The 272,734-nt window shown below is 36.5% G+C and overlaps 4 protein-coding genes across 5 annotated transcripts; 2 read left to right on the top strand and 2 right to left on the bottom strand.

The window, feature by feature from the left end:
* Window positions 1–51,083: 51,083 nt before the first annotated feature.
* On the top strand, window positions 51,084–51,689 carry LOC150107104 (protein ZBED8-like). Its single transcript, XM_090391616.1, has one exon. The coding sequence runs from the start codon at window positions 51,084–51,086 to the stop codon at window positions 51,687–51,689; it is 606 nt and encodes a 201-aa protein (XP_090247742.1).
* Window positions 51,690–51,782: 93 nt separating this feature from the next.
* Window positions 51,783–52,241, top strand: LOC150107103 (protein ZBED8-like). The gene has a single exon (XM_090391615.1). It carries the CDS (start codon window positions 51,783–51,785, stop codon window positions 52,239–52,241), a length of 459 nt encoding a protein of 152 aa, XP_090247741.1.
* A 12,648-nt stretch (window positions 52,242–64,889) lies between these two features.
* LOC150107101 (ubiquitin-conjugating enzyme E2 G1-like) lies at window positions 64,890–247,359 on the bottom strand. 2 transcript variants are annotated; one of them, XM_090391001.1, is made up of 7 exons: window positions 247,248–247,359; window positions 225,167–225,269; window positions 171,995–172,092; window positions 163,505–163,683; window positions 126,459–126,571; window positions 100,484–100,556; window positions 64,890–65,090 (listed from the first exon to the last, which is right to left on the bottom strand). In XM_090391001.1, exons 1-5 carry the CDS (start codon window positions 247,288–247,290, stop codon window positions 126,494–126,496), a joined length of 501 nt encoding a protein of 166 aa, XP_090247127.1. In that variant the 5' UTR covers window positions 247,291–247,359; the 3' UTR covers window positions 64,890–65,090; window positions 100,484–100,556; window positions 126,459–126,493. The 2 variants fall into 2 exon arrangements, with proteins under 2 accessions (XP_090247127.1, XP_090247128.1); XM_090391002.1 differs by having other exon boundaries at window positions 163,505–163,680.
* Window positions 107,395–108,711, bottom strand: LOC150107102 (zinc finger BED domain-containing protein 5-like; the record flags this gene model as incomplete). The annotated part of the gene is given in 1 exon segment (XM_090391614.1): window positions 107,395–108,711. A coding segment is annotated over 1 exon segment (1,317 nt), but the record flags the coding sequence as incomplete, so codon positions are not given.
* Window positions 247,360–272,734: the final 25,375 nt, after the last annotated feature.

Genomic DNA, 272,734 nt, shown 5'->3' with positions numbered 1-272,734 from the left:
CATTGGTGGAATGTTTCTTTCAGGATACTCTCTCAAGCTCCAACCACAATCTGAAGTCCAATATTGGATTCAGATCAGGAATTCCAGACGGTGATATGTGGTCAGGCACATTTGCATCCAACCATTGTTGTGTGGTCCTTGTCTTGTGTCCAGGGGGCTGAGTCATGTTGGAAGGTCCACTGCCTACTTGTGAAACGGTGTTTTGGGCTATACCACAGGTTCCAGCACAGCGTCTTGATACATTTTGGCGGAGGTTTTGACCCCTTTCTTGCAGAAATGTTACTTGAATACTCCCTGACAACCCTCCCACCACCACCTACCCACACACACACCTCACCAGACCATTCTCTGACATGGGGTGAATGACCTCTGAATCCTTGGTGCTATGGCATGTGCTATGCAATCCATGACATAATACCTGATAGCTTTGGCAGTTAAACATATTTTCAATGGTGACTGTCTTCTCATCTGTGAAGAGGATATCTCTGCATTTGTTGTTTGCCTACTGCCGGAGAAGTGCCTTTGATTTTATCACCCTCTGCTGCTTAAGTTGTGCTATGAAAGTGTCCAGTAGAACAATGATATGTTCTCACTCAAGGTCATCAGTTAGTACTTATGACATCACTTTGTGTTCTCACAGGATTATGTCAGAGACATGCCTTCACAAGTTGTGTCCTGATGCAGTGTGGTTGACCTGTTCTTTGGCTGTCAAATGTCTTCTTTATTGTTATAATGGTTAATAGTCTAATACATAAACATCCTACTGATCCCAAGTGTTTTTAGCATGTTGAAAATAACAGGTGGCTGCATTCCAACCTGGTGAAGTGCTATTACAGCTACATGGTTTTTAATTGCATGTTAACTTGTAAAGCTACTCTACTAGTAAACACGTAAATGTTTGCTGCGCACAGCGGCACTAACGGAACCTGGTTTATGCAGTTCTGTGGCAGCTGTGTAGAATTGCAACAGTATTTATGGCAAGACTATATTTTCTTAATTCTTATCAAAGGTGAATGTAATTTCTTATAAGATGCTAGTATGAGCATCTTAAATATGCCACATTAATAAAATTTTTAATGTTTTCTGCGATATATCTTTGAATCTTATCCTGTTAAAAAAAAAAAAAAATGACGAGTGGGAATTAATTTCATTTCAGGTTATTGTGTATGCCCAAATATCTTGGTTGATTCCCCTTACCCCTCTTGCTTATTAATAGCCAAGCACACCATTAACTGACACAATTTTGATTACTATTGCAATAAGTATCAAGTTGTTTTACAGATGTGTTGCAATCGGCTTGTCTGTTATGCTTTCTTAATTTTAAAACCATAAAAAGTTTGGTCATTTTTGAGAAACCTATTAACGATGTCATTAGCAAGTTTCATTTTCGCAAGTTGCACCCACCAACCCACACAAGTATGATTCCATACTGTGTCATTTAACTATTCAAGTAACCATAGTTGATAGTGCTTTCTGTTAATATAAATAGAATTTAAATCTACATAGGCAAACTGGATATTAGATTCAACATTATTTCAAAGCCGAATGTTTGTAGAAACTACGAATACCAGAGCTTAGGAGAATACAATCCTGCATTGGAGTTGCCTTAGCTTGCACTACTTAAGACATGAGCGCTGCCCAAGCGTCCATATATTTGTCTTTTATTAGTTCCTTTTTTAAGGTTTCACTGTTCTGGCAGCTGTTTCAAACAGAAGGAAATTCCGATTGAGAGGATTGTATTCTCATAAGCTCTGGTCAATTTGCGAAACTTTCATAGTTTATACAAGCATTCCGCTTTGAAATAATCTTGGATCTAATATCCACTTTGCCTATGTCATTTTATATCGCCGAAATCAAGATGTGTCGCTCTTTTTTTAGTAATTAGAATTTAAACCAATTATTAGTAACCTCTAATATCATACTTATACATTTTCAAGGGTAGGTAGGCAGGCCAAAATGTGCAGTGTCAATGTTTGAGATATCAAGAAAATGACTACTATACCTCTATCCTAGTATAATTTTATGAAATTCTGATAATCCTCTATATCTGGCTCTGAAACCATCCTCCTTAGGTAAATAAGGATATGAAGTCTGAGGTTCTTATTTTAATTAAGATCTGTTCTTTGAGGCTGTTGACGAAACTGGTCTGTAATATCTGATTTCATTTATCTTTAAATAAAGGAACAGAAGAATTCTTTAATTGTTCAGTAAATTCCAATAAGGATAATAGATGTCCATTTGTTTTCTTCAAGCTAGTAGCCAATAGTTTTGAAAGTGGCAGGATTTATAAACTGAATATTATGAATCTTTTGATCCAATCTCCATGGATCAGATAACTCATGTAAGACTCATACTAACATATAACCCAAATACATATAATACAGGGTGTCCCAAAATTCACGCAAGATTTAAATTTAGCACCATTTGTGCGGTAAAGTGTTGCCAACGAAAAAAAAAAGACAGCTGACAGTTCAGGGTTATTAAAAATGAAGCGCTACACGAAAGAACAATGCATTTTCATTGTTGAGCAATATTTTAAAAATAATGAAGGTTTGGCAGCTACAGTTCGTAATTTTCGTACAAAATATGGTCGGAATAGTGATTTAACTTCAACTGTGAAAAGATTAATTAAAAAATTCAACGAAATTGGATCAATTAGTGCTCTTATACACTCTGGCCATCATTCAACAAATCGTTCAACAGAAAATATCGAAGCAGTTCGTGAGAGTGTTGCTGAGAGTCCAGGAACATCAATTCGGCACCGTGGTCTTGAATTGGGCATTTCGAGAAGCTCTCTACAGCGTATTCTCACGAAAGATTTGCATCTTTATGCTTACAAAGTTCAAGACTCAAGAACTGAAGCCTACTGACCACACACAGTGAAGAGAGTTCGTTGAATGGATTATGGAACAAGTGGATGCTTATTTTTCAAACAAAATCATCTTCAGCGATGAGGCTCATTTTCATCTTGATGGCTTCGTTAACCGACAAAATTGTCGCATTTGGGGTTCAGAAAATCCACGAGTGATTGTTGAGAAACAAATATATCCATAACGTATCACTTTGGTGCGGATTTTGGGCTGGAGGCATCATCGGTCCATTCTTGTTCGAAAATGCGGCTGGTAAGGCAACAGTTAATGGTGCTCGCTATCGCGACATGATAATCCAGTTTTTTGTGCCTAAATTGCAAGATATGGATATGGATGTGGTTTCAACAAGACGGTGCCACATGCCATACAGCCCGAGAAACAATTCAATTACTGCATGAGTCATTTCCTGGTCGTGTGATTTCCCGTTTTGGTGATCAGAATTGGCCGCCCAGATCATGTGACTTAACGCCGTTGGACTTTTTTCTTTGGGGTTTTATGAAGTCTAAGGTTTATGCCAACACGACCACCCACGCCTTGTAGGAGGAAATTGAGCGCTGTATCAACGAAATTCAGCCGCATTTATGCAAAACGGGCATGGAAAATTTCGACAAAAGAGTGCGTATGTGCCAGCAAAGCCGTGGAGGCCATTTACCTGATATGCTATGCATAACCCTATACTGTATACTTTATGAATCAATAAGAAATTACAATTTTTGATTAAAAACCTGTGTTTTCTATCAAAATTACTTCTTGCGTGAATTTTGGGACACCCTGTATATCTATCATATCATGCCTCTCCTTAAACTCATTCACTGTCAGCGCAGTTGCAACTAATTCTGGTCCATTCCACTCTGTAAGCTAAAAATCTAGTTTTCACACTCTTACACAGCTTCCATTGTTGACCTCTAATTTTTCTATTTGTCATCAATTGAAAAATTACTTTGTCAGTCTTAAGTTATTAAACTTAGAACCCTTTCAATAACTTAAGTTTCTATCATATCCCCTCTTCTCATCTAAACTGTAATCCACACACACCTTCGATCTATCCTCATAGGGAGAATTTCATAGACCTGTCACCAGCATGGTCACTCTGATCCCCAAGTAACTAAACCTGTACATGTAAAGTTGCGGCGGAACCATAGCCTTATAAAGATGAATAATAACTACCTTATCTTTACTTGTTAGTGTGTTTTTTAACATCTAATCCTTTGAGCTATTTTATCAACTTTGCAATATATACCCTCCGAGCTTCAACTGTCCAACTCCCTAGCCTGATCAGTTTTCTGCAGTCAAGTATCATCAGTGTGATACACAGTATGTCGCCTTTTCAAGCTGAATTGCAAAACCTTACATTTGCAAATCCTTTATTTAATTTCCCGTATTGAGACAACATGTTTCTAAACATACAATAGGGTTTATCAAAATCAACGATATAACCTAACAAATTTCTTAAGTTGTCGGACTTGCATCATCAAGTGCAAAAGACTATTTTTTCTCATCTATTTGGGGTCAGCCTTTTACATGATGCGACTATACGCGTGCGATCCCAACTGACTTGCCTTAGAAGCCTGACGTTGGGGTGGCGGGGAATGGTATTTTGTCTGCAGAGGAGTGTGTTTATGGGGTAGGTTTGCCTGTTCTGAGGGACGAAAAACTCCAGTTTCTGGGAGAAAAAAGCCATCCACCATTATTATGAGACCGGATAACACCTTTAGTCGAAAGAGACCTGATAAAGGTTCCTCACGTCTTAGACGGGAATTGAACCCAGGTCTTCCCGACCAAAGGGCTTCATCTATACCAGGGGTCAGCAACCTGCGGCTCCGGAGCCGCATACGGCTCTTTGAATGAATAATTGAGGCTCCTTTCGTTATTAAACGATCTATCTAAACATAGAAGTAAAAAATAAATTTTTTTGTATTTCAGATAACCCCTAACCATATGTCGATACTCAAAAAACGTTAGTTTGCATTGGGCGCGATCAGCCAGGCAGAACGCTAGGCGAGCGCTACTTTGTACCGAAAATTAATCGCTACAAATTAAATTAATTTGTAGCGAATGGCGATCAAGCAGTTGGATCGGACACATTTGTGACGTCACGCTAGGCTAGCACAGGTAACGCTTGACTGAACGCACCTGTTGTCTTCGCATATATAGTGCAGGTGTGGTCTGTAAATCTAACTTTGTTAAAATAAGTAAAAGTTTTGTAGTGGACGTTACAGTGCTTTCATTTACTGATGATTGTGTTAGGTAACGTGAATACTGTAACGTTAAATTAAATATTAACAAAATAAAAATATTTTTACAGTATTTAAAAAGTCAGCAAAGAAGAGAAAGATAGAACAAGAAAATCGGGAGTTTGACAGTGAATGGACCGAAACCTACGCATTTGTAGCAAATACAGCAGGATTTCCAATGTGTTTAATATGCCAAAAAAGCTTTCAAACAAAAAAAAAATCAAATATACAAAGACATTTTTTAAATAAACACGATACATTTGACAAAGCATATCCACAGGAAGATGAAAGAAAAAAGGCAGTAGAAGAGTTGCAACGCAAAGTAAACCTAATGTTCATTTTCCAAATGAATTAAAGAAATACAACTATTGCTAGTTTTGTGGCCGTTCAAGAAGTTGTTAAACGAGGAGAACCTTTTACGGACGGCGATTATGTGAATGTTTTATTGAAATGGCCGAATATCTTTTCTGCGATTTTTAAAGCAAAGCGGAAATAATTACAAAAATAAAAGCATGCCATTATCTGCTAAGATTGTAAGGGACAGAACTATACGAATGGGAGAAGATATGACAAATCAGCAAGGTTACAGATCTAAATTCAACACCAGGATTCTCCATTGTGTGACGAATCATGCGATGTGGATGATATTGTACAGATTGTACTTATTTGTAGATACATAAATTCTCAAGGACCTCAGGAAGAATTACTCGATATACTATCACTTACAGGACAAACTCGCGAAGAAGACATTGAATCTGCTGTTACCACTTGCTTGTAAAGTAAGGGTATTAATATTAATAAGAAATATCTATTGCAACCGATGGGGGGCCGAGCATGAAAGGTACAAAAAAAAGTTTTGTTTCTTTATTTAAAAAACAGTTTGCATGATGTGTTTTCCTTTCACTGCATAATTCATCAAGAGATACTTTGTGCACAAACTTTTCCAAAAGAGATAACATTAGTGATGGATTTGGTTGTAGAAATTGTTGACAAAATAATGGCAATACCGCTACATCATCGTGAATTTGGTAAACTTCTTAAAGAAATCAATTGCGAATATTCCGATCTTCTTTTGCATAACAGAATAGGATGGCTTTCCAGAGGTGCGGTGTTGATGCGATTTGCCACCTACCTCGGAGCGGTTAAGTTGTTTCTAAGACAAAAGGACTTTGAATATGCACAGTTAGAAGATATTCATTGGTTACAAAAATTCTACTTTATGGTGGATATGACTTTATGACTTCCCATTTAAACGCACTAAATAAGAAACTACAAGGAAAGGGAAATATGGCAGTTTTGCTTTTAGAAGAAGTGATTTCGTTTGAACAAAACTTATATTTGTTTGCGACAGAAAGGCGCATTATTACATTTTCCTACGTTGAAGAAATATCAACAAGAACAAGCTGATAATTCCCTAAATTTAACCTTTTTCAAAAAAATTGTGGTAAGTATGCAATCTGAATTTAATGGGAGATTTGAGGAGTTTAGAAAGAACAAGGCAACTATGTCATTTTTATTGCGACCACTTGAAATTAATCCTGCCGAATTAATATTTATACATTTTGCTGGAATTGATGAGGCTGCATTTCAACTTGAGTTTGGGAACCTGAAAACCAAGGATTTGTGTAATTCAAAATTTAGAAATCTTAAAGCTGAAGGAGTTGGAAAGATAAAAATCTACCCTTGCAATACAACACAAATGGTCTGAAATAGATCTTAAAAAGCAAGATCAGATTGTATTTGACACGTGGAATTGTTTACCGGACACTTACATTCAATTAAAAACATACGCATTTGGACTTCTATCGATTTTCGAATCGACATATTTGCGTGAGCAAATATTTTCCAATATGAATTTTATTAAAAGTAAGCTGAGAAACCAACTAAACAACGTGAGTCTTTCGTCATGTTTGAAAATGAAAATTACGACTTATTCGTCGCATATTGAGAAACTGTCCGAAGAAGTTCAACAGCAAAAGTCGCACTAAGAAGATATTTTAAATTAAAAAAAATTAAATAAATAGGTGTTATTGGATTTTATACATATGCTTTTGTAAGGAGAAGGAAATCTTTGTTTTATTATTTAATATTTTAAAATAGCATATAATTTCATGTGACGTTGTCACCCCTATGTTTTACAAGTATGATAATGTGTTACTATTAAAAAAAAAAAAGCGTGCGGCTCCCTAATTTTTTTTTAACAGATATAATTTCAAAAATGGCTCCTCACTCTAAAAAGATTGACGACCCCTGGTCTATACCGACTGAGCTACAGAGGCTCTTTGTATATAAGAGCAGAAAAAAATTAATTACACACAGCAGATATTATGAACTTCAAAATTATAAACAAAGCCATAGAAAACCGTCGTATTAATAAGCAAACATTGGAACAATGCAAGTTGTTACTGTCACATTCTATGGCGTAACACCTCATCCCTCATACGCAGTTAGATTTTTGATGAATGCAGACCAGACTTGGTGTACGATTAAATCTTGGTTTTTGTTAAGGGGGGGGGGGGGAGATACGGAGCATTTCTGAGGCTTCGTTAAATTTTCTTATAAAACAGTTATGTCGTGTGGAAGGCTAATCCTGATGCGTGCCGTCTTTTTTTTTCTCCTGGACATTTTTTACATGTTCAGATGTGGATTTCTACAGACTGGCCCATATAGCTACTTAAAAAAGAGCGATGAATTTTGTATACTACGATTTTTTATTTCTTATAGGAGGATGGAGGTTTGGTGGATATAAAACCTCAAAATCTTATACTTTACTTTGGCAAAAAAAATTAAATAAAATCCACTTTAATGTAATCACAAAGTTGCAACTTGATCCATAACGTTCTTGATGTTAGGTGGTGACTGCATTTATTAAATCCTATTTATTTTGAAGGACTATCGGAGGCATATCAAGAATATTGTTAATCGTTTTCGATTTCGTACTCATTGAGGGGGAGAGTATGCCTCAGATAATGCAGTTCTTCATTCTTTTTTTTTTTTCTGATATACTAGAAATTTAGGTCTGTCCCATAATGTTTTTATCGTGCCTATCTTTTGTAAAGGATAGTGGTTTGAAGTGGCATGTAAGAATCTTGCAGTTGTGTTTGTTTTCTGTATACTGAAGAGATCAATCTTTTTTTCTTCCTCAGATACTTCGAGAAGGATGTCAGGGAACGGTAATTTTCTATAATCTTCCAGTTTAAGAGTAAATTTTATGTTGTGCAAGTTGTTCAGGTAATCTTTAAATTGAGTTGTCTGCCTGTTCCCAACAAGACCACAAAAATGTCAATATAATGCAATCAAGTTTTTTTTAATAATTTTCAGTAGAGTTCTTTTTGACATTTTCCATAAAAAGATATTCCCCTGAATATCCCCTCTACCATATCATTAATATATAAATTTTTTAAAAATATTTCATATGTGTATGTATGTACACACACACACACACTGAGTTAGCTTTGTATTAGGAACACCCATCCAATAACACGATGGTCCACCTCTCGGTACAATCAATGTTCACAGATGTCTAGGAACGGATTCCCCAAGGTATCGAACATCCTCCGTGTGTAACTAGACCCTTTCTGCTGCAGCAAATCCATCAGTTCACGCCCATTTCCTGGAGTAGGATCAGCAGTTCTCGTACTATTGATCATCTCAACAACGAATGTGACAAATTCGTTGTGTTCCTCCGAATTCTTAGTAGATTTACGAGCCCGATTTCCAAAGTGCGTTTTCGTATAGAAAAATGGCACTGTGATCGGGGTAGACCGCCTGCAGATATGGATGGAGATGGTCGGCTAACAGGTCCCTGTAGCGTTTATCATGTTTGTGGGATGATAACCAAATGACCTAGGGAGTGCCAGGAAAAAGCTCCCCAGATCATAACATTACCTCCACTGGCCTGTTGAACCTCAACTGTGCAACCAGAGGATAGGGCTTCATGCTGTTTATGCCAAATGCGAACCCGGCCATCAGCATGGTGCAGCAGGAACCAGAATGCATCACTCCAGACGACCTTCTTTCATCTGTCGAGGGCCAATGCGAGGCGTTGGTTGCGATGCTTGGCTATCATCATGAGTACCTTTGTTGGTATCCTGCTGTGGAACCCCAGGCGAATCAAGGCATACTGCATGTGGAAATAGGTCGAACTTCCCCACTGTTGCAATGGTGGGTGAGCTGTGTCACTTTTGCATGTCGTTGCTGAGAAACCAGTCATGACACCCGACACTCACCCCTAGGGTCAACCACTCGTGGCTGACCGTTGTGAACCCTTCTGCTGGATCTGTTCATGTTTAATCCAGTCCTGGTACACCCTTGATACAGTAGTATGGAAGCAACCAACAAATGCATATGTTTCCGAAATACTGGCACATGCCCTCCAGACCCCCAACTCTCTGCCTGCGGTCAAATTGACTTACGTCGCCAAGTTTCCTCATTACTGGTAAACGTTTACTGATTATGGCCATTTATAGTAGCCGCACGTGACGTTGATATCATGTGATACTTCGTTATTGCACCAAATATGGCGCGATAACGGGGTAACGACAGAGCGGGAGTGTGTTCTTAAATGCAAAGCTAACTCGGTGTGTATATGTTAAGTTAGAAAAGTTGTATAATCATCATGACTTACGTTGGTATTGCACTGCCTAAAATGACTTCTTTCGATTAAAGTATCACTGGTCTTACGGCTATGTTCTGTTTCAAACTGTAGGTTTTCGTCAGAGATGAAAGTATCTGACAAGTTTTGCAGATCTGATAACAGCACAATTGGGGAGGGGGCTTTGAACCAATGAAATACTAAAAACTGTCCTCTTCATAGCTCTAATGTTTTAATTATTTGCTATCGTATTAGTGCTGAAAATACAATCAGTATTTTACATTTTCCTGCTTATTTTAGTTATGGTTAGTCTGGAAGAGTTGAAATGTAAAATAAAAACAACTTCCTATTATGTTATTGCAGTAGTGAGTTTATGTACAAAAGGAAGGCAAAGAATGGAATATCTTGGTGTGAAGAGTTCATAAATTCAGTGTTTTTGTAGTGGGAAGCATCTATTATAAAGTTGCAATATTCAAAAAAGTAGTCATTGGCTTTAAATCTGTTTAATGAAGTTCCCTCTCCTTCCTCTCCACAAAATCAGTGACATAAGTTGCAACTGCTCAACAAGCCATAGGTGAGGCTTGTTGAGCAGTTGAAGGAGCATATAATATGTGACTAAGTGGTGGAGAGAGATTTTTAATGAGAATTAGAGAGCTAATTTTTGATAAGGCCTAGATGTTAGGATGTTATCTTGAATGTGTAATAGAGGAACGAGATAACAACAGATCTTTTGTTATTGGTTCAAGGTTTGAGAAAAGTAGTTTTGTTTGTCTGGAAGGCCATTTAGCCAGTCGCATTTTTTCGACATCATCACTAGAATCAACGACATCCATTATAGAACACTGATTAAAAATTAGAACCTGAAGGTTCCAATGTCACCCCACATCCTTAGTATGTTAGAAAAAGTTGCATGATTTCTTAAACGTTACCATGTCTAACAGAGCTTCCTTCAGACTTACCAAAAATTAACCACCACCCCTTCTGTTTGAAAGCTCCTCCCTATTTCCTAGATCATCCAGTTTTTTCTACAAAATCCCTGTAAACTGCCCTACTCTAGCTAGACTGGAAGAACTGCTGACATCCACACTCAAAAATATAAAAAGTACATCCATTACTTATAATGTGGATGCTCAGAAGTTTAAAGTCATTCCATACACTCATTAGCAAATAGAGTATGAAAATTTGATATTTTTAAATATTCTGTAAATGTAAATATTTTAAAATATCATGTATTCAATTGTAGATTTTCAGTAATTGCATTTATATATATATATATATATATATATATATATATATATATATATATATATATATATATATATATATATATATATATAAATGTTAGAAAAAGTATGTTAGAAATAATATATATACACACACACCCACTCTGTATGTGTGTGTGTGTATATATATATATTATTTCTAACATACTTTTTCTAACATTTATATATATATATATAAATGCAATTACTGAAAATCTACAAACTTTGTATTTCAAATCCATATTTACATACGAAAGAATGACCGGAAACGCCACCCGAAAGTGATAGGCGCTGTTCACTGGCGCAATTGGGGCTTCCTCATTCAAGCTTTCGACGTCGTGCGAAGAACATGCGTCGTTTTAGGAATGCTGAGATGGCAGACATGCACTTCGTTTACCATATGTATCCGACTACTATTGAACTGTTCAGTTACGTGTAATAAAGTTTTTACACTACTTACTGCCTTGTGTTATTTCTGTATCTTTGTGTCCCTGTTAGTACCTTCCGCTGGCGTTTCCGGTCATGCTTTCCTATGTCAATATGGTTGATTTTGATGTTCTCCCTCCTCTCACCCTCAAAGTTTGTATGTGGAATTTTGAACCACCCTGTACACATATAAAAATCAGCTAATGCCTTTTATTCCCGTATAGGGAGTATGGGAAGCTGTTTTAGCCCTATCTAACTTTTGGAGACCGAGTGGGTAGTTCAATCTCTAGTGCTAGACAATTAGAGATAGTCACTAATTTAATGGGTATGTAGTGAAGAGACAGCTACTAAGGGCCGTCATCTGGACGTCCCTAACCCTTAATTAATATGCTTTATCACACCTTTTCTAGCATATCTATAATGCTTATCACATTCTCCTTAAACTCGTTTACAAGGCACTCATAACTGCATCTGGCAAAGCCCATTAAGCTCATTTATTGATATACCATTTACCATTTTACAAGAAATAAATATCTACTCCTTGTGTCCATGATAATCACACTCTTGCACAACTTCTGGGAATGATTCTTTGTTTATTTCCTTCCAATTCATCCAACCTATAAAGTCTTACTATAAAATAAACTTTTACAGTCTCCCATCATATTTCACCTATTTGTTTATCTACCAAACTTTGTAAAAACATCCATCTGCAATGTATCATTAAAGGGAATATTCCACACGCTAGCAACCAACTTGGTCACTCACCTCTGAATCCTCTCCACCCCTATTTCTTCCACAAGAAATCTGATGACCAAAGCCTTATAAAGAAGGATAAGATTTTCATTATTCTTATTTGTCAGTATGCTTTATAACATCCATGTTATCCTTTGAGTTTTACCCACTTCTGAAATATATCTTCTGAACTTCCTCTCTTTCTGCTACACCCCAAAATTCTGTCTTATCAATTGGAGAATTTCAGGAAATCAGTGCTTTCTTAATTCTGACAATAACCAATTCTTCCAATCCTTTACTATCACTCCTGAGATACTTATTTGTGTATAATTTGCACCTCTTTGCTAAAGCCTCTGTATAAAGGGACTGTCTTTGCTATCTTCCCACTCCTGATTAGTGAAGTTACAAATAGTGACCAATCAAATAATGCCACAATGGGCGACGAGGAATTTTTTCGTACTGTAAACCCTCAACTCGTCATCCTGCAATTTTCTGGTGACGACAGTGATGATGTATTAGCATTTTTTAGTTTCGTTGAGAAGCTGAGAAAGGTTGGAAATTGGTCAGATTTTTAATGTAGAATTAACAGTCCAACTGTTAATTCTACTTAGAAGCAAACTGGTAGGAAAGGCCATGAACTTCCTGTATTCGTCTCTGATACTTAAGGACACCTTAGAATACACAAAGTTTAAGGACACCTTGATTTCCCAGTTCTCTAAAGTAAGAAGCGAACTCCAAACCTTTGAAAATTGCAGAGGTGCGCTCAAGAAAAGAAAGAAAGTGTAACGGACTTTTACAATAAACTACTGACCACTGCAAATAGTCTAAGCGTATCCAACAACGATAAATCTCATCTTGACTGGGCGATGTTCCACCAGTTCAGGTTTGGAATCAAAGATGAACTAAAGGAGAGCGCATTCAAAAAGAAGATCACCAATCTTGAGGAATGTTACCTCGCTGTGAAGGAGAGAGAGGGAGAAGCCTGGAGACATTCATCCCGCTTCTAACAACAGCGAAGTTCATGTAATAAAAAAGACAAATGATTCCTCTTGTGAAGTTAAGTGTGAGAAGGATTCAAGTATGATTAAGGGAAAGTTCATTAAAGATTGTAAGGAAAGGGAGGAGGAACGAGGAAATGCGTTTAACATCAAGCATATAACTGAAAATGAGATAAACCTACTGACCTGGAGGAATTACGCTCGATAATTACACAGGAGGTAGAAAGGCTGCAACAGCCTATGATGGAGCAGCTTGATGCGGTTATTAAACAGCTGGTGGGGAAATAACTGCAAATACCTCTGAAATAACTCCATGTAAAAAAGAAGGGAATAATGAGGTAAAAATAAGAAATGGCCCTCCCAAATGTTTTGTTTGTAGCAAATATGGGCACGTGGCTCAGAACTGTTTTCAGAATAAGAGATCCTCCAACAGAAATACTAGATATTAGCAAAATCTTGTGCATACTCATCATGGATATGCAAACAGACCATGGAAGAGAGAGAACAAGATCAGAGAATACCCAAAGAAATCCAAAATGACCATTAAGGGAAATTTTCCTGTTGGATACCAGTTCCCAGACCTCTGTCATCGCAGGAAGTTTTTATCAAAAAATAAAATCCCGTGTATGGAAGGGTATATCTGAACTGATGAGACCAATTAAGCTAATGGGAATTTCCACACCAGAGATATATGCGTCAAAGAGTGCTAGAGTTATATTGTACTCACCAGACTTCAATTTGTGTGTCTCGCAAGAATTATTGGTCCTCCCTAAGACATATCGCCCGAGCGGTCAAATAATTTTAGGAAATGACTTTCTACAGAAACACAAGTTCTCTTTCGATGTTACTGCAAATGAGTTTTTCTAATGGGTAACAAACGTTCAGGAAAAGGGATCAACGTCTTAAAAGATCGAGTAGAGAGAGTGAGAACACTTGACAAGCGAGAAAAAAGAGTGACTATAAGGTCAGACTTACTGAGCAAGTTGAGAGAGATAAAGAAGAATGTCGCAATGACCACACTGACTCTTAAGTCCATCATCTGAAAGGAATAGTCACTCGACGGCTTTGAATGATGCCTATTATATCTCGAACGTCAATTTAGTAAATGATCAGAAAAAAATGAGAGTGCCGTTTGGGAGAAAGTAAACATAGCACGATCGAGATGAACATGATTGAGAGATTTAGAAGGTTCAACAAATTTTATAACCAAATTTTATAAGGTGGAACAGGCAAAGTGTTGTGGAGGCTCATATCAGAGATCCTAAGTGCAATTGGAGTAGGATAACACGTAACGCATACTGCTCTAGAGCTAAAAACAGAGGTCGGATTTTTGTCTTAAAATCTTGACTGTGGGTGAGAAAAATTTTTGGTATGGAAACGAAAGTGACATTAAGGCTGGGAGATCTGACAATAAAAATACAGAGAGAAATGGTACATCGGAAAAATGTAGTCATGTCTTCTCCAAGAAATGTGCAGACACTGGGTTAAGAGAAAAAAAAATGATAAACATTTTTTTTCTAGAGAGATGATTATACCTTCTTAAAATCTCTTGTGGTGAAAAATAGAAATATTTTTCACCTATATCGATTTTACATGGGTCATTAAAATACATATACTGTAATTAGAAGTCCATGTAACCTACTGTAATGTAATACTTTTGTAATATAATGTTAAAATAACTGAATGTAGAACCACAAGCAATTGTAACTAAAAAGCTCAGACAGGATTAAGCTAGTAAACTGAAGGTCAGCAACAGTCTCAAAAGTCACTGGATTATGAGTTTTGTCACCAAAACCTAGCGTAAGCGTGGGTGATAAGGGCACTTCCAGTAAATCCGAAAATTTTTTGGATATGATATAAAAGGCAGAGATTGAGGCTCGAGGACTCTCTCTCTCTCTCTCTCTCTCTCTTTTTTTTTTTTTTTTTTTTTTTTTTTTTTTTTGTGGCAAGCTTTTCGAGGACGGGAAGAGTCGCGACTCTGGAAGCAGTAGTTTCTGGAGATCATGGGGAGTTCGCTGGAAGTACTACAAGATATCCTTCCGTGAAATTCTTCGACGAATGTACCGATCCACGTGCGTGCTGATTTATAGCAGCCGATGAAGTTCCTAACCTCGACGAAAAAATGCATTAAAATTACAAGGAAGGAATCTTCAAGACCACAACCGCCGAATAGTGCCCGATCACCATTGCGCAAGAAAAAAGAAAGGAACCAGCGGAATTCACGTTAACCTTTTTGGATTCAGGACTGTTATAGACATGATATAGTGAGCTTGTAAGGAGTTTGCTTTATGTTAATAGCCTAGATTGTGTGTACTGACGATAGATGTTGATTCTGTTTAACTAATGGTATAATGTTTTCGAAGAGGTCAGAAAGCCGAACGTCAGTTTGAATGTGTATAATAGAACACTGTAGACTTGAATAATGCTTGTGTTACTAAATGTTTAGAACGTGTATAATGTAATTTTTGCCTTATGTTAGTAGTAATGAGAGAAAGGTTATTTGTGTTAAAATCCATCCACGTGGTTAATAAGTTGAGTGTAAATAATTTCTTTGTCTAATACTTTAAGTGAGTTATTTTAATGAATGTGTGGCGAATCCGAATTACTCAGTCACGACTGAGTAATTCGGAGTTGCTTGAGAAAAAATTGATTTAAGGGTTATTATCATATGTGCTTAGCTAAATCATTCTCTTCTATGTAAAGGAAGGATAAAAATTTCTTTACACGATCCTTAACGGCGCAGTAGTTAACAAAAATATTTTTTTAAGGATTAATAGCTTTGAATTACAGCAACGTAGATTAAGGATTTGGTCCCAGCCAGAGGCTTTTCCTCAGTCTACGATACTAGCACGTGTGAGACTATACTTTATGGCTTGAAGGGTGTGGGGGGAGTAAAACTAAGTAGATTACGAAAGGAATAAAGTCAACTAATAGTATTATACGTGAGTTAGAGATTAGAGCATATAGGCATTTTGTACAAGCTCAAGCAACCACGAAAAATAACGAAGTAAGAGGGGAAACACTTTGAGTTAAAAAGTAACGTAATAAAAATCTAAATATTACTGGCGCAGTTCGACATAAATATAAATACAAATATACGTAACATTACGCTGCTATGTAAGACTTAAAACAGTATGGATAAAAGCAATGCATTTCTATTGCATACTTTTTTTTTTGTAACACTAGGCTAACATCCCATGACTGTACACACATTGAGATTTCTTTTGCAGCTTCATTTCACTATTTTTGCATCAATTACTGCATTATCTTCATCCTGGATGATAATTCTACAAAGTGTTCACTCAGTAATTAACTATTTCTTCTTCATAGAATTATTTGAAATATCCTTTGCTCTGCTCAGCTGGCTGGTTGGCTGAGTGGTTAGTGTATCCACTCTCCAACCAACAGGCTGTGGGTTCGAATCACTGTGGCATGGATTTTTGTGATTGTCTTTAGGAGAGAGAGATGAAACATCACCTCTCACCTGGTATGAGACCATTTCTCTGCTTATTGAAGGCCTGAAGTGGCTTGAAAAAGTTCCACATTTGGTCTCTAGAGCAGAGTTTCTGGAATATGTAAAAATAAATTAAAGAATACAAATATATATATATATATATATATATATATATTGATAAAAATAGAAAAAAAACAAACAAAAATCCATACCCACCCACTACAAAATATACAACAAACCTGTTGTATATTTTGTAGTGGAAATAATCGTTCATGGGTAGGAGCAACATAAAGAAAAAACACTGATTTGCCTTCTTTACTCTGCTGGTCATCCTTATTCGCCTTATGGTCATTTTGCTAAATCAAAAACTACTAAAATGAATGTTGTAATAATGCTATTGTTGACTAATTTCTTAAAAATACAGTTCCTTGTTTGAATAAACCATTCTGACCTTATGAGTCTTGTGGTGGTGTAGCCAAGTGCTTATGTTAGCAATTAATTGCATGTATTATTACCTGAATTATTATTATTAACACCAGACCTCCATAGAGGTCTGGTGTTAATAATAATAATAATAATAATAATAATAATAATAATAATGTCAATGTCTCTGCATTCACCACGCCTGGCATTCCACTTTCCATGGAAAGAACCCGCTCCTTATGCCATTTCCAGGGATGTCCCCCCCCCCTTGTTCTACCTCCTCCCATTTTATGAAAAATTTCTTCCGCATTAACCCAGTAACAACCCATCACCAACTTAAACCTCTCAATTATATTCCCTCTCTTCATCCTATTCAAAGGGCTTTGCAAACTGCATTCCCTGAATCCATCCTCAAATCCCACATCCCAAACACCAGTTACTACCTTAGCCTTCTCTGGTCCCTTTCCAATATATCCTCATCACCATGAATAGCATGGGACCAAACCAGTGCACAATATTTCATACGATGCCTGATCACGGCCTTTTATAATGGAACGAGAACCTTTTTATTTCTGCACGTTAAGGTCCTCTGCATCATTGCCATAATCTGATGTGATGACTTCAGAATTCTGAAATATGATCTCTGAATTTTTGATCCTTGTCCACCGCCCCAAGGTCTTGTCTCCTCAACTTCCTTCAAAATTTCTCCACCAAGTGTAAACTTTACATTGTATTGCTGCCTACCAAATTTTAGAGCCTTACACTTTGTAACACTGAACTTACAGTTGCATACTGTTACTCATACAAACAATTGAAGCCTTCCTTCCTGTAAAGCCACAACATCTGCTTGATTCATCATCATTCTCCCCAGTTTTGCATTATCTGCAAACAATTGTATATCACTGGTTAAACCCATCCAAATATCATTATATACAAATTAAAAAACAGTGGTCCCAAAACAGATCACTGCACCACACTACACCACTGAAATGTGTGGAAATCTATCAAAAGCTTTTGCAAAATCTAAGTATAATGTCCAATACATTCATTCACCTTGTTAGAGTGGATAAGCAAGTTCGGAAAAATACAATCTATCTTTAACAAACCCATAGGTGACAAGCACAAAAGATACCACTGTCGTCAACCCACTTGTGTATCCTAGCTCTCGTCAATCTCTCCAATACCTTAATTACAGATATAGAGACTGGCCTATAATTTGTAACCTTAGCCTAATCACCATCTTTGTGTTAAATGGAACAATTTTATCTTCCTTCCTCTCTTTTGGGACTTGTACTTTTGCAAGAGACTTGTTATACAGATATGCCAAGGCTGATGCTAACTCTCTGGAACATTCCCTTAAGCCATGTGGTGGTATGCCATCAAGTCCTATCGACGTATAGCTTACATAATTCTTCATATACCTCTTACTTGCTCACCATCGTCTTCTGTCATTTCATTCTCTACACTTCAGCTTCTGATTTCATGATGATGATAAAACACTCTGATGAACTTGCTCACTGAATACCTCAACTATCTCTGCAGCAGTTACCAATCATCCATTAACATCATCTTGCCATAATTGTTCTTCTACTTGCCACATATCAAAATACTCCCAATGCTTTTTCGTGGCCTGATTTGTTAATTTCTGCTACTGAACTTTTGCTGTCCTTGCCAAATTATTATTATTATTATTATTATTATTATTATTATTATTACGGGCAACTCCAAGGAGTCCTTAGACCCATTGAAAGAGGCTCTAAACATCATGTCAAGAACTATTCAGCATGTACACAGGATCTATTAACAATTTCATTGCCAAGCTGAAAATTGGAATTTCGTGTGGTGGCCAAATTTTTTAAATTTTTTTATTTAGTTAACGACGCCCTCGCGATAACGCGTGATTGGCAATGAACGTGTTAATTAACTTTGAACTCCTTCACAGTCATGGCACCCACAACAGACTGGCAGCATATTCCACTCATTCACCACTCTCCAAGTAAAAAACCTAGTTCTAACACCCTTGCTAACTACAATCTTGCTCAGTTTCCATGGATGACCCCTAGTTCTCCTACCATCACAACACCTGTTCTGAAAAATTTCCTCTGAATTAATCTTGTAAAAATCCTTCAGTAATTTGCATGTCTCAATCATATCATCCCTTTGCCTAACCCACAAATCGTAAGGTTCATTCCATAGACCAGCTACCATCTTGGTCACTTGCCTCTAGATCCTCTCTACCTCCTCCCCATTACCAAGAAATCCTGCTGCCCAGACCTGTGCACAGTAGTCAGGATGGGGTCTTATCAAGGCACGATAGAGAGGAACACCTGCTTGTCTCTGCTCATCAAAGTATTCTTCAGCAACCAAGTGATCTGATGAGCTGATTTAGTCACTTTTGCTATATGCCCCTTAAACTTTAACTCCCTATCCATTAACACTCCCAATTCTTGTCTTTTTCAATTTCCTGGAGTGTGGTTCCATCAATGTGGTATACTACTGATAATCTTTTCACCCCAAAATGCATAACCTTACACATTGCCACATTAAACTGATATCCATTCTCATTATCCCACTCTGCCAATCTATCCAAATCATCCTACAAAATTTCGACATCATGTGTATTCACTATTGCTCTACCCAACTTTGCATCATCGGCAGATAACTAAACAGTTTCTCTCAGCTCCTTTCCTATATCATTAATGAACAAATTAAATAGTAGTGGTCCCAGAAAAGAATCCTGCAGCACACCACGTCACAGGCCTTCTTTCGGATTCTACTCCTGAATAAACTACTCTCTGATATCTCTCCATCAACCACATTCTTATCCATCTCACCAATGCTATATCCATCCTCATGTACTGCAGTTTACTGATTAGAATTCCATGTGCCATCCTGTCAAAGGCCTTTGCAAAGTCTAGCAGTATCATTGTAAACTCATTACCTTTATCCAACTCGACTGTCACTATATTATCAAACGTGAGTACGCTAGGGAGGCATGATCTACCCTTGATAAAACCATGCTGCCCCCCCCACATACAGGATCCCATTTCCATCTATCTATTCCTGTATTTTTCTCTTGTCCAAATTTTCTAATTCTCTGACAATGACTCCTGATATGTTGATCAGTTGGTAATTTGTAACAGCAGTCTTGGAGCCTCCTGTATGCAGTGGAACTATTATATTAACCCGATGCATACTATCTCCCTCTTTCCACCCCCTCGGGACTAACCCAGAGCTAAGACTAAGATTAAACACTATGGTTAAGGGCACTGGCAATTTCTTTGCCACTTCATGTAAGACTCGAGCTAGAATAACATCTGATTCCACAGATGTATTCACATTAAGGTTCTGTAATATACTATTCACCTCCATTTCATTCACCTCAGTTCCAGTATAGGCTATTGGTTCCTTCATTCCTGCAATATCACTGCCTGGATGATATACTCTTGCAAAGTGTTCACTTCATAATTCTACTATTTCGACTGATTCAGTTACTTCCCTACCATCGGCATTCCTTAAAATCATTCTGCCGTATACATTTTCTTTACTTGCAGCACATCGATAGAACTCTTTGGGATTATCTTTAGCCCTGCATTGCTATCTTCCTTTCATAATCTGCTTTTACATTTCGTACCATACTAGTTACCCATCTGGCCTGTGCTGGTCTCATACCTTCAGGTCGCCTTTCTCCTTAAATTCCCTCCATAATTGTTTCTTTTTTTCTGCAGTTCCAGCTTAATAGTGTTATTCATCCATTTAACTACCACTTGATTTACTCTCCTGACTCCAGTGAGGATTATGCAGTCAGCCATTACCTACCTCAAGCACTCCTTTACCACTTCTCATGCACTATCAACATCCAGCCCTTGCAGTTTTACATGCAATGGCACTGATCCTAAGCTTGTCATACTTACCAACCTGGTAATTCCACATATACTATGTCTTAACTGAAAATTCCACAAATTTAGCCACCGCCCAAGTCAAGACCATATGACCACTCTCACCAGTTGTTGGCAACGTGGTCATATTCGTTATAGAAAAATTTTCAGATGCAATTACTAGATTGAGCACTCTCGAACCGCTAGTTTGTCCAATTGCATGCTGTCTCAGGTAATTATCCCTTAGTAACTGCATAAAATCCATTTTCTTCCTCCCGTGTATCCTCTTCTGCTTCTAATAAATGTTACCATAGATGAAATCCTCCAAAATAATTACCTGTCTTCAACTCATTGAGTCTACTTCCCAATGCATACTATCTCCATCATTTATTCCATCCCTTATTCTATAGCAGGACCCAACTGTATGCTTTGTTCTTCTGGCCTCAATCTCACACCAGATAGCCTCAAATATGCTATTTTCACTATCCTGCAGCCGAACGTCTATTCTCTTTGGTTGCAGTTCATCAGCTATCATCAATAACACTCCTCTCCCATTCTTTTTTCTCTATTTTTCTTGAACACACTATACCCTTCACATTCTATCCAACTAACTTCATGATCATCTGTTAGCCATGTTGCACTAATGCCAATAACCTTTGGCCAGAATGAGCCAACCAAGGACAAAAATTCCTCCTGCTTGTTCTTAATGCTCCTGGCATTAGTGTACATAAAGTGCAAAATTACCCCTAGTCCCATAGTTGAAATCCTCTAACTTAACGGCTTATACTAACACTCCCATTCTGGTTTGTTACCATTGGTACCAACTCAGGCATATCATACACACTCTTACACTCAACTGACTCACTGATATGTCGACTAATAGCTTCCCCACTCCCTAAAAGCTCTAGTTTCCCTGATTCTGCACATCCACTTTCACTTCATTGAACAATATTTTTACCAGTCTTCGAACACCAAATCCATTCAGATTCAAATGAGTCACTCTCTCCTGGCCTGCTCTTTATACTCTTTGTGTAACTGATTATTATCATTATTCATGTTCTTCTGCGTCCAAAGGACCTTATTCTTCCAGATTTCATGCTTAATCTCCTCATCCATCCATTTGACACCAGCCTTTTGAACTTTGGAATGCATTAACACATTGATGCGGTTAAGAATTTCTTTGTCAGTTCCTAAGTAGCATTTATTTTTTTAATGTTCAATTCAATATTCTATGATTAATTTAAATAATCACAAAATATTGACTTTTTAGTAACTTTTAAGAACTAGGAACTTGTAAAGTCACGTGTTCAGTGTAGGCTGCATTTCATGCGAGATGGGCAGTTGTTCTCTTTACCAAATAATATCCTTTGACATCTGGCAGGCACAGTTTTACAAATTTACACAGTTAAATACATATATACCAGTAGCCACCAAAGGGGGTCGATATGTCATTGACATTGACATATTTTTATATAACAATGTCATATCGATCCCCTGGGGTCGATATGACATTGTTAGGGGTAGATTCGGTATGGGTAATATTTAATTCGGTTAACTTGGATTACCTCCATGACAAAAGACATGGAAGTAATGACAACGCAATTAAGAGTGAATCGTGGGATCAGTACCTCCATCTTACAGGTCCATGAATAAGACCTGTAAGATGGAGTAAGGTCATGAAAATAGTTACTGAGGCCAATCAAGTAGGCCAAAATGACGTATTTACCAATAAACGGATGTTGGTGGTTCCTGCCGGCCAGCACAGTGGGAGCGAGATTGCAACACGTGCATGGTTCTTATTTACTGATACTTACAAGTATTCGATCCCAGTCTCATTTTTGCGCATCGACATACAAGTGATCGTTAATGTTCTAAAATTCATCAACATACATATTATAATTCAATCGTTATTCAATCACGAACTAAACTTCTCTATGTTGAAGAGTTGAGCAGCGCGATAGTAATAAAAGTGATATTAATACCAGTAATTTATTAATATCACTATTAATACCAGTGATATTACTAGTGATAGTAATATTAGTAGTAATAGTAATATAATAATATATACTATATTATACACACAATAAACACTGTAACTATAAAATAAACAATCTAAAAACTCACATAAGCGTCTTTTTTTGCTTGTCCTATTATAATTACGTAATAGTAAAAGATAGGGGTCGATAAAAAGTCAAGAAACGCTTGAATGGGTCGACGGGCAAATGACTTTGGCGACCCCTGATATATACCATGACAGCTTCAATTCAATAAACTTTTATTGCAAAAAATAGTACTTGCAAAACATCTTAAATGTATAGAAAATCCGAAATGTAATCTTATTTCATTTTTTTTTTAAGAGTACTTGCTTTTGAAAATTTGCACCATGTATATATCTGTTTGTTTGTTTCTGCAACTTAGGGAAGTATATATATATATATATATATATATATATATATATATATATATATATATATATATATATATATATATATATATATATATATATATATATATATCAGGGGTGAATATTGGTGTGCGGTGCTCATCCACGAAATATCAATATCACCGATATATTATATTTTTGCATTTATTCCCATTATAGACTCCCCCAATTGTTTGCAGACTTTGCGCCATTCCTAAAATTAAACACAATATACATGCTTCATTGTCCTCTTCAGGAGGGTAATAAAGCATTAGTGCTTCATGAAGAAGGCACTTTTCGACGCATAAACATTGCGTCACATTCACGATAATAGCCTGGGTGTGGTTTTCGAAATGCATACACCTTTGAGCCATTCGAAAATATGTAAAGAGGGTCAAATTCTTAGCTTTCTAATATTTTTAAACTACTGAGAAGGAGGGGCCGGGTGAGCTAAAATTTTGAACTCACTCAGCACCTAGCGTCTGTGAATGGTTATCGTGTCACCCAATCCAATTGAATGTTGTCACTTGTCATAAGTTGAGCGCTTTTCATATCTGCTGTAGATTATATACAGTTGATATGCATGTTTTCTGGAACTGAAAATTTGAAAATTTGATGTTAAGAGAAAAATGCTAATTGTTTTTGCTTGTGCAGTATAGCATCTGCTGAGGTTGCAAAAATTTTTAACGGTATATAGAGACATTTTTATTCTAGTCTTTGGAAACAGCTGAATACAATATTAGCATACAGAACAGGTTCAATACACTCAGTTTGTGTGAAAGAGAACCAGATGAAGTATGGGAAGAGATTAAAGATATAATTAAAACAGAAGCAAAGAAGAATATTCCAACAGTTTGTAAGAAGAAGAAGTCCAAATGGCTGTCAGAAGATGCCATCAAAACTGCTCAGGAAATTTGCAGGGAGTATGGTATTTGAATGCAGAGTTTCAATGACAAGCCAGAAGATACAAGGAAAAATTCTTTAACCAGGAATACCAACAAATAGAAGACCAAAACAAGAAAGGAAAAACAAGAGATCTTTTCAAAAATATCAGGGAACTAACAGGAAAGTTTAGTGCCAAGCTGACAATATTGAAAAGTAAACACAAAGGATATCTTACAGAAGCTGCAGATATCAAAGAAAGATGGAAAGAGTATACAGAAGCCCTTGACAAAAAGGACTCCAAAATTACTGAGATATTTGAAGAGTAGGATTATACACAGGAGTCAGTACTGGAGAGTGAAGTGAGGTGGGCACTGAAACAGCTATCCAGTAAGATGGCACCAGGAGGAGATGAATACCTATTGAGCTGCTCAAAGCCCTGGGAGAAGAGGCAGTTAAAATTTTAACAGCGCTATGTCAGCGAATTTGTATCACAACTACATGGCTTAGGGAATGGAAAAAATCAGTTTATATACCTTTATTGAAGAAAGGCGATGCAAGAGAGTGCAAAAATTACAGAACTATAGCACTGATTTCTCATGCAAGTAAAGTCTTACTTAAGGTCATTCAGAAAAGACTGGAACCATTCATGAAGAGGAAAATGCCAGATGAACAGGCAGGATTTCGAAAAGGAAGAGGAACAAGAGATCAAATCACCAAAGTGATATAGATAATGGAAAGAGCACATGAATATCAAAAGAATGTCTACCTTTGTTTCCTTGACTATAGCAATGCTTTTGACACTGTAGATCATGTGAAACTGTGGAATGTGTTAAGAACAATGGGAGTCCCAGAGCATTTCATTATCCTTCTGAGGAATCTTTATTATGAACAAGAAGCTACTGTCCAAACAGATGTTTGGACAGTAGCTTCTTGACCAAACAGGCTTTACCTATTGTGAAATACTTTGGAGAGTATTTCACAATAGGTAAAGGGGTGAGACAAGGATGTATTTTATCTCTGTACCTGTTTAACTTGTACAGCGAATACATTTTAAGAATGACAGGGCTGGAAGAATCTTCAGTTGGAATTAAAATTGGTGGGAAAAAATTAATAATTTGAGGTATGCAGATGATACAACCTTGCTATAGTTCACCCACCGATTAGAGATCCTTCGACACTTCTGCGCATCTCAGAAAAAGGAGAATCCATTCCGATAATAGGGTAATCAGCCAGTATAGTGGATGAGTTGTTTTACCTATAAAAGTTTACCTATAAAGCACGTGATTTCGCGTGTTGGCGACCAACTCGGACGTCCTTCATTTCTTTCTCTCCTTCAGCATGAATCGACTATTCTTGGAAAGACGCGAAGCAGGGACCTATAAACGGTGGGCGAACTATAACAGAATGCAAAGAAGATTTGGAGGAACTTCATATGAAAGTTAAAGATGACAGTGCTAAATATGATCTTAAACGTAACCTCAAAAAGGCAAAAGTTATGGCAACGTGAACTTAATGATTTTGAAGTAGATGGGGAGAAAATGGAAGCAGTTAACAATTTTGTGCTCCTAGGATCCCGAATTGATAAAGAATGGTTATTGCACTGAAGAAGTTAGAAGAAGATTATTACTCGGAAAGAAAGGAATGACAAATTTAAGCAAGGTCTTTAAAGTTAAAGATATTAGCCTCGTAACACAAAAATCAGAATTGTGAAAGCAATGGTATTCCATGTGGTACTGAATGGATGTGAAAGTTGGATCCTGAGAAAGAGTGAAAGAAGGAAGATAGATGCACTTGAATTATAGGTTTGGAGATCCTGATTGAGAATATCATGGACTGCAAAGCAAATCAATAAATCAGTGATAGACAGACTAAAGCTAGATTTTTCCCTCGAAGCTATGATCATCAAGCAAAAATTGTCATACTTCGGACATATTATGCGAACAATGACAGTCTGGAGAAGATGATGCTAGCTAAAGTTGATGGAAGCAGGAGAAGAGGAAGACCAAGAATCAGATGGGAGGATGGAGTTAAAGAAGCAACTGGAGTGCGCTTGGAAATTCTGGAAGGCATGGTCAGGAATAGATCTGAATGGAGAATGTATGTTCGTGGGATCACCAGGAGGCGAAAAGAACTCGATTGAACATAACACACACACACACTTTGGAAACAACAGACACTAAAATATATCTATTCCTGAATAAAAATGAATATTCTATGTATTATAAGACGTTGTTGATCTACAACAAAATACCAGCATATGTGAGATTGATAAGACAGAACAACTGCTGATATTAAAAAAAAAAAAGCTTTAATGAATTTAGGATTCACAAAAGTGTGGATAATTCCGTTAATGATCAGATGTTATGTATACTGAGTCTCAGTAAACAAAATACAATTCTTGGACAATGGAGCGAAATATACACAAACTAGAGAAATACACATAACATGGGCAACAAATTTTACGAGATGATTTGCTGCTCCATCAAATCATATTTATTCCTGTAATACCCTCTCTCTCTCTCTCTCTCTCTCTCTCTCTCTCTCTCTCTCGCTTCATAATTTTTTTGTTTTTTGTTTTAATTATGCCATCATAAATGCACTTATTCATGTTTAGAATTTATAGGATCGTGCTATTTGCTCTACCCAGCAACTTATAGGATACACATATCGCAAATGACAATTATTAATTATTCTTTACCATTAATGAAAGTGTTTCTACTCACACTTATTCTGTCCTATTCTCACATGTCTTATAAATGATGGTTCACATATTTTTCATCTTTGAGTATTTCAACTATACCAACCAAATATGGCATTCTCCTTCATTGTTGTTTTCTAATAAATCCTAAAACAAATTGTTCTATTCATTGGGCCAATTAAGATGTGTGCTGATGCGCTATGCGCACTCAAAACTTTCATACATTGATAAAAGGCAATGACATGGTCATGGGCGTCCACAGGGAAGAGGGGGAATTGGGAACCTTCCCCCTGGGATCGATTAAAAAATTCTACAAATTATAATCGTAAAACTGATTGAGATATGTAATTTTACATTTTTCGACCCTGGGAACGCTTTGTCTCTGTTAAAATTTTATTATGGGTTCGCCTATTTTGACCCACGGCTGGGTAGCCATAGAACACATGTTTTCTTGAAGGCAATAAAACATGTGCTCTTGTTATTGGTTCATCTTTTTCTGATTTGTGAACAGTGACCTGTTAGTTTTCCCTCTGTGTCTAGTGAGTTAATGAGCGAAGTGTGAATTGTAAATTTATAGCGAAACAAATTTAAACAGTAAAATACATTTTAAAAGGTAAGTGTATGTAATTTAATATTATTTTACTTGTTAGTTTTATGACTTTTTTTGCTTTTAAACTGAAACAATTTAAATTAAAATTAATTAATTAGTTGATTTTTAATAAAATATGCCAGTCAATTTTTTATATATGAAATTGTGCTAAAAGTTATTAATTCTGAATACCTTTTTTCCCTAATAAAATTTATTGATGTAATTATTTGTCTCCAAGCTTTGCCCTCTCCCCTGGAAAATTTTCTGCAGATGCATGCCCATGCATACGATCAAATTGGCATGAAATTTGTAGCGCAGGTTGCATAATCCACATGACAGCACATCCAACCGAAATGAGCACGTGTGACGCCACTGAAGTCTGATGACGCCACTGATAGTCAGGTCATATTAAGGACAAATGTAGCCTGCTGATATATTTTTTAAAGAGTGGGAGGTACTTAGTGTGAAAAATGTATGGGGGATATTGTTCCAAAGAATAGTAGTGGATGGAATAATGGAAGCTGATGAGAGGTTAGTTTCTTGTGTTTGAAGCTGGACAGTGTATGGGTGTTTGCCATTGACTGCTCTAGTTCCTCTATGGTTAGAAGAAAGTGGAGGAATGGTAGTGGTCAATCCAGAGAAGCAATACCCTTCAAGTATCTACAGAAAAGACAGTGCAGAAAGAGAGTGCCTATAGCAAAGTGGTTGAAGGGAGTCTGCAAGAGAAGAGTCAGTTCAGCAGTCAGCAGATTGCCCACTTCTGAATACCATCAAGAATTCTTTGGGAGGTTTTGGGTGAACCACATCAAATGGCAACAATATTCATATTCCAAGGTTGGTCAGATCTGAGACTTATAAAGTGTTGGGAATTGAGCAGAAGAGAGTAATATGTTCAATAAAAAAGGCACACTAAGTTTTTTAGAAGCTCAGGAGGCTTTGGATGTAAAATATTTATGACAGGATAAGTTGGATGTTATAGTTAGCTCAAGAACAGAGAGATGATCTTGAAAGGACATTGAAACATTATCAAAGGTGATGGAAGTAATGGAGAAGTAATATTTACATATACAAGTTGCCAAAAGTGTCTAACCTTATTATTAAATTACTCTGGATTTAGAGAAAGATGTTGAAAGTTGAAAGTGAGACACCTTTTGGCAACTCATATAGGTAAATATGAGTTCTCCATTACTTCCATCTTAGTACCACCACCTCTGAGTCTGGCTCCCACTGAAGAGACCTCAATAAAATTCGAAACCGATCTGGATAGTGGTCCGTCCTTTAATGCATAGCATTGTACGAGGGCTGTTCAATAAGTAATAAGACTAATTTTACTGTCGCGAAACCACTTATCACAGTATTAATTTCTGTGGAATAAAGAAATGTTGGTCTGTATTAACAAAAGAGGTTGATAGATGGCGTATACGGGCTGATGTGCCAGAGTGTCACGTGACTAAACGCAAGCTTGTTTCGGCGTGCCTATGACCTACGACCAGTTGTCAAAATGGAAGCGTCCTTGGAACAGCGTTATGCGATTAAATTTTTTGTGCGTTTGTAAAAATCGGCATCGGACACTTTTAACATGTTACGCGAAACTTTCCACGATGAAGCAATGTCTAGAGCAAGTGTTTTTCGCTGGCATAAAACATTTAAGGAAGGCAAAATGTGGAAGATCTTGAACGTGAGGGAAGACCTTCAACGTCCATCACAGAGACAATGATCAACACAGCAGCGATTATCATCAAGGAGGATCGCAGAATTACAGTACGCCAGCTGCATTTTGTCCTGAATATTTCTGTGGGAAGTGTTCACTCAATCATGGCTGAACATTTGGGACTGAAACGTGTTTGAGCCCGATGGATTCCCAAACTCTTGACACCGGAGCAAATGCAGCATCGAGTGGATGTGTGCACAGAATGGAAAGAAAGACTGGAATAAGAAGGCGACAACTTCTTAAAACGCATCATTACAGCAGATGAAGCTTGGTTGTATCACTACAACCCTACAATGAAACAACAAAGAAGTGAATGGAAGCATCCGTCTTCGCCTACCCCCAAGAAAGCAAAAACTGTGAAATCGGCTGGTAAAGTTATGACCATAATGTTTTTTTGACTATGAAGGCATTGTTTACCAACACGCTGTAGACCCCGGAATACTGTAAACGGCTCATACTATGCGGATGTTTTACAGACAATGGTACAGCACATCAAAAGGAAGCGTCCATTACTGAAGAATGGCTTCTTATTGCACCACGATAATGCAAGGCCACATATTGCTGGTGGTGTAGTGGACGTTTTGTAGAAGAACAACATAGATATACTACCACACCCTCCATACAGTCCTGATCTCGCACCGTGCGATTTCTGGCTGTTTCTTCAGCTCAAGAAACCACTAAGATGATGCCATTTCGAAAGCAACAAAGCATGTGTAAAAGCTGCGGAGGCGGTTTTGAAAGAACTCTCAAAAAACGGACTTTCACATGCGTTTAAGAAGTGGACGCAACGTTGGGACAAATGCATCGCGTCTCACGGTAGTTACTTCGAAAAAGACCATGTAAATGATGACGATTAAAGGTAATCTGTATTCTGTATAAATAGTCATAACTTATTGAACAGCCTCCGTACATCTCTGCAAGGAGATGTGCTTTGCATTATGGGAGATACTAAGACAAGTGATGAAATCTTGGTCCACCTTTACCAGGAGTTGCCTCAGTTCTGGAGATACTTCAGGTGCAAACTTTGTTGGCTTACACTTGGATAATAAATTAAACTAAATTTATTATAGTCTAACCAGGTGGGGAAAAAACTTTCAACATCTTTCTCTAAATTCAGAGTAATTTAATAATAAGGTGAGACACCTTTTGGCAACTCGTATAAGTAAATATGACTTCCCCATTACTTCCACTTTAGTATCACCACCTCTGGGTCTGGCTGCCACTGACGAGACCTCCATAAAGGTCGAAACCGGTGTTCTTTACATTATGGGGAAATACTAAGACAACTAAAAGGAAATACTAAGAAGAGTCGTAGAAAGAAGTATCAATGCTTCAAAAGAACGAAAAACCTGGGCTAGTGTTCCCCAGGCTTGGTACTCAGTCCCTTACTATGTCAATAACATTCATCCCTACCTTACAGAAGACACAAAAATAGCTTGCTACGCAGATGATATAGCCATCTGGTGCACTAGTGCTAAAATTAAAGAATCAGAGGAGATCCTAAAAAATCCATGAGAGGATTAGAAAAATGGTCAGATGAACTTAAACTCAAAATTATCTCCCAGATAAAACAAAACCAAGCACCTTTAGTACAGACAGGAAAAATAGACATTCCTACATCCAAAGTCATGATCAACAACAAGCTAACTGAAAAAGTCACAAATCCAAAATATCTTAGTATTACACTTGATCAGGAATTGCGTTTTGGACAACACATCTCTAACACTTCCAACAGAGATCTGAAAAAATTAAATATATAGAAAAGGCTTTGTGGAACAAATTGGGGTGCAAAGCCAAAAATTCTCAAAACTACTTACTACCCTAAGAAGGCCAATAATGGAATATGCAGCACCTATCTGGTCACCTTCGGCCTCATCGATGAAGAAAAAATTAGACAAACTAAAAGCAAAAGCATCCAAGATTATCATTGGTGCAGTCTCATCCACTAACAGCATCAGAGCCCAACAGGAATGTGGGCTCGACCTGCTGGAGGACAGACGAAAATTTGCCACCACAAAATTCATAAATAATATCAGAAGCTACTAAAGCGATCATATCTCCCTAAAAACTTATGAACATTGGAATCAAAAATGCAGACTTCACAGATAATCAACTTGATAATATGATGATACTATCAGGAAGGAAATAGATATTGATCAGTTAATGCCCACAAACAAAGAAACTCTATTTTCCAGTCCTTTACCTCCAAATACCTCCATAAATCTAAATCTTACCAAACTCTGTACAAAGAAAAGAATCAAAAGAAATGCTCAAAGAAATGGCCTAAATACTTTCAACCTTTTTTCATCCTCCAAACAGGTTATTTGTTATAACGATGGATCGTCAGACACCAGTGTGATTAATGGAGGCGCTGGTGTTCTTCTACTCTCAAAAGGTGAAAATCTTTCAATAAAAATTGGATCTGAGAGAATTGCTTCCAATTTTACCAGCGAACTCTATGCAACAAATAAAGCACTCGAAGCCTACTTAAAATTATCATCATCTCAACAATCTGAAGGAATTATAATTTATGGTGAGTCAAGATCAGCAATGGAGGCAACCAAAAATGGCAATACCAAGCTCACACAAGACATCCATAAACTCTTAAAGAAAAAGTTGCATCTTACAATAGATTCCTGCTAGGCATTGATTACAATGAAACAGCTGATAAATGAGAAAAAGAGGCCAGAGAATTCAACCAAGAAACTCACATGATAACTCTTGCTGATGCTAACGCAGTAGCAAAAGCTAAACTTATTCCGCTGAAATCAGTGATACGACATAAAATTCACGAAGTCAATGCTGACAGAAAGACCTCCACCACAATAGCAAGACAACGAACAGGACATTACAGAGGAATGAAGATCAATACAGATGATACGAGAACATATAGAAACTGCAACAAATGACCCCAATACTGAACTGACACCCACTCACATCTTTACATGTCCAGCAATTACATCAGCCTTGCAAGAAATAGATCCTAATCCTGAACAACAGCTCTATACAAACAAAATCATCGACATAGCCAAAGCAGTACAAGGAGAAAAAAAATCATCTAAGACTCTTCAAAGGAAAAGACAACAACAACGACTAAGACAAGTCATGAGAGCTTAGTCCACCTTTACCACGAGTTGCCTCAGTCCTGAAGATACTTCAGGAGCAAGCTTTGTTTGCTTATACTTGGATAAAGGATTCAACTAAATTTATGATAGTATAACCAAGTGGAAAAAAAAACTTTCAACATCTTTCTCTAAATCCAGAGTAATATAATAATAAGGTGAGACACCTTTTGGCAACTCGTATAAGTAAATATGACTTCTCCATTACTTCCACCTTAGTATCACCACCTCTGAGTCTTGCTCCCACTTAAAAGAGTTCAATAAAGGTCGACGCCGGTCTGGATAGTGGCCCTTCCCTTAATCCTTAAGCTCTCATCACTCTTAATCACTAAGAGTGATGAGATCTTACTCCACCTTTACCATGAGTTGCCTCAGTCCTGAAAATACTTCAGGTGCAGACTTGTTTGCTTACACTTGGATAAAGGTTAAACTAAATTTATTATAGTCTAACCAAGTGGAAAAAACTTTCAGTATCCAGAATTTTCAGAGAAGTTTTAGGGGCTCTACACCAAATATGTGAAGTGTTCTAAGCATGGATGAGGGATTTGTATATAGTTAAGAGGTGTAAAACGGCATCTTGAACGAAAGAGCACGATCAGTTTTTTTAGGTGCTGAGGAAGCGATCAATGTGATGTGTTTGTGCCAGGAGAGACTTGATTTTGTGTATCACTGAGGGTAAGGGAATGTGAGCTTTTGTGAAAGAGGAGGCAAGACTGTGCTTTGCTGGTATTGAATGTGACCAGATTGTCCTCGTCCCATTGAAAAATAGTACATAAATCAATGTTTAAGGTACTAGTGTAGATGATCTTGATATTTGAGATATCTGCACAATTACAGAGGATGCAATTGTGCTGGAGTCCTGCACATATGCTGAAGCAGGTATGGAGAGTATCTGAGAGGATATTCAGATAAATATTTCTCAATGCTGGTCTATCCCACTGAAGTGGAGAGATTAAAGTCTCCCATCAGATCACCTTCTTTTTACTAGTCCAACAATTTGTCTAAACCAGTGGTTCTTTGTTTTTTGCCTGCCATCCTCTTTCAACTATTTGTATGACCTGGCGACCCCTGCTCAATTTTACACTAGGTTAATGACTCAATAGGATAATCATATAATATATTATTAGGTAAACCTAAATTACCATCAACATATTTATTTGAATTGATGGTTAATTTAAAATTATTGACTCTGATACAAATTAATTTTTACTCACAAAAGATGTAAACTTATTGCATTTAATAAGCCAATCATTAATGGCTACTCTGAGCCTGATGAGATACTGCTAATTTTTCAACATCGGATTGAATGTTCGACAAACGAAGTCTCAAGTCTCCTATTTCACTTATTTGCAATCTATTTCGCTGCTTAGCTAACAATTGCAACATGATGCTGAATCACATCTCGACCAAGTATGAAGAAGGAAAAGCAAAGAGCAGTAATTTATTTCTTGCCAAAGCTGAGGATACTTTAATTGCATGTTTGGCCAGAATCTTTCATACTCACGTTGAAATTGTACTTGAGCTTTAAAATTATTTTTTAAGTCAATAAATTCTTTACACAAATTTGGATAAACAGGAGTGGCATCAGAAAGAAATGCATTTATGATCCAATCAGGTATTTTAATCTCATCAAGTCTTTTTTCAATGTCAGAAGATGGGAACAATAACAATCCAAATGCATCTGATAATAAATCATCATCTATTATTGCCAGCAAAGGTTGGTCGATTGGTAGAGCCTTTGCTACTAATAGCTCACGCAAAACGTTAAGCAACTTTGATCGCGGTTAGTAGTTGGAAGGGATCAATGTTCGATGCTGTTGCGCACTCTCCCCCGATGAGTCTTTGGACACCCTGGCGGTGTCAAATAATAATAATTATTATTATTTAATAATAATTATAAAGTAAGATGTATCTTTAATAATATTCATCTTGCTTCCCTGCAATTTGAAGTAAACCTCATTTAATTTGGTGAAAATATTGGAAAGATATGCGATGTCAACCATTTCCGTTTTTAGAACGTTACTCATGTTCTCATCACGTGAATTAAGAAATTCCAAAACAGTATCATGGAGATCATTAAAACGTCGCAGACAGTTTCCATTTGCGAGCCATCTAACTTCAGTGTGAAGCAAAAGACGTTCAAATTCGAATTCATTTTTATGGATAAATTCCCAAAAAATACGGATATTCAATGATTTGACTTTTATTTTATTCAGTGATTTAATAACTGATTTAATAAATGTTTTTCAGCTAAGTGCTGTCTATGAAGAATGCAGTGAAATGTAAAGATATTTGGAACTGCTCCATCAGTTGCATGCGCAATAATATTTGTGAGAGGAATGTTTTAGCATTAAAAAAAGTCTTTAACAACCTTAAAAATTGTAGAATCATTTGTATTAATTTTCAGTTGTTCATTAAATACAAAATCTTCAACAATTTTATTTAGTATTTAAATAACGAACGTAGGTCATTAACAAAGCTTCGTTGTCACGTGAAGTCATCGAGTTGCAAAGAAAATTTTAGTTTTAAAATCATCACAAAGTTTTTTTTTTCATTGTCCTTTGTCATTTCTTGTTGATACTGAACTATTGCTGAGAGGAACTGAATGAATGTGGCTTTCCACATTTGGCAATTAATTTTGAAAGTTTGTAAGACACAACAAATCCCTTCTCTTGTTGGTTACTTTGTTTTGCAACCAACCCTTTAAAGTCCAGGATGATTTTTAAATTTAGTCTTTAATTCAGGAAAGTACCTCACATCCTTTTTTGCTTTATTTGGATGCCTTTGTTCTTAAATGCTCAAAAATTCTTGAAGGCTTCATTCTTTCGTTTGAGAAAGTTTTTTCACATATTAATATGTGAAAAATATGCACACTGGTAACTGTTCATTATTTTATAGACAGAAAAAAACTCCATATTTTAAATATTCACTTGAATATTGATGGCAGTTTATTATTATTATTTTTTTTCCCCACTCATTTTAATAGGCTACAGTGGTACACAATATCAATGAAGTGTGCCACACGATACCACGGGCTAGATGTAAACTGCAAACCAGAGTCGTCAGATAGACATTAAGAAAAGTAGCAAGTAAAGCTTATAAAAGCAGTGGATTCTGTTAAAAACAGCCCGAATGAATTATTTTCAATGTAGAAAATTCAGACCAAAAGTAGTCCAATTGCTTAACTTTCAATGTACAAATTCTAAACAATAAGTAGCGAATAAATTTCAACAGTATTGCCAGACATACAATATTCTGAACAGTGTTGCCAAACATACAATATTCTGAACAGTGTTGCCAAACATACAATATCAATAGGGATGATAGATTAAATACGGAATTTTTTGCTTTTATTATATTAGTAGTATTATAACGCTTATCGCTCCCGTTTAGCACCCCCCTAACGCTTACTGCCCACTCAGAGTTCACAGCACCCTCAGGGGGGGGGGGGGGCATTACTACCCAGGATAAGAACCACTGGTCTAAACATTTCACGATCAATATACTTTACATTCCCTGTTCCCTGGACCATATCAGCATCCAACATATATACTAGCCTATTAATTTCAACTTCATACCACACCGATTCAAAATCTGTACATGTACTTTTAACTTTCATACTTTGTGGGCACAATTCCCCTCCAATAACTAACAGTACTCTCCCTCCTCTTCTCACCTGCCTGTCCTTCTGGAAAATTGCATACCTTTCCATTTCTATAAGCAGCATCACATCATCCTCAGACAACCAAGTTTCACTTATAATCATTTTCTTCACGTTTACACAGTCATCAGAGTTTTTAAAGGTTGACCGATTCAATGCACTGTTTCACATTAGGTAATTATTTGGTTTAATATAAACCAATAATTATTGGTTTATATTAAACTAAAATTTTACTCTAACAAGGAAGTTGTTTCCATAATTTTTATGATTATCTTTGGCATACTGACTGAATCAATGCAACAAACACAGATCTCTTATTTTGAACACTCCTTAAATTTGCATATAAACATAATAATCCCTGTGTCTCTGAGGCCATTCTACTAGCACCAACATTCTCTACTCTAGCTGCTATACCACTTCTCTCTTCGGTCTGACACTCCCATTTCCATGATCGTGATTGCCATTCATACCTGTCTCATCTTCAGCTTTATACATCCATCACCTTGTCCTGCTGCAACCACATCATTCCCTGTCGTACAACATGTTTAGCTGCGCTATTGTTTCACAGAATAGCACGGCTGAACAGGCACCCTTTATTTTATTTTAACTTCTTGGTTCTGTGCCTTCTTAGCAAATAATAGCCTATCTAAATGCTCAACAACAAACCCACTCAAATGCAATCCATAAACTTTAAACCATTCCAACTTTCCTTCAAATTCACAAACTGAACCACTTTTGCCCCACACAACTCGGCCACCTTGATATTTCTGCTTTCCTTCTCAACTCAAGTCTGTCATATCTGGGCAACATGCTAATGCACTTTCCAACATTACTATCCTTTATCTTACACAACATCTTCAAGTCTCTAGCAACATTCCTTTTTGTACCAACTGTCATTTATAATCAAAATAAAATATATCTTGGTTTTTAATTAGTAATATTGTCTAATAATTTATGTTAAAATTAGTTATAGTTTTAATTTAGAGTGCAGTGTTTGAATTGTGTATTATTATTATTATTACAGGCAACTCCAAGGAGGCTTTAGACTCATCGAGGGAGGCCCTAAACACCATGTCAAGAACTATCCAACATTTGCGCAGTATCTATCATACTTTGCTTTGAACTCATTCACATTCATTGCACCCACAACAGATGCTGGCAACCTGTTCCTCTCATTCACTACTCCAAGCAAAAAACCTACTTCTAAACATCCTCGGTTATAGAAATGGAAAGGTATGCAACTACACCCTGATTGTTTCCATGGATGGCCCCTAGTTCTCCCGCAAAATACATTTTCTGAAAAATTTCCTGAATTAATCTGTAAAAAGCACTCAGTAGTCAAGATGGGGTCTTATCAAGGCTCGATAAAGAGGAACAATAATAAGCAAATAAAAGGAATTTTCTTTTACTTGCTTGTTTCTGTTCATAAAAGTACTCTTCAGTAACCAAGTGATTTGATAAACTGCTTTAGCCACTTTTGCTATGTGGCTCCTAAACTTTAACTCTCTATCCGCTAACACTCCCAAGTCTCTGGCTTTGTCAATTACCTGGAGTACAGTTCCACAATGTAGTATACAGCTGGTAATCATTTCACCTCAAAATGCATACCCTTACACTTTGCCACATTAAACTGACATCCATTCTCCTTTGCCCAGGATAGGACAGATTGTCTGCCAATCTATCCTAATCATCCTGCAAAATTTTGACATAATCTGTATTAACTATTGCCCTACCCAACTTTGCATCATCAGCAAACAACTGAACAGTTCCTGTCAGATCCTTTCCTATATCGTTAAACAAATGTTAAACAGGCCTTCTTTTGGACTCTACTCCTGAACTAACTACTCTCTGATATCTATCAACTACCCTCCTATCCATCTCACCGACCCTATATTCATCACCATGCATTGCAGTTTACTAATTAGAATTCCATGTGGTAGCCTGTGAAAGGTCTTTGCAAAGTCCAGCAATATTACTGTAAAACCAATTCAGTTGTCACTGTATTAAAAAACATGAGCAAGTTCGTGAGGCATGAATACCCTTCACAAAACCATGCTGTCCCATACAGTATCCCATTTCCATCTCTTGATCTTGATCAACTTCCTCCAATAACTTGACAATTCCTGATATGCTGATTGGTCAGTAATTTGCTACATCAATCTTGGAGCCTCCTTTACCACTTCCCATTCACTATCAACATATATATATATATATATATAGCCCTTGCAGTTTTACATCCATCTTGCAGTTTTTACACCGATCCTAGCAATCTCCTAAGCTTTTCATACTTACCAACCCTATAATTCCAAATATATATATATAAATAAATAAGTTTATTTACCTTGGGAATAATGTATATTAGGGTTACCAAGTAATTTTATAAACTTGGTTATTTTACTCCTAATCCCAAGTAAGTAAACAGTTAAGTTTGCGCCTGAACGTAGTTCAAGTCTAAAGGTGGTACAATACTAGGGCAACTCATTGTAAAGGTGAGTAAAGCTCTGATCACTATTCTTAGTATTTTCCATAATGTAAAGCACATCTCACTAAGAGATATATACTACTGCAATACATTATGGGTGGGGTCACTACCCAGACTGGTTTCAACCTTTTTTGAGGTCTCCTCAGTGAGTAGCTAGACCCTAAATACCAAGATTGACAATTGACATTTATGTCTTTAGGAAAAGCAAGATGCTTTTCATATTCCCTGCTATCTGTTGTGGTTACAGTGAGGGTAAAATTTATGAGCAGTTTGCTCGCCCTGAATGGGCATGGAGATTATGCATCGCTACAGGAGGCTAATATAGCTTTTGGACTTCTATATTTGAATATGTCCATTGCCTCGTATGCTGCAGCTTGCTGAACCAAATCGTTGGGCTGTGTGGACATCTTTAGGAAAAACTTGGATGCTAAGGATTGTAGAAAAGAGAAAATATAGGGAACATTTGTGTCTCTATGAAGTTGATTGTTTCTAACATACCACAGGGCGTTCAGAATCATTCTCAAGCACTTGTTCTGCACTCGTATCTTGATGTCAACATTAGAGGTGTGGCTCCATGCAGGAGAGGCACAGGTGATTATAGGACGAATCGTCATCTGGTATAGTTGCAATTTGATTCTGTTGCTGAGGTTGCTATTTCTATTAATTAGCGGATAGATCTGAGCTATGGCTTTAGATGCCTTTGTGCACGTAGATTTGATGTGTTAGTTGAAAGATAGCTTTTTGTCGAGAATCACACCCAGGTAATTTTTTTCTAGTCTGCCAGGGAATTTTAGTATTGAATAGAAACACATCTCCTGCAGGAGACATTGGCCTTTTTGAGAAAAGAACAGCTGAGCTTTTTAGGGGGTTGACTTCCAACCTCCACTTGGAGAAATAACCCTCCAGCTTTAGGTTTTCTTGAAGCTTTCTGGTAATGAAATGGGGTCTGAGAGTTCTGGTTAGTATTGCCGTATCGACATACAGGGCCAAAATGGAAGGCATCGGATTGTGTGGGATGTCTGACATGTATACAGAAAACAGCAATGGAGCCAGCAGAGATCCCTGCGGAACTCCAGCAAAGATATGCCGCTCTGACGATGTAGAACCGTTGATTTTAACTTGCATTGATCTATTCTGAAGATATGGATTAGATGAACCATTTTTAGTGATGTACCAGCTGAGATAAGTTTGTGTAGGAGTCTAAAATGCCAGATTATGTCAAATGCTTAAGTGTCAAATGATAGGGCTAGGAAAAGTTCCTGTGCACTGGTGCCAGTTGTAGCTGGTGGTGATGTATTCGACAATTCTGTGGATTTGCTGGGTAGTACTATGGTGTTGCCGAAAACCAAACTGTTCTTTAGGGAGAATGTTTAGGTCATTTACTGAGGTTTGGAGTCATGAGAGGATGACCTTCTCTGCAACCTTATCCAGATTGGAGATGAGACTGATTGGAAGATAATTTTGTGGTAGGTGTGGGTCCTTGCCTGGCTTATGAATTGGGATTACATAAGCCAGTTTCCAGGTGGAAGGAAAATAGTGAAATCTTAGAATTGTATTTGTTATACGGGTCAGGTGCACTACAGGTTTTTGAGGCAGCAGTTTGAGATGCCGACTGGTCCAGGAGCTTTATTGTTCTGAAGTTTTTTTAATAATATCATATAATTCAGCAGGTGATGCGGGTGCAATATGGTCAGCATTGGTATCAGGGAGATTTAATGCATGCCTGACCTGTCTTATACCAAGGTTTTAGTAATACAGAGCCTTATCAACTTTACGTATACAAGTTGCTACAAGGTGTTTTTATTTTGAATAATCTCTGGAGGAGATATAGATGTAAATAAGTTTTTTTACCTTGAGAATAATGTATATTAGGGTTACCAAGTAATTTTATAAACTTGTTTGCTTACTTGGGATTAGGAGTAAAATAACCAAGTTTATAAAATTACTTGGTAACCCTAATATACATTATTCTCAAGGTAAAAAACTTATACAGATCTTTGTTATATTCCCATGATTTCTCAACTATTTGTCGTAAGGTGAAGATCTGAACCTGACATCCTCTGTTTGACCTGAATCCAGCTTGTTCATCAACAAGTTCCCCTTCCACAATCCTTGTGAACCGTTTCTCAAGTATACTTGCATAAATCTTACCAAGAACACTCAGTAGGGAAATACCATGTAATTCTCATTTCAGTTTTATTTCTCTTTTTATATATGTATACTATGAAAGGTAATGATAACTGGCATTAAATAGGAGATAATGCAAAGTGCAAGACTACCAGGATCATCCCTTTCCAGATGTCCACGGGTTGCAACCACACAGCAAACACAGTGGCAGAGCATTGGATCCCAGTGATGGTGATCTGAAAAAGAAAAAAAAAAAAAAAGAATAGGAAAAAAGACAAAAGGGAAGTAGAGCAAGAATACAAAAAAAAAAAACCAGTATCATCACCGGGAGGTCTCCACCACTGTGAACAGGTGTCTCAGGGAGGTGTATAGCATAACTGTTTTTTAAGGTGAATTATACATTTGATAAATTCAGTGATGTAAGCTCTCTCTGGTAGTACTTTTGATCTCTTTAAATATGTATCTTGTTTATGTTAAGTATCTCAGCTGCACTACGAAGTCAAAATGACAGATGGTATCTGGCAGAAATCTGATTTCATTCAATCAAAATATAACAGAGGCAGCCTTATGAATCTTTGGCAATGTGTACGTCCTCAATGGTGTCTTCAATGAAAAATTTAGGGTGGTTTGTTATGGTGATTAGTTTCCAAAAACGTCAAGTTATCTAAATTTTATTTTATCTCTTGTATGTACCTTTGTGATTACCTCATAGGTGTTCCGATGATATAATAAGAATGGCATTTTGTTCATAGAGTCAGCAAAGTCAAACCGTGATTGCTCATATTTGCTTTGATAAAAGCAATATTTTTTTATTAGATGCTATGGACCAGAACTTAGCATGTGAGAAAAACTTATACTCTCAAAACAGTGTTTATTTCAGATGAAATAAAATGAACCATTCTTTATATAATTATCATGAAATTAGCAAAGAAAACATTGGAGAAATTTTCTCATTTGGTTACAAAATATATTATTCCAGACAAGAAATTATATTCTTGTTTTAATCCTTAAAAGAAGTGTAAGCAAACAAAATTTTTATGTGAAGTATATTCATGAGTAGACTACGTGTATACAGAAATAACGTCACATTCATTGCCCCAGTCCTTCCATACTTCCTTTCAGACACATATATATATACTGCTACGAATTATGGAAAGAGTCACTGCTCCTTCACTTCTATTCTTATACTACATATAATTTCAATATTTCAAGTGTAATCATATTTTAGTGTTCGTAATAATAATATTATTATTATTACTTAACACCTCCAGGGAGTCCAAAGACTCATCGAGGGAGGGCACCAATCCCATGGCATGGTTCAAAAATAATACTGGTATTTCAACAGCCCAACATCTTCCATGTGGTGCCCACTTGGACTGGAATACTCGGAAAAGCCTAAACAGACTCCGGACAACAGGACGCTGCAAACAAAACCTCATCAAATGAGGTAACCTCACTGGCCCAGACAATTGTGAGTGTGGGACAACCCAGTCCATGGAACCTTCTTTCTTGTCCCTTTCTTCCATCGCCTTGTGCAAAAGAGGACCTTATATCCTGCACAGAAAGAGCAGTTGATTGTGCAAGACACTGGAGGAACATCTGACCATGTTTATTTATATAAGTAATGTATAGTTTCCTTTTTTTCATATTTAATTATTATTCCTTGTATAATTTTCACCTACCAAATCCAAGCTAATCTCATTGTAATGTATCCTAATTTGTTGTAAATCATGTTGTACCACTTACTACTGTACTACTTGTGTTTGGATACGAAATAAATAAATAACACAGAGACAAAATTTATTGGAAAAATTATGGATTTAACTAAGGAAAAGTCATTGCCATTAGCAGACTAACACATATACATGCCACATTTCGAAATCTCCACTTAAGTGGTTTGCTAAGTTTGCTAACTTTTAAAAGTAAAAAGTGTGAGAAAAAAAACTGATGTAAAGTGGCATATTCATTGCATAATAGTCCGTGCAGTGAGTCTAGTGACTATGCGCTTCGCAACCATATGCCCGGGGAAGGAGTGTCCTAGGTTCAATTCCTGTCGAAGACAGGGTTCCCCCCCCCCCAAGTTTATCTGGGGTTTTTCATCACGCAAGCAGGCCCCGTGTAAACAAACAGGCTACAGTCATAGAATATAGTACTTAATCCATCATTAGGAGGGCTCAACCAGTCCTAAGGGGTAGTCGAGGAATGGGGAGAACCCCACACGAATAAAATAAATAAAATTGCTTAATTTAATCCATCACTAATGATGAAATAAGTAAGCCAAAGAACTTCAACTACATAGATTAGGTTGTTCAATGAAAAATCATCATTGTCGTCAATTCCTGACATATACATGACAGATCCTATACAACCCACCCTTTGGGGGGGTACAGGATCTTATGATAGTACAACATGAAAAGTTACATCATTGCTAACTGCCTATAAACATTTCTAGATTAGCCTGTTATCTGTCAACATTCCAATATCACCACATCTTATATTTCTGTCTTCTAAGGCACTTTTTACTGATCAATCCACCTGCATGTTGGTCTTCCTATGGTTTTTTTTCCTGCATCCTGGCGAAGAACACTTGTTTAGCTAATCTTTCCTCTCCCATTCTGTTTAAGTAGCCATACCACCTGAGATTAGCTCTGGTAACATATTCTGAATGCTTGAATCCCTTTAATTTCTTCCATCTTTGTCAGAGTGGATTTCAGTTTGTTTTCATTATCAGTGTGGTAACTGCTATATCATCAACAAATCGTAACCAATTAATTTCAATTCCATTTATCTTAATTCCTGTTTCGATTAGTTCTGCTAATTTGCTTATTCAATGTAGAGATTAAACAGTATTTGAGAAAGAGAACACCCTTGTTGTACATTAAGAATATCAAGAAATTATATACTTGGTTTAAATCCGTTACCCAAGGAATCAAAACAATGTTTTGCGAATGAAACATATTCACGTCTGAGCTATTTGTATATAGACACTAATGACTTCACATCACTTGTCTTAGTATGTATCCCATATGCAAAGCACACATCCTTACAGAGAGACATATAATGCTATGCATATGCACTACCCAGACCAGTTTTGACCTTTAAAGGATTAAATCCAAGTATATAATTTCTTGGTATCTTTAATGTATAACAGAACCAAGGTAAAAAAAAAAACAACTTTCAACATATCTTCGCTGTTTATTATTTCTATCTGGGCTTCTTGGTGATTGCAGAGATTAATATGAGCCTTCTATCTCTCAGATCTATCTTTATTGTTTTTACAATTTGAAACATGTGGCTTCAGTCAAGACTATCAAAGGCTTCCTCCAGGTCAAAGAAAACTACCAGAGTATTTTTATTCTTCTCAAATCTTCTTTCTATAATTGTTCTAAAAGCTAGGATTGCATCTCTTGTCCCTTGATGTCTATTGAACCCAAACTGGTCAATACTGATATATTCTTTGGCCTCATTTGTTAGCTTTTTTTTTTTTTTTTGTATAACTTTTAGTAATATTTTTGAAGAATGTGATATCAGACTTATTGTTCAATGATTTCACATTTGTCTGCATTATTTATTGAAAGAATGGGAATGACAGAGCATTGTGTGAAGGCTTTGGGATTGATTCCAGTTTCACATATAACCTTTATGATTTTGAATAAGTAGGATTTAGTTATATTTGTGAATATTTTATTAATTCTAAGGGAATATTATCAACATCTGGTGCCTTGTTAGACGATAGTTCATTTAGCATCCATTCAAATTCATCATGTAATATGGTTGGGCCAATTTCTTCTGCATCAAGCCTGGTTTCAACTTCTATGGCCTCACTTGTCTAGATCTTTTCCTTTATAGAGTTATTCTAGGCACTTCTTCCATCTTTCAGAAATTTCTTCCTTATCTATGATTGGAAGTTTTTTCACTTGGTTAGACTATAAATTATATATTTAGTTTAATCCTTTATCCAAGTGTAAGCAAACAAAGTTTGTAACTGAAGTATCTTCAGGACTGGGGCAACTCATAGTAAAGGTGGTATAAGTTCCCATCACTTGCCTTAGTATCTCCCATAATGCAAAGCAATAATTTAATAATAAGGTGTGACACCTTTTGGCAACTCGTATAAGTAAATATGACTTCTCCATAACCTTCGTATCACCTCCACCGGGTCTGGCACCCACTGATGACACCTCAATAAAGGTCGAAACTGGTCTGGGTAGTGGCCCTTTCCATAACGTATAGCATTATACAAGCGCAAGGAGACGTGCTTTGCATTATGGAAGATACTAAGGCAAGTGATGAGAACTTATACCACCTTTACCACAAGTTGTCCCAGTCCTGAAGATGCTTCAGGTGCAAACTTTGTTTGCTTATATTTGGATAAAGGATTAAACTAAATATATAATTGATATCAGGTTTGAACATCCATACAGATGATGAATAAGAGTGGAGGGCATGAACTATTGTCATCATCATCATCATCAAATTCTTAATATGTATATTCAGTGAATATACAGGATATTATGATAGCATTACATAAAAATGTTACATCACTACATTACTACTAACTTTCATTTTTTTTTTTTTGAACTAATGAATAGTATTTGTGTATTTGATTGTACAGTTCACATATGAAAGGTGCTCAATTCAGCTCATTTTAAAACTTTCTTACAACTTTACTTTTCAATATGATATTTAATTTTATCCTGCTCATAAACTGAATGGTGATCATTTCTGATTTCAAATCCTCTGTTTACTCTTGTGTCTTGAATTAGCATGAATGTATTACTATCAAACAATAGCACAATCAATGAGATTTTTCTCATTTCTTGTGTCTTCTCTCTATGTGAATTTGTGCACATCTTTGATGGAACATGATATTAGTAATAGCTAGTCAATGTCCTGAACAGAAATCCAACAGGTACTTACCATTATTATTAGCTTTGCTCTTTTTTTCAAATTTTCTCAAAACTTTTCTTTATGTCTGGTAATAATTTTCTGTTCATTTAGATCTCGAACAAGGGCAACCTGATACTTTTTTCTTTGTGCCAGCTGCTTTCTCTAATGCACTGAAAAACCTCCACTTCTTCTGTGGTACCACAATATCTAATTGTGTCTAATACTCTAGCCACTTCTTTTCCCTGATCACTATTGCCATAATATAACAATGTATTTGTGCTTGAAAAAATCTCACCTGTTTTTGTCTTCTGTGTTTCAGTAATACCTATTATCTTGATCTGGTATTTATCCAATTCTTTGCTGTTGATGCTTCTTATATTGATTGTGCCAATCTTGAACTCTTCTGATGTCGAGTTAGAATTTGTTTAACTCTTATTGTACACCAATTTTGGATCACGCCATCTTCCTGAATCTCCTTAAATTCTAAGTGATGACTTTAAATTCAAATATACATTAAGTATTGCTTGATATAATGTCCCATTTACACCACATAACTGTAGCATTTTGTAGCACTGTAGCATTTACACCACATAACTGTAGCAGTTTTTTTCTTGGCACCTTGTCACATACCTTTTCAAGACCTACAAAATTTAAATACAGGTTCCATGTTTTTGACCGTTTGTCTTACAGTAAAAATCAACTCTGACAAATTTTATTTGCCTGAATGTAGATGATTGTTCTTCAAAATCCCCCCCCCCTTCCACACAAAATTTTTCATAGCTTCTTATGGGTATGCTTGAATAAATCTTACCTGCAATTCTGAGTATGGAAATTTCTCTAATTCTCACATTCAGTTTTATTTCTTCTTAACAGAAGTACTCTGAGAGCTCTACAATCTGGAGCTCTACTCCAATTGTTGATGTGTACACCTGACTGCATATCAGTTTAATATCGTTTAACTTCCATCCAATTTTGAAACAGTCTATCCAGATAACTAAAAATTGACAACCAATGTTTAAGTGTATGCCTTAATATATTATTATTATTTGACACCTCCAGGGAGTCCAAAGACTCATCGAAGGAGGGCACCTGTTCTACAGCTCTGTCTCCACCACTCAATCCACCAATGCCATTTACTGCCAATCACCACCACTAGTTTTTCCACAGACAATCGCAAACATCCATGCCCACGGTGGGATTCGAACCCGCAGCCTTTTGGTTGGAGAGTGGATATGCTAACCACTCGGCTAGCCAGGCTGGTATGGTTAGAACATTTACAAACATTTTTTATAGATGACAAAAACGAATTAAAAACTTTAGTGACAACGATCTAAACATTATAGTTCAGTAATAATCTGGTTGCAAATTTGTGCATATTATGAATGACATGACAGTTGCAAGTGCTTAACTATATTCATATTAACATCTGATAATTTCTGGAATAAAATTACAAACACTAAAATTACTACCATATTGTTAACTGAATATGAACTCATCTAAGATCAACAAGTTTTATATTATATATGCTCCATCATTAAGACTTTTGTCTTGTATGTGAGCCACACCTGAGTTATATATTTATACATTAGCAATAACTCAATGATTGTGATATAAGAATTTTAATGAATATTTCTACAAAAATAAATTGAGAGAGTTTAGTTGTTTTCCTTAATTGTCTATTGATAAGGAAATTGTCCAAAACATATAGCAACTTTTCGTTAAACTAACATTAATTTACTAACTTTTTTGGTAAAAAAAAAAAGCATGCAAATAACTGAAGATGCAAATGAAAAACTCAAGAAAACTAATGGAGATCCACAATATTAACTTACTTTTTGTTAGAGTAGATGTGAAATAAATAAATAAATAAAACATTATGTGAAACAAAAATTTCAAGGAAAAACATCAATGAAGCCCTTGATATTTTATAATAAAAATAAATAAATAAATAAAAAATTTTTTTTTTTTAAATTTGAAAATCCAACCAGTGTATGCATACTGATACAGCATGTGTGTGAAATGATAACAGCAGTAAAATCAAACAAGTATGACATGTTTACTTAAAAATGTAATAAACAGGCAAAATTAAAGCATTTTGTTTTCAGCACGTGCACACACACACTAAGCTGCCCACCAAAGTGACCTTATAATATTCAATACCCAACAATTATAATAACTGTGATCATCATAGCATAGACTAGCAGAAAATAAATACAGTTAAGAATGTTAATAACTTGTTATTTATTAAGTATCAATACTGATGGCAGACAATTTTTCTATAAATAACTGAAAAGATTAATAGGCATTAAAAAAAAAAAAAAATCCAATGAGCTACTGAACAAATCAACTGAATATCTAAATTATTTCACAGCAAAATACTTTTGATATCAGATGGTACTACTAATAACATTTCTTTGGTCACTGACTTCACAGTACTTAAAAAAATTATAGATAAGGAAAACAATTAACGTTCTCTTTGTTTCAGGAGTCTGAAGATATGGAGCCAATGCATTATGAGCCATGGATTCAAGTTTAGTTCTACCAAACAATATTGTTAATTATCATCATCATCATCAAATTCCTGACATGTACCCTCAAGGGGTGTACAGGATATGACAGTACTACATGAAAAAATTACATCATTACTAACTTCCTACCTACAATTTTCCTCCAAATCAGTCTGTTACTTGTCAAGACTCCAACATTATCAGATCTTATATTTCTATCATCTAAGGCACTTTGTACCGTATCAATCCACCTATATCTTGGTCTTCCTCTGGGTCGTTTTCCTGCCAACCTGGCAGAGAACACTTGTTTTGCTAATCTTTCCTCTCCCATTCTATTTAAGTGACCATACCATCTGAGATTAGCTCTGCTAATGCATTCCTGGATGTTGACAATGTCAAGTTCTTTCCTAATATCCTCATTTTTAATATGATATTGCCATTGATGCCATCTGTTCACGCCTCTAATCTTTCTCAGGACTCTCATATCTGCAGTCTCTAGTCTTTGGTCAAGTGTTTTACTTCTGACCCAGCTCTCAGATCCATAAGTTAAAACTGGTTTGAACACTGTCTTGTACAGCTAATTTAGTGTTTCGACTAATTTCTTGCTCATTCCATATGAAATTATTCAGTTGACTTCCTACCATACCAGCTTTGTTGATTCTGTTGTCTATTTCTATATTTAATTTACCATCTTCAGTAAAAATCGTGCCTAAGTAGCTGAAATGTTTTACTTGTTCCACAGGTTCTCCATTCACAACACAGTTGACATTTTCAATGATTCTGCCTATTTTCATTGTCTTTGTCTTTTTATTGCTGACCTTCATACCATATCTATTACAACAGCTATTCAATTTAGTCAGAGAATCTTGCAGACTTGTAGCGGATTTATTTAGAAGTATAACATCATCCGCATAAAGCAAAGAGCTGACATTAACATCTCCAATTTTGATATCAGGTTTAATACCACTTTCCTTCATAATGTGATCCATATAGATAATGAATAACAGAGGGGATAATGTACATCCTTGTCTCACAGTAGATTTAACATTAAACCATCTCCCTGTACTTCATTCAATTCTAACTGCTGTCTTACAACTCAAATAAAGACTAAGTATTGCTTGATATAATGCCCCATTGACACCATATAACTGCAGCGTATTGAATAGCTTCTCTCTCTTGGCACCTTATCATATGCCTTTTCCAAATCGACAAAGCTTAAATACAGATCTTTGTTATATTCCCATGCTTTCTCGACTATTTGTCGTAAAGTGAAGATCTGATCCTGACAGCCTCTGTTTGGCCTGAATCCAGCTTGTTCTTCACCAAGCTTTTCTTCCACAATTCTTCTCAACTTTCTCAAGTATACTTGCATAGATCTTGCCAGGAACACTCAGTAGGGAAATACCTCTGTAATTCTCACATTCAGTTTTATTTCCCTTTTTATATATGGGTACTATGAGAGCTCTACTCCAATCATCGGGAATTCGTCCCTCTGTCCAGGCTTTCTGAACAATGCAGTGCAGCCACTGTAAGACTTTTATACCACCATACTTCAGCATTTCTGGCTGAATATCATCTACTCCTGCTGCCTTTCCACATTTCAAGCCTTTGATGGCTTTTTCTACTTCAAGTATGGATATGTATTCCTGACTGCATGCCTGGTCAGTGTTTTTTATCACTGTGCTGTCATCACTGCTTTTTTCATTTAGCAGTTTTTCAAAGTAATTACTCCATACTTCAAGGATATCTTTTTCTCCTGTTTTCATGTCACCTTTATCATCTCTAACTCCTTTTACAGCACTCTTTCCTCCATTCCTAAGTTTCTTCAACAACCTCCAGAATATTTTGCCACCTTCTTGATATTTATTTTCTATATTCTTGCCAAAGTCCTCCCATGACTTTTGTTTAGCTAGTTTTACACACTATTTAGCTTTCTTACATTTGTCTCTGTATTCTGTAAGAGTAAAAGCTGACTTATTTGCCAGGAACTTTTGATATGCTTTCTTCTTTTCCTTCACTGTCGCTTTAACTTCCTGTGTCCACCAGGGAGTGCTGATTTTTTTATCCTTGCACACAACCTCACCTTTCTGGCAGAATCAATCAATGTTTTCTTCAGAGTTTGCCACCGAATCTCCAAGGTTTGATTCCTGTTCTCAAACTCTTTCATTTTCTTTTCAATAATCTTTCTGTATTTTAGTCTACAGTTCACATCTGAGAGCTGCTCAACTTTTATTCGCTTTAAAACTTTCTTACATGTTATTCTTTTCAATATGAAATTCAATTTTATCCTGCTCAAGACTAAATAGTGATCACTTCCAATTTCAAATCCTCTGTACACTCTGGTGTCCTGCACCAGGGAGAAAACATCACTATCAACAATAACATAGTCAATGAGACTTTTCTTATTCCTAGCCTCTTCTTTCCATGTGAATTTGTGCACATTTTTATGTTGGAACATGGTGTTAGTTAATTATGTTAATTATGAATCTAAAAAATATTTTTCAGAAATTTGTATTTAATATCAACAGATAGACAACCATGATTATATATAATGTGATGAAAAGCAAAAGATGACTCCACAATCATAACTTCCAGTTAGTTGAGTGGTTAGCATATCTACACTTCAAACAAAATTTGTTATATAATGAAACCTGGGGGGGGGGGAAGCTGTTTCAGGGTCAAAACTGTATAACTGAGAGGAGATCTCCACATAGCCTTTAAAGCAGTGGTTCTTAACCTGGGGTGTGTGCGACCCTGGGGGTGTGAGAGAAGTTTCTAAATTTTCGATGGAAACTACCGCTGTGAGAAACTCGCGAACGCTACATCGACTTTTGGGACCCCCACTCCTACCCTCTCTTACCTTTGCCTCAGTGCATCGCACTTACCAGCACATGCAGTACAATAAGAAACTGGTTGAAATGCAAACGTGTTCGCATACTCTGAGTATGAATGTTAATGAGGTGGTTTGATGCAGAAACAAATACTAATTTTCTTCAATTTACCAATATTAATCAGTGACTAAAGCCCATACCGGATATGATCAATTGATTACGTAAAGGTTTTCTGCAAATTTTGAAAAATTATAATTATTATTTTATTGATTGTAGTAACCCTCGTTATGTCAAAAAAATGCCAATGGAAAGACAATTATGTTGCTTATGGATTCACTTGTATAACAGAAAAAGATGGCATGCAACGAACACAATGCATTTTATGTTGCAAAATATTTTCAAACTCCAATCTTAAACTGTCAAAGTTGTTAGAGCATTTCAACAATCAGCATGGTGGTGAATCTGCAGGAAATACTCTTAATATTTTGAAGTCTAAGAAGGCACGATTTGATACCAGTACTATTACAAAATTTGACGTTGCGACAGTTCAAAAGCCCTTGTTAGAAGCTTCTTATCAAGTGGCATATCTGTGTACTAAGAAAAGAAAAGGTCATACAATAGCTGAGGAATTGGTGAAACTGTGTGCACTTGAAATTGCAAAAATTGTATTGGGTTCTGAAGCACAAAGAAAAATTCAGCAGATTCCATTATCAAACAATGTGATTCGATCGTGCATTCAAGATATCAGTGTTGATATTTTACTGCAAGTAGTAGAAGATATCAAAGCCAGTCCTCTAAAAGTGATTATTCAACTGGACGAGTCAACTGATGTTGATAATTGCAGTCAGTTGTTGGTATTTATGCAATACATTAAGGAAAAAGAAATGTTGTAAGAATTTTTATTTTGTGAGCCACTGGAATTGACGACAAAAGGAAATGATGTTTTCAATCATATTAAAAACTTTTTTTTGAAACATCAAATACCCATGAATGTGATAGGCTCAATTTGCACTGATGGTGCCCCTGCAATGTTGGGCAAAAATTCTGGATCAAGAACAGAAATACCGCAAGTTACAATAACGCATTGCATGTTGCACTGTCATGCACTTGCATCGAAAGCTTTGCCAAAGAATTTAAAACAACACTTAACTACTGCAGTAAATGTAGTCAAGTATATCCGAGGACGAGCGCTTAATCATCATATCTTTCGTGCTTTGTGTGAAGAAATCAGTGCTGTTCATACTGTGCTTTTTTATCACACTGAAGTACGGTGGCTCTCCAAGGGCCGCATGCTAAGCAGGGTTTTTGAATTGAGCGAGGAAATTATACACTTTCTTACTAACCAAAATTGTGATTTAGTTAAAGCTTTTGAAAAAAGAGAAGCAATACTTCAACTAGCCTACTTAGCAGATATATTTAGCCACCTGAATGAATTAAACACATGAATGCAAGGATTTGGTAAGAACACAATAACAGCTATTGAAAAATTATCTTCATTTATTGAAAAACTAAAAATTTGGAAACGTTGAGTTGAAAATGGGAATTTTGCAAACTTTCCTTTGCTTGATTCAATCGTTCTGGAAAATGAGAAAATAATAATTATACCTGAAATTGCAATACACCTCCAACAACTGAGTGAATCATTTCATGGATACTTTACCACGGGAAATATTAGCAAAGTTCAGAGATGGATACTGGATCCATTTCTATTTGACCCAGATTCGATGGACAACAGCTATTTAATAAAAGATGATCTTATTGAAATACGAGCCAATGCATGTATTCAAATGGAATTTGAAAAACTGGACTTAGAACAATTCTGGCGTACACAGTTAGAACCTTATCCACAGCTGGCAAAAGCAGCATTGCAGACACTTTTACCATTTGCTGCCACCACCAACCTGTGTGAAATGGGATTTTCATCACTTTTGTAGATAAAACAAAAGCCAGAAGTCGCTTAAATGCAAGTGATAACTTACGCATGGCTCTTTCAAAAAAGGAGCCTCCCTTCAAAAGTATTACTATGAATAAACAACAACAACGCAGCCATTAAAAATTGAGATATTGTTTTGTATGTATATGTAAATGTATGTGTTTATTTTTCAATAAATATATTATCTTGCAATAGATGTAATTTCCTAAATAAAGAAATAGAAACACATTTTTCAAAGGGGTGCAAGAACTTATTTTTAGATTCAAGGGAGTACTGATTACTAAAAAGGTTAAAATCCACTGCTTTAAAGGAATGCAGAGAACTGACCAGGGCTTTTGACCTAATGTCCAAACCTCACCTTCTCGTGGTGCACCCTGTTGGGTATCTAAATGGATAATGAACAAATGAGGATGGGCTGGCAATTTGGGATTTAGCCAACCAAATTGTATTCTTATTGGCTTAAACCAAAATACAAAATGATGGTACAACGTAACAAAATTTCATGCTGGCTGGGGAGTCGCCCGGTTAAACAAGGCCCCCATTGTTTTCGCCAGGGAACCAGGACGAACAGCGAAAAGTCAGCTACTGGAACAAATCTGAAAACACACCCCAACTCAACATCACCAGAGTTAAATTGGTACTATCAAAATAAGAAGCCGGAATGGCAAAAATATGGAGCTAGCTCAGGAATCAGACAAGTATCAGATTGACATAATAGGCATGACTGAAACAAAAAAGACAAAAACTGGTGAGATCTTTCTGAGTAATAAATACAAAATGTTTTATTCAGGCAATAACAATCAAGGAAAAGAAGGCGTAGCCATAGTATTCAACACTAAATACGAGGCTAATCTTCTTGAATTGCAGGCAATTTCAAATAGAGTGATGTGGGCAAATATCAAAATTGGGAACAGGACAATGAGACTTATTTGTGCCTATGATCCCACAGAAGGTTCTCCTATGGTAGAAGTGGAGGTATTTTTTGAGGCTTTAGAGAAAACAACTGACACAATGAAAAACTGGTCCTTGTTGGGGATCTAAATAGCAGAATAGGAAATGATTGTCAGACATACAAAAATATTTTGGGAAAATTTGGAGAAAAGATCCAAGCTAATAATAATGGCAAATACTTGTTGGATTTCTGCTCAGGACATAGACTGGTTATTACTAACACCATGTTCCAACATAAAAATGTGCACAAATTCAAATGGAGAGAAGAGACAAGGAATAAGAAAAGTCTCATCGACTATGTTATTGTTGATAGTGATGTTTTCTCTCTGGTGCAGGACACCATCCAGAGTGTACAGAGGATTTGAAATCAGAAGTGATCACTATTTAGTCTTGAGTAGGATAAAATTGAATTTCATTTTGAAAAGAAAAACATGTAAGAAAGTTTTAAAGCAAATAAAAGTAGCCAGCTCTCAGATGTGAACTGCAGACTAAAATACACAAAGATTATTGAAGAAAAAATGAAAGAGTTTGAGAACAGGAACCAAACCTTGGAAATTCAGTGGCAAGCCTTGAAGAAAACCCTAATTGATTCAGCCAGAGAGGCAAGTGGTGAGGTTGTCTGCAAGGATAGAAAAATCACAACTCCATGGTGGACACAGGAAGTTAAAGAGGCAGTGAAGGAAATGAAGAAAGCATATGAAAAGTTCCTGGCAAATAAGTAAGCTTGTGCTCTTAGAGAATACAGAGACAAATGTAAGAAAGCTAAACACTGTATAAAACTAGCTAAACAAAAGTCATGGGAGGACTTTAGCAAGAACATAGAAAATAAATATCAAGAAGCAGCAAAATATTCTGGAGGTTGTTGAAGAAGCTTAGAAATGGAGGAAAGAGTGCTGTAAAAGGTATTAGAGATTATAAAGGTGACATGAAAATGAGAGAAAAAGATATCCTTGAAGTATGGAGTAACCACTTCGAAAAATTGCTAAATGAAACAAGCAGTGATAGCACAGAGGTAAAATAACACCGACCAGGCATACAGTCAGAAATACATATCCATACTTGAAGTAGAAAAAGCCATCAAAGGCTTGAAATGTGAAAGGACAGCAGGAGTAGATGATATTTGACCAGAAATGCTGAAGTATGGTGGTATAAAAGTTTTGCAGTGGCTGCACTGCATAGTTCAAAAGGCCTGGACAGAAGGATGAATTCCCTATGAATTGAGTAGAGTTCTCATAGTACCCATATATAAAAAGGGAAATAAAACTGAATGTAAGAATTACAGAAGTATTTCCCTACTGAGTGTTCCTGGTAAGATTATGCAACTATACTTGAGAAAAGGTTGAGAAGAATTGTGGAAGAAAAGCTTGGTGAAGAACAAGCTGCATTCAGGCCAAATAGAGGCTGTCAGGATCAGATTTTCACTTTACGACAAATAGTCGAGAAATCATGGGAAAAAAAAAGAACTGTATTTAAGTTTTGTAGATCTGGAAAAGGCATATGACAAGATGCCAAGAGAGAAGCTATTCAATACGCTACAGTTATATGGTGTCAATGGGGCATTATATCAAGCAATACTTAGTCTTTATTTGAGTTGTAAGACAGCAGTTAGAATTGAAGGAAGTACAGGGAGATGGTTTAATGTTAAATCTAGTGTGAGACAAGGATGTACAGGGTGTTCGGGATAAATTTGACAGTTTCGTAGGGAAAAAGAAAATCTTCTTTGTATCTATTAAATTTAATGAATTGACAAAAAAACATTACAGGCAGAGTTAATTACAATACTATCAACAAGATTTACTCAAATAACCACCATTAGCATCGATCACAGCTTCAATTCTGCTTCGGAACCTCGAACAAGCTGATGCTACAGTCTCCCTGGGAAGGGCCGCAAAAACTGTTTTAATTTTATCCATTAACTGGGCTTTTGTATTACTGGAAGTGCGATTGGTGTCTTTTTCAACTGCGCCCCATACAAAATAATCCATGGGGTTAAGGTCTGGGGAGTTTGGAGGCCAAACATTTGGACTGGTGAAGTCGTAGAAATTTTCAGACAACCATTTTTGACTTTTCCCAGAGGTGTGGCAAGGGGCCGAATCCTGCTGCCATACATACGGCCTACCATTGGCTACCCTTGTTATCCAGGGCTTGACTACAGTTAGCAACTCCACGAACAAAGCCCGAATTCCAATGCCAGGGTTCTTCAACACCTGTTCCTGCAGATTTGCGAGGAATTCTGCTGTACGAACGCAGTCAGATCGTCTGCTAGGGATCTTTCTTCTTGCTACATCCTCGTAGTCACCATTGCAAGTCTCTAGTTCATGCCTGATTGTTTTTACTGTATTCAGGGAGCATTGGGCAGCAGTCGTAATATCCTTATTTTGATGGCAGGCACGAATCATCATGATACAAGTTATTCTCTTCCATGATTCAGGTGGGTTCCAGCTATCCATCCTTTCTGACATCTTGTATATGAATGAAGAAGGGTCCAAACTTTTAAATGAAGAGAAGTGTGTGTTAATACATGTAACTTACGGAGAAATATAATTAATTATAAATATGTCAAATTTATCCCGAACACCCTGTATATATATATATATATATATGTGTGTGTGTGAAACAAAAAAAAAAAAAAAAAAAAGCATGTGAAAGAAGGAACTCGAGGTCAAAGAATATTGGATTTGCTCATAGCATCAAAAGGGGTGTCTGTTAGGAATATGGCTATTTTACTATCAATTGGTGACAGTGATTATGCTGTGCTTGCTTGGGAAGTTTGATGCTCCAATTAAAACAGGTTACATGCTCAACTACAAATCTGGAAATTATGATCAACTTAGGCGAATACTATCTTTAGTCTCATGGTATCAGTTACTGAATGGGAAAAATGTAGCAATGCATGGAAATCTCTGAAAATGTGCTTAAATGAGGTCATATCCAAATACAGGGTGTTCGGGATAAATTTGACATATTTATAATTAATTATATTTTTCCGTAAGTTACATGTATTAACACACACTTCTCTTCATTTAAAAGTTTGGACCCTTCTTCATTCATATACAAGATGTCAGAAAGGATGGATAGCTGGAACCCACCTGAATCATGGAAGAGAATAACTTGTATCATGATGATTCGTGCCCGCCATCAAAATAAGGATATTACGACTGCTGCCCAATGCTCCCTGAATACAGTAAAAACAATCAGGCATGAACTAGAGACTTGCAATGGTGACTACGAGGATGTAGCAAGAAGAAAGATCCCTAGCAGACGATCTGATTGCGTTCGTACAGCAGAATTCCTCGCAAATCTGCAGGAACAGGTGTTGAAGAACCCTGGCATTGGAATTCGGGCTTTGTTCGTGGAGTTGCTAACTGTAGTCAAGCCCTGGATAACAAGGGTAGCCAATGGTAGGCCGTATGTATGGCAGCAGGATTCGGCCCCTTGCCACACCTCTGGGAAAAGTCAAAAATGGTTGTCTGAAAATTTCTACGACTTCACCAGTCCAAATGTTTGGCCTCCAAACTCCCCAGACCTTAACCCCATGGATTATTTTGTATGGGGCGCAGTTGAAAAAGACACCAATCGCACTTCCAGTAATACAAAAGCCCAGTTAATGGATAAAATTAAAACAGTTTTTGCGGCCCTTCCCAGGGAGACTGTAGCATCAGCTTGTTCGAGGTTCCGAAGCAGAATTGAAGCTGTGATCGATGCTAATGGTGGTTATTTTGAGTAAATCTTGTTGATAGTATTGTAATTAACTCTGCCTGTAATGTTTTTTTGTCAATTCATTAAATTTAATAGATACAAAGAAGATTTTCTTTTTCCTTACGAAACTGTCAAATTTATCCCGAACACCCTGTATATCCCTAGTGTTCGAAGAATAAATAGGTTGGAAGTGAAATGGATGTGCAACCTTATTAAGCAAGAGATCCACAAGAAGGAAATAATGTGAAAAGAATATCTTGAGAATAACAGTGAGAAGAGTTATGAAATATATAAACCTCAGGCCAGAAACGTACCGAGTATTGTGCAGAAAGCTAAATCAGAGTATGAAAAGAAATTGGCCATGCAAGCTAAAGGTAATCCAAAAGAATTTTATCATTATGCCGCAAGCAAAAGAAAGAATGAATGTGAAAGAATTGAATGCAGATGGTACTCAAGTATCAGAGCTAATAAGATTGTTCAGTTAACGAGTGCTCACTTTGCTAAGATATATCAACATTGGTATGTAACATGGTGCACAGTACTAATGCTGCTTTGGATGAAAAGTTAGAGGTGCATGTGAATGAAGTTGATGAGCTGTTACATAACCTGGGTAAGAATTTGTCAATAGGGACAAATGGAATATCAGTCTGTTTGCTAAAGGAATGTTCAGCCGAATTGGCTAAGCCTTTCACATGTTTGTATAACTTGAGTCTCAGCTCTGGAATGATACCACAGGAATGGAAGGAATGTATGATAGTTCCATTGTACAAGGGTGGTGCAAAAACTGATGTGTCTAACTGCCAACCTATCAGTATCTCTGGTGTGGTAGTGAAGATTTTAGAGAAGTCGGTAAGAACTTGCATACAGAAATGGGTAGACAAGCAAGCTATACTCTGCAAGGAGCAGCATGGGTTTACTAAAGGAAAGCATACTTTAGCAATTTGATTATATTTTATAACAATGTTACAGCTGAGTTGTATAAAGGGAATGGATACACTATGATAATGTTGGGTTTTTCTAAGGCATTTGATAAGATACTATATGAAAGGATGTTGCATAAACTGGAGAATATGGGATTGGAATATAAACTCTTGACTTGGATCAGAGGATGGTTGACAGACAGATATCAGATAATATTTAGATGCAATACCACCATGCCTACGTGCTTCAAGAACTATCTTCATTCCGAAGAAAGAAACTTCAAGCCGTGCATCAGACTTTAGACCTATTACCCTGTGATACTTAGACTCTATCATAAAATCTTAGTTAAACGACTTCAGCAACATATGCAGCATGATTATAGACAGAGAGCTTTTGTCCCTTTGGACAGCTGTGCCGAGAATATATATCTTCTTTCTTCTCTTCTCTCTGATTCCTGCTGCTGCCTTAAGCCTCTATATATATATGGCATCGCTGGACCTTCAAAAGGCTTTTGATAGCGTCTCCCTTCCTGCTCTCCTTCGAGCACTGTCTATTGCTGGATGTCCAGAACCCTTTCTTTCCTATGTTATGGAGCTATACTTGGGTAGCTCCATCACTATCACTACAGGATCCCATGCGACTTCTATTCCCGCAGTGCAGGGTGTTCGCCAGGGTGATCCTCTATCTCCTCTTTTCTTTAACTGTGTCATAGATGAGTTTCTTCGCTCTCTTCCTTGCCACATAGGCTACTCTCTAGGCACTTCTTCTTTTAATGCTATGGCCTCTGTGGACAATCTTATTCTCGTAGCCTCTACGAGAATAAGATTGTCCACAGAGGCTAACTGCCCGGTCAAGGAATTCCATATTGCAGGAATTCCTTGACCGGGCAGTTGACTTTTTCTCTATTTGATGCCTTTCTATTAATGTAGAGAAGTACTACTCTTTAGCTCTTGTCCCCTCTGGTCATGACAAAAAGCTTAAGGTCAAGCCTATAGAGTTTTCCCTGCACGTGAGGCCGTTGCATGCTTTGACCATCCTGGAAGAGTGGAAGTATCTCGGTATCATGTTCACCCCCAAAGGGAAGGTCTTCTGTCCCTTCTATCCTAGAAGCTAGGCTTCTTTGAGGAAAGCTCCTCTCAAGCCCTAGCAGACTGTTTCTCATTTCCTACTATCTCCTACCTTGCTTTTACCACAAGTTGGTGCTTGGTAGGACATATATCTCGGTACTCTCCTGAATGGACAGGGCTATCCGTTCAGCTGTGAGATCATGGCTCCGACTGCCGCCTGACATCCCTACTGCATATTTCCACATGAGGGTGAAGGACGGTGGACTCGGGGTTCCATCACTTAGATAGCTGATCTCACGCCTGTGGCTGTCCAGAATTGTGAGGTTAGAACTATCTTCTTCCCCTATCTGCAGACAGGCTTTCTATAGCCCATTAATACAATAAGACTTTAGGTAGGCTAAAGGCTGGTCCCATTATCAAGGTAACTTAATTGAGTCAGCACCCGCAGAACACAAGAGATGGGCATCTCTGCTGCACTATTCTGTAGATGGTGCTCCTTTAAAAGAGTCATATCTGGTACCCCCCACCAGCATGATTGGGTAAGGGATGGTACCAGACTCCTCTCTGGGTTCAAGTATATTGACCTTATCAGGATGAGGATCAATGCCCTGCCCAGCTCAATGGAGTAGTGACGACTCAAACCATAGGGCTGGCTGCTACTACAGTGAGACATTGTCTCATATAGCACAGTGTTGCTTCCACACCCATGGGGTCCACGTGTGGAGGCATGACGGCGTGGTCTCCATTCTGAACAACCACTTTAAGAAGAAAGGTTGAGAGACTGCGGTGGAACCACATTATAGGACCTCCGTGGGTATGCGTAAGCCAGACTTAGTGATTAAAAGAGATGGTGACGTTTGGGTAGTTGATGCCCAGGTGGTGGGAACAGGGTGCCCACTAGCCTATAGCCTAATAATAAGGTAAACTATTATAAGAATAACCAAGATCTAGTTAGTAAGATATGGGAGGAGCATGGGGCAACTACGAGGTTTACCAGCAACACCATCTCTTTACATGGCGCATGGAGTGCAGATAGCTGTAAGGACTTAAAACAGATTGGGCTTACGCAGAAGGATATAAAAGTTCTTTCCTTGAGGGCCCTACAGGGTACACTGGTGGCATAGCGTTGCCACCAGAGAATGACTACAATGATAACTAGAACAGGCATAGGGTAAAACACTTGTAAAGACCTATATCAAGCCTGGATGAGATGTCTGGACGTGATGTAAGGGTAGTACTGCCCATAACCAGTACAAAGATTTAAAAAAAAAAAAAAAAAAAAAAAAAAAAAAAAAAAAAAAAAAAAAAAAAAAAAAAAAAAGCCAGTGGTGTACTTCAGGGTTTGGTCCTTGGGCCATTATTGTTCAATCTGTACATGAATGCCACCAGGCAGGGTCTAACATCAGATGTGCAATTGTTTGCCAATGATGCAAAGATAGGTAGGAAAATCAGGGATACTACTGATATTCAGCACTTACAAAATGATTTGAATAGACTGGAAATTTGGGCAAACAAAAATGGCTATCAGTTTAAAGTTGGTAAGTGTAAAGTTATGCACTTTGGTATGATTAGAGTTCCAGCGGGGTTATGCTACAAGATCTCTTGAGGAGGCAAGAGATCTTGGCATATTGCTGGGTAGGAATTTGAAGTTCAAAGGTCACATAGCAAAAGTTGCAAATACAACTCAGAGGATAACTGCGATGCTGAAGCAAATCTTAACAAGGAAGTCATTTTGCTTCTTTATAAGGCTTTGATAAGACCACTCCTGGATTATTGTGTGTAGATTTGGTCTACCTGGTTCCAAGGGGGATAAAGAAGCTGTGGAAAGGGTGCAAAGATTCTATCCAGATTATGGGATTTAGATTATGAGAACAGATTACGAGTATGTGGACTGCATACTCTGGTTAACAGGAGAAAAGAGGGGTGATATGATACAGGTCTATAAACTTTTGAATGGGTGTTATAGGATATCATCTGATGAAATTTTTCATTATATGGAAGGTAGGCAGAACATGGGGGCATCCATGGAAGTTAAATTTGTGGTCAAGAAAGGTGTAAGAACTGGGTTTTTCTCCCAGAGAGCAGTGAGTGAATGAGTGAAATAGTTTACCTTTAGGGGTAGTGAGTGCATCTGGTGTGAATGAATTTAAAGGTATGACAGCTGGTTTGGGTGAATTACAACCTCCCTCAAAGAGTCCTCGACTCCCTGGAGGTATTGAATAATAATAATAAAATACAAAACTATAAATAACCATCTTTCCTACTTGGAAAATAAATAGGCAAGTGGGAAAGAGAAACATTAGTATTTGAAATAAAATATCATATAAGATCCAATCAATAATATTATAAGTATGCAAAATATTGCTAGATCTACCACTTGACAAGGAATTAGATTTCCTGATGATTTAATGCAGTGTTTCTCAAACTTGAGATATCTGTGTACCCCTTCTTAAATTTTCATCATTATAGTACCTTCCTATCAAAATAATAATAATAATAGTAAATAATAATAAAAAAGTATATTTCATTGTAAATGTCTGTTTTATTTGAATCGAGACGTACACGTAAACAAAAAAATATGATTTATTTTTAAAACAACAAAATTTATAAAGATATAAATTTTTACTTAATTTAAATAATTTATCAATGAGAGGAGTGAAATTGCTAACATCAGATGTGCAATTGTTTGCCGATGATGAAAAGATAGGCAGAACAATCAGGGATACTACTGATATTCAGCACTTACAAAATGATTTGAATAGAATGGAAAAATTTGACATCTCTAATGCGCGTCTTAATATCTACAAGGGCTGAAAATTCAATTTTGCACAGATATGAACTCGGAAATGGAAAAAATGAACCTTAGAGCTTTATCTCTTAATTCAAGAAATTCATTCTGTATTTGTAGCCAAAATGATGATAACATATTCTCATTGTATTTATTTTTTTAGGAAACCATCAGAAGCTAATTTTAAAAGTTGTTCTTCTTCTATTGGCAACAGACCCTTTGCCATAGATTTGTTGATATTGAAAGGGTATCTTATCCATTCAATATTAATGTCCAATTCAGGGAAATGGTTTTCTAGATCCATTTGTAAGCATTGTAAATTGCTGCATGATAGTAATTTTCACATCATCATCATCAATTAGTTCATTTGAACTTGTGAGCAATTCACGAAGAGATGGAAAGTCAAATTCTCCATTACCAACCCGCTTTTCCCATAACTTCATCTTTGCCAATGTAGCATTCATTTTATCTTGGATATGAAATACAGAAATTTCCTTGCCCTGTAAAGACAAATTAAGATTATTTAATACAGAAAATATATCTGCCAGGTATGCTAACTGACTGAGCCATTTCCAATTATGTAAATGTTATTTTTTTTAAAATTCAAAAAAATTCATCAAGAAAAACTTGTAGTTCATTCCGAAGTTAGAGTAAACGAGTATGGACTTTTCCACGAGAAAGCCAACAAACACCGGTATGGAAAAGACGTTGTGTTTGATTACATCCCATTTGTTCACAAAGTTGAGAGATAGGTCTGGCATTTAGAGGATGGCCTTTAATATAATGTGATTTTTACAGCTTCATCCAGAACTTTTCTTAGGTCTGTAGACATCATATGTGTAGCCAAAGCTTCCTTGTGTATGCAGCAGTGTGTTGACTTTGCATCTGGTGCAACAGCTTGAATCCTTGAAACAAGCCTTTTTTTAGATCTGATCATGGATTTCACTCCATCCGTGATTATTCCAATACAACTTTTCCAATCAAGCTTGTTTTGATGCATAAATGTATTTGTATTGTTGAATATTTCTTCTCTGTTATATGTTCTGGAAAGGGTTGGCAAAATAAAAGGTCATCACGTAGTTTTTGATTTGTTTGGTACTTAATAAACACTAGATTTGCAAAATTTGTAATGTTGGCGGATTCATCGACCTGCAGCGCATAATAACAATGTTTGTATTATATTTTCATCCATTCTTCAATGAACACTATTATTTGAAAGGCAAATCCGATCAAAAGAACCTTTTTGCATTATCTCCGATCATAATTTCTTCTATTATTTTGCTGCAGGATTGATCAAAGTTTCACCAATTGTTTCCACTGCACTATTTTTTGCTATTAACAGTGACACACGATATGAAGCTTCTAAAGCCTTCATATATTTTCACGATACGATCAACCTCATTTTTTGAGTTTCTTTTAATTTTTTTAGTTTGTTTTGAAAAAATTCAACAGGTTTGTCCTTGTATTCTTTATGTTTCGATTCAAAATAGAGATTTAAATTATTAGATGGTTTCATGCTTTCATTTTATAAAGTTTCAGCACAAATGACACATAATGGAATAGGTTCCTCTTCATTTCCCATCCATGAAAATTCACATTTTAAGTAATACATATTGTATTTACGAAGTTTTTTCATCTTTTTCCCAGTTGGTTCTTTAGAGATGTGAGACAACACACCCTTATCAATTTTACTTGATCCAGATACAATATCAAGTTTTTTTGTTGCTTACAGCTACTTGTATATGCTATGTTGCTCTTTTTTGTGTGTTTTATAAATCCAATCTTTAACCAATGATCCATATTTAAGAATTTGAAAGCTAAAAAAATTATAATATTTATTATAAGTATTATAACTTCCGTACATTATTAAAGCAATTATATCTCTGTAAAAGTAGTACAAATCTTTTAATCATTATTTTAACTAACAAAAAATTTGTAATGTGATCAAATAATGAAGCACATAATTAATATCTGCTCAACTGTCTTAATTACATTTACTAATGATTCATATAATTACATTTTTATCAATTGCTATCGTACATTTACATATGAAAATTCACAAGCGATCGCTCACGAATTTGCAAACTATTCAAACGAAGCAGTTATCACAATTTGAGTAGGAGAATTCATACACACTATATAATTCACTGAGAAATATATACGTTTAAAATAATTCTTTTTTTTTTTTATTAATGATGTATCCCCCTGAAGACCCCCCCCCGAGGTACACACTTTGAGAAACACAGGTTTAATGGATTTTATCAATGCTAAGATTAAAAAAAAGAAAAGAAAAAAAAAAGTATTGTTAGATTCAAGATAGACAACTTTCAGCTGTTTGGGGTCTCAGTAGAAAATTATATAATTAAGAAATCACAAGCAAACTATAAATGGAAAAACAAAACTGTAGTGAACGTTATAAATTAAAATTCAGTACTTGTATTCAGTAAAAATTGATTAACAATTAATTAAATACTAACACACAGCAAGCAAACCTGAACAATAAAATTCAATCAGTAAAATGAGTTTGTGAATTAATTGATAAAATCAGGCAATGAATTCAGTGTATCTTATATACTACAGAATAACTGATAAAATGCAAACTGTTGATGGAGAATGACAGAGTTGAATAAAAAAAAAATGTGACAAATATTTCAATGTGTTCTTTTTTTATCAGTATATTTTTGAAAAGCAAACCGATGTGCATGAAAAATAGAAATATTTAACAATGAAATAGTTCAGGTACATAATGCATTGTTTATTCCAAAAATTTATATACACACATATATATACACACACACACACACTGACACATGTATTATAAAAGGTATGCAATGAAATTTTTAATTATTACTATTTGTACTTCATAAAATATAGGACTCTGTTATTCTCTTTGAAGCATGATCTTTCATCAAATAAAGTGATACGAGAAATGTACCTGCAATATAAAAATCAAGTATTTTTTTTTTCTTACTTTGCACATAAATATTTAATCAATCTATTCTTAAAAATTAAGCAGATAATGGAAAAATCTTGATAAAATAATGATAAAACAACAATTACTACATTATAGTTTGATAATTCAAGATTAGATTATATAATAAATTCAACTAATATTTTAGGAAAAAATTTAGCTGCTTTAAAAATAATTTTAATTCCATAAACGAATAATTTAAAAAAATCTGAAAGTCTAATGGATTTTGAATAGTTTTAAAAAAATTGACAGAGGTGATGGTTTCGACACTCGTATAAAAAAGGAAAAAACTATTCAAATGAAAGTGAATTGGCTAGTCTTATAAAGCAGTGGAAGGCTTTTTTTTTCTCCTTTTTCCATCCTGCAAAATAGCAAACTGGCCAGAGAACACATGCAGTTAACAGGCGTAATATATTGGACTTATAGTCATTGCTTCAGCCGTAATTTCAGCTAACTTAATCCAAAAGGAAAAGACCCTGCCCATCATTCTCCCATGCTTAAGGTCTATATACCTTTTAATCATTATTTAATAAATAATTATCATTATTATCAAATTCTAGGTTAGCATGCAGTTTTTCATCTTAACAAATCCATGTCATATCTGTTTCATATTCAACCTTATGTAAATTAGAGAAACTAATATTTGAAATGTCTCTCTGCATAGTTTTTTGTAGGTGAAATGAGGCTTTAATCCTAAATGTTTTAGACAGTATTTATCTTATATACATTAAATGGTTCTGATTAATCAGCTGTGATATATGTTGCAGTTAACAAAAAGCATTCACAACCAGACTTTTCTTTCTATCCATCTCATATCAAAGATAAGAGAGTAGCCAATAAGCCAAAGAAAATCCCAACGAGTTCTTTTGAATATAGTGAGTAAACAGAAGAAAAGGATGGATAACTTTGATGAATACAGATAGTAGGGAGGTGACAGAAGCAAAAGAAATAAATAGTTGAATTACTGGGTGAGCACACTTTGCAAATATTTGTCATACACATGGAGACAATGAAGGGACTGATATGAGAAGAGGCAAATGAACTGCAGATGCATGTAAATGCAAAGGAAGTCATGGAACTGGATGAGATGCAGGTCTGCATGTTAAAAGAAAGTGCAAGAGAAATCACAGTGTCACTAACCAGGCACTTGTGGGATTCCAAGATAGCAGAAAAATAACAAGATAGTTTCATTACATAAAAGACACCCTAAAACAGAGGTGGTAAATTACAGTGATCAGCATTTCTGGAGTAGTAGTTAGGGTACTGGAAAAATTGTTGAAGGGCATATCTTGCCTGAGTAATTTATTCACTTTCTACAGTAAAATGGCAATTGAATTAGATAAGAAAAATGGCTATACCATTATAGTGCAGGACTTTGCAAAGGCATTTGATAGGACAATGCTTTAATATTCTCCATTTTCTCTAATTTACATAATAAGGTTGAATATGAAACAGATATGACATGATTTTGTTCTTTAGCCACTGCTGGTCAACTGATTTGTTGATGATATTACATGGAGTTTTGAAAGGAAACATTGAGTTGTTTACAGAAGTGACAATGATCTCAAAGTAGATTTTACCTTCATGAAAATTTAAACAGGCTAATATCCAGAAGGGATGTAAGGTTGCTGTTTAATGTCACTAAGTGTAACTTTGCACTTTTAAGTGAGGAAATGTAAAGTGCATATTATACTGATAGAACTCTGAGGTTTAGGGACATTGCAAAAGTCATACATACATTGCTGCTATGATAAGGATGATGCTGACAGGTATTGCTGACAGATATATGGGTATTGTTGTTCCACTTTATCATGCCCTCATCAGGTCTGGAGTGTTGTGCAAACTTGGTTCTCAGTTTCCACAGTGCAGAAACTGTGGAGATGACCAAGAGATGCAGATTATGAAGTGAAAGACTGACATGACGTAACGTAACTTAAAGAGGTTTTGATGAACTTGCAGAAGATAGGAGATATATTCAAGTTAGTAAGGAATTTTAAGATTAGTATAGAAGGAATTATTCATTGTAGAGGGAGAGAATGAGAGGCCACTGGAACTTGTATAAGTGTGTCATGAGGAAGCAAGGAAGATGACAAGTGTGGATAAGCAAGAAAGTGTGAATGAGTTTAAGGTAAAATATTGCACTTATGCTATTGGTTGAGCAATATTTGCAATGAGTCTACTGAAACAATAGAGATGTGTTATAAATAGAGTATTAATAAATCACTCTTGTATAAATCCTATAAAATCCTTTTAATAACTTATATCTCTATTACAATGCTTATTTAATTTTACTATGCATTCTGGTTACTTTATGTGGTAGGATAAAACCAATATGCACATTGCACTGCTACAGTAAGCAATCCCTTTCTCTAACTCTTCCCCATCTACCACAAAAGAAGCCTTAATACCTACTACAATTATGGGTATGTCGTAAGTGTATATTTCGATACACTGTGGAAAGACATCTCAGGTAAGTAGGCCTATATGCCCAAAGACATATACAGCTCATTACAAAGCATGTTTTTAGTGGTGTTGTATCCATAAAAGTTGGACAAAGATACCAATGGATTAATGTGCTCTTTACAGATGAGAGCCGTTTTAGTCTTTCCTCCTATTCTAGATGACACATGATCACAGATGACACTGGAATAAAAATGGGACTACTTACTATTGTGAGAATTTTCTTGAAAGGGATATATACGGTGGTGCTGGGGTCATGGTGTTGGGAGGCTTTATGCTTAATGGATGAACTGAGCTACAAGTGCTGGAAAAAGGGACTACAAGTGAAGAACGATATTGCAATGAAGTTCTTCAACGTCATGTTTGATTGTTCCATGGTGTTGCCAAAGAATTCATTTTTATGGATGACAATACCACACCATGTTGTACATGAGCAGTAGATACTTCGCTGGAGACTGAGGATATTAATAGACTTCAAGTGGTCAGAATGCATGCTCCCCCAGATATGCCCCATAGAACACGTTTGGGACACAACAGAGAGATACACTGCTGCTTGAAATTCCCCTCCAGAAAACAAACAAGGTCTTATCCTTGCTCTTAAGGAGGAGTGGGCCAGTTTGCTTCAAGAACTCCTGAATCACTTGGAGCTAAGCATATTATGATGTTGTGAGAGCTGCATCGCAGTTCAGAGTGGACATATTTCATGCTGAAATGTCTCTCTGCATAGTTTTTTGTAAGCACTGTACATTAATTCCTCAACTACGTCCTTAGGAAATTTGTAACTTTTGCCAAAAACGTATTGCAATTTAATTTGTACAAAATTTATAACCCATTTTTTGTGTAGTATAATTTATTAGCATGCTGGCAATAAATTTATGACCATGTATGGCCATAGTCATGAAACCTTTTTCATATACAGGTAAAAATGTAGTTCCTCCTTAGCTTGTGGACATTAGTGCATGCTGGTCCACTCCACTATACATTATTATTATGGTTATTATCTGAGCACCATGGAGTTAGAGACTCGTGATGGGAGGTATACACTATCACACACAAAGCTCATGAGTGTACATGAGCTTTGTGTGTGAATTGTACAGACGTGTCTGTACACTTTGTGTTAGAAGTGTACAGATGTGACCTTTGCTCCTCTGCTCACACCCTCCTTATACAGTTTCTAGGGATGGCCTCTGGTTCTATCTCCCCTCTTCAATTCTATGAAAAATCTCATCCATGTCAACCTGATAGCGAGCCCTGACTAACTTATATGTCTCAATGATATTTCTACTCCTCCTATTCACAAGGCTTTGCAATTTACATTCTCTCAATCTGTCCTCATACTCTACATTCCACTGACCACCTTTGTGAATCTTCTCTGGACCCTTTCTGACAAGTCTTTGTCACCATGAAAACCCGGTGATCAAGTCTGTTCATAATAAACCATATGAGACCTGATCAAGGCTTTATTCAATGGTATCATAACCTCTATTTCTGCACATCAGGGTCCTCTGCATTATTGCCATTATCTGATATGACATCTTCAACTGTGCAATGTGGCAACTATATTTCAGGTCCTTCTTCACCACCACTCCCTGATCTAATCTCCTATATCACCTTTAAAGTTTCCCCACCAAGTGTAGACTGTGCATCCCATCATTGCTTACCAAACTTCAAAACCTTACACTTTGCAACACTGAACTGACAGTTTCACTTACCTGTCCATTCATGTAATCTATTTAAGTCCTCCTGTAAGGCCATAACATCTGCTTGACTCTTTCTCTCTCCAATTTTGCATCATCTGCTAAAATCACCAGTTAAATCCATCACAATATCATTAATATACAAATTGAACAACAATGGTCCCAAAACTGACCACTAGTGTTAAATTCTGAATGAAAGAGAAATTACAATTACAATGTACAATTCTGAGTGTTAATTCTCCGATTATTGAGTTCTCTTGTCTAGAATTTAGGATGGCGCAGCATAATATAAATTTTTCCTAAACCCGAAAAGGGATTAGCACCAGAAACAAAATAAAGGAATTGGTACTACCCAAAGGCAATCCCTTTGTCTTCCATACTTGCACACTCTTCATTAGATTAATTGGTGGCCTAGAATTGAAAGTGCAACTGCATACGAATACGGCATTAATAATAAACAAGTAGAAACTTAGAACAAACAAGAGTAAGAAAATATTACAATGCTGCAGTCGGTAGGATTTGGTTCACAGGTTTAAAATAAGAGAATAAGTGAATCAAAGTGAGCAAGTTATAGGTTAAGATCAGGCAAGTTTGATATTAAGAGTTTTAAAATATAAATTTTGTGAAGAAGAGAGAAAGGATATTGTTAACTGATATACCATTATAGCTCAACCATCTAGTTCGGGAATGGACGATGGCGAGTTCTTCAGAACAATAAATTCACAGCAAGTCTTCCCGCAATTTTCTGGGGAGGAGTCTGATGACGTATTGGCATTTTTCACCTACGTCAAGGAACTAAGAAAAATAGGAAATTGGACTGACTTTCAGTTGCTCATTTTGCTTAGAAGTAAACTAATAGGCAAAGCGAAGAACTTCCTGTACTCTTCCCCGATATTAAAAGAAACCCTAGATTACTCAAAATTCAAGGAAGTATTAATCTCCCAATTTTCCAGATTGAGAAGTTTAGAGCCTAATCTATGGAAGCTACAAAGGATCGTTCAGAAGGATAAGGAAAGCATGACAGATTTTTACAATTATCTGCTAACCCTAGCCAATAGTCTAAGCGTTTTAAGTGAAGATAGACCTCACCTAGATTGGACAGTGTTCCATCAAATTCAGGCATGGATTAAAACTAGAGTTGAGAGAAACGGCATATAAGAAGATAACAAACATAGAGAATTGCTACAATGCAGTTAAAGAGAAAGAACAAATGCTTGGAGACATCTGTCCTGCATCTGCATCAGGCCATATTAACATAAGCGAGGAAACTAGTAATCCTGTTGGTAATATTAATTCAGGAAAGGAGCATAAAAAGGAAAAAGGAACAACTAAAAATCAATGGAATGATGAGGGAGAGAACTCAGTAAAATTCAATCAGGTAACTGATTGCAAAAACTGCTCCACACAAGAAAAGGGACTAGTTAATATGGAAGAAGTGCATTCATTGATCAAACGAGAAGTGGAACGATTGCAGCAACCAGTGATGGACTGTCTTGATGCTGTACTACAACAGCTGCTGGCAATCACTGTTAGAACCTCAGAATCATCTGTTCCTCTACTAGAGAAAACTGACGAACGTATCAGACAAGAGGTTGAACGACAGCAGCAGCCTATATTGCACCGTCTTGATGAGATGATGCTAAAGTTAGTGAACGTGGCAGAACAAAAATCCAATGTCTCTCCAGTGATAAAGTTGGGCACTTTGCCCGAAATTGCTTTACTAACAGGAGACCTTCCTGGAATACCAATCGAGTCAAAATTTGGACATGTACCTTATAAAAGTGAGAGGAGTTCATGGAAAAGGAAAAATAAAGGCCCTGCCAAACTGAATGAGTCGAGGATGATAATCCAAGGGAATATACAAGGATCCCCTTGTGACATGTTAATAGACACTGCTTGTAATGCCTCTATTATCAATGAAAATTATTTCCACATTATCAAATCATGAATCTGGAAGGGCATAACTGAGCCGAGAAGACTAATCAAACTATCAGCATTCTCAAATTCAATTTGTCATGCATATAAAAAGGTTCATGTAAAAATATATTTGCCTGAGTTTAGATTGTGCATTTGGCAAGAATTGTTAGTTCTTCCCACATCACCTAGTTCAAACTCGCAGATTATTTTGGGAACTGATTTCTTGAAGAGGAACCAGTTCTCTTGTGACTTCTACAAAAATGAAATGTCCCTAATGGGAAGAAGAAGGTTTAGCAGAGGGAAACCAAAAGTTCTATAATAGTGTCAAGAAACATCATGTAGAGGAATATCAAATACGAGTGATGTAGAGCCATCAAATAGGGAAATTGAAACTATTGGAGATTTCCAAGTTGAGTCTCAAAACGCTCCCAACTCTGAAGTGAATTGTCAGCCAAATACCTACAAGATCTCGAGTGTGAAGGTAGCTAATAATCTATGTAACTTGGAACCTGAGACAGAAGATAATGGTCTGAGGACAATTGGGGTGAACTGTATTGAAGTAATTAATGGGTCAAAAGGTTTAGATAATAGAACAAGTGGAATAAACGCAAGTCACTTGAAGTTCACTTTAATCGCTACAATATATTCACATATAATCAAAAGAAACAACAAGATGTACATCATGCAAGAAAGAGAGTTGGAACTCGAGAAAATTTGAATTAACAGCAATAATGAGAGCCCAGACGAAAGTAGACAAACCCCCCCCCCCCAAAAAAAAAAAATTATTCCATAACTAATTCATTCAAATTTAACAAGTAACTACATTCCTGGAGCTAATAATCGTGCATCGGAGAACAGAAAACTAGTTGTAAATTACTGATAACGTTTATAAATTAAGTATTTTTTCTAAACACGGAGTTCTGGTCAATTGATAAATTGACCAGAACTCCGGAATTCCTAAGGAAGGTTGCAAGAGCACGCAGACACGTCGTTGGGTGGCCCACCGGTCAAGCAGTAGTTCAGTGAGCACAGATCTCGGCCCTACAGAAGGTACAGCGTAGACAGACAAGTCATGCCGAACCACCTGATCTGATAGCGGCAAGCTAGAGTAACTTACTTCGAAGGAGGTGAATCGTGTCCAAGCCCACCAGTTAATTCTTTCAGATGATGTCAAGCAGAAGCATGCTCAACGAGACGAAAGCACTCCAGAGACAAAGGAGGAGAAGGCCAAGTATTTCTACGGTCCCTGGTAATGTAATATTTAGTTCTATTATGTATTTGTACTGAGAGGAATAATCTGTGTTCATGCAAGAAACTTTAAAGTTATTCATGTTTCATTAAATGAAAGGATTCTAGGGCTTAAACAAGGAGAAAAAGGGGGAACCGTATGTTCTAAGAAATAGGATTGTGTAGCATTATGTTAATGATATATGGTGTACTCAGTCTGTTAATTCATTAGCCTCTAGAAATGTTGATTACTGAATGAATGTTTAGCTACTAGTTGAAGCTCTAATCTAGTTTCAATTGAGATTTTGAGGCATGTTATAAAATGTTAAGAGAAAGTCTGTGTCACTTAATTAAACTCAATCTGAAGGATAGTTGTGATTCTAAGCTAGTAACTGTTGTTATCTGTAATATATCTGATTTGATGAATAAATGTCTTTCCTTTTTATTAATCTAACAATTTGCCTGATTTTGATCTCTTTGCACCGCTCATAAAAGTCAGAACCAAAGCGGGAGTTAAGACATAAGAATAGCTATGACTGCAATGAAATATAGATGTTGCAAGATTTTAAGTACTTAACAAACTTATCAAGGAATTAGATAATAGTGTACAATTCTGAGTGTTAATTCTCTGATTATTGAGTTATTCTCTTGTCTAGAATTTAGGATGGCACAGCATAATATAAATTTTTCCTAAATCTGAAAAGGGATTAGAACCAGAAACGAAACAAAGGAATTGGCACTACCCGAAGGCAATCCCTTTGTCTTCCATACTTGCACACTCTTCGTTAGATTAATTGGCAGCCTAGAATTGAAGTGCGACTGCATACGAATACTATGTTAATAATAAACAAGTAGAAACTTAGAACAAACAAGAGTAAGAAAATATTACACTAGTGACCTTCCTCTTTCAGAATACTGCATTCCCATATACAACTTTATGATACTTACCTGAAAGACAGTCACTGATCCAACTCAGAAATCTGTTATCCAATCCCATCTGTTTCAATTTATTTAACAGCTTGTCATGTAGCAGTCTATGAAAAGCTTTTGGAAAATCTAAGTATATCACTATATATGCATGACCCTTGTCCAAGACATTTGTCACCTTGTTATAGTACATAAGTAGGTTAGTAAATCATGATCTCCCTTTACCAAACCCATGCTGATAACCACAGAGAATACTGTGGTTATCAGCATGTTATCAACCCCATTTCTGTATCCTAGTTCGCACCAATCTCTTTAGTATCTCAACTGCAACTCCAGATATACAGATTGGCCAATAATCTGTAGCCACAGTCATATCACTACCTTAATGCAGTGGAACAATTTTACCTTCTTTCCACTCTCTCACTTTAATGTTACTAATTCCTTGGAATATTTCCTTAATTGACACCTATCGCCTTATTGACAGAGATCCTATGATATTTAAGTAGCTTCTATTTGTTTTTAATTTAACTGCTAAAATCCTATCATTTAACAAAATTGAACTTTCATATACTATTTTTCCACTTATTATCAATTAAAATGGCTACTCCACTATATAACACAGTAAACCATTTGTATCTTTTGTTCCCTTGAATTTTTTTTGTTATCACAGCTATATTAATATATTTAGTTTTTAGTTGTTTTACTAATTCTAATTTCTTTGTTGTTATACTTCTTACATTCCACATGGCTACTTATGAATTTTTTTTCCAATTGAAGCATCTGAGTTATAGAGTTTTTTTTTTTTTTTTTTTTTTTTACTTATTAAGGTAACCAGCCTTATGAAAAGCCCCCAACCTGGAGAACCAAGTATCTCTCTTAATCTGGCACCTACTTCTCAACCTGTCCAGCTAAGGAGGCCATAGCTTTTGGGGGTCACTGGTGCATGCAAGCCTTCTTTCTATTAAGCAATAAAAAGAATCAGCTATCATTTTATCATAAAATGTGAGCAGACATGACTCCTCTCTGCATAGGCATGCCCTTTCCATACAGTTTCTTATTACTATCTATTCAATTCTAATTATAGAGAAACTGGTTAACAACACATCTATGACTTACACAAGTGTAACAATGACCTCCACTTCAGAAGCAGTAATGTAATCCTCCCTCCCCCAAAAAGTTAAGACAAAAAAAGTGAAAGTACAACCAAGTACCTCACTTGTTTCCATAAAATACACTATCTACCAATAATTTTCCAGCACTTAAGCAATTTAAATTGATACCAGTAGGTGAACTCTAATATCAAACATGTCCACTCTGTATTTAATCTAGATACTATATATAAAATAAATAATATATATATATATATACAGGGTGTTCGGGATAAATTTGACAGTTTCGTAAGGAAAAAGAAAATCTTCTTTGTATCTATTAAATTTAATGAATTGACAAAAAAACATTACAGGCAGAGTTAATTACAATACTATCAACAAGATTTACTCAAAATAACCACCATTAGCATCGATCACAGCTTCAATTCTGCTTCGGAACCTCGAACAAGCTGATGCTACAGTCTCCCTGGGAAGGGCCGCAAAAACTGTTTTAATTTTATCCATTAACTGGGCTTTTGTATTACTGGAAGTGCGATTGGTGTCTTTTTCAACTGCGCCCCATACAAAATAATCCATGGGGTTAAGGTCTGGGGAGTTTGGAGGCCAAACATTTGGACTGGTGAAGTCGTAGAAATTTTCAGACAACCATTTTTGACTTTTCCCAGAGGTGTGGCAAGGGGCCGAATCCTGCTGCCATACATACGGCCTACCATTGGCTACCCTTGTTATCCAGGGCTTGACTACAGTTAGCAACTCCACGAACAAAGCCCGAATTCCAATGCCAGGGTTCTTCAACACCTGTTCCTGCAGATTTGCGAGGAATTCTGCTGTACGAACGCAGTCAGATCGTCTGCTAGGGATCTTTCTTCTTGCTACATCCTCGTAGTCACCATTGCAAGTCTCTAGTTCATGCCTGATTGTTTTTACTGTATTCAGGGAGCATTGGGCAGCAGTCGTAATATCCTTATTTTGATGGCGGGCACGAATCATCATGATACAAGTTATTCTCTTCCATGATTCAGGTGGGTTCCAGCTATCCATCCTTTCTGACATCTTGTATATGAATGAAGAAGGGTCCAAACTTTTAAATGAAGAGAAGTGTGTGTTAATACATGTAACTTACGGAAAAATATAATTAATTATAAATATGTCAAATTTATCCCGAACACCCTGTATATATATACATATAATCCGGAAACTATAAACAGACACCGAACATGGAATTTTTTTGACTTCCTATAAACATGGTATTAGTCCACATGGGCAATGAAAGTCTTCTCCCACCTAATGAAATTCATAAACATTTATGCCTGATAAATTCATGACTATCTAAATTCACACCATAACATTTTCTTTTTCAATGGAGTTCTAGCTTATTGAAGCCATCCACCCCACCCAATTTATCCTCCTAACTCTGTGGAATGGCATTAAAAAATTAAGTATCACTATGACAAAGAGGTTAAGCATCACCGATTTAGTTATCAGCAGGGTTAGAATGTCTGATCACAGCCTCATAGGACTTACATTTCTAGTCATGCCATGTTTTGGTACATATCTTTCCAGTCAATTCCACTGAAAGTTTCCAAGACATGACCATAAAGCCTTAAATTACCATAAGAAGCCTGTACAGATTAATAAGATCTAGACAAAAAAGTTCAGCTGTCATTTAAGAAAAGCATGAAACTGACAAATATTCTTCTTTTAATGTACATATTTCACAAAATACTGTACATTCTTTTATGTGTTTGAATGAAATCATTAAAATCATATTTTATTAATCATTATTAATTTTTTGTGTGTCTGTGTGTGTGTAGTGTATTTGGAGCTATCTAGCATGAAATAAAAAGAACATTCTAGACCTAATGAGAAGTAAAAATGAGAGTTGTACTGAGTATACATGTGGTCAGATCACTGTTAGGATATGCTAGTCTGAATACTAGTTTCTGTTTGTGCATATCCTCTTTGTTTTATGTTGTGTATTTAATTTTAAGTTTTAACATTATGTCAAAGTGTCAAATTCAATTGGACTGCAAGCCATTTGCAATAAGTGTATCTTAAGTGGGCCACAAAAAAATTTGACTAAAAAAAAATTGCACCAATCAGAATCAAAGGGAAGTGAAAGAATGAGTATAAATAAACTGAAAATTAATATTGAAAATTTAATTTATTATAAGTCATTAAAGACATAAAATAATAGTATAATAATTATGACAACTCAAAAAAAAAATAATAAAGAATATTTTTTTTATTATATTAATATTTACAATATTTAGCATTTAAACCAAAATTAAAATATTGTTTGAACAAATCAAAGATTTACAGAGCCTCCTATTAATTGAAATTTTTTGTGTTTGTGTTGAAATAAAATACTTCTATTTTTTTGGGAATTCTTTAAATGTCAGTGATAATATCTTGGGGACAGATGATAATATTTTGGGGATTGTTTGGAATGTTTTGCCAATAAATAGCTCATTTCATAACTGGCTCTCACTTCTGATTCATTGTCTTTCATAATTTTTGAAAATACTTTGAAGTGAATTTGTCATACTTTTTAATATTTCTTCTCTCAGTTTACCCACAAAGCATGAATATTGTTCTTTGAGAATTTTATCAGTGCCTTTTTATATTATATTCTTTGGCGGCAATTGTTCGATGCTGTTGGCACACTCTCCCTCGATGAGTCTTTGGACTCCCTGGAGGTGTCAAATAATAATAATAATTGTTTTGTTATAAATAACGCACACGATTTTGTCCTTTGTTTCAGTAGAAGTATTCTTCTACTGAAACAAAGGACATGATTTCTATAATTCAAATCCCATTTTTCTTGGAATTTTCTCCCCTCATCAGCAATTTTTCTTTTTCTTGTTGTCTTAGAAAGCGACGTTGTCTAGGTAAATAAATATATTCTTAACAATTTTTATAAAAATGTATTTATATAATTACTTACATTATTAAAACTAAATTTACAAATAAAAACGCACAAAACTGTAGACGATACTATTGCTGTATACGGTACTACTGAAAAAAAAAAGTGATTCCTTCACTAACATGTGCTTCAGAGATCAATGATTAACTGTAGCAGGAAATTATAAACCCACGCAGCCTAAATTCACATGGGCACGTATGCTGCGCATCACTTTGGGTCACGTAAACAGCTGCTAGCCAATAAAATTCAATTTTTTCAGCATGCTACCCACAGCGTGCTATAAATTAACAATGAAAGCATAAATATGAGGATCAGATCTAACACTGAAACTGCGATAGAAATTTTTATTATTGAAATTATATTATAGCAGGTCATTGCATCCATATTGTAGCTATAAATGTCATATGAAAACAAAAATCGAATGCTTAAATCAATATTTCTATTTTATTATAAAAACAATCATTTTTTTTTTTTTGTATCTTTCCTAGAGGCTTCACGGGCTGCCAGTTTGACACCCTGCATTATGTCATCAAACAATGTGTTTAAACAATTCAGACATATTTTAACTAAGAATTTGGTAGTGAAAAAAACCAGCATCTCAGTGGTGAAGTTGTCAGAATGATGGAAATGCATTCTTTGAGCGTAAAGACCTTGGATTGACTAATGTCATGATACAAGGAATCTTTATAAGGGTCAAGAATTATTGGAACCCTAAAGTGGCTTGAAAAAAAAAAAAGTTCTAAAGCAAGTTTCTGGACTATGCAAAAAATAAAATAAAATAAAAATAAATAACTATATAAATCAAGTGGATAGTTTTGCATCGCTGAAATGAAGCATTTTGTCTCTTTATTTTAGTAAATACTTTACGCAGTGTCCGAGAGTTCGCTTACGAAAAATACATCTCTCCAACACGTCGAGTTCCTTAGCACTGAAAGAGAGTTTTTGCTTTCTTAAGGTTTCTGCCTGGTCTCTAAGGTGAACCAACCAGTTCGAAACAACTGTCAGGCCAGTGAAACCTTATTAAAATGGACCAATAGAAGGCAAATATATGGTATAAATAACTTTCGTAACTTTCATAGTTTCTGCATTCAGCTTTGAAATAATGTTGGATTTAATATCCACTTGATTTATACAGTTTTGTATCGCCGAAAAGAAGCATTTTGGCTCTTTATTTTAGTAAATAAAAATATATAAAATAAAATATACCTAAAAAATATGCACAGCACAGATGTACTATCATCATCAGCCATTTTCTGTCCGTTGCTGGATGAAGGCCTCCCTCAAAGTTCTCCATTCATTTCTATGCCATAGAATTCCAGCCATCTTTCATCTCATCTTCCCACTGTCTCTTTGGTCTTACTGTCTTTTTTCCATCGCTGGGATACATTCAGATATCAGCTTTGTCCAATTTGGAATGGTACATCTTGCAATATGACCTACCCACTGCCATTTGTATCTTTTAATGACTGTCATAATGTCTCTCATCCTAGTCTGAGCTCTGATCCAAGTATTGCGGTTTCCATCTAGAATGGCAATTACCAAGTAATGATCTTTCTGTTTATCTCTGGCTAATCCTCACCTGTTAGTCAATTTTTTTGTCAAAATCCACGTTTCACTTCCATACGTTATCACTGAAAGTAAACAACTGTCGAATATTTTTCTTTTAAGGCAGATTGGGATGTTTCCTTTGAGTGCTTCACAGTATTTTCCAAAGGCTATCCAACCAAGTTGAATTTTACATATAATTTCTTCTTCACAGTCTCCCTCTGTGATATTTTGTCCTAGGTAAAGTAGGCAATTACTATATCAATTTCATTATATATTACAATCATCCTTCGACTTATGTCTGTTCGAGTTACATTTGTTCAAAGAATATGTCCGTGATCCCATGAGGGAATAAATAACATTTTAGACTATGCTTTCAAGCCAGACACAAGCAAGCGTAAAATAAAAAGGTTTCTATTCAGCAACAATGCATCATGCGCAGTGGCAATAACGCATTCAGCGGCAACCTCTTTAGGCAGTCTGCATGTGTCTTCAACAGTTCCTCTGTTGATTTTGTATTTGAGAAATAAGTTATTTGTGTATTTATCGTTAAATATTTCAATATTTTGTGCAACATGGCCCCAACATGCTCAATCAAAAAAACCTAGTGAAGAATCACAGAAAAAAAGGAAAGCAATTGATCTTGAAAAAGCTGCAAATTATAAAGCAACATGAAGCTGGTAAGCCTGTCAGTGCGATCGCGCATTACTTCGGATGGTCTCATTTCGCAATGGTTACCATTTTGAAAAATAAGGATAAAATTGTAGAGGCTATGAAAGGATTTGCTTCCACTAGTGACGATGCAACAAAAAGATCCTATCGGTGATATGGAAAAGCTACTTGCATCATGGATAGAGGACCTGAACCAAACGCGCATACCCCTTAACACTATGACCATAACTACTAAGTTTCTTCAACATGGTTGAAGGAGGGAGCAGGGCATGATTATGAATACGAATTCAACTCTTCTTCTGGTTGGTTCATGAGATTTAAGCAGCGTTTTGCACTGCATAATGTGAAAATGTATGGTGAATCTGTAATGCCAATGAGTAGGCTGCCAAGGAGTTTGTGGAAAAATTGGATAAAATTATTATAGAAGAAAATTATTTGCCACAGCAAATATTTAATATGGATGAGATCTCCTTGTGTCGGGAAAAAAATGCCTGAGCAGAATTTCATCCACAAAAAGCTAAAATATATGCCTGGTTTCAAAGTGCATAAAGACCCTATTACAATTCTGTTAGGGGATAATGTGGCTGGATATAAACTGAAACCATATGTGATGGAACAGTGAGAATCCATGAGCCTTCAAAAACATTATGAAGCATACTCTTTCAGTTCATTATCGAAGCAATAAGAAGTCGTGGATGACTCAAAAATTGTTTGCAGATGCCTTAATCAACTGTTATGCAAGTGAAATGGAGTTATTGTATGAAAGAAAATGTAGAATTTAAAATTTTAATTCTAGATAATGCTCCAGGTCATCCGTCTTATACTTGTGACCTTCACCAAGTTCAAGGTCATGTTTCTCTCTCCAAACACTACTTCATTGAATGACTAATGGATCAGGGAGTTCTTGCAGTGTTTAAGGCTTATCTATGGAGAACTTTTTCACAAGCCATTTCTACCAAAGGAAATGATCAGACTCTCATGCAATTCTGGAAGGCATTCAATATTTATCATACTATTAAAAATATTGCTGTAACTTGGGACAAAGTGACCTCTCAATGTATGAGTGGCATATGGAAAAAGATTTAAAAAGGTTTGTGCACTATTTTGGAAGTTTTGAAAAAAATGAAGACCTTTGTAAATTGAGTGAAGAAATAGTGGACCTAGCAAACAATCTGAATCTCAAAGTGAACGATGATAACATTGTTCACCTCACAGAAAGTGCTCCTGAAGAGTTGACCAACGAAGAATTGGTCGAACCGGAGGAACAACTTGTTGCAGAAGAGGAAGAATGAGAAAAGAAGTGGGAAAAGAGAAACAAGAAGAGGTAGTTAAAAACAATTTATAGTGAAAGGTCTTGCAGAAATGTTATCTGCAGTTAGCGATGTTCTCAAAATGGCTGAAGACATGGACTCCAATGTTGAACGCTATTTATTAGTAGAAACAAAAGTATGTGATGCATTTCTTGCTATAAAAAAATTTATGATGAAAAGAAGAAGAGGTATAAGCAAAGAACATTGGACATTTTCATAAAAACAAAACAAAGGTACACCAGAAGAGCTGCAACCACCTGGTCCTTCACATAGGGAGGGTAATGAAGATGTGATTGTGGAGGAAGATTTGGGTGATTATTTTTCTGTTTTATAGTGGAAGTAATGCACAGTACAGTTTAATAAGGTTTAAAAATTAAAATGACAGTATATATAATTTCATAATAATATTATACATTATTTTTGTTTTGTCTTTGTTAATATGTAATCCTTTCTTTTTACTTTCTGCATTCAATTCACTGATCATTTGTTAAAGTTCTTCTGCAGAGTTTCCTAAAAAAACAATGTCATCAGCAAATTGTAAGTGATTTAGTTCTTTTCCCATTTACCATAATTCCTCTATTTTTCCAATCCAGGTTTTAAGAAATTTTTTCTAGAGCTGCTAGAACCCACACCTCCCATGCACACTTTTAATGCCTGACAAAACACACTCATTTCAGTCTACAGGAAACCAACTAACACAGGATGTTACCTACAAGCAACTTCTCATCACCAACCCAGTGCAAAAAATGGACATCGTAATTTCCACCAACACAGATAAAAGAAACCAAGAGCTACAGTGTCTTAATTCTGTCCTTCCAAAACATGACTACAACAGAACATTAGTCAAAAAAATTCTATTTGAACCTCTAAAATAATCAGGAAAAAAAAAACAAAGAATACAAAGAGCAGTGATTCTTCCATATATATACAATCAATCACAGATAAAATAGCAAGATTTCTTCACCCACAAAACTTAAGAGTCGCCTTTTACCCAACCAACAAAATCTCAGAAGATCTGAAACCTTCTAAACCATCACATCCACCACACAAAAAACCAGGTGTCTATGAAATCAATTGCAATTGTGGTCTACACCAGTGCTTCCCAAACGTCTGGATGTCAGGGCCCCCTTTGGAAAAATTAAAATATTTCATGGCCCCACTCAAAAAAAATCGTCATATAGACATATATTATTATAATATTTATTGTATTTATATTCAATACAAAACATACACAGCGAATACTGCAAAAATCAAATGCAAATATTACATTTTTAGCATCTTACATACACATTTGACATGGCACATTATCTCATATTTTTAAATAGATAGATATATTGTTATTGTACATTTGCAGTACAAGCACATGAAACATAAAATGATTAGTAATAAAGAAAGAATTAAAAACATAAAAGAAGTTTAATAACAATTTAATGTGATGGATGTGTTTCAATACTACTACACAAAAAGTCAATATCAGGTGAAATATTTGAAACTGCAATTCTTAGATTTCTGCTTTGAAATGAAACTTATATGAATAAGCATATATTTACTAATATTTATTAAGCACCAAAATATACAGGAAACAAAATTTGTGAACCCACACCAATGTGTGATTTTTTCCCCATTAAAATATAAAAAATAACAAAAAAGAAATAATAAATACGTTTCTTATAAGATAAAAAAAATCTATTTAGTCTTAAAACATTTTAATTTTGTTTTCATTATTTCACGGTCCCCCTCAACAAAACCTACAGTCGCCAAGGGGGGCTTGTGGCCCACAGTTTGGGAAGCACTGGTCTACACTACATAGGACAGACTGACAGATCTGGTGAGATATGCAGGGCGGAACAATTCATGGATTGAGAATGAAAGATAGCACAAATCAGGACTGGCACTACATAAATGGAAACAAACTGAAATGTTCCACAATACCATTTTTTACTCAAGCGCATTCAAAGAATCAGCTGAAACGATGAAGCATCCTCTAGTGTAACAAAAAAAAAACAAGGGATTTTACATCAAAACTGGTCTTCCTTAATCCATCACGACACACTTGTATCTACCAGTGGTATGTTACAGCAACCCATGAACCAGCAGCCAGCATAACTGAATGCACGATTACCATTGTTTAAATGTTTGCAAACATTCTTCACTAGAAAGTTATTTGCTTTCTAGTTTTTAGTTTATTCATGTTATTTCCTGATCAAGTGAAAAAAGTATTTCGCAAAACTATTTGAAATAAAAACACTTTCTATTTGACATCTTCGGTCGAGATTTTATACTAGAAAAAATAGTCTTAAAACCACCCTATCCTCACAGAAACTTATAAAAACAAGGCTTTTCATTTTAAGCTAAAAATAAAATATTCTCTATAACAGTTTAGTGTAACCAAATAAAGTTCTCTTATCACTACTTCACATAAAAATAAGATTACAGAAGGTATTTTGTTAAAAGATGCCAAGTGGAATGAACATACTGGTTTGGGCTGACATCAGAGGATTAAATGCAGATGAATGGTTTGGAGAAATAATAAGTTTAGTTTTCAGATGCAGCTGAACAACTAAAAAATGAAGCATTGAATTGTTTCAAAAATGCAACAGTAAAACTTCTTGGGAGAGGGGATATATAAATAAAATTAAAATAACAATATATATATATATATAATTTTAAAAATTAAAATACAGCTAATTCTCTTTTTACATGGCTTTTTTTTACACGATTTTGAAATAACAGGATAATATTTTATTTAACAAGGTTCAAATGCCGCTTATTTTTAAAATTATGTTTGAATTCCATTCTGTTAAAAAGGGTATTTCCATTATAATTATCATTTCCTAGAACAGTGCATATGTACTTAAACTTGAATTTTGGGGAACCCCCTTATGTTCTAAATATCAGGGATTACTCTATGCTACAGAATGTAGACAACTGTAGCGACAACAAAAAAAAAATCTATTTTTGTAATTACGATTCCCCAAAAATTAAGCTGACAGATGACCCATTATATTCACTTGCTGTTGGTTCGTGGAAGTAGAAATTGTAGCGACAAAAAAAAAAAAAAAAAAAAAAAAAAAAAAAAAAAATCAATTTTGTAATTACGATTCCCCAAAAATTATTGAAAAATTATTTGAAATGTTTAACATGTCTTGTGTTTTGTTCATGCAATAGAGTTATAAGGTATGTATTAAATTTTTAAGTTTCTGTATATGTGCAATATCAAATTAGTAAAATTAATTGATTATTTTTTTTTTTGTAACATTACCCCATTAATCACGGTCAGATAATTCAGTTAGACAGAAGAAAAGAAAAACTATTTCTTTAGAAACTAAGATATCTAAATTTTAGATCGTTTAGCAGCTGGGGAAGGTTCAATATCCTTAGGGAAATATTTTGGATTGAATGAAGAAGCTACAGTGAGACCGATTAAGAATAATGAAGAGGCCATGAGAAAATCTGTTCTTTATGGAATAAAATTAGGTGCCAAATTGTCATTGTATACGAGAGACATTATAAAGGTGAAGATGGAAAAGGCCCTAGTGATGTGGATAGAAGACTGGTCACAAAAAAGGAATACCTTTAGACAGAAATATCATCAAATAGAAAGCATTACGGTTGTACAAACAGATTCAGGAAAAGGAGTCAACAACATCAAACAACAATCGTGAATTTTCTGCAAGCACAGGTTGGTTTACAAAATTTCTCAAAAGATACGAGCTTGATAATGTAAAAATAAAAGGAGAAGCCATATCTGCAGATGAGCCGGTAGTTAGGGAATTTCTTTCAAAACTGTCTGAAATTATTGAAAATGGTGGCTACACTCCTGTTCAAGTTTGGAATGCAGATGAGACTGGCCTTTTTTGGAAAAAAATGCCAAGTAGAACTTATATAGCGAAATCACAAAAAAGTGTTGGTGGCTTTAAAGCAGCTAAGGATCATGTGACTATTATTTTGCAGCAATGCTTCAGGAGATCATACATTAAAACCATTACTCATTAATTAACCGCTTAGACCACGGGCAATGAAAGGTGTGGATTTTAACACATTACCAGTGCACCAGAAGGCAAACAAACAAGATTGGGTTACAAAAGAAATTTTTAATGAATGGTTCCATCAATGTTTTTGTTCCAGAAGTTAAATACCATTTGATGGAAAAAAAAATCTGAACTTTAAAGTTTTACTGATGGCCAGACAATGTGCCTGGCCATCCTGTTTTAGGACACCTGAACGTGGAATTTTGTTTTCTGCGACCTAATACAACCACTAGATCAGGGTGTGATTGCTACCTTCAAAACTTACTACATAAGAAGAACATTCCAATATATACTGGATAAACTAGATAAGGGTAATCTATTGACGTGTGGAAGAAATTTCCTATTTTGGATTGCATCAAACTTGGTAAGTTGGCGTTATCAGAATTGAAACCATCAACTTTAAATGCATGCTGGAAAGCCACTTGGCCAGAATGTGTGAAAAAGAAAAAACCCTGTACCTGCATACAACTTGAATATCTCAATATCATCAGATTAGCACATGCAGTTGGCAGAGAAGGATTTAATGTTTTTTTGTCTGCAGATATTGAAGAATTGATGGTTGACAAGGCTGTTAGTGATGACAAAATAATAGAAGCTGCCCTTGAGAATCTCGATGAAAAAGAAAAAGTGATGATGATGATGAAGAGATTCCATTCATTACAGGATTAATTAAAGAAGGGCTTCAAATGGCTAGTAAATTGCAATCATTTTCTTACACATGATCCAAATACTGAATGACCTGAACAGTTTAAATGTGAATTGAAGTCATGTATGGTGCAATATGAAGAATTATACAAAGATCTAGTGCATAGATGGCAAACCTATGGCACGTCAATGATTTACAGGTGATATCCTTTTATACGCTTATATATCATTCAACCTTTTTTTTTAATTGTTACAGTACGTGCAAGTTAAATTTTGTTTTACACCACAGAGTAGCTATGAAGATGTGCATATGATTGGTGCGATATTAACAAAACATCGTGCAACCCAAAGGCAACCTACAACTGTTGAGTTGAAATGCTAATCCTTTTCATCCAAATTCCATAACATCTGAAGTTGTCATAACAACATTCATGATGGAGTGTTGTTTATCATTCTGACAGAACTTCATTACCAGCAGGCTCAACTCACACAAAGTTTCAACTCTTGGTTGAATTTTATTGCTGCTTGTTTGCGTTTGAGCTGGCAGGATAACTCACACATGCATTATAATAAATTTAGTTTAATCCTTTATCCAAGTGTAAACAAACAAAGTTTGCACCTGAAGTATCTTCAGGACTGAGGCAACTCGTGGTAAAGGTGGACCAAGCTCTCATCACTCCTTGTCTAAGTATCTTCCATAATCCAAAGCACATCTACTTGCGGACATGTATAATGCTATGGATTAAGCGAAGGGCCATTACCAAGACCGGTTTCGACCTTTATTAAGGTCGAAACCGGTCTCAGAGATGATGATACTAAGGCAGAAGCAGTGGAGAAGTAATATTTACCTATACAAGTTGCCAAAAGATGTATCACCTTATTATTAAATTACTATGGATTTCTCCATTGCTTCTGCCGTAGTATCACCATCTCTGGGTCTGGCTCCCACTGACGAGACCTCAATAAAGGTCGAAACTGGTCTGGGTAGTGGCCCTTCCCTTAATGCATAGCATTCTACATATCTGCAAGGAGATGTGCTTTGCATTATGGGATATACTAAGACAAGGAGTGATGAGAGCTTGGTCCACCTTTACCACGAGTTGCCTCAGTCCTGAAGATACTTCAGGTGCAAACTTTGTTTGCTTACACTTGGATAAAGGATTAAACTAAATTTATCAGTCTAACCAAGTTGGAAAAAACTTCCAACATCTTTCTCTAAATCCAGAGTAATTTAATAATAAGGTGGTACACCTTTTGGCAGCTCGTGTAGGTAAATATGACTTCTCCATTTCTTCTGCCTTAGTATCACCATCTCTGGGTCTGGCTCCCACTGATGAGACCTCAATAAAGGTCGAAACCAGTCTAGGTAGTGGCCCTTCCCTTAATGCGTAGCATTCTACATGTCTGCAAGGAGATGTGCTTTGCATTATGAGAGATACTAAGACAAGGAGTAATGAGAGCTTGGTCCATCTTTACCACGAGTTGCCTCAGTCCTGAAGATACTTCAGGCGCAAACTTTGTTTGCTTACACTTGGATAAAGCATTAAACTAAATTTATTATAGTCTAACCAAGTGGGGAAAAAAAAAAAGAAAAAACTTCCAACCCACATGCATTATATGATATATTTCAATTCGTGGTAGAATTTTATTTGAAATTAGCCTTTGTGATCTGTCATAATGACATTGAGAATTTCAAATGCAATAAAACATACAACTTATTTCATGTAATTGAAAAATTGGACAATGGTTTTTTGTTAGATAGTGTTTCCGGTGCAACATATGGTTTTGCTTGAGTCTATACAGCATAGTTTCTGTGAGAGGGGAACATGCAATTCATTAGTTAGCACCATTTTTATTCCAGCTGTCTTTAATTGCACTATTTGTTGAGAAATATATTACACAGACTACAAAAGCCTCTGTACCTTATTCAGGGATACAATACAACTACTTGTTTTTCTTGCCTCTGCAGTATAATGGCTGTTGGGGAGGGTATGTTGTTAACTGTGGGGAGCGAGTTACTATTGCCTCCACGTGAACATCGTTAAACATTTTTCGTGTGCGTGGCATATGCAACACTTTTTAATGTCTTTTTCATAAAGTAAAACCAGGGGTGCCAGTTATACACCACGAGTTATTTTCAAATAAATATGGTAAGCGTTTTGCCGACAAGTTGACATCCTTCTGCTGCTTACCCTGCTCAGCTAACTTTGATGGCGAGTTACAACACAAATATTTTTCTCACTACCGCTATTTTTATTTCAAACCAACATCATTAAAATCAATTTAATAATACAATAATCAATTTTACACTGAATAATATTATAAATAAATTAAGTTAGATTAATTTTCTATTAATTTTTCCCCTATTAAAAACTGCCCGGTACATCAGCAACACGATTTGTAAATTTTTGATTATAGATTCATTAATTATATAGAGTTCGTGGTTAAAAAAATCAACCTTCAGAATTACTGGAAATGAGTGCTAATTTAGTTCCTTTTACTGAAGAAAATGTGTTGCCATTGCAGTATGAACAGGATGGCAAAAGTGTTTCAAGTGATGGAAGTGATTTAAATACAGTCTCACACAAAAGAACACGGCTACTGTCAGAAAGTGATGGCAAATAAAATTTAACTAATAACAATATGCACAGGCGTATTTGGGCATTTTCGAATTTCTGTTTTAAAAGTGATTTTATTTTGTTTGAAAATAACTTATTGTTCATATCAGGTTTTCACATCTGGAATCATTCTATTTTTTCATATGCACTGTATTCTTTTTTACACAGTTTTTTCTGGAACCAATCTACAGTGTAAATGGAGAATTGGGTGGACTCTGATTTCAAAAAAAGTGTATTGAAAACTGCTAAAGAAATAAGAAAATTGTCATAATATGAGTTTGCATATATGAGACGGAGTCTGAATGCTCATTTAAAATTGCTTGGAATTTATTGGTCCAGTGAGCAAAGATCAGTGTGTATAATTTATACTGGCAAACAAAAGAGACAACCAGTATAATAATAATAATATTATTATTTTATAACACCTTCAAGGAGTACATTGGGTGGACTCTGATTTCAAAAAAAGTGTATTGAAAACTGCTAAAGAAATAAGAAAATTGTCATAATGTGAGTTTGCATATATGAGACGGAGTCTGAATGCTCATTTAAAATTGCTTGGAATTTATTGGTCCAGTGAGCAAAGATCAGTGTGTATAATTTATACTGGCAAACAAAAGAGACAACCAGTATAATAATAATAATATTATTATTTTGTAACACCTTCAAGGAGTACAAAGACTGATCAAGGTAGGACACCTACTCTAAAACTCTGTCTTCACCACTTCCATCTGTACCATCATCTACACCAATGCTATCTATGTCATATTAGTATATTAGCACAATGACAGATTACTTCTAGTGTTTAAAAAGAGTAAGAATGATTCAGCACAAAAAACAATTTAAATATTTAATATTTTCTAAAAAAGTGATCAGAATAAGCATTCTTTCATATTCTTTTTTTTTACAATTCATTTTACTCATAATTTTATAAAATAATGCTTATTTGATTATTAGTTTAAATATATAAATCTGAGCACATCTTTCTTCAGAGTTTAGGAAAAATTCATGTGACCTAAACAAATTATTTTTGAAACCAGCAGAGTTTGGGAAAATTTACCATGCTAACTGCTAGTTTGCCCAGATTCAATTTGAAGACTTCCATTACAAATGAATTGAATGTATAATTTATTTTCATCTTACTACTAACTGTACCTATTAATCTGGATTTAGGCTGTCAGCTACTAAAAGGAATTAGAGCTGATAAAGGCGACTGAAAACAAGAGAAAAAGATATCCTTGAAGTATGGAGTAATAACTTCAAAAAAATTGATAAATGAAACAAGCAGTGATGACAGCACAATGGTGAAAAACACTGACCAGGCATGCAGTCAGGAATACATATCTATACTTGAAGTAGACCATCAAAAGCTTGAAATGTGAGAAAGGTAGCAGGAGTAGATGATATTTGACCAGAAATGCTCAATTATGGAGGTATAAAAGTCATACAGTCGTGCATTGCATAGTTCAGAAGGCTTGGACAGAGGGACGAATTCCAGATGATTGGAGTAGAGCTCTCATAGTACCGATATATAAAATGGGAAATAAAATTGAATGCGAGAATTACAGACGCATTTCATTACTGACAGTTCCTGGTGAGATATATGCAAGTATACTTAAGAAACGGTTGAGAAGGATTGTGGAAGGAAAAGCTTGATGAAGAACAAGCAGGATTCAGGCCAAATAGAGGTTGTCAGAATCAGATTTTCACTTTATGACAGATAGTTGAGAAATCATGGGAATATAACAAAGATCTGTATTTAAGTTTTGTAGATCTGGAAAAAAGTATACGAGGTGCCATGAGAAAAGCTATTCCAAACGCTAAAGTTATATGGTTTAAATGGGGTATTATATCAAGCAATACTTAGTCTTTATTTGAGTTGTAAGTTGGTAGTTAGAATTGAAGGAAGTACAGAAAGATGGTTTAATGTTAAATCTGGTGTCAGACAAGAAGGAAAGTGGTATTAAACCTGATATCAAAATTGGAGGTGTTAATCTCAGATCTTTGTTTCATGCGGATAATGTTATAATTCTAAATAAATCTGCTACAAGTCTGCAAGATTCCCTGATTAAATTGAATAACTGTTGTAATAGATATGGTATGAAGGTCAGCAATAACAAGGCAAAGACAATGAAAATAGGAAGAAGCATTGAAAATATCAACTGCATTGTGAATGGAGAACCTATAAAACAAATAAAACATTTCAGCTACTTAGGCACAATTTTTAGTGAAGATGGTAAATTAAATATGGAAATAGACAACAGAATCGATAAAGCTGGTATGTTAGGAAGCCAACTGAATAAATTTACATGGAATAAAAGAGAGATTAGTCAGAACGCTGAATTAGCTTATACAAGACAGTTCAAACCAATTTATCTTATGACTGTTTCCTATGATATTAGGAAAGAACCTGACATTGTTAGCATCAGGAATGTGTTAGCAGAGCTAATCTCAGGTGGTATGATCACTTAAACAGAATGGGAGGGGAAAGATTTCTCTGTCAGGTTGGCAGGAAAAAGACCCAGAGGAAGACCAAGATATAGGTGGATTGATACAGTAAAAAGTACCTTAGAAGACAGAAATATAAGATCTGATAATATTGGAGTCTTTACAGGTAACAGATTGATTTGGAGGAAAATTGTAGATAGGGAGTTAGTAATGATGTAAGTTTTTCATGTAATACTATCATATCCTGAACACGCCTCAAGGGTACATGTCAGGAATTTGATGATGATAATACGTAATACAAAGCTCTTCCTTTCAAATATGCAAATAAACTTATTTCTATAACCTTAAGTAATTTGCGTAATTATTGATGGTATTTTAAACTGAATGGCATTTGTATTCAGCAGTGTTTGGAACTTTAAATTATTTTTTACAATGTCAGTGTTTTTGTGTTTCTGATCTGGAAAATTCAAAATATTCTAAGAGATACTAATCATGTAAAAATACTAATGATGTTGAAAGCATCATTAGCATCCTCCCATAAGGTGGAATGCTTTTAGCTACAAAGAAAATATGTTTTCTCTGTTTGGGTGAGCTGATTATTTGGTTCTGGGACAAAATTCCAAGAGAGTGTGGGACCGAAGTTGAAAGTTTTTCTACTTGGTTATACTATAAATTAAAGATGCTAAGAAATTATATTCTTGGTTTAATCCTTTATTAAAGTGTAAGCAAACAAAGTTTGCACATGAAGTAACTTCACATCACTTGCCTTAGTATCCCAAAATGCAAAGCACATATCCTTACGGACATGTATAATGCTATGCATTATTGGAAGGGTCACTACCCAGACTGTTTTTGACCTTTATCGAAGACTCATCAGTGGGAACAAGACCCAGAAGTGACACCAAGGCTGAAGTAATGCAGAAGTCATATTTCCATATACAAGGAGCCAATAGGTATCACACCTTATTATTAAAATACTCTGGATTATAGATAGATAGATGTTGAATTTATAGTATAACCAAGTGGAAAAACTTTCAACATCCATCTATAATCTAGAGTATTTTAGTAATAAGGTGTGACACCTTTTGGCTGCTTGTATATGGAAATATGATTTCTGCATTACTTCAACCTTGGTATCACTTCTGGGTCTGGCTCCCACTAATGAGACCTCAATAAAGGTTGAAAGCAGTCTGGGTAGCGACCCTTCCCATAATGCAGAGCTGATGTGACGTCATTAGCCTCTATATATGAGTTGCCCGCTTGTGAAGTTACTTCACGTGCAAGCTTTGTTTGCTTACACTTGGATAAAGAATTTAACCAAGAATATAATTTCTTGGCATCAAGTGGAAATACTTTCAACATCTATCTCTAACCCAGAGTATTTTACTAATAAGGTGTGACATCTTTTGGCTATTTGTATATGGAAATATGACTTCTGCGCTATTCAACATTGGTATCATTTCTGGGTCTGGCTCCCACTGATGAGACCTCAATAAAGGTTGAAATCGATCTGGGTGGTGACCCTTCCCATAATACATAGCATTATACATCTCTGTAAGGATATGTGCTTTGCATTATGGGATACTAAGGCAAGTGATGTGAAATCATTAGCTTCTACATAACGAGATGCCCAGTTGTGAAGTTACTTCACATGCAAATTATGTATGCTTACACTTGGATAAAGGATTAAATCAAGATAATTTCTTGGCATCTTTAATTTATAGTGGGGATAGAAATTATCAGGTGTAGCATAAGTCTCACATTTAAGTTTGGCAGAGTACTTGCTATACTTCTTGCCACTCTTCCTTCCCTTCAATGATTTACCTGTTTTGGTCTTTTGCCAGTAATATTTATCGACAGTTCAGCAACTTAGCATTTGGTTAGCCAGGACTGTGATTACAAATTAGGTATGTTAAATAATTATGAAAAATGTTTTCCAATAACATTTATTGGTCAAGTAGTTAGTCCATCTGCACTCTAACCAACAGGCTGTGGGTTTGAATCACACCATGGGCATGAGAGACCACTGTCTCACTGGAGGCTTAAAAAGATTTGAAAAAAGTTCCTGGTTTGGTCTCTAGAGTAGGATTTCTGAACTATGAAGAAATCAATATAAAGAAATCCTTAGACCCACTTGCTGTACGAATGTACAGCAGTATATAATGTATGGGCTTATAAATCTTTTGAGAGTGGGAATCACATAAAAAAAATGACGAACAATTCTCCCTCACTTTCTGTGCAAAATTCCAATATATATAAATATATATAGTTTGACATCAGGCACACAGTTATATATCTCTTGCTGTTATGGAGATATCTTGTTTTCATAAATAACAAATAAAATGCAGTAGATACCCTGTTTTTTTCTTTTTTTGAACAAATGATGTTAAACTGCATTAAGTGTTTTTCCGACTGCAACTTATTTAAAATATCACAAATTTATATTTGAGAATCTCAGCTACTATCACTTTTAGCTTAAAAATGCAACTGACGGTTTTTTTTTTTTGTCTAATTTTCTACTGGTTTTGAAACTTTTCACAGGGATTGTTTCATCTTTGAGTATTTGAAATCCTATTTCTTCATTTTCCCATGCAGAAAATGAATAAAATAATAATACTGTTGGATCTGCCTGCTGATTCTAGCCACTACCTTCTTTTAACTTTAGGTCCTGGCATCAGTTGTTTAGGGAATAATGAACATCTGAAATTACTATAATTTTTACAAATAGGTTTTCTGTTATATTTTCTCTACATAAAAAGTCATTTATATTTACACCATAAAGTTAGTATTTAATGTTACTGTTTTCTCCCTACCCCTATCAGCAGTTTTAGTGGTAATCCTTTGAGGATTACCACTAAAACTGCTGATACTGGCTATGTCTTAAATATTTTGATGGTTAGCGTAAGGTCGTGGGTTCGAATCCTGCCATGGGCATGGATGTTTGTGATTGTCTTTAGGTGGAAGATGAATTTCATCGCCTAATGTGGCTGAAAAAGTTCAATGTTTGATTTCTAGAGCAGGTTTTCTGGATCATGTAAAAACAAAAAATTATAAAAAAAGGGAAGAAAATCCTTAGCCCATCCACGACACATTATAAATTTATTACAAGTTTAGTAATAACCATTTGTGGGTGATAACCACATTAAAATAATAATAATGCTCTCTATCATAGCAACAAAAGAATAATTGAGATTAGTAACTATTATTGAGAAAGAAAAGTAAAGAAAGAACATATCCCAGAAGTTACACTTATGAGTCTTCTTCTTTCACTATGCCTTATCCCATGTTAAACGGGGTCGTCGCACCGTTCTTTAACCTTCCTCTTCCAAGTTCTCTGGTCCAGGGCGTCCATCCTTCGGACCCCATCCTTTCCCCCCAAGATCCTCTGTCACCTTATCCCTCCACCTGAGTTTGGGCCTGCCTCTTTTCCTCCTTCCCTCCAACTACACTCCACTCATTTACCAACATACGTCTCAGCATTCCTCTCTACATGTCCAAACCACCTCAGCCTACTTTCTTGTATCTTCTTGCCAATTGGTCCCACCTTAACCGTCCCTCTGACGTAGTCATTCCTTATCCTGTCCTCCTTTGTCACACCACTCATCCATCTCAACATCCGCATCTCTGCTACCTCCATCTTCCTCTCCTGTGCCTTGGTTATAGGCCACGTCGCCACACCATGGAGCATCGCCAGCCTCATCACCATCTTATACAGCTTTCCTTTCCTCTTACAACTCACTCTCTTGTCGCACAGGATCCCGCTCATCTTCATCCAATTCATCCAACCGCATGTTATTTGGTGCTGTATTTCCTCATCCAAGTCACCATTCCTCTCGACAACCGACCCAAGGTACTTGAATTTCTTCCCTGAAATTGGCCTTTCACCCTGGAGTCGTATGACCATATCCTCGTCACTCCCGGTTGACATATATTCAGTCTTCACCTGGTTAATTCTCATGCCTCTCTCCACTCTTCCAGGGTATTTTCAAGCTTCTCTCGGGACGATTCGCATAGAACGATGTTGTCGGCAAACAGCATGCTCCATGGTGCCTCCTTCTTGACATCCTCTACTAGTACATCCATGACCAGGTCAAAGAGGTAGGGGCTCAGAGCTGACCCTGCGACAATGGGGAACCCTTCTGTCATGCCAACACTAGACCTGACCTGAGTTTCTGTTCCCTCATACATCTCCTTCACCAACCTCACGTACTTCTCTGACACTCCCCCCTCTTCCTCATACACCTCCATACCTCCTGCCTGGCCACTCCGTCGTATGCCTTTTCCAGGTCTATAAACACCATGTGCAGATGCACTTGCATCTCTCTATATTTCTCCATCAATCGCCTTAGCACAAATATCGCATCCATTGTCCCTCTACCTGGCATAAATCCAAACTGCTCCTCACCAATTTTCGTTTCCTGCTGTATATTTTCCTTCAATTACTCTTTCCCATATCTTCAATGTGTGTGACATCAGCTTGATCCCTCTATAGTTGCCACAGTCTTGAACATCTCCTCTTCCTTTGTAGATTGGGATGAGAATACGTTTCCTCCATTCCTCTGGTATCTTTTCCTGTTGGGCTATTTTCCTCATCAGATCCCATAACATATCCACGCCCTCACTGCCCAAACTTTTCCACACTTCCCCAGGTATCTGGTCTTCCCCCACAGCCTTTCCATTCTTCATTTTTCTTAGTACCCAATCCACTTCCTCTCTACTTATGCCTTGCACCGGTCTCTCATTTGCCTCTCCATCCTCACACCTCTCTCGGATTCTCCTCATTTAGTAGTTTACGGAAATATCCTTTCCATCTTCCTCTGATTTTGTCCTCCTCTTGTAATACTACTCCTGAGGCATCCTTTATCTGCTTGACTGATGTTATGTCTTTCGAGGCCTTATCTCTGGCTTTCACTATTCTCAACAACTGAGCTTCACCACCGTTTCTCTCCAGTTCTTCATAAACCTCATCAACTGCCCTTGCTTTCGCCCTTGCCACAGCTCTCTTTGCATTTTTCTTCGCTAATCTATATGCCTCCTTGTTGGCTCTAGTTCCAGTCACTTATGAGTCTAAGGACTCTTAAATGTTCCTTCTAGGAAACTCCATATCTACTCCATGTATACTGGGCTGTTTGTTTAAGAGTAAACAGCCCAGTAAACATAGTTCTTGTTTTGCTTGTAACTTTCTGATTGATCAACCAGCATTCTAAAAAGAAATCCTGATATTTCTTTTGTATATGGAGACAGTATTTTTGTATCAGTTTACAAATATAATACTTCCTAATTTAAATTAATCACATTTCAGTTATATCATTTGAAAAATTATAAATTATCTACTATGTAAAGGTTTGAAGAAACCTGTGCTGTTACACATGACATTTCTAAGGCATTCGATAGGCTTTGGCACTGAGGGCTTCTCAGCAAACTTCTGTCTTATTGGTTTGCATTATTCTGTTTGGTAATTGGAGTGCCAGTTATTTCTCGGGTTCTTTCATCCACCCTCTTCCTTATATAACAGTATAAATCACCTTTCTCCGACTTCAAACCCTATCTGTCAGTTTGTTGATTGTACCTTCCACCCATACTCATACAAACCTTGCAATGTTTGAACCTCTGAAGCTTCAAGATCATCTACAATAAGCATCCTAAACACACCATCTTTCAATGGAGGGATGACAACCTACCCACCTTCAATGCTTCAAAACAGTTTTGTCTTTTTTCTTGTAGGAAAGACAGTTCTTCTCTCCTTATTTTTGATGTTTAACTTAACAGCTAAAACCAGAGATCTCGCTTTTCGGACTGACTCTTACTATTAGCATTTCCTGGCATAATCACATCACTTCTGTAGCATCTATGGCATCCCTTTAGCTCAAGAAATCGTTTTTCTTGGTGTTCTCATATTTGAAATGATGCACTTAATATCTCTTTAAAAATTCTTGATGCTGTTCAGAAAAGGCCAGTTTAGTTGACTGATTACTCTCCCTTGGAGACTCTTCAGTCACTGTCTCATAGACAGTTAGTTTATCGATGCATCTCTTCTACAGATATTTTAGGGGTGCTATTTAGACAAATTGGCATCTACCATGTTTCACACTTCTACTAAATTTATAATAACATGATCAACAGCAGCCCAATATCCTTTTATAGGTGAACCATTCACTCGTGAAACCTACTCTTCCCAAGCAGAGGTTCACAAACTGTCTTAGTTCACGGCATCTTTAGTGTATCAGTAATTTTTTCACAGAATCCCTAGGCCAGTGTTTCTCAATGTGGGGCGTATGCCGCACAGGGGGGGGGGGGGGCAATTAAAAATGTACATGTACATATTTATAAATATTTATATTATACTTTTTTAGAACTTGGCTGACTATTACGCTAGGGGGGGGGAGGCATCAAGATCTTTGAGACGTTGAGGTAGGGCATGATCCAAAAAATGTTGAGAAACACTACCCTAGGCAAAAGAAAAACTCAACAGTTCTGTTTATTAAGTAGTTAGGTCCAAAATAACTACTCACTAACTATTTATGTCCTAAAAACTTAGTAGTTGTTTTAAAACAATAACCACTAAATTTTTAATGTGGTGTACAGTTTGGTAACCATTAAAATATTCCCAGGAGACAACAACCTTTAGCACTGCAAAAGAAATAAACAGATCACTTTGCTCTTGACCCCAGCCCACAAAAAATATTTGTTACAGTCTTGTACTTCTGTGTGTGGGAATGATATTAAAAATGATTTAAGAAAAAAATTGCAGTTACTTACAATTGGCATTCACAATTTTTTTATAGTAGGGGTGCTTTAGTTGACCATTGTTTAAATTAAAGATTGATATTATTTATTTTCAAACTGTTCACAAGAGAAGCAAAAAATTTTTTCTTCTTCATACAACAAGAAAATTACTGCACAACAATGCATAGTGCTTCCTTCTTCATGGAGCATGATCTTATCAGAATCAAATTTTATTCATGAACAACAAAATTACACTATAAATGCATTAATACTCTAATGGAAGTACAGATATTTCGTACTGAAAACAACAGTACATCATCAGTATGTAGAAACAAGCAAATTAAAGAACAGGAATTTAAGGTACATACATAATCGGTTCACCAATTAAAAATGGTTGCTGCAAGCTAAAAATTAATATTAATAAATATTAAAATTTATTTTTGATGTTTACATAATGAGGATCTACCAAACTTTTAGGGGAGAGAGAGAGACAATCATTCTGATCCAGGTTAGACCAATGTAAAAGGGCTTCATGACTTTCTTTGAAAAGGCATTCATATATAAAACTGCTTCCATGGAGAAGACAAGGTTCATCCCACTAGATACTGTGTTTAGTGTCAATACTATGCTCTGCCAGACCAGACTTTTGAGGTTTTACATATTCAATATAGTATTGAATGCCCTTGGAGCCTGTCTACCCCAAGTACATCAAATTACATTCCAAAGGAATCTGGTAAACACCACTTAAAGATAGAGGTGACAGTTTGTCTTTTGTAGATAGTAACAGATGAGAAATTTTGTTGATTAAGAAAATATGTGGGAATAAAGGCTTGTGAGAATAACACTAATTTTTTGAGAGGTGTGCACATAAGAAGGATGTCCAAGAATGATAAACTATCAGCATTTTATTTTTGGTGAAGTGAATGCATGAGTGAAGGCTGACAATTTAGGAAAGTGGCAAGTTTATTTTCAGAATGAGACCAATAATTATCAGTAACTACAGAGGTAATTCCCTCTTGGACACTTGCTACAGGAGTTACATGGAATGCCCCGTAAATGCTGAACACAGTATGACAATGAAAGAAAGGAAGCAAGATAATCAGGAATGTATGTGTCATACAGTTGTCTCTCACTATAGCAAGCGTCACCATAACAAATGTATTCACTATACCAAGTTACTGAAAAGTCCCATAAACTGCATTGCAACAAACTATTTCTGCTAGCCTATGAGTTGGTTATAGTGAGGGTGGACTGTATATGGTTTTGTATGTGCTACTGTACCAATGGCATTCTACAATATTACTGTTACTGGTGCAGCACTACTTTATTGTGGAGGCAATATTGTTGAAAGGTGTCACATAACTTTCTTATATATCCTTTCTAAGTTCACCTATGCTCCTCATGTATGACAGGTTCACAATCATTTGCGGGTGGGATTATCACAAAAATAAATAAGTAAATAAATATGCATGCATGCAGACACTCTCATCAACTAACAAAAATCTAATTTTGATTAAGCCAGATTTTACTAAGCACTGTCACAAACACTTTTGGTTGACAATTATTATTATTATTATTATTTTTTTTTAATATGGTTCCCACCCAGGTAAGGTTACTGGTAAACCTATAGTACATTTGTACCGTGGGTGGGCTAAGGATTTTTTCCCCCTATTTTTTTAATCAATTTTATATACATATTTTAAAAAACAAACACTTTTGGTTGACAATTATTATTATTATTATTATTTTTTAATATGGTTCCCACCCAAGTAAGGTTACTGGTAAACCTATAGTACATTTGTACCGTGGGTGGGCTAAGGATTTTTTCCCCCTATTTTTTTAATCAATTTTATATACATTTTTTAAAATAAATTTTTATTTATTTTTACACAGTTCAGAAACCCTGCTTTAGATACCAAACACGAAAAATTTTCAAGCCACTTTATATCTCTAGTAAGCGAGGCAGTGGTCTCGCACTGGGCGATGAAATTCATTTCTTACCTAAACACAATCACAAACATCCATGGACAACCAGGCCAGCCAATTACTAGTGTGTCACCTAGGCAATGAGTTAGAACAAGGCTGTAATTAATTAACCAAATCACAGGAACAGCAATAAGAAAAGAGTCAATGTAAGAACAGAAGAAAAAGCAAAAATTAAACTTAGTCAGGAAAACCACTAGAGAATAATAGCAGGAAAGACAAAACCAGTCAGAAGAATTCAGATATTGTACGGTTTTAGAGATAACAGCTTTAAGAAACACTGTATTACAAACACACTACCAAAATGCATAGTGTAAATGTACTTTGGCAGTAGGGAGGGAAGAAGTTGTTACTTTCACTATAAAAGGAAAAATGTTGCCAAAGTACTGCAATACACTTGCAATCTATGCAGCTCAATTTACTCTTCACTGGGCTTTTCCAGGTCTAAGAATTTACAAGTTGTATGTTATGAAACCCAACAAGTGGATGTATATGTGGATATTTATTTATATATAAAAAAGAAATCTAAATATATATAAAAGAAATATCATGAAATGCAATGGAATAAGTTCAATTATTTACATAAGTGATTACATCAATTTATTAATTGCTTATGTAATGAATCTACTATTGTCTCAAATTAACATAATTATTTATATTATATTGTTAACTATTAGCTTTTTTCACATGAATCACAATGTTGTATTCTGACTGATTCTGATACAATAACTTAATGAATTTGGCATGGTGAGAAATTGAAGGGGAAAAAAAATCTCATTCGAATAAATATTGAAACGTATCAAACCCCCACCCTGCCAGATTTTTTATACAGGTATGACACTGAACAAAGTAAATCTAATAGTATATATACATTGCTGTAAAAGAAGGATAACCATTGGTAATATTACACACTTGAAATTTTTACAGTGCTTGAAATGGTAGGATCACCATGATTCTTTCAATCTAAGTTTCAAAAATCATTTTAACTATATGAGGCCACATTCATCATTACAGAATTGTTTTCTCTTACTCAGTGGAAATAAGTAAAGCCATTGGAAGAGTCTCATAACTTGAGAAAAATGACATACATTCCTCATATACCAATATCAATTTCCATACCTCTTATTTAATACTGTTTCTTGTTATGCATGTATTTCGATGTCCAGTAATGATCATCAAGTTTCAAATGGTTCTAAAAAGGAATAAGGAAGTGTAACAAGCAAAAATTTTGAACATTATATTTTTATAATGATTTTTTTTAACATTAAGTATACATCAGAATAATCTGTTAATCTACACACACAAAAGCCAAAATTTAATAAAATGCTTCACACACTTCATAACAGATATAACTGATTAACCATAGCACACTTATAATAACTGGAATAATTTACTTGTGAGTTTGCTACAGTGAGAGCTGTATAACTATTTTTGGATCAAACAGTTATAATCTATTATTTGAATCAGGCAATGCATATAAATCATTTTATCCAGACTTGGCTTACTCATGGCACAAATATACCAGAAGGTTTCTTACCTGGATTTATCATAAAACTTCTGCTGCTGCTCAAAAGTGAATTGCTACATTAAGAGAGAATCAGCCCTTATAAGCATCCTTCAAAACAATCTATCATACATTTTTATCCAGTAATGTATGAATGAAATGCAATTCTAGTAAAGGAATTGCATTTCATTCATACTAAATATCAACAGAAGGCTTCTGCTACCATGAAAATGAATGCACAGCTGAGGTTCTCTGAATTAGAATAGATGGATTTTGGACCTCGGAAAGGATGATAACTGCCGGGGCTAATGTTTGGCAGAGAGAGTTGACTATTTTAATGTTTTCTTTTGGTAAAATGCATTAATCTTACACAAGCAACATTATTATTATTATTATTATAGTGAAATGTGTCAAGAGATTAGGAGTCATTATTAGGAGTCTGCTCCAAAGTCTATCATACAATATCTTAAACTCATTCACTATCTGAATAATCAGGCAATGTATTCCATATAGTAAATACCCCATGCAAAAAACAAACTTTTCCTTGCATACCACTTCCCAAACTGCTCACCATTTGAGGGCCCCTTAACTTTCGGAAAATCTTTCCGATGTCCATTTTGCACACTTCTCAACAAATTATATGACTCAGTCATATCCATCAGATTTACCATAATCATCGGCAACCCTCCGAATGATATCTTTAATTGTCCACCTTTGTACTCCCTTTTTAAAGTTTCTTTATCCCTTTGAATTTCAGGTGACTGGATCTGTACTATTACAGATGCTACCCATTGAATATTGAATTCACTAATAGTTTTGCAATGGTTCTGAGAACTTCAACTCTCTTCACATTTGCCTCAAGATCACTTTCTGCTTCTATTTCCTTTGGTATAGTTATACAAACAGAATACACAACCTTCCATTCTCCAAATTCCAATAAATTTACATAAATTAAAAACAATTGTTATTCCTATTGTCTGACTACCTTTAAAGACTATTCAAATTGTTCTGAAGAGAACACATCGGCACTATTATTGTAACTCTTCCCAACTTTACATCATCTGTAAACAATGAACATCTCCTTGCAATCTATTAATTTACTTCCATTTGTACGAAGGCTGTTCAATAAGTAATAAGACTAATTTTACTGTCACGAAACCACTCATCACATATTAATGTGGAATAAAGAAATGTTGTTGTCTGTATCAACAAAAGTGGTTGATAGATGGTGTATACGGGCTGATGTGCTAGAGTGTCATGTGACTAAATGCAAGCTTGTTTCGGCACGCCTATGACCCACGACCAGTCATCAAAATGGAAGCATCCTTGGAACAGCATGATGCAATTAAATTTTGTGTGCGTTTGCAAAAATCGGCATCGGACACTTTTAACATGATACGCGAAGCTTTCCACGATGAAGCAATATCGAGGGCAAGTGTTTTTCGCTGGCATAAAACTTTTAAGGAAGGAAGGCAAAATGTGGAAGATCTTGAATGTGAGGGAAGACCTTCAATGTCCATCACAGAGACAATGATCAACACAGCAATGATTATCATCAAGGAGGATCACAGAATTACAGTACGCCAGCTGCATGTTGTCCTGAATATTTCTGTGGGAAGTGTTCACTCAATCATGGCTGAACATTTGGGACTGAAACGTGTTTGCGCCCGATGGATTCCCAAACTCGACACCGGAGCAAATGCAGCATCGAGTGGATGTGTGCACAGAATGGAAAGAAAAAAACTGGAACAAGAAGGCGACAACCTCTTAAAACGCATCATTACAGCAGCTTGGTTGTATCACTATGACCCTACAATGAAACAACAAAGCAGTGAATGGAAGCATCCATCTTCGCCTACCCCCAAGAAAGCAAAAACTGTGAAATCGGCTGGTAAAGTTATGACCATAATGTTTTTTTGACTATGAAGACATTGTTTACCAACACGCTGTAGAACCCGGAATACTGTAAACGGCTCATACTATGCGGATGTTTTACAGACAATGGTACAGCACATCAAAAGGAAGCGTCCATTGCTGAAGAATGGCTTCTTATTGCACCACGATAATGCAAGGCCACATATTGCTGGTGGTGTAGTGGACGTTTTGTAGAAGAACAACATAGATATCCTACCACACCCTCCATACAGTCCTGATCTCGCACCGTGCGATGTCTGGCTGTTTCTTCAGCTCAAGAAACCACTAAGAGGCTGCCATTTCGAAAGCAACAAAGCATGTGTAAAAGCTGCGGAAGCGGTTTTGAAAGAACTCTCAAAAAATGGACTTTCACATGTGTTTAAGAAGTGGACGCAACATTGGGACAAATGCATCGCCTCTCACGGTAGTTTCTTCGAAAAAGACCATATAAATGATGACGATTAAAGGTAATCTGCTTTCTGTATAAATATAGTCTTATTACTTATTGAACAGCTTCCGTATATGAAATGAATTTTGTGATGTTATGTGCAGATGTACAGTACCAACAGAAACAAAAACAAACAAAAAATATATATTCATTTTATAAAAATGAGCTACATGGCATCTGACCTATTAAGAGCTGATGTCTTTTCAAACTCCAACATAAATGTTCATTATATATAGTTTTACTAATTATCTGAACTTAAACCTCTATTTAATATCTGAATAGTCAAAAATTTGACATTATGCTATCTCTTATTTGAGAGCTACTGATAATCAGAACACCCTACAACCTACCTATTATAACATCTGAATTATTCCAAACAACTGACCCTCTGGAACAGCAGATGCAAGTCATCATGTAATTTATTGCATATACATTTAACATATATTTATTGAAAATACATGAAAAAAAGTTAGCATAAGTATAGATGAAAAACACAAAACAAACATGGCCCATTTTTTTATGTTTATTTAATATGACTTCTGTTAAATTTAATTCATATTAAATCAAATCATATTAAATAATATGATACTCATGCAGTTCTTTAATGCCTAATTTGACATGTTCATGCTAGAAATATCTGAATTTGCGTAAACCACCACCGGGTACTAACTTTAGCATGTTTGTAGAATTTTATTTGTAAAAAAACATTTATGAAGTATCTTGATGATATTGAATATCTCAAATGCAATTAGGACTGATTTCAAGTTTTATATATATATACTCATATGCATCTTTATTTGCTTTATATAATTTGCATGTTTTCTGTACCCAATGTCTTCATTATTTTCTGAAACTGAAAATTTGAAAGAGGATATTACAACAAATGTGTTTAGTTAGCTACTATGTTTAGTGCTATAATAAATCTATTTTGCTTGCATGCATGAAACAAAATCAAAATCACTCCCCTTCCACAGACTCTGTGGAAAGGGAGTGATTTTGATTACGAAGTGGCATTCCAATTGTCTCTAATTACAATAATTTTTGCCAAATATAGTACAAAGACTATAAAATGTTTCTGTACTGCATTTAGTGATACAATAAAACAACTTGTTTTTCATGCTATTGCAGTATAGCATCTGTTGAGGTTGGAATATTTGTCACGGTTTTATTCTTTTTATTCAACCTTTTTATTCCAGACTTTGGAAAGAACAAATGTGGTAAAAAATTTTCTATTCCTGAATAAAAATAAATAAAAACTTTTATGTATTATAAGAAGTGATTCATTTGCAATAACACAATAGCACGTTAGTTATCTATTATTGATAAGACAGAAGAGCCACCACTGAAAAAAACATAATGAATGTAGGATTTGTGAAAGGATGGATAATTCCCATAATGATGGGAAATTACAGTTGACTCTTGAAGAACAGAGGCTTGAACTGTGAGGGTCGACTTATACATGGATTTTTTTTAAATAAATATATTGGAAAATTGTTTGGAGATTTGCAACAATTTGAAAAAACTTGAGGACAAACAATGTAGCCTAAAAAAAATATCGATAAAATTAAGAAAAAGTTACGTAAGTTATGAATGCATAAAATATCTACATATATTTTATGCATTCATAACTTAAAATTTAAAATTTTAAGTTATGAATTTTTTTAAACTTCTTTAAAATTTATTTAAACTTCATAACGTTTAAATAAATTTTAACTTTTTATAATAGATTTGTGTATATTTTATATGGTAGCAAATGATAAAATAGACTAGCATATGAAATATACACAAATCTACTATAAAAAGTTAAAATTTATCAAAACTTACACACACACACACACACACACACACACACACACACACACACACACACACACACACACACACACACACACACTTACAGACCATACAAGGCCATTTGCAAGAGAAATGTAAATAAACATAAAGATGCAGTATTAAATCATGACTACATAAAATTAACTGTTATTAATTAATTAGCATAAAAAATAAAAAAATTATGACCATTCGTTAGTGTATATGCTAGGCTGCCGTGAAGCAATTATATTGCTGCTTCTTCATTATCAATGCATGAATACTTATACCTGTAAATAAATATGAATCATTTCTTTTTCACATTATCTTTTCATTTTTGATATCTAGTGTTAACAATACAGGAAAACCTCGCTTAACGCTAATTCGATATGCGCAATAATCAGTTAGCACGAATGAGTGAAATGATGCTATTTCCTGCTTTAAGCAAATGATTAATCAGTTAATGCAATTTTTTTATGTTATGCGAAATTTTTTGTTGCCAATCTGCAGTGAGTGGAAAAGCTGGAAATCATTAAGAGATGAAAGTGTTGCTAGTAATACAATGATTGTGTGAGAACTGGGATACAGTGAATCTACAGTTTGGACTATATTAAATAAGAGCAAAGAATAGAAAGAACAAGGAAAAGTTGCTACTGCTTCTTTAAGCATGCAGATGACCCAAAACAGAAGCCATTTAATGATCGAGATGGAGTGTCTTCTATCACTGTGGATTGAGGATTATAACAAAAAAAGAATACCTCTTAGTACAGGAAATATTCAGGCAAAATTTCTCAATATTTTTACCTCATTAAAGAGACCAAATTTCAAGAGGAATGTGAAAACTTTACTGCAAGATTAGGATGGTTTGACTATTTTAAAAATCAAACTGGACTGCACAATGTAAGAATAACTGGGGAATCTGCTAGTGATAAAGATTCTGCGGCCAAGTTTCGTGAAGAATTGCAAAGGATAATTCAGGAGGGTGATTATGACGATCGGCAAATATTCACATTCAAAGAAATTGATCTCTTTTGGAAACATATGCCAACAAAAACTATTTAAACCTGAAATATCTCAACCAGGATACAATTTATTAGGAGGCAATTATTACATTTTACTAGGCAGGATAAGAATAGCAAGTTTATGGTGGGGCTTAAAAGAGCTGTGTAGAGGTTGTACTTTTTTAAGGACCTGACTATTTTTTCTGATGTGCCATGGATGTAGGGGATGGCAACAGCATTTCTGAAATCCTTCTGAAGACATGGCCAAGGAAATGGGAAGGAACTGATTATTTCAGGCATGACTGTGGACACCCAGACTTCAATGAGGTGATTCATCTTGTTGAGGAGAACCCTTCTGTGAGTACCTGTGGCATTACACATGTCATGGGTACCCCCCCCCCCCTCACTCCAGTGCCGGGCAGGCTCTGCATGCCAATCAGCTCCAATCCTTCCAGTATCAGAAGATTCACACACTGGGCCCAACCGATTTTGCACTTCGAGTTGAGTTCTGTAGGTGGCTTTGTCAACACTGTGTAGAAGAGCCTCAATTTCCAGAACTGGTGTCTTCACCAATGAAGCTGTACTCACTGCGAAGGCAAATGTAACTGCCAAAATAGCCACATTTGGTCCAGGGACAGCCCTCACATCACTCACTGGCATTGATTCCAGAACAAGTTTGCTGTCAAGATGTGGACAGACATCTTTGGTGGTGATTCAATCAGACCACTTCATGTACTTGAAGTTCCTGGAAGAGACACTTCCACAGTTGTTGGAACATGTGCCGTTGTGCATTAGGCAACATATGGCTTCAACATGACAATGTACCACTGCACTTTTCACATGACATCTGACACTACATCCACCAAACGTCTGGTTGGAGGAAGTAACCACAGTGGTAGAGAAGATGTTGTAGGAAGCAGCACAAGGCATATTGCAAGGTCTTTAGACAACCCCACAAGCATGGTTTACAACAGGGTTTCTCAAACTTTTTCTACGATGGAATACTTCACAAATCCTGAAATGTTTACGGAACACTTTGGTTATTTTGTAATGTATTAATTAATAATTAATTGCTAACTTAGCTTATTTTAAAGTTAATAATTGTTAATTAATAATTGGCTATTAATTAATAATTAATTACATATCAATTAAACCATTATTCAATTAATTTGTGCTGATTTTCATTGACGTATCCCATTCTGATCACCAAAAATTTATAATATTATTATAAGTACTTATGATTGAATGCAGACTTTTTCTCTTGTGTGCTGGTTTTGTAGGTTAGGTAAATATAAATAAAATAAATGAGTAAATAAGCGTTAAGAAAAAACAATCATTTATTGTCAAATGTTAATTAGTAAAAACAAAACAAATAAAAATAGTAAAACGTATATTGCAAATTAAGTTTTCTTAATGACTGATGTTTTTGGGTCTTTGAATTACAAATTCATTTGATACCAGGCACAATATTAGAAAGTTGAATTCTCATATTTGGTGTGGCGTCGAATCTGTTCCTGGACTTTGATTTGGTTTCAGCATAATATGAAAATCCTGCCTCGCATAAATATGTCTTTGTAAAAGGAAGTAAAACAAGAATAGCTAATTTCGACACACTTGTCCAGAAATCATTTATTGGCAGTTCCTTGTATTTTTGTTTTAAATCAGAGTCACTAATTAAGTCAATTAGATTTTCATAGTCACTTGTGCTGAAGCCTGCTGGCATAGCTGTCACTGTAAATGGATTCAGAACCTAGGAATTATCCTCACTGGATTTTGGAAAATATTGCAAAAGAGTTGATTGCAAGTCATGCAAGTGTTCTAAAATTACGTTAGATACGTCTTCATTTACTTTAGAATTTATTTCAGTCAAAAATTCATGCAAGGTGGGAAAACAATCAAAATTATTCTGTTCAACTGTAGAAATCCAGAATTGCAACTTCCTATAAAAAGATGCAATTTTATCTATTGTATTAAAAATTGTAATATTCTTTCCTTGTAATGATAAGTTAATTTCATTGCACTTTGTAAAAATATCTGCCAGATATGCAAGCCTCATCAACCATGAATAATTTCTTAATAATTCAATAAAATTTTGTCCTAAATTATGTGACATCAAGAAGACCATTAACTCACTACGAAGTTCAAAAAGCCTCAATAATGCTTTTGCTCTGGATAGCCATCTCACTTCAGTATGTAATAAAAGTGCGTTATGTGCACTACCCATTTCATCACACAAAATTTTAAATAATCCGAATTGAAGTGGTTGAGATTTTACATAGTTGATCATTTTTATGGCTTCATCCAAAATAGTTTTTAAATATGTAGGAATTATTTTTGTTACTAGTGCTTGTCTATGCAAAACACAATGACTTTGGGTGGCTCTTGTAGCTACTTGCAGGATATGTGTTACAACTCCCTTCATTTTTCCTACCATTGCTTGAGCAGCATCTGTACAAATATCAATACACTTCTCCCAACCGATTTCCTGTTTTGTAATATAATTATTAATACAGTTGAATATATCTTCCCCGGTAGTTTTTTCTTGTAGATATTCACACAGGAGTAAATCTTCTTCAATACTTTTATCAAATATGTAACGAACAAACACTAGTAATATAGCGAGTCCTGCGTCATCTGTAGATTCATCCATTTGCAATGAATATTCATTTAAAGTTTATTGTAGCCATTTAAAGTTTAGATTTTTCTAGCGAGTCACGTCGTCTCTTAAAAAAATGTATATCTTTTCCTTTGTAATCAGTATGTTTCATTTCGAAGTGCCTACGAAATTTAGCTGGAGCCAAAGAACTGTTTACTAGTATTTTATTACACAAAACATCAGGAGCATGTGTATTGCCAATACACGTAAATCCATAATTTAAATAACTTTCATGGTACTTCCATTTTGGTCTGTTCTTAGATGACTCTTGTTCTTTAATATTAGCTTTTGAAGAAACCACCATTTTCAATTCCATATCTTCTCCAATCATACGAGTAGATGTGTCAGTAGAAGTACTTGCTCCATGGGTATTTTTTCAATAATATTCAAATTCCAATATTTGTCAGAGCTATAATAAAAACAAATAGAATTGTGTTGTAAAGGTAACTTTAGTATGAAAAACAATAATATTATAAATAAGAAATGTGTCGAATAATATAAAAGTAAATGAATAATGCAAAATAGTAAAAAAAGACTGCAACACACAAAAGTAAATATGAATTGTAACAATACTTGTAAGAAAAGTACTAAACCGTATCAAATAATGTAAAAGCAATTGTAATAAGAATGATTTGATAAAATGTTCAGTAACAAAAATTAAGCAGTTCGAAATAAATCAGATATTAATTATAAAATTAGTTAAAAGAGTAAGAAGAATTCTTTTTTTAAAGTCGCCTCGCCTACTCCCTATATACGGGAATAAAAAGGCATTAGCTGATTTTTTTTTTTTCCCCGAGGGCCCGGTCCCAAGAAATTTACTCGTAAATACCTTTCCAAATTTTTTTAAAGTTCATACATTAACATAAGTATTAATAATTAATTATGGCATAATCATAAAGAGTATTAGTATACTTATGTATATGGCATGTTGACAAATATAAATTACATTTAAATTAGTTATCAATCACTGGACTAATGAAATGTTGTAGCATGTAGTTTCTTCAGGCAAACATCATTAAATTAATTTGTGCTGATTTTCATTGAACATATCCCATTCTGATCACGAAATACATTTATAATATTATTATAAAAGTACTTACGAGTGAATGCAGACTTTTTCTCCTGTGTGCTGGTAGTTTTTCCCCTCCTTTTGTACATCTTGGAGATCTTTGTAGGATTGAGGTGGATGACTCACTGTATGTTCCATCACAAACACCTTCAATAAGAGATTTCTTAATACCAAAATTAAACAAAGTGCCTTGTCTCTTATTCATATTAATTTTAACTCTGTATTCCTATTACTTTTAAAAAAATCACGGCACTCCGGTTTCAGAACAAGCACTTACATACTGCAATACAAACTTGTGAAGAAAGTATTCAGTAGTAATAGATTTGAGAACCGGATACAGACTACCTTGATCTTCAATATGAGTGGAAAAATTTTCTTTATACTTCCTTGTTGAATGGTCACTGATATTTGCAACGCAGACGTCATTTCCTTCAGTTTTGAGAACAGAAGATATGACACCAATTGTTGTAATGGGCTTGCAGGCAATTTTTATGACCCGTCATAAACAGCGGTATTCCCTTTCCCAAATGTTGAAAGGTTTCGACGTGTGAAAATTCACGATACACAGATGTCATTAGGTGTTCTGGGTCTGAGCCATTGGACATATTCACTAATATTATTCTACTGAGAATATTTTTACTATAAAATATTTATTCATGAAAAATGCTTAGAAAACTAAAATGACAAATTTCAGAACTTCTCGCGGAACACCTATTCACCTTCCGCGGAACACAGTTTGAGAAACCCTGGTTTACAAAGTCATAAGACAAATTCTGTGCTATTATTCTTAAAAGATTTCCCAAGTTAAAAAATTTCCCAAGATAACCCGACCGGGTATACAAGAAATATTTGCCTGTAGTTTCTTGCTTGGACTGAACCGAGCATGGAATATTCTCTGGACTGACAAAGCTCGCTTCCATCTGGATGGTGCTGTGAATACACACAACTTCAAAATTTGGGCAACCGCAAACCCACTTGTCATACAACAGATTCTGCTTCATTCTCTGAATGTCACTGTTTGGTGTGGTTTTACAGTGGAATTCAGACCTTTCTTTCTCGAGGAGCTTGGTCCTGTCTCATTACCTGCACTGTTAATGACCAGCGATATGCATCTCTCTTAGACAATCAGGTGATTTCAACACTTCAACAGTTGTCATGCAGGATGGTGCCCCTCCTCACATTGCCACCCCTGTCAAGCAGTTGCTTCAGACACATTTTACCGAGGACAGAATCATCAGCTCCCATTTTTGTACAACATGGCCAGCATGCTCGTCAGATCTGAATCCCTGCAACTTTTGGCTGTAAAGGAATCTCAAAGACATTGACTATCGTGCACACAGCCAACTTAGTGGACCTCAAGACCAGCATTATATGCCAAATCACATTTTGAGTGAAACTCTACATTCTGTGGTTGAGCATGCAATTTTGTGATTTCAGCATATTGCTGTCCTCCATGTCGCATTGTTGTGTAACCACACAGCACACCATGTGTATCCCATGTTTTGTGACATGGAGGACAGCAATATGCTTAAATCACAAAATTGCATGCTCAACCACAGAATGTAGAGTTTCACTCAAAATGTGATTTGGCATGTAATGCTGGTCTTAAGGTCCACTAAGTTGGCTGTGTGCACGATATCATAGTAGAATTATCCACTATGGTATTGCCCTAGTGGCAACTTTTAGAACTCATGGTTGGTTTCTGCATAAAATAAAATTCCATTGCTACACATCATCATGCTAAATATTAAATCATTCAGCTGAGTAGTTACCCAGTTACAGCCTTTTGAAATGTGAACTTTAATTATAATCACCCTGTATTTTACATTGTTTTGCATTAAAATTATATTTCATTATTATAACCAGAATTAAAATGACAGGTCATGACATTCCAAATTATCATGTGGTGTGTGTGCATGCGTGCATCCCTGCATGTGAATGAATTTCTCAACCTATGGCTGTAGTGAATATCAAACCTATCAAACATCAACCTACTTCCAACATAACAATCAAACCTACAAACAATAACTAATCGGTGTCATCCTCAGATAAGCTTACTAAAAAGCTTCGAGGATGCAGGCTGAGACATTGCATCGCATCCAAGATTAACACAAAGAGAAAAAAAAATCTATTTATTACTTTTAAGTGCTGTAGTTACAGCACTTTAATACATTAAAGCAAAAAATTGTAAATATATATAACTTATTGTTATTGAAAAAAAAAAGGTTAAACATTTATGGAATAAAAGAGGTCTTAAACAGAGGAAGAAGGATATTCCTAAGATTACAGAAGATAAATGAAATGCTTTCAAGTATTTATCAAATAGATATAAATTGCAAGTGAGATTGAATAAATAGAAAGAAAGCTATAGCTAGTCACTGAAATTTGAAGGATATGAAGTAACTGTGGAGAAGATACAGAGGTGGGTAACAAAAAAGAATATTGGGACTGCAGAATACTGTTATAAGGGTAGAACTGAGGTATTCTGCAGTCTTGTGAACAAAAGCAGAAAGAGAGAGAGATGATTTAGGCATTCAAGTTGTTGAGACTTTATATAATGGAACTACCATTCATTTAGCTTTGCTAATCAGTCCTCCTCAGTAGTGCAGCAATTTGCTGAAGTGTCTACATAACCTTTGTATTCCCCACCCCCAAACTTCTATGTGCATGATTACCTCAAGATTTCCCCCCCCCACACACCCACCCATCCGTGCATTCCAAACCTTACATTTATTTATGTTGAACTGACATCTCCATTCATTTGTTCACTCATTCAAAACCTTCTGAAGAGCCAAAACATTGAAACCATCCCAGCTTCATATTGTCTGCCATTAACAAAATATTTCCCTGTAATCTACTGACAATATTCGTAAAAGCTGAATAGTAATTTTATTAACTTTATTTTCAGTAACATTAAATTAGAGATGAACAAGAAATTATAATCTTGGTTTAATCCTTTATCCAAGTGTAAGCAGATAATGTTTGGATGTGAAGTATCTTCATTCACAACTGGGCCGCTTGTATATGGAAGCTAATGACTTCACATCAATTGTATTGCATTAAATGCAAAATACACACACACACACCCTTTCAGATGTATATAATGCAATGAATTATAGAAAGGGACACTACCCAGACTGGTTTCAACCTTTATTGAGGTGAAAAAGTAAAGGAGTGTTCATTATAGGCCTAGAGTAGTTAGTATATGGGTGGAATCGAGTGCAATGAGAAATAGAGAAAAAGGCTTCAGCTCTTGTATATCATCATACAGCCAAAGGCTATTGTTTTTTCTTTTTCACCAGTCTCATGCAGATGAACAACAAAAAGACCAATTGAAACCAAAGCGTAAAGATGACTGATACAAATTCTTCTAATGTGGCAGAAAACAATTTCAGTGATATTAATCTCTCTTTACTTCACTCCTCTCTAAATGTCAAATAATATATCAGATTATCAGAAACATATATACGAGGTGGTATCAAAAAGTTTCGAGACTAGCTCTGTTTACGAGAAATTACTATATTTATCTACGTTTACACACTATCACCTTCAAAATAGTCCCCTTGCATATCAATACAGTGCTCCCAGCATTCTTGCCACTTCTGGAATGTGTCCCGGAAGTCTTATTTTCGAAGCATGTCAAGCTTCGAAACCTTCTGAGATTTGCGCTGGATTTCTGCAATGGTGTCAAAACAGTGACCTTTGAGCTGGATCTTCATCTTCGGGAAGAGGGCGAAGTCTGCAGGAGCCAAATCTGGCGAGTAGGGTGGGTGCGGAAGTGAGACCCAGGAGCAGAAGGAACACCGCGTCGAAGTCTGTCAAGAACACTGTCAGCATGCCGTGAACGACCCATTCTTCATGTCGAAGATCATTACCGGTGATGAAACTTGGGTGTACGGATACGACCCTGAGACGAAGCAACAGTCTTCACAGTGGAAGAGCCCATCATCTCCATGACCGAAAAAGGCAAGGCAGGTCCACAGCTCGACCAAGTGAGCAAGTGCTTGCTCGTCTTTTTCGACATTTGCAGCATTGTGCATCGAGAATTCATCCTCAGGGGCCAGACCATCAATAGCAAGTTCTACTGCCAGGTTTTAAGGCATCTGAGGGAGGACATTTGGCTAAAGTGACCAAATCTGTTGTGCACGAAAAACTGGATGCTCCACGACGACAATGCACCTGTCACCGAGCTCTCCTCACATGAGTTTCAGCTATCTCGGTATCTCCCATAATGCAAAACACATCTCCTTGCAGATATGTATAATGTTATGCATTAAGGGAAGGGCCACTACCCAGACTAGTTTCGACCTTTAGAAGAAATCTCAATAGAGGTCGAAACTAGTCTGGGTAGTGGCCCTTCCCTTAATGCATAACATTATACATATCCACAAGGAGATGTGTTTTGCATTATGGGAGATACTGAGATAGCACTATCATTAAGGGAAGGGCCAATACCCAGACTAGTTTCGACCTTTAGAAGAGACCTCAACAGAGGTCGAAACTAGTCTGGGTAGTGGCCCTTCCCTTAATGCATAACATTATACATATCCGCAAGGAGATGTGTTTTGCATTATGGGAGATACTAAGATAGCAGTGTTGGTAGCTTGCTCCACCTTTGCAAGGAGTCGCTAAGTGTTGTACCACTTTACCCCAGTTCTGAAGATACTTTCAGGTGCAAACTTTGTTTGCACACACTTGGATAAAGGATTAAACTAAATTTATTATAGTCTGACCAAGTGAAAAATAAACTTTCAACATCTTTCTCTAAATCCAGAGTAATTTAATAAAAAGATGGCACACCGTTTGGCAGCTCCTATAAGAGGAGATGACCTTGCTAATGCTTCTGCCTTGGTATCTCCACTTGGGCCTGGCTCCCACTGAAGAGACCTCAAATAAAGGTCGAAACTAGTCGGGGTAGTGGCCCTTCCCTTAATGCATAACATTATACATATCTGCAAGGAGATGTGTTTTGCATTATGGGAGATACTGAGATAGCAGTGTTGGTAGCTTGCTCCACCTTTGCAAGGAGTCACCCAGTGTTGTACCACTTTAACCCAGTCCTGAAGATACTTTCAGGCGCAAACTTTGTTTGCACACACTTTGATAAAGGATTAAACGAAATTTATTATAGTCTGACCAAGTAAAAAATAACCTTTCAATGATTACTATTCGGACCATATCCACAAAATATTACTCCCCTCCCCTACAGAAAAGAGACAACACCAAAGCTATCACACCATTCCATATATCTAAGGCATATCCAAAAAACTAACTAAAATAATAAAATCTTACAAATAATGATATATTCCACTAAACATCAGCCACAGTCCCTAAACCTGCCAGGTGTTTACCAAGTCTCTTGCAATTGTAAATTATTCTTCTATGGCCAAACAGGCAGGATTGCCTATATCAGAGTTTGCTAATATAAGTTTCCACCACTACAGCCACTCAGGACTTGCTGACCATGCATTGGACATCCACCAAAGGATATGCTGAACGAAGGACACTCTACTCCACCACAGCAAATATAAATACAAAAGACTCCCTTGAATCTACCTTGGGAAGCTTTCATCTGCCATACTTCAGTTCAATACCCATTTTACACCATTGTTTGTTGTTGTGTGCCATCCAGTCATTTCTGACTGTTGATGATCTTTGTGAATAAAGTTTCTCCATCTCACTTGGCTCCTTGTCTTTTAGATGAATAGTTGAATGTCACCATTCTAGGTGGTGACATTGCAATGCCAGATGCAACATGGACTGCTAGGAGAATAGAGATTGAAGAAATGGAGGTGTTTAAAATATTGCAGAACCTCTATACAAACACAGCCATGAGATTAGATGGCATATTGGTCCATGTATTGACAAGTATGTGCAATAGAATTATCAGCTCCTCTGACCAAGCTGTTTAATTTAAGCCTCAGTACTGGGAGGGTGCCAAATGGAATGGAAAGACAAAATTCAAGACTGGGTGGATAGGAATATGATACTCTATCAGGGACAACATGGTTTCACGAAGGATAGGTCTTGCTTAAGTAATCTGCTTATTTTTTATAATCAAGTAACAATGGAGTTGAATAAGGGAACTACTTAGTGATACTGCTAGAATTTGCAAAAGCATTTGATTCCACATAGAACTCTATTGCATAAATTGGAGAAAATGGGGATGGATATGAATCTGGTGATTTGGGTTAAAGAGTGGCTGATGGGCAGATATCAAAGAGTGGTTTATGGAAGAGTTCAGTCCAGGTGAGGGCAAGTGATGTACCACAGGGCTCAGTATTTGGTTCTCTGTTGTTTAATTTGTATATTAAACAACAGAGAGGAAATGATTTGACTATTCAGAAATCTTCAGTTGTTTATTGACAATGCCAAACTGGGAAGAGCAATGGTAAATGAAGGTGATGCAGAGATCCTGTAGGAAGACTTAAATTGACTACAAGTATGGGCAAAGGTCAATGGTTGCCAGTCTAATGTGGCCAAGGGTAAGGAGTGCACTTTGGGAAGAGATCAGAAGCTGTGTACTATACTGGTTGCATGGTTGTTGAAGAATTCACTATTGAGCAGGGATAGAGAGGTTATTGTTCCCCTATATAAGGAACAACTGAACCTTCAGATGGCCACATTTGAACTAATGAGCACAGATATGGACTCCAGGATTCCATGGGGATGAAGAAGGTGCGGAGAGAATCTAGAAGCAAGTGACAAACACTGAGTCAGGTCTGTGGAATGCTCCCTATGAGAACAGATTGATGGTCTACAGGCAAAAAAGAGAAGACATGATAGAAGCATTTAAGCTGTTAAAGGAGTCTTATAGGATTGACACTGAAGACTTTTTTCAGTACATGACAAGAAGGGAGAGAAGAAGGAATCACCAGTGGAAGTTGTGTAAGAGTGTGATTATCAAGGGTGTTAGGACTAGATTTTTTGTTTGGAGGATGATGAATGGGTTGCCAGAAGTGGTTGTGGATGTTTCATCAGTGAATGAATTTAAGGAGAGGTATGATAGGTACTGTGTGAATATTGGATCTCCCATGATGAGTCTTCTGATTCCATGGAAATATCTGTATTATAATAATAATATATACATATATCACTCAAACACATAAATGGCCACAAGGCCTCTAGCAAATAAATGACATATGTGGACTGGGGGGGGGGAGGGTAAGGGAAAAGTAATCTGTTGATATTCTTGAAGAGCTGGAAGTTCTAGTCCTTGGGAAATATTTCATAGGGAAGGCTGCTCCACAAAACTGAAATAGATGGAATATAAGCTGGGAATAACTGGTTTGATGAGTCTGCAGTTCAAATATAAAAGTATGTTTGTAGCTGCTGTTCATGCTCCTGTAGATTTAGCAGAAATGAAAATGGGGTGGGAGGGCATAATGAATGCTAGTTCTGCTGAACGGTGATCATGGAAATATTTTTTGAAGAGACAATGCAGAAACTGTCTATGAGACAGCGGTTGAAGAAAGAGGTCATCAATCAACCAAATTAATCTCTTCTGGAATCCATTAATAATTTTTAGAAAAATCTTCACTGAAGATTTTAGAAAAATTAGATTTAGATTTTTCTAAAAATCTTCAATAAAGACTCACTCTAATTGAAGTATTCCAAGGTTGAAGAGGATTTGAGATTTGTACAGTGTAAGTGTTCTCCTCTATGGTGCTGAAGCATGCATTCCACGGTGAAGCAAGCCTGACTACTTGAGAGTATTCGAGAATAAGATGCTATGACATATCTATGGAGGGGTCATGGCAGACGGAGTTTGGAGGAGGCGGTTTAACACTGCCATACATGCTTTGTACAACTCAGCAGATGTCTTGACAGAGCTGCGAGCCTGGTGTCTTCAGTGGCTGGGGCACTTGCACTGTATGGGTCCCAAAAGGACTGTGAGAAAAGTGTGGGAGGCCCGACCCTGATCAGGGAGGCCGAGAAGGAGATGGGCGGATCAGGAGGAGGAGGATCTGCAGGCTGGAGACTGAAACATGACGGATAGTCACAGACCGTGCCCAGTGGCGTCACGTGGTGCTTGAGGCCAAAAGTTCCCCCGGGCTGACAGTGCCTAGATAATGTATAATGTAATGTACGGTGTAAATGACAGAGCAGGAAAGTAATGTCTTGAGCAAAAAATTATGCCAAGTTTTCTGGAAGATGCTATAGAAGTATGTGATTACACCAGGAAAAATTAGGAGTAAGAGTCAGTCCAAGATGAGAGATCTCAATTGGGCATTATCAAAAGTAAGCGGAGAAGAAATTAAGTTCCTTTTGTGAGAAAACAGACAAAACTGTGTTTTAAAATTACTGAAGGTGACTAGGTTGTTGTTGTCCCATTGCAGGGTGGTGTGAAGATCAGTGTTCCAACTAATAGAGATGATCTCAAAGCTTGAGATGACTCAACACTTCACTGAGATGAGTGGAGAGAGTGCTTTGTAAAACTGTGAATAGGGTTTGAGGTCAGTGTAAAATAGTTTACACACACATACACAGTGTATATATATATATATATATATATATATATATGGAAGAGGGTTGGTGAAATAATAGTCCTGAGGAACACCTGCATTAATAAGATTAATCTGAAAAGAGGAAACATCTTCCATAATTACATTTAGTGAATAATCAGAGATAAAATTGGCAATCCAATTATAAAAGGAGGAAGGCAGATCATAAGATGACAACTTGCTAAGAAGCCCTCGATGCCTAATATCTTGAAAATGTCAAGTGCAAGTAAAAGTGAAGATCCACAGCCTGGCCTACAAACCCACCTCTGGACATTGACTGGCAAAATCTATACTGGTGGTTGTTGATTAGGTGAAATTTCTCCAGATATTGAAGTTGATTTCTGACAACATTCTCCATTAATTTGGATAACACTGACGTGAGAACAATAACTGGATTGCAAGACATCATTTTTTTTTTTTTTTTGGAAATTGGCTGTATGTGGACTTCCAAGAAATAGGGTAGATGCCAGCTGAGTATAATATATATTAATAATAGGGAACAGGTGTTAGTTCAGGACCAAAGCTGATAGGATGTTTTTCTCACAGAAAGATACAGGAGGAATACAATATGATGTTCCAGGTAAAGGAGGTAATTTGCATTCATTATCTATGAAGGAGCTGGATGAAAAGAATGATGCCAGAAGGTCAGCTTTATCTTTGAGTGATGTTACAATGCTATTTGGATAAGAACTAGGTGGAAGCACAGATCTAAAAAAAGTCCTGCTCAACAGCTTTTGCAAGGGACCAGAGGGCAAGACTCCCATTGGTACAGGTAGCAAGTTTTCTACACTGCCTTTTAAATTCAGACTTAGCTTTTCTTTTTAATGATGGTTTTTGCTAGTATTGCAGGCTTCAGCATAGGGTTGCAAATGAAGTTGGGTTTTTATCTCAAGCCACTTTTTGGAAACCATAGATTGAATATAGGGTAGGGATTTTGAACAGAGTGAAGAATGAAAACCTTCATTCCAATGTCGATAATGTCTGTAACAAGTTCACAACAAGTACAGTCATACCCCGACTTACGCGGTTTCTTATATGTACGTATTCCCGTCCTGCTTCACCACTAGTCGTATCTTTCAGGTGCCGGCCGCATTCGCCAGTGTCGCACATGCTGTGAACAAGCACTGACATGTTTCGTGCGGTCTCCATTCATACACGCTTTTTATAGTCTACAAACCCTGCGATTGTTTAATGTTATGTTCTTGATAAAAATTTTATCACATAAAAAATAATAATGTCATCCAAAAGAAGCAAATCCGATTCTTCTACAGCTAGCAAGAAAAGAAAAACATTGACTTTGGAAACAAAACTCAATATTATTAAGGATTTTTAAGGCGGAATGAAAATTTGTGAGCTAGCAAAGAAGTTTGATCTACAGGAATCCACAGTAAGAACAATCATAAAAGAAAGGTTTACAGATTTTGGAGGACATACAGGGTGTTCGGGATAAATTTGACATATTTATAATTAATTATATTTTTCCGTAAGTTACATGTATTAACACACACTTCTCTTCATTTAAAAGTTTGGACCCTTCTTCATTCATATACAAGATGTCAGAAAGGATGGATAGCTGGAACCCACCTGAATCATGGAAGAGAATAACTTGTATCATGATGATTCGTGCCCGCCATCAAAATAAGGATATTACGACTGCTGCCCAATGCTTCCTGAATACAGTAAAAACAATCAGGCATGAACTAGAGACTTGCAATGGTGACTACGAGGATGTAGCAAGAAGAAAGATCCCTAGCAGACGATCTGATTGCGTTCGTACAGCAGAATTCCTCGCAAATCTGCAGGAACAGGTGTTGAAGAACCCTGGCATTGGAATTCGGGCTTTGTTCGTGGAGTTGCTAACTGTAGTCAAGCCCTGGATAACAAGGGTAGCCAATGGTAGGCCGTATGTATGGCAGCAGGATTCGGCCCCTTGCCACACCTCTGGGAAAAGTCAAAAATGGTTGTCTGAAAATTTCTACGACTTCACCAGTCCAAATGTTTGGCCTCCAAACTCCCCAGACCTTAACCCCATGGATTATTTTGTATGGGGCGCAGTTGAAAAAGACACCAATCGCACTTCCAGTAATACAAAAGCCCAGTTAATGGATAAAATTAAAACAGTTTTTGCGGCCCTTCCCAGGGAGACTGTAGCATCAGCTTGTTCGAGGTTCCGAAGCAGAATTGAAGCTGTGATCGATGCTAATGGTGGTTATTTTGAGTAAATCTTGTTGATAGTATTGTAATTAACTCTGCCTGTAATGTTTTTTTGTCAATTCATTAAATTTAATAGATACAAAGAAGATTTTCTTTTTCCTTACGAAACTGTCAAATTTATCCCGAACACCCTGTAGATTCTAATGAGGAACGAATTGTAGCCACAAGGCAAAAAATAAAAATATCATTAGCTTGCTATGAAGAAATTTTGCATGACAAGAAAAAGACATTATGCCATCAGATGAATCTATTAGATTTTATGAAACCATCGACATTGAAATAACTTTCTTTTTTTTTATGTACGAAAAACTACAATTATGATTATATTTCTTAAAAAATATAGGTGTTTTTGTAAACCTTTGGTCCCAATTGTATGTTTGTATATATATAAATTACATGCAAAATTATACCCCGAGTTACGCGAATTCGACTTACGTGCTTTTTGTTGGTTCCACCTACCGCGTAACTTCGGGGTTTTACTGTATTTTGATCTGAAGAATGGATCTGACTATGCCCAGAAGGACTCCAATTGACCACTTTGCATTGTAATTCCAAATTATATGAGGCTGTGAATGCCTGAGAGTAGACATTTCAAAAGAGAAGCACTCACCTCAACAGTATATGGAAGGAAAACTGGTTAAAAAATGATCCAGTACTGGATATGAGAGCATTGTCAGGATGTAGTTTGGATGTCTACAGATGATGATTCACATAATTTAGGTTGGTGTTGATACCATGAATGTTGGTTAAGTGATTGTGGAATAAATTTTTTTTTTGTAAGATTTTTTAATTCTTTAAAGTTCTTGGGGAACATTTTTTGTTTAATGTAACTGCAGTAAAGCTATAATTATTTAAGTTTACTTTCATGCTAGAATCACAATGTGAAGAGAAAATAGAGCAGGAGAAACTACAGTGAGTTATGATAAACTCTTGGACATATTTCCCATACAGAAGTATCCAGACTCCATGCCACAACGTGGCCTTGATGATGCATCTTACAGACAATTAAACATCTTCCATCCTGGTAGATGGCAGTGAGATTATGTGTCAACAACTGATCAGGTAGTCTTCAGAATGCATTATTATGTGGTTTAAAGCCAGTGGACTGGTTTATCCTAGATGATGGGAAGGGTATGGGAGGTTATACAATATGCTTAGCTTGCTACTGAAGGGTATCGTTCGCAGTGCATGTTGAAAGACTCTGTGTGTGTGTGGGGGGGGGGGGGGGGGAACCAGAACTCCTCTTCTGGGAAGTAAACATGGCAACAGCCACTTCATACCATAAAAAAAAAATGGTGATATTTCGCTGGGCAATGAAAGTCACCTACCACCTTGTGGATCCAGCTGGCATTTCCTCCAACTAGGAGATATGCTTATATATATATATATCCCCACCTTCTAGAGGTGTGGCCTGACTTGAACAGGAGAGCCTGTACATTGCATATCACTGGCCTATATTTGCTGAAAAACTATGGAAATTAACAGATTATGCAAAATTGGTATGGTGGGAAGCAATTGAATAAATTTCATTAGTCAAAAGATGCATCACAGGAGATCCATAGTCTCTCATGCAAAAAAAAAAAATATCGAACTGTGCCTTAAATCCATTCAGAGTTCCAACATTCACTTCAATGTAATAAATTCCATCTAATCACTCTATACAAAGAACCTGCTTCTCATAGCCTTCTTATACAGCTTCTAGGAATCTCTTGTTCTACTGTTGTCTCTCTCAATTCCATGAAAAATCTCCTCCCCATTAATCTGGTAACACCCTCACCAACTTATACATCTCAATCATATCCCCTATCCTTCTATTTACAAGATTCTGTTCTATTCACATTCTAGGTTCAAGGTTCAATTCACATTTCCTCGATCTCTCCTCATTATCTTACATTGCACAGACCTGACACTAACTTAGTAAACTTTCTCTGGACACTCTACAATACATCATCCCCTTTAAGTTGACTTAAGATTAAGTCAACTTAAATCAGTTGACTAAATCTGTGCACAGTACTCCACATGCGGCCTGATCAAAGCCTTATACAAGGGAACCATTATCTCTTTGCTTCTGCATGTCATTGTCCTTATCATCACTGCCATAATCTGTTGTGACGTCCTTATAATTTTAGCAATGTGACCCCTAAACTTCAAGTCTCTGTCCACCATCAGCCCCAAGATCTCTCATCTCTTCCAGCTACTTCAAAATTCCTCCATTCATTGTATACTCGTCATACTGTACCATCATTTTGAACTATGATTTAAGCCAATTAGCATACAATTTGGTTGGATAAATTCCAAATTTGATCAGCAAATATCAGAATGGGGAATTGGACAATGAGACTTATTTGTGTCTATGGTCCCACAGAAGGTTTTACTAAGGAAGAAGAGGCATTAGAGAAAGCAAAAGACAATGAAAAAAAGGAAAAGTTTGTCGTTGTTGGAGATCTAAACAGCAGAGTAAGAAATGATTACCAAACATATAGAAATGTTTTGGGAAAATTTAGAGAAAAGAGCAAAACTAATAATAATGGTAAGTACCTGTTGGATTTCTGCTTAGGACCTAGATTAGTTCTTACTAATCTAGGTCCTACGTTCTCACTATGTTCCAATATAAAAATGTGCAAAAATTCACATGGAGAGAAGATGAAAGAAATAGGAAAAAGTCTCATTGACTATGCTATTGTTGATAGTGATGTTTTCCCAATGGTTCAGGACACAAGAGTATACAGAAAATTCAAAACTGGAAGTGCTCACCATTTCATGCCGAGTAGGATAAAATTCAATTTCATATTGAAAACAAGAGTGTGTAAAAAAGTTTTAAGATGAATCGAAATTGAACAGCTTTCAGGTGTGAGCTACAGACTAAAATACACAAACAATATTCAAGAAAAAAAAGAGCTTGAAAACACCAAAACCAAAATCAAAACTGCATGGTTCACTCAGTAAGTTAAACAGGCAGTGAAGGGGGGGAAGAACACATCAAAAGTTCCTGGCAAATAAATCACCTTGTGCTCTTAGAGAATACAGAGACAAATGTAAGAAAGCAACAAAGCACAGTGTGTAAAACTAACTAAACAAAAATCATGAGAACATTTTGGTAAGAACACAGAAAATAAATATCAGAAAGGTGGCAAAATATTCTGGAAGCTATAGATAAAGCTTAGAAATGAAGGAAAGAGTACTGTAAAAAGGAATCAAAGATAATAAAGGTGACATGAAAACTGGAGATAAAGATATCCATGAAGTATGGAGTAATTACTTCCAAAGATTGCTAAATGAAACAAGCAGTGACAGCACAGTGTAGAGTGGAAGAAAACATTCAACGGTCATGAATACATATCAATATTTGAAGTGGAAAGAGCCATCAAAAACCTGTAACATGTAAGGGAAGCTGAAGTGTATGATATTTGATCAGAAATGTCAAAATATGGAGGTATAAAAGTTTTACATTGGTTATACTGCATAATTCAGAAGGTGTGGTCAGAGAGTTGAATTCTGGATGATTGGAGTAGAGCACGCATATTACAGAAGAATTTCTCTACTGGGGTTCCTAGTAAGATTTATGCAAGTATTCTTGAGAAATGGATAAGAAAAATTGTGGAGGAAAAGCTTGGAGAAGAACAAGCTGGGTTTAGGCCAAACAGTGGTTGTCAGGATCAGATTTTCACTTTTTTTGTAGATCTGGAAAAGGCATATGACAAGGTGCCAAGAGGAAAATTGTTAAAAATACTCCAGTTATAAAGGTGACATGAAATAATAATGTCTCATTTGCATATAGTGTAAATGGGACATTATATCAAGCAATACATAGTGTCTATTTGAGTTGTAAATCAGCAAGGATTGAAGGAGATACAGGAAGATGGATGTTGAGTCAGGTGTGCGACAAGGTTGTACATTATCTCTACTGTTATTTATCATCTATGTGGATCACATTAAGAAGGAAAGCAATATTAAATCTGATATCAAGATTGGAGATGTTGGTCTCAGCTCTTTACTTTATGCAGAATGTTATATTCCTAAATAAATTCAGGACAGGTCTGCAGGATTCCCTGACCAAATTGAATAACTGTCGTAATAAATTTGGTATGAAAATCAGCATTAAAAAGACAAAGACAATGAAAATAGGCAGAAACATTGAAAATATCAACTGCAGCCTGATTAGAGAACTTACATAACAGGTAAAACATTTCAGCTACTAGGCACAACTTTCAATGAAGATGATAAATTAAATATGGAAATATACAGCAGAATCAGCAAAGCTGGTATGGTAGGAAGTCAACTGAATAAATTTATATGGAATAAGAGAGAGAGATTAGCCAAACACAAAACTAGCTGTATACAATACAGTGTTCAAACCAATTTTAACACTTATGGATGTGAGAGCTGGGTTAGAAATAAAACACTTGAACAAAGACTGGACATCACAGATGACAGTGCTGAGAAAGATTAGGGGAGTAAAGAGATGGCATCAATGGCAGTATCATATAAAAAATAGGACAATAGGAAAGAACTTGACATTGTTAGCAAAGCTAATCTCAGGTAATGCAGGTGAGCCACTTAAATAGAATAGGAAAGGAAAGATTAGCAAAACAAGTGTTCTTTGTCAGACTGGCAGGATAAAGACCCAGAGGAAGACCAAGATCCAGGTGGATTAATACAGTAAAAATTGCCTTAGAAGACAGAAATATAAGATCTGGTAATGTTGGAGTCTTTACAGGTAAGAGATTGATTTGAAGGAAAATTTTTGATAAGTTAATTATCTAACTTTTCATGCAGTACTATGATAACACTCTGTAAACCCCCCCCCCCAAATGAAGGTTTGTATCAGGAATTTGATCATGTTTTCAGTATCTTAGCAAGTTTTTTTCCCACTGACAATTATTAAATAATGGTCACAGACTGGGAAGTGCCTAGTACTATAATGCTTGCTCAGTGAAGCAATTGTTGTGCATTATATTAAGGATGCAGACATTGATAATGTGAAACTGATTACCCCTCTATACAAAAGTATAGAGGGTAATCAGTTCTTAGTTATGAATATATTTCATGAACAAACTCTTGTTTGCTTATGCTACAGTAAAATGTGATTAAAAACAAAAAATAATTTCCTTTCCAATATACATTCTAACTGACAAGGAAATAAATGAACATTTAGGTAAAGGTGCTGTTTTATACTCAATACCATTTGATGGAATAACTACAGTCCAAAGAGGAATAATTAAACAGCAGGTTTAATCATTTCAATATTTTGTCACTGTCACAGAGAATCATCAGGAATACAATGTTAAAATTGTAATAACACACACAAGAAACAATAAGTGGAAGAAATGAAATTAAACTACATAAAGAGACTAAAGTCATATGAAGGACACCCTCTAAGGGTGCTGTTGGCTAGCCTTAGATATTGTGCACGGGGCCTAAGAATTAAAGTTTCCCAAATCTTGTTTAATACAACCATATTTATTAAGATTATTTTAATAATGGAATGATTCTAAAAACTCTTTCAAGTTTGAAACTAGCCTAATCTTAATGAATGCGGTTTATATTAAACTTCCCAAGATTTGGAAAACTTTAATTCATAGGAATTCCTCCACCCCAACATCTAAGACTAGGCAGCAGTATCTATAGAGGGCACCCCTAATACGACTTTAGCCTTCATGTAGACTAATTTTATTTCTTCCACTTATTGTTTCTTGTGAGTTTTATTACAATTTTAACATTGTAATAACACTTACATTTTCATATTCTGAAGATGTTTCTGTGACAAAGATGAAATACTGAAATGATTAAAACCTGCTGTTTTATCATTTCTTTTTGTGATGTAGTTATCCCATTAAATCGTATGAATGACAAGGACTTACTGCAGAAAAAGGTGTGTCAGGTTATTAGTTAATATTAATCAGGATTTTTTTATATAACACAATTTCAAAATTCACATTTCAAAATTTTTTTGAAATATTATTAATGCCACTTACCAATTTATTTAAAATGATACTAATTTAGTTCAATTTTAGGCCTCTTCTTGACTTTTTCGTACACAGCGAGCAACCTTCCTCTTAAAATCTGAATAGTTTTCTCTCCAGTCTTTCTGTCAATGGATTATGAAATAACAATTAATGAAGTGAGCAGTGACAGAATTTCATTGTTTTAATAACACATTCCGATATTCTGGAATGCATATTTAATAAGTCCACTGAAGAAGAACAGGTTAGAAGCATGGATATTTCATATCCATGCTTCTAACTCTACCTCAGAATTACAACTTTCATATTTTATTAGAAAATGTCTTGAGTTAATGATGAAATGAAACTTAAAAAAATAAAATGTAATTTTTAAAATTTATTCAACTACTCTACTTATCGATATCTGCTATTTCTCGATTAAAATTGGGTAATGCTATTTCCCAATGTAATATTCAGCACCTGTATAAAAAAATAACTGCAAGTTCAATGACTTGATTAATAATTCAAATACACATAACAATTCTGAAAGCAATGTTTTATTAATTTTTTTTTTTTTTAAAATAGGTCACAGTGGTTCATCATACTAGCATATTATTATTATCACCATCAGGCCTGTGTAGCTCAGTGGAAGTGGCACGTGTCCTTTGCGCTTGGTTGCTCGAAGTTAGACCTAGTTCAAGTCTAGTTGGCGACTGGAGGAAATTTTTCTAAACCTATCTTCAACCGGTTCCCGAGTTAGTCAATCTCTGGCACAGGCAAGCGGGTTTTTGCTCCCGGAAACTTGGGTTTTTGTCCCGTTAACTCAAGAAAATCGACCGCAGTACCCACATTATTTCAGACAATAACATATCCTGTTAGGGTTAGGCACCAAGAGATGACAGCACATGTTTGCTGGTCTCTTCATCAGTAGCTGCCTATAATTAGTGATAGACATGGGCCAGTTAGCTCTGATTGGCTACCGGTGGTGATTGAACTGCCCACTCAAAAAAAAAAAAAGCTAGATAGGGTATAAAGGCCTCGCCTGCTCCCTATTAGGGAATAAAAGGCGTTGGCTGATTTATTTATTTTATTTCATCATCAGAGACTTGCAGGGAATCAAGGACTCAATGAGGAAGGCCATACATCATCCACACAAGCTCATAGTATTTCTTAAATTCGTTCAAACTAGATGCACTTCCCACTTCAATAGGCAAATTATTGCATGCACTCACTACTGTGAGTGCATGCAATAATTTGAAATCTTGCTCTTACTACTTTCTTAACCACCAACAAGCATAACTTCCATGGATGCTTTTCTCCATTTGTCCTTTCCCCCATTTTCATTACAATGGAAACTTTCATCAACCAATATCTTATAACATCCTTTTGGGAAGTTTCTAGACCTCTATCATATCAACACTCTTTCTTCTATTTACCAGTGTCTGTAGTCAGATACTCCTAATCAGTCCTCAATCTATGTTACATGATCCCTATATCATCTTTGTAACTCTTCTTTGCACCCTTTCCACAGCTTCTTTATTCCCACATAACCCAAAACAAATCTGAACAAAGTAGACCAGGTAATGTCGTATCAAAGATTTGTAAAGCAAAATAACTTTCTTATATGTCAATATTTATTTCAGCATCACAATTATCCTCTGAGTTGCATTTGCAATTTTTGCTATAACCTTTACAATTCAAATTGCAAATATAATACTAATATAATATGCCACAGGCAATCTCATCACACCAAACTGCATAACTTGACACTTATTTAAGACTGAATTGACAGCCGTTACTGTGTTCCCAAGACTCCAGCCTAATCAAACTGCTGTGAAAGACTTATACGCTGGTGTCTAAAAGCTAAGGAGAAACTACATTTTTACCTGTATATGAAAAAATTTTCATGACTATAGCAAAACGTGGACATAAATTTATTGCCAGCATACTAATAAATTATATTACACACAAAATGTGTTATAAGTTTCGCAGAAATTAAACTGCAATATGTTTTTGGCAAAAGTTACAAATTTCCTAAGGACATAGTTAAGGATTAAAGTAGTGCTTATAGAAAACTGTGGAGACATTTCAGTATGGAATATGTCCACCCCGAACTGCAATGCAGCTCTCACAACATCATAATATGCTTAGTTCCAAGTAATTCAGGAGTTGAGGCAAACTGGCCCACTCCTCCTTCAAAGCAAGGATAATGCCTTGTTTGTTTTCTGGAGGGGAGGGTTCTGACCACTTGATTTAATTAATATACTCGCTCTCCAGAAGTTTCTCTACAGCTCATGGACAATGTGGTGTGGCATTGTCATCCCGAAAAATGAATTCTTTGCCGACATCATCGCGGAACAATTGGAATCACATTGAAGTTGCAATATAGTTCACCACAGTCCCTTTTTCCAGCACTTGTACCTCGGTGCATCCATTAAGCATAATGTGCCTCCCAACAAGATGACTCCAGCACTGCTGTATCTATTCCTTTCAAGAACATTCTCATGATGGTAAGCAGTACCACTTTCATGCAAGATCAAGTGCATTCATCAAGAATCGGAGGAAAAAGGTCAAATATAATAACCTATTGGAAAATATATAATTCATTCCTCATTTCTTTTTTGACCCTTAATTTTTTTTATAAAAGAATTAGGATATGTCTTAGGGCCTAGTTAAAGGAAAACCATAAAGCTGAAAGAATAATAAAACATATTAAGAATATAAATTTATTATTCTGCTTCTTAACAAAGAATTGAGATAAGATAGTTTGGCAGGTTCTATTTCTTTTTTTCATACAACTAACGGTATGGCCCTATTGCCTCTTCTGAAAATTTTACTGGTTCTCTCTGCACCAGGATCAGTCTCTAAGCATTGCTGCTTAAAAACTTCGATTGTATGAAAACTATTTTAAAATTGTTTCTGTGAAAACAATTTTAAAATAGTCTTTGGGCTTGTGAGTGATTAAATTTTCTTCATATTCTTCAGGATCGTTCCGCTGTGCATCTAAATTTAGCAGGTCGGAATCACTCAACTTCTCAGAATGAGCTTTAATTAACTTAGATTCATTTGAAAAGCCTCTAAAATCACTTGTACAATGTGGAAGAATGTGCTTCCAAACGGCTCGCATATTGCTAGCAGTAATTTCATTCGACTTTGCAACTTTATAACCAGGCTGAGATTTCATTGATTTGGCCAGAAAAGTCTTGGAAGGCATTCGCTTTCAAAAAAAAGGGCAGTTTCATTGACATTAAATATTTGTTCATCACAATAGTCCCCTTCTTTCACAATTTTCTTCAAAATCTCTGGATATCTCCTTATCTGCACTTGCAGCTTCGCCTGCGATTAGAACATTATATAGGCTATTTCTCTTTTTGAAACGCTCAAATCACCCAGCACTAATGTGGAATTCTTCTTCTTTTCCATCATTGATAGCCCTTTCTTTCCAGGTTACTAAGAGATAATGCTTTTGATTTAATAAGACCAGTGTTTAGCGGGATCCGTTTTTGGTTACAATCTTCGATCCATGTAAAAAGAAGTCTCTCTAATTTCAATCATTATAATATTTTGATTTTCAGTGCATGCATGATGAATATCAAGCAGCCTTACCTTTCTCTTTGTATTCAGAAGTTGATTCAGCCATTTTTGTGTTCTTGTCCTATCTTTGCTCTGGACTCATTCCTTGTTCATTTTCTTTATTATTTCAAGTTTTCTTCCAATCAGATTACTTTTTGAATCATTTTCACACTTCTGTTTTTTTCTCACTAATTCTTTTACTCCCGATTTAAAGGTTAGGAAAATAATTTAAAATAAAAAAGATATGGAAAACAATTGCACGAGATATGATCAGCAAAATGCTATGTAAAGCAGATGACATAAATTTTAGTGGTAAATTTGGAACATAGAGTACATGGAAATAGTGTAGTATGGCATTAAAAAATAACTCTTTAAATGTTTCTAATCAATAACTAAATTATTTCATCCTGGTGAGTGATTTTTTAAAATAGTTAGCCATAAAAAATGTATAGATTGAAAATTTTTAAAATCTGTAACATTTCGTTTAAGATGTATATAGGCGCACTAATCGAATTTGGGTATCGAAAGAAAAATGAAGCACTAATCAGGAGCGCATTAATCGAGGGATTGCTGTATAGGCAAACTTGTCACAGACATCTTACCAAATTTTTTGAGATATCCAAGTACCTGTGCTCCATGAAGCTGACTAGCCTGTTGACCTTTCATGGTGTGTCAATTACATTTTGCTGTTATAACTAAAAATTTGCCTTCATGCTCCATGGTAGAGTGAGGGCAACCTTTGTCTGGAGCACATCCCATTGGTTTAAACACTATCCAGAGCCTGGATACAACTATGTGAGATTCCAAACTCTCTCTGGCAATATCAGTAATTCTGCACCCTTCTTCAAGCTTTCCAATAATGCTTCCCTGTGTGAAACAATCTAGATGATGTCTTTGAGACATTACAAGACATCTTATTCCTTCACAGAAAGAGCTTCCTTCAAACACAACTCACTTAGCACAGCCTTTTATCTTTTATCCTATTGAGTGCTACCATGTGATCCCATTGCACATGATTCAAAAATTTGAATGGTACCCACTTTTTACTCGAAATAGTCAGTTATACAAATTGCCAAGAGCTGATTCAACTGAATTTGTGGCTGCAATCTTCAGAAATAGTGTTTGTTCTTAGGTTTTGGACACCAATGTATTAGCATCCCATATTGCCCTGCCTATTTTGCATCATCAGTAAATAAATGAATAACAATGGAGCAATGCACAGAACCTGGGTTGTTCCCCAGGATGATCTGTGGGGAACACCAATAGGCATCTTAAATCTGACAGATTCACCCATCCCCCAATATACTACTGTAGTATCCTTTCTAATGCCTTAGTAAAAGTACAACAGTATCATAGTGTATCCAATCCCTCTTATCCAACTCAGCTGTAGCAGCATTGTGAAATATGAGCGAACTGCTCAGACTTTAGTAAACCCATGCTGTTTTTTGAAAAGTATAGCAAGTTTTTACCAACTTCTCTAAAATCTTCACAACCACTTGAGAGATACTGATAGAATGGTAGAAAGTCTTTCCACTCGGTTACAAAGTAAATTATATTCTTTTTAAAATCTGTTACCAAGTGTAAAAAAACACAACTAGGCTACTTGTATGTAGAGGCTGTTCACTTCACATCAACTGTCTCAGTATCCCTTAATACCCGTGTTACACTTCCTTTCAGATGTGTATATTGCTAGGCAGTATGGGAAGGGTCACTACCCAGAATAATGACTTCTACGTTAATTCAATCTTTGGCATCTTCCTGGATCTGATTCTCACTGATGAGACCTTAATAAAGGTCACAACTGGTCTGAGTAGTGACCCTTTCCCATAATGCACAGCAATATCCACACTCAAAAAGAAGTGTACTCTGCATTATGGAATACTGAGGCAGTGGATGTGGAGGCAACAGCTTCTATATACAAGTAGCCTAAGCATGAAGATAGATACTTAATACTAAACTTTGCTTACACTTTTATTCTATTACCTAAGCATATTATTACTCAAGAACATAATTTCTTGGAAAGCATAATGCGATAGGTCCGTAGTTAGATACATAATTTTTTGTACCATTCTTCTATCATATGTTATTTCCATTCCTGTGGAATCTTTCCTGAGCTGATACTCAAATTATACAAATACACCAAGGGACTATACAGTTTGGCTGACCTTGTAGCTTGTATCCCATCTGTTTCTACTGCAGAATTCTTATCCAGGTTATGCAACAGCTCTTGAGCCTCCTTCTCATCCATGTCCTTTGTGCCTTATTACATGCACTAGGTTGAGAAAGCTCAGCAGAGTGAGTACAGGTAACCCGCGTATAACGTGGATGTTAGGTTCCATAGAAATGCCGCATTATGCAAGATTCAGATCACATAGAAAAAGTAGGGTTATGTTCCGAAATCGTTTTTTTTTTTAATTATATAAACAACGACATATCCAACAAAAATATATTTTTATTTAATTCAGATAATTCATGCAAGCTATGAAAATATATAAATTATGAAACAAATACATAGTATAAAATAATAAATTTACAAATTGTACATAAATTTCATTGCACATAATGCATAAATGTTTCAGGCAAAATAAAAAAATTAGTGCATATTTCAATCTTTCATAGCACGAGGATTTGAGGATCGGTTAATAAACATTGGTTTTGTCATGTAATCACCCAATGCATTACTACAAAACAGCAGAGCAATTTTCTCTTCAGAAACTTTGAATCCAGGAGCTGACTTTCATTTTTCAAAATATAGGTGAGCTTTTGCATTTTTCTCCAATATAACCCAGATTGATCCGCATTGAACACCTGGTCTGCATCATAAATGTTTATAAACTGTGAGAGCTTTGTGTTTAATAAGATTTCCATCCAAAGGAATTTTCTTTTGAGTGCAATTGTCTATCCAAATCATTAGAGATTTCTCTATTTTCCCCCATTAGAATATTGTGTACACGAGCAATGTGCTTTGCACTTACCATTGACCCAGCAATAAACAATCTCTCGGATTTTATGTTCATTTTGTTTGTTCGAATTGTTCATTCACTTAAATTCAAATTCCTTCTATATCCTGGTTTTTCTCCATTTTTCAACCGATCCAAGATTTTAATTTTTTCTTCGAGAGAAATAAATTTTCTTTTCAATGTTGGTTTTTCCCTTTCGTTGCAGTTTGTGGCTATTACTATAAAAATATCTTTTTACATAAAAAAAGCATTACATATTAATTATGTATGTAACTCACAAGAAAATAAAGTGCTCAGCTTGAGATTAACACACTTAAGATTTTTAATGCACTTTCCTGGCAAAAAAACAAGACAATAAACACTTTATATGGTTAACAATTGACATACATGCATGCTGAAGGGTATTTTTCCATAATATAAATTCGTTACTTATAACTACAAGCGCGATATGGGCAGACACAAATTTAACGAAGATAAAATTTGATTTTTAACTCACACAGTGAAAAATATATGAAAAGATAAAGGGTTATTACAATGTGTAGAGACATTGTATATTTATCGAAACCACGTTGAACAAGGGTTACTACAATTTGTAGACCGCGTCGTATAAGTACTGCATTATACGAGAGTTACCTGTACTTGTTATCTGAACAATCACATTTACTTCTGACATAAGGGAACTGACTGCATTCAGTAATGGTATTCCATGTTCATTCTTTCTTTTACTTGCATAACGATAAAATTCCTTTGGATTGCCTTTAGCCATTATAGCCAATTTCTTTTCATACACTGACTTAACTTTCCATGCCACATTGATAACTTTTTTTTTTGTTTATTTGCACTTTTTATAACTCCTCTCAACTTACAATATGGATCACTTGCTTAATAAGGTTACACATCCCATTCACTCCTAACCTATATATTATGTTTGCATACTTTAGCTAACTTACACACACATTCTTACCTTTCATCCCTGATTTTCTGCATTAGGTCTGATCTCAATAAATAATTTCTCCAGCCTCCAGATCCATTAAAGTGCAGCCATCCCATCTTAAAGAAGTCATTTATGTCATCAAACTCACTCCATACATTCCAAAAGCTCACACCCATTTCTACACAGCCTATGCATCAAATCATTTGCTATCACAGTCCTCCTTCTTCACACTACCATATCTCAGCAATAAGCTAACAAATTTCACTTTTTCATTCTTCTTTCTCCCATCTTCCAGCAATCCTATATCCAATCGAATATATATTCTATATTCTGAGGGATAAGGGAGGGGTAAGGGAAGAACTACTGGCTGCAATGATTGCTTTTGTTTTCTTTTGATATTTTCATAGATAATTATGATAGTATAATCATAAAACAGAAATATCACTAGATATTCACATATACTTGGCACAGAAAACAACCCATTTATGTAGTACAAAATATTTTTAAAAGCAACTGTTAAGCAACCTACACATCAATGGCATCACATGCCCATTTGTGTTGGGTGTGCTGTTGTGTGACTTATGCAACCCATGTTACAAAATTCACATCATTTTGACAATATGATTGCATTTTTATTGATGCATGAAAATTTTAAGAGTGCAGAGTACATCAGTGCTCATCTTAATTGGTCTAATGCAAATAATTGTAGGATAACTTTGAATAATTTAAATTATCAATTCATATAATTTACACATAGAAATCATAAAGGTCAAATGAATAATAACTATGTTTCATGCATGCTTTATGTGAAGCACAAAGGGTTTACACTTCATCGTGAGATTAGATTATCATTGCCATATAGTAGAGTGAGATGCAATTTGAATTTTGATACAATTTTTAAAAGGCTGAAATAACTTTATTTATACATGTTTCAACCTCCTTCGACTATAATCATACAATCTGTGAAAGCTCTGGCAGAAAAAGGGATATTTAGTAGATTATCAACACTGTTTCCCATTTTAAATATGGGCAAAAAAGTTATAAATTATTTATAGAAAATTATATATTAAAAACTAGTCTCTATTGGTGTCCTAAACATGTCAGTTCACACTTCATGCCTGCAAAACAAATGAAACTCAGAAAACAAAATCAGCAACTTACAACAAATGATAAAATACAAATGGATTACTTCACACAATAATCAATCACAGCCACTAAAGACATCTGGCTTCTACTGTCTCAGTGCACACCCTGCCTTGCCTTCTGGGCCGTTTAAAACCATGGGAACGCCAAGAATTTGACATGCTGCACCAGCTGCATGTCTGATTGAAGGGATCAAAGGTGTCTGTATTTGTGACCACACATCCAGGCTATTAACACAAATGTGATACAATGTTTATACATCAAAATGGCTTCTTTTAAGGAAGAAGTAGTATATTGTATTTAATTTTAGGAATTAAGCAAAGGCAGCAAACAATTAGAGGAGTCTTTAACGGAAATAAATGCAAAAATATAATAACAGTGAAATTGCTATTCTGTGGGCATGCACTGCACACCCTGAATATATGCCCCTGCTACACACATATATAGGGCACAAATACGCTTGTCCCCAGAATATATATATATATATATTTTAAATAAATAAAATGCACAACTTCTCCAACCACGGTAAAGTACTATTAATCATGTTGTAAAACTCCTATTGACTTATTGGGGCATGTCATTTAAACAAATAGAGAAGATGAGTGACAGATGAGTAAATTTTTTGCGTGTGTATATAACAGGAGATAAGAAACCGTTACCTCCGAGATATTTTCTATACCATAGTGACAGCTCATAAATATTAAACAAAAATTCTACTGAAAAAAACTTGAAACTAGCATACCATATATATTGCCGAATGTGCAAAAATCTGTCTTGCCTGATGCAGAGGGGCCATGTTACATTGACAAAAAAGCATCCATCAAACATGTTATATGTGCAAATATTGCACACTACGAATGTGTTAACTGGAGTTGTAGCAGCCTAATATTTTGTAAATTATGAATGTAGAAAGATGATCCTGCACCAATTTTACAAGAGTAAATTATTTCTGTGATCAAGTAAACTGAAAATTTAAGTCTAATCTATAAAGATATCCGTAGCATAACGATCAAACAATGAAAACATGATAACCACAGTAATAAACTTTAAAAGTTACAGATTTTTGCACTGAAACTAACGATACATTATCAGTGTGTGGAGACAACAATCGATTTACCAAGTAAAAATGGTGGTCAAGTGATAGAGAAATAGTTTTTTTTTTTTTTTTAATATTTATGTAAGAGGAGGACCTCGAAGAGAGAGACAATCATTCCAATTCGGGTTAGGCTGGTGTAAAAGAACTACACAACTTTCTTTGAAAAGGTATTCATATTTAAAACTGCTTCTACAGAGAAGATGAGCTTCATTCCACAGGTTACTGCATTTAGTATCAATCCTATGCTGTGCCAGACTTTTGAGGTTTTCAGGTATTCAGTGTAGTAGTACAATGTGGTACTGATGTTAATTCTTTTTTTCCACAGAATGGTCTATCTGTCCAAAGCATGCCAAATTAAATTCACAAGGGATCTGGTAAACACCAGCAAAAGATAGAGGTAATAGTTTGTCTTTCGTAGATAGTAACAGATAAGAAATTTTGCTGACAGGAAAATATGCGAGATTAAGGTAAAACTTCTTTAAAATTCTACAACAGGTAGACTTTTGAAGAAGTTTTTAATTTAATTTAGTCTTTAATTCCATCAAAATTTTGAAAGGGAGAAGTTCTTGTTGTAAGCCTAAGGGAAAGAAAATATTATTGGCTCTATTAATTAATGACTTGAATTTTGGGCAATAAAATGAGCAGACTTTTGTATATATATCTGCCAGTAACAGTAAGTTTCCAATAAACATTGGCTGACAAAGTACCAGTGGCTATGCAAATAGAAGGATGTCCAAGAATCGTAACCTACCAGAATTTTTCTTTTTTCCATGGTGAATTGAATATGTGGGTGAAGCCTATTAATCCAATGTAGAAAGGTGGTAAGTTTGTTTTCAGAATGAGGTGCAACATCAACTATGTCGTTGACATAGTGAAACCAGAGGATTGGGGATGAATAGATGAAAACAAGTTATCTTCCAGATGGTTCAAAAAATAGCATGCCGAAGGTGGAGACAGAGGGCTACCCATGGCTCTGGACAACGAATTACTGGATATCTTCTACATGTTTCAAAACAATTACTAACCTGCTCTTATGAAAGGCTTTCATACAGACTTATCCAACAATACGAATCATAAATTTATCACTGGAAACATAAATAAACTAATAAATAGGTAATTACCATTTCTAGATGCATGTTCACTGATGCTGAAACTAGTGTGTTAGCTAAAGATCATGATTTTGCTGTCATACCAAAATCCATTCCATATCTTGATTTTCTGAATAAAATTTCATCAAAAAAAAAAAAAAAAGTCAAAGTTCTATGCAAATATGATCTATATACCATTTTAAACCTTTCATTCAACTAGCTACTTTTATACGTCCTCCTAAGGATCAACTACATCCTCTTGAACATCTGGGAGGGGATGAAGTTCCTTGTGCTTGCAAGTTAACCTACTTTGGACAGACTGGTAGATTAATTAACATCCACCTTGAAGAACATAAAAATTCAGATGGAGAAAAGCATCTATATTACAAAGAAGTCATTACAGGTCTGAGAGGCTATTCTTAGAATCGGAATCAGCTATGAAGTACTCTTCCAACCTAAATAAACATGGTTGCATTAATTTACCAAAGATCAGGGAGACTATCATTTTAATACCTAATAGCCAGGCTGCTCTAAATTAACTCTGTAGTTATCTGATCCATAGAGGGTGCCACGTAAGGACATTAGGTTTGGTTACAATTTAAACTGTTTCTACAATGACTTAGTTTAGTGCTGTGTGCCTGTCAAAGTTATCATTGCACTCTGATGATGCTGGGTAGAAAACCAGCAAAATATTAGCCGGTTTAATAAATGTATTTTTTTCATTTCCTTTTGGTGTTGATTATACTGTTAAGCATTATTATAAGTGATGAATAACACCTAAGCCTTTCTTTGCAGAAATAGATAGTTGTAATGGATAAGGCCGAGTATGAGAGGAAGATAGACTGCCTTTTACAGGATAACCCCCATCATCGAGAAATTAGTTATAACCTTCTCAAAACACTGATTAAACAAATGTCCTTGATGAATTGTTAGCTGGGATGACTTTTTTTTTTTAACTAGGAAACTGGCACCTCTGCTCTTCAAGAAGATGCTATAAAGCAGTTTCTGTAGGTTTTTTTCAAGTAGTTTCTGTTGCCAGACAGTACACAGGACCAATGGTCTGATGAAGTCTGACCAAACCTGTTGATAACTTTTTGAGAGGCTTCTCAATCATTGGCAAATGATCCTGCTGATGGTTATTTTACCAGGTTGTGCCTGCAGGGGAGCAGCAACTTGTAAGGACATTGTCTGAGACCATGGATTGGGGGTCTGGAAAGCCCTGTGGGAGTGAGAACAAGTGAATCCTTCATCTCCTTTCTCTTTAAATTTCCTATTATTTTACTCAAAAACCATGATAAAAAGTATAAAAAATTTCAATCTCTACAATTAAACAAAAATCTTCCATAAAAACCACTAAAAATCTCTAAAATTATCAAAAAAAACCCCAAAAAACTATAAATATATATATATTTAAAGTTTTAAACATAACAAAAAAAAAAAAACACTTTCAGATCAATTTTACCAACATCAGAGATCTTAATTCTAATATCAGTGATGTGCACTGTCACCTACGTACATCCAAAACCAAGTATGTTATTCATCACAACCCCAACTAGCATTCTCTGTAACAATTCATCTGAACTTTCCTCATTCATCTTCCATGATGCCTTTTCATAAGGACAGAACTTGTGCATTTTTCAGGTCTGGCTTCCCATGCAGAAGGTTACTGGACCTGGAATTTTTTTTTAATTTTTTTATTATGGTCTGCTTTGGCTCAAAATTTCCTCAAATTGCACTCTGTTGCCTTCATTTGCTGCTTCTGCCATCTTCCTAACTCTGGTGACATCACTGATTTATTTGACTATCTATCTCAGAAAGTCAATCACATCTAATTACTCCAACAGTGAGATAATATAATATCCTTTGCAATTTTAACATCCCATTCACAATTCAGATTGGCTTGCCTTCTCCAACTTTACAGACAAGCTGGAAAAGAAGCTGAAGTGTTTACTATCAGTGACAACTTTATAAAAATTGTTCACCAATCTAGTAGAATTAAAATAATCCTTATCACTCTCCCAACACTTTGGACCTTTTCTTAACCAGCTTTCTCTTGCAAGTCTGACCATAACTCTGACCATGTCATCTATTCTAGAAACTGCCCTTCTCCCAGTCATTCTCAGCCTTGTGTCCCTACAGTGCCAATTGGGGTGAGCTTTGGGACCCATGTATTGTTTTTATGGTCTGATTCTTGTTTTCACTCTTCTGAGCCTAACACCTGCTGCTCTGATCTAATAACAGCAATTATTGTTGCTGGGATTAATGCCTTTTTTTATTCCTATCCCATTCAAAATCCTTGGCCCTTATCCAAACCCTCGTTCTCTAAAAACTCCGCCAGAGCAGCCCAAGCCAAAAATTCAGTAAAAATCCACTCAAAAATTAGCCACTACTCAAGCTCACATTATAGCCTGTAACAACTACAGAAATATCAACATATCCAAAGCAGACTTTGTAAGGATAAAATGCACTGAAAATGTCTCCTGTCCAAATCAGCTGAGCCTTCTGGTGTCTTGTCAAGGCTGTGGGATACAACTTCTGTCCTTCATATTTCCACCTTCTATCGCTCTGTATGATGATGACATCTTTTATAAGATTCCACAAACTATCCATAGTATGCCTCCTCTGAAATTTTGTCAGAAGGATATCAGAAAAATATTAAATAGCTTTGATACTAATAAATCTTGTGGTCCTGATGATATTTCTCCAGTTGTACTAAAAGCTTGTGCTCCAAAATCATATCCCTCTTATATTGGTTCTTCAAGCTGTCATACTCATCTGACATCTATTCAACTGCTTGGGAGCAAGCTTTTATTCAGCTTATTCCTAAACAAGGGAGATAAAAGTGTCAACCATTAAACCATCAACCTACTGCTCTAACCTGAATACACCTCAAAAACAACACAATCAACTGCTTCACTACTTGGAGACTCACCACAAATATGACTGCCACCATTCTTGTTCCACAGCTGATCTCCTATCCAACCTTATCCACTTTTGGATGTAGGCCAAAAAAGTTCAGAGAAACTCAAGTGGTTGCTCCTGATATTTCCAGAGCATCTGATCAAACCTGGCATCATTGCCTACTTACCAAACTATCATCTCATGATATTCTTCTTCCTTTTTTGTGAATGGATTGTCAGCTTCCTTTCTTCAATTTATGTTGGTGTACCCCTATCGCTCAGTACTTTCACCTATACATTAACGATTTTCTTTCCATGATGTTCAATCCTATTCATAGCTTTATTGATGAGAATACTCTCCAATCCTCTTTTTCATTTTCAAAGCCCTATAGTGGTCAGGTAATTCATGCTTCAAGATCTCCTTTTAACCTTAAATGCTGCTTTCCTTCCCATTCTCAAGTGGGGTGGGGGTGAGGTTGTCCTCACCCCAGTTAAGACTATGGACCTAATGTATTTCAAGAGAAGCACATCAAGTCCAAAGCGTTTTTCCTCCAAAAAGCTTGATATTCTTTTTTTGTTCTAAACTTCTCTCCTGTTCAACTCCTGACATGTTATCAAACTCAAATCACTCCTCGAGAACTGTGAGAGAATAAGGAGTGAGAGAATAAGGGGTCAAACCCTGGAAGCTGTGAAAGAATATGACTAACAAGAGTGTGAGATCTACATTTTTTGCTCGTTTTACTAACCTTTCTTCACTATTCTATATAAGTGGCCATACCACCTTAGATTAGTTCTACTGACACATCCTGATAGTCATATATAATAATAATAATACTGAATGAAAGAAGATGGAATGGAAATAATTTAACTGACCAAATAGTATTATTTTTATTATATCACACCTCCAGGGAGTCCAAAGACTCATCGAGGGAGGGCATCAACTCTAATACTCTTTGTCTCACTACTCCACCAACCTTCATTATCTAACACCAACGGCATCTACCGCCGACTACCACCACTAGTGCTTTCACAGACAATCACAAACATCCATGCCCACGGCGGGATTCGAACCCGCAGCCTTTTGGCTGGAGAGCGGATATGCTAACCACTCAGTCAATCAGGTGTTGGAACGTACATCCTAGTTTCGAATCCGCCATTTTGTTGTAACGTATTCTTATTAATAAAATCTATTAATTGCCAATTGATCACTAATACAAATATAGAGAAATTTATATTTATACTGCGCCACCCTATATTTAGATTAGTCTATATAAAATAGTAGAATCAATTTTCAATTAAATTAGCAGTCTCCTTACTCATTCAGGCCGAATTCAATATTTTTCACTTGAGGCTCCCGCTAGATTCGAATTATTTATGAACGGTGCAATAAAAAAGAATCAGGCAAACACAGTAATGAAATTAATAAAACAAAACATTTAATATAAGGTTATATGATAAATACATGAATTCCACTTCTAAAATGAGACATTACAATTAAGTTGGTACATCGGGTCAAATCATTCTTATTAATTCAGTCTTCAAAATCTTCACATACAAGTTTCACAGTTTTCTCAATTACAAGATTCCTTACTCAGATTAATACAACAGAATTTCTTGTTTAATTAGTTTGCTCATATTTCTCAGTTATACTCCACACTTAACTCTCAGCTGGCACTTATCATATCATTAAATACGGCAGATATTATTTCAAGGCAAATTATTTTTAACTTCTAACTTTGGCGATATGCCACAGTAAATGTTAGAATGAGCAAAATGGAACTATCACTCAAGTCTTCATACACAGAAACAAATAAAATATGACTGTCCTTACGGAATTAATCTTCAGCATGTCAGATTTAATGTGAGTACATCTTCAAATTATATTTATTACACCTATGGAACACATTTAAAAAGAATTCTTCAAGGTCATAACTAGATTATTATTTGTCGCGCTTCACAATTCTCGACGGCAACTATAGGGCAGATTGATATCCTTGTTTACTACTTCACAACAAATTAAGCTCCGTACAATTCTTCCTAAAAGCAATATAGAAATAAGTAGTAATTCTAAGCTAACTGGATCTATTCTGAATCCTTTATTAACCTTCCAGTCCTTTAATTATCCAATTACGGCACCAAATCTCTATTAATGCCACTGCTGACATTAATAGAGATGACTTTACTTTCAGCTAACTATAAGTTTTCACTTCGTCTTAGCACACCTTTAAATACTACTCTCTTGAATTCCTGCCCTTCAGTCCTTTTTATTTACTTTCACCCCCTTGCTTATATCCTTCCTTTTTTCCGCTTCAAAAACTCTCTCCTCCTTTACTCTTATATTACCACTCATATATTTTTCTTCTCTCCTCGTTATCGAAGCTCACGGTCTACCCACGCACGTTCCATTTTATTTCTCTCTCCATGGCAACGAACAAAACGTAAACATTCGCGTTAACGTTACATAAGGCTATACTTTTACATTGAGTAATGAAAAACATTAATAAAATATTACAGTTACTTAATTTTTTCTTTCATTTCATTTACAATTAACAATAATAAAATATATGTTACAGTATATATATATATAAGGTATATTAAATTATATACATATAATTTCTCATAATATTATTGAAGGAATAAAGTAAATAAGATAAATGATATTTATCACTGGGTCCTTCTAATAGTAAAATATACATTAAAATTATTTGATCAAATAATAGCTGATGAAATTCAGGAATAATACATGAAAATTAATTCTTAAGCAAGGGATTAACAAATAATTTTTAAACAAGTCATGCTTAATATATGATAGGTTATGTTAAATGTGAATGAAGAACAAAATATACATAAAAATTTCATTCACAGTTTAACACAGGCCATTATTCTGTATGGTATTAAAGAAATCTGCAGATATTTTTATTAATGACAGACTATCTGAAGGAGATAATTTTGTACATTCCAGTAGGTTCTGGTCATTTATAAGCAGTGTGTGAATGATGTAGGGTTTTTGGCAATCAACAATCGTACATAGAGGGGATGCATCTAAAGAAACAGAATACTACTGGGTATTTTTAATAATTAATTTTGATTAATTATTGGAGTAATTATTGGAATAATGGAGTTGCAAAATAAATATTAATGGGGAGCGTGGGGGGGGGGGGGGAAGCTGTTGTGGAGTGTTTTTACGAAATAATGAGGAGCACAGGGTAGTCCGGTTTATGTAACTTAACTTGAGTTGATGTATAAGTTTTTCAATTTATGTTGGGAGTAGGATGTCATTAATGATGTTCATCAGTTTTGTTAATGATTACAGCAATATCATCTTTATCAGCTTGACTGATATCAGGCTATTTTTTAAATTTTTTATGGCATGTGAAAGCTGTGGAGAGAGAGAGATTAGGTTTTCGTATTCTTTTAACTGTTTATGATATTGTTTATCTTTCTGAAATATATATTTTAGTTGGTATCACTTTCTAGTTTGGTTTGTATACATAAACTGCAATACCCTCTTCCTCAAAGTTGCTTAGCTCACCTGAAGTACTGCATTTAGCATTACGTGAGCGAGCGCTCTCCAACTTGCTAACCCCTTGGATGCCTGGATCAACGCTCACCTGCATTCCTCTAAACATTCTAGTTTCCCTGATTCTACACTTCTGAACAACACCTTCTCAATGAATCAGTGCACTGATTCATTTGGATCAGTACTCTCCATCTCACCTCGCCTCTATCATACAACAACACTCACAACTTTTACCTTCTCACTCTTCTTTTTTGCACATGCTATCAACTCTTTTATATCTTCTTGCATACCACACTTGCTAAATCATTTGTTTTCCAGCCAAAATAAACACCTCTTTTACCTTCACTCTCTCCATTCTAATACATGGGTGGATGGGAGAGAACAAGGGTCAGGACTAAATTTTTTTTTGCAAGAAGAGAGCAGTAAATAAGTAGTATATCCAGATGCATTTGTGAGTGCTCTATCAGTGAACAACTTTAAGGAGAAATATGATAGGCATTTTGTCAATAACGATTAGTATGGGACTCTGTGGAGATGATTGTACAATAATAATAATAATTGGTAGAAATATTCAAGAAGAATGCAAACAGGACTATATATCAAAACCTGAAGTAGAAGATATTCAACCAGAAATGATCATGTAAAAGTTTTCGCAGTTGTTACAGAGTACAAAACAAAAGTTAGAATTTTATAAGGCTGAATTATATAGCTCACAAAGTACTCATCTGTTAAAAGGGAAATAAAACCGAATATGATAATGATAAAGGAATTTCAACTAAGTGTTTCAGGTAAGAATTATGAAACCATACAGAGAAGAGGCAAAGAAAACTTGTGGAGGAGAAACTGGTGATAAGCAATGATGAGATTTTTACTTTAAGACAAATAAGTAAATAAGTAGTGCAGTATATTGTAAGTATTTGAGTTTTTTTTCACGTAGATTGCATGCAGCTTTATCTGGTAATATACTGCCTCTCCATGCCTCATGATCAGTTTGATTCCAGTTCTGTTCTTAAAACATCTAGACCACATGTAACTTGCTTTAAATCTGAATGTGCAACTTGGATCTTTTCTTTTCATATCAGAAAATAGTCACTAGTGTCGTTAGTGAACGTGCCGGTCGTGTTGAGTTGTGCTGAAAAACGTGGTTTTAAAGTAAAATATAGTGTGCCTTTTTGTCTCAAATTGTGCTGCAGTTGTGCTTTGGTTGATATGAATGTCCTTCAGTGGTGTTATTGTTTGGAATTCTGTTGTATATATTGTGTTTTCGTTGTGGTTTGTTTCACTACTTCAGCGACTAAAGATGGTGTCCAACAAGAAGCGTACGTCAGCGGCTTCACAGTGGATGCGTTGCGGGAACTGTTATATGTATGCACCGAGGAATGTGAAGGATCTATGGACTGTTTGGCTAAATGAGAAGAAAGAAAATGTTGACATATGTGAGAAGTGTCAGGACAGGCTGGAACGATTAGGCATGGAAGCAGACATCGGGACCATAGCAGATGAACTTCGGAAGGAGTTCAGAAAAATGAAAAGTGACCTTCATCTTTTTCAAGAGGAATTGAAAGTGCTCAGTAAGGGGATTCTGGAAATTAAAACCGAGTTAAATGGGTTGAATAGAAAGATTAGGTCTATGGAGATTACACTAGTGGAAGTAACTAGAACAGGATTGGGAGAGTCTTTGGTGATTGATGAAGAAATAAATAGTATGGGAGTGATTGGGAGTCAACAGAAGGAAAGCACAAGAGTTCTAGAAGAAACGGGATGTTGTGGGAGTGAGGAAGTAAGTAAAAGAGCGTTGAGTAATGAAACTGGGAGAGTCATGCTGAATAGCTTAGAAAATGAGGCCGTGAGTGACTCTTGTTTAGACTTGAATGAAGTTATGAGTGGTAAAATATATGGTGATTCTATGATTAGGGGTATGGAGAGCGGTATGCCTGAGGAGTGCTTGGCTGGTGGAACAATTGAGAGAGTGGCTTTAGCAATAAAGAGAGGACATGATGCAGAAAAAATGATAGTTATGGTGGGTACAAATGATCTTAGTGGTAGTATAAATTGAGTAGCAAAAGATTTAAGAACACTGTTAGATATCGTGAAGAAGAAAAGTGTCAATGGGAGGATAGTGTGTGTGCTGCCTCGTTTTTTTTTTTTTTTTTTTGACAATTATGGGTTAAGCAGACGAGTGATGATAATGAATGATATGATTGCAAGAATGTGCAAAAAAAGAGGTCTGGAATTTGTTGATGTCTGGAGGCAAAAGACAGCTGTATACAAGAGATGGGCTGCATCTGAACATGGAAGGTCATAAGCGATTGAAGTAGTTACTGTTTTCTGAACAAGTAAGTGGGCAGGGAAACTAAAATTGAAAAGGTTGAGTGTAAGAGGGAGAAACTTAAGCAGTGCTTGTATAATTGTTGATCCTTATTTGCGGAATAAATTGCAGAATAGAGGGGATAAAAATCGTCATGGGACTATTGAAATTAGTGACATCTTTATCAGTTCTAAAGTGGATACAAGAACTAAAAGGAATCTGCAATTTTTGTAAACAAATGCAAGAAGTATTCGAAATAAGAGGGAAGAATTTTTGGCATTAGTCAGTGCAATCTTACCAAAAGTTGTAGGCATTAGTGAAACTTGGCTGTCAGCAGAAGATGTGGTCACTGGAATTGAATGTGATGGGTACAGTATTTTCAGGGAGAATAGAGAAGATAGAATGGGGGGGGGGGGGGGAGTACTGTTGATGATAGCAGATGAGTTGCAACCAAAGAAAGTAGTATATCAAGATGATAAGACATTTGAATGATAGTACATTTGAGGTAATCTGGTGTGAAATAGTGACCAACGCAACCAAATATATAGTTGGCTGCTGCAGCAAATTTGTGCAATGAGTGCAGGGTTAGTGATTATTATGGAGGATTTTAATTAAGGTGATAAAGCAATTGGAGGAGGAAATATCATGTGGCAAAAAGGAAATGGAATTCATACATCTTCTATGAGATAATTACTTGAAACAGCACATAACTGAGGGGACGTGGTGTGAGAGTGTTGGACCTGGTCATTGGTTCAGAGGATGTATGCATAAGTAAGGTGTCCTCATTACCTCCAATTGGTGAGCGCGATCATGTGGTATTGACTTGGGAAGTTGCAAAATTTGTGGATTTCTCACTTAAGAAGGGGGTATTTATGGAACTACAGGTTAGGCAATTATAACAAGATTTGGAGAGAGCTTGCAGCAGTCCCATGGTAGAACATATTGCAGGAGAAAGATGTTAGCAGTGCATGGGATAAAATCAGTGGGTATCTGAGGAAGGCAATATCAGATTGTGTCCCCATGGTCAGGAAGACAAACAAGGTAGGCATTAAATGGATGAGTAGTAGTATCAAGCTTGATCTACAAAAAAAAAAAAAAAAAAAAAAAAAAAAAAAAAGATGTTATGGAGAATTTACAAGAAGGCGATCAGTACACCCATGAGCAGTACAAGGCTCAAGTTAGAAGGTTAACAGCATAGTAAGAAAAGCTAAATCAGATTACGAGAAGTCCTTAGCCAAGGAGACCAAGGGTAATCCCAAAGAGTTCTGCTATGTGGCAAGTAAAAGGAAGAATGACTTCGGAAGGATAACCTTAGTGGGTGCCGATGGTATCGAGGTGACCAATTCAGATGTAATAGTAGAGTTACTGAGTGATCACTTTTCAAAAGTCTATCACCCAAGTGAGAATATCTCTGTATCTGTAGCAATAACTAATGTGAGAATTGACGTTAAGAAATCAGAGGTACTTAGTATATTGCAAAATTTAAATGCGAACACTGCTGTAGGTTTAGATGGAATATCAGCCAGGGTGTGTGTGCAAAGGAATTGTCAACGCCTCTTACTTGGTTATTTAACTTAAGTTTGATCTCTGGTATGATCCCTAGGGAGTGAAAGGAAGGCAAAGTAGTTCCTTTGCATAAAGGTGGCTCTAAAACCACAGTAGTTAATTACAGGCCAATCACCATCTCGGGAGTGGTGGTAAAAGTATTGGGAAAGTTGGTTAAAAACAAAATTCAAGAATGGGTGGATCAGGATATGATACTCTATAGGGACCAACATGGTTTTGTTAAAGGTCAATCCTGCCTTAGCAATTTATTAACTTTTTATAAAAAAATGACATCTGAGTTGGACAAAGGGAATGGCTACACAGTAGTACTTTTGGATTTTGCTAAGGCTTTTGACAGGATACTCCACGGAATACTGTTGTGCAAATTAGAGCAGAGAGGGATGGATACTAAGCTTGTGATATGGATAGGAACATGGCTCAGGGAGAGATACCAGAAGGTGGCGTATTGAGGAGCAGAGTCCAAGATGAGGCAGCTGACCAAGTGGCGTACCTCAGGGCTCTGTGCTTGGGCCATTGTTGTTTAATTTGTACATAAATGATATAGGAAATGGCTTAAAAGGAGATATTCAATTGCTTGCTGATGATGCAAAGTTGGGTAGTGCAATAAAAAATCAAGCTGATGTTGAGCGTTTGCAGGATGATTTAAATAAGCTGGTAAAATGGATGTCAGTTCAATGTAGAAAAGTGCCAAGTTATGCATTTTGGGATTAAAAGATTACCAGCTGTGTACTACATTGATGGAACGGTACCCCAAGGGATTGATGAGGCTAGGGAATGTTTGTAGATAGGGAGATGAAGTTCAGGGGACAACACATTGCTAAAGTGTCCAAGATTGCACATAGGATTACTTGGTTATTAAGGAACACACTAACATCCAGAGATAAAGAGGTTATTATTCCCCTTTATAAAGCACTGATACTTCCACATTTGGATTACTATGCTCAGGTCTGGTCACCTGGATTCCTTGGAGATGAGAAGGTTATGGAAAGGGTTCAGAGGAGAGTGACTAAGTTGGTGAGTGATGTAAAAAATGCTCCCTACATTGACAGATTGTGGATTGCAGAGGTTGGTTGATAGGCGGAGGAGAGGGGGATATGATAGAAACATTTAAATTACTAAAAGGTTTTTATAAGGTTGATGCAGGTGAAATGTTTCAGCTGTGTGATAGTGATGGAAGAACAAGAGGTCATCCCTGGAAATTAAGGAAAAGTGTGGTTAACAAGGGTGTGAGAATGAGGTTTTTTGCCTGGAGGGTGGTGAATGAGTGGAATGCATTGCCTGACTCAGTTGTGAGTTCTTCGTTTGTAAATGAATTCAAGAACAGATATGATAGATATTGTTTTGATAGTTTGGGTCTCCCACGATGAGTCTACTGACTCCATGGAGATGCCCGTAATAATAATAATAATAATAAATATAGTCTACATTTTCTTTCAAATTTCTGCTAACACATTTGAATCATTTTCATATCTATCTCCAAACCACTTCAACACTTTTGTTTCAAGAAGCATTAAATTTTTCTGTCTTAGCTTAATCACTTTTATAGAGTTTTGTGCATGTTTTGCAAGTCCTTACTATTAATAATAATCTTTCACAGATGACCACTATGCATTGTACTGCACTGTACTCTAAGCGTGCAATCTCTTGACCAAGTGTCATACATATGACCACAGAATTGTCTTATTGGAACTCCTTTTCACTTTGGTGCTATATAGACAATATATCTAGTTATGTTACTTGAGACCACATGAAAAACTCGAGATTTCTTCTTTTACTCTGACTAACTGGAAACAAAAAAAGAGCCTTTGTAGCTTAGTTGGTGTAGACAAGCCCTTTGGTCGAAACGACCCAGGTTCAAATCTTGTCTACAACATGAGGAACCTTTATTAGGTCTTATGAATTGCCAGTCTCATATGGAGATAGAGTGTTTTTTCTTTCTCCTGGAAACTCAAGTTTATTTCCCTCAGAACAGGCAAACTGGCCCTGTGAACACACAGTTCTATACACATAAAACAACCCTAGAGGGGCAGCAGAGGAATGGCAAGCCGACTACAAAAATTGCCTGAAGCCCTTATCAGGGGGACTCAACCAGAAGAAAAATGGATGGAATTGGAAACAAAAATAGACCACTGACTAATACATAAACATGCCAAAAGTGGGTCAAAATTTGGCAGGCATGCAAAAAATATATCAAGTAGATATTTCTGTTTAATATTTATTTCATGGCATAACACTTTGTGAATTAAATGCTTTACTCTATTCCCAAGCATATGCTTGTGAGTAAGACATCACACTTCACTGATTTAAAATGGAAATTTAAAAAAGGCTTGGAAAATCAGTTGAGTGATATGACTGCAATTTTCTTAATGTGTTCCAGAAGAAAAATTGTTACAATGTGGATGTCATAATAAGCACTATCATATTAAGCAGACACTCACTTTATGGCATGGGAATTCTGAGGATTCGATGCACTGATTTGATAATGCTTTTAGCCATAATAAAGGAAGATTGCTATGTTGATATCAGAATAAGCAGGCACCCACTGTACTATGCTATACACACATCAAGGGTAGAACACATCAGAAAATGATTATAGTAAATGTCAGAAAAGTATAGAAATGAGTCAATTTAATGCAAGGACATATTGGCATCTTGTTTTGATCATTCTAAAGACAATAATATCATTCAGAGAATTTTAAATCCAGAATTGTGTCTATTGTCTAACACAGCAGTAGAAATGGAATTTCAGAAAGTTAAAAGACACTAACAAATTAAATACTTATCAGTTGCAAAGATCTCATCAAAAGATGAATATTTGAAAGCTGTACTCCAATGCTTGGAGTACAGCTTTCAAATACCCATCTATAAAAGGGGAAATAAAACTGTAAACATTGCCAAGGAATTTTGCTGAGTGCTCCAGGTAAGATTTATGCAAATATAGGAGAAGTGAGACCAACTAGAAATGCAAGTTGGATTCAAGTCCTGATTATTATACTTGATCAAGAGACCCAGATCTTACAAATAATTGAGAAATCATAGACATGTAACAAGAATTTTTAAATGTTTGGTTCTTAAATTTTTAAATTCTTAGATCTGGCAAAGAAATATGATAAGGTCATGAGGAAAGCTATTTAAAATCCTATAATTATATTATTTAAAGAGGACATCATATAGAGTAATATTTCAACAATAATTGAATTTAAATCAGCAGTCAGAACTTAGAATATCAGAAAGTGGTTTGATTTAAAATCGAATGTTAAGACAAGGATGCACATGCTATTTACTCTGTTATTCTCCAGTACACAGGAAAAGTATACGACATAGCACCTGTGTCTGCAATCCAGCCACATTGGCTGGATTGGATACCCAGTAATGAGACATCACAATTAGGGTCCTCATCTGATACAATAATTGTAGAACACCCCATAAGGTACAACCAAGAGAAGTCTCAGATTTCTAACTGCCAGTACTGACAAGTAAGAAATCAGAGTGATATAAATGCATTACATGCATGCAGGTAGACTAATGATGTAATATGAACCTCCTTTAGCTGGCACAGTGAGAAGCTGTATGTTGGAGTGAAAACTTTTGCCATACAGGAATACCATTATGTTCAGTGCAGTTAAATTAACAGCTTGTATAATCTTCCAAATGGGTGAATGGCAACGTAAGTGTATAATATTGAACTTCCCAATGTAGGGGAGGAGGATGCTAGTTCAAGTGAGATGCTTAGACATCTCACTTTGTTTTTAGGGTATGGCTAAGTGACAACTGTTTACATCAAACTGATAGAGGGATCATTGGCTTTGACAGAGAGACGTTCAATGGGAGAGGTGCAAAATGCATCAATAGTTATTCTTTATATCATAATGATGTTGTATAGGATGCAACCATTGCATAGTACTCTCCCTTGCATAAACATAGACTTCAGACCCATAATCAAGCTCTGAGCAAACAAGTGCACTATAAGTTCACTTATAGTGCACTTGTAAAGTAAAGTAAGGAACACTGATCAGCACTGCAATCTGGAACAGGGGAAGAAAGATATTCAGTGCTCTTTTGTGCATTTCCCTTAGCTGTTTTTTAAGGAATACAAGCTTTCTGTCAAAAATAAGTCCTAAGAACTTGGCTTCTGTTACAATAGCGATAATAGCGTGTACCATATTCTGAGTCTGGTTGAAGAGTGCATTTCTGAAAGAAGTGTATACAGACACTTTTTCTTTTTTGCTGAAAACATGAACCCATCACTAAGGACCCTAGAAGGGATATGATCAACTGCTAGTTGAAGTTGTCTTTCGATAACCCTCAACTTACAAGAATGACAATAAATTGTGACATCATTAACATATAGAGCACGGACCACTGTGGGATGAAGGTGTTCAGTGACTGAGTTCACTTTAATGGAAAAGAGTGTCATGCTTGAGATAGAGCCTTAGGGAATACTCTCTTCTCGGCAATATGGCTTGGATAATGTCCCAACTGATCAAGGCAACAAACTCTACCCCTTTATTTCCGATATTCCTAGCATTTGTGTATGGACAATAATAATATACCTGCATGTTCTTTTATATAATCATGTCTGCAGTCTGAATAACATGGCTGGACTATTAAAACACTTAAGGAATTGAACAACGTAGTTAAGGATATAAATTAAATTAAACTTTAATAAATATTTTCCGATATTTCGGCAATGTCACATTGCCATCTTCTAAAGGAACTTACAAAAAGGCAAGTGCACGTAGGCACTACAAACACAGTAACTGGGAATGAAGAGCTGAGGCTATTGTTCTCCTAAAAGTCCTGATGGTGCCCTCTAGCGGGCTAAGTAGGTGCTCTTGGCCGTTGGGCTGAAGGTCTGCTGATGTAAGCCTCCCAAATTTGGGGCAGTCGCATACAACCAAATTTGTTGAGGTTTGGAGAATTTCTTAGGGCTGAGGCTGATTCCATAAATAGTCTTTCGTATTTGTATTTGCTACAGTGTATTACTGTAGCTTTCTTCCACCGTATTCTGTGGCGTGTATCCAGAGCGTGGTCCGCAAGACCAGAATGGCTATACTTGTGAAACCGGATGTAGTCCTTGTGTTCAGAAATTCTGATATTCGCTGTCCTGCCTGTTTGGCCAAAGTAAGACAGATTACAACTGCAAGGGACCTGGTATACACCAGGTAGGTCTAGGGGAAGTGGTTGGTCTTTAGTGGAGTGGATAAGGGATGCCAATTTTCTGTAAGGTTTGTAACAGGAGGTCAGGTCATGCTTTTTTAAGATTTTGGTAATCTTTTCCGAGGTGCCTCAGATGTAGGAAATGGTGATGGATTTAGAGTAATCCTTGTTGTGGAGGGGGGGAGGGGATCTGTGGTTTGTAGGTTCTAATATTTTTTGGATTTTTTTTGGGGGGTAGCCATTGGCTGAGAAAGTGTTGAGGATGTGATTTAGTTCAGTGTTTAGGGCCAAGTCGTTTGAACAGATTAGTTTGGCCCTGTTGTATAGTGTTTTCACTACTCCATATTGTTGTGAGGGGGTGGGATTGTTGGTGAATGTATCTGCCTGTATGGGTGGGTTTTCTGTAAACTGAGAAAACCAAGGTTCCATTGGGCTGGCGGGTGACTAGTGTGTCTAGGAAAGGGAGGCTGTTTTTTTCCTCTTTTTCCAGGGTGAATTTGATTCTGGGATGTTGGTTGTTTAAGTGTGTTAAGAAGGAGAGAAGTGTTTCAGAGCCATGTGGCCAAATAGCGAACACATCATCAACGTAGCGAAGCCATATGGTTGTTTATTGTGGGGCAGAGGCTAAGGCTTTTTCTTCAAAGGTCTCCATAAAGAAATTGGCCAAGGGTGGGGAGAGTGGTGAACCTATGGCTGTCCCCTCTATTTGTTTGTAGAATTTTCCTTGCCAAACGAAATAGCCTGAGTTCATTGTGAACTGAAATAAGGCCGAGATATCGGGAGAAAATTTAGCTTGGATTAGCTCTAGAGTTTCCTTGAGTGGGACATTTGTGAATAAAGAGGAGACGTCAAAGCCGACCATTATGTCAGTATGTTGGAGTGTAAGGTTTTCTATGCTGGCTTTGAAATGGGCTGAGTTTTTTATGTGTGATGGTGTGTTGCCAGTATAGTGTGTGAGCTCTTTGGCCAAATGTTTAGCTAATTTGTATGTGGGGGAATCAATGCCATCCACTATGGGACGTAATGGCACATTTTCTTTATGTATTTTTGGGAGTCCGTAAATACGGGGGGGTATAGAGTTAAATGGCTTTAATCTGTTGGTAACTTCTACAGGCCAAGAAGTGACTATCTTAAGGAGCCTGTGAAGTTTTCTAATTTGAGAGTTGGTGGGATTGTAATTGATGGGGAGGTAAGTAGCCCGATCTAAGAGAAGAGCATTTAGCTTACCTGTGTAGTCCTTTAGGTTAAGGACTACCGTTGCATTTCCCTTATCCGCTTTGGTGATAACTATTTCTTTATTATTTTTCATTTCCTGTAGAGCTTTATATTCAAACGACCTGTTCAAACGACTTGGCCCTAAACACTGAACTAAATCACATCCTCAACACTTTCTCAGCCAATGGCTACCCCCCCAAAAAGTCCAAAAAATATTAGAACCTACAAACCACAGATCCCCTCCACAACAAGGATTACTCTAAATCCATCCCCATTCCCTACATCCGAGGCACCTCGGAAAAGATCACCAAAATCTTAAAAAAGCATGACCTGACCTCCTGTTACAAACCTTACAGAAAATTGGCATCCCTTATCCGCTCCACTAAAGACCAACCACTTCCCCTAGACCTACCTGGTGTATACCAGGTCCCTTGCAGTTGTAATCTGTTTTACTTTGGCCAAACAGGCAGGACAGCGAATATCAGAATTTCTGAACACAAGGACTACATCCGGTTTCACAAGTATAGCCATTCTGGTCTTGCGGACCACGCTCTGGATACACGCCACAGAATACGGTGGAAGAAAGCTACAGTAATACACTGTAGCAAATACAAATACGAAAGACTATTTATGGAATCAGCCTCAGCCCTAAGAAATTCTCCAAACCTCAACAAATTTGGTTGTATGCGACTGCCCCAAATTTGGGAGGCTTACATCAGCAGACCTTCAGCCCAACGGCCAAGAACACCTACTTAGCCCGCTAGAGGGCACCATCAGGACTTTTAGGAGAACAATAGCCTCAGCTCTTCATTCCCAGTTACTGTGTTTGTAGTGCCTACGTGCACGTGCCTTTTTGTAAGTTCCTTTAGAAGATGGCAATGTGACATTGCCGAAATATCGGAAAATATTTATTAAAGTTTAATTTAATTTATATCCTTAACTACGTTGTTCAATTCCTTAAGTGTTTTAATAATGCATAACCAACGTATAAGCTTGTCTACGAGAATCAACATGGCTGGACAACTTGCACATCTTTATTCTTCTCTAGTGCCTCTTATACATGCAGACATCTTTGCACACATTTGATGGGACTGAACCAGACAAATACAAAATCAAAATTGTTCTCTCCTGGTAATCATTTCCATGTGCCCATTCCCATCATTAGCACAATTATATAACATCATCGTTCTTACACTTGTATTCTTGCAATTCCTCCCATTATAATTTAGTTTCCCTGACTCTCTGTGTTAGGTCTCATACCAGTTATCAGTTTTTCAAGACTCCTGATACCAAATGCATTCAGGTATAGGCAGCCTCTCTTATACAAATCTAATCTTCCCTCCACACATCCATTCTTTCTACATAGCTTACACATCAAATCATTTGCCATTATAGCCCTTCTTCTTAATTCATTTTTATCATATTGAGGTAATATACTTACTTTTCACTTTCTCACTCTCTTCTAACAACCCTTTCATGTCCTCTCTCATAGTGAACTTATCATTAGTTAAGTCATTAGTACCTAGTACAATTTTTGTTTACTTTTCTTTTTTGTTTTTGAATTGCTTGTGTTATATTTTTAATTTTTGCTCCTGGAAAACTTGAAGTTATAACTCACTCATCAACAGCATGTTTTATGATAAAGTCGCCATACCAAATAACATCCTTCTTTAGACAAAGAACATTAATTAACTGATTTTCCTTACTTATGGACTTATCTGATTCTACGCTTTGTTGTTTCTTATTTTTGCTGCTTTGTTTTCTATTTCTCCCTATGTTAATTCAACACCTCTTGACTTTCTGTAATTCCTACATTGTCTCTCTTATAATTTTCTTTAATTTCACTATTTTGGAGGTTAATTCATTTCCAATAACCTCCTTAGTGGGGCAAAACCATCTTGTCCAACTTTTCTGCTCTTCTTAGCATTGCGTTTCTTGTGCGTTTTTGACACCATTTTAAACTATATCATCAAATTCCTGATATACACCCTCAAGGGGTGTACAGGATATGATAGTGCATGAAAAATTTACATCATTACTAACTTCTTATCTACAATTTTCCTTCAAATCAGCTGTAAAATGTCAAGACTCCAATATTATCAGGTCTTAATAATAATTCTGTCTTTTTTTGGCACTTTTTGATGTATCAATCCACCTATATCTTGGTCTTCCTCTCGGTCTTTTTCCCGCCAACCTTAGGCAGAGAACACTTGTTTTGCTAATCTTTCCTCTCCCATTCTGCTTAAGTGACCATACCACCTGAGATTAGCTCTGCTAATGCATTCCTGGATGTTGACAATATCAAGTTCTTTCCTAATATCCTCGTTTTTAATATGATATTGCCATAAATGGCATCTGTTCATGCCCCTAATCTTTCTCAGGACTCTCGTATCTGCAGTCTCTAGTCTTTGGTCAAGTGTTTTACTTGTAACCCAGCTCTCAGATCCATAAGTTAAAACTGATTTAAACACTGTCTTGTATACAGCTAATTTAGTGTTTTGACTAATTTCTCTCTTATTCCATATAAATTTATTTAGTTTACTTCCTACCATACCAGCTTAGTTGATTCTGTTGTCTATTTCCATATTCAACTTACCATTTTAACTAAAAATCTTGCCTAAGTAGCTGAAATGTTTTACTTGTTCTATAAGTTCTCCACTCACAATGCAGTTGACATTTTCAATGTTTCTGCCTATTTTCATTGTCTTTGTCTTTTTAATGCCAACCTTCATACCATATCTATTACAACAGTTATTCAATTTAGTTAGGGAATCTTGCAGACTTCTAATGGATTTATTTAGAAGTATAATATCATCCGCATAAAGCATTGGAGCTTAACACTTCCAATTTTGATATCAGGTTTAATACCACTTTCCTTCATAATGTGATCCATATAGATAATGAATAACAGAGGAGATAATGTACATTCTTGTCTGACACCAGATTTAACATTAAACCATCTTGTACTTCCTTCAATTCTAACTGCTGACTTACAACTCAAATAAAGACTAAGAATTGCTTGATATACAGCCCCATTAACACCAAATAACTGTAGTTTTTGGAATAGCTTTTCTCTTGGCATCTTATCATATACCTTTTTCAGATCTACAAAACTTAAATACAGAACTTTGTTATATTCCCATGATTTCTCAACTATCTGTCGTAAAGTGAAAATCTGAACCTGACAGCCTCTATATGGCCCGAATCCTGCTTGTTCTTCACCAAGCTTCTCTTCCACAATCCTTCTCAACCGTTTCTCAAGTATATTGCATATAACTTACCAGGAACACTCAATAATGAAATGCCTCTGTAATTCTCACATATTGAAATTTTGGTTTAAGCCAATAACAATACAATTTGGTTGGCTAAATCTCAAATTTCCAGCCTATCCTCGTCCGTTCAGTATCCAGGTAGATACCTAACAGGGTGCACCACAAGAAGGTGAGGATTGGACATTAGGTCATCAGCCCTGGTCGGTTCTCTGCATTCCTTTGAAGGCTATGTGGAGGTCTTCTTTCAGTTATACAGCTTTGAGCCTTTAAACTATATTTATTATTGAAATATTTTAACAAAGATGTATTAAAAAACACAAATACACGAAAATCTACACTAAAGTACTATAAAGCACTAATTCTCTAAGGGCAAAATACAAAAATACAGATAAAAAATCACCAATTTTACACAAGCTCTAAATTCACAGACTAATCACAATGTAGCCTCAAACTGCAAAATACTGATATTTTGTTGGAATCCATGACAGTTTTGCTGTAAGAATTTTCCTATTTTTCTGGCTTGTCAATTTATCCAATTGAGGGCTTACTATTATCTGGCTTAAGTTTATCAACTAATTTTGGAAAGAATGGACAACTAGTGTCCATCTTTTTGTCTGGAAAAATGTTTAGTACTTCAACTGATGTGTCAGGTCAATTGTATTTAACCCCCTCAACCGGCCACAACGTCCATAGACGTTGAGATAAATCTGGATACGAAGCCCTAAAACCCATTGAATAACATGGATAAGAAGTGCAATTTGGTGTCAGTATTTCAACCACATTGGCCGGTAGGGAGGTTAATTTACATTCAGTGGTTACAGAAGTATCTATTTTTTCTATGGGAAGTTCCATGTATACTAGTCTCTATTGTGGCTACTAGTGATGTCACTTGATTTTTTTTATTATTTAACTTGTTTGTAGTCAATGATCCAACTATTGTCTCCATTTTAGTGCTTTTCTTCTAGTAAGATGACGTCATTGTTCTATTTAGGTGAATGTTAAGTTAGGTTGAACAGATATACACGATTGGGGACAAGTGTCCTTGAACTTGTTATTAATTTGGATGTGCCCGTCACAAGTCACTTGCACAAGATGTGGAAAGTTCATTCTGTCTTTTCTTTTATTTATGGGTCTGAAACGATGGCACCTGATATTTCTAGAATTGAAGCTGCATCCTTCTGCTAATTTGCTGATGTCTTCTTTTAGTGATTTACCATTTTCCATCAGAAAGTTCAAAATAATGGTTGGATCTCTTGTTTTTGGCCTCAATCGAGTTGTCTACCATCAATGCGATTAAGTCATGGAGTTCATTAACGGGCAAGGGTGCACTTGTGTTACAGCACTGATCATAAAGTAGCACGAGCTTAGCTTCTAGCATTCAGATTTTGGAAGAGAAGGTTTTGATCGTAGTATTAAGATGTTGTCCGAGGTTTTTGACTCATTTACCTAAGTTCAGAAGTCGTTTTATGGAAGGGAGGCACAGTGAACAGAAAAAGAGCTGGTTGAGGTCAATAAATAGCTTGTGTGCCAATTCATCTACTTTTGCACAGGACGCATGCAGCCAGCGGCAATAGAAATCATACAATATACCCTATTTTATCAGTAACATCAATTTTACAGCTGTGGCACTTTATATTGTTATTGGGTTTGTTGGCGATCAGCAGAGCTATGCTGATGAGACTCAAGGTGCTCTTTCATCATTGACCTTTATTGCCACCATCTTTACTTCACACAGTAGGCATAGCAGGTGCTAATGTGTGGCTGATTTTTAATTATAAAGATAACTGATTTGATGCACTATAAGTACTTACAGCTTGTTGAGAAGTAATCGGCTCCTTAGTACCCACTTTTAAAATTTTCCTTTCACAATAACAATAAAATGTGGGAGCACATCTAAGTTTTTTATGAGCTGTTACTGCAATTGGTATTCCCCACTCCTTTCCATCCATCCATCCATCAGTGGTTCTAACAGGCACTTAAGTGCTCACAGCCTTCCAAGTAGCCTTGGATTTCCTAAATGTAAAACAAGGATAAGGTGGTTACCCCTACAACCCCTAAGTATTCTCGTCTTGGGTGTTCTACTGGCCAGTTTGCCTGTTCCGAAGGACAAAAAAACTGAGTTTCGGAGAGAAAAACCCATCTCCCTCCATATGAGACTGGATAACTCACTTTTAGTGGAAAGGGACCCGAAGGTTCCTCACGTCATAGACAGGAATCGAACCCATGTCTTTCCGACCAAAAGTCGCCTATACCAACGGAGCTACAGAATCTCAATCCCCACTCCTTTGATATTGCTTAATTAGAAAGAGACCCTAAGAAGGAAACCTGTTGAGAAGGCAACTTAAATTCTAGATGGGATATGAACCAAGGTCTTACCAAATTAAAGGACAAATGTTACATATTCATGTAAATGAACTACAGAGGTGCTCGTCAAGAAGGGTATGTAAGCAAAATGACTTGCTCATGGTGTGTTGTTAGTTCAGTATAATGATACGTACAATGCTGGTTGAGTTTATTGATTCTGCAGAAGTCCGTAAATTGATAAAAATTGCTCATTTATCTTACTTTTATTCAGATAAGATAAACAAATATGCAGCCATTTTCTTTCATTTTATTTGAAATAAGATGAAGGAAAATGCTGAAACACCTATGCAACAAGAAAATGTTGCTTATATTTATTACCAAACAATCTAAGGAAAGCCTAATATCAAGGAGAAAACTAATAATACTGGGGTGCTTAAGGGTCAAAGCTGTATAACTGAGAGGAGACCTCCACATAGCCTTTAAAGGAATGCGGAGAACTGAAAAGGGCTTCTGACTAATGTCCAATCCTCACCTTCTCGTGGTGCACCCTGTTCGGTATCTACTTGGATACTGAACGAACGAGGATGGGCTGGCAATTTGGGATTTAGCCAACCAAATTGAATTCTTATTGGTTAAACCAAAATAAAAAATGATGGTACAACATGACAAAATTTCATGCCGGCTGGGGCGTCGCCCGGTTAAACAAGGCCCCCCGTTGTTTTTGCCAGGGAATCAGAGCGAACAGCGAAAAGTCAGCTACTGGAACAAATCTGAAAACACACCCCAACTCAACATCACCAGAGATAAAGATCGGTACTAACAACATAAGAAGCCTGAATGGCAAAGAAATGGAGCTAGCTGAGGAATTAGATAAGTACCAGATTGACATAATATGGGTGATTGAAACAAAAAAGACAAAAACTGGTGAGATCTTTCTGAGCAATAAATACAAAATGTTATATTCAGGCAATGACAATCAAGGAAAAGAAGGAGTAGCCATAGTATTCAACACAAAACATGAGGCTACTCTTCTTGAATGGCAGGCAGTCTCAAGTAGACTAATGTAGGCAAATATAAGAATGGGGAACTGCACAATGAGACTTATTTGTGCCTATGGTCCCACAGAAGGTTCTACTAAGGTAGAAGTGGAGGAATTTTTTGAGGCTTTAGAAAAAGCAACTGACACAATGAAAAAGGAAAAGTTGGTCCTTGTTGGGGATCTAAATAGCAGAGTAGGAAATGATTGCGAGACATAAAAACAATATTTTGGGAAAATTTGGAGAAAAGAGCAAAGCTAATAATAATGGCAAATATCTGTTGGATTTCTGCTCAGGACATGGACTGGTTATTACTAACACCATGTTCCAACATAAAAATGTGCACAAATTCACATGGAGAGAAGAGGCAAGGAATAAGAAAAGTCTCATTGACTATGTTATTGTTGATAATGATGTTTTCTCTCTGGTGCAGGACACCAACCAGAGTGTACAGAGGATTTGAAATCAGAAGTGATCACTATTTAGTCTTGAGTAGGATAAAATTGAATTTCATTTTGAAAAGAAAAACATGTAAGAAAGTTTTAAAGCGAATAAAAGTTGAGCAGCTCTCAGATGTGAACTGTAGACTAAAATACACAAAGAATACTGAAGAAAAAATGTAAGAGTTTGAGAATAGGAATCAAACCTTGGAGATTTAGTGGCAAGCCTTGAAGAAAGCCCTGATTGATTCAGCTTGAGAGGTATGTGGTGAAGTTGTCTGCAAGGATAGAAAAATTAGAACTCCATGGTGGACACAGGAAGTTAAAGAGGCAGTGAAGGAAAAGAAGAAAGCATATCAAAAGTTGCTGGCAAATAAGTCAGCTTGTGCTCTTAAAGAATATAGAGACAAATGCAAGATTGCTAAATACTGTGTAAAACTAGCTAAACAAAAGTCATGGGAGGACTTTGGCAAGAATATAGAAAATAAATATCAAGAAGGTGGCAAAATATTCTGGAGGTTGTTGAAGAAGCTTAGGAATGAAGGAAAGAGTGCTGTAAAAGGAGTTAGAGATGATAAAGGTGAAATGAAAACGGGAGAAAAAGATATCCTTGAAGTATGGAGTAATTACTTTGAAAAACTGCTAAATGAAACAAGCAGTGATGACAGCCCAGTGGTAAAAAACAATGACCAGGCATGCAGTCAGGAATACATATCCTGACTGCATGCCTGGATACATAACCATACAAAGCCATCAAATGCTTGAAATGTGGAAAGGCAGCAGGAGGAGATGATATTCGGCCAGAAATGCTGATGTATGGTGGTATAAGAGTCTTACAGTGGCTGCACTGCATAGTTCAGAAGCCTGGACAGAGGGACGAATTCCCGATGATTGGAGTAGAGCTCTCATAGTACCCATATATAAAAAGGTAAATAAAACTGAATGTAAGAATTACAGAGGTATTTCCCTACTAAGTGTTCCTGGCAAGATCCATGCAAATAAACTTGAGAAACGACTGAGAAGAATTGTGGAAGAAAAGCTGGGTGATGAACAAGCTGGATTCAGGCAAAATAGAGGCTGTCAGGATCAGATTTTCACTTTACGACAAATAGTCGAGAAAGCATGGGAATATGACAAAGATCTATATTTAACTTTTGTCAATTTGGAAAAGGCATATGACAAGGTGCCAAGAGAGAAGCTATTCAATACGCTACAGTTATATGGTGTCAATGGGGCATTATATCAAGCAATACTTAGTCTTTATTTGAGTTGTAAGTCAGCAATTAGAATTGAAGGAAGTACAGGAAGATGGTTTAATGTTAAATCTGGTGTGAGACAAGGATGTACATTATCCCCTCTGTTATTCATTATTTATATGGATTACATTATGAAGGAAAGTGGTATTAAACATGATATCAAAATTGGAGATGTTAATGTCAAGCTCTTTGCTTTATGCAGATGATGTTATACTTCTAAATAAATCCGTTACAAGTCTGCAAGATTCTCTGACTAAATTGAATAACTGTTGTAATAGATATGGTATGAAGGTCAGCAATAAAAAGACAAAGACAATGAAAATAGGCAGAATCATTGAAAATGTCAGCTGTGTTGTGAATGGAGAACCTGTGGAACAAGTAAAACATTTCAGCTACTTAGGCACGATTTTTAGTGAAGATGGTAAATTCAGTATAGAAATAGACAACAGAATCAGCAAAGCTGGTATGGTGGGAAGTCAATTGAATAAATTCATATGGAATAAGAGAAAAATTAGTCGGAACGCTAAATTAGCTGTATACAAGACAGTGTTCAAACCAATTTTAACTTATGGATCTGAGAGCTGGGTCAGAAGTAAAACACTGGACCAAAGACTAGAGACTGCAGATATGAGAGTCCTGAGAAAGATTAGAGGCGTGAACAGATATCATCAATTGCAATATCATATTAAAAACAAGGATATCAGGAAAGAACTTGACATTGTCAATATCCAGGAATGCGTTAGCAGAGCTAATCTCAGGTGATATGGTCACTTAAATAGAATGGGTGAGGAAAGATTAGCAAAACAATTGTTCTCTGCCAGGTTGGCAGGAAAATGTCCCAGAGGAAGACCAAGATATAGGTGGATTGATACGGTACAAAATGCCTTAGACGATAGAAATATAAGATTTGATAATGTTGGAGTCTTGAAAAGTAACAGACTGATTTGGAGGAAAATTGTACATAGGGAGTTAGTAATGATGTAATTTTTTCATGTAGTATTATCATATCCTGTACACCCCTTGAGGGTGTACAGGATATGATAATTACACCCATGGAAGGAATTTGATGATGATGATGATGAACTAACAATGTTGACTACTCTTTTTCTACAACATTTGATACAAATGACGACGAATATGTGTAAAATTTTCCCTTCTTAAAACTTTTCATGTTTTCCATTCCTGTTAACTGGAATGGAAAACAATAGCTCCCACATATTACACTTCTAATAAACCTATTCCATAATTTTTAACAGTCTACAGTTATTCAAATTAAAAACAGGCTATAAATGATCACTGCTACTTACAGCTGCATCTACATTGGCAGGAGACTCATCATTGGGATCGGCCAGCAATGAAATGACAGAAACTAGTATTGTCTCTACTGTATGAACAGGCAGCCAACGTTCTGAAGCTTGTTCATATCCATATTTATCATCACCTGGCTCATGCAAAATAGATATGCACACCTCTCCATTTTTTTCTACTGAAAATGGAAAATATATATTAAAATAAAATGCAAATACACATTAATGCAAATAAGAACTGTGCACAAATTAATGACTCTCTCTCTCTATATATATATAAATATAAAGGATGATAAAGTTATCAGTGGAAGTAAACAAAGTGAAATCATTAGTCTTTATACACAAGTATCTTAGTCATGAAAATACTTCATGTGCAAACTTTGTTTCTGCTTGGATAAAGGACTGATTAAAAATATCCTTTCTTGACATCTTTAATTTACAACGAAGTGAAAAAGCTTTCAAAAGCTAACTCTAATCCAGAGTATTTTAATAATAAGTTGTTACATTATAATAAATTTACTTGAATCCTTTATCCAAGTGTAAGCAAACAAAGTTTGCACCTTAAGTATCTTCAGGACTGAGGCAACTCGTGGTAAAGGTGGACCAAGCTCTCATCGCTCCTTGTCTTAGTATTTCCCATAATGCAAAGCACATCCCTTGCAAAGCTGTACAATGCTATGCATTAAAGGAAGGGCCACTATCCAGACCGGCTTTCACCGGTTTATTGAGGTCTCGTCAGTGGGAACCAGACCCAGAGGTGGTGATACTAATGTGGAAGCAATGGAGAAGTTATATTTACCTATATGAGTTGCCAAAAGGTGTCTCGCCTTATTATTAAAATTACTCTGGATTTAGAGAAAAATGTTAGAAGTTTTTTTTCACTTGGTTAGACTATAAGAAATTTAGTTGAATCCTTTATACATGTCCTTCCTTTAGCCAAGCCCTTTCCTTAATGCATAGCATTATACATCTCCACAAGGAGATGCGCTTTGCATTATGGGAGATACTAAGGCAAGGAGTGATGAAAGCTTGGTCTATCTTTACCACGAGTTACCTCAGTCCTGAAGATACTTCAAGTGCAAACTTTGTTTGCTTACACTTGGATAAAGGATTCAACTAAATTTAATATAGTCTAACCAAGTGAAAAAAAATTTCCAACATCTTTCTCTAAATCCAGAGTAATTTTAATAATACAGTGAGACACCTTTTATCAACTCGTATAGGTAAATATGACTTCTCCATTGCTTCCCCCTTAGTATCACCACCTCTGGGTCTGGCTCCCACTGACAAGACCTCAATAAAGGTCGAAACCGGTCTGGGTGGTGGCCCTTCCCTTAATGCATAGCATTATACATCTCCGCAAGTGAGATGTACTTTGCATTATGGGAGATACTAAGACAAGGAGTGATGAGAGCTTGGACCACCTTTACCACAAGTTGCCTCAGTTCTGAAGATACTTCAGGCACAAAGCTTACACTTGGATAAAGGATTCGACTAAATTTATTAAAGGTGTTACATCTTTTCACTACTCTGGTTTTTCACCCCCAGAACAGGCAAACTGGCCCTCGTGAACACACATGCATGGATTACAGTCAGGAATAGGCCTGATTCATCGGCTATATGCCAGTTCTGAGCCCGGATAAAATGGGGGGGGGGGGGGGTTCAGTACATCCCCATAAATAGGGTATTCATGACTGTTGTATCATCATCCGCTAAATAAAGTAAATAATAACTACCAATATATGGGAAATATATGAATTCTACATTACTTTAACTTTGGTATATCTTCAGGATCTTTTTGCTCTCATGTGGTTTCCCACAGATGTGGGGCCTGCTGAAGTAGTCTCAATCAATGCATTCAATCAGACAATTGCCTGTGATATTGCCTCTACTGATGTGGCCTTTATCAGGGCCTTTGGATGATGCCTGTCTTGGGAGATCAGTTCTGCTCGGTGGTAAGGTGTGCTGAGTATATCACTGAGTATCTTTGAGTGATCGAGAGTTAATGAACCAGGTGATCCCTCAAATCACTATGAGGTTAGAGTGAAACTAGAGTGATCTGAGTGATCTGTTTTTGGAGACTATTATTTACAAAGGGCTGGGTTGTGGTCCTTCCCATAATGCATAGCATTATACATCTCCAAAAGGATGCATGCTTTGCATAACAGGATACTACAGCAATTAATGCAGAATCATTAGTCTCTATATACAAGCAGCCAGTCATGAAGATATTTTACACACGATTGTATGTAAAGGATAACATAAAGAGAGTGATAGCAGCCAGTCATGAAGAATAGATATAAACAAAACATTTACGACTTTAAGAGATATCAACATAAATGCAGCCATGACATCAGCACTTACATTATTAAAAAGTGCAAGGCAGTATTTAAAACCAAGCTGCTTAATTTAAGTCTCAGAACTACCAGGATTCCAAGGGAGGAGAAGAGTTCTGCTTCTAATTTTTTAAGAAATCATAATGTAAATTAAATTATTAATTATAAAAACTTTAACAACTACCTCTATTTTGGCAATGTTACATTGCCATCTTCAGGGATCACAAAACAATCATATGTGCACATGCATACAGGTACTCACACTAAGCAAATGAGGCTGAAGAAAAGCAACTGAAATTGGTCCTAGAGTCCTAAAGGTGTTCCCCAGCAGGCTAAATTGGGTCGTCTTGGCCATTGGGTTGATGATTTAGAATGTAAGCTTCTCAAATTTGCACATTTCCTATGCAGGAAATGTGCAAGCCTCATGCACCCAAATTTGTTGAGGTTTGGGAAGTTTTTCAGAGCTGAGGCTGATTCAAGAAATAATCTTCCGTACTTGTTGCAGTGTAATAAAGTGGCCTTCTTCCAGCATATTCTGTTGTAACCAGATTTAGTCCTTGTGTTTGGATACATGATTTTGGCAGTCCTGCCTGTTTGGCCATAGTAGGACAGTATTGCAACTGCAAGGGACCTGGTATACTCCAAGTAAGTCCATGGGAAGTAGCTGATCTTTGGTGGACCTCCCCCCATCATAAAAGAGATAACTCTAAATCTATCACCATTCCATATATCTGGATACATCCAAAAAACTAACAAAAATCCTAAGAAAATATGTCTTCACAACTAGTTACAAACCACATTAGAAATTGGCATCTCTTATCCGCTCCACCAAAGATCATTCACTTCCCCTAGACCAGTGTTCCCCCCAACGTTTTTTGGATCATAGCCCACCTCAAAGTTTTTGATGGCCCCTCCCCCCCTAGCATAACAGTCTATTTATAATATACTTTCTGAAAAAGTATATTATAAATAGGTACTTTAAATAAAAAATGAACATAGGTAAAACTGTTTTTAATTTGACTGAATATAAATTTTATATTACATTTGTATATTATAAAACATAAATTGAACTGAATTCAGGAAAATAAAATCCAAGTTAATGTGATCCTTGAGCTTGATGTCTGCTGCAAAGAGTTTTTATTTGAGGTACTAATTTAGTCAATTTCAATCTCAAATCTCCATGATTTGTGATATCCAGATGATTTCTTTTTTTCAGTAACAAGTCATTTACAGCACTAAAGCCACATTCAACTAATTGTGACAAAGGGAAAGGAGAAAAGTAATTCTTTGCAAAGCTAGTTGAAGTTCAATATTTCATTTCTGCCTTGTCAGAAAGCCATGCCATTGTTCTTTTTATGTTGAATAAAGTTCTAATAGACTCATCATTTTGCTTTTCTGAGAGTTTTTCTTGATACTGTATTTATAATGACTGCTGTACTAGTGTTGTACATTTTTTTTTCTCAGAAAGTCAGGGTTGCAACATCGACAATTTATTGCCAACAATAGTGAATTTTTTTAATATATCGGTGATGAAGTGATGAATGCAACATCATTTTCTAATTGCCCACCAAAATATTAAATTCTCCCCCCCCCCCCCATGTTGGGAAACACTGCCCTAGACCTACCTGGAGTATACCAGGTCCCTTGCAGTTGCATACCGTCCTACTATGGTCAAACAGGCAGTACAGCCAATATCAGGATATCCAAACACAAGGACTACATCCGGTACCCCCAATACACCACTCAGGACTTGCTGACCATGCATTGGACACCCACCATAGAATACAATGGAAGGCCACTTTATTATGCCACAGTAAGTACAAGTAAGAAATATTATTTCATGAATTAGCCTCGGCTCTGAAAAACTTCCCAAACCTCAACAAATTTGGGTGCATGAGACTGCCCCAAATTTGGGAAGCTTACATTCTAAGATCATCAGCTCAACAGCCAAAACAACTCGATTTTGGAAAATTGGGTGCCAGGGGCACTTTTAGGACTCGAGGACCAACTTCAGTTACCTTTCTTCAGCTTCATTTTCTTACTGCGAGTGCCTGTGTGCACATATAAGTTTTGTGATCCCTGAAGATGGCAATGTAATACTGCTAAAATATAGATAGTTATTGATTAAAGTTTTTATAATTAATAATTTAGTTTATGTTGTCATTTCCTAAGAAATTAGAAGTATGCCTAACAAACATATAAACTTATCTACAAGAAAAAGAGTTCTGCTATATAATGAAGGTCAAGCATAGGTAGCAAAATAGACACCTATCAGTGTTGCAGGAGTGGTGGTAGTGCTGTAAAAGTTGGTTAAGGATAGAATTAGGATGACAAGAATAGGATACTCTATTGAGAAAGCATGGTCTTGTCATAGTAATTTGATTTATAGAATAAAGTAATACTTTAGTACATAAGAGAAAGAGATACATCATGATACTGCTAGATTTTATAGGCATTTACAGGAAACTGTGTGTTTGTTACGGCATTTTTAGTGCTGAAAAAGTGGAACCTGCTGACTTGCATGAGGGATGGGAGGCTGAAAAGTTCTGATAAACACCTAGAACAAAAATGATATTAAAGCAACTGATATAACCACAAGAAAGAACATATCTTAAAACCACCCTTGATTCTCATGTTTCATCAAAGTGTAAAAATATGTTCTTTTTCTTTTAGGATATATAAGAAGACATGTCAGAGGTTTTGACACAGTGTCATGGGCAATCATCAAGTTTTTCGTACTGCAAGAAAAGTCCACACTGAGTTTCACCGAACTTTGTGAGACAGTACCCTAAAGTCTCTCACAAAGTTCGGTGAAACTCAGCATATTCAACAGTTGTCAGATGTGTGGCCAAATTTAAAACTGGGCATCCTGATGAGACAACAGATGCTCCCAGGTCAGGAAGACCTTCCACAACAATCATCATCAAATTCCTGCCATTTACTCTCAAGGGGCAGGATATGATAGTACGACATGAAAAATTTACATCATTACTAACCTCCTACCAACAATTTTCCGCCAAATCAATCTGTTACATGTCAAAGCTACAACAATGTCAGATCTTATATTTCTATCTTCTAGGGCACTTTTTACCATATCAATCCACCTATATCTTGGTCTTCCTCTGGGTTTATTTCCTGCCAACCTGGCAGAGAACACTTGTTTTGCTAATCTTTCCTCACCCATTCTGTTTAAGTGACCATACCACCTGAGATTAGCTCTGCTAACGCATTCCTGAATGCTGACAACGTCAAGTTCTTTCCTAATATCCTCGTTTTTAATATGATATTGCCATTGATGCCATCTGTTCACGCCTCTAATCTTTCTAAGACCTCTCATATCTGCGGTCTCCGGTCTTTGGTCAAGTGTTTTACTTCTGACCCAGCTCTCAGATCCATAAGTTAAAATTGGCTTGAACACTGGCTTGTATATAGCTAATTTAGTGTTTTGGCTAATTTCTCTTTTATTCCATATAAATTTATTCAGTTGACTTCCTACCATACCAGCTTTGTTGATTCTGTTGTCTATTTCCATATTTAATTTACCATCTTCACTAAAAATCATGCCAAAGTAGCTGAAATGTTTTACTTGTTCTATAGGTTCTAAATTCACAATACAGCTGATATTTTCAATACTTTCAATAACAAGACAAAGATAATTTTCATTATCTTTGTCTTGTTATTGCTGACCTTCATACCATATCTATCACAACAGTTATTCAATTTAGTCAGGGAATCTTGCGGACTTCTAGCGGATTTATTTAGAAATATAACATCATCCGCATCAAGCATTGGAGATTAACACTTCCAATTTTGATATCAGGTTTAATACCACTTTCCTTCATAATGTGATCGATATAGATAATGAATAAGAGAGGGGATAATGTACGTTCTTGTCTGACACCAGATTTAACATTAAACCATCTTCCTGTACTTCCTTCAATTCTAACTGCTGACTTACAACTCAAATAAAGACCAAGTACTGCTTGATATAATGATCCACTGACACCATACAACTGTAGCGTTTTGAATAGCTTGTCTCTTGGCAACTTGTCATATGCTTTTTCCAGATCTACAAAACTTAAATACAGATCTTTGTTATATTCCCATGATTTCTCAACTATCTGTCGTAAAGTTAAAATCTGATCCTGACAGCCTCTATTTGGCCTGAATCCAACGGGGGCCTTGTTTAACCGGGCGACGCCCCAGCCGGCATGAAATTCTATCATGTTGTACCATCATTTAATATTGTGGTTTAAACCAATCAGAATACAATTTGGTCGACTAGACCCCAAATTGCTAGTCCATCCTCGTTCGTTCAGTATCCTGGTAGATACCTAACAGGGTGCACCATGAGAAGGTGAGGATTGGACATTAGGTCAGTTCTCCACATTCCTTTAAAGGCTATGTGGAGGTCTCCTCTCAGTTATACAGCTTTGACCCTTAAGCACCCCCACAACAATCCCACCTGAAAACACTGATGAAGTGAATGATCCTTGATAAAGACGAATATCAGTCAAAGATTTTTGGAATATCACCAACATCTGGACATGCAGAAACTCTCAGAGAAGTGGGTCTCCAAATGTTTGAATGCCAACCAAAAGAGAGAATGTGTACTGTCATCTCAAAGGATATTGGGTAATTTTGAGAAATCAGGTGCAAATATTTTGGCTTGTGACTGTCAGTGAAACACTGTTTCATCACTGTGACTCAGAGACCAAACAACAGTCAATGGAGTGAAGACACAAAGGGCCAAAGAAGTTCTGAACTCAAAATTCAGCAGAGAAAGTTCTTACCATTGTCTTTTGGGATATGGATGGCGAAGTTCTTACCAAGTACCTCAAAAAAGGTGAAACTGTTACAGCAGCAGTTTATTCAACAGCTCTGAAGGAATTGAAGGAAAAACGGCACAGGAAACTGAGCAGATGAGTGTTACTTTTGGAGGACAATGCACCTGCTCACACTTCTTGTAAAACACATCTGACAATATGCAACTCGGGCTTTCAATGTCTGCTTCACCCACCCTATTTGCCAGACCTGGTCCCACCTGACTATTTCCTATTCCCGAATTTAAAGAAACACTTGAAAGGAACAAAATCTGACCACAGAAGATGAAGTCATATCTGCAGATGAGGACTGGTTTGTGCAACAAGGGGAAAGACTTTTTTTCTGAGGATTGCAAAGGATGCAGCAGTGTTGTAACAAGTGTATATTACTTTGTGGGAAATATGTAGAATAATGTGTAAGTTACATGGTTCTATCTCAATTCCTTCATGGTGATTATCACAACTTTTCAACACACTCTTGTGGTGCCATTTCCAATTTCAGCTTCTTGATACTACATTTTGCTAACCATAAATATCATGGAATGGAATATGGCTAAAATGACTAAGCTTATGACTCTACTGTATTATGTTTGCCTGTTTTTGCAAAGATGAAAACCCTGAAACCTCTGCACAAGACATGCTAACAGAAAGATCCATTAACATCCATTTTGGAAAACATAAGAAATGCATTCACTGCCATTATTATGGCAGGTCAGGACTGGCAGATCATGATTTAGACACCTCTTTACATAGGATTAGATGGAAGAAAACTAATCTACTACACTGAAATTGTTACGGGTCAGAGACTCTAATTTTAGAGATATGGCTATGAAGCATTCTCCTAACCTTAACAAGTATGACTGCATTAATCTGCCAAAAATTTGGAAGACAGTCATGTTAGGATCAACTCTTCTGCAACTGTAATTGCTTCTTTTATACAACATTAGAGGGTGCCAAATTAGTACTATAGATCTTGTGTCCATTACAATTTGAACTGTTTCACTTACTCATTGTCATGTGTAAACTGTAGCATGTTTTGATCTGAAGATGTTGGTTTGAAATCCAGCAAAATATAAGCTAGTTAATCAACATTATTTTATAACTTGTTGATATACGATTAAAATAAGTTACGAAAATAACAGAAATGCTTAATTTTTCTTGAGAATTTAACAAGAGCAAGACTGACATTCTTGTTAAATTTCATAGTCTGCTCTCTCCCCACCTAACTGAATTGCCTATGTGTGCTCATTATAAGTCTTGTCCATTATATAATATTTTATTATTTTTGTCTTACTAAAAAAAAGTTAGTAATCTTATGAAAAATCACTTACTATTAGGATGCCAAATTTCTGTTACAAATTTCATCTTTGGAGGTCGTAAGGGATATTCTTTTGGAAAAAGTAAGTGAGCTTTGAAAAATCCTCCTTCACTGAAAACAAAAATTTCTATTAAGGATGTCAACTAAACAAATAATGGCTGTAACCTGTGAAAATTTTGAATATATTTTTGTATTGTATTCTTAAAAAATAACTAATAACAGGGGTCATTTATCAATTGTTAAATGTTAATCAAATATTAATCAATGAGTTGTTGAAAGTTTTTCCACTTGGTTATACTATAAATTAAAGATACCAAGAAATTATATACTTTGTTTAATCTAAGGCAAGTGATGTGAAGTCATACCACCTTTACCACGAGTTGCCCCAGTCCTCAAATACTTCAGGTGCAAACTTTGTTTGGATAAAGGATTAAACCAAGTATACAATTTCTTGGTATCTTTAATTTATAATCAATGAGTCTTAAGCTGACTTATATTCATAATGCACAATTAAGATATAAAATTCTTGGCAAAGTCTTCTCCTTTAATTCTAGCTGAGTAAGCTTACTCAGCTAGAATTCAAGGTATTTGGGTAGATGCTAGCCATGCCAGTCTAGCATCTACCCAAAGTATGGAAGCAAGCCCACATTCATTCCATCTCTAAAGATAAGTCAGCCTTCAAACTTTCACCCCATTGCACTCTCATCTTGATTCTCTTGAAAACAATGAATAAAATTATTATCATATAATGTCTTTACTATATGGAGGCCAAAATTAATTTGTTATCACCAAAGTGGATTCCACCATTCCTTTTCCACAGAGGATCTCCTAGTCAAGTTTACCCACCTTCAAACTCAAATGATGAAAAACTTTAGAAAAATTCATGTTGTTCTTGGCATTTCTAGGACATTTAATTGGATCTGACATACCCTCCCCCCATCATGCTATTATCTTATGACTGGGGATGTGCTGAACCACGATTTGGCTAAAGCGTGCTGAATTAAATTTTACAAATGATTTTTTTGGGAAAAAATTAAACAAATTAAAAACGGATAAAAAAATCTTAATGCATGCATATTTTTTGTTCAAAATGTTTGTTTATAAAATTTAATTCGGCATGCAGAGGACAAATATTTGGTGCTTCGGCCAAATTGTAGAATAAAGAATGACTGGAAAACATGTAATAATACTTCACCTAATCATGGAACCACATAAATATGTAAAAATAAAAATTATCATTTTCATAACTGAATATGTTGGAAGTTTTTTCACTTGGTTATACTATAAATCAAAGATACCAAAAAATTATTATTATTCGTGACACATCCAAGGAGTCCAAAAACTCATCACGGAAGGACACCTACAATACAACTCTCCGTCTCCACCACTACACAGAAACTCTAGTGCCAATCATCTACATTAATGCCATCTACTGTCCACCACCACAACTGGTATTTTTTGTCTGTAAATTATGTGTTCTGAAGGGCCGATTTGTCTGTATGCGTGATGAAAAACCTGAGTTTCCGGGAGAGAAAACCCAACTACTTCCATATGAGATTGGTTAACTCAACTTCAATTGAAAAGTCCATATAAAAATTCCTCTTGTCATGACGAGAATCAAACTTAGGCCTTTTCCAATCGAAGGTCACAACATACCATTGTTCTTCCAATTGCGTTATGAGGTGCTTATGATGGTATGATTAAAAATTGTATTGATTATATCTGATCAAAAATAACTGAAAATCCTCAGTCCAAAATGTAAGAATACTTCTGACTATTATTGGGAATCCCTAGCTGCAAAAATTAAGATGAAATTTAAAAATAGCAAACCAAAGATCCTAAGCAGTACTATGAACATAACAAAACTGAAAGATATATCTATGCATGCATTAAACTACAGAAACATAATAGAAATAGAGTTAAAGAAAATAATACATTTTTGAAAATTATGGAGACAACTACCGTGTTTGAATAAAAACTTTAGTTTAATATAACTAAAATTTACATTCGACGTTTCGATCTTTATGTCAAGGTCATCTTCTGGAGCATACACATTATATACAGAGAACAAGCTACACTACAATCTAACTGGTTTATTAAAATTATTGACCAACCGCTACAACAATTGTTGGCCTGACCTCTGGTGGGAAAAAAAAATTATACATCAATGCTAGAGTCCTATTATTAGTATTATCTGTTGGTTGTAGAATTACATTGGGTGCAACAGCAAGTCTATGTGTGTGTGTGTGTGTGTGTGTATATACACATACACACATATATTTACAATATGATTATACATGTACATTCCACCAATTGGTATGGAATGGTTTCTAATACTAGCTGGAGGTTGACTAGAGTCCTGACTTAAGCCGGATCTTATATATTAGGTAGGCTGAATGTGTGCCATCCAGATCCTTGGAATTTTCATGCCATCTTTGTTGTTATTGATATTTGGGTGGTTTATCAGAATTTTGCAGGCTTCCTTAAATTTCCTTTCATACCAGGTTTTTGTACGGTGTAAAGAGCAGAAGCTTTTCCAGTTGATTTGGTGTAAGGTGTTGAGTGCGTGATCTGAGAGGCCTGCTTCACCATAATGGTCATATTTATTGTGTCTTATGTGTTCTTTCTTACGTATAGGGATTTGTATGCCCTGTTTTACCAATGTACGGTAAGTTACAGGTCCAGTGAATGCAATAGACTCCAGGATGTGCCAATGAGAGGAGAGGATCCTTAGAGGAGTTGAATATGGTTTTAAGTTTAGTAGGTGGCTTAAAGGTGGCATTGAGGTTATAATGTTGTAGGATTCTGTTGATTTTTTCTGATAACCCTTTAATGTATGGGATGGCTATGGTTTTACTGTAATCTAGATTCTTTTTTGTTGATGTTTTATGGAGTATTTTATTAATAGTATTTTTGTTATAGCCATTATTTATGAATGTGTCGCTGATGATTTTTAGTTCTTGTTTCAGGGCTTGCTAGTTATAGCAAATTGTTGTAGGTCTGTTTGTAAGGGTGTTAATGACTCCATATTTTTGTGATGGGTGGTGGTATGAATTAGCATGTATGTATCGGCCCGTGTGTGTTGGTTTTCGGTAAACTGTGAAGGATAGACTGCCTGAAGGAAGACGTGTGACTAGCGTGTCTAGGAACGGGAGCAAGTTTTGATGTTCGATTTCGATGGTAAATTGTATACGTTCATGTTGTTCAGGTGGCTAAGGATTGTGTTTAGCATTTGCCACCCGTGCGGCCAGATAGCGAACACATCATCCACGTATCTAAGCCAGACTTTCTGCACAACATTATGGCTCTCTTTGCCCACGTACTACAGTGCGGTTACTTCGTGTGGCAAAACAAATTTTACCTACAAAAAGAAGGTACAGCAATGGGCTCACCACTATCTCTCCCCCCCCCCCCCCCCAATCACTAACTTTTACATGGAAACTTTTGAGCAAAGGGCTCTTGATTCCTCCACGCTAAGACCGACAGTCTGTATGTATGTATGTGTGTACACACACACACACACACACACACACACACACACACACACACACACACACACACACACACACACACACAGATTTGGTGTTGCACCCAATGTAATTCTACAACCAACAGATGATGATGATAATAATAGGACTCTAGTATTGATGTACAATTTTTTTTTTCTCACCAGAGGTCAGGCCAACAATTGTTGTAGCGGTTGGTCAGTAACTTTAACAAACCAGTTAGATTGTAGTGTAGCTTGTTCTCTGTATATAATGTGTATGCTCCAGAAGATGACCTTGACATAAAGATCGAAACGTCGAATGTAAATTTTAGTTATATTAAGCTAAAGTTTTTATTCAAACATGGTAGTTATCTCCATAATTTTCAAAAATGTATTCGGATCACCGTGTAAGCCTAAAAGAAAGGGGTTAAAGAAAATAAATTTTAACAATGTGGATAATATGTGGAAACAGTAGTTATGATAAATGCTGCAAGATAAACACTTGGTACAACAATTAGAGCAAATAACGAGTGAATAACCAGAAAGTTTGGAAAACTTAGAAGAAAAAAAAAAGAGTTACGTTGAACAGAGAAAATACAGAGGAAAGAAGCAACATTATAAATGCCTGAAAAACAAAACAGATAGAATGTACAGATCTGCTTGAAAAATGCTTCGTTGGAAGAAAAAGCGAAAATGTGTGAGGAAATTGATAAAGAACTATAGCAAGACTATATATAAAACAATAAAAGAATTAACAAAATATCCTAAGAACAGACCACTAAAAATGAAAGATAAAAATACTATTGAAACTGGAACAATTCAAGAGATTAAAAGAATTTGTAAAAAATATTACCAGATACTTTTCCAGAGGGAAGAAGACGAAAAATACAAATGAAGAGACAGAAAGAGAAAAGCACCATTTATAATAAAAGAAGAAATTTTGAATGCAACAAACCAAATGAATTTTTTCTAAGTCACCTGAGTATGGTGAAATGTGGAAATATAGTGGCATAATAGCCATCAGTTTTCTGCTTTAACTTTTTAACCAAATACTATATACTGGTGAAATTCCAGTTGATTGGAGTGATAGAATGTACAGATCATAATACAATGGAAGACAGGCATCATAATACCAATTTTCAAAAAAAAAGGAAGATAAATGAAGGTGTGAAAATTATAGACTCATAACATTGTTAAGTCATAGCTACAAAATCTTCACACACTTATACAAAATAGAATCCAGACTAATGAATGAGACAATAGGAGAAGATCAAACAGGCTTGGGATCTGGGAGGTCTACTATAGACCATGTTTTTACAGTTAATAGCCTGGCTGAAAAGCACTGCGCATGCAACTTGCTCATACAGATAACCCTCATATAACGTGGTACTTATACAACGCAGTTTCGATACAATGCGGTCTACAAATTGTAGTAACCTTTGTTCAACCCGATTTTGATAAAAATATGGTCTACAAATTATAGTAACCCTTTATCTTTTCTTATATTTTTCACCTCGTGATTTAAAAATCAAATTTTATCTTCGTTAAATTTGAGTCTGCCCGTATCGCACATGTAGTTATAAGTAGCGAATTTATATTAGGGAAAATACCCTTTAGCATGCATGTATGTCAGTTGGTTACCATATAAAGTCTTTATTGTTGAAAGTTGTCTTCGTTTTCTGCCAGGAAAGTACATTAAAAATCATAAGTGCGTGTGTTAATCTCAAGCTGAGCACTTTATTTTCTGGTGAGTTACATACAATATGTAATGCTTTTTTATGTAAAAATTTTATTTTTATAGTAATGGCCACATAGAGGGCTTTTGCGATATCATTGAAAACGAAATTAGTGAATTGATTGATGGGAAAATAGATTTAAATTAGGAGGAACTGATACAATTAATAGATGACGTCGAACCAAATGGTGGGGAAAATTCTGCCGAAGATTCTGATTGTGATGAATCTGTTAAAGAATTCAGTTTAAAGAAATTAGCAGAAGGATTGGACTTGGCAAGAAAATTAGGAATTAAAATGATACCAAAGCAATGGTCAAATTTAGATGTGCTTTCCATTATGGGATACTAAGGCAAGTGATTTAAGTCATACCACCTTTACTACGAGTTGCCCCAGTCCTGAAAATAATTCAGGCGGACCTTGCTAAGGCCTTTGACAGGATACCACATGGAATTCTAATCAGTAAATTGCAGCATATGGGAATGGACATAGGGTTGGTGAGATGGATAGGAGGGTGGTTGACGGAGAGATATCAGAGAGTGGTTTACTCAGGAGTAGTCCACAAGACAGCCTGTGACTAGTGGTGTGCCACAAGGATCTGTTCTTGGACCACTGCTGTTTAATTTGTTCATAAATGATATAGGAAAGGATCTGAGAGGAACAGTTCATTTGTTTGCGGATGATGCGAAGTTGGGTAGGGCAATAGTGAATGCAGATGACGTCAAAATTTTGCAGGATGATTTGGATAGATTGGAGGTCTGGGCTAAGGAGAATGGATGTCAATTTAATGTGGCAAAATGTAAGGTTATGCATTTTGGGGTGAAAAGATTGGCGGCAGTTTACTGCATTGGTGGAACCGTGCTCCAGGAAATTGATGAGGCACGAGATTTAGGAGTGTTGGTGGATAAGGAATTGAAATTTAGGGGACACATTGCAAAAGTGGCCAAATCAGCTCATCAAATCACTTGGTTGCTGAAGAATACGTTGACAAGCAGAGACAAGCAGGTTATTGTTCCTCTGTATCGAGCCTTCATAAGACCCCATCTAGACTACTGTGCTCAGATTTGGTCACCTAGGTTTCTTCTTGATGGGGAGAAGGTGGAGAGGATCCAGAGGCGAGTGACCAAGATGATAGCAGGTCTGTGGAATGAACCGTATGAGAACAGGTTGAGGATTTGTGGGTTGCAAAAATTGGTTGATAGGCGGAGGAGGGGAGATATGATTGAGACATTCAAATTACTGAAGGGTTTCTATAAAATTAATTCAGAAGATATTTTTGAGAACAGGGCTGGTTGTGGGAGGACTAGGGGACATCCATGGAAACTGGGCAAAAGTGTGGTTAGTAAAGGTGTTAGAGCTGGGTTCTTTACTTTTAGAGTAGTGAATGAGTGGAATGCGCTCCCTGAGTCTGTGGTGGATGCTGTGACAGTGAATGAGTTTAAGGCGAGGTATGATAGATACTGTATGAATGTCAAATAGTTGTGATGAATATGATTTGGGGCCTCCCTCGATGAGTCTAATGACTCCCTGAAGTTGCCCGTAATAATAGTAATAATAGTAAAAAGACGTTCACATATTAGTGAATTTTTTTATTAAAGTTTCATGGTTATAGCTGTTTCAAACGGTTGGTTCTCATCAGAGATTAGATCAAAACTTAAGAGGATGAAACTCTCATTCAATACCAACGCAATCCTGTGATCCTGTGCCAAAAAACTATGTTTCATAAGTGAATGGCGGTCGGATAAAAGTAATTATCAGAAAAGACCCTAAAAGTCTTCATTTCAGCATTGTAAAATAAACAGATCAATCCATATTTCACAGTTGAATATATATATATATATTCAGTTGAGGCATAAACTCCACCAGATGCAGTAATTCTAGCCATGCCTGTTGCACTATTGTCCAGAACTGTCCGTAGATGTCAGTCCCAGATACATGGATCTGCTGTCTTGCTCTACAGCATCCCAGAGAAATTTGATTGGATTCAAATCTGGGGACTGTGGGAACTACTGGATGGTCACAAACTCAGATGAGTGTTTCTTGAGCCATGCCTGGGTGGTTGCGACAGGGTAAGGCAGCGCACTGTCCTGCTGAAACAGATGATCAGCTTCAGGATGCACGAAGGCCATGAGAGTATGTAGGTGATCAGCCAGCATATTCCAGTAGCTCTTAGCATTTAAGGATTTCTCCAGACATTCTAAGGGACCTACCAGCTCCTTGAACAGAGCCAACCTGGCACAACAGTGTCATGGCCTCAAGCTGTCAATGCCACACCCTCTCGTCAACTCAGTACAACTGACAATAGGATTCATCAAAACATAACTGTGGTCTACTCTGCAGAGGTCCAGTTTTGATGGTCCTGATACCAGGTGAGGCACAATGCCCAATTCTGATGCACTGTCAACAGTGGTACATGATTAGGACATCAGTCTTGTAGCTCATGGTGCGGCGTACCACTAGCTTGCTGATACTGCTCGAACCTCCGACATCGAAACTGGGTGTGATTGGTGCCACCATTGCCTTGTGGTTGGTCTGTATAAGCCTGGGCAGTCTACATTGACCCCAGTCATCAATGGTGTGTGGTCAGCCACACTTGCTCACTGGGCATTGGTATGGCTGTTGATGGTATACTCACAGTAGACCCCTGATACGGCTGCCCTCGAAAACCCTAGAGTTCTTACCACTTGGGTGATAGAATAACCCATCTGTCTTGCGGCGATAATATGTCCACAGTAGACACTGTTGGGAAGCTTCGACGTCTGCCTATTTACTGTCTGCATTTGATTTGAGAACATTTCACTCCGTGCGGGGGAATCTAAAAAACATGCCAAATCTGACAAATATTGAAGCAAAACTAAATATTCAGCGCATCCCTACTTATGATCTTCTGTCCTTTGTGATTCAGTTGCCAGTTTTCTCTATTGCTGATAGGATAGGCATCTAGGACTATTCCTTGACCCACAGTTTTCCTGTTAACTTTCTCTCACTACAAATCCAATTCATTGTTTTTCTTACAACAGTACACTCCAATCCTCTTTTTCATTCAACAAACTTTGCAGTGATTCAAACTCCACAACACTGAATAAAAGTTTTAAACACTGATCTCCTTATCATTCTCCAGCAGAATAAGAATAATTTTGTTAATGCGAATGCTAAATAATATGCCTATCTTATTTCTCATAAGAAAGATTGTACTTCACTGCTCCTTCCTTTTGGTAATATTATGATCTCCAATCAAGATTAGATACCTCTTCTGCTGACTAACACATAACAATTCATATCCCCCCGTGTTACTCCAGCCTCTGAAAACTTGGTGTAAACTTCTCTTCAAGACACTTCTTCTCAGCTGTGAAATACCAACACATATTAGTATTTTCCTGACTTTGATGGAGTTACAAGACTCTTCACGAGAGGTCAACACTAGTTAACACAAAGTCGATCTTACCATACCTCATTCTACCATATGAAAAATCACCTCAGCATTAATATGATAATACCCCTTAAATAGCTTAAATGTCTTATCATATCATCCCTTTGCCTTCTATCCACTAACTCTGCATCTGCGTGCCATCAGTCAATCCTTATAAGGAATGTTGTAGAGTTCTGATATCATTTTGTAATCTGTCTCTATATCATCTCCAAGGTTACTTCATCCCCTTCAAATCGAGGTGATCAGATATGAGTACAAAAATCCAGATGTGGTCTAATCAAAGCTTTATACAATGGGACCAGCACCTATTTTTTTTTTTTTATCTCTCATGGTCATTGTTCTCCTCAACAATGTTGCAATTCTCTGAGATGTCTTCACAACCTTTGCAATATGTCCCCAGAACATCAAATCTCTATCCCAATCATTCCAATATCCCTTGCTTCATGCACTTCTTCCAGTATAACACCATCAAGTGAGTATGAAACATCCCATCTGTGGATCCCAAATTTTAAAATCTTATATTTAGTTGCATTAAACTGACATCCCCATCCATCTGCCCCCACCTTTGAAGCTTATTCAAATCCTCCTGAAGAGCCAAAACATCAGCTGTTACTAATAGCCTTCCAAAGCTTCACATCATCATCTGCAAACAACTGAACATGCCCCTGTAATTCAGTGACAATATCATTGACATAAAGATCAAGTCCCAGGACTGAACCATGTGGAACTCTACTTGTAACCTCCTACACTGATACTGCTCCTCTGTAAAGAACTTTCTGATATCAGAAAGCCAGTCACCAATCTAATCCACTAACCCGAAATCCAAACCCATATGATGCAACTTAAAAATCAACTTGTCATGCAGCACCCTGTCAAATGCCTTGGGGAAAAAAATTATACTGTATGTCTCATCTCATCCATTGCTCTTGTTACTCTATTGTAAAAGGTAAGCAGATTACTAAAACAAGTGCACTCTTTAACATATCCATATTCATGCTGGCCTGCATAAATAATATTATCCTCATCTGCCCAATTTCCCCAAAATCTTAACAACCACAGAAGAAATACAAGAAGTTACCTTTATTCCACCGCCACCTTTATGCAATGGTACTACTATCTTACTCTATTTCTGCTCTCTAGGAACCTGCTCCATTGCAAGACTTTCATTAAAAGCCAAGTTAATGGCAGTCAGTTACATAGCACATTTCCTTCAGGACTGAGCATTATATTCCTCATACAACTTGCTCTCCACCTATATGCCTTCGATAATCTCTTTTTCTTCTGCAATCCCTCTTTCATTCCTTTTGTTATCCGTTTTACTCCAAATTGCTTTATCTTCTTCTTCACTCGAGGTATACAAGTCTGATATTACTGTCAACTATTTTTTTATTTTTTCTTAAGTATCTCCCATGCACTTCCTTCAAATTCTTTCATCCATTGTACTATTTAAAGCTGGTTTCTATATCTATGATAGTTGCCTTCCTCATAATTCCACATAAATACTTTGTTTTGATACCTCCACATGCTTATTCATCCTCCAAGTCAGCACTACATGGTCACTCTCGCCAACAGGAGGAAAGTATGTCATCTGAGTCACAATCAGATCCTCTGATGCTCTGACCAAATCCAAAACTCTTGATCCTCGTGTTCCCTCTGCCACATGCTGCCTAAGACAGTTGTCTCTCAGGAAATCCAAAAATTCTAGAGCCAGTTCCCTTATTACTGTATGCTGTCTTCTCTACCCAGTTTATATCGCTATAGTTGGTCTCCCATAACGATTCCTCACTTTGCACTTGCAAAACTAATTTGCCTAAACATTTCTTGCTCATCACCATCCATATTTCCTAGTCTGTAGCAATATCCCAAATATTTTGTTATAAATAACCATTTCACCCCATATACACTCAAAGCCATTGGTGTTATTTCCACTGAGATTCTCCACCCAGAGAGTGCACAATTCATCTCTTATCATGAATAACACTCCACCACAATGCTTACCTAACCTATCCTGCCAAAATATGCTATATCCTTTAATTTCTATCCCTATTAGAACATCCTCCTCAGCAGTGGCGGCCAGTAAAAATTTAAAGTGGGGGTGCTGCATATACAAAATAAGAAAAATAATTCCTTTTTTCCTAATCCGTAACCAATTTATTAATAAGCAAATTTACATATTAAAATATTTGAAAATCCATTCTTCTATTTTTGGCTTGACAAAATTTTTCAATAACCTTTTCATTAAAATTTGTAATTTACAAAATCATGTTTTTTTTTTCAATTGAAATCATAGACATTGCTGTTAACCGCTTTTGGTTCATAGTATTCTTTAAATATGATTTCACCCTTTTTAAAGTAGAAAAACATCTTTCCGGTTCTGCTGTAGTCATTGGCACTGTTACTAAAATTTTTAAAATGTTATAAAAGTTTAATTATTTCACTAAAAACATTTGCTAAATTTTCTTCATTAATACATTTAATAATGAAAGTAATCCTTTAAAATTGTGAAATTCTTTTCTACAGTAAAAAATTTGTCATTCTGTTTCTAATTTTTGTTGAACAAGAATTGAATAAATTTGACATATTTCTTTTATTTCATAAGGTGGTAGCGCTTTATAAAACCTCTCAAAATTTTCCTAATGAAACAGTTTAGCAGCTATTAAATGATCGGTAAATACAAATATTTTTCCGCACAGATAATATCACACCCTTCTTTACTTTCCATAATTTTAGTAGTACCAGCAGACTCACAGTTCTGAATTAAATTACAGATATTTGAACTTGCTTTATAAAATTCATTTAATGCTCTTTGAAGATTGTGGAGATTTTGAAAAAAATGTTGCTATTCCTGAGAGATTTGCAAAAAATAATTGTACAGATTTAATTGATACAGTTACAGGTTTGACTGGTGGGCATAGCAATGAATAAAATGAGCATTTTTGAAAACCTGTTGAATTTTATATTGAAGTCCTCCTTGCTCACCTTTTAACATTAGCATCAATGTTTCTAGATTGCATTTGATTATATAATATCTCAACATGAGACATGATTTTATGAAACAGTCCTAGCCAAAACATAAACGTTTCATTTTTCAGTAAACTTAAGAATCCTGTCGACGCCTGGATAGTTTTATCGGTTGTTCTTAAAGTCAGCAATTCCTCGAAACATTTAATAAGTTGATCCTTATATTCAAAAACTGTATTAACTGTTCTTAAATTAAAATTCCAACGTGTGTTTGATGATCTTGGAATGCGTGCATTTACATACTTATCTAATATTTTCAATCTCTGTGGAGATTTTGAAAAAAAATGTTGCTATTCCTGAGAGATTTGCAAAAAATAATCGTACAGATTTAATTGATACAGTTACAGGTTTGACTGGTGGGCATAGCAATGAATAAAATGAGCATTTTTGAAAACCTGTTGAATTTTATATTGAAGCCCTCCTTGCTCACCTTTTAACATTAGCTCCATCATATGTTTGAGCTATTAACTTATTCGAATCATTTTTCAATACTTTGTTTATTTCGTTAAGTAAACATTTTGACAAACCACTTGCAGTTGCATTTTCTAGAGTAAAAAATCCCCAAAATCGTTCATAAACTATACCTCGAAGTTCATAATGGAAAACAATCACTGTTTTCCATTATGCCATGACTGCTACATACGATGTTTCAGTGATTTCCGATGCTATGTGATCGTGACAAACTTTTAATATGCATTACAATAATTCGTTTTGAATATTTTATGATGTCCCTTTAAACACCGAACTGTTTAAATGTTTTTGCAAAGAAAGATCAAAAGTTACAATGAAATTTATTAACCCCTTAAATACTCCCGGATTTTCAGATGAATCGCTTTCATTATGTTCTCCGAAGGGATAGTGCAAATTTGCCACAAAATTTTATATAATCAATTATTTTCGATAATATTTCTCTGTTTTTCTTCACTTCTTCGTTATGTTTCAATTTTGATGTTCTGTAAGCTTCACTATGTTGTTCGGAAATATTAACTTGTCCTAATAATGAAAATGAAATAACATTTTCCATGAGTTTTCGAGAATTCTGATGCTTTTCACATTTTTCTTTTATTCTGCTATATTTGTAAAACCACTTTGAGTCCAAGTATTGCCCAAAAAGTAAACAAGGAAAACCAAATAAAGCATTTCTAGTTTCGCAACCACAAAGCCATTTAATTTTTTGATACCATTCACTGTTGAAAGATGTGGTATTTTTTATTTTTACTTATTCCTTCTTGATTAATAATAATATATGGAGTCGGACAACCTTTATTTTTTATTTCTATTTTTTTCATGTAACGATAATTGAGAAAATATAATTATTTTCATATTTTCAACAGTGACACTCATCATAATTCAGCCTTGTATCTATAATAAATAAATAATTATATGTGATTTTAACAAAATAAAATAAGATTTACAAAAAATAGTTCACCACGCACACGCACCAATAATAAACGTTTCATATCTCACAGAAATAAGGTGCATAAACATACTCAAGATACACTACATTTGTGGGAATGATATAACGTGCAATGACAAGCGTAAATGAATATCAGCGTTACATCGCAGTGCATTTGTTTCGTAATCTAAAGCGTTAATCAAACAATTCCAATTATTAACTATTCAATCAATGTCAAAACATAAGCTGCAACCTTTAACATGTTGTACTGCATTTATATAATGCTGTAAGCATTGTTATTATTTATAAACAAAAACAAAATTTAATTTTTTCATTTTTATCTTGGGTCTGCTGCAGTGTCACAGTGCTTATGTATGGGCAGCCACTGCTCCTCAGTTAACCAAGTTTCACTGATACCAACAACCTTTGTAGAGACCGAGTCAATCAATGGCACAAATTCATTCCCTTTATTCCTAATATTCCTATACAAAGGCTAGCCTTTGTGCATAGAAAAACTAGTGAATTGACAGTATTCTTATAGACATTATCACTCCCCTCATACTCGATTTGGCTCTATAATATAGCGTATCCCATCTCCCCAACATTTTTCGAGCCATTATCCCACTTGGATCTATCCCTGGAACATTCCACCAATGAAAATCTAGTTTCCCTGTCTCGGGACATTCACTTGCCCATAAAACAATAATCTCTCCAAATGCTTGTTCTGCAGAAAGCCCTTCTGCATTCGAATGTAATCCTCTTGCATCTTTTGCATACAGTTCTCTTCTCTCTTCAAATGATCTCCAGACACCTACATATTCTGAACAACTTTTGAAATGATGGTAGTGGCAAGAACGAATGATTTAAAGGGTGAAAAATTTGCTATGAAAGAGGACTTGAAAGAATTACTAGCAGTAGCAAAAGGAAAGAGTGAGAGAGTTAAGATAGATTATCTGTTGGCGTGGTATGACAGAGTAGAGTTGAGAAGGAGGGCCATAGTTGCAAATGACTCTATACATAGGTTATGCAGGAGGAGTGGGGTGGAGTTTGTGGATGTGTAGACTGAGTTTGATGGGTGAAAGGACTCATACAAGAAGGATGGTTTGTATCTGAATGGATTTGGTGTTCGGAGACTGGAAAAACTGTTGCTGAATGAAGTGAAAGTGGATGTGCAGAATCAGGGATACTATAGCTTTTAGGGAGGGTGTGGGATGCTGTTAAGTGGACATGCAGATATCAGTGAGGCAGTTGAGTGTAAGAATGTGTATAATATGCCTGAGTTAGGAGGAAGGATAACAAACCAAAATGGGATAGTTAGTATAATGCGTCAAAATAGGGGTGGGGGTAGGGGACTTCTGAACTTTATGTACACTAATGCCAGGAGTATTCGGAATAAGGAGGAGAAATTTTTGGCCATGGTTAGTTCTTCCTGGCCACAGGCTATTGGCATTAGTGAGACATGGCTAACAGAAGATGATAAAGTTAGTGGGATAGAATGTGAGGGGTATAGTGTGTTCAGGAAAGACAGAGAGAAAAGAATGGGGGGAGGAGTGTTATTGATGATAGCTGATGAACTGCAGCCAAAGAGAATAGAAGTTCAACTTCAGGATAGTGAAAATAGCATATTTGAGGCTATCTGGTGTGAGATTGAGGCCAGAAGAACAAAACATACAGTTGGGTGCTGCTATAGAATAGGGGATGGAATAGATGATGGAGATAGTATGCATAGGCAAATAGACTGAAGTGGAGGACAAGAAATTATTATGGAGGATTTCAGCTATGGTAACATTGATTGGAAGGAGGAGAGGACACATGGGAGGAAAGAAATGGATTTTATGCAGTTACTAAGGGATAATTACCTGAGACAGCATGTAATTGGACAAACTAGGGGTTCGAGAGGGCTCGATCTAGTAATTGCATCTGAGAATTAGTCCATAACGAATACGACCACGTTGCCACCAATTGGTAAGATCACAATGTCTTGATCTAGGAAGTGACTAAATTTGTGGAATGCCACAAATTCAGTTAAGACAGGGTATATGTGGAATTACTGCATTTTTATAATATGACAAACTTAGAAGATTGCTGGATCAATGCCATGGCATGTAAAACTGCAAGGGCTGTTGTTGCACTATGTTGATAGTGCATGGGAAGTGGTTAAGGAGCATTTGAGGGAGGTAATGGCTGAATGCATACTAGAGTCGGGGGAGTAAATCAAGTGAGAGTTAAATGGATGAATAACACCATTAAGCTTGAGCTGCAAAAAAAAAAAAAAAAAGAAACAATTGTGGGTGAAATTTAAGGAGAAAGGTGACTTGCAGGCACACGAACAGAAGGGTAAGAAAAGCAAAAGCAGATTATGAAAGGAAATTAGCAATGCAAGCTAAAGTGAATCCCAAACAGTTCTTTCGATATACTGCAAGTAAAAGAAAAAATGTATATGGCAAAATGATTCTAAGGAATGCCTATGGCAGGGAGGTAACTGAATTAGCTGAAATAGTAGAATTACTAAGCGAACACTTTGCAAGAGTATATCATCCAGGCCGTGATATTGCAGGAATGAGGGAACGAATGACTGATACAGGAATTGAAGTGAATGAAATGGAGGTGAATAGTATATTACAGAACCTTAATGTAAATACATCTGTGGGATTGGATAATATACCTGCTTGAGTCTTATGTGAAACAGCAAAGGAATTGTCAGTTCCCTTCACCATATTGTTTAATTTAAGTCTCAGCTCTGGGTTAGTCCCAAGGGGGAGGGGAGAGGGGAAGATAGTTCCATTGCATAAAGGAGGTTCCAAGACTGCTGTTGCAAATTACCGACCGATCAGGAATCATTAGAGACCGATCATGTCAAGGTTTTGGAGATATTAGTCAAGAGCAAAATACAGGAGAATGGACAGATGAAAATGGGATACTGTATGGAGCACAGCATGGTTTTGTGAAGGGTAGATCATGCCTCAGTAACTTGCTCATGTTTTATAATACAGTGACAGCTGAACTGGATAAGGGTAATGGATTTACAGTGATACTGCTGGACTTTGCTAAGGTCTTTGACAGGATACCAAATGGGGATGGATATAGGGTTGGTGAGATGGATAGGAGGGTGATTGATGGAGGGATATCAGAAAGTAGTTTATTCAGGAGTGGAGTCCAAAAGTAGGCCTGTTACTAGTGGTGTGCCGCAGGATTCTGTTCTTGGACCACTGCTATTTAATTTATTCGTTATGCTATAGGAAAGGATTTGAGTGGAACTGTTCATTTATTTGCTGAATGCACATGATGTCAAAATTTTGCAGGATGATTCAGTGAAGGAAAAGAAGAAAGCATACCAAAGTTCCTGTCAAATAAGTCAGCTTGTGCTCTTAGAGAATATAGAGACAAATGTAAGAATGCTAAACACTGTGTAAAACTAGCTAAACAAAAGTCATGGGAAGACTTTGGCAAGAATATAGAAAATAAATATCAAGAAGGTGGCAAAATATTCTGGAGGTTGTTGAAGAAGCTTAAGAATGGAGGAAAGAGTGCTGTAAAAGGAATTCGAGATGATGAAGGTGACATGAAAACGGGGGAAAAAGATATCCTTGATGTATGGAGTAATTACTTTGAAAAACTTCTAAATGAAACAAGCAGTGATGACAGCACAGTGGTAAAAAACACTGACCAGGCATGCAGTCAGGAATACATATCCATACTAGAAGTAGAAAAAGCCATCAAAGGCTTGAAATGTGGAAAGGCAGCAGGAGTAGATGACATTCGACCAGAAATGCTGAAGTATGGTGGTATAAGAGTCTTACAGTGGCTGCACTGCATAGTTCAGAAAGCCTGGACAGAGGGACGAATTCCCGATGATTGGAGTAGAGCTCTCATAGTACCCATATATAAAAAGGGAAATAAAACTGCATGTGAGAATTACAGAGGTATTTCCCTACTGAGTGTTCCTGGCAAGATCTATGCAAGTATACTTGAGAAACAGTTGAGAAGAATTGTGGAAGAAAAGCTTGGTGAAGAACAAGCTGGATTCAGGCCAAATAGAGGCTGTCAGGATCAGATCTTCACTTTACGACAAATAGTCGAGAAAGCATGGGAATATAACAAAGATCTGTATTTAAGTTTTGTCGATCTGGAAAAGGCATATGACAAGGTGCCAAGAGAGAAGCTATTCAATACGCTGCAGTTATATGGTGTCAATGGGGCATTATATCAAGCAATACTTAGTCTTTATTTGAGTTGTAAGTCAGCAGTTAGAATTGAAGGAAGTACAGGAAGATGGTTTAATGTTAAATCTGGTGTGAGACAAGGATGTACATTATCTCCTCTGTTATTCATTATCTATATGGATCACATTATGAAGGAAAGTGGTATTAAACATGATATCAAAATTGGAGATGTTAATGTCAGCTCTTTGCTTTATGCGGATGATGTTATACTTCTAAATAAATCTGCTACAAGTCTGCAAGATTCTCTGACTAAATTGAATAGCTGTTGTAATAGATATGGTATGAAGGTCAGCAATAAAAAGACAAAGACAATGAAAATAGGCAGAATCATTGAAAATGTCAACTGTGTTGTGAATGGAGAACCTGTGGAACAAGTAAAACATTTCAGCTATTTAGGCACGATTTTTACTGAAGACGGTAAATTAAATATGGAAATAGACAACAGAATCAACAAAGCTGGTATGGTGGGAAGTCAATTGAATAAATTCATATGGAATAAGAGAGAAATTAGTCGGAACACTAAATTAGCTGTATACAAGACAGTGTTCAAACCAGTTTTAACTTATGGAGCTGAGAGCTGGGTCAGAAGTAAAACACTTGACCAAAGACTAGAGACCACAGATATGAGAGTCCTGAGAAAGATTATAGGCGTGAACAGATGGCATCAATGGCAATATCATATTAAAAACGAGGATATTAGGAAAGTACTTGACATTGTCAGCATCCAGGAATGCGTTAGCAGAGCTAATCTCAGGTGGTATGGTCACTTAAACAGAATGGGTAAGGAAAGATTAGCAAAACAAGTGTTCTATGCCAGGTTGGCAGCAAAACGACCCAGAGGAAAACCAAGTTATAGGTGGATTGATACAGTACAAAGTGCTTTAGACGATAGAAATATAAGATCTGATAATGTTGGAGTTTTGACAAGTAACAGACTGATTTGGAGGAAAATTGTAGATAGGAAATTAATAATGATGTAATTTTTTTCATGTAGTACTATCATATCCTGTACACCCCTTGAGGGTACATGGCAGGAATTTGATGATGATGATGATGATGATTTGTATAGACTGGCAGTCTGGACTAAAGTTGACTGGATGTCAGTTTAATGTAGCAAAGTGTAAGGTTATGCATTTTGGGATGAAAAAATTAGCAGCAGTATATCACATTGGTGGAACTGTACTCCAGGAGGCTGACGAAACCAGAGATTTGGGTGTGTTGGTGGATAGGGAGCACATAGCAAAAGTGGCTAAATCAGATCACTTGGTTATTAAAGAATACTTTGACGAGCAGAAATAAGCCAGTTATTGTTCCTCTTTATCGAGCCTTGATAAGACCCTATCTTGACTACTGTGCCAGGATCTAGGCCCCCGGGTTTCTTCTTGATGGGGAGGAGGTACAGAGGATCCAGAGGCGAGTCACCAAGATGATAGCTTGTCTATGGAATGAATCTTAAGGGAACAGGTTGAAGATCTGTGGGTTACAGAAATTGGTTGATAGGCAGAAAAGGGGCGTATGATTGAGACATTCAAATTACTGAAGGGTTTTTACAAGATTAATTCAGAGAAAAATTTTTCAGAACAGGACTGGTGATGGAGAACTAGGAGCCATCCATGGAAACTGAGCATGAGTGTAGTTAGCAAGGGTGTTAAAACTCAAAGTTTTTTTATTTGGAGAGTGGTGAATGAGTGGAATAAGCTGCCAGAGTTTGTTGTGGGTGCCATGACTGTAAATTAATTCAAAGCAAAGTATGATAGATATTGTGCGAAAGCCGAATAGTTGTTCTTGATATTTAGGGCCTTCCTCGATGAGTCTAAGGACTCCTTGGAGTTGCCCAAAATAGTAACTTTTCCTTCACATTCCCTTGCTTTTTTCTCCAAATTTTCCCAAAACATTTTGATTTCTAATATTAATTTCCTATCTGCTGTTTAGGTCTCCAAGAATGACCAACTTTTCCTTTTTCTTTCTATCAGCTGTATAATAAAATATATATTATATATATAAGTAATAAATGTGAGGTGCTTAAGGGTCAAAGATGTATAACTTCACGTGGCCTTTAAAGGAATGCAGAGAATCGACCACAGCTTTTGGCATAATGTCCAATTCTCACCTTCTTCCGGTACACCCTGTTAAGTATTTACGTGATTAGTGAATGAATGAGGATGGGGTGGAAATTTGGGATTTAGCCGCCTAACTGTATTCTTATTGGCTTAAACCACAAATAAAATGATTGTTTTTCCCAGGAAACAAGAGCATACCATACAGTGAAAAGTCAGCTGCTGGAAGAAATTCTGAAACACACCCCAACTCAACATCACCAGAGTTCGGGATTGGTACTATCAACACAAGAAGCCTGAATGGTAAAGAAATGAAGCTGGCTGAGGAATTGGATAATACCAGATCAACATAATAAGGGTGACAGAAACAAAACAGACACAAACTGGAGAGATCTTTCTAAGCAAAAATACAAAATGTTGTATTCAGGCAATGACCTTGTCACTTATTTGTGCCCATAGCCCCACAGAAGGTTCTACTAAGGTAGAAATGGAAGAATTTTTTGAGGCTTTAGAAAAAGCAACTGACACAATGAAAAAAGAAATGTTGGTCTTTGTTGGAGATCTGAATAGCAGAGTAGGAAATGATTGTCATACATAAAAAATATCTTGTGAAAATTCTTTGAGGCTTTAGAAAAAGCAACTGACACAATGAAAAAAGAAAAGTTGGTCTTTGTTGGAGATCTGAATAGCAGAGTAGGAAATGATTGTCACACATAAAAAATGTCTTGTGAAAATTCGAAGAAAAGAGCAAAGCTAATAATAATGGAAAATACTTGTTGGATTTCTGCTCAGGACATGGACTGGTTAATACTAACACCATGTTCCAACATAAAAATGTGCACGAATTCACATGAAGAGAACAGGCAAGGAATAAGAAAAGTCTCGACTATGTTATTGTTGATAGCGATGTTTTCTCACTGGTCAAGGACACTAGAGTGTACAGAGGATTTGAAATTGGAAGTGATCACTATTTAGTCTTCAGCAGGATAAAACTGAATTTCCTATTGAAAATTAGAACATGCAAGAAAGTTTTAAAGCGAATAAAGTTGAGAGGCTCTCAGATGTGAACTGTAAACTAAAATAGACAGACATTATTCAAGAAAAAATGAAAGATTTTGAGAACAGGAACCAAATCATGGAGATTCAGTGGCAAGTCCTAAAGAAAACATTGATTGAATCAGCCAGAAAGGCATATGTTGAGTTGTCTGCAAAGATAGAAAAATCAGAGCTCCATAGTGAACATATGAAGTTAAAGAGGCAGTGATGGAAAAGAAGAAATAATTTCGAAAGTTATTGGCAAATGGGTCAGCTTGAGCTCTTAGAGAATACAAATGTAAGAAAGCTAAACACCGTGTAAAACTAGCTAAACAAAACTCATGGAAAGACTTGGGCAAGAACATGTTAAATAAATATCAGGAAGGTGGAAAAATATTCTGGAGGTTGTTGAAAAAGTTCAGAAATAGAAGAAAGAGTGCTGCAAAAGGAATTAGTGATGATAAAGGTGACATGAAGACTGGAGAACAAGATGTAATGAGTGATGCAAACAAGGTATCAGTGAAAGTTAAAAATGATGGGAATGAGTAGGGGAGTGGACTAGTTGAGACTGATGTGACTATGAATGAGAATAGAATGCAAGTTGGACAGAGAAATGGGGTAGGTCACAGAAACAAGGTGTAACGAGACTGGCTTCTAAAAGTAATGAACGCACGTAAGGGACTGGTCACCATAGGAAGAGAATAGTCAGGAATACACAGGGAGGGGAGGGGGAAGGTTGGGTCTGGAGGACTATGTAGGGCAGAAGATGAGCAGACAGGGGCGGTCACAGATGAGGAAGGATGAGTAGGACTGGTTATAAATAAGAAATGAATTATGTTGATTTACGAATGCCAGGAGTGTCAGAAATAATGAAAATCAAATTGTTGCATTAATTGAGTTTATGTGCCTGAAAACAGTTGGAATGTGATAAAAGTTAAAGAAAATAACATCTTGATGGGAATAGAAATGGAGGGATATGATGTTTTTTTGTGAAGATAGGAAAGGCAAAGGGGGGGGATGCTATTATTATTATTATTATTTTCGGGCTACTCCAGGGAGTCCTTAGACTCATCGAGAGAGGCCCTAAACATCATGTCCACACAACTATACGACATTCTCACAGTATCTATCATACCTTGCCTTGAACTCGCTCACTGTCATAGCACCCACAACAGACTCTGGCAGCTTATTCCACTCATTTACCACTCTAAAAGTAAAGAACCCAGCTCTAACACCACTGCTAACCACACTCTTGCCCAGCTTCCATTGGTGTCCCCTAGTTCTCCCACCACCAGTCCTGATCTCAAAAATATCTTCTGAATTAATCTTATAGAATCCTTTTAGCAATTTGAATGTCTCAATCATATCTCCCCTTTTCTGCCTATCAACCAGTTTCTGCAACCCATAAATCTTCAACCTGTTCTCATATGGTTCATTCCATAGACCTGCTATCATCTTAGTCACTCGCCTCTGGATCCTCTCCACCTCCTCCCCATCAAGAAGGAACCGAGGTGACCAAATCTGGGCACAGTAGTCAAGATGAGGTCTTATCAAGGCTCGGTAGAGGTACAATAACTTGCTTGTCTCTGCTCGTTAAGGTATTTTTCAACAACCAAGTGAGTTGATGAGCTGATTTAGCTACTTTCGCAATGTGCCCCCTAAACTTCATCTCCCTATCCACCAACACTCCCAAGTCCCTGGCCTCATCAATCTCTTGAAGTACAGTTCCACCCATGGTATACTGCTGCTAATCTTTTCACCCCAAATGTCACATTAAATTGACATCCATTCTCCTTAGCCCAGAACTCCAATCTATCTAAGTCATCCTGCAAGACTTTGACATCTTCTGTATTCACTATCGTCCTCCCCAACTTTGCATCATCAGCGAACAAATGAACTGTTCCACTTAGATCCTTCCCCTATATCGTTAATGAACAGATTAAACAGCAGTGGTCCAAGAACAGAACCCTGCGGCACCCCACTAGTCACAGGCCGTCTTTTGGACTCCACTCCTGAATAAACCACTCCTTGATATCTCTCCATCAACCACCCACCTATCCATCTCACCAACCCTATATCCGTTCCCATATGTTGTAGTTTACGGATTAGAATTCCATGTGGTATCCTGTCAAACGCCTTTGCCATGTTCAGCAGTATCACTGTAAACCCATTTCCCTTATCCAGTTCAGCCGTCACCTTGTTATAAAACTTGAGCAAGTTACTCAGGCATGATCTACCCTTCACAAAGCCATGCTGTCCCATGTACAGTATCTCATTTTCATCAATCCATTCCTGTATTTTTCTCTTGACTACTTTCTCCAAGACCTTGACAACAACTCCTGATATGCTGATCGGTCGGTAATTTGCAACCTTAATCCTGGATCCTCCTTTATGCAGTGAAACTATTTTCCCCTCTTTTCACGCCTTCGGGACTAAACCAGACCGAAGACTCAAATTAAACAACATGGTCAAGGGCACTGATAATTCCTTAGCCGCTTCACGCAAGACCCGTGCCGGTATACCATCCAATCCCACAGATGTATTCACATTAAGGTTCTGTAATAGACTATTCACCTCCACTTCATTCATCACAATTCCCGTATAAACTAATGGCTCCTTCATTTTTTCAATGTCACCACCTGGATGATATACTTTTGCAAAGTGCATGCTCAGTAACTCCACTATATCGACTGATTCAGTGACCTCCTTACCATCGTCATTCCTTAAAATCATTTTGCCATGTACAGTTTTTTCTTGCTTGCAGCATATTGAAAGAACTGTTTGGGATTCTCTTTTGCTTGCATAGCTAGTTTCCTTTCATAATCGGCTTTTGCTGTTTTTACCACACTTGTTACCCTTCTGGCCTGCAATTTATACCGTTCGTGTGCCTGCAGGTCACCCCTTTCTTTAAATTCCCTCCACACTCAAGCTTAATGGTGTTATTCATCCATTTAACCCCTACTTGTTTTACTATTCGGACCCTAGGTATACAATCAGCCATAACCTCCTGTAAATGCTCCTTGACCACTTCCCATGCTCTATCGACGTCCAGCCCTTGCAGTTGTACATGCCATGGCACTGATCCAAGCAATCTCCTAAGCTTGTCATACTTGCCAGCACAGTAATTCCACATATACCCTTCTTAATCAAAAATTCCACACCTTTAGCCATCTCCCAGGTCAAGACCTTATGATCACTCTTACCAATAGGTGGCAACATAGTCATATTCATTACAGTCAAATTGTGAGATGCTATTACCAGGTCAAGCACTCTCACACCCCTAGTATTTTCAATTACATGCTGTCTCAGATAGTTATCCCTTAATAATTGAATAAAATCCATTTCCTTCCTCACATGTGTCCTCTCCTCCTTCCAATCAATGTTACCATAATTAAAATCCCCCATAATAATTACCCTCCTTCCACTCATTTCATCAATTTGTTTATGCATACTATCTCCACCATCTATTCCATCACCTGGTCTATAGCAGCACCCAACTGTATATTTTATTCTGCCAGTCTCAATCTCACACCAAATAGCCTCAAATGAGCTCTTTTCACTATCCTGCGATACAACATCAATTCTCGTTGGCTGCAGTTCATCAGCTATCATCAATAACACCCCTCCCACCATTTTATTCTCTCTGTCCCTCCTAAACACACTATAACCTACACATTCTATCACACTAACTATATCATCTTTCGTCAGCCATGTTTCACTAATACCAACAACCTGCAGCCAGGAAGAGCCAATCAAGGCAAAAAATTCTTCCTTCTTGTTCCTAATACTCCTGGCATTAGTATACATGAAATGCAGTGATCCCTTTGTCCCACCCCTATCTTGATGCATTATTCTAAATATCCCATTCCCATTTTTTGTCCTTATTGCTGGCTCAGGTACATTATATATATTTTTACACTCAACTGTCTCACTGATGTCTGGATATCCACTTCCCCCCCCCCCTCCTTGGTAGTTCTAGTTTCCCTGGTTCTGCACATCCATTTTCACTTCATTCAGCAACACTTTTTCCAGTCTCCGCACACCAAGTCCATTCAAATGCAGGCCATCCATCTTGTATAAGTCCTTTCGCCCGCCAAACTCATTCCACACGTCCACGAATTCCACACCACACTGTCTGCATAACCTGCGCATAATGTCATTTGCGATTATGGCCCTCCTTCTAAACTCCTCTCTGCGAAAGACTCACCATTCTAACTCTGTCACTCTTTTCTTTCGCTACCTTTAACAATACTTTCAAGTCCTTTCTCATAAAAAATTTATCACCTTTCAATTCATTCGTACCCGCCACAATTATTAATTCTTTCACCCTCTGTTTTTGCACTCTAATACTCTCACTTACATCCTTAAATTTCGCACCCAGAAAGTACGATTTAGTTACACTCCCATCTATCACTCCTCTTAATAACGAGTCACTACAACACTGTTTCCTTCATTTCAGAAACTCGCCCACTCTTACGCTGGTTATTTATGTTAGCTGAATCACTCTGGAAAGAGTTTTGCAGGTGCTCTAATTGCCGCTGCACATTTTGTATCACTGCGCGCAACCTAGAGATCTCACTTCCTACAAATAATTCCTCATTTTTTTTATCGTTCAAACCATTTTCTCTCTCTGTATAGTTGCTCTCACTCCTTCTTAGATCACCGCTCTCATTGCCATCTTGTACATCACAATTCCCTATCAAGCCACTATTTTTACTCACATTCTGGCTTTCTTCAACCATAGCTGTCTCACAACCTGACACATAATTCAACTCCTCACTTTGCTTACACTTTCTGCACATTCTCCCACCACTATCACTTTCAATCCAAACTCCAGCCTCATTCAGGAATGCATACATTCCACATACATCACATTGGACAAATGCTCTCACATTATAGTTTTTGAACAATGGCGTCGTATTTTTGAACGCCATTATCTTACGTCGCATTGGCGCCATATTCAAATCTATGAAACGTATCGTTAAATATTGATGATATTAGGAGAATTATATCCTTGCAAGGTTGAGATACAAGAGGGAAAAAAGTGGCAATGGTTTTGAAGCAATGGGGCATGAAGTGGAGGTCGATAGAATGAAATATTTGTGGGGTGTTGCCAGGGAACATGGAGACAAAGAAATGCAGGCAACTTGGCTTAGTGAGAAGAAAAGGGTGATGATTATGTCATTTTAATTATGGCAATAATGATTGAGATGAAGAGTAGCATCAGGGAATAAGGAGAATGAATTTCTCGAATTCTTAAGGACAACAATCTTAAGCAGTACATAACGGAGGGCACACGAGGGTTAACAGTCTTAGATCTGGTTATATCATCAGAGGATGTTCTGTGAATGGAGGGTCTAATCTTGGAGGGTCCAAGGTTGGAGAGAATGACATTAAGCGATCGCCTAGGTGGCAGCCAGTCATATGAGAACTTCTCTAAAAGAAGGGGTATACATATACCCCTTCTCTAAAAGAAGGGGTATATGTGAAACTACAAGACTGGTGATTATGGAAAGCTTAGGAGACAACTATGTGCTATAGCTCATAGCACATAGTTGTCTCATAGCATGACATGACTATGTGCTTCTCATTCAACTCCAAGCATAAGAAGAGGAGTTGAGAGAGAAGGATTAAGACGCTGTGTGGGCATTGATCAAGAGCTATTTAACACCAGCAATGTGTGAGTGTATTTCACAAGTGAAAAGGCTAAACAAAGTAGGAGTAAAATGGATGCATGAAGAGATTAAGTGTGAAATCTGGAAGAAGGCACTGTGGAAGCAACACTAGATGAATGTTGGTAATGATCAGTTGCATGAAGAGTACAAAGAGCAGGCCAGGAAGGTAATTTGGTTGGTAAAGGCAGCAAAAGTGCAGTATGAGAAGAAATTAGCTAATGAGGTGAAGAAAAATTATAGTGAGATCTTTCGATATGTGGCAATAAGAAGGAAAAATAACTATGGAAGGATAAAGCTAGTTGATGACACTAGCAGATTGGTAACCAATACAGAGGACATAGTTGCATTATGCAATGATCAATTTATCAATGCAGTTTATTCTCGTGAAGGCAACATTAGGAGAGGCTGGGATATAGAGGGTATGGCAGAGGGACTGATGGTGAATAAGCAGAAAGTACATAAGGAATTAAGTAAACTTGATGTCAGTAAAACAATAGGATTTGATAGTATATTGCCATGTCATGAGGGAATGACCTATAGAATTAATGGCAGATTTCACATAATTATTTAACATGAGTCTTTCTACAGGGTGTGTCACCAAGGAATGAAAAGGGGGGAGTACTGTTCTACTTCCCAAAAGGGGTGGGGATAAGACTATGGATACAAATTATAGGCCAATCTGAGTGTCTGGAATTGTTATGTTAAGGTATCAGAGAACTTGGTGAGGACTAGAATTCAGAAATGGGTTCATAATAGTAGTGTTCTTTGTGATTGTCAGCACAGTATAACCAAGTTAAAAAAATCTTTCAACATCCATTGCTAATCTGGAGTATTTTAGTAATAAGGTTCGACACCTTTTGACTACTTGTATATAAAAATATGATTTCTGGATTGGCTGGATAGGGGTGCATAAGGGTCAAAGCTGTATAACTGAGAGGAGACCTCCAAATAGCCTTTAAAGGAATGCAGAGAACCGACCAGGGATTCTGACCTAATGTCCAATCCTCACCTTCTTGTGGTGCACCCTGTTGGGTATCTACTTGGATACTGAACGAACGAGGATGGACTGGCAATTTGGAATTTAGTCGACCAAACTGTATTCCTATTGGTTAAACCAAAATAAAAAATGATGGTACAACATAACAAAATTTCATTCCAGCTGGGGCATCGCCCGGTTAAACAAGGCCACTGTTGTTTTCGCCAGGGAACCAGGGCGAACAGCGAAAAGTCAGCTACTGGAACAAATCTGAAAAAACACCCCAACTCAACACCACCAGAGTTAAAGATCAGTACTATCAACATAAGAAGCCTGAATGGCAAAGAAATGGAACTAGCTGAGGAATTAGATAAGTACCAGATCGACATAATAGGGGTGACTGAAACAAAAAAACCCAAAAACTGATGAGATCTTTCTGAGCAATAAATACAAAATGTTATATTCAGGCAATGACAATCAAGGAAAAGAAACAGTAGCCGTAGTATTCAATACTAAATATGAGGCTAATCTTCTTGAATGGCAGGCAGTTTCAAGTAAAGTGATATGGGCAAATATCAGAATGGAAACTGGACAATGAGACTTATTTGTGCCAATGATCCCACAGAAGGTTCTACTAAGGTAGAAGTGGAGGAATTTTTTGACGCTTTAGAAAAAGCAACTGAGACAATGAAAAAGAAAAAGTTGGTCTCTTGTTGGGGATCTAAATAGCAGAGTAGGAAATGATTGTGAGACATACAAAAATATTTTGGGAAAATTTGCAGAAAAGAGCAAAGCTAATAATAATGGCAAATATCTGTTGGATTTCTGCTCTGGACATGCACTGGTTATTACCAACACCATGTTCCAACATAAAAATGTGCACAAATTCACATGGAGAGAAGAGGCAAGGAATAAGAAAAGTCTCATTGACTATGTTAATGTTGATAGTGATGTTTTCTCCCTGATGCAGGACACCAGAGTGTACAGAGGATTTGAAATTGGAAGTGATCACAATTTAGTCTTGAGCAGAGCAGGATAAAATTGAATACCACATTGAAAAGAAGAACATGTAAGAAAGTTTTAAAGCGAATAAAAGTTGAGCAGCTCTCAGATGTGAACTGTAGACTAAAATACACGAAGATTATTGAAGAAAAAATGAAAGAGTTTGAGAACAGGAATCAAACCTCGAAGAAAGCCCTGATTGATTCAGCTAGAGAAGCATGTGGTGAAGTTGTCTGCAAGGATAGAAAAATTAGAACTCCATGGTGGACACACGATGTTAAAGAGGCAGTGAAGGAAAAGAAGAAAGCATATCAAAAGTTCCTGGCAAATAAGTCAGCTTTTACTCTTACAGAATACAGAGACAAATGTAAGAAAGCTAAACAGTGTGTAAAACTAGCTAAACAAAACTCATGGGAGGACTTTGGCAAGAATATAGAAAATAAATATCAAGAAGTTGGCAAAATATTCTGGAGGTTGTTGAAGAAGCATAGGAATGGAGGAAAGAGTGCTGTAAAAGGAGTTGGAGATGATAAAGGTGAAATGAAAATGGGATAAAAAGATATCCTTGAAGTATGGAGTAATTACTTTGAAAAAACTGCTAAATGAAACAAGCAGTGATGACAGCACAGTGGTAAAAAACACTGACCAGGCATGCAGTCAGGAATACATATCCATACTTGAAGTAGAAAAAGCCATCAAACGCTTGAAATGTGGAAAGGCAGCAGGAGTAGATGAAATTCGACCAGAAATGCTGAAGAATGGTGGTATAAGCGTCTTACAGTGGCTGCACTGCATAGTTCTGAAGCCTGGACAGAGGGACGAATTCCCGATGATTGGAGTAGAGCTCTCATAGTACCCATATATAAAAAGGGAAATAAAACTGAATGTGAGAATTACAGAGGTATTTCCCTACTGAGTGTTCCTTGCAAGATCTACGTAAGTATACTTGAGAAACGGTTAAGAAGAATTGTGGAAGAAAAGCTTGGTGAAGAACAAGATGGATTCAGGCCAAATAGAGGCTGTCAGGATCAGATCTTCACTTTACGACAAATAGTTGAGAAAACATGGGAATATAACAAAGATCTGTATTTAAGTTTTGTCGATCTGGAAAAGGCATATGACAAGGTGCCAAGAGAGAAGCTATTCAATACGCTACAGTTATATGGCGTCAATGGAGCATTATATCAAGCAATACTTAGTCTTTATTTGAGTTGTAAGTCAGCAGTTAGAATTGAAGGAAGTACAGGAAGATGGTTTAATGTTAAATCTGGTGTGAGACAAGGATGTACATTATCTATATGGATCACATTATGAAGGAAAGTGGTATTAAACATGATATCAAAATTGTAGACGTTAATGTCAGCTCTTTGCTTTATGCGGATGATGTTATACTTCTAAATAAATCCGCTTCAAGTCTGCAAGATTCTCTGACTAAACTGAATAACTGTTGTAACAGATATGGTATGAAGGTCAGCATTAAAAAGACAAAGACAATGAAAATAGGCAGAATCATTGAAAATGTCAACTGTGTTGTGAATGGAGAACATGTGGAACAAGTAAAACATTTCAGCTACTCAGGCACGATTTTTAGTGAAGATGGTAAATTAAATATGGAAATAGACAACAGAATCAGCAAAGCTGGTATGGTGGGAAGTCAAATGAATAAATTCATATGGAATAAGAGAGAAATTAGTCAGAACACTAAATTAGCTGTATACAAGACAGTGTTCAAACCAGTTTTAACTTATGGATCTGAGAGCTGGGTCAGAAGTAAAACACTTGACCAAAGACCAGAGACTGCAGATATCAGAGTCCTGTTAAAGATTATAGGCGTGAACAGATGGCATCAATGGCAATATCATATTAAAAATGAGGATATTAGGAAAGTACTTGACATTGTCACCATCCAGGAATGCGTCAGCAGAGCTCATCTCAGGTGGTATGGTCACTTAAATAGAATGGGCAAAGAAAGATTAGCAAAACAAGTGTTCTCTGCCAGGTTGGCAGCAAAACGACCCAGAGGAAGACCAAGATATAGGTGGATTGATACGGTACAAAGTGCCTTAGACGATAGAAATATAAGATCTGATAATGTTGGAGTCTTGACAAGTAACAGAATGATTTGGAGGAAAATTGTAGAAAGGAAGTTAGTAATGATGTAATTTTTTTCATGTAGTACTATCATATCCTGTACACCTCTTTGGGGGTACATGACAGGAATTTGATGATGATGACGTCTGGATTACTTCAACCTTGTTATCACTTCTGAATCTGGCTCCCACTGATGAGACCTTAATAAAGGTTGAAACTGGTCTGGGTAGTATCCCTTCCCATAATGCATAGCATTATACAGTCCGTAAGGATATGTGAGTTGCATTATGGGATACTAAGGCAATCTATGTGAAGTCATTAGCCTCTATATACAAGGAGCCCAGTCATATAGTTACTTCACGTGAAAATGTTTTTGTTTGCTTATACTTGGATAAAGGATTTAAAACCAAGAACATAATTTCCTGGTATCTTTAATATGTATGTGTGTGCGTGCATATATAATTCATTTAAAAAGTAGTCGTTAGGACCTAAAAAGTAATTGAGACTGTGCATGCCTGTGTAACTCACACTTTCTCATTGTTGAATCTTCGTTGTGTTACTTCTGGTTATTTACCTTTAATTTTATACTGATGATGCCCTTTATACTTTTGAAATTCTGCGAAATAAAAAATCTTTCACATAAGTCCTCTGTTATTCATTATTGTGTGAATTATGATTACTTGCATTCTTGTTCTTCACACAGAAACTGTTATTTAATCATTTTTTATAGTTAAATGTACTTCTTGGATGCTTTTCATTCAAATATGCCAAAAATGTGGCCATAAGAAAAAGTACATACATCATCATTATAGTACTTGGTCTGCTGATGATAGGTTTAAGCAACTGTGTTGAGGACTTTAATGGCTAAATACAGTGTAGAAATTGGGGAATAATAGAGGAGTGAGACAGAAGTTAGGTTCCAGTCTGCTATCTAATCCCATCTGTTTCAATTTAGCTACAATTTAGCTCCTCTTGTCATGTAGCACAATATCAAAGAAAGTACACCACTGTATATGCATCTCTTTTAACGAGTGAATTTGTCACCTCATTGTAATATGTAAGCAGAATGCAGAAACACGACCTTCCCCCTAACAAATGCATGCTGACCATCACAAAGAATACTGCTATTATCAATGCATTTCTGAATTCTAGTACTGTGTGTGTGTACACACATAATCAACTTCTCTAATACCTTAATGCAACAATTCCACACTCAGACTGGCCTATAATTTGTAGCTTTGGTCTTATCCCTCCCTCCCCTCCTTTGTGAAGTGGAACAATTTATCCCACCTTTCATTGCTTTGGGATGTCCTTGACGAGAGTGTGATGAAATCATGTTTTCCTGGAGCTAAGATAGAGATGTCGGTTATGCTATAAGGATGCAGAGGGTTAAAGCATAAGAAATGTTTACTTTTGCTGGTATAAATGATTTAGCAGGTCATGTTGGAGGCTTAATGGATTTTTTACAACACTCAAAAAGAATTAAAATAGAATTTAATACTTCATATATTAAATACGACGGGAGCAGAAAGGTCACGAAAAAACTTAAGCCTTTCCACTCCCCCCCCAAATATACGGTTTACTAAAAATCCACAAACCCAATTCCCCACTCAGACCTATAGTAGATTCCACCAATGCACCTTGCTACAGACTGTCTAAACAGCTGGCCAACTCTCTGACCCCCCCCCCTAACCGGAAGGCCCACTTCCTATATAAAAAACTCGACCCACTTTAAAGCCCTCACAGAAAATTTAACCTTGAATAATGCAGACATATTGGTAAGCTTTGGTATCTCCTCTTTGTTTACCAATATTCCCTTAACTGACACCTTATCTCTCTTAGAAAACGTTTTTCCCCCTGACATCTTAGATCTCTTTTCCTTTGCCATTAACTCTGGATATTTCTCTTGGAAGAACAAATCTACAAGCAGATAGAGGGAATCGCCATGTGTTCCCCCCCTCTCACCCGTCCTTGCCAATTTCTATAAAGATTTCGAAAAACAAACCATAGACTCAGCCCCACTCAAACCTTCTATCTGGCTAAGATATGTAGATGATGTGTTCTCTATTTGGCCTCATGGCTCAGACACGTTAGACTCCTTCCTCAGTCATCTTAATAGCCTACATCCAAGAATCCAGTTTACTATGGAAAAGGAAAAGAACAACTGTTTACCCTTCCTAGACACCTTAGTCACATGCCTGCCTAATGATACACTTGCCTTCACTGTATACAGAAAACCCACACACACAGGCAGATACATTCACAAACTCTCCCACCACCACCCCTTACAACAATATGGCATCATCAAAACTCTTACTAAGAGAGCCCACAATCTTTGTTCCAGTGGAACCGCCCTTACTACTGAACTTAACCACATACACAACACTTTCCTCTCCAATGGCTACAGCGAACACAGTATCAAAAAAAGAATCAGTTCCTCCCCCATTCCCCGTCCTTCTCGTCAACAAGAGTTTAAAAATGCCATCACCATACCCTACATCCGTGGCACATCTGAAAAAATAGCCAAGATACTAAAAAAGTACAACCTACACACAGCATATAAGCCCTACCGCAAACTTGCTACCCTTATCCGTTCTATGAAAGATCAGCTCCCTCCTCTCTCGCTGCCTGGAGTTTACAAAGTACCCTGTTCCTGCAAGCTGGCATACTTTGGACAGACAGGCAGATCAGCATCCATCTGCCTGGAGGAACACAAGTCTTACATCTGTAAACACAACTATGGCCATTCAGGCTTGGCTGACCATGTTTTGGACACCACCCACAGAGTATCATGGAAGAAAACCACCATGCTCCACTACAGTAAATTCAAGAGAGAGAGACTTTTCTTAGAAGCAGCAGTCTCAGAAACCAACCAAATCTTAATAAATACGGTTGCATTAAGCTTCCAAAGATTTGGGAAACACTCATCACCAGAGGTCCCACCTTATATTCCAGGCCACCTACTACCACCCTTAGAGGGCGCTCCACCTAGATAGGACTTTAGTGTCACCCAGGTGGTTGGGCTTAGTATTGTAAGAATTGTGTGTGCGTGTTACATTAATTGTTTTTGTAATCCCCGTAGATGTATTAGTGACTAGGACGAAATATAGGAAGTATTAAATTCTATTTTAATTCTTTCTGAGTGTTGTAAAAAATCCATTAAGCCTCCAACATGATGTCCTCACAGCACTTAAACCTCTACACACGGATTTAGCAGATGACAAAAGTGGTATCCCAAGAAGACACCTTGTTGCAAGACTCATGTTAAATAGTTATACCAAATCTACCATTAATTCCATAGGGCATTGCCTCAAGACATGTGGCAATATACTGTCCAATCCTATTGCCTTATTGACATCAAGTTTACTTAATTCTTTATATACTTTCTGCTCATTCGCCATCAGTCACCTCCTCTGCCATACCCTCTTAAAATACAGGATAAAATATACTGATAAATTGATCATTGAACAATTCAACTATATCTTCTGCATTAGTTACCAATGCCAGTTTTTTTTTTTTTTTTTTTTTTTTTCCCGCTTGCTTATATTTGGATAAAGGATTTAAAACCAAGAATATAATTTCTTGGCAACTTTAATTTATTTATAATCTATATCTATCTATATATATATAAACCATCATTTAAGGGTGAAATGTATGAAGAATAACAATTTTCCATAAGGGGAAATAACTTGAGTCTTTCATTTCTATTCAGATTAGGGAAAGGATGTAAGGTTTCCCAGCTTTCTTTGTAATCATTCTAAAAGAAAATGAATTTAGAGTAGAATCTTCATCTTCTTCCAAAGGATCTATGTTTCGTGGAGATAGTATCTTTGGAAAGTCAAGGTTGTGCTGATTCATGGAATTTAATACAGATCAAATGTTCATCAAGATCTGTCTGTTTGGCTCAAGTAAAATAACCCAGAAGTGCAGGGTATTTGATAAATAAACACTAGGATAGGTTAGGTAGATGCTTATCCTTTGCAGATCCTTAAGGGGAAGTCCAACTAAATCCAACAGATCTAAGTAGTTTGGTTCATCATCTCACAAATACCCTTGATATAATGGAAAAGACTGTGCCATTATATATTCCACAGTTCTGTTCTGTGGAATTCTTCACAGAACAGAACATGAGATTGAGTGGTTGGAGGAACATCTGAGGTTGAAGAATGTATGAGAAGCAAAAGAAAGAAGACAGAAAGCAGAGCATGAAAGAGCAAAGCATGACAATAAGGATTAGATAGTGTACAGTGATTCACTGATATGAGTCCTTGATGAGAGTGTGATGAAATCATGTTTTCCTGGAGCTAAGATAGAGAATGTCAAATTAAATTAATGGGATAAAATCCCTTATTATTATACAGCCAGTATGCGAAACTTTAAGATCGAAAACTACGATCTAAGTGTTTCATGCCGACAAACAGTCGGCAAATCCAAGCGCAAGTGACTACTTGGTAGTACCACATCAAGGCAACTCGAAGCAAAGGTGGAGCAAGCTCCCTTACTATCCTTGATATTTTCTCATAATGTAAAAACACACAGCTCTTAGGAGATGTAATACTGCTTTACATTATGAGGAAAGGTCACTACCCAGACCAGTTTCAACCTTTTTTGAGTTCTCATGTGAGTAGCTAGAGCTGGATGATATCAAAGTTTAAAGTGAAAAGAACTTACATACCTTCACTATACGAATGCCAGAAAGGTGTGCCCCTATATTATATTATAACATATTATATTATAACTAAGATGAAAAGCCAAATGGCTATTTTTTTTTTCTGGCGAAGTTAATTAAATTAAGGGGATAAAAATTCCTTATTATTATACAACCAGTAGGCGAAACTTTAAGATTGAAAACTTAGTGACCTCTCCTCATAATGTAAAGCAGTATTACATCTCCTAGGAGCTGTGTGTTTTTACATTATGAGAAAATATCAAGGATAGTGAGGGGAGCTTGCTACACCTTTGCTTCGAGTTGCCTTGGTGTGGTACTACCAAGTGGTCACTTACGCTTGGATTTGCCAACAGTTCGTCAGCATGAAACTCTTAGATCGTAGTTTTCGATCTTAAAGTTTCGCATACGGGCTGTATAATAATAAGGGATTTTTATCCCCTTAATTTAATTAACTTCGCCAGAAAAAAAACAGCAGTTTGGCTTTTCATCTTAGTTATAGAGAATGTCAGTTATGCTGTAAGAATGCAGAGGGTTAAAGAGAAAGAAATGTTCATTTTTGCTGTTAAAAGTTGCGAGTTTGTTACCATGGTACGATAAAGACAAGCTGAGACAGAGAGCTCTAATCAATAATGAGTCAGTGCATATATTGCATAGGAGGAATAGTGTGAGTGAATCTGATGAAAGGAAGAATTTATATAAGATGGGTGATTTTCATCTAAATGAATTTGATATCAGGAGTCTTGAGAAAGTGTTGTTCAGTGAAAGTTCAGAAATACAAAGTGGGAAACTAGAATGTTTGCGGGAGGGGGGAAGATGCAGGTGAACATGGTACAAGGCAACCTAGAGGTTACTAAGTGGGAGAGTGATCACAAGATGCAAAATATAGCACCTCAGGTTAACTTCATCGTCATCATCAAATTCCTGCCATGTACCCTCAAGAGGTGTACAGGATATGATAGTACTACATGAAAAATTTACATCATTACTAACTTCCAATCTACAATTTCCCTCCAAATCAGTCTGTTATTTATCAAGACTCCAACATTATCAGATCTTATATTTCTATTGTCTAAGGTAATTGGTACCATATCAATCCATCTATATCTGGGTCTTCCTCTGGGTCGTTTTCCTGCCAACCTGGCAGAGAACATTTGTTTTGCTAATCTTTCCTCGCCCATTCTGTTTAAGTGACCATACCACCTGAGATTAGCTCTATTAACGCATTCCTGGATGCCGACAATGTCAAGTTCTTTCCAAATATCTTCGTTTTTAATATGATATTGCCATAGATGCCATCTGTTCATGCCTCTAATCTTTCTCAGGACTCATATCTGTGGTCTCTAGTCTTTTGGTCAAGTGTTTTACTTCTGACCCAGCTCTCAGATATATAAGTTAAAACTGGTTTGAACACTGTCTTGTATACAGCTAATTTAGTGTTTGAACTAATTTCTCTCTTATTCCATATGAATTTATTCAATTGACTTCCTACAATACCAGCTTTGTCGATTCTGTTGTCTATTTCCATAGTTAATTTACCATCTTCACTAACAATCGTACCTAAGAAGCTGAAATGTTTTACTTGTTCCACAGGTTCTCCATTCACAATGCAGTTGACATTTTCAACGATTCTGCCTATTTTCTTTGTCTTTTTATTGTTGACCTTCATACCATATCTATTACAACAGTCATTCAATTTAGTCAGCAAATCTTGCAGACTTGTAGCAGATTTATTTAGAAGTATAACATTGTCTGCATAAAGCAAAGAGCTGACATTAATTTCTCCAATTTTGATATCAGGTTTAATACCCGTTTTCTTCATAACATGATCCATATAGATAATGAATAACAGAGGGGATAATGTACATCCTTATCTCACACCAGATTTAACATTAAACCATCTTCCTGTACTTCCTTCAATCCTAACTGCTGATTTACAACACAAATAAAGACTAAGTATTGCTTGATATAATGCCACATCGGCACCATATAACTGTAGCATATTGAATAGCTTCTCTCTCTTGGCATCTTGTCATATGCCTTCTCCAGATCGACAAAACTTAAATACAGATCTTTGTTATATTCCCATGATTTCTCGACTATTTGTCGTAAAGTGAAGATCTGATCCTGACAGCCTCTATATGGCCTGAATCCAGCTTGTTTTTCACCAAGCTTTTCTTCCACAATTATTCTCAACCATTTCTCAAGTATACTAGCATAAATCTTATCAGTAACACTCAGTAGGGAAATACCTCTGTAATTCTCACATTCAGTTTTATTTCCCTTTTTATATATGGGTACTATGAAAGCTCTACTCCAATCATCAGGAATTCGTTCCTCTGTCCACGACTTCTGAACCATGCAGTGCAGCCAATGTAAGACTTTTATTCCACCATACTTAAAGCATTTCTGGTCGAATATCATCTACTCCCGTTGCCTTTCCACATTTCAAGCCTTTGATGGCTTTTTCTACTTCAAGTATGGATATGTATTCCATATCCACATGTATGCCTGTTGAGTGTTTTTTACCACACTGCTATCGCTGCTAGTTTCATTTAGCAATTTTTTGAAATAATTACTCCATACTTCAAGGATATCTTTTTCTCTTGTTTTCATGTCACCTTTATCATCTCTAATTTCTTTTACAGCATTCTTTCCTCCATTTCTGTGCTTCTTCAACAACCTCCAGAATATTTTGCAACCTTCTTGATATTTATTTCTATGTTCTTGCCAATGTCCTCCCATGACTTTTGTTTAGCTAGTTTTACACTGTTTAGTTTTCTTACATTTGTCGCTGTATTCTCTAAGAGCATAAGCTGACTTATATGCCAGCTTGTGCTCTTAGAGAATACAGGAATTATTGATATGCTTTCTTCTTTTCCTTCACTGCCTCTTTTGCTTCCTGTGTTCACCTTGGAGTTCTGATTTTTCTATCCTTGCAGACAACCTTACCATATGCCTCTCTGACTGAATCAATCAGGGTTTTCTTCAAGGTTTGTCACTGAATCTCGAGGGTTGGTTCCTGTTCTCAAACTTTCATTTTTTCTTCAATAATCTATGTGCATTTTAGTCTACAGTTCACATCTGAGAGCTGCTCAACTTTTATTTGGTTTAAAACTTTCTTACATGTTATTCTTTTCAATATGAAATTCAATTTTATCCTGCTCAAGACTAAATAGTGATCACTTCCAATTTCAATCCTTTGTACACTCTGGTGTCCTGGACCAGGGAGAAAACATCACTATCAACAATAACATAGTCAATGAGACTTTTCTTATTCCTTGCCTCTTCTCTCCATGTGAATTTATGTACATTTTTATGTTGGAACATCATGGAACAATAACTAGTCCATGTCCTGAGCAGAAATCCAACAGGTATTTGCCATTATTATTAGCTTTGCTCTTTTCTCCAAATTTTCCCAAAACATTTTTGTATGTCTGACAATCACTTTCTACTCTGCTATTTAGATCCCCAACAAAGACCAACTTTTCCTTTTTCATTGTGCCAGTAGCTTTCTCTAGAGCAGTGTTTCTCAAACTTCAGATATATCCGCATACCCCTTCTTAAATGTTCATTATTACCAAGTACCTCTTAATTAATTAAAAATTAAATAATTAAAAATAAATAAATTAATTAATTAAATAATTAAAAATTAATTAATATAAATTAATTAATTAATATCTATTTTATTTGAATTTATATGTTCATGTAAACAAAAAATATTATTTATTTTTAAATTTTGGTTCTCTAGAGATGTCAGAAGATGCACTACTATCAATTGAATTTGATTCAGATGCAATATCAATGTTTTCTTGTTGCTTGCAGCTACTTGTATTTGCTATATTGCTCTCTTTTGGGGTTTTTATAAATCCAATCTTTAACCAATGATCCATACGAAAGAAATTGAAAGCTAAAAAAATATAACTCTAACTTTTTTTCCAAAATTAAAGCTAAAAAATCGTCTTGCGAGATATACGTGCGGGAATTTTTGGAAACTAAAGTTTTCAGAAAAAAACTGAAAATGGTGCGATTTACCAAGAAGCTCCAGCTCGCTATCACTACTTTTGGCACTGAGAACAGTTTCTTTGTGTGCATCGTCAAAGTCATCTACCCAAATAGCTTCATCTTCTTTCCCATTATTTCAAGCAAAATTTACCAGTAACTTACAAGACTTGAGATACGTAGAGCAGCGAAGAACTGCATATGATTGGTGCGGTATTAACAAAAGATTGCGCAAACCAAAGACAAATTAGCATTTCAACAGTTGAGAGTTGAAATGCTAATTCCCTTAAACCGAATTCCATAATATCTGACACACATTCACTATATATTTCTTAGTTTTAAGATGTTAACGACGGGGGTGGTGTCAAGCAAAACCATATGTTCCACCGGCAACATATGGTTTTGCTTGGTCTATATAGCAGTTTCTGTTGGAGAGGGTATGTGATTCATTAGTTAGTGCCGTTTTATCCCAGTTGTCTCTAATTGCACTGTTTGTTGAAAAATATAACGACGCCTTTAATTATGCATTGCCGAAAATTACCACGTACCCCCGGGGGTATGCGTACCACACTTTGAGAAACACTGCTCTAGAGCCTCAAAAAATTCTTCCACTTCTACCTTAGTAGCGCCTTCTCTAGGACCATAGGCACAAATAAGTCTCATTGTCCAGTTTCCCATTCTGATATTTGCCCATATCACTCTACTTGAAACTGCCTGCCATTCAAGAAGATTAGTCTCATGTTTAGTATTGAATACTACAGCTACTCCTTCTTTTCCTTGATTGTCATTGCCTGAATATAACATTTTGTATTTATTGCTCAGAAAGATCTCATCAGTTTTTGGGTTTTTTTGTTTCAGTCACCCCAATTATGTCGATCTGGTACTTATCTAATTCCTCAGCTAGCTCAATTTCTTTGCAATTCAGGCTTCTTATGTTGATAGTACCAATCTTCAATTCTGGTGATATTGAGTTGGGGTGTGTTTTAGGGTTTGTTCCAGTAACTGAATTTTTGCTGTTTGTCCTGGTTCCGTGGCAAAAACAACGGGGGCCTTGTTTAACCAGGTGACGCCCCAGCTGGCATGAAATTTTTTCATGTTGTACCATCATTTTGTATTTTGGTTTAAGCCAATAAGAATACAATGTGGTCGGCTAAATCCCAAATTGAGAGCCCATCCTCGTTCATTCAGTATCCAGGTAGATACCCAACAGGGTGCACCACGAGAAGGTGAGGATTGGACATTAGGTCAGAATCCCTGGGCGGTTCTCCGCAGTCCTTTAAAGTCTATGTAGAGGTCTCCTCTCAGTTATACAGCTTTGACTCTTAAGCACCCCAGGTTAACTTTAGTGGGCTAAGTAACACAAGGTGTAAGGGAGGTTCTAGAATGAAGAGGGCATTGCAGTTTATGTATGCCAATACCAGAAGTAACTAAAATTAGCCGGCCTGGTTGGCCGAGTGGTTAACGTATCTGCTCTCCACCCAAAAAGCTGCATGTTTGAATCCCGTCGTGGGCTTAGATGTTTGTGATTATCTGTGAAAATACTAGTGGTGATGGGCAGTATATGGCATTGGCTGTAGTTGTGGTTCATTGTAGTTGGTGGAGATAGAGAGTTGTAGAGTAGATGTCCTCCCTCAAACAGTCTTTGGACTCCTTGGAGGTGTTATGTAATAATAATAATAAGGGTTAGGAGTTTTCAGGTTGTACTTGCAAATAGCATGATGAGTAGAGGTCGAGTAATTATTATGGGGAATTTCAACTATGGGAACATAGATTGGGAGGAGGAATGGTCACAAGCAGGGAAAGAAATGGAATTTATACAGTTGCTGAATAATTACCCGAGGAAACATGTGATAGAAGGGACATGAGGTTCAAGAGTGTTGGATCTGATTATTGCATCAGAGAACTTAACTTTAACCAATCTAGTAAAACTTCCTCTGGTTGGATAAAGTGATCATGTAGTCTTGATAAGGGAAACTGCCAGACATGCACAATTTTCTATTAAGAAGGGAAGGCAGCAGAAGTAGATGATATTCGACCAGAAATGCTGATATATATGGTGGTATAAAAGTCTTACAGTGGCTGTACTGCATAGTTCAGAAAGCCTGGACAGAGTGACGAATTCCCGATGATTGGATTAGAGCTCTCAGAGTACCCATATATAAAAAGGGAAATAAAACTGAATGTGAGAATTACAGAGGTATTTCCCTACTGAGTGTTCCTGGCAAGATCTACGCAAGCATACTTTAGAAACAGTTGAGAAGAATTGTAGAAGAAAAGCTTGGTGAAGAACAAGCTGGATTCAGGCCAAATAGAGGCTGTCAGGATCAGATCTTCACTTTACGACAAATAGTTGAGAAAACATGGGAATATAACAAAGATCTGTATTTAAGTTTTGTCGATCTGGAAAAGGCATATGACAAGGTGCCAAGAGAGAAGCTATTCAATACGCTGCAGTTATATGGTGTCAATGGGGCATTATATCAAGCAATACTAGGTCTGTATTTGAGTTGTAAGTCAGCAGTTAGAATTGAAGGAAGTACAGGAAGATGGTTTAATGTTAAATCTGGTGTGAGACAAGGATGTACATTATCTATATGGATCACATTATGAAGGAAAGTGGTATTAAACATGATATCAGAATTGGAGAAATTAATGTCAGCTCTTTGCTTTATTTAGACGATGTTATACTTCTAAATATATCCGCTACAAGTTTGCAAGAGGCCCTGACTAAATTTGATGATGATGATATGTGGAATTACAAAGCAAGAGATTATGACAAACTCAGGAGTCACCTTTCAGCAGAGACATGGCATAAGAATTTGGAGAGGGAGATATGTTGGTCATAGGAGGTACTCAAGGGGATTTTGAAGAAAGCAGTATCTGAATACATACCTAAGGATAAATCAGGAAGGAGTTAGATGGATAAATAGCTTCATTAACCAGAAGTTGCATACAAAGAAAAGGTTGTTGAGGGATAATATAGAAAAGGGTGATCAAGCATGCCCATGAGCAGTATGGGCATGCTTGATCACCCTTTTCTATATTATCCCTCCTGGCAAGATGGTTGACCAGTATGGTAAAGAAGGCTAAAGCTAATTATGAGAGAAAGTTAGCTGATGAGAGCAAAAGAAACATTAAAGAGTTCTTTCACTATGTGGCAAGCAAAAGACAGAATGACTAAGGAAGGAGGATTTTAAAAAGTGCTGATGGTAGGAAGGTAAGACAACAAACCAAATAGCTGAATTACTGCATGAGCATTTTGCAGGGGTGTACCATCTAAGTGGCAACATTGCAAAGCCAGATGTGACATTGACTGATAGGAGAATAAAGGTTGAAGAAACAGAGATGCTTAACATATTGCAGAACCTCAGAACACAGTCATGGAGTTAGATGGCATAGTTATTCTGACCAATTTACCCTCCTTTATGCAGAGGAAAAAATAGTCCCCACTGCATAAAGGAGTCTCCAGTAGCAAATTATAGGCCAATCAGCACTTAAGAAGTGGCAGTTAAGATATTGGAAAAATTGAAAGACAGAATTCAGGAGTGAATGGATAGGAATAGGATACTCTATCAGTGTGTGTGTATATACATTAATTCAAATGATATCTTGTCATCCAAAACAACATGGTTTTGTGAAGGATAAGTCTTGCATTGGTGACTTGTTTACTTTTTATAATCAAGTAATAACAATGGAGTTGGATAAGGGAAATGGCTACTCAGTGATATTACAAGACTTTGCAAAAGCATTTGACAAGATTCCACATAGAACTCTATTGCATAAATTATAGCAAATGGGGATGGATGTGAATCTGATGATTTGGATTAGAAGGTGGCTGATAGACAAATATCAGAGAGTGGTTTATGGAGGAGTTGAGTCCAGGTGAAGGCAAGTAACCAGTGGTGTACCAGAGGGCTCAGTATGTGTACTGTTGTTTAATTTGTATAGGAATGATATAGGAAATGATTTGACAGGAAATATTTAGTTGTTTGCTGATGATGCTAAACTGGGAAGAGCAATGGTAAATGAAAATGATGCAGAGATCCTACAGGAAGACTTAAACAGACTAGCTGTATGGGCAAAGGTAAATGGTTGCCAGTTTAACGTGAAGAGATCAGAAGCTTTGTACCATACTGATGGAACTAAACTGCAGGAAATTGATGAGGCCAGAGACTTGGGTGTGATTGTGGAAAGAGAGTTGAAGTTTAGAGAGTATATTGTTGTAAAAATAATCATAATTTATAATGAATCTTTTTACAATTGTTTATGTTAGTATATTATTAGTTTTGCTTTTGTAAAAGTATAATCAGCACTTGCGATGTGCCCGTTATTGATTGTAAAAATGAAATGTAAAGCATTTGAAATTGATGTAGTCATGTCTAGACAAGAGTGTGAATTGTGATATGCACTGTCGAGGCTACATTATGGCAAGGGGACTGTGGTTGCTCTCTGTACAGGTGTCATTTCCAAGAATATCTCCTCTCACCGCATGTCCTTACTCTTTTATCTAACAATAAACTTAAAATGAAACAGTCAAACAATGATGGTGACACTGTAATCAAAATAAATCTCCCTCAAAATCCATTCAAACAAATTAAATCATGCACAATATTTGCATACCAGTATCCCTATAAAAAAATCACTTTCATATGCACTTGACAAACATCTATGACATCAATTCCAACATAAAGAACATTCAGCACTACTTACACAGAAACAGCAGTTACATCCACAGTTCAACTTCAATGCCCAAATTACACTCTTCATGATTCATTTCACCAAAAGTGTAGCACCTGTGTCTGTGTGTGTGTGACTGGTATTGCCTACCAGAGACTGCCAAATCTAGAATCCTCTACTTCTGACTAGCTCAAGGTTTCTTCACCCAATTTAGTGACATTCATCACTCTGATCTCTTCACTTTTCTTTCCATGAAGCTCAACCACATCTAGCTATCCAAATATTCCTAGCCGAAGTCATTCGGTGATCTTAATATTCAATTCAACTGGTTTCCCTTCTCCAATTAATCAGGCTGAAAACGATGCAGAAGTTTTTGCTACAAAAAGACCTAACATAAATTTACACTTACCCTATATCCTGATACTGCTCCATCCACTGTCCTACACTCACATCTTCACCTACCTACATTACTTTCTGATACCTTTCAGTCAGCCAATCTCCTAATTTAACCTTCTTTAAATACTAACTTGTCATGTGGGAGTCTATCAAAGGCTTTTGCAAAATCTAAATGTACTACTACATATGCATCTCCCTTCTAATACACCTGTTTCAGGAAACTCAAGCTAATGTTAATGCAGATTTCTGCTGATATCAACCTATTTCTTAAAAACACTCTAACCACCTTAATCATAGAATGGCCTCTAAATTAAAGCTTCCCCTTTTAAACAAGCATGTCAAAGGCTGCTTACTCCCTGGCATATTCTCTTCAAAGACAATGGTATACCATCAAGTCCTACTACCTAATTAACATTAAGTTTTCTGAATTCCTCACATACCTCCTGCTTGTATGCCCTCCTTCACCATTCTCTCCCCACTCAAGCTGCACCTGATATTACATCGTGTTGGAGACTTAATGGATTTTTTACAACACTCAAAAAGAATTAAAATAGAATTTAATACTTCCTATATTTCGTCCTAGTCACTAGGACATCTACGGGGATTACAAAAACAATTAATGTAACATGCACACAAATATCAAACAATACTAAGCGGAACCACGTGGGTGACACTAAAGTCCTATCTAGGTGGAGCACCCTCTAAGACCGGTAGTAGGTGGCCTAGAGTGTAAGGTGGGACCTCTGGTGATGAGTGTTTCCCAAATCTTTGGAAGCTTAATGCAACCATATTTATTAAGATTTGGTTGGTTTCTGAGAGCTGCTGCTGCTGCTTCTAAGAAAAGTCTCTCTTTCTTGAATTTGCTGTTGTGGAGCATGGTGGTTTTCTTCCATGATACTCTGTGGGTGGTGTCCAAAACATGGAAGAAAACCACCATGCTCCACCACAGCAAATTCAAGAAAGAGAGACTTTTCTTAGAAGCAGCAGCAGCTCTCAGAAACCAACCAAATCTTAATATTGCATTAAGCTTCCGAAGATTTGGGAAACACTCATCACCAGAGGTCCCACCTTACACTCCAGGCCACCTACTACCGCCCTTAGAGAGCGCTCCACCTAGATAGGACTTTAGTGTCACCCACGTGGTTGGGCTTAGTATTGTTTGATATTTGTGTGCATGTTACATTAATTGTTTTTGTAATCCCCATAGATGTTCTAGTGACTAGGACGAAATATAGGAAGTATTAAATTCTATTTTAATTCTTTTTGAGTGTTGTAAAAAATCCATTAAGCCTCCAACATGATGTCCTCACAGCACTTAAGCCTCTACACACGACCTGATATTACACTTCTTCTTTAATAACAACTGTTACAACAGAAACTGTCAAGTCAGGTGGATCAATATCTCCATTTTTTTCTATCCTCTGAAATTCTTCCTTCATGGATACTGTACCAGTTCAGGTTTCTTTTTTCTAGATCTCACCACTTTTTCTGTGGTGAGACCAGAAAAGTATCGTGATATCTTCCACTCAAATTTCACTTCATATATTCTTCTTGATCTTCTACTACGCGTTATTCCCGCTTCCCATGCAGGGTCCGCGTGTATGGACCCTGCATGGGATATATATATATATATATATATATAGATGCGACTTCTTGTTAGTACTACTCCCAACCGACCCGTCGCCTGGTCTGCCGCTGGGGGGGGGGATATATTTTTGATTGTAGAGGCGTATGTTCATGGGGCCAGTTTGCCTGTTTGCGGGATGAAAAACGCCAGATAAACTGGTGGAAAAAACCCTACTGACCGCACCCAAGACTGGCTAACTTGGCTATGCCTGAGGAAGATCCTCAAATTCCTCACATCTACAACGGGAATCGAACCTGGGACACTCCTTCCCCGGGTATATGGTTGCGAAGCGCAAAGCCACTAGGCTAACCGCGCGGTCACTTCATATATTCTTCTTGATATTCTTTCTAAATTCATTCTTATTAGATGAATTTATCTTATCAAACCTCTTTCAAGCAAAGAATTTATAAGCATTTCTTCAACACTTTTTAGTTCTAAACAATTCCTAATGTCCACATTTCACATCATGCTTATGGGGATAAAATATCTTGATGAATTGTTATTAAATACTTCAATTAGATCTTCTTCAGGTGTTACCAGTCTGCCATTTTTCATCATCCATTCATAATCAGTTTAATATCATATAAGAAAAGAGGAACCGATCAGTTTGAAATATCACTTTCTGGGATTTTGGCTTAGGTGGTCTGCACTCTGGGTGTTCCTCTTTACTACCCTTGGTTGTCAGGTTAGCCAGATAGCATTTTTCATATTTCTGGCTGCTTATGGCAGCCATGCTCATATTAGGTGCATATATCAGTGCTAGCTTATTCAATACTTGAGCAAACCTGAATTGCTTTCTGGTGAACACCAACGATGCGTGTAGACCAAAAAAAAATGTGTGTAATGCAATCAGAATTACATAGATCACTGTACTATCATTACATACCTCATTATTGCAGAAGTTGATTCTACAAATTTAACCAATTTCTCAATATAATCATCTATAAAGTCCACATACTTCTGTCAATGTTCCAGTAGTTATAATGATTCTGCCAAAGGGTGAAGTCCTTGCAAATATTCCTTCAGTTTCAAGCAGAGATGGAAATCAGATAGAACCAATTCTGGGCCACCAGGTTTCTATGGATGATGGCCCTAGTCTGAAATCAAGACAGCAAATCTCTGCAGTCATGTTGCAATGCTGTGAGGGCAAGCATTGTCATGATGGAGGAAAAGGTATGGTATGTTAGGGTGAACAGTGGCTTTGATTTTTGTAGTGTTTTATCAAACTGCTTAGAGTTAATGGTGCTGAGAGCAGATTACATTTGCTAACAAATATCAATCGGTGGAATGGCTGCTGCAGTCAGACATACTGAACCACTGCAAGCTGTTTCACTATGCCATTAGATGAAAAAGTGCTATTTTCAGCATTATAATCCAAAGTCTTTAAATGAAAAATGAACTACACATCAAGGAGTGGGACGTCTAGTGAACAAATATAATTTAGTTTTAAGGGGAAATACTTTTCAGCATGCTCTTGAAATAAATAATATAGTCAACAGTCACTGTGGTAAACTAGGAGGCATCACAAAAATAATTCACTATAGTGAACATTCTTTAGAACTGTGCCTCTTTAGAACCTGTTCTAACCAATGCCAAATTATACCTATGGAAACTTTTATATATATAAAGAGTAGCCATAGTGTTCAACACAATATACGAGGCTAATCTTCTTGAATGGCAGTCAGTCTCAAGTAGAGTCATGTGGGCAAATATGAGAATGGGGAACTGGACAATGAGACTTATTTGTGCCTATGGTCCCACAGAAGGTTCTACTAAGGTAGAAGTGGAGGAATTTTTTGACGCTTTAGAAAAAGCAACTGACACAATGAAAAAGAAAAAGTTGGTCCTTGTTGGGGATCTAAATAGCAGAGTAGGAAATGATTGTGAGACATACAAAAATATTTTGGAAAATTTGGAGAAAAGAGCAAAGCTAATAATAATGGCAAATATCTGTTGGATTTATGCTCAGGACATGGACAGGTTATTACTAACACCATGTTCCAACATAAAAATGTGCACAAATTCACATGGAGAGAAGAGGCTAGGAATAAGAAAAGTCTCATTGACTATGTTATTGTTGATAGTGATGTTTTCTCCCTGGTGCAGGACACCAGAGTGTACAGAGGATTTGAAATTGGAAGTGATCACTATTTAGTCTTGAGCAGGATAAAATTGAATTTCATATTAAAAAGAATAACATGTAAGAAAGTTTTAAAGCGAATAAAAGTTGAGCAGCTCTGAGATGTGAACTGTAGACTAAAATACAGAAAGATTATTGAAAAGAAAATGAAAGAGTTTGAGAACAGGAATCAAACCTTGGAGATTCAGTGGCAAACTCTGAAGAAAACATTGATTAATTCTGCCAGAGAGGCATGTGGTGAGGTTGTGTGCAAGGAAAAAAAAATCAAAACTCCCTGGTGGACACAGGAAGTTAAAGAGGCAATGAAGGAAAAGAAGAAAGCATATCAAAAGTTCCTGGCAAATAAGTCAGCTTTTACTCTTACAGAATACAGAGACAAATGTAAGAAAGCTAAACAGTGTGTAAAACTAGCTAAACAAAAGTCATGGGAGGACTTTGGCAAGAATATAGAAAATAAATATCAAGAAGGTGGGAAAATATTCTGGAGGTTGTTGAAGAAGCTTAGGAATGGAGGAAAGAGTGCTGTAAAAGGAGTTAGAGATGATAAAGGTGGGTGACATGAAAATGGGAGAAAAAGATATCCTTGAAGTATGGAGTAAATACTTTGAAAAACTGCTAAATGAAACAAGCAGTAATGACAGCACAGTGATAAAAAACACTGACCAGGCATGCAGTCAGGAATACATATCCACACTTGAACTAGAAAAAGGCATCAAAGGCTTGAAATGTGGAAAGGCAGCAGGAGTAGATGATATTCGACCAGAAATGCTGAAGTATGGTGGTATGAAAGTCTTACAGTGGCTGCACTGCATAGTTCAGAAAGCCTGGACAGAGAGACGAATTCCTGATGATTGGAGTAGAGCTCTCATAGTACCCATATATAAAAAGGGAAATAAAACTGAATGTGAGAATTACAGAGGTATTTCCCTACTGAGTGTTCCTGGCAAGATCTATGCAAGTATACTTGAGAAACGGTTGAGAAGAATTGTGGAAGAAAAGCTTGGTGAAGAACAAGCTGGATTCAGGCCAAATAGAGGCTGTCAGGATCAGATCTTCACTTTACGACAAATAGTCGAGAAAGCATGGGAATATAACAAAGATCTGTATTTAAGTTTTGTCGATTTGGAAAAGGCATATGACAAGGTGCCAAGAGAGAAGCTAATCAACACACTGCAGTTATATGGTGTCAATGGGGCATATCCACACTTGAAGTAGAAAAAGCCATCAAAGGCTTGAAATGTGGAAAGGCAGCAGGAATAGATGATATTCGACCAGAAATGCTGAAGTATGGTGGTATGAAAGTCTTACAGTGGCTGCACTGCATAGTTCAGAAAGCCTGGACAGAGGGACGAATTCCTGATGATTGGAGTAGAGCTCTCATAGTACCCATATATAAAAAGGGAAATAAAACTGAATGTGAGAATTACAGAGGTGTTTCCCTACTGAGTGTTCCTGGCAAGATCTATGCAAGTATACTTGAGAAACGGTTGAGAAGAATTGTAAAAGAAAAGCCTGGTGAAGAACAAGCTGGATTCAGGCCAAATAGAGGCTGTCAGGATCAGATCTTCACTTTATGACAAATAGTCGAGAAAGCATGGGAATATAACAAAGATCTGTATTTAAGTTTTGTCGATCTGGAAAAGGCATATGACAAGGTGCCAAGAGAGAAGCTATTCAATACGCTGCAGTTATATGGTGTCAATGGGGCATTATATCAAGCAATACTTAGTCTTTATTTGAGTTGTAAGTCAGCAGTTAGAATTGAAGAAAGTACAGGAAGATGGTTTAATGTTAAATCTGGTGTGAGACAAGGATGTACATTATCCCCTCTGTTATTCATTATCTATATGGATCACATTATGAAGGAAAGTGGTATTAAACCTGATATCAAAATTGGAGATGTTAATGTCAGCTCTTTGCTTTATGCGGATGATGTTATACTTCTAAATAAATCTGCTACAAGTCTGCAAGATTCTCTGACTAAATTGAATAGCTGTTGTAATAGATATGGTATGAAGGTCAGCAATAAAAAGATAAAGACAATGAAAATAGGCAGAATCATTGAAAATGTCAACTGTGTTGTGAATGGAGAACCTGTGGAACAAGTAAAACATTTCAGCTACTTAGGCACGATTTTTACTGAAGATGGTAAACTAAATATAGAAATAGACAACAGAATCAGCAAAGCTGGTATGGTGGGAAGTCAATTGAATAAATTCATATGGAATAAGAGAGAAATTAGTCGGAACACTAAATTAGCTGTACAAGACAGTGTTCAAACCAGTTTTAACTTATGGATCTGAGGGCTGGGTCAGAAGTAAAACACTTGACCAAAGACTAGAGACCACAGATATGAGAGTCCTGAGAAAGATTAGAGGTGTGAACAGATGGCATCAATGGTAATATCATATTAAAAATGAGGATATTAGGAAAGAACTTGACATTGTCAGCATCCAGGAATGCATTAGCAGAGCTAATCTCAGGTGGTATGGTCACTTAAACAGAATGGGAGAGGAAAGATTAGCAAAACAAGTTCTCTGCCAGGTTAGCAGGAAAACGACCCAGAGGAAGACCAAGATATAGGTGGATTGATACGGTACAAAGTGCCTTAGAGGATAGAAATATAAGATCTGATAATGTTGGAGTCTTGACAAATAACAGACTGATTTGGAGGAAAATTGTAGATAGGAAGTTAGTAATGATGTAATTTTTTCATGTAGTACTGTCATATCCTGTACACCCCTTGAGGGTACATGGCAGAAATTTGATGATGATGATGATATTTTTTTTTATTATTTTTATTTATTTATTTTTGGTCATGTTGTAGCATCATTTTTTATTTTGGTTTAAGTCAATAAGAATACAATTTGGTCAGCTAAATCCCAAATTGCCAGCCCATCCTCGTTCGTTCAGTATCCAGGTAGATACCTAACAGGGTGCACCACGAAAAGGTGATGATTGGACATCAAGTCAGAAACCCTGATCAGTTCTCTGCATTCCTTTAAAGGCTATGTGAAGGTCTCCTCTCAATTATATAGCTTTGACCCTTAAGCACATCCACCAAGATATAGGTGGATTGATACACCTATATCATACCCTTGAAGGTAAATATATCAGGAATTTGATGATGACGACGATTTATTTTCAGTAATTTAGTGTACAGAGAGCGAGTTTGCTTAAAATGTTGAGTATACTGCAAAGAATGAAATGGCCCTTCCATAAACATGTATAGCTTTATGTCAGATCTTATATATGTATAAACATATATAAGATCTGACATAATGGCTGGCCTGGTTGGCTGAACTGTTAGTGCACCGGTTCTTCAACGGACATGTTGCAGACATGGACATTTGTAATGGTCTTACTTTGTGTACTGCTATAACCTTTGATACATTGCAGTATGACCTGTGCTGTCCTTGTACCATTAAAACCATAAATCATTATCTGACATAATGAAAAGCATGACATATGAAGATCTAATATAATGAAATACAGGAAGTATCACTCAAATGAAAAAGGAAGAACAAGGAAAATTCAGAAGTCTGCATCATTGCTAACAAGACTGCTATTGGCAATGATTTATGAAAAATATTTGCTGTTTCTTTAGTGTTATTTTGTTTTAGTTTTTGTACAAAAGCTTAGCTAGTTAAGGTGCTGTCAAAATGATCATGCATATAAAAGAAGCTTATACATGTTTATGTGGATATGCATTTAATCATTTCTAGTGATGAATATCACATATTACACTTCTGGAATCAGACTTCCTGGATCAACCACATCAGAATGCAGCATTGCATTAACTGTCCTGAGCAGGCTAACAGAAATTAGAATGAGAGTAATACGTGTATGAGAATAAGTCAGAAATATCTATATTTTATAAATTTTTTTATTACATCCCTAGTGTTGAACATATGTACTGACTACACAGGGTGGTTCAAAATTCCACATACAAACTTTGAGGGGGAGGTAGAGAACATCAAAATCAACCATATTCACATAGGAAAGCATGACCGGAAATACTACCGAAAGGTACTAACAGGGACACAAAGATACAGAAATAACACAAGGCAATAAGTAGTGTAAAAAACTTTATTAGGTGTAACTGAATAGTTCAATAGTAGTTGGATACATAATATGGTTTCACATCATGTCCTCAGAGTTATGACCATTAGCAGTGATCCATGCCTGACACCAATGACACATTGATTGCTGTACATTTTCGAAAATACCTGGAGTTTCCCGGATATTAGCAGCGGGGATGGCGATTCTTGCCACGAGGTCCATGTCAGAGGTGTTTTGTACACCATGGCTTTAAGGGTCCCACACAGAAAAAAATCAATGCTCAATAAATCAGGTGAGTGTGGGGGGCCATGCAACAGGTCCACCATGCCCAATCCATCGAGCCCCGTCATGTTGGAACGAAATCTGCCGACGCACAGTCATTGGAACATTGTTCAGTAAATCCGGCAGAACTTCTTCCAGAAAGGTCCGATACTTCTGGGAGTCCAGTCAGGGAGGTAACAGGTATGGGCAGACTAAACAGTCAGCAATGATACTTGCCCGCACATTAATGGCGAAGCGTTGTTAATGCGTGGGCAAGTGATCACACAGCATGTGGGTTCTCATGGACCCACACCTGAGCATTGTGGCGATTGAAGACCCTTTCACGGGTAAATGAAGCTTCATTCGTGAACAAAACACGTTGAAAAATCCAGGTCTACGGCACTTTTCTGCAGAAACCACTGCGCGAATTCCACACATCGACAATAATCTTCACCCATCAGTAACTGGACCCGTTGCCGATGAAATGGATGTAAGGACTCAGAGTGCAAAACGCACAATACACTGGATCGAGATACTCCTATAGCAGAGGCAATGGCACATGTGCTTGTCTCTGGATTATTGCCCATCGCAGACAAAACCTCCCTCTTCCATGGCAGGATTTCGCATTGATCGTGGCCACCCACTATCATGCCTGCGATCCCTGAATGATCCATAGTCACACAAATTTTGATGCAAATGCACAAATATTTGGTGATGTGGTACATGTCTGTTTGAGTACCTTTTGCGATACATTCGTACAGCGGCTCGTCCAATCAGCTAACCCCATAAACGAGGTGCATGTCTGCCATCTCAGTGTTTGTAAAATGACACATGTTCTTCGTACGACGTCGAAAGCTTGAATGAAGAAGCCCCAATTGCTAACCTGGAGTGCTGGTGAACAGCGCCACCTATCACTTTCGGGCAGCATTTCCGGCCATGCTTTCCTATGTGAATATGGTTGATTTTGATGTTCTCTACCTCCCCTCAAAGTTTGTAAGTGGAATTTTGAACCACCCTGTATATACCAAAGAACAGAGTGCAGCATTTTCATTTGTGTAGAGTGATGGTACAAAATGTGCAGAAATTCAACAAAGAACTACATCAGTATTTACGTGTTCAAACATGGCTAGCATGTATCATAAAAAGAATGATCAGCAACAATCTATATTAAAAAAAAAATCATTCTCCAATTCAAATAGGAAAAAAAAGTACGAAATTATGTACTTACTAAAGTGTGTCCTGAGGACCAATGATAAGCACTTCCCACCTATATATATCATTATCATCTATCAGACCAGCTGAGAATCCCTCCACAGGATTTTTTTTCAATTCTGCCATAAAAAATAATAATATAATATAAAATTTTGAGGGAAAAAAAAGCTGATAAATAAGAAATAATAATATAATACAGTAAGATTCTAATGCAGAATAGATCAGAAATGGATTTATTCCATGAAATTGATTTGCCAGAAAAAATAAATTTGAAAATTAACCCTCAAAATTTTACTATAACAATTAGTTCCTGTGAAGAATTATGGGAAATATTTTAAATACATCTGCATTTGTAATTTCTTTAAAACCCTTAAAAAGCATCTCATATGTAAAGGAGGAGGGCAGATTCAACTGACATTATTATTCTTATCAACAGAGTATCTGTATGGAGTTGAAGACCCATCAGAGAAAGCCCAAACTAACCATCACCACAAGCATCCCTCTCTTTAATCTCATTTATTAACAAAGTACAGTCATACCCTGAAATTACGCGGTAGGTGGGACCAACAAAAAGCATGCAAGTCGAATTTGCGTAACTCGGGGTATAATTTTGCATGTAGTTTATACATACAAACATACAAAATATTACTTAATTGGGACCAAAGGTTTACAAAAACACCTATTTTTTAAAAGAAATATAATCATAATTGTAGTTTTTCATACATAAAAAAAAGAAAGTTATTTCGATGTCGATGGTTTCATAAAATCTAATAGATTCATCTGATGGCATAATGTCTTTTTCTTGTCACGTAAAATTTCTTCATAGCAAGCTAATGATTTTTTTATTCCTTGATTCTAATGATTTTTTTATTCCTTGTTAGAATGTATGTCCTCCAAAATCTGTAAACCTTTCTTTTATGATTGTTCTTACTGTGGATTCCTGTAGATCGAACTTCTTTGCTAGCTCACAAATTTTCATTCCATCTTCAAAATCCTTAATAATGTTGAGTTTTGTTTCCAAAATCAATGTTTTTCTTTTCTTGCTAGCTGTAGAAGAATCGGACTTGCTTCTTTTGGGCAAATTATTATTTTTTATGTGATAAAATTTTTATCAAGAACGTTAAGCAATCACAAGGTTTGTAGACTATAAAAATCGTGTATGAATGGAGACTGCACGAAACACGTCAGTCCTTGTTCACAGCATGTGCGACACTCTGGCGAATGCGGCCGGAAAGATACGACTAGTGGTGAGGCGTGAAGAGGGACGCGAATACGTACATATAAGAAACCGCATAACTCCGGATTCGCATAAGTCGGGGTATGACTGTATTTGCAACTGCTTCTGGCAATTTATTTCTTCATTCACCATAAAAAAATAAAAAATAAAAATCTAGTCTTCATATTCTTGTTAATTATTAGGGATTGAAAATTTACTAACTTTTTTCAATTACCAGTAATTTGATAATTTTCATAAATACCAGTCACATTTAGTGATATTTATTACTATAGCAATTTCTTATATTTACAAAAAAATTGTATGAAAAGACAATCAATAAATAATAAACTGAAATTTTCTTGAAACTTAAAACAAAAAAAAATTGTATTCTAAAGACAAAAGATATTAATATTATTAATATAAATTATAAATAAATTAAAAAAAAAAAACTATTTAAAAAAATCTGTTTGTTTCAAGTTATATTCAAGACCAATAATTAAGGAAGGAAAATTCTATATTTGGTGAGTATCTAAAACTAATCAATATTAAAAAAAAGGTCCAATATATAACAAAAGCTAAGTGCTGGAATGACAATGATCAGGAAAACATTTACCCCAAAAGGTACCATACCACACAACTTCAAGCAAAATAGATTATTGTAGCATCAAATATAACATATAGAGACAGTGCTGTAGCTAGTGTCAATAAGTTAATTACAGTCCTTAGTGTAATTAGAGAGTACTCATCATCATCAAATTCCTGAAACCCTCATGATAGTACTATATGAAAAACTTATATCACCACTAACTTCCTATCTACAATTTTCAACTGACACAATGAAAAAAGAAAAGTTGGTCCTTGTTGGGATCTGAATAGCAGAGTACGAATCAATCTGTTACCTGTCAAGACTCCAACATTATCAGATCTTATTTCTGTCTTCTAAGGCAATTTTTACTGTATCAATCCTCCTATATCTTGGAATTTCTCTGGGTGTTTTTCCTGCCAACCTAGCAGAGAACACTTGTTATGCTAATCTTTCCTCTTCCATTCTGTTTAAGTGACCATACCACTGAGATATGGGTCACTTAAACTGATGTCATCTATTCATACTCTTAATCTTTCTAAGGGCTCTCATATCTGCATTCTAGTCTCTGGTCAAGTGTTTTATTTCTAACCCAGCTCTCAGATCTATAAGTTAAAATTGGCTTGAACACTGTCCTATATACAGCTAATTAATTGTTTAGTCTAATTCCATATAAATTTATTCAGATGATTTCCTAATTTACCAGCTTTGTTGATTCTGTTGTCCATTTCCATATTTAATTTATCATCTTCACTAAAACTCATGCATGAAATGTTTTACTTGTTCTATAGGTTCCTAAATTCACGATGCACTTGATATTTTCAATGTTCTGCCTATTTTCATCGTCTTTGTCTTGTTATTGCTGACCTTCATACCATATCTATTACGACAGTTATTCAATTTAGTCAGGGAATCTTGCAGACTTATACCAGATTTATTTAGAAGTATATCATCATCTGCATAAAGCAAAGAGCTGACAATTTCTCCAATTTTGATATCAGGTTTAATACCACTTTCCTTCATAATATGATCCATATAGATAATGAATAACAGAGGGGATAATGTGCATCCTTGTCTCACACCAGATTTAACACTAAACCATCTTCCTATACTTCCTTCAATTCTAACTGCTGACTTACAACTCAAATAAACTCTCAAGTATTGCTTGATATAATGCCCCATTGACACCATACAAATGTAGTGTTTTGAATAGCTTTTCTCTTGAGACCTTGTCATATGCCTTTTCAATATCTACAAAACTTAAATACAGATCTTTGTTATATTCCTATGAGTTCTCAACTATTTGTCATAAAGTGAAAATCTGATCCTGACAGCCTCCATTTGGCCTGAATCCAGCTTGTTCTTCAACAAGTTTCTCTTTGTCTTCCACAATCCTTCTCAACTGTTTCTCAAGTATACTTGCATAAATCTTTACCAGGTATATAAGGTATATTAGTAGGGAAATACCTCTGCAATTCTCACATTTAGTTTTATTTCCCTTTTTATATATACAGGGTGTTCGGGATAAATTTGACAGTTTCGTAAGGAAAAAGAAAATCTTCTTTGTATCTATTAAATTTAATGAATTGACAAAAAAACATTACAGGCAGAGTTAATTACAATACTATCAACAAGATTTACTCAAAATAACCACCATTAGCATCGATCACAGCTTCAATTCTGCTTCGGAACCTCGAACAAGCTGATGCTACAGTCTCCCTGGGAAGGGCCGCAAAAACTGTTTTAATTTTATCCATTAACTGGGCTTTTGTATTACTGGAAGTGCGATTGGTGTCTTTTTCAACTGCGCCCCATACAAAATAATCCATGGGGTTAAGGTCTGGGGAGTTTGGAGGCCAAACATTTGGACTGGTGAAGTCGTAGAAATTTTCAGACAACCATTTTTGACTTTTCCCAGAGGTGTGGCAAGGGGCCGAATCCTGCTGCCATACATACGGCCTACCATTGGCTACCCTTGTTATCCAGGGCTTGACTACAGTTAGCAACTCCACGAACAAAGCCCGAATTCCAATGCCAGGGTTCTTCAACACCTGTTCCTGCAGACTTGCGAGGAATTCTGCTGTACGAACGCAATCAGATCGTCTGCTAGGGATCTTTCTTCTTGCTACATCCTCGTAGTCACCATTGCAAGTCTCTAGTTCATGCCTGATTGTTTTTACTGTATTCAGGGAGCATTGGGCAGCAGTCGTAATATCCTTATTTTGATGGCGGGCACGAATCATCATGATACAAGTTACTCTCTTCCATGATTCAGGTGGGTTCCAGCTATCCATTCTTTCTGACATCTTGTATATGAATGAAGAAGGGTCCAAACTTTTAAATGAAGAGAAGTGTGTGTTAATACATGTAACTTACGGAAAAATATAATTAATTATAAATATGTCAAATTTATCCCGAACACCCTGTAGGTACTATGAGAGCTCTGGAATTTGTCCCTCTGTCAGGCCTTCTGAACTATGCATATATGAGCATTTCTGGTCAAATGCCATCTACTCCAGATGCTTTTCACATTTCAGGCTTTTGGTAGATTTTTCTAATTCAAATATGGATATGTATTCCTGATTGCATGGCTGGTCAGTGTTTTTTTACCACTGTGCTGTCACTGATTGTTTCCTTTAGCAATTTTTCGATGTAATCATTCCATACATCAAGTATGGAATAATGATATGGAATTACTGATGATGAAGGTGACATTAATGTTACCTTCATCATCAGTAATTCTTTTTACAACACTCTTTCCTCCATTTCTGAGCTTTTTCAACAACCTCCAAAATATCTTGTCACATTCTTGATATTTATTTTCTGTGTTCTTACCAAATCCTTCCTATGACTTTTATGCTTCCATGACTTATGTTCCATGGCAAATAAGTCAGCACAAGCTGACTTATTTGCCAAGAACTTTTGATATATTTTTCTTTTTCACTGCCTCTTTAACTTCCTGTGTCCACCATGGAGTTGTGATTTTTGTGTCCTTGCAGACAACCTCACCACATGCCTCTCTCTGGATGAATCACTGTTTTCTTCAGGAATTGCTATGAATCTCCAAGGTTTGGTTCCTGTTCTCAAACTCTTTCATTTTTTCTTGAATAATGTTTATGTATTTTAGTCTACAGTTCACATCTCAGAGCTGCTCATCTTTTATTCGCTTTAAAACTTTCTTACATGTTCTTCTTTTCAATATGAAATTCAATTTTATCCTGATCAAGACTAAATGGTGATCACTTCCAATTTCAAATCCTCTGTACACTGTAGTGTCCTGCACCAGTGAGAAAACATTGCTACCAACAATAACATAGTCAATGAGACTTTTCTTATTCCTTGTTTCTTCTCTTCATGTGAATTTGTGAACATTTTTATGTTGGAACATGGTGTAGTATTAACCAGTCCATGTCCTGTGCAGAAATCCAACAGGTATTTGCCATTATTATTAACTTTGCTCTTCTCTTCGAATTTTCCCAAAATATTTTTTTATGTGTGACAATCATTTTGTACTCTGCTATTTAGATCCCCAACAAGGACCAACTTTTCTTTTTTCAGCTGCCTTCTCTAAAGGCTCAAAAAAATTCTTCCACTTCTTAATTTAGTAGAACCTTCTGTGGGACCATATGCACAAATACGTCTCATTGTCTAGTTCTCCATTCTGATATTTACCCACATCAATCTACTTGATATTGCCTGCCATTCCAGAAGATTAGCCTCGTATTCAGTGTTGAATACTATAGCTACTCCTTCTTTCCTCTGATTGTCATTGCCTGAATACAACATTTTGTATTTATTGCCTTAGAAAGATCTCTCCAGTTTTTGTCTTTTTGTTTCTGTCACCCCTATTATTCGATCTGGTACTTATTCAATTACTCAGCTGGCTCCATTACTTTGCCATTCAGGCTTCTTATGTTGATAGTACCGATCTTGTACTCTGTTTGTTTCACAATCTGTTCCAGTAACTAACTTTTTTTTCACTGTTTGCCGTACTCTGGTGAAAACAACAAGGACCTTGTTTAACCAGGTGATGCTCCAGCCAGCATTAAATTCTATCATGCTGTACCATAATTTTATATTGTGATTTAAGCCAATAAGAATAGAATTTGGTCAGCTAAGTCCCAAATTGCCAGCTCATCCCCATTCATTCAGTATACAGGTAGATACGTAACAGGGTATACCATGAGAACGAAGGATTGGATATTAGGTCAGTAGTCCTGGTCAGTTTTCTGCATTCCTTTAACCACGTTACCATCCAAAACGTCTATAGATGTCAAGATTATCATGGATGCAAAGTGCATATTAAAATTGTAATTCCACTGATATTACATTCCTAATTATTATTACATTCATATCCATCATTGAAATATATGATAGATATAAAACGTATAAGGATGCATATTTGATCATAATGGTCGGTAAGGTGGTTAAAAGCTATGTGGAGGTCAGTTATACAACTTTGACCCTTAAGCACCCCTTAGAGAGAACTGGAATTTACAAACATGTATAGTGGAAACACCCTTTCTCCATAGTCACTATACTGCACAGCCAAAGGAGGAGTTTTATTATTATACAATGATAATAAAAATCAGAGTCAATTCACTGACAAAGCACTCAGAACCACCACAGTCAGCCCATTCAAAACCACCCTCCAAGCAAAAAATCTAGTCCAAACACCCTTGCTAATCACCAGGGCCGGCGCCAGGCTGGACGTCGCCCGCCTGCAAAGCTGAAATGGGCACCTCCAACCAAATGGCACTTTATTTATTTATTTTTGTCACAATCATGTGGAAAGAATTTACAAGAATTTTTTGGAAATTTGTAACTGTAAATTTGCAGCAATTATATTGACTTACCTAATTATTATTACTTAATTTGTTTACAAAAATGTAAAGAAAGAATGAAACTTCATACTAACACTTCGAAACGCCGTCCACCTTGTAGTGCTGCCTGCCTGCACTGAAGGCCCACTTCTGCCGGCCCTGCTAATCACACTCTTACACAAATGCCATGGATGACCCCTCGTTCTCTCTATTCCTGCCATGTACCAAAAAATGTCTTCAGAGTCAATCCTATAAAATCCCTTTATAGGAACAGGAAGAAGGAACGAGGACAAGTAGCCATCCCTGGAAGTTACGAAAGGAAGCTGTGAGCAAGAGGGTGAGGAGTGATTTCTTTGCATGGAGGGTGGTTGAACCATAGAATACACTGCCTGACAGAGTGGTGAGAGCATGAACAGTCAATGAATTCAAGGAGTGGTATGACAGACTTTGTGTTTTCTAGGAAGGACCTCCCATGATAAGTCTTTTGACTTCATGGAGACCTGTATAATAATGATAATAATAACTTATATGCTTCTATCATGTTTCCTCTTTTTCATTTATCAGCTAGTTTTTGAAGCCCACAGATATTCAATTTATTCTCATAAGGTGCATTTTATAGACCTGCCACAATCTTTGCCATTCTCTTTGGATCTTCCCCACCACTTCTTTATCTCCAAGGAATCTGGGTGTCCAGATCTGCATGCAGTAGTCCAGAAGAGACTTTATAAAGAGAAACAATAATTTCTCTATTCTTGATTGTTAGAGTGTTTTTCAACAACCACCCTAAGACTCCAGCCTTATCAGTTTCTGGCAGTTCAGTTCCATCCCAGCCACATTAAACTGGCAGCCATTTACCTTTACTCATACTGTTAGTCTATTTAAATGATCCTGCAGGATCTCCACATCATCATCATTTATTATTGTTCTTCCAAGTTTATATCATCATCAGCAAACAATTGAATATTTGCATAAAAATAATTTCATCATCAATTTCCTGATATATACCCTAAACGGGTGTTCGGGTTACTATGACAGTACTACATGATTAAGTTTACATTATTATTAACCTCCTATCCATAATTTTCCTCCAAATTAGTCTATTACTTATCAGCATTCCAATATTGTCATATTTAATGCTTCTAAGCAACTTTTGACTGAATCAATCTACCTAGACCTTGGTCTTCCACTGCTTTTATTTCCTGCCATCTTGGTATCATACACCTGTTTTGCCTAACCTTTCCTCACCATTTTCTATTAAATGGCCATACAACCTCAGATTAGCTCTGCTTACACATTCTTGAATGCTAACAACGTCATGTTCCTTTCTAATATCTTCATTTTTAATATGATTCTGTCACTGATGCCATCTGTTCAGTTCCCTAATTTTTCTAAGAACTCTCATATCTGCAGTCTCTAGTATTTGATTAAGTGCTTTATTTCTAACCCAACTCTCAGGTCCATAACTTAAAACTGGCTTGAACACTGTCTTGAATACTTCTAGTTTGGTGTTTTGGCTAATTTTGTTCTTATTCCATATAAATTTATTCAGCTGGCTACCCACCATACCAGCTTTGCTTATTCTTTCTTTATTCTCAGATTTAACCTGTCATTTTCACTAAAAACTGTGCCTAAATAGCTGAAATATTTTACTTGTTCTGTAGGATCTCCATTCAGAATGCAGTCAAGTTTTCTATGCTACTGCCTATTTTCATAGTTTTTTATTTATTTATTTTTCTATATTGCTGATTTTCATGCCAATTTGTTTGAAGGCGATGCAGAGATCCTGCAAGAAGACTTAGACTAGTAGAATGGGCAAAGATAAATGACTACCAGTTTAATGTGCCAAGTTTAAGGTGTGCACTTTGGAAGAGATTAGAAGCTGTGTACTACATTGATAGAAACTGATGAGTCCAGGGACTTGGATGTCATTGTGGACAAGGAGTTGAAGTTTAGAGGGCATACTGTGAAGGTAACCAAAACAGGACATCAGATTACATGGTTGTTGAAGGACATACTAACAAGCAGGAATAGAGAAGTTATTGTTTCCCTATAAGGCTTTAATAAGGCCACATCTGGATTACTGCACACAGATCTGGATATTCTCTGGGAATGAAAAAGTTGTGGAGAGAATTCAGAGATAAATTACAAAGATTGTAGCAGATCTGTGGAATGTTCCTTATGAGAATAGATTGATGGTCTGTAGGCTTCAAAAATTAGCTGACAGATAAAAAAGAGAAGACATGATAGATGGATTTAAGTTATTAAAGGTGTTTTATAGGATTGACGCTGAAGACTTTTTTTCAGTATATGACAAGAAGGGAGAAAACAAGGGTCACCAGTGGAAGATGTGGAAGAATGTGGTTAGCAAGGTTGTTTAGGACTAGATTTTTGTTTAGAGGGTGGTGAATGGGTTGTCAGAGGTGGTTGCAGGTGTTTTTTTCAATGAATGAATTTATGGGGAGGTATGATAGGTATTGTGTGAATGATGGCTAGTGTGTACATAATGGACTGCCCACAATTAGTCATCTGACTCTGTGCAGATACATGTATAATAATAATAATAATAATATTTTGTTGTTTGTATATTTTACATTTTGTAAATTTTCACTCTTCACATAAATCATAAAATTTCCAAATACTGCATTTTTTATTATTTATGGCCAAAACTACTCTTTTTCAATATTTTAAGAAAAAGTTTAATACTTCATAATATAAACAACTTTTCAGATTGCATAATATAAACTAAAATAAAACCATCAAAGAAAGTGTATATAGTAAATGCAACAAGCCATTATATATAAACACAAATTGTGTTTAATGTAACACATTTTGCCAATTTTTCTGCTTCAGCTGTCTGAATACCAAAGCTTTCTACTGTTTGGTTGAAAAAGAATATATTTGAGAATAGTGCCGAATAATGAAGCAAAACTGAACATTTGGCACATCCCTAATCATAATGTTATTTTCTGAAATAATCATTACGAAACAAGAGTGAAAGGAATAAGTAAGAAAAATTATGAAAGTCTAAGAAGACACTTAAGGGAATTTAACTGGAAATTTATACTTATAGATTAAATGTTAATGATAAAGGGAAAGTGATCATGCAAATTAGATTTTCTGCTGAAAGCAGATCAGAACTATTACAGACACTTAAGTGGGATTCACTTTGCTATGATAATCATAAGTTTATTGTATTTGACAAGAAATTATATTCTTGTTTTAATCCTTTATCTAAGCTTAATGTTTGCATGTGAAGTATCTTCACAAGTAGTGCACATGTATATAGAAGCTGTTTGACTACACATCAGTTGCCTCCACATCCCATAACACACTTGCATACCTGTTTACCACTTCTATGTGGAAAATATATGACTTCTACAATGATTTTTCTTTGATATCTCCTAGGTTTAGTTCCCAATGAGAGTGATCTGGGTTGAGGTGACCTTCCCATAATGTTTTTGCATTATGGGATACTGGTATAACACTAGAAATACATATGGTTATAAGCAGGAAATGTTACCCTCATACTTGTTCACATTTGCATGCAGGAAATGTAAGTCCAAAGTGAATGATCATCATGGAGGACTTCAGCTACAGCAATATAAACTGGGGCAGAGGAAGCAGCACACAATAATATGGAACTGAATTTCTGGACTTCTTAAGGAACAACTGTCACAAGAAGAGGATAGAGGGAAGATGAGGATGAAAAGTTTTGGATTTAGTCATAGCATCAGAGGATCTGATTGCAACTCAGTTGTCAGACCTGTCTCTCTAAGGAGTAACTATGTGGTCCTGATTTGGACCACATGGAAAAGTATCAAGGAAGAAAAAATTTATGTGAAATATAAGGCAGGTGACTATATTAAACTAAAAAACCAGTTGGGGAAGTACAATGGATAAAAGAATTTGAACAAAGAGAAGAGAGCAGTGAGTGGAAGATAGTTGCTAATAGCAATGACAAACTATACACCTCGAAGAAGATAAAATGATATGAAGTAAAATGGATGATGAGGGAAATCAAAAAACTGAAATTGCAGATAAAAAAAGCAGTTATGGAGGGCATATTAAAGAGAGAGAGGCGAATAGCAGTTATATGAAGAATATAAGGCTCAGGCTAAGAAGATGACTAGTATGAAGAGGAGCAAAATTAGAACATGAGAGGAGACTAGCACTGCAATCCAAGAAGTGTTTTTTTCCAACCCAATCTGAATGTTTGATTTGCTAATTTCTGCTTTCGTTGTCCTTACTGAGTCACTCTCTTGGCTTGTTCTTTATACTCTTCACGTAACTGATTATTACCATTATTCATCTTGTACTGCCTTCAAAGTGCCTTCTTACAGATTTCATGCTTAAGCCCCTGAATTCATCCATTTTACACCTACCTTATTCAGCCCTTTGGAATACACATTGATGCTGTTATGTATTTCTTTATCAGTTTCCAAGCAGCATTTATTTCCTTACTGCTCAACTCCTCATTCCAAACTATAGCTCCAAGCTGTCTCCTAAGCTTGTAATAATCACCAACCTTGTACTTCCACATATATCCTTTCCTCACAGAAATCTGCATATGGCTAGCCACAACCCAGGTGATCACTTCATGATCACTCTCATCAACTGGAGGAAAGTGTGAAACCCCACTCATAATTAGATCCTCTGATGAAATGATCACATCTAAAACTCTTGATTCTCGCATGCCCCCTCCCTTTACATGCTGCATGAGACAGTCGTCTCTCAAGAACTCAAGAAATTAATTTTCTTTATTCCTAGATGCTCTGTCTTCATTCCAATTTATACCACTATAATCAAAATCATACAAAATAATCACCTTTCGTTTGTTCACTAACCCAAGTTGTTTATACCGTATTTACTCAAATATAACTTGCCCTTGCATATATCTTGCACCCCTGATTTTACTTTATGAAAAAATAAATTTAAATGTTTCACATATAGTTCACAAATAAAAAAGTTTAAAACTAAGAAATAGACAGTGAATGTTGTTATGGCAGTTTCAGAGATTTTGAAATTCAGTTAAAGAGAATCAGCATTTCAACTCCACAATCGTTGGCTTGCCTTTATCGTTGAGTTGCATGATCTTTTGTTAATACTGCACCAACAGTATTAACATACAGATGAAGATGAAGGCAACCAGTAGAGGAAATGTGGGAGTGAGAACATTGACTCGATCTTGGATTGCACTGTGTGTGTGTGTGTGGGGGGGGGGGAATTAAGATTAAGAGACCATCATTAAAACTGTTGTGCAACTGGATTTTGAGAGCTGGGGACGTGATTTTGCCAGAAATAATTAATTTAATTACAGAAGCATGTTGGTAATTAAAATTTAAATGTATTCAATGTATAAATGTAAGCAATTATAAATTATAACGAATACTGAGAATTTAATTATAAACATCAATTTAGTTTTTTCCTGAAAAACTTTAATTTCCGAAAATCCCTGCATATACATCGCACCACAATTTTTTAACTTTAATTTTGGGGAAAAACGTGAGAGTTATATACAGTACATTTCTTCATTACCACCCTCCACATTCCTTGGCCTATAGCAATATGTCTTCTTGTCAACCTCCACCTCACACCCATTGCCAATATTTCCTTCGTTCATTTCTACCTTATGTGGACATAATTCCTCTGCTATCATTAGCAGCACTCCCTCTCCCTTCTTGTTCTTTCTATCCTTGTGAAAAACACTGCACCTATCCATTTGTATTCCTGTTAGGATATCATATTCATTCAACCATGTTTCACTTATTCCAACAATTTTGGAGCAAATAAATGCAATCAGTGAAACCATTTCATATCCCTTATTTCTGATACATCTGACATTTCTAAATAAATACAGCAGTTCACTTTTAGGCCTATAACCAATCCCACCTAAGCCACTTACTGGTTGTGATTTCCTCACCAGACCTCCACTTGACCAATCACCTTTATCACCACTTACCACATATACCTGCTCAGTCTCAACTTTCCCACCCACATCTCAATCTATTCCATTTCTATACTTATCATCCCCATACATGCATTCACTACTACTTCCAACATCCACCCTCCCTATGCCATGTCACCCTATCCACCTGGGCTCCCCCTGTTCCTTTTGCATTCCCATTTTCTCTTCATTTCTCATATTACTACTGTTTCCACTGCCAAGCACTTTTGTCTCTTCAATACCACTCTCCCGATCTTTCACTTCATCTCTTACTTCTGATCTCTTGCTTGCATCACACACACTGCACTTCTATCTAGCAATAGTTTCTCCAGTGCACTAACACCAAAGCCATTCAAATACAATCCATCACATCTGCATAATTCTATTCTTCCCTTAAATACATGCAATACATCCACAAACTGTATTCCCTTCACCTCATACAGCTCCACAAGCATACCAATCATGATTCTGGCTCTGTCTCAACTCTCAGTGTAATACCTCAGCAACACATTGACAACCTTTCCCACTACACTGCTATCTTTCACTCTCCTCAATTACCTCATGATATTCACCCTTACAGTCTCCTTAATGTCTACTAAAATCATTTGTCCCCACAACCACCAGTTTATCCACCCTTCTGGATAGCAGACCTTATGGACTTTCTCATTAACCAATCCTCTAACAATGGAATCTCAATACACTGCTATTCTCAAATCGCTCACTAACTCTTTTACCTTTTTTCTTTCATTCTATTCTTTTACATACTTTCATTTGTTTCCACTAAATGTCTAATATCACTCCACATATTCCTCATTTCATTTTGAATAATTGTTTCATCAATTCTTGCATTCCGATTATTTCACTCTCTGTCGCTTCCGTAGTTTTGCTGCCTCTCGTTCTGCCGCACCTCATTTCCATTTCCTCATTTATACTTCCTTTTGCTCCCTTATAATTTATTTTCGCTTCTACATTCTTGCATTCTTTCACTCCCTTGGTCTCAGTAGCTTTCATTCCATTTCCATTTCTTCAGTATGTTTCTCATTCGTTACCTCGTAGTTCTTACAAATCCATTCTTTCTCTCATCTCTTGTTCAGTCTCTCCACAAACACTCTCTTTCATTTTGGCATGCATACATATTATGCTCACAACATTAAATAATTTTTGAAAAGTGTAGTTCGTTAAAGGCACTTGATTTTCACAGCATTCACCTAGTCACAGCGGTCAATGCCTGAGTGGTTGACCTCATGAGTACTGCAATTGTGTTCTGTTCAAAGAAGGCAAGATTCAAAATTTCAATTAATAAAGTCAGTACCAATTCCCTAATGCCAAAAATCATGCAGATACATTAAGTTATCAAAAATAAACAATTCTATACTAAAATTCAAGCAATATCGGCAATTATTATACAAAAATAGCATTTATCTTTTCCAGAGCTCTTTTCTAACACTAGGTATGACATAGATATGACAATGTGCCAGATGACAAGTTGGTATTAATTTAGTGGATTGAATTGGTAACTGGCTTTCAGACAGATTTCAGAGTATATGAGGAAGCAATATCAGGGAGTACAGAAGTTACAAGTAGAGCATCATAGAGTTCAGTACTGGAAGCATTATTGTTCAAATCTTTATGTCAATGATATTGTCACTGGCCTACAGAGAGAGATGGATTTCAGTTGTTAGCAGATGTGAAGCTTAGGAGGATTATTAGTAATAGTGCTGATGTTTTGGCTCTTCAAGAGAATTTGAATAGGCTGGAAGGGTGGGCAAAATTATGGAAAATGTAAGGTTTGAAAATTTGGGATCTGTAGATGGGATGCAATGGTTGAAACTTAATACTCACTTGGTGAATGACTGGAAGAAGTGGAGGAAGAAAGGGATCTTGGAGTGATTGTGGACAGAAATTTGAAGTTAGAGAACATATTGTAAAGGCTGTGAAGACAACCCAAAGAAATTCTGCAATAATGAAGATGATATTGGCCAGCAGAGATAAAGGATGTGGTTCCATTGTATAAACCTCTGATCAGACCATATCAGGATTACTGTGCTCAGATCTGATCACGAAGATTTGAAGAGGATGAAGTAACCTTAGAGAGGGTGTAATGGCAGATAACAAAAATGATATATCAGGCCTGTAATCATGCAAACTAGAGTTTGGTGAATAGAAGATAAAGGGAGATATTGCTGAGATATTTAAGCTGTTGAAAGGTATTTACCAGGGAGATCTTTCATATAGTAGAACAAGAATAAAGGGACAAGGGACCATCCCTGAAAGTTGCAAAAGGAAGTGGTAAGTAAGAGGGTAAGAAGAAGTAAGTTTTGTGCATGGATTTGCATTGTCTAATGGATCAAATGTGACAAGTCTCTTGTGATTCTGTGAAGTTAAGAATAATAAAGGATTAAAACAAGAATATAATTTCTTGTCAAGTATAACATACTTTGTATGCAACCAAGTCTACATAATCATAAGCTATCTGTAATGAGACTATTAAATGTATGATTTGCTAAATTAGTTTTCACTGGCCAAACAAAGAAAAATTTAGTCCCAAACAAAAGATGCCAAACCTATAGTACTGTGAGTGGGTTAAGCCTCAGATTGTCGGCCTGGTTGGCCGAGTGGTTAGCGTATCCGCTCACCAGCCAAAAGGCTGCGGGTTCGAATCCCGCCGTGGGCATGGATGTTTGTGATTGTCTGTGAAAATACTAGTGATGGTGGTGGTGCATGGTAGATGGAGTTGGTGTAGTTGAGGTTGGTGGATTGAGTAGTGGAGACAGAGTTGTGGAGTAGGTGCCCTCCATTGATGAGTCTTTGGACTCCCTGGAGGTGTCAGGTAATAATAATTTTTGCCAGCCTGGTTGGCCAAGTGGTTAGCGTATACGCTTTCCAGCCAAAAGGCTGAGGGTTCGAATCCTGCATGGGCATGGATGTTTGTGATCGTCTGTAAAAATACTAGTGGTGGTGGTGGTGGGCAGTAGATGGTGCTGGTGTAGTTGCGATTCATTGTAGTTGGTGGAGACAGAGTTTTAGAGTAGGTGCCTTCCCTTGATGAGTTTTTGGACTTCCTGGAGGTGTCAAGTAATAATAATAACAAAGAAATTCTACTCTCCAAAGCCTCTGACCAATTAGATTTTACCACCTAAAGACATTAAAAAAACTCCAATATGCATGACGGGAGAGTCTGATGGTGAGGGTTCATGGAGAAGGGAGTTATTAACCAACCAGACTCTTATAGACACCTTTTGAAGAAAGAAAAAAAAAAAAAAAAAAACTATTAATCACAAGGAATATTATTGGCAATAATGCTAAATGACTATTGAATTCTGAATTATATAAATCTCCCCTCCCATTTACATTTACACAAGAACAAATTCTGGTTGTAAATGAAGTAAGCACCTTAATTGCTATCTATATAAAAATTTACTTGCAGAAAAGGCTCCAGTAGTAATGGAATATACTCCATCATGTACCCGGCCATCTTGATCCATAGCTTTGAACAAGACATGGAAAGGATTTGGAAAAACTCACAATAGTTGCTCCTGACACATCCAATACATCTGTATTGCATAAAGTCCTACAAACCAAACTATTATCTTATGATCTACCTTCCATCCTATGTAGCTGATTTGCCGGTTTCCTCTCCAGTCATTCACAGCATGTTGTGGATGGCTTATCCTCTTCAGATTTTTTCACCAATACAGAAGTATCCCAAGGCTCTGTACTTTCACTGGAACATATGTAAATGACCTTCTCTTGCTGACCACAAATCCTATCCATGATTTACTGATTACGGCATTCCGCTGTCTTCTTCATTCGACAAACCTTGTAGCGCTCAAATGTTCCATGTTTTAAGAACTTCCAACAAATGCCTTAAACACTAATTTCTTTGCTGTTCTCCAGTGGGAGAATGACAAAGAGATGCCAATTTCAATACTCCCAAAACACAGTCCTTATTTCTCACAAGAAAGATATCACTTCACTTCTCAAAAGTCTCCTCAACCTCATAAAACTCTGTCTCTGTTCAAGACCTGTATGGACTATTCAAAGTCCAAATATGCCCAACTTCAGGATACCATTTTCACATTTGGGAGGTGGAGAAAAACAAAACATTCCCAAAATGCTTGTTCGCCAGTAAAAGAACAATCCTGTTAATACAATAGATAACCTTTTTCTTAACACTCCACTTTTTCATAAATACTGTTTTTGCCTTATGGTATTTCCACAATACATTGGTATCTCACTAATCTGAACTTCTTTAGTCCGAACCCTCCAGTAATCCGAACTGCAGTTTGAAAGAAAAAAAAAAGTTTTATTTATTACGTATTATTTTGTGTACTATTATTTTTATTTAATAATTATTATTTTAGCTATTATTATTTATTTTATTATTATTACTACAGTAGAACCGTTTTTTTTTTCATACTGTCCCAATATTTTCATATTTTCCCATATTTTAGAAAAAACTCTTCAATTAAATTTAACCAATGTGGACAAAAGTGGTCTTTGTTCAAGGTCGTTACCAGAGAAAACTCTAGTTCACAGAAATGAAGCCTCAGCGCCCAGTCAAAAAATGTTCAAAGAGCGTGTCACGATAATGCCTTGTGCAAACGCCTCAGGAAAACATAAATTAAAGTTACTTATGATTGGAAAATCAAAAAACCCAAGACCATTTAAGAACTGCTGCCTTCACCTTTTTGTACCGAAGTCAATGTAAAGGATGGATGAATGTCGAACTTTTTTCAAACTGTTTCAAAACGATTTTGTACCATCTGTTAAAACTTATTTAAAATCCCAGAATTTAGAACAGAAAGCACTTTTATTATTGGATAACTGTCTTGGACATCCTCCAGCAGATGAATTGATTAGTGAGGACGGAAATTTTACGGCTATGTTTTTGCCTCCAAACTGTACTCCTTTGTTGCAACCAATGGATCAGAACATAATACAATCCATTAAATTAAAATGTCATAAAGACTTGCTTTTAAATGTAATTTCCTAAAAATATGATGTTACCACATCAATAAAAAATATAAATTCGAAGGTGTAGCATTCTCAGTTGTTGCTACTTGGGAAGCCGTTGAACCTGAAGCAATTCGAGCGTCATGGAAAAAACTGTGGCCTTCTAGAATTTACCAAGATAACTATGGTGATACATAAAAAAGAGGAAATTTAAAACATGCATAATTTGGTTAAAAATATAAATCCGGATGTTGAAATTTCACTAACAGATGTTACGGAATGGATTGCAGGTAGAGCCAAAAGTGAATTTGAAATCAAATCAGATGCTGAAATTACAAATATGATGCAACAGAATGAATTAGAAGACGATGACGATGATAAAAAAACTCGAAGAAAAAAAAGTAAAACATGAAGAGGCAGTTGACAGTTTAAATATTAAATATGCATATAGAATGGGCTAAGCAGAATGATATGCCATTCCACAAAATTTTACTGCTAATGCAGCTCCGAGAAGAAGCATTCAAAAAAAGTTTAGCTTCCAAGAAGCAAAAGAAAATCAGTCACTTTTTTACAAAGAAATAAAAAACTTTTTTGATGTTATTTTGTGAACCTTTTTTTTGTGTTGTGTAGAAAGTGATATTTTTTACACAAATTAAGTTATGTACTGAACTATGCAATTTTATTAAATCAGAATCCTCAACAACACAGGTACATACAAACTAAATTTTTTACTAAAATAAACTTGTGTACTGTATTATATTTTAAGTTTACATTATTACAGTAGCTTCTTTTCTATCAGTTACTTCATTTATGTACAGAATTAAATTGATGTACCATTAGAATCTGATTATTTTTGTCTTAAACGCTAGTTATTGTTGTCTCTTGGAGGAAATTTTGCTAATCTGAACTTTTCACTAATCCAAACGAGCACGATTTTTATTAGGGATTAGCGAGATACCAGTGTTTTCATTAGTGGTGGTCAAATGCTGAACAAATGCTCATAATTTCTCCAATTTCTTCTATGCCTATAAAGCACACATAGTTGGTAATCAAACAAACTAGTTTCTTGTCACTCTTTCTTTTATGCATCTATCACTGAAATAAAAGAGTACAGATGTTTCATTCTTACAGAATGGAAGACAGCATCTGGCCTTGTGAAAAATCCTCTGGACATAATCGGACCTGGATTATGCTAATAATTTATCCTTATTCACAAAAGGATGCGACTGAGCAAGGCTCTTTCTTCAATTATCATGGTGGCCATCTAACTGATAGTGGGGAGGTAAGGAATGAAATAGAAGATTAGGAATGGCTAGTGGAGTGCACAAAAACTTATGGAAAGATAGATAGCAGCATAACAGTAAATACAAAACGTAAAAAAAAAAGTAATTCTCTCTGTTACGCATTGTGGAATCAAGGACACGGACCTCTCTCTCTCTCTCTTTTGACTTCATTAAATAAATCCTTTGAAGGGCTTTTCGATCGAGATCTACTTGATGCTTTTGATAAATAGTGTTTAGGAAGTATCTTGAGAATGAGATGGTTTAACATTGTGAATAATAATGGCATACATTGTAGCAGTGGTCATCTACCTCTTAAAACTATCCTAGTTCTAAGATAGAGGGAAGGTTATAATAGTTTGGTCATGCAGTTAGAATCAACACATTTGTTTGGTCAAAACTATTATATTAAGTGATCCAGTGTTAAGAGGTAGGCCACAAATGAGATAGATTGACAATATCAAACAAAACCTTAATAGACCTGGCTTAGTGACATAAAATAGAGTGGATTGACAGGACAGACATGCCTGCAAGGAAGCCATTAAATCTGGTTGGACCTCTGCAACTGTTGGTTGCTTGAGGAACTTGTATCTCACTTAACTATAATAACAATTGTTCAATGCAAAGTGGAAAACTTCTGGTAGAAAGTTGGTTGTATTGTGTTCCACTCCTTTAAAGCATTAGTAAGGTCCACTAACAGCTTCCTCAGTTGTGCCCTAATTATGTTCCAGTTCCTACAAATGTTCTATTAGATTCAATTCAGGACCAAGTTCTAATGCTGTTGTCTTCAAACTACTTATTTACATCACTACCTTGTGAGTATAATCAAAACAGAGGTTGAGTATAATCATGACTGAAATATGGCTATTAATATCTCCAAATGCAGATTTGGAGATATTAAATAGCAACAAGGCCTGACACACAGAAAGATGAGGTAACCAGCCCTCTCAGAGCATTACTTCAGGACTCCCTAGCTTTATTATATGACACCTTCTAGGAATCACTGTGAGAACTATCCCCACACACAATCCTCCGTCAACACTACTTAATCCTCCAACTGCACAGCACCCACTAACATCATTTTGTCTGCAAATTGCATGTGTTTTCTAGCCAATTTTCTGTATGCAAAATGAAAACCCCAGCTACCTCCATATCAGATAAGCTAACTCACTTTCAACTGAAAAAGCACATAGATTCCTCTTGTCACAACAAGAATCAAACACAACGATCCATCATTCTTTCAACTACACTATAGAGATACTTGTCTCAAGTTCAGAGGTCCACAAGTGACAGTGGACTCAAGATAAGAAAATATCATGGGACATTTTCCACAAATGATATGCTGTCATTTACCTTTGAAATACTGTTAACAATTCTCATGGTCCCACATAAATGACTTGAGTGTAATGCTACTATTTCCTTTACAGGCCATAAGATATGTATGCCACAAGTCACATGCATTTCTTATAACTGGAGAAGTGTCCCATAACTTTTGAAGTGTAACAATCTCGGCATGCTAATACTGTGGTGGTGGGTAGTAGATGACGCTGATGTTGATAACTGGTAGCAGAGGTTCGATGTAGTGGTGGAGACAGAGAGCTGTACAATAGGTGTCCTCCCACGATGAGTCTTCGGACTCCTTGGAGATGTCAGGAATAATAATAATATCCTATATAGTATTAGGTGAGCAAGGAATTAGATAAGTTGAACTCTGCTCTTGGGACAAAGATGGAACTTTCTGAAGCTACTTCAGTCCTCCAATAAGCAGGATGGTAGTAGCAGTGCTGGTGCCTAGTATTTTGCTTGTGTGTGCGATTAATGTTCGGCGCCTTTCCAAAAAAGTTTTTTTTGAATCAAGTGTGAATAAAACGAACAGGAAATGAAAACGGCTTTCCAGTATAATGTTACCTATGGATTAGTCCTGCTTATACAATTTATTTTTGCACAAAACTCAACAATTAATCATAAGTTGATTTATGATACATCAAAAAATAAAGAACCATTTTAGGTATATTTTCATAAATTTTAATCAAAAATTACAGTGATATAATCAGGTCCAGGATACAATTTCAGAATTTATTTGTTCATTTCCGGGAAGATCTGAAGGGGTCCGAACGGAAGACGACGTAATTCATAATTATATGTACCATTCTGTACCATTTGTTGTTTGTTTAAACTCTTATCTCATATTTTTTGACATCTTTTAGGCACCTTTTCTTCTTCTACAGCACCTGTGTATATTGCACACGCCACCAGCTGGGTGTGAGTGATGGAGAGGGAGTTCCCACTGCCCCTAAAAATTTTAACAGATATCCATATCATAGTGGGATTTGAACACGGAGCCTGTTTGTTACAGAGATTGGAAACACTGGTCATTCATGCATGTAATTAGGGAATTGCAGTAATTCGATAATGAAAGAGCTGTTGCATTGTATAAGTGTCTACGCCATATTTATTTCAAAATACATATAATATAAAAACTGTGAAAATGGAATTGGATTTTTCTTTTAAATTAGATTAATTTATTAATTAGTCAATGTGTTTCATGTTTCCTTTAATGCTTTTTTTTTTTTAATTTTTCGCTTCAATTGAGCTGTCTCTTTTCTCCTGATTGCTCTTATAAATAATTTTATTTCATTACTTCTATGGAGTCAGAAGGCTCTTCCCAAAATAAACTGAAATTTACACAAAACATTATACTTGTCGGATAACACTTAATTTTGATTTACACCCACTCCAAAAGTCAAGTTTGACATTTCAGACAGAGATGTCTATTAGAAAACAAAAATATCGCTGTTGAACTTTGAATGAAGATTCTAATGTGTAACTGTTTTATTTGTTTTTTGGTCAGGAAGATTTTTAAATGTTTACCAATGACTGTAAATACAATTCAACTAGAGTTCCTTACAAATGTCCGAACGAAATGCTTTGATTTAGCAAAATGATTTTCCGGCCAGAACATGCATATGAAACAGTCTGTATACCATAAATGTTATTTTAAATTAAACTTTTACTTTGCGATTTCTCACAATTCCCCCCCCCCCCGGTAATACTGCTCACTAGTTTCTAAGTACGTTGAAAGCTAGAGAATGATAGTTCGATACGTGAATGACTCTTGAATAATAATGTTCGAAACAGATTTATAACGAATTCAAATTAACAACCGTTCTCCCTCCATGTGTACGTTACAATGTACTATATATGCATTTTGGGAAGTTCAGTTATTAGTATGATGTAACCTGGTTGGTATGTAATAAGCAACGTATAAGTTGCTGTCGCAAATGAAAACACTCACCGTTTAACTGTTTTTGGAGCAAAAGAGCTGATTGTTGCTCCATGAAATTCAGCTAAGGCGCTCGCATTAACCTTAAGCAAAATCATTGACTAAATAAAGATGGCCGAAAATAGCCAAGTACGCATGTGCCAGAGCAAATCGGTTTTGCTATAGACACCACAGATCACCTGGTTCTTATAAAGAAGTATATAACTGTACATTTCCAGTAACAGAGTAGATAATAAGAATAATAATGATAATGATAATAACAATTTCAGTGCTTAAAACCTATGACTTGCCCAGATTGGCTTTCGTAACCATAATATTAGGATAAGGTGGTTAGTCTTATGCCTCAATATATACGTATATTCCAGTGTGTTATTGTTCACCTGACCGATTTCCAGGATGAAAACACTTTCCATTTCCACCAGCTAATTCACCTTCCACTGAAAAGCCCTGATAAAAGTTCTTTGCGTCCTAAATGGGATTCGAACGCATGTCTTTCCAACCAAAGGACTTCGTCGAAACCGAATAAGCTACGGAAACTCAACAAAGTTGATATATCCTCTGTTTCAATACGACTTTCCCCAACTGTTACAACAAAACTGATTTGTACATTTATCCATTACACCAAGCAAGTTAAACATATGAAAAGCAGCTCACAGATAGATATTATGCAGAAAACAAATAGATACTTAAACTATGAATGTAAGTTTATGCCTAATCAGACAAATCTTACTTAATTCAAGTTACCTTCGACTTGGGGATTTCACTTATGTAGTTTAGCAACAACCTCCAAGACGCTAGACTAACGAAAGAAACAAACCTGTCATCTGATTAATGACATGATGAAATGTACTCATAAAACTGCTGACTTTGAAACCATTAAAAATAAATAAAAGCTTCAAGAAAGAGACCAAACCTTTCCAATAATTTGCAAATAACTTCATTCAGTTGCAAATAAACTCGATCCTAGAGAAAGATCCCTCCATTCAAAAAACAAATCAATCATTGCACTTTCCCACTATAGGAGAAGCAGCAGTCCGATTTCCGCAGTTAAACAAATCACTCCAAGCAAAGGTCCAGAAATCGAATTAACCAAATTGCAGTGAGCCAAAGTCCTATCATAATATAATTAAGAAATAAAATTTATGAAATTGAACATATACCTAACACATTAAAGATCTCATTAATCATACCCATATACAAACAGGAGGAATAAATTCAATCAGTAGCTACAGACCCATAGCTACAATACTAGTTATCAAGAATATTATAGAGAGGATTGTTCTTAACAAACTTGATACATATACAGGGAAATAATTGATATTATTCCTAAAATTCAGTATCGTTTCCAGAAGAGTAAAGAAACAAAAACTCTCTCGTAGATTTAATCACTTAGATTTAATAATTTAATTTGATTAAATCTGGCAGATTTCTTCAAATCAAATTTAATGAATGCTGCCTTAGATGAGAACAAATTTATCGTGATCCTCTTTATTGAACTGTCTGAAGCATAACTAAAACGTGAAACGCTTCTAAAAGAGCTGACATCTTGGAATAAGTGGGCCTCTGTACAAAACAGGAAACGAATAACTCGCATGGAATCATCACTTAATGCCACAACAGATGTAAGATGGCGATTCCAGAATATGGCGTCTATTATAGATAATAATGTCTTAATTTTCCACGTCCCGTTAGTAGCGTGTTTAAACATGTGTGTGTGTGTGTGTGTGTGTGTGTGTGTGTGTGTGTGTGTGTGTGTGTGTGTGTGTGTGTGTGTGTGTGTGTGTGTGTGTGTGTGTGTGTGTGTGTGTGTGTGTGTGTGTGTGTGTTTAACCCTACTAGGAGGAGTAATTTATATTCTACATGCTCCATTGCATCAAAATATTGCGTGTCGCTTCTAAATATCCGATTATCATTTATCTTATATTATCTTTTAATTTTTATATCACTATTCATATTTTTACATCTTTATGCACGTATTCCTACATTTACGTGCATATTTACATTTATATTTGCTATCTTCATCAACAAAATTCTTCTGTTGTTGACCTGTTTGCATCAAGGTTGAAATTCTGCAAGTGTTTTTACCGGATTTTTAGTACTTTTGGTAACCTATTTCCAACCGTCGTTTATAGCAGATTCTTTAGCCAGCTGAACTGCTTTCTTGTCTCCTGCCAACCCGTGTGTGTGCCTCCATCCAGCAGAACTTAATTTCCCATCCATCTAGAGTGAGATTCCTTACCAGATATTTTGTCTACTCTGTTAACGCTAGGTGATTGTTCTGTTTTCATGCAGTCTATCACGCGTCTACTCTCACTGTAAATTGTTGCAGTCTTTTGATAATATATGTTGAGTTATAATTCCGGAGATATGTATGTGCATAAAGTATATCAAGTTTGCTTTAGTTGTTTGATCGTAGGGGATGCAGTATAAATCAGAGTTCTTGTATAATGTACTAAAATATACTATGAAAGAACAACCGACGTTTTCTTCTGTTTTACTCCAGTCAATATACATATGATAGTCATCACTTTCAGGTCCTTCCATCTCCTTAATCTATGTCTTCGTTGCAGACTGAGGCCACTTACTATAGTGAAGTTGAAGTACGTAGCGGTTCAGATCAATATTGCAATTTCTGTCATATCTTCCGGAAGTGGCTTCTTATTTAAGACAGAATTACTGTATTTTCAGGCAGTCGTGTTTGACTAGCAATAACGCAAGCTGCATCGAAAGATATTGTTCTGTGTCATTTAATTATTCATATGGCTATAAAGCCCAAGCAAACAAGGCTTTGAATTCTGTTTAGCGTTTATTGTGATTTTCTTGATTTTACAGCGTCTTTTCAAATTGATGCAGCATATGATATCAATGGCAGTATAACTGTGGTATAGCCTGCCTTCACTACTCGTTGGTCTAATATTCAGTTTATCCTTGCAAACTTATCTAAAAGGTTTACTGTTTCTAAGCGTTTTCCGGCGATATATGAGATGTACTCGTTCAAATTAAATGTGTTGTCTTGTTACTCCTGACAGATATTTTAATTCGCAGGCTACCTTTAGAACTTGCCCGCTTAGGCAGAGCATTATTTTAATTGTTTACGTGAAACTAAAGTGCTGAGCACTTTAGACTTGGTTCTATTGAAAGTAACTATCTTCACACCCTGAATTATTATCATCACACCTTGTTGTGTTTCTACATCAAGAACCTTTTGGGAACCTTCGTTTGACTTTTTTCGTTGCAGTTGTGGCTTTCAATGTCATAGTTACTCTTCTCTGTGTAACATAGGTTTTTGTAAGTTTTTTTTTTTTTTACTTTTGAAATCTCTTAATTGAATAATTATGGGTGGCCATCAAGCAGCTTTGAAATCTCGATTCACATAGGATGAGATCAGTAGTACATCTTTTTTTCTTCTAGACTATCTAGTGTCAACTTGGGTTTGAAGTTATATTGTAAGTGATCGTTTGATTTAGCGCTTGTGTAACATTGATTATTTTTATCTGTTTTATTGTGCTATTTTTTTCATTAGAAAATTAGTGTATTAGTGTAGATTTTGAGCCTCCATAGCTCGGTCAGTATAGACGTAACACTTTGGTTGGAAAGACCAGGGTTCGATTCCAGTCAGTGACGTGAGAAACTTTATCTGGTCTCTTTCGACTAAAGATGAGTTAGCCGGTCTCATACGGAAGTAGGAGGTTTCACCAGGAAACTCGGTTTTTTCGTCCCCCAGAACAGGCAAACCAGTCACGTGAACACACACATGGAATACAATCAAGAATACGTCCCAGCCATATGCCGGTCCCAAGCCCGGATAAAATTAGGGATTTGGGAAAGCAATCGTGAACTACCCTGTAAAAATTCTCACCAGGAATACTTTGTGGGCAATGCTTGCAAAGTCACCTACGGTCGGAAACGATTACCCTAAATTAAATATTACCCTAGATTAAATACCCTAAAAACACGGCAGTGTTTTTAGGGTATTTAGTGTCTTTATAACATTTTTATTGGAATATGTCGGTATAGCACCAATGAGACGAACAATGGTAGCAAAGACCACGTTGTTCGGCGATTTGCATTTACGGGATTTTATTTAGTGTAGTGTGTGTGTGAGAAATGTATTCTTCGAGAAAAGTAAAGAATATGTGGAAGGAAATTGAAAGCGGAGAGAATATGTGTAAAGTCTTTCAAAAATGAGTGTCTGTTAGGTGATGAGAATGCAGCAAATACCGGTAATAACGGTAAGATGGAAAATTATGTTATTAATGTCGAACGTGCAGCCTTGGATATAGAGGACAACGAAATAGACATTAGTAAAGAAAAAGTGCGCCTAAATGTTATCCTTCATAGGACAAAAACGAAGAAATATTAAAGACCGCCAGAAAACAAAAGAAAAACAAGTTAATGAGGAAATTATATACGGGGACTCAATAATCAGGGGAGTACTTCACGAAAGCGTTACAAAATCCTGTTTCTCTGGTGCAAAAATTAACGATATTAGCCGCCATTCGGATGCAAAAAAGTAAATTGAAGGAAATGATTTGAGAGGCGAGAAGTAATCTATGAGGGAGAATGCAAATTAGTTGTTAGAAGAGGCAAACTTGAAGAACGAAAGGATGAAGATTGTACGTCTCCTACCACGGTATGATAGATGCGAACTGAGGAAGAGGAGGAGAAAGGCGTTGGTAGCCAATGAGTCTATACGTAGATTGTGCAGAAGGAATGAAGTAGGATTTTTTGATCTGTGATCTGTGTTTTTAATGGAAAGTAAATTTATGCAATGCTGATGTATTGCATCTAAATGCTTTTGGTGGATGAGGGTGTCTGGAGAGAGCTTTATTCACCGAGCATGCTGAAGTGCAAATTCGGCAAACCAGAAGCATATTGAGTGAAAGCAAGTGAGTTTATGTGAAGGAATCCATGAGACAAGGAGTGTGGAATCTAGTCTCTCAAGCAAAAATATTGAATAGGAAAGTCAATTTAGAAGCAAATGTAAGTGGGGGTGCTAAAGGGATGCTGCAGTTTCTACATACTAATGCCAGAAGTATAAGAAACAAGAGGGAGAAATTTTTGGCATTGTTTTGTGCAACTGCTGATGGTAGCAGATGAATTGCAGACAAAAAACAATGGGAGGCAGGAGGAGGGCGGCTGTTCATTTGAAACAATCTGATGTGAGATTAAGGCCAGTAAGAAAAAAATATACAGTTGGTTGTTGCTGTAGGCCAGGGAACTCCACAGATGACCTGAAAGACATGCATCGCTAAATTAATACAGTAAAGGTCGAGTGATTATTATGGGAGACTTCAACTATGGAGATATAGACTGGAAGGAAGAAAGATCACATAGCAGAAAGGAAATAGCATTTATACACTGGCTGCGAGATAACTATTTAAGGCAGCATGTGATGTAGAGAACTAAGGATAGAAAAGTATTCTGCAACGTATTGAGAGCGCTTCTAGTCATAGGATCAGAAGCGTTCTCCATAACCAAGTTGACAACATTGCCTCCAGTTGGTGAAAGTAACCATGCAGTCAACACTTGAGAAATTGCAAAACATGGAAAATATTCTATCGAGCAGTGATATTTGTGAAACTGCAACGCGGGTGATTAGGAAGAAGCTTAAATTTGTACCATGGCATAAAACACTGCAGGATAAGGATGTTAGTAGTGAATGGGATAGATTTAAGGGTTATCTAGAGGAAGCAGTATTAAATTGTATACCTGGAGTAAGGAGGATTAATCAGGTAGGAGTTAGATGGATGAGTAATATCATTAAGCATGAGCTAGAAAAGAAGAAAATGCTGTTGAGGGTGTATAAAGAAAAGGGTGACCAGCAAACACATGAACAGTACAAAGCTCAGGCAAGAAAGGTGACCAGCATGGCCAGGAAAGCAAATCGATTAGGAGAGGAATCTATTCAAGCAGGACAAAGAAATCCCAAATAGTTCGTTCATTATGGGGCAAGGAAGAGGAAGAATCACTATAGAAGATTAACCTTAATGAGTGCTTATGGTCAAGAGGTAACAAAAACAGATAAAACAGTTGAGTTACTGAGTAGTCACTTTGCAAAGGTATATCACCCTAGTGAGGTTAATGCTATGAGATTATGTGACAGAGGCTCATGTAAGAAGTACAGAGGTAGATGAAATGGAGCTCCTTACGATATTGCAGAATCTCCATGTAAGTACAGCTATGCGATTAAATGGGGTTATCAGCTTACATCATGCGGCAATATGCAAAGAAACTGGCAATGCCGCTGATTAGTCTCTTTAAGTCTTAGATCTGGTAGAGTTCCACGGTAGTAGAAAGAAGGCAAAATAGTTCCCTTGCATAAGGGAGGATCTAAGACTTCAGAAGCAAATTATAGACCAATCAGTGTTTCAGACTTGGTGGTAAAAGTACTAGAAAAAAAAGAGGATTCAAGAATGGGTAGATAAAAATATGATACTACGAGAGTGGTCTGAATGATTCTCGGCTTAACAATGAAAAAACGAATTTATAATTTCAAAATTATTTTTATTTTTCAACATAATCTCCTTTGAGACTAATATATTTATTCCAGCGATGTCCAGCGCCATTATATCGTCTTTGTAGTGGTTCTCAGTAAGATCTGCAAAATATCCCTCTACAGCTGCAATCACCTCTTGATTCGAAAAAAAAACGCTGACCACCGAGGAAGTTTTTAGTTTTGGGAAGAGACAGAAGGAGCCAAATCTGGGGAATAGGGTGGATGTTCCAACAATTAATAGTGCAGATCCATTAATTTTCCCATTGCCAAAACACCTTTGTCGGCAAGTGCATTGTCCTGATGAAAGATGATTTTTTTCTTCTGCAAATCGAGTCTTTTCTCACAAATTTGTTCGTCTAGTCTGGTTAAAAGATCGGAACAATATTCCGATCGAAATGCCTTTAGCATCCCAAAACACCCATGCCATGAACTTTCCTGCTGATGGAACCGACTTTGCCTTCTTTGGCGCTGAACAACCGGCTTTTGTCCACTGTTTTGACGGCTGTTTGGATTCTGGTGTGTAATAGTGAATCCACGTCTCATCCATAGTAATAAATCGACGCACAGTTTTATTCTTGTTAAAACGCTCCAAGCACTATTCAGAGATATTCATGCGAGTGCGTTTTTGAACTGCCGTGAGCAAGCGCGGCACTCATCTTGCTCAAAGCTTTTTCATTTGCAATTCTTCATGCAAACATATCCTACACGTTCTTTTGAAATGCCTATAGTCTCAGCAATTTCACTCACTTTGATTTGCCTGTCATTCAATACCATATCGTGCACTTGATCAATGATTTCTGGTGTTGTTACACTTTTTGGACGTTCTTCACGTCTGTCATCTTCAAGGCTTCTTCGGCCGCGTTTATTCTCGGCAGCCAATTTCGTAATTGTCAAAAACTAAGGAGAAGAGTGCCCTTAAACTTTTACGAACTTCGAATCAATTTCTTTTGGCTAAACCTTCTTTTACAAAGAATTTTATAACCGCACGATACTCAATTTTATCCATTTCAAGGATACAGATAAAACACTTTGCGTTCAAACAGCTGTATAAAACAACTACCTGATAGAATGACTTTCAATTTTAGGATGCTTATGACAGATGTACCAACGTAGAAAAAAAAATATTGCTGATAGTGTTGCCATCTATGGTCGAGGCCGAGAATCTTTCAGACAACACTTGTATATGAGAGTCAATATGGCTTTGTGATGGTTCGGTAATGCCTTATAATAATAATCTCATTTTTATAACAGAGTAAGAGCTGAGTTCGATAAAGGAAATGGCTACACGATGATTATGCTGGTTTTTGCAAAGTCATGTGACCAAATACCACATGGTACTCTGTTACGCAAATTAGAATAAATGGGGATGGATATGATACTGGTTAAGTGGATAAGAGGATGGCTGCTGGACAGGTACCAAAAGTGGTTTATGGAGGTTTAGAATCAAAACGAAAACAAGTGACTATTGGTGTATTGTAAGGTTCAGTGCTTGGACCATTGCTGTTTAATTTGTTCATATATGATATAGGAAATACCCTGAAAGGAAATATAATTGTTAATTAAAACGATCTGGAGAGCTTGGAGAATGATTTAAATAGTCTGTCAAAATGGATAAAAATGGATGGGCTTCAGTTTAATGTAAAGAAATGTAAAGATATTGGAGGCACTATACTCCAGAAAATATATGAAGCTAGATTTAGGAGTGGTGGGGGTTGTAAACAAAACGTTGTGTGACTAACGATTTCGAGTAAAAAGTGAATATAGCTATCATCTAGATCAGGGGTTCTCAACCTTTTCCAGTGGCGTACCACTATATTTAATTCAAGATATTAGATGTACCAGTAAGGCAGTGGCTCACGTACCACCAGTGGTACGCGTATCATAGGTTGAGAATCCCTGATCTAGATGATTGAGGGCCATGAAGAATTACTGGAAAGTTTGAGGAAGGCCTCAGAATTATTGATATTGCCAGAGTTTGGAATCTCACATAGTGTTGTATCCAGGTTCAGGGTAGCGTTTCAAAACCAATGAAATGTGTTCTGGAAATTCCATTGGTTTGAAATTTGCCAAGTGATTATCCGCGCTCTATCGTGAGCATGAAGGCAGAGTTTGGGTTATAACAGCAAAGCGTAATCGACACATCACTCGAGGTCCGTTTGCAACTTTCCATTCAAGCTCCGGTATACACATTGTCACAAGTCGTTTGCTATAAGTAGGCCTATACGCCCGAAGGCCTGTAGTCTGAGTCCCTTTATCCACAGCTCACCGTAGAGCACGTTTTCAGTGGTGTTGTATCCATTAAAATTGGACAAAACACAATTGGGCAAATGTATTCTTTACAGATGAGAATAATTTTAGTCCTTCATCCGATTCTAGATGACGCTTGATCTGCTGTGAAAGTGTCACTGCTTACCATCATGAGAATGTTATTGAAAGAGATAGATATGCGGTTTTGGAGTCATGGTGTTGGAAGGTATTATACATACTTGATGTACCAAGAAAGGGCTGAAAAAAAAAGTACTATGACTGGTGAACGATATAATGATAAAGTTCATCAACATCATGTTGATTGTTCCAATGTTTGAATGCCACACCACATTGTACACGAACAGTGGAGAGAGACACTTCTGGAGACAAAGGATATTAACCACCCATCCGGCCAAGACGTATATATACATCCAGGTTACCATGAATGCGAAGTGCATATTAAAATTGTAATACCATTGAATTACATTGAAATATATGATGGATACAAAGTGCAGAGGAGTGGTGTAATTTATTCATATTGATGGCAACTTGGTTAATGGAATCGAGTGACCAGCATGCTCATTAGATCTCAACCACATAGAACATATTTGCAATGAAATAGGAAGATGTACTGCTGCTCGAAATTCCCCTCCAGAAAGCAAAGAAGGCTTTATCCTCTCTTTGAAGGAGAAATGAGCCAGTTTCTCTCAAGAACTCCTGAATTACTTGGTGCTAAAAATGGTACGACGTTGTGAGAGCTGCATTGCAGTTCGGTTGGACATATTCCTTACTGAAATATTTCTTTCTGCATAGTTTTCTGTAAGAACTGCAGTGGCGAATTCTTAATGCTTGCTATGCAAGCTCATTAATTGAGAAAGAAGTGTTGTTTATTTTGTTAATAAATGCATGCATTTATAAGCATACCATTTAAGCTTTTATTTTTGTAGACAGAAGACATCTTAAGCTTGCTCGACAATAACTGCGCTTTCTTTGCGTTGTGTATTGAAGGCCGATGCTTGTCGTCTAGTCAAAGCTACCTTAGCTTGCTCGGTTGTAGGAGCTTCAAGATCCTCGCAGGAGCACTGTGATTTTAAGCGTGCACATAGCCATTTCACGCGTCTCACTCTGTTGCTTAAACCACAGGCCATGCGCAGTCAACGTAGCTCGAGCCAGTGAACTTCAACGGCCTGTACAAGTGTGCGTGTCACTTGGGAAAATTAAGTTACAACCAACTTTTATGACGATGTTATTGACCAGTTCATAAAGAAGAACCATAGGGTATAATTTTTTTTTTTTAAGCTAGCAAAATTTATTTAGAACTTCCTATAATAGTACAAAATGTTGAGCAATCATATGTGTAACCTAAAAGCAACAGCTCATCCAGGTTACGATATACATAAAGTTACAAAAATTTATATAATTCACTTTCATTATATACATATATGTAAAAAAAAAAAAAATCAGCTAACGGCTTTTTATTCCCGTATACGGGGAGTAGGCGAGGCCATTTAGCCCTATCTAACTTTTGGAGACTGAGTGGGCAGTTCAATCTCCACTGGTACCAATCAGAGATAGATGGCCCAAGGCTATCACTAATTAAGCGGTACACAGTGAAGAGAGACGGCTCAAATGTGCCGCAATCACGTGGTCCCTAACCCTAACACAATATATTTAATGTCTGAAAATAATGTGGATTCTACGGTCGATTTTCTTGAGTTTACGGGACAAAAAACCCGAGTTTCCGGGAGGAAAAACCCGCTTGCCCGTGCCAGACATCGAGTAACTCGGGAGCAGGTCGAAAAAGGCTTAGAAAAATTTCCTCTAGTCGCCGACTAGACTCGAAATGAAGTCTTCCTTCGTGCGGCCAAGCACCGTGGTGTACAAACGCCACATCCACTGAGCTACACAGGCTCATACATATATGTACATTCATATAATATACATATTACATATTACTACAATATAATTACATAATTAGTCGATCTCTGGCACGGGCAAGCGGGTTTTTCCTCCCGGAAACTCGGGTTTTTCGTCCCGTAAACTCAAGAAAATCGACCGTAGAACCCACATTATTTCAGACATTAAATATATTGTGTTAGGGATAGGGACCACGAGATGGCGGCACATTTGAGCCGTCTCTCTTCACTGTGTACCGCTTAATTAGTAATAGCCTTGGGCCATCTATCTCTGATTGGTACCAGTGGAGATTGAACTGCCCACTCAGTCTCCAAAAGTTAGATAGGGCTAAATGGCCTCGCCTACTCCCATATACGGGAATAAAAAGGCGTTAGCTAATCTTTTTTTATAATTACATAATAAAATCGCAGGAGACATGCTAATATCAGGGGTGCAGTCCTAAACGAAATAGTGCAGGGCTCTACCTTGGAAATAAAAATCCAGGCACGAAGTGTGGCATTGTTATTATTATTATTATTGTGACGGCTATATGGCAGAGAGATTGTCTAGTTTTCTGAAACGAAAATGACAAGAGCGGCAAGCTGCTATTTTTTCACCAAAAGCTGGAAATGCATTATAAGTCTCATTATTATAATTCTTATAATTTATTATAATAAATTTAAAAATTTTGAAAGTTTTAAAAGAAGTACCAGGGCGTCGCCCTTGCCCGACTACACCACTGGCTAATATGTATATTAGCATATCTTTCTCTGTTGCATAACTTTCTCTGTTATGCAACACAGAAAGTTGCATAATAATTAATTAGGAACAAAATAAAGCAGTTAAATAGCATTAAAATTTTTATGATCTTTGAATACATCATGTTGTTCCTGTATAGGGAGCCGGCAGGGTCGTTTACCCTATCTAAATTTTGGAGACTGAGTGGGCAGTTCAATCTCCACTGGTAGCCAATCAGAGAGATAGCTGGCCCAGGGCTATCACTGATTCATCGGTATGCAGTGAAGAAGGCGGCAAGCTAGTGCCGCCATCTCGTGGTCTCTAACCCTAACACAATATTTTAATGTCTGAAAATAGTGTGGGTTCAACTGTCGATTTTCTTGAGTTTATGGGAAGAAAAATCCGCTACCCCGTGCCGGAAATCGACTAACTCGGGAACCGGCCGAAAAAAGGCTTAGAAAAATTTCTTCTAGTCGGCGACTAGATTTGAACCACCAAATCCTTTCTTCGTGCAGTCATGCGCCGTAGAGTGCAAACACCACTTCTACTGAGCTACATAGGCTCTTGGATCTTTGAATACAAATATGCTAAAAAGTAAAATTTATACAATTATTTTGAACAGAGATTACTCCTTTCTGTGGGAAAATAAATACTATTTGATTAGAGTTTTGTATTTGTTTGGGTTAGTAAATAAATAAATAAATCAGCTAACGCCTTTTATTCCCTTATAGGGAGTAGGCGAGGCCTTTATACCCTATCTAGCTTTTGGAGACTGAGTGGGCAGTTCAATCCCCAATCTGTTCGCCAGCCTCTTCATCGGTGGCTGCCTGTAATTAGTGATAGACATGGGCCAGCTAGTTTTGATTATTTGGGTTAGTTTCATTTCTTATTGTTAAAGGTAGTGTGTTGAATACTTTTGGCACTAAATAAGTATAATGTTTGTGTATTGCTTCCAGTGGCGGCCGGTGAAAATTTTATGTAGGGGTGCTGAATACACACACACAAAACAAAACAAAAAAAACTTTTTTTTTTTTCGTAATCAGTAACGAATTTATTAATAAATGAATCATCATATTTAAAAATCTCACAGAAATAAGACCGTAAGCATACTAAAAATACACTGCCGTTTGAGCAGTTACAGTTGGGAATGACGTAACGTGCCAAGAGCAAACGAATACCGGCGTTAGATCGCAGTGCATTTGATTCGTAATCTAAAGCGTTAATCGAACAGTTCCAATTATTAACTATTCAATCAATGTCAAAACATAAGCTGTAACCTTTAACATGTTGTACTGCATTTATTATAATGTTGTAAGCATTGTTATTATTTATAAACACAAACAAAATTTAATTTTTTCATTTTACCTTGTGGGTGCTGCAGTGTCGCAGTGCTTATGTACGGGCCGCCACTGATTGCTTCTTTATTTGCTTTTGGAACTATATTTCCCTTATGTCTACTAAGGAAAGCATCTTGTTTGATATTTACGTATTCGTTGTCGTTTTTATGAATAATAATACCCTATAGACGTATAAATATCTAAGGGATAGTATATTTAGTATGGTGTATTTATTAACATTGCAGTATCCTTATATTTGTCTTTAGTTTAGATTTTAATTACTTTATGCTGAGTCGAGACTAAAGGTTTCAGCATAGTGCGATAGATTCCTCCACAACTTAATATATCATTTTGTAGTGCGCTTTGAATCCAGGAAGAATATAATATTTTTAGCAAATTTAAATTTAAGAATTTAAATTATCTGTTTAGGTAGTAAAGTCTGTTTAACATAATCCTTCCTTTATTTATGACATCGGTAATATGCGGTTTCCAGCTTAAAATGATTATTAATTTTTATTCCCAAGTAAGTTATTACACTAAAAATCAAAAAAAAAAAAAAAATCAGCTAACGCCTTTTTATTCCCATATATACAGGGAGTAGGCGAGGCGGTTTTTAGCCCTATCTAACATTTGGAGACTGAGTGGGCAGTTCGATCTCCACTGGTACCCAATCAGAGTTAGCTGGCCCAAGGCTATCACTAATTAAGCGGCACGTAGTGAAGAGAGACGGCACTACAGGTGCCGCCATCTCGTGATCCCTAACCCTAACACTCGTATTTAATGTCTGAAATAATGTGGGTTCTACGGTCGATTTTCTTCAGTTTACAGGACGAAAAACCCGCTTGCCCGTGCCAGAGATCGACTAACTCGGGAATCGGTCGAAAAAAGGCTCAGAAAAATTTCCTCTAGTCACCAACTAGACTCGAAACCAAGTTCTTCCTTCGTGCGGCTAAACGCCGTGGTGTGCAAACGCCACATCCACTAAGCTACACAGTTGCATTTTGTAAGTTAAAATTTACGTATTTAGTTTTTGAGACATTCAGACTGAGTTTGTTTGACTGGAACCAATTTGTTACTTTCAAAAAATCAGCATTCACGATGGTTTTCATTTGTTCGGCTGTGTCTGTAGAGAAAATTAGTACTGTATCATGTGCAAAAGTATTTATTTTACTATTTAGTTTAAGATTGCAGAAGTCATTGATATAAATATTAAATAAAATTGTTCCCAAGACAGATCCTTGTGGTATACCGCAGTCTATTGTTTTGGAGCTGCTACAGCTGTTGCTTATTTTTACAATTTGTGATCTGGCATTTAAGTAATTTTTGAACCAGTTTAGGGCAATACTTTGTATTCCTATGACTTCTAATTTTTTTATTAGAATTTCATGTGATACAGGGTCAAAAGCTTTGTGTATATCTAGAAATAGTATATTGTGTATATCTAGAAATAGTATATTGTGTATATCTAGAAATAGTAAATTTGTATTCAAGTAACTAAATTGAAAAATATAGAATATCATTTGTAAGTAAAGGTACATAAATTTCTAAATATATAGTTTTAAATGGTCAGTACAGGTAACCTTCGTATAACGCGGTACTTATACAAACGCGGTCTACAAATTGTAGGAACCCTTGTTCAACGTGGTTACCCTTATACAACGTGGTTTTGACAAAAACACAGTCTAGAAATTGTAGTAACCCTTTATCTTTTCATATATTTTTCACCGCGCGATTTAAAAATCAAATTTTATCTTCGTTAAATTTGTGCCTGCCCGTATCGCGCAGGTTGTTATAAATAGCGAATTTATATTAGGGGAAACACCCTTTAGCACGCATGTACGTTAATTGTATACGTATAAAGTGTTTATTATTGAAAATTGTCTTCGTTGCCAAGAAAGCGCATTAAAAATCATAAGTGTGTTATCTCAAGCTGAGCACTTTATTTTCTGGTGAGTTACATACATAATTAATATGTAATGCTTTTTTTATGTAAAAAAATTATTTTTATAGTAATGGCCACAAATTGCATTGAGAGGCGGAAAATGAATAATGAAAAGAAAATTCGTCTCGAAGAAAAAAAAATTAAAATCATGGATCAGTTGAAAAATGGAGAAAAACCACTTAAATATAAAGAGCCAATAGGCTTCATTTCGGCGATATTTAAATAATGGAGAAAAACCACTTAAATATAAAGAGCCAATAGGCTTCATTTCGGCGATATTTAAATAATGGAGAAAAACCAGTTGTTGTAAGGACTTTGAATTTAAATGAATCAACAATTCAAACAATCAAACACAATGAACATAAAATCCGAGAAAGTGTTTATTGCTGGGTCAACGGTAAGTGCAAAGCTCGTTGCTCGTGTACACAGTTTTCTAAGAGAAAAATGAAGAAATCTCTAATGATATGGAAAGAAGATGCACTCAAAAGAAAATTCCTTTGGATGGAAATCTTATTAAACAAAAATCTCCCAACGTTTATAAACATTTATAATGCAGACCAGGTGTTCAATGCTGATGAATCTGGGTTATTGAAAAAAAATGCCAAAACGCACCTATATTTCGAAAAATGAGAGATCAGCTCCCGGCTTCAAAGTTCTAAAGACAGAATTACTCTACTGTTTTGTAGTAATACATCAGGTGATTACATGACAAAATTAATGTTTATTAACCGATCCTCAAATCCTCGTGCTATGAAAGATTAAAATATGCACTTATTTTTATTTTGCCTAAAACATTTATGCGTTACGTGCAATGAAGCTTAATTAAAATTTGTAATTTTTATAACTTTATACTATGTATTTGTGTCATAGTTTATATGTTTTCTTAACTTACACAAATTACCTGAATTAAATAAAAATATATTTTTGTTGGATATGTCATTGTTGTTTAAATATTTTTTAAAAAAAAACCGATTTCGGAACATAACCCCACTTTTTGTATGTGATCTGAGTCTCGTATAATACGATTTATATAACGCGGCATTTCTATGGAACCTAACATCCACGTTATACGAGGATTACTTGTAATTCATTATTCCGATAATCAGATTTCAATCACACCTCTCACTCCCTGGATGATAACAAGAGCAAGGGGGAATTTCAAGACCAGCATTTGTCCCTGAAGAACTGTACATTAATTCCTTAACTTAAATTTGTAACTTTTTCCAAAAATGTATTGCAATTTAATTTGTACGAAATTTATAACACATTTTTTGGGGGGGCAATATAATTTATTAAAATGCTGGCAATCAATTTATGTCCACATTTGGATGTAGTCATGAAAATCTTTTCATATATAGGCAAAAATGTAGTTCGTTCTTAGTTTTTGGACACCAGTATATTAAATTATCAAGCTAGTTGGACTAACTGCAATATATTTTCAAGGTGTTGTCGTCCTGTTGAAGTGACATTTGAACCCATAGTGCTAGTCTGCCCAAAGAAAACTGTTCTCAGTTTGAATCTTGTCATCATCTAGAGGAACTTTTTCTAATCCTTTCTTTGATTGGTTCCCAAGTTAGTGAATCTCTGTCATGGGAAAGTGATTTTTTCCCCCTGGAAACTCGAGCTTTTCATCCCATAAACTACAGAAAATCAACCACAGACTTCACATTATTTCCGAGAATAAATATACTGCGTTAAGGTGTCTGCCTTCTCTTCACCAGATGGCATTTATAATTAGTGAAAGCCTTGTGCCAGCTGTCTCCGATTGGGTACTGAGACTGAACTGCTTCCTCAGTCTCTGAAAAGTTAGCTAAGAATAAACGGCCTCATGTACTCCCTATAGCAGATTTATTTAGTTTTCCCAAAACATTTTTCTCCTTTTTGACATTGAAAATGGTCTGATAATTTGTTTTGTAGGAATTCCAACCAGCAAATTACAATAAAATTCTTCCAGTAGAAATGAACATAACAATTCTTACATATTCTGAAATGCACCCTAGAATACATATTTCATAAATGAGATGATATGAAAATACTGTAGACAACTGCTGTCATCTGGTGTTTCTAACTCTGGCAATTAACTCTAACTAATAAATTGTACCTAATATTGTACTTCTTCCATGGGTAATTTTTTCTCATATGCAAATCATGGTTAAAAAATTCCTAGTTGCTTCCCTGAAAAAAAAAATCCCCTACTAATCTGTGCAAAGATGGACTAAAACAAGTTAGACAAATTCCTCTTGCATAACAACTTGCATGTTGTCCAGGCAGTTTGATAATGATGAATTCAGAAGGTGAATGAAGATTATGAATATTATGCTAGCAGAGAGTGTGAGGAGAAAGGAGTTTATTTTTTGAATGTGTGGAATAAATTTGAAGGATGGATAGAGCTTTATAAAAGAGATGGGCTACATTTAAAGGATTTGGTGTAGTCAGTTGAAGAAACTGTTTCTGCAGGAGAAAATAACTGAAGCAAAATGTAAGACCTGAGGAAGCAAGAGGTGCTGTGGAAGAGCAGGAGAGTAAAGTAGGCAAGTTTGTGAATGGAGAGGTGAGCGACACAAGTGCAGAGAATGAGAGAGAAGGAATACAGTGTGGACAGGGAAACAGGGAAGATCAGGTTGGATAGGGAGACACCATAAGGGAAGTGTAGATGATGGTTTCAGGGAAGATGTGTGAGTGCAAAAAAATGGATTAAGATAGTCAAAGATGTGGAGGTGACATTTAGGTGTGCAGTGGGGAATTCTCCATGCTTGCTGCACATGCTCATTAATTGAGAAAGAAGTAATATTTATTTGTTAATAAATGTATGCATTTATAAGCTCATTTAGGCTTTTATTTTTGTAGACAGAAGACGTCTTATATTAAGTGGCAATAATTGAGCTTTGCATTGTGTATCGAAGGCTGATGCTTGCTCATCTAGTCAAAGCTACCTTGGCTTGCTCGGTTGTAGGAGCTTCCAGGTGCTCGCAGCAGCACTGTGATTTCATGCGTGCGCATAGCCATTTCACATCATCTCACTCTGACGCTTAAACACAGGCCATACGCACTGAACGTAGTTCTAGCCAGTTAGCTTCAGCCAGCCTTTATTAAGTGTGCGTATTGCTTGGGAAAATAAGTTACAACCAACTTTTTATGACGATGTTATTGACCAGTTCATAAAGAAGAACCATAGGGTAGAATTTGTATTCAAGTAGCTAAATTGAAAATATAGAATATCATTTTTAAATAAATGTTGCATTTGTATGATTAAATGTACATAAATTTCTAAATGTATAGTTTTAAATGGTCAAATATGACAGTAATTCGTTATTCCACTAATCAGACTTCAATCATAATCACCTCTCACTCCCTGAATGATAACAAGATCAAGCGTGAATTTCAAGACCAGCATTCGCCCCTGGGTCTGTGGATGGATTCAATATCAGTGAAGATAGACAGGAATGGATGGAGAGAGAGAGAGTGTGGAGGAGTTATGTCTGAGAAGTGGGGGTGAGGGGGACTTGTTATAGAAACAGAAATGAGCTACTGGTGTGTATGTCTACAAATGCTAGAAGTATTCAAAACAAAGTAATGAAATTGTAGCATTGATAGAGTTCATTTACCCAAAAATTAATATTGGTCTAATTGAAGCATGGTTGAATGAGGATGGCATTCTGACAGGAATAGAGATGGGTGGATATGTAATTTTTCATCAAGACAGGCAAGGCAAAACGGGAGGAGGGAGTGCTATTGATAATGGCAGAGGAGTTGTGCCCGTCTAGGTGGAGTAAATACAAGGAGGAAATACTACTGTGGAAGCAGTATGGTGTGAAGTGGAGATGGACAGGAAGAAATAGTTTGTTGCTATCGACCTGGTAATGGGGAAAGCAGGGGGTAGGAAATGCTTAGGCAAATTGGTCCAGCTAATAAGAAAAGGGTGATAATCATAGGCAATTTCCATTATGGTAACATAAACTGGAATGAAGAGACCGTATCATGAACCAATGAGAATGAATTTCTTGAGTGTTCAAGGGACAACTACCTTAGGTAGTACCTGACAGAGGTCACACACGGATTAAAGGTCTTGGATTTGATTATCTCAACAGAAGATATTGTTGTAAATGAAGTATCACATCTTCCTTCAGTTGGGGAAAGTAACCATGAAGTGATCACTTGGATGGTGGCCAGCCGTATCAAGACTTTTCTGTGAAAGGGTGTCTTGCAGTGATATCATGGAATGAGGAATTAGATGGAAAGGAAATCAATGCTGCTTGGTTTCTACTCAGAAAGTATCTGATGACTGAGTGTATTCCAAAGGTCAGGAGATTAAATAAACACTAAAACAGATGACTGAAGAGGTGTGTGATGCAGTCTGGGAGAAAAAGGCGTTGTCGAGGCAGTACAAGATGAGTGGATACAGTCGGTCACATGAGGATTACAAAGAGCAAGCAAGGAAGGTAACTCGCTTGGTCAGGGTAGCAAAAGTGCAATATGAGCAGCGGTTGCAAATGAGAAATCCTAGGGACTTTTTTTTATATGACCAGTAGGAGGAAGAATGATTATGGGAGGATGATGTTTGTCAGTGATAATGGAAGAATGATAACCACTCAGGGATGTACTTACACTTTTCTGGAGGAGGGTGGGGCCTGAGGTGCAAGAGTGCTCTGGGGGCCCCCTCCCTCATTGTTTGAGGCTCTTAAATTGACCCTAAGTTTTTGGTACCCCTAGCTAGAGCTTTGTGTGCCTGTGCATAAGTACAGCCCTGTAAACAAACAGGATATACTAGAGGTGTTTAATGAAGAGGTGTTTAATGAGAAGTTCATTAAAATATTCCATCCTTGCGATTGTAACATAATGCAGAACTTGAGAGCAATGGGAATGATGGTGGGTGCGTATGAGGTATCTGAGGAATTGAGTAAACTTGATGGTATATCACAGCATGTCTTGAGGAAATATTTCAAGGAAATCACAACAGCTGCAACTTACATTTTTAACAGGAGTCTTAGATCACTGCAAGTTCCAAAGGAGCAGACAGATGGTAAAATTGTTCTGCTTCATAAAGGGGATGATAAGACTAAGGCTTTGAATTATAAGCAAATCTGCTTGTCTGGAATTATGGTCATGGCATTGGAGAAGCTAGTGAGGAAAAGGATTCAGAACTGATTATACAGAAGCAGAATTCTCTTTAATGGGCAGCATGGGTTTGCTAAAAGAAGATCATATTTTAGCAATCTGTTTACTTATTATAACAAGGTGACAAATACAGTGGACAAGGGAGATCTATATGCAGTAGTAGTATATTTAGATTTTTCAAAGACTTTCAATAGGTTGCCACATGACAAACAGTAATTAAACGGGAACAGATGGGATTGGAAGATAGATTAGTGTGTTGGATTGGAGATTGGCTGTCTGATAGGTATCAAAAGATTGTGTATGGGGGAGTGATATTCCAGAAGAGGAAAAATACTAGTGGTGTGGCCCAGGGGTCTGATTTGGGGCCACTGTTATTTAATTAATTAATTATTATTATTATTATTATTATTATTATTATTATTCAGGCCTCCATGGAGTCAAAAGACTCATCTTGGGAGGTCCTTCCTAAGAAACACAAAGTCTATCAAGACTCATTGAGGGGAGGTCCCCCCCCCTAAAAAACACAAAGTCTATCATACCACTCCTTGAACTCATTGACCGTTCTCGCTCTCACCACTCCATCAGGCAATGCATTCCATGGTTCAACCACCCTCCATGCAAAGAAACCACTCCTCACCCTCTTGCTCACAGTTTCCTTTCGTAACTTTCAGGGATGGCCTCTTGTCATCACTCCTTCCCGCTGTTCAATCAAGCAAAAGAATTCCCCAGTGTCAACCCTGTAACCACCTCTCAACAGTTTAAAAGTCTCAATCATATCACCTCTCCTTCTTCTATCCACCAGAGTCTGCAGTCCACATTCCCTCAGCCAATCCTCATAACTATCATTGTACAGTCCTGAAATCATCTTTGTTATCTGCCTTTGTACCCTTTCCACAGTTAATTTATCCCCTTCAAATCCTGGGGTCCAAATCTGAGAACAATAGTCCAAGTGGTCTGATCAGGGTCTTATACAATAGAATGATGACCCTCGTATCTCTGCAGGTCAGTGTCCTTCTCATAATTGCAGCAATCCTCTGTGTTACCTTCACCACCTTTGCAATATGTCCCCTACATTTCAGGTTTCTATCAATCATCAACCCCAGATCTCTTGTCTCCCCTACTTCCTCCAGTATAACTCCTCCCATAGAGTATGCAGTGTCCCATCAATGTTTCCCAAACATCAAGACCTTACATTTTGCTGCATTAAACTGACAGCCCCATTCATTTACCCATCTATCTAGCTTATTCAAATGCTCTTGCAGGGCTGCCGCATCTGCACTATTACTACTAATCCTTCCCAGCTTCGCATCATCTGCAAACAACTGAATATCCCCTTGCAATCCACTGACAATGTCATTGATTATTATTATTATTACCACGGGCTACTCCAGGAGTCCTTAGACTCATCGAGGGAGGCCCTAAGCATCATGTTCACACAGCTGTTCAACATTCTCACAGTATCTATCATACCTTGCCTTGAACTCGCTCACTGTCATAGCACCCACAATGGACTCTGGCAGCTTATTCCACTCATTTACCACTCTAAAAGTAAAGAACCCAGCTCTAACACCACTGCTAACCACACTCTTGCCCAGCTTCCATTGGTGTCCCCTAGTTCTCCCACCACCAGTCCTGATCTCAAAAATATCTTCTGAATTAATCTTATAGAATCCTTTTAGCAATTTGAATGTCTCAATCATATCTCCCCTTTTCTGCCTATCAACCAGTTTCTGCAACCCATAAATCTTCAACCTGTTCTCATATGGTTCATTCCATAGACCTGCTATCATCTTAGTCACTCGCCTCTGGATCCTCTCCACCTCCTCCCCATCAAGAAGGAACCAAGGTGACCAAATCTGGGCACAGTAGTCAAGATGAGGTCTTATCAAGGCTCGGTAGAGGTACAATAGCTTGCTTGTCTCTGCTCGTTAAGGTATTTTTCAACAACCAAGTGAGTTGATGAGCTGATTTAGCTACTTTCGCAATGTGCCCCCTAAACTTCATCTCCCTATCAACCAACACTCCCAAGTCCCTGGCCTCATCAATCTCTTGAAGTACAGTTCCACCCATGGTATACTGCTGCTAATCTTTTCACTCCGAAATGCATAACCTTACATTTTGTCACATTAAATTGACATCCATTCTCCTTAGTCCAGAACTCCAATCTATCTAAGTCATCTTGCAAGACTTTGACATCTTCTGCATTCACTATCGCCCTACCCAACTTTGCATCATCAGCAAACAAATGAACTGTCCCACTTAGACCCTTCCCTATATCGTTAATGAAAAGATTAAGCAGCAGTGGTCCAAGAACAGAACCCTGTGGCACACCACTAGTCACAGGCCTTTTTTTGGACTCTACTCCTGAATAAACTACTCTTTGATATCTCTCCATCAACCACCCAGCTATCCATCTCACCAACCCTATATCCATTCCCATATGTTGTAGTTTACGGATTAGAATTCCATGTGGTATCCTGTCAAATGCCTTTGCCAGGTCCAGCAGTATCACTGTAAACCCATTTCCCTTATCCAGTTCAGCCGTCACCTTGTTATAAAACTTGAGCAAGTTACTGAGGCATGATCTACCCTTCACAAAGCCATGCTGTCCTCTGTACAGTATCTCATTTTCATCAATCCATTCCTGTATTTTTCCCTTGACTACTTTCTCCAAGACCTTGACAACGACTCCTGATATGCTGATCGGTCGGTAATTTGCAACCATAGTCTTGGATCCTCCTTTATGCAGTGGAACTATTTTCCCCTCTTTCCACGCCTTCGGGACTAAGCCAGACCTGAGACTCAGATTAAACAACATGGTCAAGGGCACTGATAATTCATTAGCTGCTTCATGCAAGACCCGTGCCGGTATACCATCCAATCCCACAGATGTATTCACATTAAGGTTCTGTAATAGACTATTCACCTCCACTTCATTCATCACAATTCCCATATAAACTAATGGTTCCTTCATTTTTTCAACGTCACCACCTGGATGATATCCTTTTGCAAAGTGCGCGCTCAGTAACTCCACTATATCAACTGGTTCAGTGAACTCTTTACCATCGTCATTCCTTAAAATCATTTTGCCATGTACAGTTTTTTTCTTGCTTGCAGCATATTGAAAGAACTGTTTGGGATTCTCTTTTGCTTGCATAGCTAGTTTCCTTTCATAATCGGCTTTTGCTGTTTTTACCACACTCGTTACCCTTCTAGCCTGTACTTTATACCGTTCGTGTGCCTGCAGGTCACCCCTTTCTTTAAATTCCCTCCATAGTTGTTTCTTTTTTTGCAGCTCAAGCTTAATGGTGTTATTCATCCATTTAACCCCTCCTTGTTTCACTATTCGGACCTTAGGTATACAATCAGCCATAACCTCCTGTAAATGCTCTTTGATCACTTCCCATGCTCTATCGACGTCCAGCCCTTGCAGTTGTACATGCCATGGCACTGATCCAAGCAATCTCCTAAGCTTGTCATACTTGCCAGCACGGTAATTCCACATATACCCTGTCTTAATCACAAATTTCACACCTTTAGCCACCTCCCAGGTCAAGACCTTATGATCACTCTCACCAATAGGTGGCAACATGGTCATATTCATTACAGTCAAATTCTCAGATACTATTACCAGGTCAAGCACTCTCACACCCCTAGTATTTTCAATTACATGCTGTTTCAGATAGTTATCCCTTAATAATTGAATAAAATCCTTTTCCTTCCTCACATGTGTCCTCTCCTCCTTCCAATCAATGTTACCATAGTTGAAATCCCCCATAATAATTACCCTCCTTCCACTCATTTCATCAATTTGTTTATGCATACCATCTCCACCATCTATTCCATCACCTGGTCTATAGCAGCACCCAACTGTATATTTTATTCTGCCAGTATCAATCTCACACCAAATAGCCTCAATGAGCTCCTTTCACTATCCTGCAATACTTCAATTCTCCTTGGCTGCAGTTCATCAGCTATCATCAATAACACCCCTCCCCCAATTTTATTCTCTCTATCCCTCCTAAACATACTATAACCTACACATTCTATCCCACTAACTATATCATCTTCCGTCAGCCATGTTTCACTAATGCCAATAACCTGTGGCCAGGAAGAGCTAATCAAGGCCAAAAATTCTTCCTTCTTGTTCCTAATACTCCTGGCATTAGTATACATGAATTGCAGTGTTCCCTTTGTCCCACCCCTATCTTGATGCGTTATTCTAAATATCCCATTCCCATTTTTTGTCCTTATTGCTGGCTCAGGTACATTATATATATTTTTACACTCAACTGTCTCACTGATGTCTGGATATCCACTCCCCCCCCCCCTCCTTGGTAGTTCTAGTTTCCCTGGTTCTGCACATCCATTTTCACTTCATTCAGCAACACTTTTTCCAGTCTCCGCACACCAAGTCCATTCAAATGCAGTCCATCCATCTTGTATAAGTCCTTTCGCCCATCAAACTCATTCCACACGTCCACAAATTCCACACCACACCGTCCGCATAACCTGCGCATAATATCATTTGCGATTATGGCCCTCCTTCTAAACTCCTCTCTGTCATACCGCGGTAACAGACTCACCATTCTAACTCTGTCACTCTTTTCTTTCGCTACCTTTAACAATACTTTCAAGTCCTCTCTCATAAAAAATTTATCACCTTTCAATTCATTCGTACCAGCCACAATTGTTATTTCTTTCACCCTCTGTTTTTGCACTCTAATGCTCTCACTTACATCCTTAAATTTCGCACCCGGCAAGTACGATTTAGTTACACTCCCATCTATTACTCCTCTTAATAACGAGTCACCATACAATACTCTCTCCTTCATTTCGGAAACTCGCCCACACTGTTTATTTCCGTTAGCCGAATCACTCTGGAAAGAGTTTTGCAGGTGCTCTAATTTTTATATATATATATATATATCCTCCCCCTGGCACCTACGGTGCCCCCCTCGTGTTCCTGACTGGTAGGCCAGTTCTCCTTGAATTCTGATGACTCGAATTTTGAAAACTCGAAAGGGGTTCTTTCCCCCGGCACATACGGTGCCCATCCCCCCCCGAGTTCCGGACCGGTAGGCCGGTTCTCCTTGAATTCTGATCACTCGAATTTCGAAGACTCGAAAGGGGTCCCACCGGCACCTACGGCGCCCAACCCCCTCCCCCCCCCGAGTTCCGGACTGGTAGGCAGGTTCTCCCCTGAGTTTCAAATAACTTGAAAAAAAAACATGACACAAAAAGGCTTATCATTTTATATATATATATATATATAAAAAAAAAAAAATCAGCTAACGCCGTTTTTTTTTTAATTTTTTATTCCCTTATACGGGGAGTAGGCGAGGCCATTTAGCCCTATCTAACTTTTGGAGACTGAGTGGGCAGTTCAATCTCCACTGGTACCAATCAGAGATAGATGGCCCAAGGCTATCACTAATTAAGCGGTACGCAGTGAAGAGAGATGGCTCAAATGTGCCGCCATCTCGTGGTCCCTAACCCTAACACAATATATTTAATGTCTGAAATAATGTGGGTTCTACGGTCGATTTTCTTGAGTTTACAGGACGAAAAACCCGAGTTTCCGGGAGGAAAAACCTGCTTGCCTGTGCCAGAGATCGACTAACTCGGGAACCGGTCGAAAAAAGGCTTAGAAAAATTTCCTCTAGTCGCCGACTAGACTCGAAACCAAATCTTCCTTCGTGCGGCCAAGCGCCATGGTTGGCAA

The sequence above is a fragment of the Typopeltis vanoorti genome, chromosome 4 (genome assembly GCF_054136105.1).
Source record: "Typopeltis vanoorti isolate ZY-2024b chromosome 4, IOZ_Tvanoo_1.0, whole genome shotgun sequence".
Lineage (NCBI taxonomy): Eukaryota > Metazoa > Arthropoda > Arachnida > Uropygi > Thelyphonidae > Typopeltis > Typopeltis vanoorti.
Note: the sequence above shows the minus strand (reverse complement) of the source record. Positions and strands in the feature narration are given on the sequence as shown.

Coding starts and splice junctions, on each gene's coding strand:
- LOC150107104 (XM_090391616.1), top strand. CDS start 51,084: ATGTCAAAAAAATGCCAATGGAAAGACAATTATGTTGCTTATGGATTC.
- LOC150107101 (XM_090391001.1), bottom strand. CDS start 247,290: ATGGAGCAACAATCAGCTCTTTTGCTCCAAAAACAGTTAAACG. Junction 163,684..171,994: donor AGAAATTTGGCATCCTAATA/GTAAGTGATTTT, acceptor TTCCATTTTCAG/TAGAAAAAAATGGAGAGGTG. Junction 126,572..163,504: donor CTGCCAATGTAGATGCAGCT/GTAAGTAGCAGT, acceptor ATCCATTGACAG/AAAGACTGGAGAGAAAACTA.
- LOC150107103 (XM_090391615.1), top strand. CDS start 51,783: ATGAATGTGATAGGCTCAATTTGCACTGATGGTGCCCCTGCAATGTTG.